Source organism: Hippoglossus hippoglossus, chromosome 16, assembly GCF_009819705.1.
Source record: "Hippoglossus hippoglossus isolate fHipHip1 chromosome 16, fHipHip1.pri, whole genome shotgun sequence".
Classification (NCBI taxonomy): Eukaryota; Metazoa; Chordata; class Actinopteri; order Pleuronectiformes; family Pleuronectidae; genus Hippoglossus; species Hippoglossus hippoglossus.
In genome coordinates, this window is record NC_047166.1 from 19,591,480 (window position 1) to 19,879,837 (window position 288,358).

General features: G+C 41.1%; 3 protein-coding genes and 1 long non-coding RNA gene across 5 annotated transcripts; all 4 read right to left on the reverse strand.

The window, feature by feature from the left end:
* Nucleotides 1-18,115: 18,115 nt before the first annotated feature.
* fzd1 (frizzled class receptor 1) lies at nt 18,116-22,747 on the reverse strand. The gene has a single exon (XM_034609816.1). The coding sequence runs from the start codon at nt 22,422-22,424 to the stop codon at nt 20,769-20,771; it is 1,656 nt and encodes a 551-aa protein (XP_034465707.1). The 5' UTR covers nt 22,425-22,747; the 3' UTR covers nt 18,116-20,768.
* A 6,462-nt stretch (nt 22,748-29,209) lies between these two features.
* Nucleotides 29,210-32,621, reverse strand: LOC117776172. Its single transcript, XR_004616405.1, has 2 exons — nt 32,027-32,621; nt 29,210-31,953 (listed from the first exon to the last, which is right to left on the reverse strand). It is a non-coding gene; the product is annotated as an uncharacterized LOC117776172 (long non-coding RNA).
* A 213-nt stretch (nt 32,622-32,834) lies between these two features.
* cdk14 (cyclin-dependent kinase 14) lies at nt 32,835-180,626 on the reverse strand. Of its 2 annotated transcripts, XM_034609818.1 has the most exons (15): nt 180,124-180,626; nt 173,549-173,580; nt 133,004-133,249; nt 130,069-130,163; nt 129,419-129,498; nt 126,747-126,841; nt 122,810-122,872; nt 110,740-110,863; nt 99,423-99,543; nt 95,690-95,783; nt 83,910-83,973; nt 78,149-78,197; nt 73,664-73,803; nt 68,070-68,220; nt 32,835-33,606 (listed from the first exon to the last, which is right to left on the reverse strand). In XM_034609818.1, the coding sequence occupies exons 1-14, from the start codon at nt 180,215-180,217 to the stop codon at nt 68,105-68,107; spliced, it is 1,413 nt and encodes a 470-aa protein (XP_034465709.1). In that variant the 5' UTR covers nt 180,218-180,626; the 3' UTR covers nt 32,835-33,606; nt 68,070-68,104. The 2 variants fall into 2 exon arrangements, with proteins under 2 accessions (XP_034465709.1, XP_034465710.1); XM_034609819.1 differs by lacking the exons at nt 173,549-173,580; nt 180,124-180,626 and adding an exon at nt 142,484-142,642.
* Nucleotides 180,627-183,514: 2,888 nt separating this feature from the next.
* LOC117776171 (pituitary tumor-transforming gene 1 protein-interacting protein) lies at nt 183,515-197,572 on the reverse strand. Its single transcript, XM_034609820.1, has 7 exons — nt 197,299-197,572; nt 197,068-197,114; nt 196,397-196,505; nt 193,968-194,085; nt 192,909-192,974; nt 187,805-187,851; nt 183,515-184,522 (listed from the first exon to the last, which is right to left on the reverse strand). Exons 1-7 carry the CDS (start codon nt 197,417-197,419, stop codon nt 184,473-184,475), a joined length of 558 nt encoding a protein of 185 aa, XP_034465711.1. The 5' UTR covers nt 197,420-197,572; the 3' UTR covers nt 183,515-184,472.
* Nucleotides 197,573-288,358: the final 90,786 nt, after the last annotated feature.

The window sequence follows — 288,358 nt, forward strand, 5'->3', positions numbered from 1 at the left end:
TTTTATCTTACCACGAAGAGCTGTACCAAGTTCCACTAAAAGTTTCTACCTAAAGATTTTCTCAAAGCTGCTGAGATCAACTTTTACTCAGGAAAGGTGAGATCTCTTGAGCTAGGCTCGGTTGCTATGACTGACATCAGTTCTCATGGCGAGCTCGCTTGCAATAACCACATTAGTGCCAGTTAAAACACACGTGCAGTAATAAATACAGACAGTACTGTAAAATAAAACTGTGATTATGAAACTAATGAAATAATAACATTTTAGCCGTTGTTCAAACAACAAATTCAATTCGCTCAAGAAAATAAAAACAAATGTCACAGAGTATAATCTAATTGGCAGCCTATTAGCCAAAATGTCTGGTATCATATAAAATAATGAACACAATGGATTAAAGTAGCTTCATGGCAATCAAAGTGGGATTGTTCCAAACACACATGAAACCACAGCTGGGCACAAGACCTGCTGCTGCTCCCATCTGGTGTTTCAAATAAAACACCAGAAAACAAATATCTGACACTGGTGCTACATCCAAAACAAAACTCAAAGCATGGGAAGAAATAGGTTTTTATTTAAATGCAGCGTTCCCACTTGGATACTGTGAGAAGAGGTTGTACAGTCTCAGTAGAGATACTGCAGCACCTCTAAATGAGCAACAAGTAGGCATGATAACATACAAAACGTTAAATTCAACTATGATTTTTGTCGTTATTTCTATGAAAGCAAATTTAATAAACATAAAGGTTTTTATTAAAAATATTATGTAATACAGACAGATCTGATAGGTTGATTATAATGATTATGTTTTTGTTGATCCTACAATGCAATTACTTATGGAGGTGCGTGGGTACTGGTATGTTCACGTGATGATTGCAATCCTGACTAAAGCATTTTGTTGTGATTTTAAATCAAAGCCATCAAGTAGCAGAAGGCCATAGCAAGCAACAGCCCCCCATGAAATATAAATGCTCACAGATTAATAGGAAATGTTTAACTGATGCTATCTCTCTCTCTCTCTCTCTCTCTCTCTCTCTCTCTCGCTCTCTCTCTCTCTCTCTCTCTCTCTCTCTCTCTCTCTCTGAGGGTAAATCAAGACCCTGCTCCTGCTGCTCTTCCTCTTCCAGCTGCTCCTCCTTCCATGGCTCCTCTCCCTCCTGCTGCCTCCAGCGGCAGTAGCTCATTACCCCTGATGGAGCAGAAGATGAGGTTGGATGAGGCTGATTATGAAAATGAAAGAACTTGAACAACTCCAATAGCCAACAATTTGAATCTTGACTCCATATTAGACCGTTTACTCAAAGCATAGGTGATCCCTGTGAATCCGCGTTGTTCCATGTGACAACTTGGTTTTCATCTTTATATTCATCATCATCGTCGTCGTCTTCATCAACATCAGTTTCCTGACTTTCTCCGGAGGTTGCCTTTCACACATGAACAACTCAGGATTTTCTGCTCAGATGCGTTCACAACAAGACAGAAATCTCTGCTCATTCAGGTGAGGGGGTGCAGCAGGCAGAGACAGGACCTAACGTATTACTTCTGCTCACGTGTTTTTGTTTACAACACATCGACACCGGTGTCGACCCCAATCAGCGACACTATCTTGACATCTTTGTCTGTGTCTTCTACGTGTACGGCTCTGCTTTTTCATCCACAGATATTCTTTTTGTTTTGTAGTTTTTTTTCATTTTTCCATCTCTCTTGTGTTAGAAACCTCATCAACATACATAAAAACACATACACATACACATACACATACACATACACCAAAACATACACATACACCAAAACATACACATGCAGCCTCTCTGGAAAATTGAACTGAACCCCACAGATCCAAAGGAGGAGGTGGGGGCGTGGAGGAGTGGATTGCTTTGGAGTCTTGATTTCCAGAACCAAACTTTAGGGTCAACTTATTGCTCTGAGTGGCAGCATCCTTTCTGGCTGATGATGATGTGTAGACCAGAGCATCGCATAGCGAAATGTACTTACTGCCCAATTTATTCAATTTATCTATTCATTTTGCAAACAGAGAAAAACTGCATAATGTGAGGAGTGAAAACACAATGTCTTAACTTTTGCAATGCATGTTTCTCATTTGGCTTTAATACAATATTTTAGAGCATATACAAACAAAAGGACAAAAGGGAAACATATGAGGACAAGAGAGTCAAATATATTGGAATATTAGTTTATGAAAATGTCTATGCTGTACAAGGATGTATCCAATAAAACTACAATTTAAGACATATTCCCTCATCAATAAGTTAGCGTTGTCAAATGAAAGTTCCCAGTGTAACATGAAAAAAGGAAAAAAAAAAGCCAGCAGTCAAGAGTAAACAAATGTTATTTTTAAATTTTTTCCAATGTGGTATCTTAAACATGCAGATCCAGACAAGGTGTTTTCCACCTCCGGCTCATCCCACGTCTCACCATAAATGAACACAACATTAAAGTGCCCTTTAAACTGTCATGTCATGGCCTTTAACTGTGATGTGTCCATGGGGAAATCACAAGGATCAAAGACGGTAAATTCTAAAAATAAATCGCCCAAGATTTTACCCTGGATTTTAAATATAATTCAAAATAGATGGAAAAACTGTTTACGTTCCAATCTGGAACATTTTCATAGGTAAACACCAATAATGTTGATTCTGACCCAACAGCTTGTGAGTAAATACACAAATGCACTCGCAAACACACACCCACACACCCACACACACACACACACACACACACACACACACACACACACACACACACACACACACACACACACACACACACACACACATGCTCACATAGAATATCAGTTAGCTTTGGGGAACTTGTGAGGGATTATCAACATCAAAGTCAATAGAAATGTCAGCCTGGCTATCTTTGGAAATGCCAGCAACCCTTTGCATATCCGCACCACGCAACCAATACTATGCACACACACACACACACACACACACACACACACACACACACACACACACACACACTGAGACTGACATACACACACACACACCTGCCCCTAGCAGAGGAGGTGATTAAAGCTGCTCTGGCGAGTGTGGCTTTTGATCTCTAAACATACTGGAAAGCACTTAAAGGCAAAGCCCAGTTAGGCAGCAGAAACAGATGACATCACACCCAATCAGGGTCTCCCATAGCACCTCGGGGCCCCTCCCTGCAGCAATATCAACTAGATTAACAGGATTAAGCAAATAGGCCCAGCTCAGGTCGGTACTCAGGCTGAATGTATTAGTAAAATCCAGGCATTTTCAGGTCATCTGAATGAGGTGCATGGACTATTAGTAGGTAACACAGTCAGGGGGTTGAGGAAGGCTTCCAGCAAATGCCAATGCTGTATGCTATGAAATACCAAACTCAAGGAATGCTGTGAAATATCTATAATATCTATATTGTTATGATTTGATTTTTAGTAAAATTGTGCACATAAAGTACAAACATTGCTCACTGGATGCAGAAAAACATAAAAACATTCTTCATGCGTCTATGCCCATGGCACACTACCGGTAAAACTCTAAGAAGAGAAACTACAGGTTGTCAGAGGCTTCTCATCACCTATGATTATCAACAGCTATTATTAGCAGTGGTTAGTTTCCTCAGCAGGATAATTGGTCAGTTCCTTGACATAGCTGTCTCTGAAATGAAGAATTAGTTTGGAATGCTTCACTGATTGAAAACCAAAAACATTCAAACCAGTTGTTCCCCATGTAAACCCCATGTAAGATATTCATGATGGTGCCATTATCCTCGTCCTCTGCACCATCGAATGTGGTTACAGTTTCATCACACTTCACCTCCACTTCCTGGCTATCGTACCTTGACGACTGCTTGTAAAGCAGCTTCTCTTTCCGTAAAGCACATGTGTTCAATTTGAGTGTAAGATGACATGGATGGTAAGTGTAACAAGGTGTGGTAGCTGGAGTGTTGCAACAGCCCACGCTTTACTGAGGGAGACCTGCTTCGAGCTCAATGCTGACACTGTGTATCCTCTGGTGACAATGAATCGCTTTACCAAATGTCATGGAAATCCTACCATTAGTTGTGGACATTGCCATCTCCAGATAAATGAGGCAAAGTTTGATGAAGCCTGTTTCATATGTTATTGTACTTATGTGCACAGGCTGAAAGGATCCAACAGACCTCCTCATCTCTTCCCTGTTTGTTGACCTCTGACCTCTGACTCACTCATCTCCATCCACAGACTGGTAACAGGAGACTGTGGAGTTTCTCACCTGGGACCTGCACTGCTCAGAGCGACCAGCCCCAACACAACTCCATCAAACATCTCCCATGTTTCCCTGCAGCTGCCCTTTCAATTTGTCAGAATTAAATAAAACAAAAATTGAATATTTTTGTATGCAGATTATATGAATTTCTAGCTGCACTAATCAATACTTTTTACATGACAACAAATGGATTAATGGATGGAAAAGGATGACTCAGTATGAAAATCCCACAGAAAATGACGCATACAGTTCCTGTAATCTTGATGGAGTGTATTAGTATCTTGGCTTTCAGCTCATTTTAGGGTTTTATGGACCACTGTTATGCTTCAGTCTAATCAACGTTGTTTCCAGTGACAGAAAAACCCACTCTACGCATCCACCCATCAGCAAACAGACAAAGTTGGTAACCAGCTGGTGAACATAGAGTGAAGCATTTAGCAGCTAAATAGTCAGATGTGTTTCTCAGAGGTTGTTGGAGATCAAAACAGGAGAGTGAATACTTTCCATCCGGTATATGACTTTAACTGAATGCCAGTGTTACAACTGTATGTGTCTGCTGGTCAACATTTAAATACAACCAGAATTCAATTCGTACATTTACTGTAAATGAGTAAATCATGATACCACCACAACTCTCTCTCTCTCTCTCTCTCTCTCTCTCTCTCTCTCTCTCTCTTTCTCTCCCCCCCCCCCCCCCCTCTCTCCCCCTCTCTCTCTCTCCCTCTCTCTCTCTCTCTCTCTCTCTGAAACACACACGCACACACAGTATTTTATCTAAATTGAATATGGTGATATCACACTGCAGCCCGGGTTGGAAAATCCTGGGGTCTGCTCTGTGTGGCGGCTGTGAGATTTTTTTTGGAGAATATAATTGAATCCAGGAAGCTGGGAAACCCAAATCCAACCAGAGTGGTTTAGAGTTCAAACAGGTTTACCATGACACTGCATGGAGCGGTGGCCCAGCTCCTCAGTTAATTAAAATGGACTACGAGAAATTGCTTTACAGTGGTGGTCATGGCAGGTTCAAGTACAGTCTAAATCATTAAAATCTCAGCGTCAGCATGTGGGTAGAGCAAGGAGTCTCAACAGTCCACATCCAGGAACCATTTAATGTGTTAAACAGAAGAAAGGCAGTGGAAAAGTGGATATAACATACATAATGTATTTTTAGCTGCATCAAAAACCCAAGCCCAAGTCTTCGAACGTGTGAGGAAATAGGATTAGATTCGTGCTTGTCGGCCTTCACTAAGTTGTTGATATTCACAGTCACTCAGCGATGGGTTGTGAAGAGACAGAAACTGAGATAAGAAAAACGTTTACGTCAAACATGATTAGAAAAGAGATGATTGGCTGCATTTGTCATTAATAGTGACTGGTTCAGCCAAAGACAGTGACAATTTTAGAAATCAACAAAGTTTTTTTTTAAAAAGGTCTAAATTTGTAAAGTTGGTTCTGAAGGTGGGGGCCATGGGGTCTTAAGAATAGGTTCATTTCAAAACCTCATCAGTTTTAAACGTTGAGTATGATAAAAGTGTTGGTTTGATGATTTTTCTAAAAGAAGAAGAGAATGAGAATTCTTTCCATGAGGTGTAAACATAAAGCAATGATGTTCAGTTTTCTTCAGACATTAAAGGGGACATAGCATGCAAATTCCACTTTGTTAGTGCTTCTACAGGTTAATGTGGGTATCTGGCATGTCTACCAACCCAAAAACTCTGGGGAAAAAACACTTGCGCGTTTTGTTATAGTTCCTCTAAGTCAGAAACGTCATGCTTGAGCGGCTCGATTGCGCTTCCTGGGTATTGTGTCGTAACAAGGAACTGGAAGTCTCCCTACATGGTCTTGGCCCACCCCCCCACCGTCCCCCCACACTCGTTACTTCCGGGTTTACACCGGAGGCAGCGAGGCTGCGAGGCAGCGCAGCACCGTTCCCAAGCACGCAGCCGGGCTGTTCACACGGGACGAGCATTTCTCCGCTGGTCAGCCCGCGATTCACTCACATGTGGCATTTGTCTGGATCGTTGGGACCGGGAGGCTACAGCAGCTGCTCGGGAGCGACCGCTCGCTCTCCCGTGCGTGAGCTGGAATTTGTGTCAGCGCCACACAGCCAGCAGTGTGGAAGACTTCCGCAGTGTTCAGCGCTACTGTAACCCCCGAACCCCGACATTCAACGGGTACAACAACAAGCGGAGAAAGCAGAATCGCGGGCTGACCTTATATATACAGTCTATGGGGCTGACCAGCGCGGAGAAATGCTCGTCCCGTGTGAACAGCCAGGCGGCTGCGCGCTTGAGAACGGCGCTGCGCTGCCTCGCAGCGGTCTTCCACACTGCCAGCTGTGTGGAAGACTTCCGCAGTGTTCAGCTCTACTGTATGCCGGGGTACAGTAGTTCCGCCGGGTTACAGTAGTTCCGCCGGGTTACAGTAGTTACGCCGGGGTACACCGGACGCGGAAGCGCCGCTGCGAGGCAGCGCAGCGCCGTTCTCCAGCGCGCAGCCGCCTGGCTGTTCACACGGGACGAGCATTTCTCCGCTGGTCAGCCCCATAGACTGTATATATAAGGTCAGCCCGCGATTCTGCTTTCTCCGCTTGTTGTTGTACCCGTTGAATGTCGGGGTTCGGGGGTAAATGATGGTCTTCATAGCCCCCCCCCCCCACCTCTCTTTCTCTCTCTGTCTGTCTGCTTGTGTGCTTGTAGTGGATGGGCAGAGGGGGACATTTAATTATGTGATTGGGAAAATTAAAACTCCAGGACAACAAGGGGAATACAAAGTATGGGATGCATATTTGATAATTTATATCATATAAAATATGTAATTTATATCGTTTAAAATCATGGGGGGAGAGGGGGGAGGGGGGAGCTGGCTCATTAGCATTTAAAGGAACAGGCACTCAAAACAGGTCACTCGGTGGAGGGCTGTTTTATACAGGGTAAAAAGGGTGCTGTTTTATATGATCCTTGTGGTATTTTGACCAAAGTATGTTACAGACATTTCATTAAGACCCCAAGGAACCATATCAACTTGTGGTAAAATGGGCATGCTATGTCCCCTTTAACAAACTGCGTGGAATTGGAATGAGTTTTGGTCAAAGATCAAAATTCGTGTCTTGGGGTTATTTCTTCCTGATGGTGGTAGTAGAGGAAGAGTTGCCTGCGTCAGCTCCACAATGAAAAATCTTAGAAAAAGTAAGTATAAACATAATTCTAATGATCATGGACATTTTGAGAAAGTGGTTTTCTGGAGGAAAATCATGGAATGGCTGGAAGAAAAGATTTTATGGGCCTGAAGGCCTGACCACAACAATGGAAAATTGCTTACCCCATGGGTGTTTCCAGAGTAAGCAACAGGCATTGGTGAGTAGGAAGAATTCCACAGCCACAATTCAGAGCGGAAAGACTTCGAACGATCCCCCTAACCCTCAGGGCAGAAAAATATCAAATGAGCGGCTGTATAATGAGAGGAAATAGTGCTTGCTCAGATTGATTAAGACTTCCTTCTTTTTATAAATGGCCTGATGTTGATATATGGGTAATTTGCTATTTGAGTGAGTGCAGAGATTTGGACGAGGTATTGTGCCAATGGCCCCGAAGTTCTCAGGTTACAGGAGATGGATGAATGAGTTTCCTGTCATTGTGAAGAAGCAGGGCCTCAGGCCTGTGCTCCAAACAAACACAACACTCAGCTAGTCATGATAAGTTTAACAGCACCAAAGATGGCAAAGGACGCCCCCCACACAAACACCCGATGCTCATACGCTAATGCAAGAGAACAACAGCAAAGATAAATCAAAGAATTAAATGCTGGTAAACCTGTAGCCTCTTAAACTCTTGAATTGCCTACATTTGCATGTTAAGTTTGAGAAGTTTATGAGGCTAGATTCAATACTCTGAACGTGTCTCATTGTTACAATGATTGATTTCAATTTTATTCAAAATACTAAATCCATTCCTCAAGGGGAAACTTAAGGAACAATTTTGTAAACAAAAACCAAGATAGTTACTGGAGGTAACTCCAGTTCTATGAATATCTACCAATCAGGGCGACCAATCACAGTAGTCCCCCAAAAACCCAGAACACAAGCTGCTCAACTCCTTTTTGCAACTGAGAAATGTATACCAAAATCGTACATGGAGTTTTGTCCAGTACATTTTCTATTTTGTGTGTGCTTCATTCTCTAAAGGGCTTTGATATTGGTTATCAATGGAAGGCAAAGGCCATAGGGATACATGTACTCCCAGCTGGACCCCAGCCCTGACCCTTTAAAGCCGGCAATATAGAAAGTAAAAAAAAAAAAAGGTCTAGTCCCAAATCTTGGGCGCCACCCACCTAAGGGCCATGAGATCCACCTGCTAGGCTAAGTGAAGATTACCCCTATGTGGTAATCCCAGACCACGGCCCATGCACTGAATGAGAAACAGAAACAGCAATCATGCCTCTGAGGTACGAACCTTGGGAGATGAGAACCAAATCCCAGCCAAGCAGTTATCCACTGACACACCCCTAAACAGTGCAGACAAAGCCACAACTCCCCTAGTGGAATACGCCCTGAGGCCCACTAGTGGGGTATCATATGGTCTTGCAGGTCCTGTAGATTGCATCGCATATCCAATAAGCAATTTGCCAAGCAGACAGCTGAGCCCACTGGGTCCATGTGCCACAGCAAAGCATGAAAGTTGGGTTTAAAATGTGGAAGTGCCTCCTCTGTTCCCAATTGTGAGGTGCAGGGAAAAAATGGTCAGTTAAGTCTTGACCTTGATGACCTTGGGCTGAAAGGATGGATTAGGTTGCAGTTCCATTTCTCTGAAGACAATGAAAGGCTTCAGCGTAAAGAAGTAGCCACATGAAGTGGATATCTTCCAAAGTTGCAGCCTTTGCAGAGCAACTTTCCCTCTGTTACACCACAACTCAAAGGGAAGCACTGTCCAGGGAAACACAACAGATTCGTGCTTCTACCTGTGTTTTAGATTGGGGAAAAGAGAGAGAATTAGTTGGGTGTCATCTGCGTAGCTGTTGTGGGAAAAGCCATGTGAGTGAATGAGCCGAGAGAGTTGGTGTACAGAGAAAATAGGAGGGGACCCAGGACGGAACCTTGAGGGACCCCAGTAGTAAGTCGACAAGGTTCTGACACAGATCCTCTCCAAGTTACCCGGTAGGTACTGTCTTTGAGGTAGGATGTGAGCAGGGAGAGTGCAGAGCCTGAGACACTGGTTGTCTGTGTCAATGGCAGCAGAAAGGTCCATAAGGATGACCACAGAGGAGAGAGGCCGCTCTAGCGGTGTGAAGTTGCTCAGTGACGACAAGGAGGGCAGCCTCAGTTGAGTGGCCTGCTCGCACGCATGCACACACACACACACACACACACACACACACACACACACACACACCATGGCTTCTCTTCAGCGTCTTGGAGCAATTGTTGTGAGGAATTGTTAAACCCCTAAATAAACTTTTTATTTAGGAAATGCCTGTGTGCACTCACAAAATAACAGTCTGCATGAAAATCAACATAGTGTTCAGACAAAGGAGGCATTAAATATTTCGAAGAAGCTGAAGAATGGAAAATATCAGTTCATAGCTAAAAATCTACCAGTCTGTAGGTCTGGTGTGAAGCAGCCTGGCTCACTCTGTGTTTTTCTCTTTCTTTTCTCTGGGCTGTGGCAGACTTTCTCCTCACCAGAGCTAATGATGGCCTCATTTTCGGCTAAGATTTGGAAGGAAAATCGGTCTGCCTTGTGAGAGGTGGTTATATTACTGGGACAGCACCAATAAAGGCTGGCCTGGAATTCCACTTCTTGCTCTCTCTTCCTCTGAAGTCTCTCTTTCTTTCCTCTCTCGTGGCAGAGAGAGGGGCTCATCGGAAAGCACGTCCATCTCTAATAGAGAAGACACAACTAAAATAAATAGGTCTTTGTTTGCAGAAAATCCCTGACTGCTATGTTAGCTATGATTTGACATCCCCCACCCCCCTTGACAGCTGGTCTGTATAAATAAGAACAGTCACATTGCAAATTGTTCACTTCCCAAGCCTGTGATGAAGCTTCCAGCCGCACTCTGGCACAGTCTTCTGGTCAGGCTCACACACACTCTTAATACACGCACAATCCATCTCCCTCCATCCAACTTCTTCCTGCTAAGCCAAAAAATGATATCTGAGGGATAAAGCTTTGTGAAGGAGGCCGGCTCTGCCCTCCTCTCATCTCAGGCTGGTGCAGGATATTGGGCTGCATCCCCGTCTGGAAAGTTACTATAGTCCTTAATCATAGTCAAATTCCATTTACTAACTTTTTCGTGGAACTTTTAAAAATAGCATTTGCTGGGGAAGGTCCATTATCAAGCATAGAGGTTCATGCTCAATGTTTAAATATATGAGACACAAGCTAGAAATATCTAAGAAAACATAGAAATAATATGGCCACAACTTAAAAAATAGGTTCACTAGTGCAATACCCATTCTAAACGTGCCTGTTTGGAATTGGCTGTTTGTTTGGCCTGGTGATGCTGGTTGCAATTTTCTTTCTGAAACTATAGAAGTGACCTGCAGTAATTGAGTCATGGAAAGTAAAAGACCTGCTGCGGGACAGACTCCTGAAGCTGCACCACGGCTTCTGCACAAAGAGCTGTTCACCTGTTTATTCAAAGTTCAGTCAAGCTCAACTCAGTGCGCAAAACCACGAACTGGAGACTCCCAGCTGCCACGGCTACAGAGTGCAGGTCGCCTACAAATTCTGTCAAGCCCGTTACAGTCTAACGATGTTCATTCACCTGAAGGTGAGTATAGTTTGTAACATCATGTAAACTAATTATGTACCTTTCTCCCTCGGGTGGCACACACGTCAGTCGCCAAAATTGAACATGTTAAAAACTCTTCATGGGAATGACTGGGAGCAACTGGGTTTGATGATTTAACATTACAACCTTTAAAAAAAATCTCACACTACATGGTTTTATCTGCTGATTGACTGAATGAATGAATGAATGAATGAAGGAACACCAACTGTCCCACTTGGTCTGATCATTTTCACAAACTAATCATATTCATAGTAGTATGTCCAAAAAGAGCCAAGATTTTGAACCTGCAAAGAGATTCAGACAGGGCTGTTGATTCCCAGTATAGCATCAGCAGTTTGACTGACTCTTTCACTTTATTGGGAGACATTTTCTGCTCTCATAATGTATGAAATGCAGATGAGGTTAGCTGTACGAGCGAGGGTAACAATCCTAACATCCTTGTCTGTTACTTCTGCTCTCTAAAGAAAATCATTTCAAAGAAACAGACTTGCTCTCTGTGCTTTCCTGTAAGTAATTAAGTTCAATCAACAGTCTATGCTGTTACCTCATTTGATTGGATTGCAATTAGATCTAACTTGGCCAATCTACATGGAACAATACGGGTGGAAAAAATAGTCGCATTTCCAAACCAGACAGGTTGCAGCCATTAGCCAATAAACACAGGAAACAGTCCTCATGCCAGACAGACACCTGTGGAGGGTGTTGAGAGAAGACCAATTGAAAATCAAGAAAAACAATAGTACAGAGTCACAAATGGCTCCGACAGCATTTCCTGCTATTCTTCTATTTTGACCTTTGCTGTTGTTGTTTTCTGGAGCTGATCATAGAAGAGGAGGGTGAAGCATGAGCTGGAGTGATCCAATGTCAATGTGGGCACTGGAAACATGTAACAGACAATATTCAGGTTAGAATCATATCCAGAGAAAACATGGATACAGGACACATTTGAATGACAGGTATAAATTCAGATGCAGATGCTTGTCGCACTAGATGTCCCCTTAAACCACATTGCAAATCTGACTCGAAAATATTAAGCAAGGAAGTGAACTGACTGCTGTGAGATCACGTCTATGATCCCACACTCCATTTTGGGTATGAACATTGTTATGGAGTGAGTCATTTAGCAAGGTCTAACCCCCACCAGTGTAGTTCTCAATACCCCTGCCACAGCAGTGACTGTGCTGGCACAACCCCACCCCTGCTCTTCCCCTTTGGCAACACACACACACACACACACACACACACACACACACACACACACACACACACACACACACACACACACACACACACACACACACACACACACACACACACACACACACACACACACACACACACACACAGGGGTGTGGATATTTATACCCAGGTCTGTGTTTCCCATTAGGGCGGCTGCGCCTCAGCTCCACCACACAGTGCTCACATGAGGAAATGGAGCACTAGGTTCAATCTTCAACATTTATGCAACAACAGAAATCCTTCTTTGGTGTGAAGGATAAAAGACGTTAGTTTGACTTACTTCATATAACACAAGTGCAGATGAATAGAAATGTATTGTTCAATGAAAAAAGGAGCATAATGCAGCTGAATTTTAATACTATGTGAATCAAAACATTTAGGCAAATATGAAATATTATATATATAATATACTACTCTAATTCAATATCATTAGATTAGCCCATTGCTCACGCTGACTGACACTGTTTAAATACCCTCACAAACAGTGTCTGCTTGTTACAGGACCCAGAATGATGAAAAATACCGTAAGAACATTTTTATTCTAACAAAATAACGATTTACTCACAAACTGTTGTGTGTTCTGTGCAGAACACAAAGTGGAGGCAAGTTTACAAGGTTTAAACCCAAAAGCTCTTAAATAGAATGGATGAGTCAACACAATAAAATGTTCTCAGAGTTCCAGGTTCCGGTCGCTGAGTTTAAATCTCAGAGTCTCGATCCAGTTGAGTGAGTGCGCTGACAGAGAGGTAGACAGGAGCACCCACATGAACATTTGGCCGAGACGTTCCTTCTGTGATCTGGTGGAGTCTTGGTGTGGAACAGGTCTCTAAACACAGCAGAGTCTCGATCAGGAGATGCAGCTCAGGTGTATATTCTATTGGTGGGGATCAGCAAACCAGAAGCCTCAGCCAGCAGTGCACACAAAGCTTTAATTCCTGCTTCTTGCTTTGCTTGTTGACTGGTAGCAGGTGTAAATATCCCAGCATGAGCATTCTGGACAAGCTGCAACATCACTCATCTTCTGGACCTGCCCTATAGACCATATGTGAAGATAGACGAGGCATCTCCACTTCCTCCCACTGTCCAGAAGTGAAGGCAAAATATCCCAGATATGTACGCCACCATCTTTGGAGGTAGACTCTGCACTGTAGTCATCCAGGGTTGGAGCAGGGGTAGCAATGTCTTGCCGATACACATGCTCGACCAATCGTGAGACAGTCTCAGCTGTCAATCATGCCGGTTACCGCATTTTTATAGCATCAAACAAGTAATTAAAACCAAACTTGACATACATCAACTAAATAAGAATTACTTAAATTGACAGAAACTGTCTTTGAGAAACAAGTATTCAAATCACTGTCACGTAGGGTTTAACAAGGTGCAACATCGTCTGCCCTTAACCCTCAGCAAGAGTGAGGAAAGACTTCCCAAACATCAAACTAAGCTATCGGCAGACTTTTCTCTGCAGGGTTGAGCATCTGTCCCACTTTGTCGCAATGGTTTTACATTATTCCCACTGAAATACCAAATGACCTATATCATATAAATTGAACTCAATGACATCAAGAAGTTTCTCTGGTTCTGAAGCAGTGGCAGCAGACATGGTAGCGGGCACACACACACACACACACACACGTTGTGTATAGAGCCGCTCTCTCTCAGAATCGACACCATCGCACACTATTACAAACCTTCATTATGATTTGAGCTGAAGAATTGCCAACCACCGGATGTTATAACCACCCCGCCGGCAGTAGCAGAGAAAACAAGTCTGCACTTGGGTTTATCTTAATTGTAATTCTAATCATATGTGAACACGAGGCATGCAACCCTTGTCTTTCAGTGCATGGAAGGAAGGGAAACGAGATAAAAGGGGAACAGGTGAAAGGCAATGATCTGACTTGTGCTGCATAGTCTGTGACATATGTGGGTGTATGAGTGAGAGGCAGCCTAAGAAGTATATAAAACAACAGATCTACAGATGGAGACAGTGAGGTGGAGTTCACAGCATCAGGCAGCATGGTGTCAGCTCATTTGCCAAGATGCTGCTGCCGTAGCAGCGATGCGGTGGCAGCACACAGCTGACCTTGAGGCAGCTTGAGATTCAACAATGAGGAGTAAAATACAAATCTCTTGGGGGGTAAAAAAGAACAGTGGGGGTCCGTTTTCCTCAGGTCTGCTGTTCTTATTTATAGCTCATTCCACTCAATGTCAGGAGTACCCACATGTGTTCAAAAGATCTGTTTCATGTTTAAATAGGCAACGTACATTTAGAGAAAAAAGAGGCTGGCGAGTTGCAGTTATGAACATTTTAAAGTATCATACCCATATTGATTATGTTTTATTGTTTGCAACAAATAAAGTATATTTACCTTATTTCTGAAAGATGTCCCACCATTATTTTAACATGCAGACGCTTCCAATTTCCATGAGGTAATCACCTTATGGAAGTTTATTTAGTGGTGGAAACTTCTGAGATATTTATATTTCTATGTATATACATAATCCAAGATATAATCCGAGGTAGGCTTGTTCAGCACTAGAGGGGTGATTTCTCCTTGTCCTGACTAAGATTTGTTTGCCCATCAGCAGCAGAGGACATTTCTGACTAGCAAACAAACAAACCCTGCATCTACTTATTGCTTTAAATCTTCAATCATATATTTTTTGAAAACATTCTCCTCCTGTTTTATAGTCTAAATGATCCCGATTCATAATTTCTATTTAAGTCTGCTTGTCTATTGTTTAGGCTCCTCTCCCTGACTGACTGAGGATTGTTCCACATTTTTCTCCTTGTATACTGAGTTATGCTTGGCAGCTGCTGATTGGACCAGAGACTGACGGCACCCACTTCAAAATGAAATCTACTGATGGCAGCTTCCCTTCACTTTCTCCCTGACTCCCATCCAGAACCATGCTGAGCTGATCTGCCACGTGGCGACTTACCGTTAAAATTATAGAAAATGTCTTCTAAATGCAGCTCCAGTTTATGTTGTGGAGGCAGGTGAGATTCTTGTATGTTATTTCACTTTTTCTTTTGTGGTTTAGGTAAGTTAATGGACACTGTTACAAATGGTTTTGTTCTGTGTTTTGGCCATGGCCACCCTGATGTCTATTTCTACCCTGAACGATCAATAAATCAGTTTTGTTAGGGCGGATGTTTGCTGTGGTACTGGTCGTCCTTGGGAATGGGTAAAAAGGAAGTCATTTTTTTATGCTATGCTTGCGTTTTCCATATGTTGGGCTTGACATTGTCTCACAGTTTCCTCTACACGGACAGATACTCTCACAGAGGACTTATAAGGAACACTGTACTTCCACATGCTCTCAAAACAGCTTGTTCTTGATGTCATGGATTCATCAAGATGTTGGAAACTTTCCTCTGAGATTCTGTTCCATATCGATATGACTGCAGTTGCATTCTACTGGATTCATATCTCGTGACTGTGGAGGTCACTGAAGTTCACGGAACAGCATTATCCGGCTGGAAGTTGCATTTAGAAGATGGTCAACTGTGGCTATAAAGGGATGAACATGGTCAGCAACAATAGTCACACTAATGATTGATGGTATTAATGGGCCAATCCCAGAAGAGGTGATACATCCTGCACACGTCACCAGTCCATCACAAGGTGAAAATCCCAGATGAGCAGATATACTCAAATCAGACTGTCTGGCACCAGCAATGACACCAAGGTCAAAGTCAATGAGATCAAGTTTTTCCCATGGTGGCTACAGCCCTCAAGAACTCAAGAGGAAATTGTTGTAAAGCAAGATTGTCTTAAAATAAAGTCTAATTTCCCCTTTCTTGTTGCTCTGCTTTTGGTCTCCACCAACTCTTCCGGAAAATATATGGCTCCATAGCTGCTCAATGCGTCACTATGGTCACCAGTTAGTTTCTCTGTTTGTCTGTGTGCTTCTTTTACTCAAGACAGCTGCGTGTTCTGGCCAGAAACAATGTTATGAGAGTGCTGAGAGTAACCACAACGGAAAAGCTGTGGTCTGAACAGAAAAACTGTACCTACTTCGCTATTTATTTATTTATTCAATAAATATCAACTTCAGTTCTGTCCTTGAGCAAACACTAATTTTCTTGACTAAAGTGCAGCGACCTGACACTTCATTCAACACAGGGGCATTTTTCCTAAAACAAGGAAAACTCCAATAAGAGCCATGGAATTATCATGACCCACTGGCAAGAAAAAAGTACCCTAGCTGCAAAATGAGCTACTGTTTGATAAATGTTTGTCTTTATGCAGCAGCGGCCAGGACACGGATACAGCTCCCTGATACCCAGAAGCATGACATATGTAAAACAATATTCTGCATGTTCATATCCAGATCGTACAGTGGAACCAGATGTTAGTTTTAGAAGCTACCGAGCGGAGCAGGACTGGGAGCCTCTGACCCGACCACAGCTTCAGTTACAGGTTACTATGATGTGTACATTAGTGGAGAGAAAAGTCTAACAACAACACAGTCTTTCCAGTGTTTTCCTTTTTTCTATCCACTGTCTCTCCCAGTATTGATGATTAATTCCATGTGGGAGATGAAATTAACAAGAGGCCGTACACTGGTGGTAAACTTGTAATGAAAACCGATCGGCCACAACATTTGAACAGGCTGTGGCAGCGACTGGTTCGGCGTGACATTTCAGTGTTGCTGCATGAGAAATGTGCTCCACTTTCTAAGAAAGAGGGGCAGTTTTCACAGTTGTCAAATGCATGTGTCAATCCATGTCTGGACTCAAAGGGCCGTGTGCTTTTACAGGCTGTGTAACTGATAAAAGGCGAAGCGGCCTGGAACAATGACCCTGGCAGGGTCACCCTGACCCGTGAACATGGCAGCAACCCAAGGGTGGAAAGTTTTAAAGCTTAAAAAAAACAAACAAATTGCCCTCTCACTACATTACTGTGAAAGAAAAACATTTACTCAAGCGAGGTACTGTGCAGGTAAAGTGAAATATATTTCAAAGAGAAATGTACTTTCACCACTACATTAGATATCTGTTACTGTTCAAGTAGCGAACGTGTACAATCCTTTGGAATTTCCTTTTTATGCTTTCTTATTCCTCTGCACCTTCTTTCAGAGGCAAAGACTGTATTTTTTAATTTTAACTCCCTCTAGCTAGTTAGCTTGTATCTTCTGAAATTAGAACAGGTACAAAGTAATCACATTTCTTACATAGCTGTATAAGTAACAATAAAATAATATAATTCTAATATTAAACCCTAATTCTGTTTAACTACTTTTACTTTTGATACTTCAAGTGCATTTAGCTGCTATGTGTGCTAAGGTAAAACCACACCTTGCTTAACCTTTACTTTTAGTGATCTATTCTGCTCAATGTGTTCTCTTCTTCTACTTCTCAATCTAAACCCTGTACATTTTCACCACTGCTGCTACAATAACAAAATTGCATGTAAAAAAAATGTTGCCCTCCAACAACAGTTTGAGTTGTGCCTCTCCTCTGGTCTTTGAGCCAATCTATGCCAAGTTTATCTTGAAAGGGGAAAAAAAGGAGGTGAACTTGGTATCGATGTTTTCATTCTCATTTGATTTTCCAGCTTCAGGGTTTCTGTTTGCTGTTACGTTGCCCATATTGACCTTGGAGCAATCCCATCTTTTACCTTAAAATCTTTTAATAAGATTTAAGAAAAAAATTGGAATAGTTTAAAAATACCTATAACTTTTTTGGTAGGGTATGTGAGGTTTGTACATATCACACAGACATATATAGAATATACATTATATAAATATATAATTATATAGAAATCTGCCAAAAAAGCAGGCTTATGTTTCTTTGGCATTTTTACAGAACAAAAGACATTTTACAAATCATCGACAGTTACAAGGGTGAGACTGTTTTTATTCTCATAAAGAAATCGATGTAGTGTATATATATTTTTTTCTATAAATATAAAGGTTCTCTTCATAGCAAATGCAAAGGAAATTACTTCAAAGCCATGACTATTGTAGAGCTGTCAACACAATGAAAGGATTATTATGAATCGGAAGCACCATGTGGAAGAGCATTTGACAAGAACACAAGTCATGATGTGTGTGTGAGCTGAGCTGCACTGACAGCAGCTGCTCTGCATTTCAGCACAAGGCTTCCTTTCTCCTGCAGTGGAAGACATGCAAGCTGCTGGCTGCTCTTCAGTCCCACAGTGCAGACACACAGCTACGCTCACCGGGATCATATTACTCTGCATGCACCTCGACCCAAGTCGCCTCGCAGCAATAACTGACATATTCACCCTCCAGGTTAAGATCATATTCTGGAAAAATAAAACAACAATTCAAAAACATGTTTTGTTACAAACATTTGTGATATGTGCAGGACAGACAACCTCTCCTATGATCAGCTGGAGAGCCATATTCACAATGCCATGTTTCAGTCTGGACACCCCCTAAGGAAATTCTATTACTTCTAATGACCGTTACTGAATTACACTAATAGTAAAATGCTTTTAAAATGTGCCATGAGGATTTTATAAGTAGATTACCTTAATAAAATAAAATAAAAAAAAATTGCAGATGCATTTACAGCTCAGTATCAGACAACATGACCTAAAGTCATCTCTTATGTCATATAAAGCAATGCCAGTGTTGCTTCTTTTCAAAACTGATCTACCCTGACCCCAAAGTTATCAATATAGCTGACATTCCTCAAAACTATTTTTTTTTTCTACGCCCCAAAATATCTCATAACTCTACTGTGATTAGTTTTTGGATTTTCCCTGGCAGTAGTCGAAATCGTTGCACATGACAGTTATGCATCATTTTCAGCACCTGCAGTTACAGCTTCAAAAAGACGTCAATAGTTTTCACTGACACATTTCATCTGATGAAGTCTCGCTCATTTTCATTAATAAATCTGCAAATTTACTTATTTTATTATTTTCTATGTCAGAATCCTGACACAAATGCTCACTGAAAGGCCCGAGGTCGTGTATTGAAATAGTTTTTTTAAGTGCACTGACAATCAAAGAGCCCAAATTATTCGGCTCATACGTGACAAAAACAGGAGCAGACAATTCTCACATAGGAGAAACCAGAACCTGCAGATGTTTGGAAGTTTTGCTTGAGAAATTACTGAAATAATGAATCATTTATCCCAAAAATAGTTGCAGATTATTTCAGATCAATTCATTTACCGATGATTTAAATTCTACACTGATGACACATTGTGAACCTATTTTTGCTCACACTACTTATTTGAATGCATGAAAATATTTAGTTCTCAGTGCTGTGGTTTAATAGAAAATTGTAAGAAAAATGTGAAATTTTAAAAACATTGACTAGTAAAACAAACTGTAAAAGGCTCAAAGGGTGTCCAATGATTTTACATAGCACTGTATGCAGAAAATGGTACAAGTTATACATGTAGTTAAACACACAGATGTCTTACGCTTTGTTTGTTTTCCAGTTTTGCATTTTAAGAACTCAAATTGCCACTGCAGTGGCTTTTCTAAATTCACTAAATACAAATACACGCAGTGCTAATGCTGTTTCAAACACTGTTGTTAAGGAGCACAGTGTGTTTGCATGTTTTACACCATCACTTTCATTACAGCTGACATCACAGTATTTTTACGTTTTCCTTCCTTTCAGAAAGCCCCTGGTTCCTGCTCCTGTCATCGCAGGAAATAAATCAAATGGTCACTATAAACGTGTGATTTTTTTTCCCTATTTTGGTCAAAGTTGTGTTATTGTTGTGTCCTAACGCAGCTTCTTTTCAGTTTGGTTTGATTTGACACATGCACTGTAATGCAACAACACAATTTTAAACAAAATAGAGCTCGGCCATGAGGGACACTGTAAGCAGATTTTCATATCTGACTGAAAAAGCTGTTTCCAGGACAGCGGGAAAAAAATGCAATAAAAATCTCAATTAAAAAGACACAATCCAAAGGATTAAAACATGCAACAACACTGGTCTGGTCCTTCGATCTGTCATGAATACCTGTGTTTTATTTGGAAAGGAATGTTTTAACCGTCGCGACCTGAGCTACAGGCCACAACCCATCTGTCACAACGACTCCCATTCACAACCTGTGCACCGTCGCTTGTCCCAGACTGCTGACATTCCCCTCCAGACCCAGACAACTGCAGCTCCAACGTACAACAGACACACTGCAGCTGGTTAATCAGGGTGAAGGATGAGGAGGCAGCCACGAGGAAGCACTTGGGTTTCACGGGACTCTGCTCAGAATAGACCCCACTGCTCACAGGCAGCTCTCTGATCAAAGACGCAAACACTCAATGTGAAATGCTCCCAGTAGTGTCCACAGTGAGTCCGTGAAAAAAAAAATTTATTCTTTGAAAAAGAAAGAATCATAAAAATCTTTAAATACAAATATATACTTACAAAAATCTCACAAATGCATATGTACATTTAAAAAACATACCGAGTGTCTCAAAGACAAATCAGATGGAAATAATAAAGAGGATTATCATTCAGTTTGTCAGTCTGTGTGCGGTGACACCACATTACACTGTGGTCTCACCCTGTTTACTGTTGGCCAGTCTCGTGTAAAACCTCCTCCAGGAGTTGAGTGTTTTCCCAGACCAAATCCAAAATCCGGACGTGATGCCCACAATGAGTGTCATGAGATACTTTATCATGAAGACAGTGAAGTCCGGGCTCATGTTGGGGTGGTTCTGGACAGGACACGGCACAGCGTACGTCTTACACGTCTGGCTGATCCACGTCCTCTCCCACTGCTCTCGGAAGGCCTGCTCGTAGAAATTGCAGGCGATGACGATGGTGGCGGGCACGGTGTAAAGCACGCTGAAGATCCCTATCCGCACCATCAGCTTCTCCAGCTTCTCCGTCTTGGTACCGTCGTGCTTCATGATGGTCCGGATGCGGAACAGGGACACAAAGCCCGCCAAGAGGAAGGAGGTTCCGATGAATAGGTAAACAAACAGCGGTGCCAGGACAAAGCCCCGCTGGGCGTCCACACTGTTGATGCCCACAAAGCAGACGCCACTCAACACATCTCCATCTACCTGCCCAACAGCCAGGATGGTAATAGTCTTGATGGCGGGCACGGCCCAGGCTGCCAGGTGGAAGTACTGAGAGTTAGCCTCAATGGCTTCATGGCCCCATTTCATCCCTGCTGCCAGGAACCAGGTGAGAGCCAAGATGACCCACCAGATTGAGCTGGCCATGCTGAAGAAGTACAGCATCATGAAGAGGATGGTGCAGCCCTCCTTCTTAGTGCCCTGCACCACAGTCCTTATGTCGTTATCAAATCTGTCATTGCAAACCACCTTGTCCTCCAGTAAAAATCCAGTGATGTAGGCGATGGACACCATGGTGTAACACCCAGAGAGGAAGACGATCGGCCGCTCTGGGTAGCTGAAGCGCTTCATGTCCACCAGGTAGGTCAGCACGGTGAATAAGGTGGAAGCGCAGCACAGCACCGACCAGATGCCGATCCAGATTTTGGCGAATTTGAGCTCTTCCTCGCTGAAGTACATCATCCCGTGGGATCTCTTTGGCTCGCACGGGGCACCGCAGTTCTCCTGCCCGAGGAAGCGGTAGTTCAGATAGGGGGGCACCTGGAGCGAGGCCGGGCACCTGAACTGACCGCTCATGGGGTCTGCCTGCGCGCGGTCGGTGGGGTAGGGAGCGGGGGGCTCCGGCTCGGTGCGGTCCGACATGTTCTGGCCGACGCACAGCTCCCCGGCGCCGTGCACCGGGAAGGACTCGCACGCCAGGCTGTCGGGCCACTGGAAGCCGAACTTGTTCATGAGCGCCTCGCAGCCCTGGCGCGCCCGCTCGCACAGAGAGCGGCACGGCGGCAGCGCCTGCTCGAGCACCGTGCACACGGGCGCGTACATGGAGCAGAGGAAGAACTTGAGGTCCGGGGAGCACTGCACCTTCACCAGCGGGTAGAACTGGTGCACCTCCAGCCCCGCGTCCTCCTGGTTGGTGTGACCCAGCAGGTTCGGCATGATCGTCTCGTTGTACGCGATGTCCGTGCACAGCGGAATGGAGATGGGCTGACAGAACCCGTGCTCCGGTATCGACATGCCCCGGTCCCCGTACTGCCCGTTCACCCGGAAAATCCCCACGTTCAGGAACAGCAGACAGCACGACACCGTCAGGAGCGCACGCAGGAGTCTGTTGCGCACCATGTTGACGCGCGCGTCCACCGCCGCACTTTCTATTTGTTGCTGAACTAAGTTGCGTTATCGCAGCGGGCTACTTCCCGAATGCTCTTTGTTGGCGTTTCTGTGCAGCGTAAAACAAAAAGCCGCTTCTTCCACGGGGTGTTCCAGCAGTCCTCCCCCCGCCGGCTGCTTCTCAACCTGGCGGACGAGGCGACAGGAAATAAAAAAAATCCACAGGTTTTAATCACAAACGCTGAAATCAACAAAAACAACCCATATTCCTCCAGGAAAGGAGTCTCCAGTGTGCGCGACGCAGCGTCAGTCTGCTGTTCCAACCTGTTCTGCGCTCCCTCACTGCGCCTCACCGCGCTCACACTGACATCTCTGCAGCCGCGCTTCCGCTCAGGTCTTTCGAAATAAAAGTCCAGTACACAGACTTGCAGCGCACAGTTTGGGGAAGACTCAAATAGGTTATGAGCTGCATGTGACATTTGTTCTAGCTGTGTTTGTGTATCATTTAATATCACACACACACACACACAAATTTGTTTTGTGAAGCACTTTGTAACCTTGTTTAGATAAGAGATTACAAATAAAGTTATTATTATTATTATTATTATTATCATCTATCTATCTATCTATCTATCTATCTATCTATCTATGATAAGATAAGATAAGGAAAAAAACTTTACTGATCCCATACCAGGGACACTGACTTTAGCAGCACCACTAAAATGTGGCACACAAGAGATGGAATGAAAATAAAAATGTAAAAATTGAATATATATATATATACGTATATAAGGAGGTACGCAAAAAGTTTAAAATGCTATCTATCTATCTATCTATCTATCCATCTATCTAATCTATTTATCATTATTTTTTTTGTTTTCCATCCCTTTTAAGAAGCGCCTGGTTCCAGCTCCTTTTAAAGCGGTAAATAAATCAATTGGCCACTTTGCACGTCTGAACCTTTTTTCTTATCTTATTTTGGTCAAAATAGTTTTTTATTTGTGTGGCACATTGCAAGCTATTTGTGTGTTTTTCTTTAAGTTAGTTTTAAATTTACATATGTGTTTCAAAGAAGCAACAACACAAATTTAAATAAACAGAAAAATCTTGAGTAAAAACACATAAATCTAAATGATTAAAACATGCAAAAACACTGGTCCTTCAATCAATCAATCAATCATTCAATCTACATGTGATGGACACTGTTAGCAGATCTTTCATATCATACTATATAAAACTTTTTCCAGAAAAGAATCAAAAATAGACAATCGCCCGGGTCAAACTGCATAAACACTTGTCCTTTAAACTGTCATGATGACCTGTGTTTCATTTGGAAAGGAATGTTTTTACTGTGACGGCCACAACCACACACAATGACTCACATTCACAACCTGTGCACTGTCACTTGTCCCAGACTGCTGACATTTCCCTCCAGACCCAAACAACGGCAGCTCAAACGTACGACAGACACACTGCAGCTGGTTAATCAGGGTGAAGGATGAGGAGGCAGCCACGAGGAAGCACTTGGGTTTCACGGGACTCTGCTCAGAATAGACCCCACTGCTCACTGATCAAGGACGTGTGTGTGTGTGTGTGTGTATGAATATGTAGGGAGAGAGAATAATGAGACAAATTTAGAAGCATCATGATGGAATGAAAATTAAGAATGAAAAACATTTGTGGAAATAAAAATTGAATTGAATTGAAACATTTTTAGGATTATTGGTTAATGAAGAAAACGTTTTCAATGAAGAATTGTGTTAATGATAATAAATTATTTCAACATATAGTCTGATGATGAACATGTCTCCACATTGTACCTGAAATCAATAGATAATGAAACCTAAAAATCTGAAGGTGAACAGGTACTGTCATCAGTAGCAGCAGACGAGTAGATGATACAGGGAATACCCCGTTAGCTTCACTGACAACTTCCTGTTTACATCTGCCTCAGTGCGAGTAGCTTTACAGCGCTCTCTCTCTCTCTCTCTCTCTCTCTCTCTCTCTCTCTCTCTCTCTCTCTCTCTCTCTCTCTCTCTCTATCTCTCTCATCTGTTTCCCAGTAGGACCTAACAGATGGGGGTTAGGGAGGGTCTACAGTTTCCCTGATGTTTGCCTGAATCGCAGAGGTTCATTTCAGTTCACCTCTGCACTGTTATTAGCACAGCGCTGCAGAGCCAGTTACTACCCATCATGTACACTTCTTTCTCACTGCTCATTTTCCATTTTCAAACAGGAATTCCATGCTACTAGATTGTTTTAAATGTATCCATTCATTTCTGCACGGCATAACAAAATAAAATCAACCTCTTAAAACCTGCTTGGATTGGTATAGCATTATTGTTAAACTATCAATGTGCAGTTAGGGGTGCTACAAACTGATTAATTAAGAGTTTGCGTTCAGAGTCAAGGTTTACAAAACAAATATTGTAGTTACTTCAGAATTCAAGGTTCATTGTGGACTTTGTCGTTTTGTGGTGTCCCTCTTCAAGCCAGGGTTTGGTTTGTTCATTCTGGGCTCGAGAGACATGGAGGTACAACCTGCCAGACTTTATCCAATCACGGATCTGAGATCTAGAGCTCATTCTATGGTAACAAAGCCACAATGATACTAAGTTTGAGGTGATGATACACTAATGCTAACATGATTATCAATAATATATTCCACTGGACCTTTAAATAGAAATATTGATTAAATATTAACTTGTCTGTCATCAGTTCCAAATGTTGGTACTTTAGTTTCTCTCATGAGCCTAAAATGGAAAAAATATTTGAAAGATGTATTTGAAGTCAAATATTTTGTGATCTCAGAATTAAAACTGTAAAAATGACTCACATGATTTAACAAGACATTTAACATCTGAACTCAATTTGACAGATTAAAGACAACAGTTTTGTTGATGGCAGATGATTACACAAAATGTCCACATTCAATATTTATAATTATATAATCCAGCATAGTTATTGGTAGCTATAAGCCAATATTAAATAACTAACTTTTTAATGAACTGTGCTATTAATATTTTTAATATGAACAGTTTATTGTTTGTGCCTAAGAATCAGTAAAGTCAGGTTGAAAACAGCACTTTCACAGTGTTGTTGTCTCTCTCACATCTGTAAACATTGTGTGAATTGTTTCTTTATTGGACGATTCCATTGGACTGACCTAACTTCCTCGACTCTTGCTTGCAATTTTTTTCCACACTCAGAAATAGTTTTCAGGATTTGTTAACTCGCGTTCCAAAATAAATAATTTGTTATCTTCCCAGCCAGTGTTTCCGATAAATCAAATCTGGACAATGTATCAAAAATCAGGTAAAATTTCTTTACGGCTGCATGTGTACTTGTTATATTTTCTCTCTTCTCTATACTGCGGTGTTTGTTTATTGGCTCATCTTTTGTAAAAAATAAATAAATAAATAAAATAAGATAAAATAAACATAATGAAGGTTTTAGGTAAACAACAACTTGTTTTGCTTTTGTTTCACAACCACTGTTCATCACAGCCACGTTTCAGATCGTCTATTCTGCTAATGTCTGTCTATGTCTAGTTGTGTTTTAATGGAACAGTTCATCTCCTCACAGCATTCATCCTCTACACAAACTGAATAACTACTCTCATGAAATCAAGAATGCATGATTCATTGTTAGCCTGTGTGCGTAGCATGTTTCATGTCTTTTCCAAGTACCATTTAAGGCATAACTTCCTGTAATCATCCCCTGCACGGAGAATGTTTATTACTGCGCAAAGAGAAATCAGCCGAAGGTGGAAAATACATAAACTGTGTAATGCAGACAAGATGAGAGCAATGCATTCCAGCTGTAGCCAGTCTGTCTGTGAGTGAGAGGGAAGAGGCAAGTAGCACAAAATGAACAGTGACAAAGAAACGTTAGAACTTAAATTAATATGACGTCAGATATGCCTCATTGATATGTAATGCATTATGTTAATTGCTACCTGAAGGACCACACCACCATTTTGGCATAGGGCTTATATCACAGAGGCATAGAGCGCCAGTCTACTGACTTCACCTCCCACCTACATGTTGCATTAGCTTCTTGTGAGTAAATTATTCCATTGTTTAGACATGAAAAACCTGGCTAATGACAGAATATGACACATAAACCAAACACTGTTGAATGAAACACACTTTTCAGCTGTAAACTCTGCTGTTTAAACAAACCATATGCCTTTGTGGTCTGAATGAGGCGTGCACATTTAGTCGACACTGTTTTGTCCTTATTTGTTGTATTAATTTTGTATTTATTCAATTTTCTAACCGTTACTGCTGCTCGAGTCCTTCTTCCTGGTTTGGCCCAAAAAAGGGTGGAGTCCAATTAAATATAGAGGCCCAGTAAATTGGACAAAACCAAGGGCTGCATCAGCATGGGGGGAGATTTCTTTGTATGGAGCCAGTTTTAGGTCAGTTGTTTTAGTTAATGTCCTGTTTTGTTTGCAGTAGGTTTGACTGGAGGTCGGTGGTTGACGTCTTTTAATGGGCCAAGGTCTGTACTTAATTTGCTTATTTTTTCATTCCTTTGTATTTTTGGGGAAATAAATCCCATCTTTTGAAAAGTAATCCTGTGCTTGTTTCTCCTTTGACTGCCTGGTCCGTGACAACATCATATGAGATGGACTCCCACGTCTGCCACTTTTAAGTTGAAAGTATGCTCACAGAGTTGATAGTACTTACTCCTCCTCGTGCTGAGTTGTGCCTTGAGTAGAGCCGGAGTTTGCCAATGTGCTCTGTCTGCTGCACATCGCTCCAGGGAGAGCCAGGTCCATCCCTGGTTCATTTCTTTCCCTACTGTCCTCCAAGTCTCATCAGGCCTCTGTCTCTGCTGCTGCCTGGAGTCCACCTGAGGGCTCGGACGTAACGGGGGCATAAGATCCTGAGTGACAGGTTCTCTGCAGCTCATTGCTGGAGATGGTGTCAGGTGGGACTTCCAGCTTGTGACTGATGGTCATCATACTCTACAAGGATGTGGTGTTATCAGGACATTGCTTCTGAACAGCTTTGCCCTGACTAAAGGTTAAAGATTACTATTTATAGCTTTCTACCTACTGTATATAGAGGGCAAGTCATGTTTTTTTCTTCGTGTTCACCTACTGTATAAATAAACAATACTGGGCCATTAGTGAGGCACAGGACACACTACTGAGCCAGGTTATGTTGTAGGACTAGATTTTGGTCATGTACATTTTTTATATAAGTAATATAAAGTTTTTTAAATCGTAGTGCAGACGTTCGGATCCCTTTTATACTTAATTTATATCACTATGCCATGAAAATGTATTTGCAAACTTGAAACCAATTTGAGGCTGCAATAGAAAGCTTTCCATACCACCATCTGTTTATAAAAATAAGTCTGAAATAAACTTGTAATAAAGAAGCAGGAACATGCAGAGAATACAAGCCTTGTCTTTTCAAATGGTTCCAGCTTCAGTTGGACAGATGTTGACAAAATCTTACATTCAATGTGAAGCTGCAGCAGCAGAGGAAAGTGAATTGATGGACAAAAACCTTGTCTAATTTAATGACAGTATTTCACTGTTAATTTAAGGGTTACATTATCAAGAAAGTAACATGCTCTTGCAAAGGAGGGTGCACACAACACACACTGTACTTGTCACACACACACAGGGTGCATTTCGTAAATCCTAATAATCTCCTTTCCTAACCACTATTACTTTACCCAAATGGAATACGTCACGAGGTCAAGGAAAGATGTGAAGGAGATGCTGTAAGGAGTTAGGAAAGGAGAACCACGGTGCAGAGGAAATCTACAGTGTTAAAAAAAAAAAACTTCACTTATAACAGAAGATACACACAGACTAAGTATCTGTGCTGTGCGCTGACAGTTTTAATGAAGTTCCCAGTCGAAAACAGAATGGTGTCGTGAGAAAATATCTTTTCAGTTTACTCAGAGGGAACATTTAATCATCACAGGAAATAACAACAAAACAGATTTAATTGAAAATGAAAATAAAACAAACAGGACTGAAATGTTGAAATAATAATGTGAGGGATAAATTTGGAGCAAACTTTATAAGTGGAGAAAAAAAATGAATGTGTTCATTCCACAGTCAGGGGGCTGAAATAACTTTTTATTTAGTTTGATGAAGTAAAATGTATAGAATAAAACAGCTGTTCTGTTTTTTATATTTACGTAGGTGTGTCCAGGTCCTACTACGAGGTTGTGTCGCTTTAAATGTTGCTGCCGCAAAGAATTCTGGGGCGCCATTTTCTCCTTTTCTTTCATAAAGGACGGTCCGGGGTTTCCTACGCTAAAGGAGATAATTTAGGAATTATTGAAGCTCCTTTCCTTATCATTTTGAGAATTCAAGCTCTTATTATGGCAACCGCTGAAATACTTCTGGATTATTTCACTCAGGAAGGTTCCTAAGAAAAACAGACTATTCAAATACACCCATGATCCGGTTACATGCTGTCTGTCATTTCCTCTGCAGAGAAGCTCTCTTACCTGGCAAGTCTGCCACTAGGTGCACGCTCACCTGACTTTTAAAGAGAACTGGAGATGGCTCTCTGCTCGGTTTATTGCATGTTACACCCTCAACATACCCATGATTCATTAAGAGTCTTGAACCAAGTGCCTGCCACAGTAACCTTGTTTTCTGCCATTAAAAAAAAAACAGTACATTAGCACGTGTGCTGAAATTTACGCCGCCTACTTAAGACCATGAGCTTAGATTGTTAAAATAGAAGTAGAGTTTTATATATATATATTAAAACCGCTGGTAATATACTTTAGAAAAAAGAGAGGCAAGTCAGTGCTCCACTGAAGCATCTGAATCATATAATCAATTTTATTTCAGGTAAAACAACATTAAACAACATTTACAGAAGGACATTACATCTTCCATAATAACATTACATACAGGTTGTACCAAATAAATGCAACAGCTATTCTACTGTATAATATATTGTTTCAATTGATGAAGTGACTGATGACACTTCTGTTTTCCAAACCACATGTCAAAATGGTGAATTTGTCAGTGCAGCATACAAGAAGAAAAATAAAACGAGAGAGAAGCCTTGTTGAAACATAAATTCTTTGCTCAGCACAGCGAGGATGCAGGCTGGATGTTTCTCAACCGACGCCCCTTCTATCCACATGATAAAGAATGCCAAAAATATCTCATATTTATATTCATCATATATGTATATCCATATACGACTTCTCTTTGATAGCAGTAAGAGGACATTTGCAACCCTGTATACAAACATGATGGAAGCATCTGTGTTTCACTTCATACAAAGTGTGTCATTGCTTCTTCAATCTCCACCTTTGACATTTGTGTTGATTTTCTAATGTCTCATCTCACAGTGCTAAATGTGCAATGTCACACAGTCTTTCCCTTCACTGGACTTTATATGAAATACATGTGGAACATTCAAGGGTTGGACCGAGTGCCATTAAGAACTCGGCCCACTCAGGAATCCAAAGTTTTACACAAGACTGCAGGCTGACAGAGCTCCACAGAAGTAAGAGTGTCGTTGGGGTGGTTGTGGGGGACAGGCGTTAGTGTGTGTGTGTGTGTGTGTGTGTGTGTGTGTGTGGGGGGGGGTGGCTCACCAAAAATAATTATTTAGCTGCTAATACTGTCGGCAATCCCTTAAAGCCACGCAAGGCTGGGTACAGTTCGATGGTATTTAGTGTGTACTGTCACGCCGCTTTACTGGCATTACCCGCCACCTCTCCTCCCCATTTCTTTTTTTTTTGCGCTGCACAATCACAGCCTGGGGACGACACTGGAAAGCCACGAGATAAGTTCGAGAACAGCATTTCTACAAGCTCTCCTCAATCTGTGCTAACGGTTCAAAACCGGGTAGAATATTAACATTTGTAAGAGGGGCTGGTTGACTCTGCCTAAGGCAAAGCAAGGGTGCCTATGTGTTGCATATACAGTGGGCTTCAAATTTTTGAGACCAGGAAAACCTATATATATTTAATTTGATCAATAAGGGCAAAGGAAGTGCTTAAAACTGACATACAGGCTGGAATGTAAGGGCTAAGTGATTTATCTTTAAAGTGCATTTTCAAAACACTATTGGGGAGAGTTTATCCCATAATTATAAAGTTTTGCCCCAAAGCCGCTGCTCTCTGTGGTCAAAAAAAGCAAGACTGGCCCACATTTATGATAATGTGTTTTAAAACTCCAATTGTATATCTTTGCTTTTCCTACTTTAAAAGATAAGTTACTCAGGATAAGAGTTAGGATAGAGGACAAAATCCACAGTCCTTGTTCTGTGACAAATGCATTCAAAAGATTAGTCAAATTTAATATTCAGCAGCAACGTTTCCATGCAATGGTTTTTGGAAAATCAGCACAACCAGGGCTGCAACCAGATTAAGAACAGTTGGTGGTAACAGTTCTCCAGTGCGGTGCCGTTAATTCCAACCCAAACTCTGGAAAAGCATGAGGAAAGTATGATGGAAATATGACATTTATGTTTCTTTCATGTAGTAATCTAGTTACTGTGTGCCACTCAGATGTAACCAAATAAGCAGTAGCATGAGAATTTCAAATCAAATCAAGTTATTTAGGACACCACAGGGTAGAGAAGAAACAAAGAACATCTTAGATTTGAGCCTCGATCCACTTATCACGTTTTCAAAGCTAATATGACTGCCTGCTGCCAGCCCCTGCAACAGAACCACCTGGGCACTCCATCACAGCACCTAATAAAATCCAATTCCACCTAAACCCAGGTGAGTAACAACTGGCTGCTGAAGCCTCATCTGAGCTACAGCTGAACTTTGGAATGTATTTTTGAACAGCTCTCGCCTTGTAGATTTTGACAACATCTCTATATCACAGAAGAAGAGGGATGGAATTATGTGATGTGTCGAGACGGACGAGTAAAAATCTGAACCTATCCATTAAATGTGACAACTTGCAAAACAAATACCAGCTGGAGGGGGGTTTGTGGGGGGGGGTAGGGGGGCTGCAGGGTTATACTGTACTGTAGCTAAAAGGACAATGTAGGTGAAGGTAGTTTATCCAAGCAGGCAAGACATCTATATTATAATAGTGTGTGTTTGTGTGTGTGTGTGTGCGTGCATGCGTACACACGTGTGTATTTAAAAGGCCATGGAGTGACATGACAAGTATCCACAGTTTCCAATGCTCCATTGCCTCCCATTTGCAGCCTCATCTCTCCGGCTAATCAGCAGTGTTGGGCCAATATTGGTGTTTCAGTCAATATCAATCTGATTGATAAAGAGGAAGCCATTGAATTGATAGTACTTCACAATTATTACCATATGTCTAAGCTGTAATATTCAGATATATTCACACAAAACAGCAAAAGAAAGATCAAAAACAGTATAAACATCATTGCAGATGATACTAGGTTATACCTTCATTGTAGCGTCATAAAAAGTTTAAAAACACTGAGAAGATGTAGGATGTTGAGGGGCACACATATGGGGGGGGTGGGGGGACATGTTGGCGATGGAGTGACTGATCAAAGTTACTCACCGCCGCAATTACTCATACTGCACATACACACCACTGTACAGGAATCACCTGTGCATTTGCCTAATTCATCAGAAAAGAAAAGCACCAGTTCAATAGAACATGTGACTCATGAGCTGGACGCAGGGTTGGGGTTATTGACATAGATCATCTGTTTCTGATAGAATATTGCAGATCTTTTGATGGTATCACATAAAGTGAAGGGGAGGATTGTCGTGGGCCAAATCAAACAACACGCCGCACAGCCTATTGCCTTGGTGTTTTACATTTTGTACATTAGCTCATTTACATGGATGGAAGCACCAATGCTTTGCTATTGCCCATGTTTAATACACTCACGAGGACACACACTCTCACACACACACAAACACACACACACACGTCTCTATCAGACGCACACGCTTGCAGCTGTTGTCCATTACGTTATTGCGTCTATAGCCTATATTCTTACATATACAGGTTGGTGCAGTCCCTGGTATGTGTGCACCGTCAACATCTCCTGCAGAGATCATTTATGTTGGAGTGGCTTTTCGTTTGCAACACAAAGCTCATATCAGCCAGATGGGGTTCCATCATGGAGGTCCATAGGAAATTTAAAGGACAAATTGTATTACTAATGTTTTTTCCTACAAGCAAGTTCTCACTTGTGTCCTCTGATTCTGATCGATTGAGATACCATTTTAGTACCAGTATCAAATCAGATTCAGAAATAATAAATCCATATTCACTAAATTGTCCATTGTAAGGAACTTTAACTTAACTTTGACCTGTCTACTTACCGCACCCAGTTTTTAGTGCAGTATCTCAATCTCAGCATTTTAAAAACTGATGAGAACGATAGTGAAAACTGTAAAAATGCATTCACTCAAATGTCCAGATATGAGACCTTCAGCCACTCAGCTTGGGACAGATACAAAGTTTAAATCTGAGTGATGCTAAAATGATGATCTGACTAAAGCAGATGCAAATCACCCACGTCTCAACTGCTGGGTCATCCAAGTTATACATTTACAGCTGCTTTCAGGTACCAAAGCACCATGGACCTCCAATATGGCTGCCAGAGGATGTGTTCCACCCCCTGAGAGCCCGCCACTATTATTAGAACCGTAGCTTTTCCACTCACTAGAGATTAGATTAGAAAACAGAAAACTAACCAATTTGTCTTTCAATCTATGCATCTTATTTCCAAGATGCATTTTTGCTCGTATGCATGTCTCTGATATGTGTTTGTCGTGTTATGTGTCCTGGCAGAGCAGTTTAATGGTGAGGAGATGAAACAATATTAAAACTGTCCATTGTATAGTTTCTAGATGAGTATATCATACGTACAAATATACATTCTTAAATAGGAGGCTAGTTACAAACACAAAACACAATATGTACCAATAGTAAAGACCTTTCGCTTATACTGTGACAATGATATATGAGTTATTGGAGCCTTATAAAAAGTAAACAAAATTTGCAAATAATAAACTGAAATCTTACGTACCCTTCATAATGCAATAATGCATTCATATCTTCTCAATTTTCTTTCTCTCTCAGTGTCTCTTTCTTTCTCTCACACACACACACACACACATACAAACACACACATAAACATTGTGAAGGTAATAAATAAAGAGAACTGGGGCTCTTTCATTCATCTGGTTCCTCAATCTCAGCATCTTCAGGTTTTTTTAAACCGGCAACCTGAAACACAGAAAAGAGAGAAACACATTCTGTTATTAAAACATTTGAGATTGTAAAAAGTACAAGGAAGTAGTGCATGGTGGAAATCAGCAGTTAGCTCCAAGGTTTTGGTTTGTTAGTGAGACAAAAAAAAGATTTTATGATGCACTGGCTGATTAGACGATGTTACCGCGGATTTCTGACGGTCTGACTCATGACTGATGTCGTCTCATGACAAATATTTCAGCTGACTTTTAGTCAGAGACTTTAAAAAAAAAAAATTTTAAACTCTCTTTGTCTTGGCCACTGGTCTCTCATGTTCCTGTCAGAAGTTGCAGCCGAGACCAGATGATGGAGAAATAAAATATTTTGTGTTTTATTTTTAATTGCTTGAAGATTCAGTGATGAAACGTAACTAATTTCAGTGTATTTTGATTTACATTGGATATATTGACTATATAAACATTATATAAACACATACTATATCACAGTGCACAAGCGAACATTTTTCTCTACTCCATTTATTTGATAACTTTAGTTGCAATTTGCAGATTCACATCAATAAAAAATATGCACAATGATAATGATGATGTCACTGTAGTAATTCACAAGCTACCAATAATGGGGGGGGGGGGCTTCTGTCTGTGGTGTTGCTGTTTTCAGTATAAGTACAAAGAGAAGCTTGAGAAAGTGGAAGATGACCAAGAGTGAGTTGAATATGAGGAGGAGGAGGAGGAGGAGGAGGAGAAGGGGGATTAAAAGATTGAAAGGGAAAGACTTGGGGATGTCGAGCAAGAGGGAGTAGAGGACTGGGAGGTGGAGAGAGTCCAGCACAGAAGAACAAGGGGAGGCGTGAGCAGAGAAAGAGGAGGAGTAAAGGATGAAGGAGGGAGCTGTGGATTGATAAATAATGCATTCCTCTGTCAGGTCCCTTTCCACCCTGACTTTCCTGTTTGCTCCTTCACATTCTCTTTCTCTCTCTTCCTCTGGTTCTCTCTCTCCCTCTCTTTCTCTGTGTGTCGTTTGCCCAGGCTTGGGAAGTCAGTTCCCAGTGGAAACAGGCCTGTATATGCTGGGAATCTCAAGTGTTGGATGAGCACCATGTTAATCTGCTGCTCCTGTAGCTATCTGACTCCAGACATACATTATGTGTCCGTGTGTCCATTCGTGTACACGTGTCTCTACGCTCACAGTAAATGCAGGGGAACATTAACACCCTTGTAAATGTCTGAAGGTCGGGATTGGACAGATGTGTTTGGGGATCATGCTACAGTATAATTAAGGCTGTTGGCTGGTGAGAGAGAGAAGGTGACAGGTTAAGGGCAGAATTTTAAAGGGATTATGTATTTTAGATTGTTTTTAATCTACGGCACGTATAGAATTAAAACTTTGTTTTGCAAGTCAAAAGAAAGTCTGACGTCAAGGATCCGACCCCAATTTCAACTGGAGTTTCAACTACAAGTCATAACTCATCTGTGCCGGTGTGTTTCAAAGTGTATTTGTTTTATATTGTACAGTGTACTCTTTCCTATATAGTAGGTACATTCTGTTAGCATTGCAGTAACCTGTATGATTTCTTACACTCTTTTTCTCGAAGCAGGACAACACTAACTTCACTTGATATCTTTATATAAAACCTCTCATGGAAACTCAGCTGTCAGATTGAAGGTCAGTGAAGCAGAGTAGTAGTGTCCTCTGTGTGTGAGTGACAGGTGTCATCTCCTAAATCCACTGTCATAGACTCTATAAGTCAACACACATTTCATTGTTTTATAAGGGATCTGGTGTAACAGATGTACGCATCCACTCGCTTGAGCTCAAAGAGCGCAGAATATTCTGTGTGTGTGTGTGTGTGTGTGTGTGTGTGTGTGTGTGTGTGTGTGTGTGTGTGTGTGTGTGTGTGTGTGTGTGTGTCAGGGCGTTCCACTTGGAAAGCAGATGGAGCTGGTGGTTGGGTTTTGTCGGGAGGACTTAGCAGGCGTGGCCAGCTGCTGGCTGTCCTTTGACAGAAGCACCCTCCCCCTCAACAGTGAAATCCTTAAATTGCTCTGTGTTGAAAAAAGCAACAATAAGAAAAAACTAAATTACTAATAAAAGTCATAATTTACAAAATGTATTACTGAAAGTAGTGTTATTCTGACTTTTTTTCCCACATGAAGTTAGATTCTCATCACCTATTTTTATATCTGCAAATGTATTTGTATTTTGGCAAACATTTATAATAATGCAGATTCATTTAGGAGCAATTTAAGCTTGAAGAGCACAAAGCAATTACTTAAGTATCCTCAGTACTGGTCTTCATGCTGATGCTGTATGTTATGTTTTTATAATAATCATTCTTGTTCATATTTTCCTTATTTTACCATTTATATTAACTTATGTTATTAAGTATTGGATGTCCCAGGTAAACATATATGGGAAATATTTTTCTACTAGAGTCTTCCAGTTCCTCTCCATCACTACTGTCTTTTTCTTTTGCACTTTTAAATCCTGCACTTTCTCTTTTATATGGGAATGGGATGTGTGAGTGAATCCTGTGTTCCTGAATTTATTGTTCATTTGAATATTTGATGGTTTTGCCACAAAATCAAGGAACATTGATTAGCCCACTAACATGCAAACAACACTTTAAGTTACTGTTATGTGCCATCAAACAACTTTTTAGTATATTGACAAAAATTATTTGGTTGAAATGTACGGATTTATTGTGATCGTTTTTTTCTATCCACTCAATACATGTAGACAAAAATAAGCAACAGATTTTTTACTTGTTATGTCCTTTATAACATCAGTGCAACCGCACACATCTTTGAACAGCTTTGAAACAAAGTCAAGTTCTTTCCTTCTCGTTTGGCTGTTTCTTGCAAAACACGGCACAGTGGGAGTCTAAGGTGGGAAGGAATTTAATAAAGTAAATCTCTGGATGCTGACCTGCAGGTCAGTACATCATTGCAACAGACTTGTTTCTGCTCTAAATCAAATGTCTCTGTAGATACCATGAACTTTAATAACAGGTCATAGTGAAATTCTGCTGTCCACAATGCTCATCTTCTTTTTTCTTCTGCTCCCCCCCCCCACCATTTTCTATTATTAATCATGTCTTTTTTAAGCAGGCACAACTTTCCCTGATTTCTGATTTATTAAAGAGCTATCGCTATCAGGGAACAGCACTTGTGGAAATTTTAATAAGCCCCAGATGGGCAGCATAAAATCCGCAGACAGTGGATCAGTAACATGGTTACTGTTGATTTTCTGGAGCAACTTGTTTTTCCAAAAAAAAAAGAAATCATGAAAATGTGAAATCCAGGCTCAGCCATTTGCAGCATTGGCTTTACTCAGTTTTTTTTTCAAACCAGCCGGACTGAATAAAGACCGAATCTCTCTACATCCCGACTATTCAGGGTCGGAGGTCATGCCTGGGGTCGGAGGTCTGACCGCTGTCCCTGCAGGGAGGTCCCCTTTTGTCTGATCTTGTTTAATGAACTAAGTCAGGCTGCCCTTAAATATCCCACATGGCAAACCCTGAACTGGGAATTGATGGTTCAATAAGCTGCTCTCTGACACCTCTTTGTGTAAGTATGTGCGTGTGTAACCGAGGGTGAATAGGGCTTCATTTAGGATTTGATGTGGGCGATTACACATTTAGGATTTGGAATGATTGTAACATAAAGATACTTTTCCATATGTTAAATCTGAACTTTCTGGAATTTGAGTTTTTAAATGTTTCCAGTGATGTTTAGAAGAATGTGAGCAGGTCTGTGCTGAGCTGCTTCATGCACAACAAATAAACGCTCCACTGTCTCCACAGCATATTTATAGTAAACACAATCAGGGAGGGAGACACAGTAAATGCTTCTCTTAACAGTTAACAGGCGAGAATGTTCAGTGGTCAGTGCACATGGTCGGACATTGTGCACACAGTGATTTTCTGCAGCTTGTTGCCGTATTTGACTGCTTATATGAATCAAGACAAATATGTTTCTTTAGTAGAAACCTCACTGACACAGAGGCCACTTATTTAACAAGGAAAGGACCCTTTTTGATCAGGCGTAAAGCTAACACAGTGGCACACAGACGGGCCTGGTTCTGAGGATCTGCTGCAGTACTGACCCTGGTCATTGTGCAGAGCCCAGCTGCCAGTCTAAACTGAGCTGCAGCAACAACCAAATACTGACCATGAATTGAAATGACAGGAACATGGATAAAATGAAGACAATTAAGACACACGAGGACCAAACAGTCAACGTTAAAGCTGCTTTCAGACTTTCTGCGGACTTTCTCCACCTGTCACCCTAGTGTAGAGTCTGCAGAAAGTCTGTAGAATCCGATGTGAGCGCACAGAAGGGGATCACCCGCTGGATTCAATGCGAGCGAGTTGATGACACAGATGCAAAATTTTAAAAAAAAAGGAAACATAAATATCTCCAGATGAAAAAGAGGAGCCATAAAGATTGAAATCTAATTGCAGAGAAAGTCCAGACCCAGTTCTCCAGAGATCCTCAGCAGGACACGTCTGCAAATGGCTTAAGATGCTACCTTCTTTTGACCTTTCACTGACACATCACCCTAAACCTTGTGTGCCACGTAAAAATGTGCACTGTCTACATCGGACGCCTTAAACTACTGGCCGATGCCCCCAGAGACGAATTCATCATCAGACGATAGCCAATGGCCTCAGAGATTGACCAATTACATTACTAACTATGAGCAAATGTGTGGGAACAATAAATTGATGTGGAAGGTTATCTGAGATATAAAAAGTCTAAAAAACCAACAACAAATGGATGAAGAGAAGCAGACAGATGCCTTCGGGTTACTCCTGATTTCGCCGTAGTAAGACAAAGCAGAATGAACAGGAGGGCTTATGGTGAGGCAGCACCTCAGGGGCCTCCTGCTACATGAACAACAGATTCCACAGAGGCTCTGCCCGTTGAGCCACACTTTGCTTCTTTAGCTGGGAAAGTTGTTTTAGCTTCATGCTCATGGCTTACAGCGCTAACACACCAAAGTGGATAGGAGTAAAAATCAAAGTCCTCCCTGTGCCTGTGCCTCTGTGTTCCAGACCCAGTTGGTAGGAAAAAGGGAAAATGAACACTCAGCTCCACAGCTTGCAGACTTGCCAGTTCTCTCTGCTCTAACACAAACACTTTCTTCTTGGGTTCTCTTGCCTAAGTGACTGAATATTAGCCTTTAAAGTATGCATAGACACAACACACAACGCATGCACGCACACGCACACACACACGCACACACACACACACACACACAGGTTTGTACCATAGACAGCCTACTCTACAGTGTGCTGCACATTCATGTGTTTCCTATTACCCCATGTCCTGGCAGCACACTCTCTGTTCCATTTCTCCAGAATCAGCAGTTAATAACTGGAATGGCATCACCGAACAAATTCTGCACCGACACTGAATCCCTGCACATTCACAACTATAAGTTCAAGATTCAAACACGAGTTAACAAGTGGTAGATCCAGAGAGCCTCTCTGCTCAGACACAGCTGCCCTTTGAACACATTACGGAACATTGTGGACAAGACTTTCTACTGAGATGGTTCAAACGATGAAGGGCATCCAGTGAAAGATTTGAAAGTACGATCAGTGTGTTTTTCCTGCAGAAACACATTTGTATTGCTGGTTGGTTGGGAGTGGTTCTTAAATGGAAGGTAGACCACAATGGCACATTAAACCCAGGATACTGATATTTGACACTATGGCCCATTTAAAATGCATGGTAAGTTCCTATGTGCTGTTAAAGCAGAATCACCACCATTCCACAGCTCAGCTTGTGTGGTGCTGTGGTCATGAGTGTGCACTGAGGGTCAGAGAATGCCCTGAGTGGAAACTGCAAACATACACATTTCCTGGGGTTTGCCAGGTTCCCATTCCATCAAGCCTTGTTTGGGGGTCATGTTTTTCTTGTCGGGGGCCTGGATGACTTTCCCTATACAGGAGTTTACGTGAGGTGATGGAAACAGTGAGAGGAGGGCGGAGGACGCAGATTGGAATGTGACAGGGGAAGGAAAACACAGGAGAAAACGCTGGGTGAGTGCATTTGTCACATAAGAGGCAAGTATGGGTGATAGATGTTAAAGCAGAGAGGAGCAGCAGATAATTTGTCGAAGTCGAGATTGTATGAGAAGCCGGTGTCTGGCATATACAGCAGAGGTCTCACTGTTACTGCCTCTCACGCTGTATACCCATATATGTACACAGTATACATTCAATATTTGTGTACACAGTCACTGTTCAATGGAAAATTACAAATTGCGTTCATTTTTGAGGGAAAGTGGAAAGAAATTGTCAGGGCTTTAAAAAATGTGCCCTTAGGAAATGTCATCTGATGAAAGTTCCACAGCTAAACTTACAATGTGTTCATAGCAGACGTACAGCATCAGCATGTTAGTGGTATTTCGGAGCATGGAAAGTGGAAGCACTTTGATAAAGCTGGAGCTTTTGCTCTACTGACAAATGGCCGTTAAAGTAAACTGTGGAGGTCATTACACTATTTGGAAGAACAAGAAAACCTCCAGATGAAAGATAAGACAAAGCAAAAACCGTACATGACTACAAATGGTGCAGGTTTATCTGTCATGGGAGTGTTGGCACACCATTTCACTTTCCAGCACGATGCACAAAGATGGTCTATGTGGAAGAGGCATCATAAGTAAACCTTATCTGTGACCTGTGAATCTGCAAAGCAACATCTGGATAAGGTGATTTTGGAAGAGGTGCTGTGGACAGATTGAAAGATGGAAGTTCAGGAGATCTCTGACTACAATCACCGAAATTATGTTTGGCGTTTGAAAGGTCACATTTGATGATGATCCTTGTAACACTCTTAAGAATAAAAAAGCAAACCATAAAGGAAGTAATAATAAAACGATTTAGCCAGTCAAACACTGCTTTTGGAGCCAAACTAGGATGAAAACCTAAGGTAAAGAAACGGAGAGGGGTATTTACAGCTGGTAAAATAGCGGGCGTGTAGACATAAACTTTTTTACAGTGGCCCTAATGCAGAGAACAAATAACCCTGTTTTGTGTATTTGATCCTGGAGATGTTCCTCTGGTGCATTGCTCAGCATGGGAACACTTGTCTCTGCAGGGGAGGTATTTTCAATCGGCCTGTAAATCAGCCTCAGTACAATTCAGGTTTAATGAATGGTAAGGGCTTATGTTTCAGGTCTGAGTCCCGGCAGGCTGCGGGTCTATAATGTCTGTTATCTGAGCAGAGGAGACAGTATATGGTGCATGTAGAGCTGATGTCCTCTTACAGCCTGGGTGTGTTCGACTTCCCTATAAGACCATGTTGACAATACAAAGAGACTCAGTCAGCCGACACCACCTCACCCCTTCCCTTACCCCCTCCTAACATTCGCTCCATCAGCAGCCAACTGATCATTTTAACTTCTTTATTAACATTAATAAATCATATTTCTCTGGTCAAAGCTCAAACAAAAAGATTTAGTTAGCTGTGATTTCATCATTTGAGAGCATGTGTGTGTCTGTATTTTTAGCACAATAAAGTTTCTACTGGCTGCAACTCAGTGAGGATCTATACCTAGATCCTGCAGAGCTTTGAATTGGAACCTTTGGTCATAACTGAAGTGTTGGACAAACTGAAATGTTGTCATTGATTGTGCAGGAAGAAACGTCAGAGGATCCTCCAAACTGATCGCAAAAATGTCTGTGCCAAATGCTTTCAACCCAGTAGGTGATGTGACATTTTACTCAACCAATTAATGTAAAAAAAAAAAAAATCTAAATTTTATGCAACAAAAGAAAAACTTGATTTTTAAGGACATTTTTCATAACGATCAAGTTATTTTAATTTGGGGCATCACCAAACAAATATGATTGCATTTTGAAATTGTTCTCCTGACTTCGGCTCATTTAGGATGTTTTGTCATGTTTGTTGTTAAGAACAGATAATATTGTCTGTATGTTTACATCTTGACTGTTGGAATTAAAAAAGAACATAAGTTTACTGCATTTTCGTTACATATTGTCAGTTCACAAGAATCACTGGCACACAGGGCAATAACATTCTATTGTGATAACTGAAGAATTGAATCGTGCTATTTACTAGTTATTATTTAGTAATTACATGAATATTTGTTGAGTCCCTTCTGTTATAAGATACGCCTGATTGCAGGCCTTTGGCTGCTATTGGGTAGAACAAAGCCCTCTGGAAACTTGGCTTGGTTACAAGTTAGGGTGTTTCATTCGAGGGCAGTTAGTTTTGTTGAGCCAGCTGAGCGTTTGCCAAGCTTGTAGTCAAAGGCTCCATTAAATTCATCACCATTCCCATGACAGATTCAGTAGCTGTTTCAGTGTGTCGGAGCAAAATCTGCATCTTTCTGCATTTCACGCAACTGTGCCAAGAAAAACAGTCCTGCTACAGCAGCCCCTGGAGGCTGCAATGTTCATCACACCACACAAGATTAAAGAGTTGGACAAAGTCGGCAACCACTGATGATTTTTCTATAGCCTTACCATTAGATTTGATAAAATAAATAAACTGATAATTAAAAATGTAAAGGTTAGTCCTTGCAATTAAAACATTTCATCCTCGTCAGCTTACAAATCTGTTAATTAAATTGTATCTCAACCTCTTTTTGACATTTTGACATTTTTCATCTTGTGAGTTGAAATATTGGCCTTTTGTTGGAAACATGAGAAAAACAATAGATTTCATCCTCTGGCAATGATGAATATCCACAGCTGATTTACTCCTTATCAAAACTTGAGCCATCTCAATTCATGTGAAAGCCAGTGGATTGTCCAACATGTTAACGGTTCATCCTCTGGAGCTCAAGAATATGCTCAGAGAAATACCTGGCAAGGTGATTCTTAACATATTTATAACATATTTTGTAATTCAATGTGTGATGAGGGTGAACGTCTGAGAGCCTCCAGTGGACTACGAGCACCTGCTGATCTACACTGTGGACTGTTTGATGACGATGCTGGTTCATCTGGAGGAGGTCTTTACTCAACATGCAGCAGGAAAGTATCACGTTCAGTAGAGAGGACACATCTTTAGATTGTTTGTGGTTTTATAGCACATTGAAACTTGTGATTCTGCTGCTGAAGAAATTCACTCACTCTGACAAGAAGAAAACAAATAACATCATAAAATATTTATATTGAAGTGAAGACTTTGCAAATTCAAATTACGACGGCTTAATATTTTATAACGCACCACAAACATGAATCAAAGATCTCAATGATCCTCTGAGTTTAACATGCATTAAACTAACTATCTACATGTGCACAACAAATTACTATAGATAATCCCTTTTGTTTTACATTGAATGTTTGTTATCAATAAATCATGTGATTGTATCTATCTACAGTATATCACACGTATTTACTTTTCCCCCTCAGAATTGACGTTGAGTATAGCTTTATTTGCTCGGAACGATCTGTTAATGAAGTTTAATATATATATGTTTGCTCAGTTGTAGTTTACTAACGTGTAATCTTACCACTGCAGGTGCAGTTACATAACTTTACATAACTTTACATACATTTACATATTTGAAATGAGCCACAACTTAACCGTCCACATGCGAGGTGTGCATTCTGGTGGTGAGATCAATAGCACTGCATTAGCTTTACATAGAGAGTTAGCACAAAGCAAGATCTGTTCTGGATAACTCAGCCAGTGAGTACTAATCAAAATAAAGTTAGTCGTGTAATGCACAGTGAGGTGTCCTGACAAAAAGCAATCACAGCCTTACCTATCTTTGTCTAATAGAATGTATCAAAACGTTTTTTCCATGTTCACACAGAGTTGACTGCTATAAAAAGATTCGTATGATTGAATATGGTTTGGTTTAGGGCTAAAATAAAGTTTCATGGTTTCAATTTGACTTGTTGGAAAACAGAATGGGCAGAATGTGTCAGTTTCTGGTGTTCAACCAACCATTTGCTGCGATCTCCTCCCTGAGAGGTTTTGTGGTGTTAAAGTATCACCATGCTGCTGTATTTCGGTGTCAAGACGAAGAAAACATTTTGCAACAATGCTGTTCCTTTTCTGATGAAAACCCCTAAGAGGTGAATGTAAACACTGGGCTGTTGCAATCTGAGCTCCATAAAGCATTGAAATGACAGTGTGGAGAGGAGAGTCCCACTGCAGCCAAGTGCTCTGGGGTTGTATGGCCAGGCGAAGAGAGCCAGGAAGCCAGGAGGTTAAATTTGGAGCTCTGTGGTGTCAGTGGGAAATTGTGACTACCCCACTGCCCCTAACCCTAACCCAAGGCTTCTTGTACCGGCTCCACATACACACGCTGAATATATTGCACACATCAGTTTGTTCCTAGTTTCTGAAATATGTAATAGGTGGTTGGCCCCTGAGAGGACAACTGCAAGATCAGATAGTTGTGGTGGCCTTCTGGCAGCTGTGGTGTCGTTTTGCAGTGAATTACAGCTTGTGCTGAAGAGACTGAAGTGCCTGGGTGGTGCCCACACTGGAGCATGGTTACCACATCTTATTCCTGAGAAAACATTTTTTGAAAGCCACCCTGACATTTTGAATTGTTTGGCCATACATGGTATCGACGGGCCGCTGTTCAAGCTTGAATGTGTAAAGAAAATATTCCTGAAACATGCAACACAGAATATTTGTATTTTTACACATTAAAAAAAAAAATGTATATGTAGCATTTCATATACATACTTGATTGAAACCGGTCTACTTTAAATGATTATTTTCTAATTATAATTATTTTAACTTTATTTCAAGTTATTGATGTTTTTGATACATTGTTTGTTATGTTTTTATCTGCCGTGTAAGGTGACCTTGAGTGCTCTGAAAGGCGCCTATAAATAAAATGAATTATTATTATTAAATGTGTTACTGCAGCACATGTGCTCAAAATTCAAACAAGCTTGAGGTAAATCATATGCAGCAAGGGCAGCTTTCTTTCCATCACAAAACAGGCTTTCTAACATGGTGTCTTCCTCCATCACAGTGGAGCAGCTGCAGTAGGTAGCTGTGCAAGCTGCTTTGTTGAGGCCTAAACGGTTACAGTTAATGATAAAATAAGCTTGAAAATACCTATTTCTATCTATTTCTACACGTTCAGACCAAATGTTTTCAGTAGCCACTTGATGTTTACTTTACCATCCAGTTATGCCAAGAGTTACTGGCCTCAACCCAAGTCTATTTCATTTGTCAATTATACTGGGTAGACACAATACAAATCCTGCGTCTTTGGCTGAATGCTAGCATAACAGGGCTGGTCTCTTCAGGTTCACAGAGGGTTCAGAGACACTGTGGTCGCGAGCAGACTTAACAATAACAAATAAACGCAAGACACTCTACCAAGGAACCAAAAAGTCCACCGACATATCCATATTGGGGACATTTCTATTGGCCTGTGTTTGCGTTGCCCAATAAATGTGTGGTTTGGCAAGTCAACAGGTTTCTCCCACTGGAGCAGTAATTAAAGTCTAATGTGTGGGAGTAAACCTACAAAAACTGGGGCGTTCTCTTATGTAGAGAGAACTGCAAAAACTCTCCATTCAATCCAATCACGTAGTCGTGAATATCCTTACGCCTTTTTTTTCCTGCAGAAAATAAGACTCAGTGAATTTACATTAGATTCATCCTCTGTCCTTGTTAGATGTTTTCAAGGGGAGAAGAGAGTGCGATGAGATAAGGATGGTCATTATAACACGCTATGTAATTAGGTAGTCCAACACCATCCCCTCCCATCAGCCATACATTCCATAATCCATATTCATATGCAGCACTGAGGAAGATGGTGTTATGGAGCAGCACTGGTGCTGTTGTGCTCTGGCCTCTGGGACGTGTTTCTGGAGTTTCTGGAAGGATTTGGACGGGTAGGGACTGTAATTTGAAGGTTTGGATAATGAGCTCTGTGTTCCTCTCTCTTGCACATAGAAATGCAGACAAACACAAAAACAACCAAATGAGAAGCTGCAGCGCTGGTCTTGATCCAAATCCTTCACTCCTTCTATTTTAACTCCTCTAACTGTACAAGGAACACTGTGTTATGATTAAACAGGGGACGTTTTTTTGAAGGCATGTGATCATCTTGTAAATTCCCCATCTTTTGTCCTCATGCAGATTCCACAAGAGAGCAGTTCGACATGCTGCTGTTTGGCCTCCGGTTTACGATTCTGTGTGATGAAGATTTAGTTCAGCCGCCCCCCCCCCCCCCTTCCCCTCTGGAGAACACTATTGTCAAGTGTATTAATTAGCCTATTTTGTGTAAGTATAATGATCGGCATAGTTTAGTTAATTTATGGGGTATGCATAAGAATGATGGAGGAGGATTGCAGAGCTGGAAATCTGCTTGGGAAATTTGTTTCATATTTACATAATTATTTAGAGGCTCCTGCTGATGCTGAAGCTGAAATATTGGGCTTTAATTTATTCCAAAAGGCTGGTGTTTGCTCAGGGATCGAGCGCAGGGACTCAGCTGGTTAATCAAGCATATGTATAATTCATTTTCCAAGCATGGGGTCTGTCACTGAGGCTGTTAAGATGAGCATTTTTAAATATAATATTTTCACTTTTGCCCAGTGAAGTTGGAGCCATTTACTCTAAAGACTTTGACTGTATCAACAGTAAAGACCTAAACATCGTGTATTAGGAGGATTTTCTGGTCGATGAGAATATGGCTCTGCTCCCGCCTCTCCCCTCCTCCTCCTCCTCCTCCACCCTCCTCCATCCATACACCCCTGCTGAGACCCCCACGAGTCAGTCTGAGGCTACTTACACAAACAATTAGGAGATATTTTTGGCTTCCAAAAAATGGAAAAAATCAGTAATTGTGCCTTCTGTTAGAGCAGTCACTTTGTTTCAAGCCCACGGCGCTGACGCATGCACACACACACACCAATCCAAAGACTGAAGAGCGAATAAACCCTCACGGCCCATAACAAACCACCAGAGATCCCGCTTACACAAAAAAATCATTATCAGACAGCACCGCAGCGAGCAGGCAGACGCACTTTCACTGATAACACTTTGTCAAGGCCAACACTGCTGCTGACTGAAGGTCCTGCTGAACAACTGCTGATATTCAATAAACAGAGGAACCAATGATAATCTGGGATTTTAATAAGGGAGCAGGTCCTAATAACTTTATTATTATCACAATTAACCTATTGTTAAATATATATAAATATATTGTTTTTAACTGACGCTGCTATCATCACTGCTGATGATAAGTATCACCATTCTTATTGTCATATAACAACCAGTTTGTGCTTTCATACAATGACACACCTGATCCTGGTCTCTCACCCCCCGTCTGGGCCTTGAGATAATATGTGATGTGACATACAAATACAATTTAAATGAATTAATCCTAAATAAAGAAAACGATTGTAGTTTTCATCTGTTTGCTTTTGCAGTGATTGTTTATGGATCATGGTTTTATCCTGAGCCCAAGAGTGTATTCCCATGACATATGATATAAGGGTTAACAGTGATTTGGCTCATTAGTTAGAGTGAATCTATAGCTATATTGATTATACAGTTATAGAGTATATATGTACAACCCTGCCTCCGGAATATAATGCTATTATACAAGAAATAGAATGTTGGCTGAATTACTTTTTGTACAAATATTTATATGCAAGATATCTGTATGCTACTGTATCTGCTAAAACCATTGCCGTCATTCTCAATGCATTACTATTGCTGCTTGGATAACATCCAGTGGCAACATTCTTTCCTAATCCAGGAAGTGTGATATCCTTACACTGCTCAGGGTCATTGTGAGGAGATCAGGGTCGGTTGTTGGGCTTAAAAGCGACTTTGACACTAAATACCAGGTTTCGCATCTCACATGTTTTAAGTTTAGGCCTCTGAAGAACTTGGATAAGTTTTGAGAGGTCTTGGCTTTTGTAGAATACTGAGAGAGTCAACACTGACTGAATTAAAGTCTGCAGCAGCTGGATACATTGACTTTATTCATATTTTACCCCAAATCACACTATTTCCTAGTCTGATGAGCGCGGGAGCTGCTGCAGTAGTTACTAAGACCAGATGATTTAGCAAAAACATATGCAAAGAAGTAATCTCATTTCATGCTTCCAAAACCCGTCTGTCTGCTAGTGTTTTGTAGTCTGTTATATAGTTGATGTTTAATACGATCCACGCTAGTGTTTTATGTATTTTTTAGGGATGTAAGCTCATCATATTTGGTTCTACATTTCATGAAACTAGTGCAGTGGCTGTTCTAAACCTGCCTGTTTGGAATGGGCTGTTGCTTGGTCTGCAGTAGTGCATGGTTGCAACTTTATTTATGAAAAGTGATCTGCAGTAATTGAGCCATGTAGCCCTGATGCCTAACCACCGCTGCTGCACAAAGAGCTGTTCACCTGTTTATTCAAAGTTCAGGTGGAGAATCAGTTGTTGCTGTTGTTGTGAACGCACTGTTGTCATGGTCGACAACACGTCACTTACATTGAGGAGTCCCAGCCGCAGCTCTGGTCGCCTGTTCATTCAAACTTTATTAATATTGAACGTATCTTGTGTCCAAATGGCCCTTGAACAATTCACAAAAAAGGGAAGCTGATAAGATGAAAGATTGTAGCGATACGTGTTCCACATTCAGAGATAGACAGATGTTTATTAAATAAGTCAATGCTTATCTTATCAGACACTTGATTGTTCTCTTCATATTTTATTAATTCTGATGTTAGTGCTCCATGTTTCCTTGCGTAAGCTCCATGTTTTATGTTCTATGTGCTGCTGCTCCTGTAAAACAGATTTATAATCTCACTGAGGGGATGCGTTATTGTTACATACACTAATACTGTGTGATTGCATGTGTCTGTTACAACAGCCTGGACCCTCACATTGTTTTATACAATCAATCAATCGGCTTCATATCCATTGTAAAAGAAGTAGGTCACACTGACTGGATCATATGATGAGATTAAAAATAACTACCATCATGATGAGGCATGTTATGGGTTAGAAAGCAGGAACAATTCTTCGGCTTTCTCGATTCATATCAGCCCATCCACCATCTTTACGTTAGCCTCTGGCTGCAGGTTTAAGAGTAAGGCAGTGACTTCTGGTGAGCTTAAAGTCAGCAGTGGAGAGGGAGGTAGTACATAATAACTGTTAAACTCTAATCTTTCATTAGAAGACGCTGAGCTATTCGGAGGCAAAGCATGTGAAAATGCCAACAATTCTGTCTTTGGATCAGGAAGTCAGCTTAGCAAGTAAACAGAGTAATAACATAACAACATAATCAGATTACCCAGGACGTTGGGTTGCTTTGTAGGGATAATCAGCTGCTGGGTTTTTCTTGAACGACCAAAGACTCGCTGCAACTGGGTAAACACCGCAAAGGGTTAATAAGCTGCCAAACAAACCCGGTGCTGGGCTTCACAGGAGCCTGGACGGTACTGGGAGGATACCCCCCCACCCCCACTCTCCCACTATACCACTCTCCTCTCTGTCAGAGTGCTGGGGCTTTAAGTCTGTCTCCCAGGTAACACACACACAGCTGATGACACACACACACACACACACACACACACACACACACACACACACACACACACACACACACACACACACACACACACACACACACACACACACACACACACACACACACACACACACTTAATAACAGGCCCTGCAGTGCAGAAAGCATAGAGCCTTGTTAGCCAACAACCAGGCGTGAAATCACTGCTCCGTACTCCCACCACGATGAGTCAATCTATACCTCCTGTTTCTCTTTGTTAGTGTGTGTGTGTGTGTGTGTGTGTGTGTGTGTGTGTGTGTGTGTGTGTGTGTGTGTGTGTGTGTGTGTGTGTGTGATGAAGATGAGTGTGTTTGCTGGTTTTCCTCCAGGCCACGCAGAGCTCTATCTCTGACTGTGTTGGCTGTCTTTTGTTTAGACTCCTCTCCAGCTCAGCTCTGACACACACCTCACGCTGTGCATCCTAAACACAGTATCACAGGATTAAGTTAACTTTCCAGACTTTAAATGAGAAGGTCTTAATTGAGTATGTTTTCATACACTGGTGCATATTTTGAATCCGAGCATCGAGAAGCTGAGTTAGGAAGTAGCCATATGTGATCGGAAAATACATCAACATCCTCTTCTTCCTTGCAGATGTCGATATCCTTATGTTTGCTGAAGTCTTGACATCATCTCTTGAAAGCTTTAGTTGCTATTTCATTAGCATCTATGGAACTCAAACCATCTAAGCTTGTTTTTTGTTTTCAATTGCTACATTTATGTTGAATAAAAAATGACTATCCTTGTCTAGACCATGCTGTTTATAGAGATTGACGACAAGCTCCCAAACGTGAAGCCAAAACATCTTCATCAACCCCTGGAGGTTGGCTGTAGTATAGATTATAAACCCCGCCTTCTCTGTGTTAGCAGGTGGGACATGGACCAAACTAAAAATGTCAAATACATTTCTTCGAAGATGTAATTTTAGGTAGTTCTTATTCAGGACTGCAGACTCACTTTTTACATTGGTTGCACAGATGCAACTAACTTTATCATGTAGGCGCACCAGCACATAATTTAGGTGTACCCCAAATTTGTCAATGTGCCTTTTGGCATCGCAACAATACACCTATTATACCTTTTCTTGACAGTTCCCATATGCATCGGTAATATCTTAACTAGGGCTGAGTTTGATTCGATTTGATTTGTTCAAATATTGATTCAGTTCAGGATATTTCATTGTACAATACCAATTTTTCCTGGATATGAAATACATTTTCAGAGAACTTAAGCTGTAAACTGAACAAGGAACCCTCTAACTTAGTGCATTCTTAAAAACATATTACCAGCTCAGTAAACTGGTGTTGGTGACTATTGTTAAAGTGTAAAGTGAGCGCAGGTCAGCAGGAGTGTGGAGGGAGGACACTCAGACAGAGACTCTGATCCTGAAGTAGCTAATCATTTTACAGTGGTCCGTAGTGGGAACCCTGTATTCACACTTTTTGTTGCCACTGTTCCGACTTTTACCGCCTCGTTCACCTTCTCTCATCTCTGCTCCACTGTCTGTGTGTCTATGTATGAGTGAGTGGGGGCTAAATGCTACGCACTTCACAAATGTTTGGTCACATGAGCACTCTGGAGCCCTGTTATTACATGAATATTTGTTCAACTGTTTATGTTTCTGGTTTGGTTTCTTGGTTTTAATTAGTTATTTGATGATATAGGAACGGAATCAGACATCATGCATGACAGCTGAAGGTGACTCGCAGTTGGTCAAGCACAACGAGGGGTCCCACCACTACATGTGATACTGTGGCTTCACTCCATTTAGCTTAATTTATGCACAATGAGAGGGAGTGTTATTTACTGTCTACGGGGCAATCCTGTGCCAAATGTGAATTAATCTGCAGCTGAAAATAGTCACCAGAAAATACACAATTTTCTTGTTTGAATAATAGTTACGCTAAACGGCAATAGGCTTATCTGATGGGCCTGGAGGTGAGTGCCACAGAGACCGTGGGATGACATAATAGAGAGTTTTAGCCACTGAAACATTCCTGGTATCTTCAATATGAAAAACAAAAATGGGGCCGGCCTCATCTTTTGAGGCTTTCTTAGTTTTGGAAGAAAACCAAAGAGATTAGTTTGAGTCCATATGGCTGCCATACACCGTTACATACCTCGACTCTACCAGAAAGACAGAAATTATGTACAAACAATTTATCTTTGACAGTAACATGTATACATTAAGTTTAGGTGTGAAGCACCAGTGAAGAGTTTAGGCACTTTATGTCATCTTCTGCAGTCTGGGTCAAACTCATGTAACAATCAAACTTTTGACAGACTTTTTGCAAAATTAATAAACACTGTAAGTTGTCCAGTGTTTGGATGGAAGCATACTCATAATGATGCACTGTGTGGATTCACAACGTGAGACAGAAACCCAGCATCAAAACATAAACACCTCCTGGTATGGTCCGCTGTCATGTGCCACTGGAATTCTTTGCAGAGCCGAGCGAGCAGCAGCACTGACTGCATTGAAGCTATGTGCCGCTGGTTCCCTCTCAGTAATCACAAGGTTTCGGGCCGCACCATTATGCAAACTTACACCGGCAAAGGGGAGGGGCCAAGGGGCCGCTTTGATAAGTCGAGCATGGCGAACGTGAATGAGGCAGCGACAGGCGAGGCAAAACACACATTCATTCCTCTCACAATGCCGAGCAGCACTTTTAATTAAACCTTATCCAACATGATGAATAATGCAACAGCCTCCTTGCAATCCCCCCGTCTCCTTTCTGTTGCTCACCACGCTGTGTTCCACCATCTCACCCAGTCACATGCATACATTAAACAGAGGAATGGCAGGGAAGAAAGGATCTGCTCTTTCTGGTGCACAACATAAGAAATATCTAAAAATGTTTCATAGTTTTGCTGACGGGGGAAAAAAGTGGCGGTACATAAATGAGCAGGAAGACTTCAGATGCTCAGATTGTGTACGTGTGCATAAAGTGTCTGATGGCTGCTGTTTTGTTGCTTTGTTTAGTGTCAGAACTGACGTGGAGGGAACTGTGTCGTACAAAGTTTACACATGTTGCTGCTCAGAAAGCACTCACACTCCGAGCGGGTGTAACTTTAGAACTTGATTCAGCTTCCATTACGAGGGCAAAGGGCTCAGTATGAAGCTCGAGGAGACAAAGTCAAACATAACGTGCTCTCCGTGGGAGAGAGATGGTCTCACTGCATCAGACAAGACCAGCCGCTGAGAAACACATCAGTCCCCCTCTTCTCAACTCATGGACACAATCCTAAAAAGGGATAGAGAGAGAGGGGTGGAGGAAGGGTGAAAGGACTGGGAGGGAGGATGGGGAGGGGGCTGTCCATCAGAGAGAAAGGCAGCAAATGGGATATTCAGGGCATTGAGGAGTGAAAGGATTGTATGGGAGAGTGAACCCATTACAGGGCAGACTGGCTGGGGCATGGGAAGACATGGAGAGGGCCACAGGGAGGTGCTGGGTTGTATTTAGCCCAGAGAGGATCAGCAGAGGGAGGCTCTGCCAGGAAACCTTTGGCCTCCGAGACTCTACTGAACCCAGACAGACCACAGTGAAGCAGGAGTTCTGCTGAAAGCTCTAATATAAAACATGTATATTTTTTTCTCCTACCCCCGCTCCTGTCTGCACAGAGGTTTGGTTCTGTATGCCAACATGTCAAGCCATTTGTCTCACATCCACAAATCACACCTATTTTCAAACGGTCTTAGTTTCCAATGAAAAGTGCACACAGAGGGTTGGGGATTTACTTTGAGGATAAGGAACATTTTCTTGAAACAAAAGTGGATTTCTTTTTTTCCAGGGTAATTTTTCAAAGCTTTGAGGACTACATGTTAAACTCTATTCACCTCCATTGTATCGGGGTGAGGACAGATCAGTGAGGAAACTTCAGCCAATTAAACTGAAAACTGCATGACTCACACTTCACTGGAGCCCAGCACAAAAACACTGTCTTTTGTTTAGAAGCCAAGTCTGGCTTCTATTAATTCGATCAAAGACGTCCAAATAAAGTTATTTACATAACATTATTCTAATGTTTTATAATGTATTTTGTTAAAATATCATTGCTTCCACTCCACAGCTGTTAAGTTGTTTTTTTGGCATTTTAAAGTTAAACTTAGGTAACGATAGTTAGCTTCTGTTAGGGTAAGTGGCTAAATGTAAAAACATTAGACAAATTAGTTCACGTAAACCACGATGAAGAACACATTTCCTTATATCATGTCCATATTCTGGGAGGCTTTATGGGACAGATGTGGGACTTTTAACCGTGCAACTATGGAAACAACATATGAGAATTCCAAACAAAGACCATCAAGCTCATGGACTCAACAATGAATCACGATTTCAAGGCATTCCTTCACCTGAGTGGTTCAAACATGTGGAGGTTCAGGATTATTTAAGACATATGCAGTGGTTTAATGGGTACAGTGCATTCAGTGGAGATGTTGGCACCTGCTTTTGATTTAGCAGGTTTCAGCCAATAGAAATAAAACACAATTTAGTTTTTATCAGTGAGATCTTTGGCTTGTATATCTTAGCTGTTGCTATTTTTGTGTCACCATTTTTGTCCAGCACTCATATTGTTTAAATAAGGAACACACTTGCAGCCACCTGATGACATGTGTTCAGGTACATTGTGAAAGCAAAGTGAACGTGCACATGCAGATCAGTTGAATACTTCCTAAACATACTCCATGTCCATCGGATCGCTAAAAAAAACAACCTTTCTGGATGCTGAAAAACTAGTCCATGCATCTGTTACCTCTTGACTGGACGACCCCATCTCCTCACTGAATCCAGTTATCATTGTGAACTTGCTGTGTGAACACAACCTCTCCCTCTCTGTCGGTCCAGCTACAGCATTAACCCAACTTCCTGTTCTCTCCCCAAGACAGCAGGGAATCATTCACTCACTCAATCAATCACTAACATGCTCACTTTAATCATCTTCACTGTCTGATTGGAGAACTGATATTTCTTTGGGGAATATCTCGGAGAAGATTTAGATCTCTGGCCGCTGACATTAACCACAAGAGAAATGTTAATGTTCACGCTCTACAGGACGTTACATGAGCTCACCTTCTTAAAATGTCATCTTCTGTCTCAGCTCTTTCGAGCTGATGATGTCGGGTTACAGTCAAAACAAAGAGCTACTAAATGTAAGATGCTTCTTATTAACAGTATTGCAACAGGTCAAGAGGATAAATAATCTTCTGAACTAACAAGGCGAGGAGGATGTGCTCTTACTAACTGCTAGAGTTGCTGAAGCCAGAGTAATTCCAAAAATCACACAGGTCACTGATGACATTTTTAACTCATCTGGCTAGATTACTGTTATATTTGTGCAAGAAAAATGGCCATTTTGCAATTTGTTTTGCTTTATCAAATATTAAAAATAATATATTTTGTTGTCAGTGTTGCAGCATATTTGACACACAGATGTTCAGAAAAGGAAAAAAGGGATCAAGCAAATTAGAATGAAGCTGTAAGAGAGAGCAGAGGGATGGAGGAAGGGATGGAGGGATGGAGGAGGAAGATACAGGAACCAGACACGACAGTGGCTGTGAACCAAAACCCTGCACGGCCATGATAAACTGTGCACTGTCAGGTGGCTCCTGGATCAGATAGTCAGGCACCATACCAGGTTGGTAGAGTGTGTTCAGATGGGTGAGGACATGTTACTGAGAAAGGCACCGAATGTGTTCAATCTTTTTATACCATGTTAGTAGCTAAAGCATTATAATCCTGAATTGAACAAATATTAAAATATTGCTTTATTTTATTGTCAATTACTTTTCTTATTTTATCTTTGAAAAATGTCATGCAGTCTATCTTCCATTGATCTGTAGTTCATCCGCAAGACACATGTAATACATATTTTATAATTTTCTTTATTTTACGGACTGTAAGAAGTGTATTAATAACCTGAGTAACCCTTTACAAGTAACCTTAAGTCAACCAACAGCCTCAATGAAAAATGCGTGAAGCATTCATCCACATGTCAGAGAGTGGAGGCTGATCTCACCTGCTGGTAAAATAAGCGCTCTTATCTCACTGCAGGGGCAGGTCCACTGAACACAACTTCAAAAGGGCTTTTAATAATCATAATATTTCCTTGCAGTTTCTCTAAACAGGCCAAATGGCAGGACAGCTTTCCCCCTGCTTTAACACTCCTCCCTTTCATGCACTCACATTCATTTCTCGCCACTCTCTTCTCCTGCAGTGTGGGCTCATGTATACTGGGGCCAGTGTTTCCAGGGCCCTCGCGTCATATACAGGGCTGCTGTGTGCTGTTAACACGCAGACTCCCCATGAGTGTATAATTTGTGAGTCGTGTCCAATTCGGATCAAGTCAGTCTCCTGCTGACTTCCTGCTCTGGCTCGCTGATGAACGCTGGGAAAAACAGATCTGGTGCGGTACAGCGGTCACAAGATCCTCGTGCTGCGAGCCAACATGCAGCGTGAGACACTGAAGAATGACTCTTTTGGGTGAACACGTTTTGTGCTGAAAGCTGCAAAATCAAATTCGACAATTTCCCACCGTAGCTTTTGTCATCATTTTTTAGCTTTTTAAAATCATGTCAGGATGTAAAAGAACATTTTGACCGTCAGGGGGATTCCCTGTTGTATCAGAAATAGTGAGCCTTTAGAAAGCTATTGTCAAAATGACCATGAACACATCTAAAGTTCTAAGACAAGTGAGAATCAATGAGGGATGAGTGATACATTCGAAATCAAGAACTGGAAAATAGATTTTGAGTTGAGATTGTTCGCCAGGACAGAACATTTACATGTATATACATGTATCCATAAGAGTCATCAGATGTCAAAACATTTCAGAGCGTTTGATCTGTAAATCAGGGTTTTACAACTTTGTAAAGTTATCATTTTGGAAAACATTAGATTTATAGCTGTTAATGTTACAAAGCAACATCCCAGGAATTGGTGCTTATGTTTATGACTTGCCCCCATAGCTTGAAACGTGATCACAGAAACCACCAAAACTACACTGAGGAAAAAACGTGGACCATATTTTCCTGGTAGCCAATTTCAGTCAATTATCCACCAGAGTGAACATATCAGTTAACAAAACCAGTCTTGCAGCAACATCAGCTCCAAGTCTTATTATCTTAGTTGGTCGACCAGGCTTTATTGTCACTGCTTTATTGACTGTGTCGTTTTTGTAACACCTTCCTCTGTTTTGAGCTGCAAGTCACTCCATTAAACTACATGAGGACAGTGGAGCAGCTGAAGTGGTTAGGGTTAGGTAAGCTGAGTAAACCCACACTTTGGTGTAAATGTAGATATTGCAACATACATTAACCAGATTACTATTAAATTTGATAAGACATCCATCCATCCATCTCGAGACAGGGTTCAAACAGCTTAAGACAAATTAAAATGTTTAACTTCTTGAGTCCACTGAAACTCTCGAATGACATTTAAGACCAACTCGGAACTGCTTGGAAATGTGTGCACGATTTCCGACTCTGGGAACATTGCGTGCAATACCCCGTCTGATACGACCCACAGCTGCTTCTTTTGAAATGGCAGCACATGCAGCACAGTGAACAGACTGTGTCCTGGATCTTCATATTCATTATTACAATTATAAACACACAGGGTCATCGGTTTCACACGCGTTTGAACAGTTCTGTTTCAAAGTTCTTTTGGTGACCCACCTCCAACCTGCTATAACGTGGTCTTTGTCAATGTACTGCATCAGCTGACTTCCTCCGCTCCCGTCCTATTACTACGTTGCAAGAGGTCAAAAAGCCATAAAAGATGACAGTTTCATTAAAGAATTTAAAATAATGATATCTTGATTTGTACTCTTCTTCAGTGAGACTCATGCCAGCCTCAGATCGCACACTGACCAGAAGATCACGATCCAATGAGCAGATAACCCAGAACTTTGCAGAGCACATTCATGCTCCTAAGAGGACGAACTCATGATTTTGATGCTGACCTTGTGACCTCTCCAGCACCACCCTCTGGGCAAACGTTAAACTTCTGCCCTCACTACTACTAAGACCCTGAAAACATAAAAATCATCAGTATGTTGTAAACACTCACGTCCCTTGGGACCACTCCAGGGTCTTTGGGCTTTGAATCTTATTCATGAAAGCGATATAAACAGTACACACTCTATATTAGCAAACTGATGAACATGTATACATGCACTGCTCTTCTAATTGGTTTTATAGGCCCACACACACACAGAGGCAGACATAAGAGCATGTCTGCTCTCTCACACACACACACACACACACACACACACCGCTTCTCAGTTTGTTCCAACACGGAAGCTAAATGTTAAAAGGACAAAAGCTCGCTCTGTCCACACGCTACATCCTTCAGACTCCTCTCAATCTAATTTTCACGTGGAAATATGTGCTGCTATGCTTTATGGAATATGGTGTGGAAGGAAAATCACATTCTTCCTGAGTGTGTGGCCATATGTGAATATGTGCGTGGGCCTGTGTCGGGGCTTTATTTGGCAGTGGCACACAAAGAGATCTTCAAAATCAAAAACTACCTTTTAAATTCAAGTGTGGCCTTTTTCCGTTTGATTCACTTTTTTCCATCTGCTGCAGATTGAGAACTATTATGAACAATATAATTCGCACTGGCGTAATCTCTGCTGGTGCTGCACCAACATGCATCATCTGTTCGCTAATTCTCCCAATTACATATCCGAGGTGAGATGTATTCATTTTTTGGGTTGTTCAAACTTTTTTTCTTTCCCTCAGAGCTCAATGTTTCTCCGTCCTTGCTGCTCTTGAAGCTGGTGGGAGGAGCTCATGTGATTGGTCCACCCGCTGGTTCTGTAATCCTCCTAATGATGCATCAGCCTTCCTTCCACTTTGTGCCCAGCTGCGCCTTGTTGCACCTGGTTTGCACCAGGGCCTGTGGTCACAAAGATTACAACCATTATTGCTGGTCACACACTGGAGATTCTGCCTGGGCCTGCATCCGAACCATATTTCACATATTTCTCATAATACTACAGAATTCGAGCCACATATCCAGTGGGGTGTGATGTGAGCAGCTATATATGATAAAGTGGTGTGTACAAGGAACATTAGGGCTTATCTTCACATCTTCACACACCAGGGTTGCTATGAGCTTGACTTGGCGTGTTGTTGGTTTTTAATGCAATTCATTGACAAATCATGAAATTAGATTGAGATCTAGTGACTGCACATGATTCTTTCTCTCTCTCTTGTGTTGCAGTGCAAAACATGTGAAGAGCCGAAACAGCCAAACTGCTGTGACAAACACAAACCAACACATTGCCATGTGTCCTGTCTCACGACCCTTTGCTTGGTGCTCCTGAACTAAAGCTCTCAGGTGTATTTCTGTAAAGTGGTGATGCTCCATTTCTCAAATTGGACCTTGCTACTACGCTCAGACAGAAAATGGGCCACTGCAGTCTGAGGTAGACATTTTGATGCTCGGGAGGAAGCTACTTTCATACAGTCCGTGCAAAAACAAGAAGGTACGTCCCTCTTTGTATCAATCTGAGCCGGGCTCATTATCCCACAGCGTTTCAAATGGCAGGCAGACAAAGTTAAACTCATTAGCATCCTTCACTTGAAACTAATTCACTCAGTTGAGACGAGATGCTCCAGATCTGCTGCTGTAGAGGAGCTGTTGGCTGCCTCACATAAGAAGGAGCTGCATTTTCTTTTCTTTTTGGAGGCGCAAAAAAGAGGAGGTGCGCTGCTCATTAGGGAGAGCCATATGGCGGAGGGAAGAGGAGGAGAAGAAAACTGGGAGAAGGGGTGGAAAAGACACAGTACTTTGTTTGCATCTCTGGAAAAACATCCCCCATTGTTGAGACTTGTTAACAGATATTTGAATAGGCACCCACCAAACTGACATCATATTATTTAGTGTTTTGTTTGCTATTCTATCAGTCTTTTCCCAGATGGTTAAATGTATGGAAAAGAGGTGATCACCAGACACGAGGAGAAATATATCAAGATCAATAATCTTAACATTTCAGTGACAGATTTGATGAAAGGGGAAGGACGGGTGAAGGGATGAGGGGGAAAAAGAAAGTCGTATTGTGACTAGAGGGCAGCTCATGATAATGGGAGTCAGATCACCTCCTACATGTCGGCCTGATTGTAACTGCTGCCTCAACTGATCAACAGATTAGTCATGAAATCAATCCCTGCGCCTCCTGAAACACTCCTCCCTCCTCCTCTTTTTCAGTCTCGGGGCAGCTGTGGCTCAGGGGGTAAAGCAGGTTGACCACTAATCCTCGGCTTCGATCCATCCCTGGCTCCTCTAGTGCTGCTGGTGTCCCCAAGTTGCCCCTGGCCGCTGTTCCTGCAGTGTGTGAATAGGTTGTATGATAGTGATGTGGAGCATAGAGAAGAACTGTGTGACTGTGAATGTGATATCTAGTGTAAATCCAGGCCGTCGTCCTCCTTTGCTCCATTTTCACCTCCTTTCATTCCTGATTCCCTCCTTTCTCCTCTCCTCCTTGCCTCTACAGTTCAGAGAATTTCTAAGAGGTTCACAGATAAGTCTCGGTGTGTGCTCAGGGGGAACCATGAACCGACCACAACCCTCCTCCACCTTCCCATCACCCTCTCTTCTCTTCTGTTTCTTTCCTAACTCTGCCTCTCTCCCAACCATCTGATGGAGCATGCTTCATCACATCCAATCCCCTGACCTGTCAATCATCCCAGCCCAGAGAGTGGGAGAGAGAAAGTGAAAAACAAAGAGCAGCACTTTGTTAGTTACATTTTTTAGCACTGCTACTAATGGTAATGCTACTACATCAATACTGCTGTTACTCCAACTATAGCAAGCTTGGATAGCTCTGATTATTCTCACACTTTTGTCACCACTTCTACAAACCTGACTGCTGATACATCTTATCGCTGTTACATCCCCATTGTCTGACTACTATTACCATATTGGTAGATTATTAGGTTATCATACGTAGAGGTCTTTTGGTTCAAATTGTTGGAGTTTGTTTGAATGAGACACAGAAACCTACATGAACCTGATCTGCTTAAAGCTGCTTTCAGACATGCAATGAACTTCTGAGGTTCTTCTAAACATACAGAGGGGCTGTACGGCAAAAAACAAAAAACAAAATATCCATTTGGATCAACTTTATTTTAGTGTTTTAGTTAAGAGGACTGGGAGCAAAGACTTAACACACAAAGGAGGAAGGGATAATAGGATGCGGGTGAAAAACATCACCCAGGCAGTGTGGAGCAGCGTTAGACCAGGTTTCTGCTGGCCAAAAATGGAATTGCGTCATCCTGCCTCAAGATACTAATGCGCTTACAATGACCACATTTTAAGACCAACATGCCCAAATGTTAGTTCATAAGCTATTTAAGTGATGTGGGTGCTGAACAGGAATATGACAACTACTTCAATCTGAATCCATCAAAGACAAGTGCGTCACACTTGGCGCCATTTTGCACCAAGTGTAAGATAAGGCCTGTCATCACAGTTGTGTCACGGACATTCTGGCTTGGCACCAAAATACCACAGAAGATGGGTGAAGCTAATTTTAATGAAAGTGTTGGAGCGCTGCTTGTGCACTGCCTCAAAAATAGGGTCCATTATTGTACAAAGGTTATCAATGCAAGTCTTCAGCTTGCAACAATTTCCTTGTCTCTATCATCCTTGTCTGTGTCTTTACTACACTTTCCTGCAGTCTCTATTGGCATTGAAACTGGAGGTAAATTGTGAGGAGTGGAATCTCTAAATATGAAAATAACTCCTGGTTTAAGTAAAGTCAATGAACTCATCTCAAGAATAACTTGCATGCTGTTTTTTTACATTTCAACTCCCTGCAGCATACTAAAAGTTAAAATTGAAATATGCACAAATAACTTAATTAAATATAAATGTTCAGCTTTTCCACGACACTCCACATCTCCTTCACATACACGTTTATTGAGAGCCTGTGGTGCAAACATCATGTTCATAAAAGCCGAATGTAACTGCTGAGTCAAACATAGGCGCAAAGCGACCACATAGACATACTGTAGAGGTGCAGTTAACATCTAGTATCGTCACACAGCTTTTCCATGAGGATACGTTGAAGTGAAGGCACTGAAGCTGTGGGGAGAGTAAAACCGGCTGCTTTGACTGAAGGCTCTCCATTTCTCAAAGATACGCCTGTAGTTATCTTTCCTATAGCCCCACTTCCACATCCCCATCTCCCTCAGGCTCACAGCAGGGATAGACTTGAAATCACTTTGTCCTTTACCTTGAAAAAACTTCCTGACAGGTCGTTTTGTGGACTGCACAAATCTATGTCTCCCTGCTACAGAGCCAAAAAGCTTTTGAAGCTACAAGGGTTTCCTGCATTTTTGCCCAAAAAACTGAAGCATGGTCAGTGATATGATACCTGAGGCAAGTATTAGTGTGTGTGTGTGTGAGTATGTGGTTAGATAAAGAGCTGGCACCTCTGCATTGCAGACACCACTGTCCAGCTTTGCCTGCAGCTGTTATCTTCAAAGTGACACAGTGACGCTTCAGGGCCTGAGTGTCCTGTCACCGACCTGCAACGGCTGACTGCACAGAAACAGTGTAGAAAGGCTGCCACTTTCTGTGAACCCCGGCCAGGCGACCAGCCGAAGCCTGGAGACCATAATGACATCAGCAGTCAGCGCAGCTCGCCCAAAAAATGATTTATATTTGAATTAAATTAAAGATGCCGCTTGTAGTCCATGAAAAGAAAGACCCTGTTTATGCCTGGTATTAAAGGGATAGTTCACCGAAAACGAAAATTCACTCATTATTTACCCACCACAATGCAGGATGGAGGGAGCATCGCTACCTCCTGCTAGCATCGCTAATACCGGTAGCGCACATTTAGGCTAAAAACATAAATAAATGTTAATTCTAGTCGAATTTCAAAATGTCAGGCCTTACAGACACTTGGATGACACCATAGGAGCAGTATGGAGGCATTTTATTAAAATTTTTACGTTTGAAGAATTGGTCACCATTTACTTCAATTCTTTTTTATTTGGCTGAAACACTGTTTACTCCTGAGACTCCAAAAGTGTTTTGTGGACTCAAACACTTCACCCACCGCTTCATCGGCCTTGTGGTGAGTAGATAATGAGTGAATTTAATTTTTCGGGGAACTATCCCTTTAAAATCCTTCCTGAGGGATCTGATCACAAGTGTTCAGCTCCAAGTTCAGATGTGAACACACCCATAGACCAATTTGAGATCTGATCTCAGACCACATTCAGAGATGGTCTCGGACATGTCTCCCCATTCTTTTAGCGGTGTGACCGTCATGTGACCTGGCCATGAATGGTCCAAGCTCAGAAATGAGGATGCTGCATTGTTCACTTGTGAAAAGTTAACTTCGGAGAAAGTCCGGACCCTTATCTCCAGACATCCTCCGGAGGTCATGTCTGAAAAGGGCTTGACTCATTGGACGACATGTTACACAACAGTGACTTTCAAGATGCTGTTCGGCTAAAATCTGAGCTGTATTTCTAAGTAACATGATCACTCAGAAAGAAAGTGAAGGACTCAGTCACACAGTGTGAGCTGCCACGCATTCAATTGCATGATATGAATAGAAAAGTGTGCCATAAAGTCTGTAGATGTATCCTTTAAAAAACACAAAACGTGATTATATTGGCCTGAAAAGTCTTTAAAACCCCTGACGAGGTTAAACACTGCTTGTTAACACCCCCTGAAGATATAAGCTAATATAAACAGTATGTGCCGGTTCTATAGAAAAACAAACATGCCAGACAACCACCAGTGTAACTTCATCAGTCGTTTGGTCATTGATTGGCTCCCCAGCTGTGGCGGGCCAGCCAAAAATCACAAGTTTCACATTATATTAGCAAACCGCTGCTTGTTGAAACATCAAGCAGACTATGTACAATATTACCATCTATTTGGACACATGTTTATGGAAACATAATGAATGTAAGTTCTGTCTTCTTTTCGCTCCTCCACCAACACTGCAGAAAAACAAGAGTTAAGCTGCTTTAAAACCAAAACAATCAGCTGAAATAAGCTGAAATGCTCTGTGGAGCGGAAGCTGCAGGATTGGATGTTAATTCTTTCAGGCTTTCTCATGATGAGCAACTCTTCCACTATTACATGTACTCATTTGACTGTATGGTCATATGAAGATATTAGCGGTGTCTCAATTCAGGGGCAAATTGCGTCATGGCGGCGCAACTAGGCTGTCACACTTTGAAGTCTCCTTTAAATGCGGCCGATAAATGCGTCCTTCTCTCTAAGAGAAACAAAGGCTGCGACGGGTGGATCCTTCCCGGCCTAACCCATCCCAGAATTCATTGTGCTTTAATGACCAAGCATTTTTTAAAGCCGTAATGGGGCTGGGAAATGCAGAGACTTCTGATGCTGGAGTATCGCGCTTAAACTTAAACAGCTAATGACACACGAGGTAAAAAACCAAGGGGCATTAAAAACTTTCTCATCGTGTCCAACTCCGGCTTTGTTGCTAGGCAACAGCAGTAAAGGAAGGACGGGCTGATGACACCGACCACGGAAACCCTCTGAAGACCAGACCGTCTCATTTCAGCTGGGCCTTCATGGACTACCCTGCTCACGAAGACCATCCCCTTCCTGGGCCGGGCAGACCGAGTCCTCTGAAAGATGCAGCCCGTGAATTGAAACACAGCTGAACATCGCAGCATTACAATGACCTAAATCTATTATTATAAGACACCAGAATAGACCGCATTACACAATTATACAAATATATCTCAGTGAATGATGTGCAGCAATGCTTCGAGGCCTCTGAAGATTTGCTTTCAAAGTACAACCGAGTGAATTTCTGTTTGGGCCGAGGAGCTGTTGATTTTACCTCCTTCGCGTTGCTTGTTGCTCCCTGATTGAATCAATGTTTCATGTGTTGTTATGTATTCTGACTGTGAGCACGCTGTCATACAGAGTATCAGTGCACGGTGCTGATGCTCTCAGACAGGGCAGCAGGCTCCCACTTGTTGTTGTGACTCACGGTTGAACTGTGTGGTCACTGAGAGGATTGACGGGGGGAACCGTTGCCTACCCTCGGCAAAGAGTTGCCTCAGCTAATCTTGTGAATAATGCATAATCATGAATAAACATAGATCAGTGCGGCGCAGTACTGTAAAGGAGACCTGCCTTTTTTCCCCCCTTTCCGCCTCTTTCTTCTCCAACCCTGCCTCCATTTTGTCAATCCACTCCTCCTATCTCTTTCTGGCTTTCTCTTCACTCGCCACAAAACCCTCTTTCTTGCTTTCTTTCTTTTTTTCCCTCCCTGCCAAAATCAGACCCTCCCACTATTCCCTCATCCTCTGTCACTCTCCCTGCATCCTTTTCTTTTCCTCTCTGGCCGCGGCAGTGACAGACATTGTCGTGCTGCAGTGTTGCTGTGTCTCCGAGCGGGCGAGTCAGGCCCAGCCTTCACTCTCAGCTCAATAGCTGCCCGGGTTTCCTCAAAGGCAGCCATCCAGCCAGCACAAAGTCTGCCCACTGGGAATAGACCCACAAAAGAGAAAGGGGCTGCTCGCCTTCTTTGCTCTACTCTGTCTGAAGCAGCCTGCCTCCACCACCTCCTATAAATAATACAACGTTGCCTCAACAAAAAGAAACCCTACACTGCTCCTGCAAGCCTCTGCTTCCATTCCTCTTTTATTCCCTCGCCCTCTACCCCCCCTTTAGTCTGTTTCCTTTCTCCTCACCTCCTTTAACTCTAATTCTACTACACCAGAAAAACACTATTTTAAGAACAGGCTTACACACATTAAGTTGAATATTTTTGATATTTTTTGTAGTGCTTATAGTATCTAATATAAGCTACAGGAGAGCAGAGGAAAATACTTGTTTCCTAATGGCTTGTTAAAAATGTATACATACACACTTCAAACTAAAGCTCTGCAGTCCGGACCACTTCTCAGAGGTACTGTATCTTGCATGATAGGTAACTATAGCAACAATATTTTGGTTAATGCAATTCTATATCTATTCTATTTTCCTTAATAGTGATATTACTAACTATACTAACCTAGTCTGTGACTGGAATCACTCACTAATCACTATATAGTCCACTATATAATGAATTTGCCATTTTGTAGCACTGAATGTTTAGTTACATTTTTATATATAGTTGCCTCATTCTATCCCACAATGCATCGTGAAAAGTCGTGTACAACTGATGGTCACTAGCAGAACAATATATACCATCATGCATTGCGCTTGCGGCGTTGACAATAGGAAAAATGGCAGAGAGATCTGTTTTAGCATACCTCCATAATATTTCTGAGGGCGTAGTTTGTCTATTTTATGACCGACACAAATCTGAGTTGTGTCGGTAAAATATATAATAAGAGCAGAGCATCACATCAAAGCACTTACCGCGGCAAGTAGATTAGAGCATTTAGATGCCTCCTGAATATTATTTTTAACAACAAAGTAGGGAAAACGTTTTTTTATGAATGCTCAGCATGTGCAAATGGATTTAGTTGGTTTTCCTCCAATTTCTGTTTCTGGCAACTAAAGCAAAATTAATATGTTTGCATTTATGTCCATAGCAGTTGATTAAGGTCTTTATTGGTTAAACCTGCAGTAACGTTTTTTGTTTGTGTTTCAATTTGGGGTCTGCACAAAAAACAGCTGTGAACACAAATCTGACCCATCGTCACCTTTTAAGTTGATGTGATGAATTTGGCAAACAGCTTCTTATTGACACATCGTTTTCATTCATTTAGGGAGAGGTGTTAGTCCATGTGGTGAAAGTGATGGAACACACACTTGTGCTCAGCATTAAGGTCTTTCTGACTGAATATCCGCTAAATGCTCCACTATTTTCATGAGCTCGTCTCTGGCTGGTGCTCAGCAGGCAGTGGACAGTAAAGTCATGGTCTTAACTAAAACTCTCTATAAAGCTCCGTAAATTCAGCTGATCCTTCTCTTTAGATTCACCTCTTTCACACTGTCGCCCTGTTCTCACATCCATTTCTCATTGGCTGCATTGTTATTGTCAAAATCAGTCATAGTGTTGGTGTGTGTCTTGGTGCAATTTGTCGGTGTATTAAGGTGAATGTGTGCACAGGGATTAGGCTGATATCGGTGAAGCTCTCACAGTCTGTCAGGCTCTGGGACGGGCCGGGACAAAGAGACTGATTTCAATTTAAATGCAGCAGCTGAGAGGACACGTCTCTCCCAGTGGGGTGACTTCCACCCTTCACACACACACACACACACACACACACACACACACACACACACAGCCACCCACTTCAACATATTCACTAGAATAGTAAATACCGGGTATTCAACCTCCACCTCCTCCTTGTGTACGATGCATGCAGACTTTGTAGATGAAACATCAGGACATAGTTTAAAAAGCTGCAGATCTCTGTGTGAAGAGCTGATGTGTCTTGCTGTGGCTCTGCACCTGTCAGTAATTATAGATATAATCTGGTCCTCAGTGCCGTGTTGTGGCCCCACAGTGGCCCTCACAATCCAGAGTCCATCATTAGATCAGCCATTGTCACCATGCATGGCCTCTGCACCTCTTATTACATGCAAATAGTGCGGCTTTATGCGAGCAGTGAATGAGACCCCCGCCTCCAGTGAATGGGACACCCTCCTCACCCACTTAAAGCCATTCCTCCATTTATTATTGCATTCTCTGCCTCAGTGCAGAAAGCACAGATCTCATGGCGCCAGTGTTTAAAGAAACACTGTGGTGGTTGGTGGGATGCAGATAAGTGCTCGACACAGTGCTCAACATGACTACTTTACACAGCTAATGGTCAAATATGTACATTCCTGGTATATAGTACAACATGAATGTTTCCTAACATTTAATATGTATTGTAAGTTCTGCTTCTCTGTTTTGTAGTATATAAGCTTTTTAATACTAATTTGTCCTTTAAGATATAACATGAAAAGCAATGCACAAATTGGTGGTTGATGTTACTCCTAGCATATGCTGTGATAGCTTATTAATATTAATATGGGATTGTCTTATTTTCCAATAGAAGCCGCTTTCCACCAACAAAACACAAGCACCGGGGAAAACAAAACCTTCCAAAGATCACTTTTGAGTTAGAGTCGCAATTATAGCAGATGTTGAATGATTGGTTTAATCTTAAAAAGCCTTAAATCATGTTGGCATTAACTTCATAGTGATATTATTTTAATTTGTACAAGCTGTAGATCATGTCTATAATCTTATTGGTTGAAAAAGTCCCTATCGGATGCACCTGTAAATATGGATTTGTTTAAACTATGCATGACACAATTTTGACTTCAGGGTGATAATCAATAATCATATGACGTAATTATGAGGAATAATCTTCTGATCTTTTCTAGTCTTTATGTCTTGTTTTAAAGTACAGTTGTGCCATCCACCCATTCATATACACAATCACACAGTGCATCTACAGTATGTGCAGCACTTTCTCATCATACATCACTGTTACACTGCCTGCACAGCCTTCAGGGGGATTTTTTTTGGTTCAGTAGCTTGGGATCAAACCGCCGACCTTCAGTTTAGTGGATGAGCAGCTCTAACTCACCACAGCCACCAACAATATAAGACTGAGATTGTCTATTATTTGTATATATATATATTTTTGTTGACCTTGAGCTTTCCCCAATCAGCTTTGAAGGTTCGGAATCTGGAGATAAACTCCCACCAACGTTTAGTATGAATCTGTTCAAACACAACATTGACGAACAGGGGGGAAGACAACCCCCTGCTTGTGCTGCTATGTGGTGCAGAGTAACAAAAGACTTAACTTATATTGATTTCAAGGGCATGCAGTAGTTTTGTTGTGCTGAACCAGTCAACATCTCAGTTCATTACATTTTCACCTCAGGTTTGCTGCTCGTTTCATTTTCTCTGTGTGCTGCTGCAGCAGCTGCATAGTGTTTGTGTGTGCTTCTTGCATGGTAATGAACACATACCTGTCAGGCAGTCATGTGCAGGATACTGCCTCAGGTCAGTGTTTGCTGCCAGAGGAAGCTTTTCCATGACTGTTCCTCCGTGCACACACCTGTATGCTGTCCCCGCTCTCTGTCTGCAGCTTGACATTTGGTACAGTGAAGATAGAAGACACTGCAGGGGGAGAAGACGCAAGCGGATCAGGAGAGCGTACGCTGACATTTTCAAGGGAGCTGTTAAATATAGAGATCGTTATTCAAAAGTCTTCAGAGTTGCAATATTTTTGTCATAAGTAGTTATTGGAAATTGCTACATGTAACATTTTAACATTGCTCATTTGCTTTTTGATTATAGAACATTAAGATATTGCTAAAACAACCACAATTTGAAGAATCAGAGCAGCAGATCGTAGCAGCAGGAGAGGCTGAATGGTTGGACCTAATATAAATTCAGACAATGTTTGTGTACTTTCCGCCTCCATGACGCCAAATGTAAGAACAACTTTAAGTTGCAGAAAAAAAAAACACATTATGCAACATTTCTCTGTGGAATATTCCCAAAAAGAATGAAATCTATGTCTGTGGTCAAACAAGTTTTTAAAATCGGTCAAAAGTTGGAAATCTTCTAGCGTGCAGCAGCCCTAAGAGGAACCAAATGCAGTCACGGAAGATTGGTCGTTGATTGGTAATTTAATGTGAAAAATGAACAAGACAAAAGAGTCTTACAATGAAACAGCAATCAGCAAAGAAACAACAGGTAAATCCATAAAGGAAACCAGAACCGGACCATGGGGGAAAAGCACGTGTAAACAGACAAACTGACAAAAACAAAGGGAAGCACAGAGGCCACACACACAAGGCAGGCAGGGTAATTGAACACGTGAAACACATCAGGAACAGGTGCAGATGATCACAAGGACAGGAAACAGGAAACACAAGGAGCACATTTTCAAAATAAAACAGGAAACGGAGTAAACAGAGTGCAAACACCAAAACAGAATAAAAATCCAAACACAAGGAAAAGATGTCTAATATAAGAGATCCATACAACAGAACAACAGAATAACTTTGGGTCGAAAACAGTCTCAATAGTTCAGAGGGCAGAATCATGACAGACTGACCTGCACCTTTAATGTCTGACCAAGACTCAGTGCTCAGGGCATTTGTGGCTATGTGGTATACGTACTGACCTTATAGCGGATGGGTCAGCCCATTCTAGATTCTTTCTAATGATATAACTTAACTTCTAAACCTGTGCCCCCCCCCAAAACCTGCACTAACCTTTCTCTTGCTTTAGGTTATTCCTTATATTCTTATATTCTATAAACCAGGCCGTTTAAAATACTCTCCTTCATAAATACATAAAAACATGTTGTTGTTTGTCCAACAGGCAGTGTCTACTCATTCTTTGTTGTCCTTACTTATTATTCATTGGCAAAAATAATGATAATAACAATGATTCTCATCCAAGTTCTGGAAATAAAGATACTGTTTTTTCTCAGATGCTGATTTATGAACATTTATCCTCTATGGACATCATAAATAATGTTATCATATCTGTGTTTGATGAGTTGTGACAATGGCTGTCAAACGTGTTCTGTGTTTCATTATATAAGCAAATAGGATTTTACAAAAATTCTAATCATTGTTCAACTGTACTAGCAAGCATTTTCTTTTTTAGATATTTCTCCCCCTAACTATCTGCTTAGGTAAGGCAACGAGTAAGAAAAAATACTAAAATACTATTTAGTATTTATTTGGTTTATTCTAATAAATTGCAAATTAATGTCTACATTAAACAAGTTGATCAGAGTGCATTGTATTGCATCAGGTTGTTCCATATTAAATAGTATCTATTGGATTGTCCTATAAAGGAGAGATGCACACCCCTAATGGGTTTTGTCATATTCAGAGCTATTCAGCAAGCCAACGTATTGGAAAACCTGAGTTTTCTTATAAAGTTATTACAATAAACAGATATGAAATGATAGTTTAGAGTCAACACTACCAGAACCAGTGAAACAATTAGGATATAAAGCTGTTTACTTAGCAAATCACAAATGCCAGTTGGGGCAAATGGATTCACACACTGGATCTGTTCTGAAAGGAGCACAGCCTCTTCTCTAGTTTGGAAGTTAAGACAGTGGGTTTTGCCAAGAGAACTGGAGGAGAACTGCTCTGTCTAAACACTTTGTTCCACTTCCATAATACACATAAATCTCTCTGCGAGTCCAGAGAAGCAGGAGGGTTTTTTTTTTTCTTTTCCGAGGCCCTCGCTCTCACTTTTTCCACTGCCAGACACCCACACACACTCTCACTGAAATCAAATTAGAAATGTCACAATCCAACCCTCACAGCTCCAGCAACCTCAGGAGCTCTATTGTCTCAGTAATTCTGTCATTGTTCCCTGTAATCTGTCTGGGTATTGTCTGGATAAATCCACGATACACATGACAATAGAGTGCACAGTGGGCCACAGACAACACTCTGGTCATTTCTATACGGATAAAGGGAACATTAACTGGAAAGTATATATAATATTATATTATATTCAACTACAGGGTGAGTGAAATAAAGAGCAGTGTGCTGTTACTGAGCGGTTTTCCCTTTGGCCCCAGTCTTTTCTGCTGCAGGAACCTGATTACTATGCTGTGGTTGTAGCCAAATAGAACTGGAGTAATTAGCCAGTTCTTTATCTCACATTCATATCTCACTTTGTATCATTTTGACACTCGTTTGCAAGAGGCACACGCACACACACACACACACACACACACACACACACACACACACACACACACACACACACACACACACACACACACACACACACACAGAGGGAATGGAGGATACTTTATGTTTATCCACTCTTGTCCTCATTTCAGGAAACTTTTTTTAATTCCCTCCCATTCTCCCCTCAGTGATTCTGCTGCTGTGTCACATGTGCATGCAGAAAGGAGAGCGTCAGAGAGAGAGAGAGAGAAAGAGAGAGAGAGAAAGAGCGATAAAGAGAGCGGGGAGGGAAAGAGTGAGCGAGCGAGCGAGCATGACAAGAATCAAAATGAGCCATCTCTCTTTTCTCCCCCTCTCTCTCAGTGACCGCCGCTTTCAGACATGACAACCTGCTGGGTGCTGATAACGGGATTAATAATGCTGAAAAATCCTAATCGGGGGGAATTAAAAATGGAATTCTCCCATTAAAATTACCACCATGTCAGTGGCAGCACAGTCAGGTCTGCTGAGCGGGCTTTTCACTCCACTAATGAATAACAGCTTAAGGGATTGGTTATGTATGCATGTATGTGTTGCCTGTCAAATGATATGGATATGCAGTCATCTCTGACATGCTGTCATGTAATAACCCAATTCTGTAGCATTAATTGAAATACAGCCGCACTGTAAAGTTGTGGCTAAAGCCTCGGCACAACCATAATGTACACTGAGAAACCACTATTAATACCAATGTGCTTCTAAACTGAAGATGTTGAAAGCTAAGATGGGTGTTTTTAAGGTACTGTGCTTTTTTTTTTTTTTGGAGTCGGGGCTCTTATTTAAAGAATGCCTCAGTGTGCTGTAGCTCTGGGCAAACAACAACTCAGGAAGATAGAAAATCAAACTGAGCATGTTGCAGCGGCTGAGCTCACTGTCCCACCGGCATCCACATAATAAGACAGGCTTTCTCTGCGTGAACAAAAACAAGCCAACCCCAGGTCACTGCTCGCTGCCTCCTTTACAAAGAGAGACAGAGAGAGACAGAGAGAGAGAGAGAGAGAGAGAGAGAGAGAGAGAGAGAGAGAGAGAGAGAGAGGAGGATGCTGTAAGATCCAGTGGAGCTGAGGGAGCTAAAAAAAAAAGAAGAAAAACACAAAGGAGAGAGGGGGAGTCAAAGCAAGAAAAGGAGAGAGAGTGGGAGAGTCAGAGCGAGAATAGAATTACTGCCTCGTGGATATATGTCTCCACCTTACAGTCAAATTTCAGTCCAGACTCATCTAATATATACAGTGAAGACTATGAAGGAATTTATCAAAAGGTGTTATTGTAGAGTTTTCCGCCGACATAACGTACACATTCTTGAGTTGTGCTCGCAAATGTGTGATGTGGGGTCACGGTGACCTTGAACTTTTTAGTATAAATTCTAATCAGGTCAAATTTTGAGACAAAGATTTGTGTAATATTTGAAAAAAATATGACCTTTGACAACCAAACTCTAATCAGGTCACCCTTGAGTCTGAATAAATGTTTGTGCCAAAATGTAATGAAATTCCTTCCAGGCATTCCTCATAAATTGGGTTCACAAAATGTTTACTTTGAGCTGCACATTCTAATAACTTTATCTCTGAGTCCAAGTGGTTGTTTTTGCCAAATTTGAAGGTTTTCCCTGGAAGTTTGCTTGAGGTATTTGATTCTTAGGCTAAAAACCTGTTCTGTGAGGTCACAGTATTTGATCATTACAAAATGTAATCAGTAGATCGCTGAGTCCAAGCAAAACTCCCTCTTGGAGTTCCTGAGAGCGTTCAGGGAAGTTCGACACAGGTTTTCAAAGCTTTGAATGAAAAATCTAAACTGACACTGGGTCAAAGAAGTTGCCGGCGTCGCAGCATTTTTGTTGTATCATCTTAAACCAGGAGGCCAACCCGTTTGCGTTAGGATGCCTCTTCAACTTGAATGCTTCTGGCTTTGAGTGTGAACATATCAGAGTTGACATATTTCTTTGGGTTGTTCTGAACAACCTTCCAGGCAGCCTTAGTTGTTCTCTGAGTTTAATTATCTAGAGCTAATGTGCAGATTCCAGCGAGTCATTGAACATCAGCTATTTTTCTATCAACTTGCTATTGAAATGAATCACCTAAATTACAAAAAAAAAACTAAATGTTGTGAAGTGCAAAGCAAGATATTGTTTAATTCTTTAACAAACAAACAATTCTATATATGGCACTTATGCTGCTCGTGTACATAAAGACAACCATCCCTGTGTTGCTTTCATACTGAGGAAAACTTCAAAATAATGATTCTCTTCTTCTCTGCAGTAATAAAGAAGGAGCACATATTTTCTATGATTACTAAGTAGAATTATAATTGTTTATTTGCTGTCAACACAGTGATGTTTTCAGAAGAGTAAGTTGTGCCTGAATCTAAAAAAATCTGTCAAAGTTATCACTCACAGAATGAGGATGTGTGAGCTCATGTGTCACATCCACTGCTGCTGCTGCATCTGATGAGTGTGTTGATGAGCGGCTCAGATCACTGATCCCACCTACAATAACTAACTGCTGTTTCTAAAACACCAGCATGAACCGGCCTCGGCCTCATGCAGTGTCTTTCGCTTGCAGCCCCGCTTTTGTCCCCCTGGGTCGACCCCTACGTGAGGTGCACCTTAACCATAGTATTATGATCATTTACGTATGATGACCTGTGAACACTATTTTGAATAAAGCAGCATCAAACTTCACGTAGCATCATATTATGACGGATTATTTCCATTTAGAGTTTCTCACATCCTGATACCTGCAAAAAAAAAAAACTGACAATCCAGAAGAAACAAAGCGGCACCTGGCTTTACAACTTGTCAGCACAGACAGGTGTGAGAGTGACAGTGTTCAGTGCGCTGGGGGACTTACTGTCCTGCAGCTCCCAGAGCCGTGGTGGAAGGTTACTGAAGTATTCCTGGTTCAACGCTGCCTGGGCTGACAGGCGGTTCTTTGGGAAGCACTGGAGGAATCTGGAGGCCAACTCCTCAGCATGGTCCACGTAACCCAACCTGCCACACACCAGCACACTTTATCAGATACAGTGACCACAGACACATGTATACATACAGTAATACAGTATACACCCATCAGACGCACACACACACACACACACACACACACACACACACACACACACACACACACACACACACACACACACACACACACGCTAATGGTGATTAGTCTTACAGGCTTTAAACCGAGTATGACCCAAGGAACCACTGCTTCCCTTTCATCCAAATAAAATATAGAATAACCTTCTTTCCATTCATTCATCCCTCTGAGAAAACAAATTATTCTCTCCAATTCACAGAGCTGCTGACAACAAAAAAAATAAGCTTTTTAATTATGTTCTAGGTTTGCTGACTCAAGAGGAAAAACACTTCTCTGACACACACATACAAAGGAGCACACACACGCGCGCACACACACACACGCGCACACACACACACACACACACACACACACACACACACACACACACACACACACACACACACACACACACACACACACACACACACACACACACACACACACACACACACACACGGTTACACCTCGAGTTTGATGACTAGGTCACCATAAGAAACAAGAGGCGTTCATTAAAGCAGGAACCAAGACATGAGGAATGAGGAACTCTATGCGAACATGTGTGTGTGTGTGTGTGTGTGTGTGTGTGTGTGTGTGTGTGTGTGTGTGTGTGTGTGAAGTGCGTTTGTTCTGGGAGTCACTGAACTCCTGAACCAGCCCTACCTAGCAGCGCTGAGGGGGAAAAAAAGATTGAAAAAAAAAGAAGAGCAACAAATTCAGTCAGTAATTAGGCATCCACTGCATTAAATAAACATGATGTTATTCAGCGCAGCTCGCCGGCCCGCTGCGCAGAGCACTCAGAGTGCTTCTCATGTTCTGCAGGCTTCTCATGGCTGGCTCCCTAGTCAAGCTCTCTGACAGACACTCCCATGGCTCTCAATAGGGATCTCGACTCAACTTATCAGCAAAGAGACAGAGGGAGGATAAATCTCAGTTCAGCTCATCATCGCCACTCAGCAAAGAGGCAGGGATAAAGTTAACAAAGTCCATCAGGGCCTCTTCTAGCCTCTCTCTCACACGGCTGGGATATTCTGTGGAACTCCACCGCAAAGTTTAAAGACAAACTAGTGGCTGTGAAACGATTCAGTTGGGAGAGGGACCACCCTTTGAGGTGGTTCAGTCCGATCTATCACTAACCATTTACTTTAAAAGTTCTGTATTAATGTATCAACATGCATCTGTTATTGCAATGAGTTGAATTATATTGTACTTTTTAGAACTATCCTCTTTTGTTGAGGCATGACATTGAGATTCCAAGATCTAAGTCAAAGGCTGGTGATATGTTACAAGATGTAAAAAAAAAATGGAAAGACTCAACAGATAATCCCCTGGTTCCTTCTGGCCTGTGATGGAACAATAGACATAACAAATACAGGCCAAACGGACATTTTCATGCACGGCTGGACTGTCTTTGCAAGGCATGCAGGGCTCTATACAAAGGTGGATAAAACCACCAGGTAAAGCAAAGCAATTCAATTTATGAAGCCCCTTTCATACAAAGAGGTTGATTCAAGGTGCAGGTGTTTATAGCATCCTCCTCATCATCATTATGATCATCCTCATCATCATCACTACCATCTGACATCAGCCAAAGAGAGGTTGTTCCAGCCATTATATTGGGTTAGTGTGATACAGTATAGTTAGTATTGGTAGTTTAATTTAATTGTATGGCAACTTACACAAAATCACAAAGTTCTTTATATCAATAAGAAAATCCCTACTATAGAAACAATACTGAAAATAGGAAAGGTTAAAATTGCATGTATAATGTTCCCCATCCCTGCACTAAAGCAAAAACATGGCAGTTAAGGCCAGTGAGTATGGATGAAGGAAGGGATCATCTGCTGGGAAACATGAATGTTCCCAATTCAAAGAAGATATTAACTCCTCTTCTAACTCTTTCATGTATTTTGGTCTAATGACAGCACTAGAGGAAAGTTATATACATATAAATCCTCCTGTGTGGATGGATTAACAAGGCGTCTAAATAAGTGCAGGTGTGAGATCACGTGGAGATGAGCATGTTGGTCTCTGAAAGCTGTTGGTGCAGTGTGTGCACATTCCGTGCTGCCTTTGTGGTCAGCTAGCTTGAGTGAATAAGAGCACATCTGCGGTATGATGGATGGTATCTACTGAAACTATCAGACAGCTCCAGGTGATGACACATTCACTGCAGAGAAAAGCATTCCTTCCTCACTGGTGCATGGCGAGTGCTTCTTCATACCACAAACAGGACCAGGGAGAGGTGAGGCAGAACAAGCTGCCTGTATTGTCCCCTCACCTCGGTGGAAAGTGGCATCTTTGTTTGATCAAAGCTCCATCACACAGCTCTCAGGATCTAAGCTCAGGGTCCAAAGTTCATGGCGTGACTGATTTTAGCACGTGTCCAAATCCACTTTTGTTTTTTGGTCTAACTGTGAAGAAAGTGGCTGTGCCAGGTGCATGGTGCATGAGGGTTGCATTTAGTCACTAAATGAGTCATGGCTGTGTTTTGGGGCATAACGTGCACAAAACCAATCAGCTCCCATTCTCTGTAAGAGCCAGGTGCACTTGCACACTGGTGGATTAATATTATAAGGGCCGATTTTCGAGATAGTGAGAGAAAACACTTCTCTGCAGAGGAAAAGGTTTCACTTGACCCATGATTGGATCATCTCTGTGCACACGTGTTGTGCACCCACCCGTTGATAATGTTTATTAAAATTTAGCCTTTAACTAATGAAACTATCTGTTGGAAAAACCACTTTCTGCTGCCGCAAGACAGCAATGTACCAACGTGTTAGAACTCAAGAGCAGAATGTCTTCTTATAATGGATCAATTGCTTCCAAAAATAAACACCAGGCTTTTCTACATCCAGTGAGTCAGACAGCTATAATTGTTGAGTAATTTTCAGTTGTTACATTTTTACATTACATTTCATTTAGCTGACGCTTTTATCCAAAGCGACTTACAATAAGTGCATTCAACCATGAGGGTACAAACCCAGAACAACAAGAATAGAGAAAGTACAATTTCTTCAAAAAGTTGTTGAGTCATAAATTAATTGTTAGTTATTGCAGGACAGTAAGAACGTTGTTATCTGCCACAACATTAAAATACTGTTGAGACAGTTTTAATGCAATGATTTAACATAAATCATTGCATTGAAGTTTTTGTGCAAAAAAAAAGATTTAAAATGTCCCCAGCTGTGAATGTGAACTTTCCGTGGCCAATAACAGTACTGCTTCAAATTATAAATATCTATCATACTGCCACAATCCCTTTCTAGTGTTTATAATTATTAACACTAGAAAAAAGAATGTGCAATATGTTGTAATTTTAATATTTTGCATTTTTGCTTGCACAAACACACCACAGCAAATTCCTTGTGTGTTAACCTACTTAGCAATAAACCCTGATTCTGATTCTAATGCCTTTTACCATTACTAACAGCAGCTACTTTTTAAAACTCCTTAATTCAGATATATTGATCAGATGACTCCATTCAAAGGATAACATCAAAACCCTCAATCTTCTCAACTAAAGGCTGAACGATTCTCGGCCTGGGACGAGGAACACAACCTGAGATTACTGAGATGCTGATTCATATGACGATAGAGTGTTAAGCTCATTAGGGTCAGTTTTATGTGGTCATTGGTAATTTTAACTTCAAGTTTACAGGTGTAGCATCTTACTCACGGATTAAGAACACAGAAGACATTTGATAATATTCTAAATCACTCGAGGAACCAAGGTCTTATCCGTGCTGTGTGATGGGAACCACCTGTGGCAGCTGCACTGAACTGACTCAATAACTGGAGTTTTATATGCATCACTTGCGTGGTCCTGCTTTTAATTTCCCTGTGGAAGAGAGACATGCTCCCCCTCCCTCTCTGTGGTTTCCCCTCCAGATGTAAGCCAAGAGCAAACAGTGGCACACTTCTAGTAGAAGCCCCAGACTGAACCACCGTGCCCTTTTTCTACCATCTACATAAGATGTCGCATGTGGAGCCTCACATTTGGACTCTGCAGGAAGCCTGTGAGTTAGTGGAAGAACATGTGAGCTGTACAAAGTGTGTTAAGAGTAAGTTCACACAGGAGTTTGACTTTGAAGACAGCAATGGTGGTAATAGTGTTTCTATCAGTTACAGCACCCCGTTCTGGGTTTAACAATAAATGCACAAACATTAATACGCTTGCACGCACACACACACACGCACGCACGCACACGCGCACGCACACACACACACACACACAAAATATGAAGGGTGAGAACTTACTTATTCCACGCTTGTCTGAGCTTCTTAGCACTGTACACTGTAAAGCGATCTGGAATGAGAGCAAACACATAATGAAGAAAGTGTGTGAACTTACCCTCCTGTGCATTTATCTCATCACATTACAGTTACACATGTGCTGCAGGGGGAGCCCATCAGGAGGACACCATGCCAAATGTTAAAGCTTTTATTCATTCTTTAATGATCACATGTCATCTTGGTCTTTATGTAACTAAACGATGGAAACTATTTGAAGAAGAGACAAAATGTTCCTGTTTGAGCATCAAATATCCTCCATCTTTTCTCATCTGTTTCCATTTGAACTGGTTTGTCTTACAATAAACTTGTATTTGCATTGTTTTAACCCTAACGCACCTTACTGGGTAATTATTAAAGGGGACATAGCATGCAAATTCCACTTTGTTAGTGCTTCTACAGGTTAATGTGGGTATCTGGCATGTCTACCAACCCAAAAACTCTGGGGAAAAAACACTCGCGCGTTTTGTTATAGTTCCTCTAAGTCAGAAACGTCATGCTTGAGCGACTCGATTGCGCTTCCTGGGTATTGTGTCGTAACAAGGAACTGGAAGTCTCCCTACATGGTCTTGGCCCACCCCCCCCGCGACCGCTCGCTCTCCCGTGCGTGAGCTGGAATTTGTGTCAGCGCCACACAGCCAACAGTGTGGAGGACTTCCGCAGTGTTCAGCGCTACTGTAACCCCCGAACCCCGACATTCAACGGGTACAACAACAAGCGGAGAAAGCAGAATCGCGGGCTGACCTTATATATACAGTCTATGGGGCTGACCAGCGCGGAGAAATGCTCGTCCCGTGTGAACAACCAGGCGGCTGCGCGCTTGAGAACGGCGCTGCGCTGCCTCGCAGCGGTCTTCCACACTGCCAGCTGTGTGGAAGACTTCCGCAGTGTTCAGCTCGCTGTATGCCTTACAGTAGTTACCGGTACAGTTACACAGTAGTTAGTTAGTAGTTCGCCGGGTTACAGTAGTTACGCCGGGGTACACCGGACGCGGAAGCGCCGGCGAGGAAGCGCGCCGTTCTCCAGCACGCAGCGCCTGGTTGTTCACACGGGACGAGCATTTCTCCGCTGGTCAGCCCCATAGACTGTATATATAAGGTCAGCCCGCGATTCTGCTTTCTCCGCTTGTTGTTGTACCCGTTGAATGTCGGGGTTCGGGGGTAAATGATGGTCTTCATAGCCCCCCCCCCCCCCCACCTCTCTTTCTCTCTCTGTCTGTCTGCTTGTGTGCTTGTAGTGGATGGGCAGAGGGGGACATTTAATTATGTGATTGGGAAAATTAAAACTCCAGGACAACAAGGGGAATACAAAGTATGGGATGCATATTTGATAATTTATATCATATAAAATATGTAATTTATATGTTTAAAATCATGGGGGGAGAGGGGGGAGAGGGGGAGCTGGCTCATTAGCATTTAAAGGAACAGGCACTCAAAACAGGTCACTCTGTGGAGGGCTGTTTTATACAGGGTAAAAAGGGTGCTGTTTTATATGATCCTTGTGGTATGTTACAGACATTTCATTAAGACCCCAAGGAACCATATCAACTTGTGGTAAAATGGGCATGCTATGTCCCCTTTAACACATTCTGCTGCCACAAAATGAAATGTCTGCTGTAAAAGAACGTGTCTCATTGTCATACAAACCAATTATCAAAGACTTAACAGCTTGTTGCTTCATGTATAAGTTGGTGAAATTGATGGGTGGCATATATGAATTGAGAAATGCTACACTGGGAGCTGTGTACATCTCTTTCAAAACCAGTCCACATTAAATTGTCACATTCATGAGAGGAGTTCTGTGAGGTAGTTTCTCCATATTTCCACCGCTATGTTTATTATGCTGCACTGTTCTCTCCGTCTCGGCCAAAACGGCCATGTGGACACACTGTCAAGCTGAGCTGCCAACTGACCAGCTTCCATACAAGCTAGCCAGCCACCCAGCGAGTTAGCCCACCTCTTACACTGCCAGCCTAATCCGACTAGCCGGCCATCCAACTGTCTGTCAGCGTCAACTTCCAGTCTGCCAGCTACTCAACAGTGGGTCCAGTCACCCAGCCCAGTGCCAGGACCGGCCTGAACTGACCACAGGTCCCTGGGTGACAGAGGTAAAGGCTGCCAGACAGAGTCCTCACATGGCTCCTACCATGAAGTCAGATTGAGCCATTACCAATGCCATTATGAAAACAACATACAATCGGTGTGTGCGTTTAGTATTTGTAATGTGAGTGAGTAAATCCCATAATAATACATGTACTTTTCAGCTTTTTGGTCTTCATATTACATTTAATTCTCTCAATTTGCATACCAAATAAATGTTGATACAAAATCCAGTGTTAGAAGAATGTATTTGATGTAAAATAATACATCTGAGGTTATGTTTGATATCTGCAGGCCATGATTTGAATGATCTGATGTCTGCATCTCCCTCAGCCTGTAACTCAACCCGACACTGTGCTTCAATATAGGTAAATATATCACAACCCCCCCCCCCAAGTCCATCATTGGAAAAGGTGGGATTGATGTGTTTATAGCAGCAGTGTATGATGTATCTGTGAAGCTGCACTCGCTGTGTGATCACATCAAAATACAACACACCGGAAAAACTTGTTTAAAAACACCTGATTGAATTACAGTAAATGTTATATTAGCATTAGCATAACATTCAAATTTTAAATTTAATATCTAAAACAAGCATTGAAATGTCACCTGCAGTTGTTTTCTGCAGTGAGCATACATGTTTGAATTGGGTCTGTCTATAATGTTAAACTGTATCTCTCTTAAAAACAAGATCTTGATGTCGGTTAAATAAACATTTATGAACTCTGACAAGGAAGTTATATTTTCGTTTTGTTTGTTTCTCTGTTGATTCACACGATTACGCAAAAACTACTGGACGGACAATGGTGTAACTATTAAATAATGGATTTTGACGATAAACATCAGGCATGTTTAGGGGACTGATATTTAAGCGTGTGTGTAATTTGGTGCAGATCCCCCAAAAATCTGGATCTAGTGAATTTAAATGTGGTTTCATAAGGTCACAGATGGTCCTTGGTGGAGGTACTTTTTGAACTATTTGATTCATGAGAGATGTCTGCCACATTCACCTTTTATATTCATCTGTTAAACATTGTATGTTTGGGTTTCATACTAACTTTTATATTAGTGTTTGCATTATCTTTATATAAACTTATACTGTGTTCTGTTTAATAACAAAACCAAACCAATGAGACTGTCATGATCAAGTTGAACTCATCCATCACTGATAATAGTGATGAAGTGATAAAGATTAGATATAAAGGCAAAATGTGTCCAGCTCTGAATGCCTTGTAAAAGCAGTTTGACGGTAGAGTGGAGTTAAAGCAAGATATGACAAGAAGTGGGGAAGAATGTGTAGAGTCTTTTCACAACCACAGAAATGTGAAAAATAAGTGCTGCCTCCACTCTGAGGTCCAGCCACACGGACATGACTGAGATCCAAACTTTAATGATGTATTGCAAAGACTGGAGTGAAAAAAAAAAACAAGGGGAAAGTATTATGCATGTAGAAGTGATGATGAAGTGTGATGAATCATGAGAAGAGGAGTGATATAGTCACTGGGTTTTGGAAAAGTGTGCAGATAACAGTCAGCTCAGAGGAGCTCAGGCTGCTTTGGAAACATGAGCTCAGTAGGTTTTCTTCCTGCTGCTATACTGCCATCTGCAGTTCAACGCAGGCTCCACAAGGTGTTGCATTTTGTTGGTCCTGTCAAACTAACAATTGACAAAGCTACGTTTGTGAAAATAAATGTGAAGATATTAGGATGTAATAAAGGTTCCAACCCCTAACCCTAACCCTTTACCACAAATTACTTAAGGTCAAAGATATATACTAAAATAAATACAGAATAATATATTTCCAGTGCAGTGCTCAATGTGGGCCAGTACTCACTGATACACACAACCAGCACTTCCAGTATGCAGGGTTCAGGGGTCCGCATGACCTGATGATTTCATTGCACCACTCTACCAGTGTAGATAGTCAAAAACTGTTTACTCTAACCATTTAAAAGGTGCTCCCCTTAACTTAATAACTTCCTGTTGTGAACATCAGCAAAACAATTTATTCATCATTAATTGAGAAGATACTTAATGATCTGCTGATAAACACACCAACAGGTTAATAAGGGAAGTACTCCTGGCACTTTCCTTACATAACGTGTTGTCCTTCCCTAGCTGCGTTTGAAGTACATTCAAATAGAAGATTCAAAGATAAAAGTACATGTGTATTGTGATGTATAACGGGGCTAAGAATCTGACCTTCTTAATTTTGGATGACGTTTGGTCACAAAAAAAAACGACTAAGCAGTTTGATGAAATGTAACAAAGAACCCAAGACAATAATGTTTAGAACCAAAAGAAGAATTAAACAAGAACAAAACAAACTTAGAAATACAATAAAATGTATTTTGCTTGCATGTCCTCAGAAATTAGCCTCTGAATAATAATTAACCATCAGAGAGACAATTAAAGAAAAATGAATGACCTTTATTCTTACCATAATGTAACCTCCAGGGAATTTTACTCTGAAGAGCTACCAGCTGATTATGATTCTGTTACTATAAGTTTTTCATCATTCTCCCCCTCTGGTTACAATCCTTCATGATCTCCCTGCTTGATTATATGATACTCTGTGCACTGTGAGGCTTTACGCTGCTTTATGAAAACCTACATGTGGTTACATTTAACCTGATCATCTCATTCCTTCTATGTATGTTGATAACAACAAGATCAGATCTGCAGACACCATATAAACAAATGCAATGCTTGAAGGCAAACACCGGGTGTGTGTGTGTGTTTGCAGCTCAGACAGCTGCACATCTGTTCAACCCAGTGTGTGAGAGGCTAACAAGAGCCAACTGTCTCCATGGCCACGGGACCAGAGATTACATTTGTATGTGTTGTGTACGTGTGTGACCACGAGGGTCACCCCAGTTGGTCCCTAATTGGCCACTGGAGATAGGAGGCTGGGTCACATAGCTCTGTGCTGCCTCGCTGCCCCGCAACATTATTCTAACGCTCTTTATGGCCGTCCTCGCCTGTCCCCTCTCCTCCACTCCAGCTCTTCTTCCCTCCATCGGCTCCAACACTAATCTGCAGTCTCTATTCATGTTCCCTCTAAAAAGCCCTAATGAGCTCCCAGAGGGCATGGCTACCCTGGCAGAGCTGCCACCCCCACTCCTGATGCTGCTGCTGCTGCATTAACATGGAGCAGAGAGAGACTGCCCCATTGGTTGTTTGTGATGGTCAGGTTACTGAGTTTATAGTCAAGTACCTGATGGTTCACAGGTTGTAGAATAGAGCCTAAACCTCAGGTGTTCACTGTCCTGGTTCAAAAGATTCTTGGAGCAAATTTTCTTTCTATACTCTAAATACTATTTTTCCATAATGTTGAACAATTATTTCCACAAAAGGCTATGTGCAATATTTACTTTTTAAATCTTTAATTAAATGTTAAAATGACCTTACTAAGAACAGCAAAGCAGTTGATAAGGTAGGTTCCATGCTAACAGTTCAGCATATGCAAAGTTGGGGGGAAATAGGCTTCATACACAGCATTTAAAGCAGCATGGCACCATGCTACTTCTTACACCATTATTTGCATTGCTCTAGGGATGAATAATTGATGATTATTCCATGTAGTAAGGATGTAAGTAAGCATGTTTGTGTCATTCAAAAGGTCTCACCTGGTTTGAAGTGAGGCAAGGAGGAAACACTTGGCCAGGTGTCCTCAGATGGAGTGCCAAGGACCTGAGGAAGACAGGGGAATGTGAGAGAGGGAAGTGAACAAGTGGGGTTAAGGTAAAATCTCACAGCACCAGTTAATAACGTGGTCACAGCCACTACAATTATTTCATCCATCCATCCATTCGCTCCTCTGAAGGTCACAGGGAGGTATAAGGGGCTGGAGGCTATCCCAGCTGACATTGGGCAAGAGGTGGGGTACATCCTGGAAAGGAAGCGAGTCGATCACAGGGCTGACATGTAATGACAAACAACGCACAATCCCACCATGGGCAATTTAGAGTCACTAATTAACCAGCATGCCTTTGGACTGTGGGAGGAAGCTGGAGGATGTGGAGTGACCCCACGGAGGCACAAAAAGGCTCTGGTTGAATCTCTGAGGCAACAGTGCTAACCACTGCACCACTGTGCCGCCCCCTTCAATAATGTCATTCTAACCATGATTTGCATGATACGACAAACATGAAATTCAAGCACAAAAAACATCTTGTTGTTTGTGCATTACTCCTCCTGATAAGTTTATCTTTTATGGAAATGCTGCCTGAGTTCTCACGCACACGGCCCAGGGTTTATGATGACACAACCCAGAGCGGCGGACATGCCTTCGACATGATCCATCACTGCTAAGCAGCATAATAGTTTCCAGATTGTGCAGTGGTCCCTGATCTACAGCACACTCCGACAGAGTAGCTGAGCAGGGAAGTTTGATTTATACTTTCTGCTAAAGGATAATGTATATAGACACTGGATGTTACGGATGTGTTACAGGAACTTTTGAATGAAACAGTTTCAGGATAATGGTGAAAGCAACAGTTGAGGGAATCACAGTTAATGTTTCCCTAGCAGAGTATCCAGGCAGTGGGATGTTTTGGTCTGTTCTAGGTTAACCTTAACATCTGTGACTGTTTCCCTGTCAGCACGTATTTAACAAATGAAAAGACTTTATTTGAGAAGTTAAAAATGATCATGTACAGAAAATAATTCTAAGTAGACGATGGGTTGTGTGTCTACAAGTGCATCAGTGAAACCATTTTTTAAATCTAAGTAGTGGAAACTATAGGACTGTTTTAAGATCAGATGCCTGTTTAACTTATTCTATGTCAGCTTGTCTCTTACACAAATTATGTCATGGTTGTTGTAATAACCAAACGCACCACCAGAGGACAGTACAGCACCATGAGGCGGACCTCTGCAGGACTTCAATAAAATCAGTCAGGACCGAGAAGATTTTAATTGGCGAGCTCAACTTCAGCTGAACTTCACTCTTGAAAAATCCAATATTTCAGTTCTGAGAGTATATAATTATGGCAAGAAAGAGGAAGCTCAAATGACTACAGAGTCAAGGAGATTCAGTCATTTAAAAAAAGTTATTTCCACAAGTTTTCATTAAAAAAAATAAGTTAACTACTAGTGTTTTTTCAGGACAGGACTTGAGATCACAGTGAAGAAATCTGGCCGACTGTCCAACATTTACTTTGTGTCCTTGAAATAACATTCATCCACTCTACATCTAAACTCGGTTCATGAAAACGCAATCATTACTTGAGTTATTCCCCTTTTTTGAATGAATGACACACTCGATTGTTTAACAGCACATAACTGTCACACCAGAGACTCTGATTAAGCTTAAGGAAGGATCATATTTTTTGTTAAATGTCAATGATCATGTTGTGCTGTGAGTGCCTTAAAATACATTAACTATAGCTCAATAACTCAGTTTAATTATTGTGTAGTAGGTAGATATCATTCTGCAGGAGGACGCTGCAGAAAGCAACTACACTGATTGTGGAAATTAAACTTAATTAACATATCATCAAGTGTAATTGTGTAATCCAGTCGCAATTAAGATACATTTTCTACATATGCATATGCAGTGAATGTAATCTCTAGGAGACCTGCACCTTTAACAAGCAGGACCATGAGAGGACGGGTGAATCTTTCGTGGACAAGAGTGGGGAGGATTGAGTTATGGAGGAAGAAAGGTTACAGAGTGTTACAGGGTGACGGAGGAAAGATCGGGCATGTGAGTGAATTATTGATGGGACAGTTCAGTGGCCTTTAAAGACGAGAGAGGAAGTGCAAGGTGGAGGGTGGATTCGGGACCAGCAGCACTAGCCCTGAGGAAACTCTTTCAGGTTGAACTGAACTAACCTAACATTTAAAAGCCTTGTTCAGTCTTAAAAACACAATATAAAAGACCTTATCTATGCTTGGATTATCTCCATTCAAAAACAATATCTGTTATAATGAAGAGACTCATCATTGTCGTGTCCTGACAACATAAAACAACCACTATTTTTTAAAGATAAGTTTCTGAAAACAAATATATTGTTATATATTGGAGCTCATATGGTTTTTAATGGTAGGGACACCACTGTAGTGAACATATGATGACATGGCGGTCTCTCAGGGAGGGGAGGGCTGAGTGTGTGTTCTTCTCAGAACATGTGTGAGTGTATGGAGAGACAGAGATCAAACACAGAACGTCCTGCCGCAGAGGGATTTCACGAAAGGTCACAGGTCATGACCTTGAGCTTTATAAGCAAATTCTGGTGGATATACATACTCTGACCCCCCCCCACAACCAGCTATGTTACAGACCACCCACCCAGCCAGACACAAACAGTATGTCTGACCTTTAAACTGGAACCTCTAATCATGTATTTATATATATATATATACTTGTTTCCTGAGGGGAATGAGATTCATCAGATCTGGCCTGTCAGTGAGGGAAGACCGATCTCAGTGACTTAAGGAGGTTCATAACGAATAATGTGATACAGATTATATCCAATCTTTAGGAGGGAGCTCTCTGAGCTCACCAGACAGAGATGTAGCTGTTTAACGGACTCAGGTTTGCTGTTCACGTGCTGCAGGAAGAGGAGGCGCTGTTGTGCTGCCTTGGCGAGACAGGAGGTATCTAGGGTTCAGGTTAAGTCATCTGTAAAGTAAACGTAAAGTAAACTCCTGACCGACGCACAGAGTTCCCTTTGATGGAGAAAGGGATGTTGGAAGACCTCAGCACAGTTATAATATCGGTGGCTCTGAAGCATGAAGAGACAGCAGCCTGGCTCAGGGACATGGTCAAAAGGTTTGTGAGAACATGTGGTAGTCGGTTCCAGATGACCTGTCACCACGGTGTCATTTCAACACAGATCAATTACTTACTCCAGACACTGACCCCGTATCCCACCCCTGCCTAATCCACACTCCTACCTCTACTCTTAATGCCCTGCCTTCATCTTCTTCCCTACTCCCAAAAATCCCAGTGCCACCCCTCTGTCTCTCCCAACTCCGGTCACAGCCAGGCAGATTGGGGTCACCTCCAGGCAGGGGTCAAACACATCAGAACCAGAGCCAAGTGGATCAGCTGTCTCCCGCTGTGAGCCGGTGAAATGTGTTCAGTAAGCCCTGACTATCCAGTCTGGCTTACAGGAGATGGATGGTCATGTCACAGACACAGCGGCTGTCGGTGAAATGGCATTATCTTTCTCCCCAGCAGCCTCTTGCTCTCCCCTGAGAGGAGATCAGCTCGCATGTGCACTGGCTTAAAGCTTCGTACTAGGAATAAACAGGCTTCTCCACAGAGAGAAATGGGTCTTCGCACCAAGCATCCAAGCTCCCGGCAGCTGTTGTTGCCATTTTTTTTATGAATACAACAAGAAAGAGTTTTTAAAGATAGATGTCTATATGGATACAGATATTGGAGATATTGGTTTTTATCTTTTATCCAGATATTTTGACAATAGTAAAAATTCAGTACAGGAAATTGTATTATTTTTACAGGTATTTTGTCCACAGTAGACACATGGTGCCGCCGGAGGAAAATTCAAGATTCAAACTTCATATCAATTATCACTATGCAACCCGTATGCAACAAAAGATTGTGTAACAAAATGACAGATTTAGTCCTTTTGTGCTACTTCCAAAAAAAGTTATATAAGTGAATGAATAAATAATCTAGTCAACTTTGTGTTGGAGTGTGGAGGATGGATTCAGTACTCTCACAGCCTGAGGAAATGAAAACTGCTCTGAAGTCTGGATACTTCTATAACTTCGCCAGACAGAAGCAGAGAGAGCAGACTGTGGCTGTTGTCTTCTTTTCTGCACAGACACCTCATCACAGACAATCAGTGGAGGGGTGAACAATGATGGTGCTTTGAATCACTTTGTGATGAGTCCAGTTGGATGCTTTGAAAAACTTAATTTAGTCCATTTGTTTGTTTGTAAGCAAGATTAAGCAAAAACTACTTGACGGATTAGGATACGGAATGGGTAAGGAAATAACCCATTAAATGTTGGTGCAGATCCAGATAACGGGGTGGATTTCTTTTTTGCACTTTCTTTAATATAGAGTTTTTTTTACATTTTTTACAGCCAAATTTAGGGAACTGATTAATATGTACGTGTATGCAATTTTGTGCAGCTTGATTGAATATAAGGGGACTGTTGGGCGGAGGTATGCGCTCTGCTGAGTGCCATTCTAGTGTCTAAAGTCAACTTTTTGCTTCTATATTTGATGGCCCATAGGGTGGTAGGTTGCTCTCTCACATCCGCTGTGGATGCTGAAAGTGGCAGGTCCTCTGGAGGCGGAGTAGACTCTCCAGCCGACTCTTTGTTGACGAGATCAGAGCCAGTATAGAATGTAATAAGCCCAGCTGGCAACATGACCTCATATATTGTGGGGGCACTGCTTCTTTTGTAGCCTGTGATGTTATGGATTGCCTGCCACATATCCTTGGAGTAGGTGGTGTTGAGATCTCTCTCCGGTCTCGGCTGATGTCTCTGCTTTGCCTCCTTGGTGCCAGCTTTCACTTTTGCTCTGGCAGAGCTGCCCATGCCCTTGTCACCTGAAGGACACCTTGTTTTGGCTCTGGGTAGATTCATTATAATAGTGACATGATGTTACTGATGATGTATATTCCTTAGTGTGGATGTCCAAGTCTGTGCACTCAACACAGTCCTGAAGAGCAGCTGTAGCTTCCTCTTTCCATACTTAGTTTTTACTGATGTTTTGGGTCTTTTATCAGATGTGAGAGGAGAAGTAAACACAGTCTAATAGACCAAATGATGATAAAGGCAGGCTTTACAGCTGCCAGCAATGTTTGTTTAAACATGGTCCACGATATTTCTTGTCCTGGGGGAGATGTAAACATGCCAGTGGAATTTAGGTAAATATTTCTCAGGTCTGCTTGATTCAAGATGATTTTCTACAATAATAAAAATACCTGCAAGTCGTAACCTCAGCCAAAAAAGTTATGTTTCACCCCTTTCTGTTTGTTTGTTTTTTGATTGGTTTATAAGCAAGATTACACAATAGTTAATGGATTGGCTACTGCAAATCTTGGTGAAAGGATGTGGTATGGGTGAGGGAGGGGCTTGTTCAAATTTGGAGATTGCGTTGGCATTTTTTTGGACATTTTCACAGATTTCCCAGGGAATAATTAATGGATTGGGAGTGTGTCAATTGGACAATTGATAAAACAAATCAGGCATATTTAGGGAACTGATATGAGTGTGTACAATAACAGTCTCCCATTTCCTGTCCCAGCCGTCTTCCCTCTCTTTCTGAGTCAATCATGTTGTTTGGTCTGGCTGCTCAGACATGTGTCTTCCTATGTCATCATTATAACTAAATGAATAAAGGCAGTAGTAAAGGCAAAACAACTTACAGGATGGCACATGCATTACTTTTAATCGTTTGGTACCCAATTACTTGTATTTATGCCATAAGCTATTTGCTATTACCTATTATGACTAGGTACAGTTAGCCAACAAGTGAGTCGTAAATCTTGTGTGGATAAATGCATAGAAATACACGCACACACACACACACACACACACACACACACACACACACACACACACACACACACACACACACACACACACACACACACACACACACACACACACACACACACACACCTCTGTCTGACAGGCTATTTCCTGCAGATAGATCCGTCCATATTCATATAAGCTCTTCCAGTGGACATAATCCTCCGTGTGCTGACAGCTAGTTAACCAGCTGGAGTGAGCGTGGCCTCAACCACCACGACTTTAATCCTCACAGACATTCTTAAAAGGTTTGTGCGAGAGAAACCGGTGCAGTACAGAGAAACACAAAGCCATGTTTACACCTGTCAATGTGGAAAACCCACCACTATTTCATAACTCAGGACACCAGCACTCATCTTAAAAATGACATTTTGAATTTATAAAAGTGTGCATTTACACCTGGCTCACCTAGATGTGCCTACGCATTGCTGTCGGAACGGTGATAAGCCCAGGAAATAGCACAGCCTTAACGCTGTCAGGGATAATAACACTGCAGATGGGAAATTTACCCTGTTAAAAAAGGGTTTAACTCTGGCACCAAAGACAAAAGCCATCTGAGGAATTATTTATTAATCCATTTGCCACAGGAGCCTGATCTGATGTTTAATTGTTAATGGAAACAAGAAGGGAGGATTGGGAGGAAAAGGTCAGTGTTGCTCTTTCTTCTCCCTCTATTGACCTGTAAGCAGAACTGGAAGTCGGTGTGAATGGGTTTGTATCCATCAGGATATGAATCAAAATCACTCATAGGGAAGGAACCTCCTGAGAAATCCACCGTAAAGCACAAGGTGTCTGACAGGACAGGACGTTAATCATCAGAATGCTAATGACTGCAAAGATACAAAATACTTGTAGCTGTAATCAACACTCAAGAAGAGGGTTGCCTCCTTCAGACAGGATATGAATCCCTGAACGGTATGGTACCTGTGATATTGCAGCCCACCACCCCTTGAGGAGTAAGTCTGATGTAAATGGAGCTTCAGCCTTCTTTATACTGCCAGGTAATTATCACTAGCGGAGTTTGATTATGAGAAACATGCAGTGAGTACTGCAGTGCACATCGGCCTTCAACCAACAATTTTATTCAAAAGTGTTTAACAGCCACGTCCTACTGTGACTGTTTTCTTTGTTTGATCAACAAAGGTTTCACAGTAGCTGGAGTACTAGGGATTCAACAGCCGGCTCTAGCTAAAGGACATTCTGTGTTTTTTGTTATTTAAGGCATGGTACGATTTCACACTCCATAATCGGTGGAAAGATGAAAGTTGATATGAATTGTCTAAGTTGTCCTCCGGTCTAATTTGACCCATGCTTAAATGTTTTTATATCATGTTATCCTTTAATGTTACCAACATGGATGGTATCTTACTACAGAATAAGCGAATAAAATGAACAGCATTGGCTTGGAGACACATTGTATATACCCCAATCCGGCAATGTTACCTTATAATATTGTAATTCAACCATTTCATAATGATGTCATGATGACGTCACTGCAGTGTTTTCCCTTTAATTATTCGACTGTGGCGGTTACCAGTGTCTAATTTGTCTCGCCAGAGTTTCATGATGATATTCTATATACAAAATAAAAGATCTCTCATGTTGTGACATGTTGGGACATGACCCCTAGAGGGCTCAGAGAGTGCTCTGGCTATATTTGATTGAAGCCTCATTCATAGATGGTTTGACTTAATGTATTGATTATAGATGAATGCATTTGTAATGCTACAGAAAACCATGAGTTGAATGACAGCACTAAATGGACAACTGAATTGGATTTTGACATGTATCTGTGGCCAGTTAAAACATCCATACATTTTTCACCATCTTCTGCAGGCGGACAGGATTCAGCATATACTCTGGATAAAGAAGTTTCGCTGTGCACATTCACAAGCAAACAGTTCCTGGCAAGCACACCTCACCCTAACACCTGATCTTAAAGTGTGTAGTATGTGCGTCTGCCGTCTGCTCTGCGCACACAGAGTAATGAACGATGACTACTCTTGAGTTGCATATTCACATCAAGCTAAAATAAAACATCTGCTGTGAAATGTTATAAAATGAGTTTCTGTAGTGAACTGATGGCTGTTGGAAACATTCACAATCTAGCCTATGGGTCAGAGCAGGTGATGATCACATACAGACATTTATCACTTATTCAGTGCACAAAATTTCCCAGAAATCTGCCAGCGGACAGACCATGTGATATCTGTGCAAACGTTCCATTACACTGAAGGTGTGGCTAATCGCAGAAAAACTCCAGGCCACCTCTTGACATTCCAGCTCTGCAGGCATTGTTCAATATGCCGACCCAGCTCCTGGAAGGGTGCCTCTCAAGCGGTGATGGAAGCTGACCTTTCCCTTCCTCTCTTCAAACAAAGTGGCCTTTGAGATGCTCCTGACTCTGCATAATTCATTGACGGTGCCCTTCACATGAGTCTCTTAGACTGTGCATTCAAACTCTGACCCGTCTGACAGCCAGGCAGCAGACACACAGGCCCGCAGAGCTGCCGGGATGGAAATGTCAACATCAGGCCAACTCTGACAAGCAGGCTTGTTTTGTAATCACACACTGCCTTACCAAGCAGCACGTCTCCGCATTAACATATTCATCTGTCTTTTACCTCGAGCTGACGGCTGAATACACAACACAACGACTGTGCTTCAGAAAGAGCAGAAAAGAGAGACAGATAAAATGTGTATGTATATAAATATAGTGTGCTGTTATAAACAAAAGTGAATATCAAGTAAAAATCTGTCAATATCAATATATTCAACAGGATTCAATTTGAATGTCAGTTATAACTGATAGCTTTGATTTCACTATAATTATCTTTCAGTCATGTGACAGCTATTTATCATATTTAAACTTAACCATAGTGCTTTTTTTGTAAATCTTGATTCTGAAATTTCTAATTCGGCTGGTCTTAGATGAAAACCTTTCAGAAAATGTCAAAATTGTTGTATTCTTATTGGTGTTCATACTTGATTGAGAAATGTGAATACATATCATATCACTGGGTTTTAAAGGATTGCAAACGTGGCGGCTGTGGCTCAAGAGGAGAGCGGGTCTTCCCCTTATCAGAGGCTTGGTGCTTCTATCCCAGTCTCTAAAAATAGTACTAAAAAGTCCTTGGACAAGATACTGAACCCCAATTTACCCCTGACGGCTTTGTGTGAGTGATGTATGATAGAGGAAGTGCTGCACATAGATGCACTGTGTGAATGTGTGGTGTGTGAATGGGTGTACTGTGAAGAGCTTTGAGTGATCATCAAGACTAGGAAAGCACTAAATAAATACAGACTATTTTCAAACTACTGTCTGTATCTACTATAAGTGTATATAAAAACATTATGATTTGGCTATATAACATTATACTGGTGGGGGTGTTGGGGAGACCACAACCAACTAATTCCACTACCAGGAGCAGAGTTTTCATTACTACCCTTTACCAACAATCAACAGCATCATCAGCAGAAACCAACCAAACACAGACCATAGTCTGCTCAATCAGCATGTGTCACTTGTCACTATGACTTCCACAGAATGGATCATCAGCTCCTCCATGTTTTTCTTTAGGTACCCAGGCTGTTTCGTATCTGATTCTCCAGTGAAACTCCATGATGCCTGCAGAAAAAAAGATTTCTGAACAAACTGGAAAGCCTCTGTAGGGAAGCAATATGCAGCTGAGCCTCATTGTGAGTCTGGCCAGCGGCCATCCCACTGTTGGGCTTCTTTCCTCTCTCACACTATGATGGTGTGTCTGCGTCTGGGAGTGGAGCTGGGATCACTTAGTGCTGGAGGCTCTTGTAGATGTGTGCAGGAAGTCCCTCTTTCCCCTTCTGGCAGAAGAGACAATCAATAAGAGGTGTTTTTCTTCATCTTACTTTCCTTCTGCTAGTTTTTTTGTGCTTTGTGAGTGATCCCCTGCCTGCAGGGCTCTCTTCACCGCTCCTCATCCCTTCATTCTCATTCCACTCTCTATCTCTCGCATTCAACCCAGAGGCCAAACGTGAACATGCTTTGTCTCCATACTTGACTTTTTCTCTGGTCAAACCCCTCTCATACTCTCATCTCTGTAATTGTCTGAATTAATTATTCAGGCCCCTCCAGCCTATGAATATAAATCCATTATGTCGGCCCTGTTACATTCTGCTTCAATTAAGAGATTGGAGATGGAATTATGTCGAGGGATGGCAGATCAGGCGATGAAATGATTCATGAGACCTCACTTGACTTTAAAATATTAATGCTAGTCATCTAAGATAGATACATACATAAATGTAATTACTTATTGGAAACTGTCCTGTATTGTTCATCAGTCAAGTGCCTCCAAAATTGTTCCAGCCATCTTCCTCTGGGATTTTGCTCCACGGTGACTCAGTACCATCGTGGTAGCTGTGCTGCAAACCCAGAGTTTCCTCCCACTGAAGAGACATTCCCGAGAACATGGCTACTTTGTGACGTGGTGTGACATCCTGCTGCAAACAGACTGTGGCCACAGATGGATAAACCTGCAGTGCCTATACGTACACTGTAGAATTCAAATGAGTCTTGACTTATATTAATGGGCATAATTTGTGTGACGAAAACACATCATTAGACTCCAGCATGGACCTCAGGGACGAGGCAGGATGGAGGGAATGATTCATGCTGTTTTTATCACATCCTAACCCTGGCATTAGTGGGTGATGTGAAGAGGAACCAAGATTCACAGTCCAGGTGAGATTTGAACATCCCACAGAAAATATTTGAGCCCAATTAACCTGTATGTTATTACATTTTTTTTAGTACTGCACTTTTACACAAGTATAACAAAAATATTGTATTGAACAGTTAATTCAAATGATAACATATATTGAGAGCCTGCTTATTCATATAATTTAAGTTTTGGGTGCCAGCTAAACATATATGAATCGATTACTCAATAATTTGAACCTTATTTTCTTTTCAGCAAGTAACATGGCAGCTCTGTCATGTCGCACATAACCTCACTGCGATGTTCTGTGAGAAATAAGGGAGAAGGAAGGCAGAGGCACATCCTGTTCCTACATCACCACAGTGGGGCTCTGAGCTCCACACTACTTCTGAACCAGCTCACACGCTGGCACCACTTCCTCTGTGATCAACACTTCTGCTGACAGATTTGCCCGCAGAAGGAGGATAGAAGACGTAGGAAGGTTTTATCCATTACAATTTATTCATGTTGAGTATATTAGGGAGCAAATTATTTCCTATATATCAGCGGATACATATATTAAAAAGAAAATGGCAATGATTCCTAAAATGACGCTATTAAAAGCTTTCCGACAAAGACGTGTAATTGAGGATTGATATTCACAGTTTAACCATGAACTTCATTATAAATAACGTTTAATAAAAAAACACAAATACAACCAAAGTAGCCAAAGTAAAATAAAAATTCTCCCTTGCATTCTGAGGCAAAACCTTTGACCCTCAATACTAATTGAGTACTGATGAAAACATCATCGTGTAAATGCTCATTTAGAATGAAAAACTGCTGAATATTGGAAGTTGGCATTTCTTAGTACTCAGCAAACAAGGTGGTTTGCTCTTTTTCAGGTTGGAGCAGCAGCCTCTGGAAATGTCTGTGCAGGTCCCTGGGTTGCATTGTGTCAATGTCAGTCGGTCCAATCCTGGTTCCATTTGTAACCAGGGATAATAAGGGCATGTTTCATCTTTATGGTATCTTTAGTGAAATGTATTTCAGTTAATGCTCAGCCTTGTTGGACTGAAAGACAGGAGGCCCTGCAGTGCTGATGCAAGCTGCAGAGTGTGATGTTTTCTGAGACGCCTGTAGCAGAACACATACTCATTCATACACATCACACACACTTAGGCATGGCAACATCAGTGACTCACCAAGAATATCCTTTCCAGCTGGTCCTGGATGTCCTTCATCCCCGGAAAGGCAGCCACTCCTTGGATCATCTCAATGAAAATGCAGCCCACTCCCCTAAAAGACAGAGGGACACATAATGAGACCTCCTGTTTCACACAGGCTCAGCTGAAGCATTCCAATCATTCATCTCCATAATAAACAGGTGGTTTCTTAAATTTGTTCTGATATATGATTCGGATTTCCAGCAGCAAATGCAATAGTATCATCATTACAATAATTATTATATAAAACTGAAATTTAGTAAAGACTGGTTTGTTCTTCATATTTGTTTGATTCTTGTTCCTAAAGTCTGGACTGAATTGGGAAAGAAAGCTTTTAGGTTGATGGCAGCATATGGAATAAGTTACAGACTGATTTTCAGCTTCAAAACCTGGCAACAAGTTCAAAGCTCTGGTAAAAATCTCTTGTATATGATTGTTATATGATCGAGTTTAAATTGTATTAATCCGTGTTTGTCTGTTTAATCTCAGTGGGACTAACCTGGTTAATACACAAATAAATACATAAATAATACAGACTAAGAAAGTGGAAAATGTATACTGTATGTATACAGTTTGTCTGTGTGGGTGTTCCTATACTTATACCTTTGTGAGGACCATTTTAAGCATAGACCCTACAGAGTGAGGACATTTTTGGAAAGTGAGGACATTTTGGCCGGTCCTCACTTCTTTAAAGGGATGTTTGAGAGTTAAGAATGGTTTTAGGGTTAGAATAGGGTTTAGGTTAGGGTTAGGCACTTAGTTTGGATGGTTAGGGTAAGGCGCTAGGGAATGCATTATGCCAATGAGTGTCCTCACTCCCAAGATAGAAGTACAAACGTGTGTGTGTGTTGTCAGAGCTCATTCATGCTGTTGTTTCCTCCCTGACTTTCCTTTCCTGCTCAGTGCACACTCTGAGGTCAAACACTAGACATGTGACAGGGAGGGTGAGAGAGAGATCACCAGAAATACATTTTACAAAATACTTCCCCCTGCACTCTGCCCATGTGAGAACTACTGAAGCCTGCAGTGAATGAAAGCGCTCCCTCCATCTCCAACACCCAGCTGTAACCTCAGCTTCCATATTTCTCCTGGAACATACTGAGCAGCTCTGTTTGCTGAAGTGTGAATGTGAGGGTGAACAAAGGTCATTTTTCATACAGGTTTAGATATTTCTACCAATTCACTCTTATAGTATATCACTCATATGTTCAAACATACTATACGACATAAAGTAGATGATGAAGTTACAACCTGACAACAGTAACAAGATGAAAATCCAATTAGCCAAAGTTTGAAGTCGATCAGTTGAGAAAACAAAAAGACACACAGACAGGCAGGCAGACACAGCTTTCACTATTCATTAGCAGGATATTACTAATATAATTGTCCTATTTCTAATTCAGTTCACGTTGCTCAATGCGTTTATTATCCTGGACACACAGTGTGTGTTTTAACCCTGCTGTTATAGTAATGATACAGTGTCAGAGGGGCTGGGACTGTAAGTTCTCAGTAAACCAGTCTGTCACTGGTTAAGATTTAGCACACAGTAAATTAGCCTCAGTAAATACAGACCGGTTTGCTCACAGACAGATAATGAACCCTCCTGCTGGCAGCAGGGTTTACTGAGAGGAGATCTGTGACAGGACTGGAAAGCCTCTGCACAGACAAATAGCACAAACAGAGAGATTCACACTGCAAAACACCCAGTCTCTACAAGTGAAGATGTATCCTGGTCATGCATAGAGACTTATGACTGATTACTTGGGACAATGCAGAAAAAAAGAGACCTAATTCCATCATAACTTGCCTTTGTCTTTTCCAAACGTTTGCTCTCTGTCAAGCTCATCTACAAATTCTACTTGTTCTTCATATTCTGACACTATCATCAGGATCATTAGCTCATGCTGCTGGGTGCACTGGTAAATGATGCTTGTGAAATGTGTTATTAATCTTCTGTGTCCCTCCCTCCCTCATTATCTGTGATGAGACAATCTGAATGATTGCTCTGCAGGCGCAGCAGAGAGAAAGGATAGAGCATCTCTACAATGTATATTTGGTTTATTTTCAAAAGAATTTCATAAAAAGACCAAAACCAAAAATGAATGTTTTCTACTAACAGATACTTGTGTGTGTATCCAAAGCCAGATGTATTATTATGATATTCCGCTGACACAGAGCTCCATTATTGGCCGACAAACCCAGCGAACTCAGCCACACAGTTGCACTGGGTGACACGTTCCATGAAGGGAGAACTACCAGCATCCAAACTACTACACTTGTCATTCAGTCGGTTTGAAATGAGACTGAACATTCACACAGTTTCTATTTTTTCTCACAATCTTACAACATAAGTCAAACACTGCTCCGGCCTGTGGTTATACGGTCGATGCTAACTACATTTTCAACAGCAAGTCCCAATGACTGACCTACTTAACAAACATTGAAACTGTTGGCAAGACTTAGATTTTAACTCTGAGATGATAACATTAAATAAAGAAATAAAATCAAGGATGCAATCCTGTGATTAAACATTTAGTAATGTGGTGGTTAGAGCCTAAAATATTACTAATAAATGAGAAAAATACAGCCTCTGTGCTGCACAGCCCCGTAAACTAAAATAAACTGTCCCGAAAAACTTTTCTGATTGAAATACGTGCAGAATGTCAAACAAACAAATATTGCATCCAGATACACAAATTCCAGGAACTTCCAAGAGACTGCGTTGTAGTGTGAAATCTGGTGGCAGCGAATATCGTTTATATAACCTTTACAGTTGGAGATGTTTTGCAGAGCAGCCTACCATAACTAAACAAGTACATTCAACTGAGCACGATCACACTTGACTGACTTTAGTGAAGCTGCTGTTCGATCATGTGCTTCAGAAGGTCAGCAGTCTCCTCACCTGTCTTCCATCATATCCTCCCTCCCTCTTCTCAAAGCAGTAAAACAGATCTGCACAATCTCTTAGTCCTTTAGTCGTCTGTCTCATCAGACTTCTTCCTTAGTGACCAGTTGTGTGTGAGTACACGTCACAGGGTGGCTCTCAGTGGGATGGAACAACACCTTGTGGATTTTTCCACCTCAACTCAGTACAACAATGACATGATCTAGAAATAATGTTCTGACTGTTACAGCATCAGGACCCCCCCCCCCCCTGTTTTGTCTTCCACCATTATATACAGTTATTGACACACATATACATTTTTGTTCTGCCAGCCACATGTCAGTTTTTTCTAGCCAGTGCCTGATCCAACATTCACCCATCGGAAATATTTGTAAGTTCTGGTTCTTAAGGAACTTACGGTTTGTCTCCATACGTCACAATAGCTTTGACGCTTCGTGGTTTCATTTGAAAGCTGTATATACAAAACATGTTACCTCGATATCTGTTTCCTCTTACAGCATAGCAGTACTCCACTCCAAATTTAAGTTCACCCCCTTCAGACACCATGGTTACTTTTCACCAAATCTTGCTAACAGGCTTACCATTTGCATAATTAGGAGAAAACAGGCCCAGGTCTGGGTGAGATGCAGATAAGTGGGTTTTAATAAGTTTTTTTCCACCTCAGGATTTGTTCTGCATTCCCCCTTGAACAGACAGATCTAAATCTTAACGGGAAGATCTAAATGAGTCAAGGATTTATTACACAAAGAGTGATGAGTATAATGAGTGTATGAGGGGATCTCTGGATTAGAGGTGAGGAGTACCCACCACATGTCCAGGCAGGTGGAGTAGTCTGTGGATCCCAGCAGGACATCTGGAGGCCGGTACCACAGGGTCACAACCTCGTTGGAGTACGTGTGGCTGGGGACCGACTTGGCTCTGGCCAGGCCTAGGAGAGCACAACAGCATAGAATGAGAAGGCGTGATCACTGAATGACCTCCCTGAGAGAAGAAAGCTGGAGAGAGCTATGGTCCTGGTATCATCTACTTTGTCTCCAGGACCACAGGACTTTCCAGTTTTCACTTCTGATGATGACACACACAAACACAGACTAACAAAGTGAAAACAATACGACACACCACAATGCCACGCCTGGTAAAAACAATCAAACTTCCGATGAATCCTGTAAAATACAAAGACTATTTATAGAACCATGCCTTTGTATGCTTCCACCAACCAGTTGAGCTGCAGTTTCCCACAAAATGTGAGTGTCACAGTGAAGTTGACCTTTGACCTCATGGATATGAAATATCATCACTTTAAAATTGTTTCCTATGCCATCATCAGCAAAGTGGATCACTGACCTCCAGCACAAATACTGAACATTTGCAGTGACTGGTCCAGATGAGCCACTGTGGATACTGGTGGTTTGTATGGTACTGGTGTTGCAGCTGAGCAGTTTTACTTGTTGTCATTCAGCAGACCGCACATCCTGCAGTGATCTTTTTCAAATTAAAATCGTTCCATATTCCTTTAATGCTATTTTTTCCCCTTTATTTGTTCTGTCAAAACCTGATCATTTACATGATTTAGATTGACTGCTACTTAAGTCCCATATTGCAGTTCAATGAACAAAAGATGAAAGAATGAGCATGCTTTTTCTTCACACAGGCACTGATGGAAGAACCTAAAAATAGAGCCCTCTTTTCTGATGATTGAACTGAGATCTGTTGAATTATAAAACACTCAACACTAAAATTCCTAATATTTTCACCTGTATATTACATTGCTAATCTGTAAGCAGCAATTTTAGCCCTCAGGTGGCGCTAAAGGAAAGGTCTTGACACAACTACTATGAATATCAACTGCAAATGTCATCGATTTAATCACTTGTGTCACCTGAGAGAATCAGTGGAGCAGAGGTTGTGTAATTCCCAGATATTTAAGGTTTCAGGATAAGGGCACCAATCCACAGCTGATGATGGAAGGTTTGATGTTTGCTTGACGAAAAGCTTAATGGTCTGAATATATTCTTGTTAAATATCTAAATCTTGTAATCTCTATAATCCAATGTGTACATGTTGAAGGCATCATATTCATATCTACTTTTTGCTGTCCTGTCTTTGAACTGGCTTCTGTTCATTGAACTGCGACCATTCTGTTGTTGCTTTTCCAAATGCAAAACTTGTTAGAAGATCTTTAACTTGAAAAGGTGAACCCAACGGACAAAAAAAACGTATTTTCCATCCAAAACGATCAGATCTAATTCTTTAGTATTTTGAACTTTTGGCTTTTTTTTCTGGCCAACACTCTGGTAGGATTGTGTGTGTTTTTCCTGTCCTCTCTGCTCTGCCCCCTGTTAGTGTGTGCTGCTGGCTGGGCCTGACTCCAGGTTCCTGCTCCTCCAACCTGCTCCGCCATGCACCTGATCCTCATTCAAGAACATCCACCCACTCACCCATTCAACACATGCGCCCACACTTTAGTTTGGTTGGTCTTGTTGTTCACTGTCACATTTGTATTTTTGTAAATAACTCTTTCTCGATTTTCATCCACCTCCTGTTTGCCTACTGTGTTCTTCACAAATAGTCTTTCTGTGAATCCTAACACATTTGCCATTTTTATACTAGTCTGTGGTTAATCCTTGGTGATACGACAGCTGGATACATCTCTCTTTGGGAAATACACAAAGTTGCTGAATTTCAAAACCTTCTCCAGGGTTTTTATAAATGCACAAGCTTTCCCAGGTTATTCTAACCCCATTCTAGCATTTATTTCTGCAGCAACACAAAGGCAGGTTAGTTAAGTATCTGGTGCCTCCCATGGCAGCTAATTGTAGAGCAGAGTGCAGATGCAGCAAGGTTTAATGAGGCTGATGGCATTACCTCTTTGGCTCTTCCCAAGTGGTCAGAGAGGCTTAATTAAAGCATTTAGCTTGGTAAAGAAAAAGTACTTCCTGCCCTGCTGCTAGTCCCCTGTGTGTGGGAGGAAGAGGAGCACAGGGGGGAACAAATGAGATGAGGGAAGGGGTATTTAACATTTCCTTGTGTTTGAACACCCACGGGAGAAAAAGGGGTTTCAGACAGAATTCATCAAGGCCAAGCCCTGTAATTTCCACACACAGAATAGACACCATCAATACACTCACACTGAGAGGTTATCATTTCCATTGCAGGAGTTCTGTGTGTGTATGCAGGGGGGTGTGTGTGAGTTGAGACAACATGTACTCATCATAAAACAAGGTTCACTAGTAGGAGGCTGGCTTGTTTGTAATATGGACAAGTTTATTCCAGAGTAAAAGGGAACAAAGCAAAATCTGTGTGAAATTACACATCATGACAAATATTATGGTTGTAGGTTAGAGGAGGTCAATGTGCAACAAACGTCAGTGTTGATCACTGACAGAGATCATATCCAAATTTGAAACACAACATTAAAAAAACTAAACTAAATTTGTTATGTTGTTTGGTAGTGATTTGAATAAGTAACCGTATGGGTTTTGTTATGGTTATTACACTCACCTTGTGTCAAAGTAAACTAACAGGTCATATATCGTTATGAAACTATTTAACACATTGCACTAGTGTTCCAATATTTGTGTCGTTGTAGTATTTGTATTTGTACTTTCATTGTACTGGCATGCAGGTACAGCATGGCTAATGCTAACAGCAGTTCAGACGCAGCGTGGATATGCATATCAGGGATACTTGAGGGGCTTTCATGAATAAATCGGTACAGATGCAGATACAGGATCAAATATCTGCAACAAATTCAAAATGATACATTGAGTTGAAGCATCTGACCAGTCTTATCTATATTATCATTGTCAATAGCTTTCTCTTTTTAAGTGTGAACTTGCACAACACTGCCTATGACCATGATTTACGTAAAGAAACAATGTAAGCCAGATAGATATAGTGGTTCAAATACTGATTCTTTCGTACTAAGAAGCAGAGCTTGTTCTGGTGTCTTTCATGTGCTTTGACATTTGGATCACCTTGTTGTTCGCTAGGTAAGTTAGCAGGAAAGGGACAGTGGTGTGGACGCTACTACTGACCTTCCCCCTCAAAACCCCACAAGTCCAAAGAGCACTACTTCAAAGACCTGACCTATGGATTCATGCACGCACACATACAGACACACACACACTGCTCACGGGTCTCTTGTTTTTCACTATCATCAATATCTCACACAAAAACACGGGTAACAAAATATACTTCACAGTGGAAGAGGTGGGCTGGAAACTGGAGTAAGACAGGATGAACAGGGATAGAGAGAAGGACTAAAATAGTCTCTTTCCTCAGGGGAACCAGCCCAGTGTTCTTTTGAAGTTCATTTGGATTTTACCGGCAGTTTGTAGCTCCTGCCTGCTTCTCCTCCTCCTCTTCTACCAGGCAGCAGATTGGGAGCTAGACAGTTTGCTGCCAGCAGGTATTTAAATGTTGTTTGAAATCATTTCCCGGAGGGAAACGAAAACATATTCTGAACTAATTCTGACTCACTGCCACCCCTCCTAAACACATGTAGCACAAGGCACTATTTGTTGTAGTCACACGTTTGTAGACATGCGGGAAATCAGTGTGATTTCATTTGTAGGCCAAAGTAAAAATCAGACCTGAGAGCGACACTACAGGTTCACACCACAGACTGTATTTAAAGATGGACGACAAGACGGCTCCCCAATACTGATGCCAAAACTTGTTGATCACCATCTGGTGGCTGGCTCAAGTATATGTCATAGACCCTGCCTCTTCTATGTAAGTGGATAGGACATGGAACAAACTATCAAGTCAAAGTACACATCGAATTGAAGATGGTTTGGTAAGTTTGGTTTTAATTACTTATTTAATGCTATGAAAAATGTTTGACAGCGACTGACTCGTGATTGGTCGAGCGCCCCTTATCTGCATGACCTTGCTAATGTGGCTCGCTTCCCTAATCGCCACTGTGCAGACTCTGGCTTAAAATGACATCCGAGAGGTAAGATGGCAGCATTTCAAATCCAGGATATTTTGGCTTAAGGATAGGAGCAAGTCAAGTTATTCATCCATATGAACAGTTTATGGTTCAGACACTTTTGCTCTGACCTCGATTTACGAGACTCATACCCTCATATAAACCTTTTTTTGTGGGAAATACACTTTCTATTTTCTGAGTGAGCCTCACCACTGCTTCAAGCTGCACTGCTATTTCTCACTGGAATTCCATGTGCCATATCAATCTATCGAGGTAATGACGGGTGTCTGTGTAAAACTCATTAAAATGATTAAGTGTCAATGAATGCTGTGGATATGTAAATGAGAACCGTGTCTTTAGCGTAGCGCAGGTTGCCAGACAAAAAACAGCTTCAGCACGATACTCCTTCAAAACTTCAAATAACTGTTGACAGGCGCAGGCTAACAGTTTCCCCCTGTTTCCCGTCTTTATGCTAATCTAGGCTAAAACCACGTCATGACTACGGCTTTAAAGGAACCATGCAGACATGAGATATTGATCCTCTCAACCAACTTTTGTAAAGACAGTGAATAAGTGCTTTCCAAACTTTTGAATTACGTCATTAATATTCATGGACCAGTACCACATCCCACATTATATCAAAAAGTCTCAACTATACTTTTAAGTGTCCTTCACTTTCAAAGCCATTTCCATGTCTGAGTAGTTTCAAAGTCTGAAACATGTGTCTCCAGGCTGCATGCAGGCAAACCGCACCAGGCTCATTCTGAGACGCTATACACCTTGTGTTCCAGATGTAATGGGAATACGTCCCCGCAAATAAGACAAAATGCCTTGTTTTTACATCTACAAAACAATCGTTTTCTTACATTTTGTGTGTTATTATTTTTTCTCTCTTTTGTCAATTGTTTTGTTCTCATGAATTACCTCGTGGTCCAGATCAAACTGGCTACAAAGCTGTATTTGGCCTGGTGGCTGGACATTCCCCAGCTTCATCACCTGACCGACCAATCCAACTACTCACCTGTTTCCCTTTTTCAGTCAACTGAGCTTCCCTGTCCATTCTCCCACCTCTTCCCAGTTACCTCATTTATACTAGGAAGAAGTGAAAACCATACATTTCCACAACCTCGTTACCAGATCTATTTATGTCTCTGTGTCTGTGGCAGGAGGCTGGAGGTTCCCCAACCACTGGATCTAAGTTTACTGTTCAGACTCAAATACTCCCATTTACTTACCAGGAGTTTATATATATGACCAGGCACAATGGCTACATCCTTGCTCCATCTGAACAGGAGAGAAGAGCAACATGGCAGGAAAGCAATAGTTTGCCCTGTGGAGGTTTCCTTGCAACATCCACCATCAGGCTGCTCAGAGATCTGGGGATCTGTGGACAAGCCCTGTGCATGACCATAAAAGAAACATCACACACTGCAGAATGCTGCAGCCAATGGCTCTGGATCAGGAGTAAAGATCCCAACTGGGCCCCATGATGCTAGGGACATGCACCCAGGTCTGATCAACCTGTGGTGGGCCTGCCTTAGAAGAAGGTGTCTTGTGATTAAAAGGCCGAAACACCTGATGACGCTAAGGTACACAACTGAAGACTGTTGGTTACTAACATCCCATGACATCAACTGGCGGAAGGCATTAATCAGTGCGGTAGAACATACAAGGGATATTCTCCATCTTGTCCTATGTTCTAAAATGGGAAAGCGTTTAGTTTAAAAGGCGTAGAGGTAATGATGTCTGATCTACTGAGCAGCCACATGGCTTTCATAGTACTGTCAAACAAGCCAGTAGCCAGAGTTACCTTTAGCCTGAGCGTACCCTCAAGTTCGGCCCGGATCATTGATTACGAGGCCAAAACACTTGATAATGCTAAGGTGCTCAGGGAAGTTATGTCCCGTACATCTGCTGGTGGCCGCTAACACCTGCTAACATCTACTAATAGTTAGTAACTTAAATTGTGCAGAAAACTATCAAACTTACAAGGGATATTAACCATCTAGTCATATATTCTAAAATAAAATATAAAGGATATTGCATTTGGCTCACTGAAAATAAATGTGTGTGTGTGTGTTTACACCACCTGCCATAGTCCCAGCTCATTTCCCAAAACAGAGTGGCTGGTAATGAGCTCTGCATTATAGTTGCCTACATGAAACCAATCAGGTCATTACACACACACACACTATTTTCAGTCTGGTCTCAGGTTTGGACAGAAAAAACACAGACGCACACATTTGTAGCCTCTATTCATCTAATGGACTTCAAACGACCATCTGCAACTTCCAAAAATCCACACTCCACGAACACGCGCTCACACAGCTGAGCACCGGCCCACTCGCCCTGGTGCTACCGTGAGGCGCAGGGTGGAACAGCACACTGGGGAGAGGCGCGCAGTCTGCTGCAGATGCCGGACAAATTCCTCCAGCACCATTGTCACATTGCTTCACTCCTCACACATCATTATCCCAGCAGCTGTTACTTTACACCACAACCACGGCCCAGAAAATAAAACATACACATCTAAACACATTAGCTACTTTAGCTGTGATCATATACTGAACTACCGTTTACTTTCCTTTAATCCAACACCTATGTCCTAAATGGTTCATAACCTATAGATTCATAAACATATTACTCTTATTATCGTTGGTGTGCAAGAAATAGAACAGGGCGATTGGCTGGTTGGTCTGTGGAAGCCTTGAGCCCTCATTCTCTCTTCCACATCCTTTAAAAGCACATAAGCAGACAGACAGCCAACGGTCTTTCAAAACAAAAATGCCAAACCAGCTTGTTGGTTCTTGGTACAGAACACTGGGTTTTTTCTGTAAACCAAATCTAACCTTGACTTTAACATTTTACATCAGTTAAATGATGTACTTGCCACATATTTACAACTTCCCAAATACCTAAATTAATAACAAATCCTCGTGAGTTTAATAGAAAATGTAATTTGATTGCAATTACGTTCCCTTCAAAACATGCTTGCTGACGCCGGTGTCATCATGCTTTAAACCAATTTGTTGCATGTTGCAGCTCAACATGCTGAATGGTTCTTGCTGTCAGGTCCAATTAAAACAAACTGGATGCTTACAGACCATATGCCCACCCCCATATTCCCTATTACTGAGGCAAGATTGTCAATTTACCCCACACATCTATCTGTCAATCTTTCTCTAGTTATGGGTAATGTACTGACTACAACAATTAGATTGTGCATTTGATTGAGATGCTGTCCTGTGAAGGTACTGTGAAGGGAGGAGACCCTGAAACATGTTTCTTACCATATTACCGGAGCCCTGGGGATTCCAGCTACTATTACCAGTGGAACTGTGAAAAGTATTTGTTTAGAGTCCAAGGAGAGAAGCTGCAGGTGGTGTACAAATTCTATCCATTACTTAAATACCATTGTTGACACTGAAATTGACAATTATCTCAAAGCCATATTGACCTGGGGTCGACATTCCTTCCTTGTCATCTTTCAAGTCATCTGCATGTTTGTCTAAACAGTCAATGATCACATGCTAATGTTGAGCAGTGAAAAAGTTGACCATGTTCATCATTTAGTTTAAAACCTGTGGAGCCCCACACCTGTCAAACACGTTTGAGGTAGAGTGGCATGCCTTTTCCATTTTTATATAATTAAACAATCTATCAATTTTATTTATTTAGCACAAATTTAGCACCAAAAGATAACAGTAAAAATCTAATCAATGAATAAAAATTAAAAAAATGTTTTTAACGTCGATCATAGGAATTGAATAGGAGTGTGATTCTTGAATTAGCAAACACAGTGTTGTAGGTAATGTTAGTATGAAATGTCTGATCCACACCATGGTAGGCGTTTGTGTGCAGAGATAATGGTCCACACAGCTCCACTATACACAAACAATATAAATCATCCCCCACACGCTGCTTAAGTCAGCTAGCTGCAGCCTTGATATGAAACATGTGGTCACATTTAAGTCTCTTTATGTGTTGGTTGTTTGTGCAGCTCATTAAAAAGTGAGTAAACCCACAGAAGAACAGAGGGAACCATCTGGATCACCTCCGCAACCAGCAGCAGGGGTTTGGAACCCTCACCTCTTTGGCTGAAGAAAAATTTGCCATCCCGTTAAGTCAGCTAATGGTCGGCCTAACTACTATTCTGTAAACATAAAACTTAAAAAACATCTCTTAACAGTGGAGAATGGTCAGTAGTATCATTATAAGTGTGGACATGTTGCTGCTCCTCTCCTCTTTCCAAATATGTGCAGAAAATGTCATACAAATCTGAATATACATATTTGAAACACGCAAAACATTGGTAACGTGGACATTTTAAGGTCAAAGAGGTCATTTAAAGTAAATGCAACAAGAAGAAGAATCTGCCAACTAGAGGTGAACTCCCCCATGTTTTATATGGCCCCACTGGGTGCGTGGTATGGTATACTAGCTGAGCACGCTCACATAGGTCAGAGCAGCACCACTGTTCTTCCATACATCTCGTTTGATAAGAATCTTCTGGGAACTGCAGCTTGTGGTCGAACTGTCTCTTTCGCTTAGGAAGGTTCCTGACTAAGTGCAATGACTCAGAAGTATCTAAGTATCTAAGTGGCAGCCGTGATACGAGCTAGAGTTCTCTAAATGCTAAGGAAAGCAGCCTTGATACTTCCTCTCTTATCTCCTTCAGCATAGGAAACACTGACTCATCATTTATGAAACCATAGGAGATGATACCGTCCCACAACGGCTTGTTGTAGCAACATTTAAAGTGATGAACCATTTCCTAATAATAAGCCTTATTAATGGACAGTTAACAATATCATCATTACAATAGACACTAAATACTATTTTGTTTTATCAAAGCCCTCTGTTTAATGCATCAACACATTTATGGATTCAATGTAAGAAAAATATCAAAAGTGCCCATGCCAGTGGAATTCTATTATGTCTGAATATAAATTACTTTGGCTCCTTTCTCTGTTCCTTATTTTCTATCTAATTTCTATTTAAATGACTCAACTTTCTCTACTTGTATTTTCCTTTCATCCTATTATATTTATTCAATCCTTTTTGTTTTGTTTATCTTGTCAACAGTCTCTCTCCCTTTTGTTGCTGCTATCTATGAATAATTGATGGTTAAATGCACCACATTTATAAACTGAAAACTTCCTGACTTGTGTGGTTCAGTTTTGCACAGAAAATCGTACTTTTATTGCAAGACTATATATCATTAATTGTCACTGTACTTATCTTACAAGTGTCATAAAGTGTATTTAAAGAAAAACCTTGTGTAAGTGCCGTCAGATTCTATCGGCACTGCAGTTGACTCCTTATGAATTCTCCTCTCAATCCTTCCGTGATCTCATGATATTTTCCATCAAGGTCAAGGAAAAGTGGTAAGAAGAATTTTTTTTTACTTTACGACCACAACCAACATTTTATCCATTCTACCAGAATCCTCGTCTGTCATTTGCCCGCACAATAACATTTTTCACCAGAGCCATTCCTCATCTCTGTATCCTCCCTGCTACCAGGCTTCTTTCACACTGAGTGCTCTCCCCTCCCTCATTATACCCCTCAGCCCCTCATTTGTTGATACTCTGCCTCCATCCCTCTCAACCAGCGCCACTGGCCTCAGCTGTCAGCCGTTAGTATTCCTGCTGCCAAGGCCTGGGACCACAGGGAGCCCTGGCGGCCACACAATGCACACTCACACACACACACACACACACACACACACACGCACACACACTCCCGTGGCCTTCACCTTCGTCATCTGGCACCCCTCAGGCAAAGGCTGATTCTGTGTTGTGTGCGTGTGTTTGTTGATGAGCACAGCTCCAGCGACAGACCAGGGATTTCCATTCTTGCTCTCATTTTGTATTTTGTCCATTATTTTCTCTTTCTCATTTCCCTCACGGTAATGTTTCTGCACTAATACAAGGTTTGCATTATTAATGAAGCCTCCTCCCAGCAGAGGGCGGGAGGGTGTGAGGGTGTGAGGGTGGGAGGGTGTGAGGGTGGAGCAGATGAATGGGTAAAGGAGAGTTTCAAGGATTTATGGATGGATGGATGGATGAAGTGTACAGAAGGCTGGATTGTCAGTCTGTCTGCCCCCCAGGATGCCAGAAGAGCCTTGTAGGCAGTGTTTACCGAGCATGGATACAAGCCATATGCTGCCACTTCAGGCAGGGTTCCTAACACACCCACACACAAACATGAAGAAACACACACACACTTACTAGGCTTTGACTCAAACAGACAGGTGCATGAATGTGCTCACTAACTTTCATGGCAATCTGCAAAGTTTATTTACATTTTTCATTAAATTTGTTGTTTGAGTGGAACACCAGATGAAAAGTCAGTCAAAAAAAAGATCAAGAAGACAACTAAGTTTTCAAGATATTGTCTGGGCCAAAATTTTGGAAGGATGGTCCAACAAACCACCCAAAGCCACCACAGTTCTGGGAAAAGAGAAAAAAAGTCTCCTGAAATCATAGAATCTTCATATGGCTGAATTAGACAAGAGAGTATTTTTAACTTCTGAGATAATCCATGTATCCGATTCTGCAGCTTGCAATCGCTCACGGAATGGGTCACACTACAGGTGATCAAAATGTAATTACCAGGGGCTCACAGGGGAACCAACAACATCATTCCTCCTTATCTTCACCATGTTAACAGTTTTACACGGAAGAGTTTAGAGGTCTTTATGGGTCTATGCAAACCCAAGGAGCCATGACCAGCCTGGGACCCATAAAGGTTTGGAACCATGCTCGGATCCAAGCCCTTGAGTGAGAGACGGGTCTGTTTTGGGTTCAGGTCAAGCATTTCTCTGTTCTGCATGGGTTTGGATCCCAGTTTTCAGATAATAGGCAGGCTCGAGTGTGGGTGTGACAAATCCTGGTCTTTTTGAGTTAGGGCATGAAACTTTGGACCCATGAAGACTAGAGGAAAATCTCTTTGTCAGGATGTGAGGATGCTAAACAGAATTATCAGTCATCATACTGTACCATGGGATGAAATTAGTGACTAGTTGATATTGTGCAGTCTTATGCTACCATTATTACTGGTGTGGCACACCAAGCACAGTGACAGAGTTGACTTACAGCATCATTTCCAGGTTTCACAGACACAGACAACATTTAAAATCTAAAAGCTTCCCAGAATAAGAGCACCAATCGCCTGCATAATTACCAAAGTCAGCGAGCTTGAGCTCTCCGGTGTCGCCGATGAGCAGGTTCTGTGGTTTCAGGTCGCGGTGAAGGATGTACCTCTGGTGAATGTAGGACAGGCCTCTGAGTAACTGGAACAGGAACAGCTGGAACATATACATGAACAGAGAAGAGGAAATACACTTTTTTATAGGAGGAGCTTTGACTTACAAACAGACAGATTTTATAAGTAGGGCAATATTTTTCCATCACACTCTAGATAATTTCCATGAATATAAATGTTACTTTAATAACTAGCCTCCCATTCCTCTCTGGCCTAATCTACATCTCTCTGTTGAGGCACATTGACGTGTGCAGAGAGGTGTGGAAAAACCTATTGATGGATAAGGCTGTGACTTCCCTCTATTCTAAATGAGAACAGACGTGAACACCACATGTCATTTTCAAATACTGTCATGAAATGCTCTCTTTCTTATAAAAGGCACACACACACACACAAACAACATCTTGGAGCCATCATCAAGAACACACCCACCATTTTCTGCACTTGGACTATTGAAGAGCCATCAAACAGATGAGACATTACAGCACGTCTGATTTCACAGCTGAATCCCTGGGAAGCGCCGCACCGGTCCGAGTGATAAATGAAACTGTCTATTCCTGATTCAACACTGCCTCTTCCGTATATAAATCTTGGCTCATGATGTTTTATCGGTAATTGCCTGGTGTAGAAAAGTGTGTGTTTCTTTTTCCCGATTGCGAGACAGAGAGGTGACTGTAGAAATGTGTGTAAGTGTGAAAGACAGAGATGGACAGGGCATGCTGCCTCCTTTTTCATTTTCCGTGCGGGGCAGCAAATCAATTCCACAGCGCGTGGCAGGAACGCTGACAACAGGGGACAGGAAGGCAGCGTGGGGGGGAAAAGTTGGAATCACTGAACCTTGACCCTGAGTGGTTCAAAAGAAACACATTTTCATCCTTCATCAAAGGTGTTTCATTTGAGTTTCAGTGTATGCTTTGAGGCAGGAATTTTGTGTTGACTATCCCTTTTATACCAGATAAGACATTGTGAATTGTATCATTGCCACTGAGATGTTTGTAAAAAGAATCCTGTACTGGATGTAAAAAAGAGCTGAAGTTAGTTACTGTAAGGCTGGAGATATAGCAGATGCGTCGAGAGAGTAATTGTCTCATACTTCGTTCTAGTTGAGGGCACACCACAGAAGTTAGACCATAAAGAATTTCAGGATGAGCATTCTGTGAATAAAAGAACCACAGCGACACTGGAGAAGGTTAGCCTACGGTTCATGGCAGATCACAGCAGATAGAGCAATCTCAGAGCCAGATTGTGTATGAGGCCCCTATAGCAACAACGTTGTGACAATTGCGAGTATCTGCCCCTACAGCAGCCCTTCTGTTCCTGTGCGTATTGCATCTTCAGATGTATAGCGTTAACTTCTGAGGACGTACACAAACAACTCATCCGACGCAGGATACACAAGGCAGCCGTATGCCTACACATACACATAGTTTCATGTATTGTATGAAAAGGTGAAACATTTTCCTGCATTGGGTTTACTACACATATAAATAAATATGCAGTCAAGAACAAAATGGGTAAAGTAATCTTTTAAATATTGTGTTGTGGATATGTTTGGCCAGAATACAGAATAGACCTGTAGCCCCAAAGCCCAAACTCAATGCATCAAAAGTGAGAGCACTTAACTAGGCTAGAAAATAACCTGTGAACCCAACAGATTCCTCGGTTCTGACCTGTGTTGTGTGATATGGAGCGTGACTCCACATTGGTCGGGAACTGCCTACACAAGACCTTCAGTCTGCTACTGAACATGGCGCAGTGGCCATCACAAGCTTGAAAAACAGACAGGTAAGATCCCTAAGACTTCTAACTTGGTACCAGGCTGATCGGTGCAAAGTTGTGCACTTAACCTCTACGGACAGCATCCAACAAGAAAATCATTGCTCACAAGACATGTGGAGGTGGGAGAGTGTGTTGACTGGCTGATACTGGGCCGTATGAGAGGGAATAGGTGAGAGACTATACTACTTACTACTTATGACTAACACCTACTTTGTTGGAGTGTGAACCAAAGAGTTACTGCATCATGATGGAAAGAAATGGAAATATTTTAAGAGATGCTGAATCATACACAAAATATAATATGCATATGATTAACATAAGGAATTATTGGGGGATAATGAAAAACTCAGACAAAACCCAACTTGTACAACAATCATTACTGAACTGAGAATGTATTAATTGTGCCTATCTATCTATCTATCTATCTATCTATCGATCTATCTATCTAGAAGTCCAGTTACACATATACCTTTGATAAAATCATGTATTTCAGAGCACCCATGGGGGAACCTCTGAACCTGACATGAATAACAATAACTAGATATTTAACAAAACATAAGCTTGATTCAAATTATAGCAAATCCATTAACAACAGCCAATTATCTTACTGGTGAAATTAAACATTGTCCCTCCAACTACATACAGAGCTCAAAAACACACACTACATCCAGAAAACAAATGTAGCTAAGAAATATGCCATAACGTGTATTTGCTGCTGTTGGGGCAAGCTTTTAAACATGGATATCCCAAAAAACCCTAAATCTACCAAATGTCAGGGCTAGAAAAAAAAAGAAAAAACTTGTTTTGCGTCTGAGATTTGATAGAACATGTCAATCAACAAATAATGAGGATCAACAGTTCAGTTTTATTCTGTTTTCAGCATTCCCCTCTCGTTTCTTTCGTGTAGTTGTGGCCAATTAGGCGGATTGAAGCACCGAGGAGTCCAATCAGGGACAGGCCCTGTCTGGCATCCAGAGTCACCGGGTCAGCGGTTTACCATACTGGCACTCAGCGGGTGAGAGATGAACTGCGGCGCCGGAAATTAGCATGAGAAATGTGTGTTTACTCATGTATATCAAACACACATATGAAAAGCCTTTGCACTGTAAAAAATGCAGCTGCGAGGCAATAATAGAGAGAAAAACAGGCATTTATTCTCTCCAGTCAGCTCTTTCATCCAAACATCAGAATCTCCTTGAAGAGGCCTCTTTTCTTTTTATGTTTGGTTTCGACAGGAGACGTCTCTGCATTCTAATGTTGAGGGGGAAACTGAGGTGCTCAGGGCTTTGGAGGAGACGTCAGAATAACTGAATTGTGACTGATTGTGATAATGATAATAATAATATTAATAATATTAATAGTGTATTGTCAAGACAGGGCCATATTTTGTCAATAATTGGCCAGATTTAACCTTCAGCTCAGAAATGAAAGGGAGGTCTCCACTCTTCGTACAGGTCAAACAGCCTCAACATGGTCAGCGGTGGACGGTAGGGGTTCTTGAAACATCAGACATCTGCTTATCAGACAAACTCACTCAGCTACAAGTGAGGGGGGGTTAAAAAATTGAAAGAAACCCCTGCAGTCTAAGCTGTGAAAGAAACAGCTGGCAATTATTTTCATATCTCAAGCAAAAATGCCAAAATCCGTGGTTTCTGATGATCTAATCTGAGGATTTGTTGCATTACCAGATTGAGTTTGGGTTTTCACTTGTCAGTCAAACAAAACAAGAGCAGCTGGAACAGATGTTGACAGCACCAGGCCACAAAGCTGGTTGGTAAGTGGAGCTGTAGCCATTTCACTGAAAAGTAATTGTTTTACAGTTCAGCATTTTGATGAATGTATTTTAATATTCAGCAGGTCTTTCAGGGTCCAGCAGTTGCAGCATGGGGGATAATGGACCTCAAATATGCTGAAGGTCCTTGAACAACCTTAGGAAATTGTTCTCTGAAGCACCCTAAACATTTCCAGACCATGCTGTAAAAACAGGGTTCCTCAACGGAAAAGGTTCCACAGAGAACTGATGTAAAAAGTTAATGGGTTTCTGGAGGCTTCCAGCAATGGGACTGAACCCTGAGGAACCCTGAGAGGAGCCATGAGTCACCTTTCATTTTTATAGTGCAAGTGTATTTTGTTGGTAAAAAATACACAAGTGATGTCCACAATCCTTAACATGCACAGCGGCGTTATGCTCAGGGGCCGATTCCAACTGATATGCTCCATAAAAGCTGTAATTTGCAGCTGCTCCTCCTGCTTCACAAATCAAAATAAACACAATACCTACAAGTTAGTCATAAACATGCAAGGACCCTACACTACTTTTTATCTACAGTCTGTGAATGGCAGTCATTTGTGAAAAGTGACGGCGCCACTGTTTGATATCTGCATATAATATTTTATATTATATCACAAATTGCTTCTGAGAAACAGGCTCATATTTCACACCTAAGATATCACTGCATATAGGTTGAGAGATTACCTTTCAGTAATTCCCTTCAGAAAGAGTACAAACTTTTCTTCAGCTCTCAATCAGGTTTTCAGGAAAGCAGTCTGCAGGAAGTTCACTGGCCGTCACTATGGAGAATATAGCGGTGGTAACGGTGTGGTTTCCACAGGTGTAAGATTTTTGTTATAAATCCAGGTTATTTCTCTCAGACTTGACAAAGCCACTCCACATTTACAGAAGACAGTACACAGCTGTTGTCGGTGGCTGGGTAGCCCTCCTCACGATCAGTTAACTGCTCTTCATTGTAAAATGAGCGCCGCATCACATTAATGACCCAATTCACACTGCAATTAGCTGCATAGCGACAGAATGTTAAGTGATTTGATATTTCCTACTGCAATGCGCTCTGTGACTTGGCTTCTCTCCCAAAGTTGTTAAGTATACACTGTTGTACGTTTTACTTTTTTTTTTTTACAGTTTTTCTTTTTCCATTGCAGAGTCTCATTGTCATCAGGGGGAATTTAACACGTATCTAAGTGAAAAATCCTTCAAAGGTTTTTCAACAAACATCATACAAGGCTAAAAATCTCTTTGTCTAAAACACACTCCTGTGCTCAAATAAGAATCCTGCTAATGTGAACCTAGCTCATCACATCAACAAATGAAAATACATCGTTCTGTCACTGCAGAGAAAAGCCCTGCGGAATCTCTAGAATGTGTCTGTGCATGTGTGAGGGTTTAATCATGATGCAAATAAGCAGCATGATCATATTTAAATCAGCCATTAACATAATCTATCACCTGAGGAGTGACCCTACTGCCTGCACACCAATCTATCATCAGCACACCGATGAACACGCAACCATTTCTTCTAATGACGGAACTGCCATCATGCCCAGGGCCAACAGGAAGATAAGTGTTGTGAAAATGTACGGATCAGATTGGCTCTGTGTTACGTATCAGCTGGATGCAGCGGAGCTATTTGTCTGATATTCAATGAGCGGCGACGCATGAGGCAACTTATCAAAGTGACAGCGGCTGAGTGGGGTTCATTCAGTTTCACGTAACACGGGATAAAAAGAAAGGTTCAGGAGTTGTGTTAATATGCAAGACACTAAGCTAACAAGCTTAGAGGCATCAGGAATGAAGGCTGACTGAACTGGGACACAACAAAGCGAGATTAATAGTCGAAAGCTCCACTAGAGGTGGTACAAAAGTGCCGATGGACAAAACACCACTTAAATGTTTCTTCTATTAGAGCCTGAAGTTAAAGTGTATCCACTGGGGAACATGAGCACTCTCAGTAAACTCAATGAAACTCATTACAGATTAGACTTGAATAGGAGAGGAATGGACCTGATGATAAAGTCATGTGGTCATCAAAAAAAGAATAGAAAACTTACAACTGACCGACTGAAAACTTAATGAAATCAAGTCCTTCATTAACTGTCTGATTGTACCTTTTGACACCGTCACAGATGATGTTCCCCAAAACATTTTGTGTAATAGTCAATGGTAGTTTAGAGTTTGGGCTAAATGCTACATCCAGCATGGTAACATGACAAAAACGAAGTGTGCTGATGTTTAGCAGTTATGTCTTAGCTTAGCGTGTTAGCGTGCAGGTTTTGTAGGTATTTGCCTTCAAACCAGTACAAACTGACTAATGTGAAAAATGACACCTGACATCTGATAAAACTCATTAAGTCCTTTTAATAAAACGCACTGGACCATAGTTGACCCTGAGTGATAACTCCTGCTGTAGATATGAATTGTGGAATACTACATAGCTGCTTATGGTTATGAGAAAAATTACTGCTAAGTAAATTATTCGTCCATAATGATGATCATACATATACTTGCATTGGAATTTTATATGCACCTCATTTAATTTCCAATTTATCTATTTTATTGATCATAATGAACAAAACTGTGCTAATGATTGAAAAGATAACTCTTCGAAACATAATTGCCTGTATGTAACAGCGAGTGTAGATTAAAATGATGTGCCTGATATCAATGTGCTTTCCTGGCATGAAACATAACATCAATATCATTACAATATTATAATACTATTTTTATAGAATTTTGTAACAATTTAGTTTTGGTTTTGTTCGATTTTTTAAATATTCATGATGTTTTGCGACATTTACAATAATACTAGACTCATAACATAATAACTACAACCTTCTTATTAACACATTTTTGTATTATAACTTGAAAACCACATTTAAAAATAAATCGACTGACAAAGTCACGTGTTTGCCCGACTATCTTTACTGAACTCTTTCCTAGGAGGCTCATATAATGCTACACTATCAACATCACTCTGTCTCTGCCATCGCTTATCAGAAACAACTGTCGTTATTTGCAGAGCTGCCAGATATTTGAACAACAAAGTCTTGTTTTTTGGCAAGGACGTCTTTACAAACCTAGTGACAGAGAGTGAAAGTCTAATCATCATCGCCAACAGACACACTGATATTTTGAAATTTAAGTTCACAATAATTGAGTTCAAACTGTATCAAGGAGAACATTTTAGTGAGGCCATTATGGATTGGGAAAAATTCAACATTGACAAGAGTGCTGCTCAGAGCACACACCTCTGCACCACAAACCTCCAAAGCAGCATTTTGCTGTAATGAGTACAAGTGAGGGAGGACTAAAACGAACTAGTGTTAAATGGAGTGAAAATATCCAACCATCTGCCAGCAGGCATGAAAAGATCCCTTATCTTTCAGCTCCGCCTTTACAGTGTTGTCCTTGATGGCCTGAATCAAGAGAGCAGCGCTGTGGCACTGGGCTGACACGACTATAAAGCTCCAGATATGGGCAGAGTTGTCATTGGCTTGTGTTTTAATGAGCTGCTGTGTAGTTGTACTGCAGGGCCTCTGTGTGTAAATATAGCACGACTGAAACACGACGGCACAGACCACAGAACAACACCGACTGAGTGTCTTTGTTCTCTCCCATATGTTTCTTCTTGGCACTTACTGAAGCTAGTGGATCTGGATTCGGTCAGAGTGTAGGCTGGATGGAGAGGCCCCATGCAAACAGCAAAATGATTGGATGAGAGGCCTGTCAATCACACAAACAAGCACCACGACAAGGTTCTCTTGAACCTTTAACATTCTGCATGTTTATATTCACAGTAATATCCAACTGGCTATTAGATTATCTCAATACTCATCTCCTATGCAAGACACGACTGTGAAAAGTATTAAGAGGGCTGTAATATGTATACTGAGACTCACAGATACATGCATTTGCATTTTCACATGCATTCATTTTTATTTCATACACATGTATGTAAAGTTGCTCTTACACACAGTACATACATGTACACACACACACATCCCAGTCGCCAAAGTGCTGCTCATTGTGGGAACTGTTGGGTTTCTCTACAATGTTTCAGGTCTTCTATGTAAACTGCCTGGAGATAATGTACAGTATGATTTGGCGCTACAAAAATGAAATTGAATTGAATTGTTTCAGTGAGGTGTAAAGATATTAATCAATCAAGCTAATGTATTTGTACAGCCCTTAATCATTTAAACAACCAAAAAAAAAAGCAGATAATTATGTTCCTCATATATCTGAGTCTCAGGCTACATCCACATTAACAGATTTTATTTATTAAAACACATCACTTCTGCTGTGTTCATACCTGCTGTCTACACTACACTGCTCTGGAGTGGTCCAGCCCCTAAAGCGGATTATTTTGGAAACACTGCTGGTCTCCTTTTAGTTATTAAAACTCTGGCTTCAAATTACTCTCAACATTTTCACATCGCCATCCATCCAAAAAGAGATTGATTTTTAAATCCTATTTTGTAATGTATCAGTGCGGATGTAGCCTCAGGATGCACGGACTGGCCGTCATACTGTTGATACTCTGTATATGACTTTAAATGAATTTAAACTAAAGTAGAATGGACTAGATTCCAAAATACATATTATTAATCATTGCGGTATTGACACTAATGGCAGTATATGTGAGAATAGTCTTATTGTCTATCTAAGGAATTTATTTGTAATCATAATCCACAATCAGCTGCCACCATGATCCATGATGAGGTCACTGCAGCGAACCTGGGACAATATCAACACTTAACTCTCGTACATCACCCAGATCCCTGCTGTTATCTGTCCTTCATATTGACAGGACACTGATGACTCAGTTGCTAATGTAATTATTAGAGTGGACGCTAACTGTTATTTGATCCGTGGACATGTTTGTGAGTGTCAGTGTCTCATTGATCTATAGAGATGTCATTGACATGTGGTCCTTCGGCCACAATCTAATCAGAAGAACACTTCAGCAGCAATCTGGATGAGGTCATACTCGCTTGTGTTCAATTAGAGCAGCGCTGCTAACAAACTGCAGCCAAGTTCAAGGGTGAGAAAAAAAAGTCAATGGTGCTGAACAAGACAGTTTCCAATAGATCGGACTCTGGCTCATCAAACAGAAACTTGAATCAATCTTAAACTGCAGTGAGCAACAGAAAGACACACACACACACACACACACCCCTCTGGTTCTTGACCAATGATTATATTAGCAGTGAGAGTTAATTTGAGATCAGATCAGCAGCAGTGATAGTTTTTATTTTACTGATAACTAAGAGAGTCCACTCATTAAAATACACAAATGTAAAGCATTGGGGGGGGCGTAATTTGCAACTTTTATATAATGTGTAAATTCAATTTCACTATGAAATCATCATGACATCATATATCTGGATAAAGTCTATAACGACTGGTTAATCTTAATAATCTGTAATCCTGTCAGTAATCTGATTGATTGCAAAAGTTGCATTATTTCACTATATCATCATAGTGAGGTTTAATGACATCATTCTCATCATAAAGAATCATAAAATATTTTTGAATCCATAAAAGCTTCAGGTTGTTTTCAATTTTCTTATAGGACACCTGCAAATACATTTTTCAACTATGCGTGATGTGAATTTCTGACGTTTTTATGACATGATCATATGGTTGTCTCTCTGTTATTCCTGCAGCCATGTAATGGATCGTGATGGTGGATCAAATCGGGACCGTAATGGCAACTGATTATGGATTATAATTACAACTTGATTGCTTAGATAAACTATATCATTACAATTGTCATCACTGCTTCCTTCATCTATGTCAGACTTTATGTTTCGTATGAAAACATTGATACACTTCTCCGTTTATGTTAGACACTGTCCTTTCTCATCCATGTATTAATAGTGTTATTTTGTTGCTCTGTTACACATGACATCTATTACACCTCTGTCTGTCCTGGGGGAGGGATCCCTCACATGTGGCTCCCTCTGAGGCTTTTATGTTGTTATGTTTTGGGTTTTTTGGGCAGTAGTTTTTCCTAACTCTTGCTGGGGGGTGAGGGCTGAGGACGTCACATCTTGTGAAATGGGAAAATGTTGTAAAATGTGCTTATCTGACCATAACTTTGTTGACTTTAACCATTGACCAATAGGATTCTCAAGTGATATTCCCACCAGGTTTGGTGACAATAATAAAATGTGTATCAGCACTTCTATCCATTGACCATGTGATGCCCTTAACTATATATTTTACAATGCAATTACATTCCAGTTAGATTCTGTTGGCAATCAGACAATTCAATTCGCACTTTGAGAAGAGAGGAAGTGCCACACTCATCGTGATGAATTAACACATCCACTGAATTGATGCTGAGTGGTGTCAGCATTACATGACTGCACACAAACAGAGCCGCACAAACCCTTTAATCAGATTAGAAGTCACAACGCAGACATTTCACCAGAGAGTGACAAAGTCAGCAGGGCCCAGCAACACCTCTGCTGCACTCTCAGAATAATCCTAAATTATTCATGTGCATCTCAATGAGGCTGCTGTCAGCAGGAAAAACACAGATTACTTATGTAAATCCTCAGTGGCAAAAGGTACGAGCTGTTATTGAACAGATGAAGTCTGAACTGTCACTTCCCTGCATGACAGAACATACTAACACCCCCCCCACACCATCACATGGCCTCATTCACTCTGACACTGTTTCTTTATACCTGCTCATTTAAATGCCTCCTACACGAGAGACTGATCCCTCATCACACGAGAGAAAGTGAACGATGAGTTACACTAACACCATCTCTCTGAGTTCATGATCTGCTTAATGTCAGCTACAGAGCCAAAGTTATCATCAGGATGACGGGATTTTGTAAATAATAGAAAATCTTTGAATAAACATTGAGAAAAGAGATCTAAAAATATTTAAGTGAGGTTTAAATTGGTTTAAATATTAAGTCACTTAAGTTTTGTCCTTTAGTCAGACATTGACGATTTCCATATGATCTGTTCTATATGCTCTGAGATGTTTTCCTGACCCGTGCACTTCCACTTCCTGGAATGGGTTTTTTGTTTCAGAATAATTCAGAACAATTAGTGGCACTTTCTAAAACCTGAATTCCAAATGGGCAGTGAGGCAATTACACTCCCCAAAAGAGACATAACTTAAAAGTGTCTTTAAGCACTTTGGATAAAAGTGTCAGCTTAATTACATGTAATGTAATGTAATAAAAAAGAAGAATACAATGGATGGAATAATGTCTAAGGCCTCAAGTTTCACTTTGGTAAACGAGTAATAATGTATAACCAGTGTGTGCGGGGATCACAGTGTGGGTATATTATGAAAATCTGAAAACTCCGTTCAGCTTTGACTCCTGCAGCAGATAATTATGTTCCTCATATATCTTAGTCTCGGGCTACATCCACATTAACAGATTTTATTTATTAAAACAAATCACTTCTGCTGTGTTCACACCTGCTGTCTACACTACACTACTCTGGAGTGGTCCAGCCCCTGAAGCAGATTCTTTTGGAAACATTGCTGGTCTCCTTTTAGTTATTAAATCTCTGGCTTCAAATTACTCTCAAAATGTTCACATCGTCATCCGTCCAAGAAGAGATTGATTTTTCATATCTTTTTAAATCCTCTTTTGTAATGTATCAGTGCAGATGTAGTCTCCGGATGCACGGACTGGCCGTCATACTGTTGATACTCTGTATATGACATAATAAATTTAAACTAACGTAGAATGGACTAGATTCCAAAACATGACAGTGATAACAAAATACATATTATTAATTAGAACACTACATGCAAAAAATTTAATTGGTAAAAAAACAAGAGACTAAGACAGCATAGTGGATACATTGTTTTGCTTTCAGTCTATGGAGTCTGGGTTAAACTATGATGGGGTTCATGATATCAGAAGCTGGAATGAAATGCAAGCTGCAAGATACACCAGATGTTACTGCCTTATTGACTAATTGACTAAAAACACTCCTCCCTAAGAGAGGGAAGGCACCAGACATCTGGAAATCTAAAATGACTGTGACAGGTCCACTGCACTTTTTGGCTTGTCTCAGTTGTAGCTGTGACTCCTCATTTAAGTGACGAGTACGTCTGCAGTGAAAGCTGAAAGCAACCTTCTCCTCACTGACGTAATCTGAAGACTAATCACAGTGTTTTACATTTGAAAACATTTTAAGAAAAAAGTTTAAATGAAAGAAAAAGACAAATCTGTCATCAGACGACCATCAAACCATCAGAAAGACCAACTGCTTCAAGGTCAAACTAGTGCCTGTTTCTATTCATGCGTTCATCACAGGAGAAAACTCTTTTTATATTCAGGGACTTATTATTAGACCGTAAGATAATGTTCTTATCATGTAGTTATCATACTAAACTTCTTGAGAGCAGCATGATTAAAGGTACCGTACCTTCACATTGTCTGGATGGAGGCCCCCAGGGTGTTTGTCCATGTACTGACACAGGTCTGTGTGCTGTGAGATAAAAACAAAACAACCAAATGTTAATACAGTAACATGGAAAAGTTTGAATTGATATGGTCTGTAATTATATGAAGCTTTATAGTCTTGATGACCACTCAAATTACAGTTTTTCTCGCCATTCACCCATTATCACACACATTCATACAATGCATCTATGTGCTGCACTTTTCTCGATCACACATCAGTCACACACAGCCGGCTCAGTCCTCAGGGGCAATTTGGAGTTCAGTATTATGCCCAAGGACAGTTTGCCACTTAGAGAGGGGGAGAATGGGGTCTAACCGTCAACCTTAGAGGACGACCCGCTCTACCTCCTGAGCCACAGCATAAGCCAACATTAATCTTGATGTCATGGTGGTTGGGTGTCATTTCTCCTAACTGTGAGGCAAAAGAGGTTCTGGATGTGGAAACTCCAAATACAAAAACCAGTTGCTCTTATTGGAGTATCTGTGGGTGATTTCCTTGATAGCTGAGATCATTTCTCAAGATAATCTCCATCCACTGACATGCATGCAGTGTTACACTGGCCTACCCTTCACCCCAGTGTATTGTTAACAGATTAGCATTCTCCACTGAACAAGTTACACAGATGCTTCGACGTGGATGGACAGTACCTGTCAGTGTTACTCAAACAAAGTTTTGTATCTGTTTTCATTTCCCTAAGATATATTCCATTGCCTTTTTCCCTTTGTGTCTTTATCCCCTTCCCCATATAGTTCACCCTCTTCCTGTCAGTCATCATTAGTCGGAGAGGAGAACAATAGACTCATATCTCCAGTCTGAAAAGCCCTTTATATGTAAAACAGCACAGGATGGTTACAGTACTGAGCACAAGATGATATAACAACATGAAACCAGCAGTTCAACACATTTGTGTGGTGGAAATTCAAAAGACAGTCTTTTTGGGATTCATTATCACATGTATAACTGGGTAACTACAATCATTAAAGCATGCCACTCCAGTCCACCAGGGGGTGGTAAAGCAGAAGACTATACAACAATGATGATGGTATTTAAAATCAAGGAACTCTACAGCAACAGGAAACATTGAGTATTCAAAAACCCAAAATGCAAAACTGAAAGGAAGGAATCAGATGTAATGAGCTACGGCGGAGATTGGCTGAAATAAAACACACGAGTACTAAACCAATCAGGATTTTTCACACGTGGGGTCGTACGTTAGTATTTTTGAGTGTGATAAGTTTTCCCCGGAATTTGATTCAGACCCTGGTTCCTGCATTTGAGTTCCTGCAAAGGTTTTTATTTCCTGAGGAAAGTTCCCTCGGTGGAAATGTAGCTTATCGGTTGCTCTCAGGCTGGTTTATCCATTTTAAATAGTATGTGATGTACCAGATATCAAAAAACGTAACTCATAATTTTTGACAATACAGTCTCCAGCTGTATCTTTAAACTTAATGTTGTCCAGGCTGATACAGGATGTTCCAGGCAACTTTGTATATGGGCGTTCTGCGGCGCTATGCTAGTACAGTATGGTGGTGGTGTGAAAACATGTAACTTAATGTTTTACAAGGGTTAAGGTTTAGGAGTCAGTATCGTCTTATTAAATAAACCTTCTCGTCTATATTTCAACCAGATTTGCATATTTACAAATTTAATAAAACAAATAGCCATAAGCCACCAGCCACCGGAAAAATTAATTCCATTCAAAGGATTATTTATTCAAATTTATGAAAGGAGTCTTTAATGAGTTATGATAAGTGACCTTGTGTGAACCAAACTGATCACTGCTCTCATTCTTCATTTAAACACGACACACCGAGCTCCACGTGAGTCTCAGCAGATCCTATTTCCAAGCTGAACCTTTGACATGTTGTTTTATCTGCCAACAAAGGCCATCACACGATCTCATTAAATGCACGGAAAGCTGAGTCGGCTAGTTCTTGTTAAGGGACTTGGCCTTGTTCAGCACTTCAGGATCAGCGACTGACCTGAATATAAATGTGACCATCACAAGTTGTTTTCAATTTGCACAGATGCAAGGAGACAACAGAGGGCTTGAACCTCTGGAATTGGAAGTCTAAAACTTGTTTTCTTTCTCAAGTCTGAGGTGAAGTGTAATTTCCCATATGAACAGCTGAAGATGTTGATTAAAATGTTCTGCGTTTGAGGCAAATAATTGTTTAGATTTTCAGAGGATTGGGTAGAATTTTGAGTAAAAGCTCTTCATCTCAAAAGGAAAACATGAACCCCAGAGGATGTCCACACAATTGGGTCGGGACTTTCTCCGGAGTTTGCTCTCACACATGAACAACGCAGCAGGAGATTCTCCGCTCAGACACGTTCATAACAGCACAGTAAGCTTCACACAGTCGACTGACAGTTTTGCAGCTTTAATTTGGTAAATACAGAATTATGGCCCATATTAATTATGCAGGATGAACTCATTACTTTTTTGGAGACACTTTCTCTAACTTTACTAACTCCTTGATCTTCATGTGGTCTTCACTGTGTGTTTGGGGTCCACATCCTGCTGCAAACATGTGTCCCTGGTCTGGGTGAAGTCTATTCATTGCAGGTGTTAAACTCCAGAGAAGGCTAAAAAATCCCCCGACTTGACAACTCCCACCATTTTTTCACCATCACTGATACGTTGTGGTAATGTTCTATCTCCTGCATATCTCTTTACATACAGTGTTCTGTTCCTGTCATAACTCTCAAACTCGTATTCCTCATTAAATACGACTTCTTCCAGTCATCCACTGTGAGATGCTGGTGTTTTGTCTTTCTTCAAGAGTTTGGCCTCGTTTTCCAATCCTGAGAAGTGGGTTAGAAACAGCTTCTCGTCCTCTGAGACCACTTCGAGTCTTCTTTTACTTTTGCTGACTGGAGCGTTGCATTGTTAATTTAGCAGATTCTGTGATGAAGTTGCTCTTCAGTCTCTCAGAGAGCTGAGCTTGGTGTATTGATCTTGTGATGATGGTGTGGTCACTTCTGGTCTGCCAGATCGCGCTTTTGATAAAACTGATCTACTTTCTGCAAAGAGTTTTACACGTCCATCCGCTGCCCCTTTACAAACCATTACTGTAGCCATGCTTTGAAGTTTCAATGATGATACCTAATAAGCGCTGATCTAACAGCCTTATTTATTAATGGTGCTCCAATTTTTTGGGCCAATCACTGGAAGCAGTACTGGTTTAATTTTCAAAAATCGAAACTAATTTAATAATCCCTGATCATAATAAAGTGAGATTACTGTTGCTTAATTCTAGAATGGAAGAAATACATTTACGAATCAGTATTGCATATAAAAACATTTATATGCAATACAACATATATTCTTTAATGTTGTGTATTTTGTAGGTTATGATTAACTCTTGTTTTAATTAGTTTCCTCGTGGCATTCTCTAAATAAACATTTTTATTCTGCGGTCTTATAATAGTCTCATACAAATGTTTGTTTTTCAAGGCGACTTTCATGTATATGTTTCTGCACCCTCACACTTTATATCATTCTACAGTTTTTATTATACTAAAACATTGAATTTTTAATAAAAAGTCCCCCTGCCTTCCTGTTCTGTGCACAGACACACCAGCCATTGGTCTGGCTGGTACCGAGCAAAGGGTGGAAAAAGCAGACTGCGTTTACATTCTTCAAGTATCCAATAAACAAGAGTATGCCAGTTAAAATATCCACAGCTCACATTTATGTGGGTCAAATATTAAAAACTGACACTAAATCAGTGAGAAGACAAATCAATCAGTCATCAGTTGCTCTTAAAAGCTGGGGTGACTTTTCCTTCTAAACAAATACAAAAAACAGATTCTCAACCTGATTTCAACCCTCTGCGGTCCCCACATACGTGGCCCGAATGGGAAACGTCAGTGTGGCAGATTGCAAACTCACCACATATTCAAAGACCAGAGTCAGGGTTTCCTTGGTGTGGATGATGTCATGGAGGAGCACGATGTTCGAATGCTTCAGGCCTTTCAGAAGAGACGCTGCGGTCACAGAACAGAGGGAGACAAAGAGTTTGGGTGAAGCACATTTCCAGATACCAGAGAACCAGCTAGGATCCTTCATTAGCAGCACCATCAGAATTCAACCCTACATACGGGGGATTAAAACAGATTAAAACAGACAGAGAAAATACAGGGTGGATTTACCGCTGGAAGTTCTCATACTCATTTGTTCAACATGGTTATGATGCAATAGACGGTCATAAGTGGAGTAGTGAGGTGGTGTCCAGGGAGGATGATCTAATCACCCATTACTTTACAAGCAAAGCTGTTACTGAGAAGGCCGGGTGTGATCAGCACAATCTGGGACAGACCAACTAAGACTTTCACATGTAGTTCCCTTCATCTGCTCCACAATTAGGGAAGACTGAGCAAACAATAAAGATTTCATGGATCTCACTCATTGTACCATCAACTGGATTTACAATCCAAAGGCTTATAGAGTTTACAGGGGTCAGTTTCTTATTGATTCATTAAAATGATATACCGCTCGATGAGACAAGTCTTTACACCAAGCAAAAGCTGTGTCCCTTCAGGAGGCATTGTCAACATTCAACAACATTGTCATTCAACACAGAAACACTAAAGTCATGATGGATGAATTGACGTTTTGGAAAACGTTAATAATTGTGATGATTTCATTTGTGAGATTAAAATTCTTAAATCCTTAAAATCCTTCTTCATCAAGATAATCAGCATCATATTTATATCAATAGTAGATGGCCAAATCATTGTCATTATTTCACTCTTGCCTAGGTAAAGGTTCAAGAATATCATGCTACTTCATTAATAAGCATCTGTATTTCAATAATACTAATTGATTTGAAATATTCCACCAATACTTCCCCATAGTGGTAATTTTCAGGCCCATGAAGTTGTCGTTTTGAATGATAAAGAACGGAAAATATTTCCTAGTGCATTTTCAAATACTAATCATGCAACGAACTGAACTGTTTTGCTTCCAACAATTACCTGGACATATTTACCAACAAATAACGGCTTGGCCACAGTGGAGCAATTCAGGGAATAGTTTGACTGGGACAGAATGCCAGAGCCGCATAATAAGTTATATTTTTACTATAAGACATAAATTGGATTTTCAGATGGCTGCCAATGTCGTTAATTTAGCAAACACAAACTTCTTTTTCAAGGGCATAGGGGAGCGTCGACGGACAGATCCTCAGAGAGCTGGCGAGTAATGGAACCTCATGAATACATTCATCCTGTATGAGAACCTAAAGGTTGTTAAAAAAAAATCACATAAGCAGATGAAAGGCAGGAGAGAAAGACACCTCAAAGATCCTGTCACCAGCTTGAAGATCATACCCTCTCCCCTGCTCTCACACATCCACCCCATCTCTGGTAATGGGCACGAGTGTGTCTAGTTTTAATAAGTATGGAGACGCACACTCACATACACTCGCACACACTCTGCTCTCCTCTACTTGATACATTATTTCATTCAGTAGTGATCTCTCCAGCTCAGTAATTGCTGAATTAGTTCATTTCAAAGTGCCTTTCTGATCTGCTCACAGGGGAAGTGTGTGTGTGTGTGTCTGAGAGTGTGTGTGAGTGCATGTGTGTGATTGTAGGCCAACATCTATCTTTATGAGGACACATATGAGGTATGGACCTTATAGAATGAGAACAAGACAAAGACTCTGTTTTTAGCCCAGGATGATTCTAGTTCTATCACACCATACAAAGCTCAAACATACAGAATCCTTTACATATCTATTGTTTATTTTCATTCTCTGAGATACTTTACAGTTATTCCTTGTCATTAGTGAGTCCTCCTCAAACAGTTCTACAATATATTGACAGTTTGGTATTATTTGTTTGCTGGACACTTTGTGCAGAGCTTTTTAGAAACAATCTATGGTGCAGAGTGAAGTTAGAAAACGTTATGTTCATCCGGTTTATCTGCATTTTTCATAAAATAAAACAGAATTATCTTTGTTATAGATCACGTGTGTGGTTTAAGTTTGAATGATTGAACTGCTGTTATTTCTTCATACATGTCATTACTATTTCAGATGTTTGTTAAGCAGTTAACACAATCTTCAGGCCCAAGTTCCCAACTTTTCAAAATAAAAGCTGTGTAATTCAGCTCGGTATCAAGCATTGCAGCAACAAAATGCCAGACATAGTCTGATGCTCTCCCTGTGCTTCCTTCTGATGTTGATGAGAGTATTTTTGTCGAAAATAATTATAAGTAATACAAGATTCATTAATAGATTCATGCGTCTCTGTCTTCATGTTCGCAACAACATTAGGCTGCGGACAATACGTAGATATATAATAAGAAGATTAAGGCATTGTCTTCGTGAGCATCACAGATTTAACCTTTTATCAGCTGTTGTTTGTGTAAGATTTTAAAAAGGTTCGGCTCTGAGCACACGCCTGCCTGCATCACTTCTGGGCACCTTGGATGCTGTCTCCAGTAAACAATAAAAACATAGACACACTTAAGTTCCACTGATGTAAGATGTAATAAAGATGTAATAAAGCAGGGATACAGAAATCCAGTAATGATTTATTTCTACTTAAACCTTTTACCTTCTCTTATGGCTGTGAAGGGCGTTCCCTCCTCCTCTTGTAGACGAATCACCTTCAGAGCCACCAGTTTGCCGTTCACCCTATCAGGGACGAACACACGGACAAACTTTGAGTAGGGTAATTTGGTGTTTTTGACATAATATGAGAATCTATTGAAGAATCGGTGAAGCTGTGGCACAGTAAGAAACGGTTAAGTTGATGGAATGTAATTTAGCAGCAGTGGAGTGAGACGAGGGTACGAGGCCACAGGGTCACACCTGAATGACGCGCACCAATCAAAGCTGCTGCAGCAGAATAAACATGGTTAGAGAGAAGATTAGAGTGTGGAGCTTCATACATTAAGTGGGTGGACTGTCTGGGATTTCATTAGCACAGCCTGGGAGAGGAGCACCCACAATAAAGTGGAACATAACCATAACCATCTATAGTGATTGAAATAAAAGGAACTGCAAGCAGGCAGTATACAGAAAATCTGCATAAAACTATGAAGAGTTACTGTTGTTCCTTTTTCCATTTAATCAATGTATTCAGTTATAGCAGTGCTCCTGTATAATTAAATGTAATATCCACCGCCTGCATGAGTGACTCTTATGAACTGTGAAGAAGAGAGACTGGATTAAACTGTGATTTGACATGCACACACTACTTACTTGCTCTTCCCCTTGTACACTGTAGCATATGATCCCTCTCCCAGCTTCTCCAGCTTTTCATAGGAATCTGCCTTCCCAAACTTGGGGCTTGTGGGCTGAGAGAAGAAAAAAGAGGGAAAAAAGATATGATATGAAAATGTAATATGATAGGATCAACTCAGTAACCCAGAAAAATACAAGTCCCTGAGGATTTCCCAGAAGACATTACATGCCTATGAGTGATATTAAAATCGGGAGGCTTCCCACTGCATAACCAGGGAGGTGTAATGCCAGAGAAGAGGAGGAGAGATAATTTCACAGTCTCCATGTGAGAAATATGAAGAGGACTTATAATTTATTCGTCAACTCGTAACTTTTAGCACGTTTCCCTGTCTTGATATTTCACCGAGGAAAGAATCAATAACTGCAGTTCTGAGGAAATAAAACCCAAGACTGAATATCTTTATCCCAACTGGTAAGAATGTTGATTATTGTATCTGACATAGCGAAACACAGCTGAAGAGTTCCTTTTTTTACACCTTAGAGTTCATTAACTACTTAAATCAAATGATATAGGTTGTCACGCAGAAGTTCAAAGCATTAACATGAGTGAAAGTAGAGATTTTGTAAAATAGGCTAGTTCCTTGCTTAAACTTCAGCCGATCTAATCTTCTGCTACTACTGCTGCTCTGATAAAAAATAAGATGCCTGCTGCCTAAATGTCTTCACATTGGTGTTTGACATGAATGAAGAGTACAAGATGTGTTAGCATTGTAGCTTAGTGAATACTAAAATGCCATTTGGTGGAGCACATACCTCCGCCCAGGCCCAACGGTCCCCTCACATTCAAATCCACATTTATGTGGGTCTGCACCAAATTCCACACACTCGGATATCTGTCCCTAAACAGATTTTTTTTTTATTTGTAAGATCCATGAATTATTCCCTCGTAAATCTTACAATGTGCACAGAAAGTGATTCCTGGATCTGCCCCTTTTGTCCGAATCCATGCCAAAATGTAATGGAATCTTTCTTGACCGCTACCACACCCTTCCACCAAGTTTCAATAAAAACTGTTGAATAGTGTTTGTGTAATGTTGCTGACAAACAGACATACAGCGATGAAAACATAACCTCCTGGGTGGAGGCAACAAGCAAGTAACCTGGGAATCGGATGAAGAAAAGGAACAACATATCCGAGGAGGTCTAAATGAGGTTGTTGTTTTAAAAAGCCACGGGACTCTCTAATGGACGCCTAATGGATAAAGTGAGAAAAGCTGGGGTGAAAAGCACTTTCTACTCGGAAGCTTCCAACTTGGCCAACTGACAGTAAGTGTCCGTGCTGATTAAAACCTGATATCTCCTAGTAAATCTGTCGAGGAGTCCACTATCCCTCATCTCAACACAAGTGCTCGTCCGTGAACTGCTCTGAGAGAGTAGAGTCGGTTGCACTGCCTGAAAACGACGGCGACAAGGCCAATTTACACATTTTCATAATCCTGGCTGAAGCTATTCATTAGTGTCCTGCAGTGATGCTGGCAGGCAGTCAGTCAAGCCTCATATCACACTTATTAAATCTTATTTGTGTGCACATTCATTAGGCATTTCCCGTTTGGTGCTAAATTAAAAGGGAACCAAATACGTATAAGAACCTGAAAATCTCATTTGCATGATTGAGAAAAGCATATTGTTCGCAAACAGACTTTAATTAACCATGTGAACGACCACAGGCTGGTACATTTGTTTCAGATGAAGAAAAGGTGCCAAAAAAAAACTGAGACCTACAGAAAGTAATTGGCACCTCGACAGCATTGGGAAATCCAGGTCAAAGCCAAAGCAAGTGCTGTGATATTCCTTTTAATTAATCTGTTTTGTAGTGATAATTTGAGCTACGGCGCATTGCGAAGCCCCGTGCTAAAATTGTGTCAACTCTTTCTTTTCTTTATCAATCTACGCTCAATTAGATGGCAAAAACTAAACAGAACTTTGGAAATGTTTGCAAATTTTATTAGAGAAGACAAATTAAAAGGACCTTCTGCTTCATGGTAAGTCTATTCCAGGTGTAGAGAGACAAACGCTTCACAGCTGACAATGCATATCACAAAACCAAGACATGAGGTGAAGCGAGGAGCCTGCAGAGCTCAGAGACAGAATGGTATCGAGGCTCAGTTACCGATTACAGTTATAATCGTTAGCCAATGTGAGTGAGATCAAGTAGAATAGGCAGGAAACAAACATCCCTCTGCTGAGCTGTGGGATTTTGTATTGAATTGAGCAAGGGTGTGTTTTATTGCCTCGGGAATCATTCATTAATCATTTAGAAGACAAACAAATTATTATTTTGTCTTTCAAAAGTTAAATTGGTCCACGGTAAATTTAGCCTGATGATTTAGGACATTTAAGGACAGCATAGTCTGAGATGAACCTAGATGTCTGCTAGGTTATATGGTAGATATGAGAATCAGGAATCTCAGCCACTGTCAGTTTGGCTGCAGCGTTAGTGACAAAATAACTCGGAAGGTTGAGCCGAGTCGTCTACGGACCAGAATGTCGGTTCGATCCGAGTCTCTTTCTTTCGATGTGCTGAAAGTGTCATGGGTCAAAATACTGAACCCAAACTGCCTCTGACGGCTGTGCCAAAAGTGTGATAGAGAAAGTGCGTCACATACATGCACTGTGTGAAAGAGTGTGACACTGAACTGCAAAGTGCTTTGAGTGGTCATCAACACTAGAAAAGCTCTAAATAAATGCAGACCATTTACCATGATAAATAATCATTTGTTTTCTTGAGTATTTTCTTGCTACTGATTCATGCATCATCAGGTATAGGAACATGCATGTGATTGCCATGTTTATTATTTTAACAAGCATAAAGAAAGAAAGATGCTGAATTTGTTGACTTTCGAGGCCACTTAGAAACACTGTCCTGTATATGATTCTGTAAAGTTGCACTTACAGAACTGGGGCTGGAGTGTCGGCGCAGTTTGGGGGACTCCTTGCCGCTAGAGGAACTCTTGGCGCTGATGCAGGCATTGTTCTCGGAGTGGACCCTCTTCACCTGACTGGCAGGCTTCTCGAACGGGTCGAAGCCGCTCTGCGTGCGCTGAACTCTCACCTTCTTGTCCTCAGGGATGGTGTCCAGGGGCTTGATGACCGAGTCTGTTCCCTGGCAGCTGCGTGTGGACATCTTTGTGACACATATCTGTCAAAAAAGGAAGACGACAGGGAGAGAAGAGAGGGAGAGAGAAGATAAAAATGAGCATTAAAGAAAAGAAAAAAAAAATCCATCTGCGATTACCAGCGTTCAGCCAAAAATTTACTGTGCCCCTGTCTTCTGGATGCCGCCTGTGTTTCATCTCTCTGTCAGCCTTGGTCTGTTCCCTCCCTGCAGAGCATTGCTGCTACCTTTCTGCTAAGATGAGAGTCTTTTTTATCTCCATCTCTCTTTTCTCTGATCAAAACAGCTCCAGTCTCACTCGGCTCTGCTCCACACACACCACTGACTGCTGCTGGTGCTGCTTCCATACTGTGCATTCACAAAATCCCACCATATCTCTGACACACATCTACCCATCCATACGATTGTCTCCTACAAGCCCACCGGGCACACACACAAACACACACACACACATACATACACACAGCACTCCACACTCCACACTCCACATCTACTCTCCAGCACAAAGCACCTTGCCCGCCGCTCCTCCGCCATGGACTGTGTGCATTGAGCACAAAAGACGCAGGCGGCATGACATGTTTTGCCACGGCTCCCGTCAGATTAAATATTTAGGCCTAAACTCCCCTGCAGGAAGAACTTCTAATTACCCTAATACACAAGGAGGAGTCATCTTGCAGTGGGCTTGCATGGTATTTAACTTGGGCCAGGTTTCAATAGACCAAATGGAGCACAGAATTCTTTCTCTGTGACAATGTTAAGTTTTTATAAGAGTTTTTGATAGTGATGATGATGATGATGATGATGATGATGGTGATGTTAAACTGATATACTGGAAATTAAAGTCTTTGCTTATTGTATGAAGAGTGGCCAGTTGTGGTATTGACTGGATCTACATTTTAGAAAATTAACAACAAGTTTTTGTGTGTTTCGTATCAAGCAACCACACAACTGTTAATGGTAGACATGATAGAAAGTCAGCTGCAGGGGTGGAACATAAAGTATACTTACTAGTAGCCTACTGTTAAGTCAAATTATTTCCTCTATTATTTATTTCATATGTGTGTCCATTTTATCTTAATTCCTACTTCTACACCACTACATTTCAGTACTGGAAGATGTAGACAGAAGTAGAAGAAGATAGATTTATATTTATTTTGAACACAACAACACCGAAGTGGACATGTACTTGTTATTTCGCTGACATTTACATAAAAATAATATTATAAGCTTTTACTATGACACATTGTTACAGGTTAAACAGCTCAACAGTGTGTACATATTTAGAATTAATCTCCACCTTGACAACATTAATTTGTTGTTCACACATTAATGCATCAGTAACAATGATTTCTTAATATATATTCTGATATGTACGTTTAGCTCATAATATTATTTTAACTTAACTCAATTGAGATTTCAAATGAAGAATGTTGTAATGGGCTGATTGTATACCATGTATAACTTCTTTTAGTTATGTGAGGATTTTTAATATCCTACTTCAACTGTTGTCCAGCACATGATAGTCACATTTCCGCTGTAAATGATTTAACCTGGATAGAGTGCCAGGACATCCTGCTCTGAGTGTCAGGTTTCCAATAAAGTTCACTGCTTGTGGCGTGGCTGGGGCTTTCTCTTTATTTTATTTTATTAAGCTATTTATTCATTGTAAATGACAGTAACACCATTACGAAGTAGAAAATAATTATATTGGTTTGTTTTGGTCCTCTGTTCTGTGGCTTTTTCTTAATAACAGCCTCCGTGCTGTCTTTGGAAGACGATACCCCTGTCAGCTTCATTGTTGGTATTCATTATTGTTCTAAAACACACCTGAGCTTGGTTACAAGCGCCTGTTTGCATGAGGGATAACGTGTGAGTGCTGCGTTAATGATCAGGCTCCTTTGTATCTTAAAGAGCTCGTTGAACCCTATTATCCAAACCAAGCACCTCACTCTCAAGAGGCTTACTTCTGGGTCTCCAAGAGTAGAATAAGAAGTACAGGCCGGGGCAGATGCCCCCCCCCCCCCCCCCTCCCACCTGAGACTGGTTCTCGTGGAGGTTTGTCTCCACTGTCAGTTTTTTCTTGTTTGGGGAACTGATGGGATTCTCTAAAAAATTGTAAGGTCTCAACCTTACTATAGCTGTGTCTCATTTCAGGGGCTGCATCCTTCTGAGGCTGCATATGAAGACCAAGTTAGTCACAGCGATGCGACTAGACTGTACCAATTCGAAGGCTCCGCCAAATGGGGACGACAAATGTTAATGGTGGATCCTTCCTAGCAAAACATATCCCATGATTCATTGCGCTTCAGTGACATACTGTTTTTCAAAGAGGTAATGGCGGCAAAAACTGAGGCGAAAACATCAAAAGAATTAGTTTTTAAATGTAAGTACTAAACCGAACAGCTCCTGGTACACACATTAAAAACAAACATATTTTCAACTTTTTTAATCAACAAAAGAACTTTTTCACTCGTAGCTCTGCTGCTAGACGACGCCTGTAAGAGCGGGAGATGCTGGTGATGCAATAAGAAGACCAGACCGTCTCATCGCAGTTCAGCAGATTGAGACACAACTTATCTAAAGAGCCTCAGGATAATGTACGCAATACACAATATAGGCTATAAACATTACATTAAAATAAGTGGAGGCAAAAAGTCAGTCCAGGGCATGGATTATGGGAAGGCCAAGTGATTTGTGGGAGGAAGCAGGTGCTCTGCTACATCTGTTTTCCTCTGTTGCCAGGATGGGAACGCCCCACCAAGACAGCCGAGACGCAATTACACCATATCGATTCTGGTTGAAGGACGGCCTCTTTAATCACTACCTCTCCCACCACCAATGCACACATGTACACATATAAACAAAATGTGATACATGGCATTGTTTCCCTATCTCTAATTTATTCTGTGCTGGAGCAGTGACCCTTTTGCCCCAAAGGGATCATTAAGGATTAATCTTATCTTAGGGTTGTCATACAATAATGGAAGAGGAACACAGTGGGCAGGCCCAAGCTAATGCAACTATGTCCAGAGAAGTACTTACTGATGACATTAGCTTGAACGATGACAAGAACCACAGAGGCCATAAAAGACCAATCAACCATGGAGCCTACTTATGTGCTCTGCTTACTCAAGGCTCTCAGCCATGTTAACTTGGCCTCATTCAGGGCTTGCACCCTGTGTGAACGCATTTCCATTTTACAGAGACAGAGCAGGGCTATCAGCTTGCCTGGGCTCATCATCCTGGGCTCAAAACGATTGTGAGACGACACACTAGAGTAGAGATGCCTGATCCTCCTCTCCTTCAAACCTCACTGTCTGGAGCGCACAAGCCTTTGTTTCAGTGTTCTACAATACACAGATAAAGCTGTGTGTATGTCTTGCTAAAAATAGCTGGTGCTTGCTCAAACACTGCAGCTTTTTGTGTGATGCTTCGGTCAGGCCTTCTGACAGAGATGTGAACCACAGATGGGTGAACAGAGTGATGGCCTGGTACAACAATGACTGCCTTTAACAGAAGATCTGATCCGAGGGTTAAGCTGACATGTTAGAATAGTGACGTTTCAGAAAGAATTATATCACGGTGCGGTCTACATGACTGACACACTGCTAATCACATTCCACATCAAGGAGAAAATAAGGATCAGGCATGTTGAGTAGGAATAATTTAACTTCATGTGGTGGACGGCAACATTATCATTAATTTGGAACCATGGGTCAAATTAATAAGGCCACATATTCACACTCCTTTTAGCTCTGCTTTGGTCCCCGACCTCTGGCTGCTACATGTTCCAACATGGTTGAGAAACTGTATTTCCACCCATCAATTGCATGACAATGAGGATTGCATTTTGGACACTTTGGGCTTGGGACCAAAGGTTTCAGGTTTGAAATGAGGTGGAGGAAGTTAGTAAACGACACGTTTCCCTCTCCCAAAAATCAACAGCTAATGTCCCGCTGAGCAAAGCACCAAACTTTCCAACTCTGTGTGTAAAAGTGACTATGAAGAATTCTTCTTCTTAAAAAAATCATTATCAGCATTTCACCAAATTTCCTTGCACATACAGAACATCTATATAATTAGTTCTATACACTGGACACAGTTCGATATATTGGACACAGTTCAACATACCTGGTCAACCTAACTCATTTACCAGTTCCCAAACCTTGAGATATGGGTTTGGGAAGCGACATATCACGACTGTTTGTGATGACAACTTGTGTCTCCACACAGAAACATAAATTATGAATTTGTGAGTTTTCATCCATTTTGTAATGGAATATCATAATTTATTTTTTGGCACACCTTCGTACAAAATGTCCCATATCCTTGAATTATCTTGGACTCCATTCAAAGCCAAAGTGACTTCTCTCTGCAAGTCACTTTCAGTGGGTGTACCAGCAAAACAAAATATCTAACTGCACTTTGCAATTTTTCTGCTGTGTCTCTGTATCCTTTTGAATATCATCCTTAGGATATTGGATGAGACTCTTAATTACGGGGATGAAATAAAATATTCCACAGCTAATATCCCGATATCCCCAAGATAAGAGGCTTTTCATTACATCAGTATGTGAAGTACCTCACCACTGCACAAAAAGCACAACCGGCCCCCCCAAAAAAATATATATACAGGTCTATACAATATTTTCAACTCAACCTTATTGAATTAGCATAGAAATGACTGTTTACTGAACAATTTATGGTTCAGTCTCAAACACAACTCTCAAGAATGAACTGCATCACACTGCTGGTACTTGGTGATTTCTTGAAATTGAGACATTATTAATCTCTAATTCCGAAGCTGGTTGTATCATTGATATGTTTGTGATATGCATGTGGAGACTGGTGCACTTGATATTACTAAGACAGAGAAGTGGAGTGGTGTCTCGGGAGCTTGTGCTTTCTGTCGGGGAGAGGAGCTGACTTTACTGCTGACTTTGGGCTTTTCCAACTCTGCAGAACCACAAAAAAAACTATAAAACACACTAGAGGAAAGAAACACAGAATCAAGCAGACAAACACACACACACACACACACACACACACACGTGTGTAACCTACAACAGAGAGAAATTACATAATGATTCAGAGAGTGTTAATATCATCTCCCTCCTGCACGCTGCTTGCATTTTTCATGCATTCCTAATGACTAAGCATCTACTGTTGGTGTCCTGACAGAACAAGATTAGTTAATAGCCCGATACATCACTGCACATCACTGTTTGTTTCTTTTAATCACAGAGACATAAAGTTAGCGTCCCTGGTCGTAGGTCAGTTAGCAAATCCCTGTGTCCCTTCTGCCCGGTAGCCGACAGTGTTGTCAGCCACTGTTAACTCAGCACAACACTGGTAGCTTCCTCTTTAGCTGTGTGCGCTCTCGTGATGGGCCTCCACTTTTACACCTGCACACTCAGCAAAAGCTAAAGCCCGGTTGATCCCAGAGGTGAAATTAAATTTTACACATTCCAAGTTGAGCTCTGTTAAACTGTAATATACTGTATCACCATGACACTACAGGCTGCCTTTGCTTTGTGATCACTACCTCGACAAGTATATGTACCTCTAAGCTCAAACTAGTTTCATAGTTGAAAGTCAATGACAGTTCTATACAGTGTCTTCACTCTGAGGAAACTACTGAAGGAGGTTTCTGAGGTCCAGCCACGTTCTTGAAGGATGAGGTGTTTGGTCACACATTCAACCTCCTCATTAGTACAACTGGCCATTGCTTTTGATTGAGATGCTAGAGACTAAAAAACACAGGCGTATAGATGATTAAACTGGCCGGCTTCCCAGCAGTTTCGACTTCAGGGGAGGACACAGCCACTCAGGAGAATGCTGTGGACAGACTTGATCTCACCGACTACTCTCCTTACCTCCACCCTTGCTCATCTTCAACACCACTGTCACGTATAGGACTGTGAAACCTGAGCCAGGAGCCCAGACGTACAGTGAAAATACATCCCGAAGCAGAGCAATCTTTCACTCTGCTATAATGCAAAAGTGCTGGTGGCAATTTTCTAATCCTGTCTCCCATACGACGAATACTACTCTGAGGATTCATTATAGATTCTCGGCACACCATTAGGCTGGAAAAGTATCAAAATCAGTTCTCATTACATTACAGCAATTCTGATATGAGGCTGTGCTTTTTTTTCAAAGTTATAATATTGAACTTTACACTTTCAGCATCACTGTATTTCTTTCAGAATGCCATCCATGTACTACTCTGGTGGTCCAGCAGGGAAAACCACAGAGACTAATTTGATTTAATTTGCTTTTGTTGGGTGTTAGAAATAAAAATAAAAAGTCAGCAAATAAATCGATTTTTAGTATCACAGTCCGCTGTTCTATATAGACCATATTCACACATATTCCAAATAGACTTTGATTAAAGTTGCAGTTCTTATATTTAATTGACATTGAATTCAATGTTTATGTGTTAACATGTTAACATTAGCACATAACACAAAGGACAGCTGCAGCCATTAGTTGTTTTTGTATTTGCTGGTAAACTGAACAAACTGAAGTGGTTATAATTCTAAATGTAGGGTGTAGGAATATGGGGAGGGATGAATGTGACGAGAGGGAATTTTGCCTCAATGCCACTATTTAAATACTTTGTGACCAACTGGTGGCACTAGATGAAATGTCACAGAACCACCAAAGTCAAATGGTTTAATCCTCTGGGGACCATTAATATGTGAACTAAATTTCATCACAATTCATCCATCTGTTGTTGAGATAATTCAACCTGGACCAAAGCTGTTCACCCTCTGACAGGTCTTTTCACAGAGTAATGGCACAAGCACAGCTAATAATTAAAGCACATTTTGCAGTCCTCGTGAAATCAGCATAACACTACAGCAGTAACTGGAGCTGGTTGTCATGTGTAATAGGCCACTGCCGACTCATTAACACGAGTGCCACTTAAGCAAACACCTTCATTTTGTAGCCACTTGATATGAATCACATCACGTGCCCCCCACTGAATCTCTGGGGAATCTGAATAAAAGCATTGCTGTCAGAGGCCTGTGTGCAGGTGTTGCACTGGAGCGATCCTTCCAGAAGCCAGCACATGCTGCACCGAAGCTCGTCTGCATGTATTTTGGTTGTAACCTCAATATGAAATGAGTAAAGCATGCTCAGAGGGTGCATGGCATGAAGGGCCAGATAAAAACAAAGTAGTGGTTCAAATACAGAGCACAGACCAGTGCTTTTAACTATTTCCTGCTTGTACTGAGCCTTACGAATCCATTCTACATCCCAGAGCTCGGGTTTCACAATGTGGTAATTGTCTGGAAAACATCCACTGGAACTGTCTGAACTTGGCCACTTGAAATTCAGCTCTGGGTAGATGAGTGGCTCCTAACCAGTTTGGATGGACTGCTCCTTGTGACCCATAACAAACGGTTGTAAACAGATAAAGGGGACTATAGTCAAACATCAAGTATCAATGTTTTAAACATTAATAAACACTAAAAGCAATGTCTGAGCATCGATACTAATTGTACTAAAATAAAGCTGTAGCATCCACAGTTTTAGTTTTTGAACAGCACAAATCCTGTCCAGTAGTTCCCACACCATCAGAGAGCATCATCCCCAGAGCACAGAACTTTTTTGGTACCAGAGACTTTTTGGTACCCAGGTCCCTTGGCTTCTGGAAAAGTTCTTGCAAATCGAACAGGTCAATTGTTATAAAGCAATGAGACATATAGCCAGAGCATTGGTTTCAAATTTAAATAGTGTAGAAGAGATATATACTGACTTTAGGTGCTGATATCTATAATGACTGATTTTATATATTTCTTAGTGGTTTTCATTAAGCAATACATGATCAAATATGACGAATATCAAAAAAAATTAAAAAGCTACAAGACTGGTAGCAATAGCGGCAGCATGTGTTGAGAAATGAGCCGACAGTTTTGATTTGGCTAACAGCATCCGTTAGGCCTAGTAGTCTCGTGTCTGTGGCTTCAAAAGATGATGCAAAAGAGAATGATATAGGCCCTGCCCATTTGCATGCCATTTTGATTTTTTTTTTTTGCAACACATATTTTTGACTTCCTCTCCTACATCTTTCATTCAGGCTTCAACAAACTTCAAGTAACATAATGTTTGTGCAGCCCTCAACACTAAGCAGTGTTTTCACCGCTGCAGCATCGTGCATGCCTTCCAGGGGAGATTGTCTCAGAGAATGCACTCTTTCTTATTCCAATTTGTACTGTTCATCATGTCAGGCCGCCAGGAGGTGGCTATGACAGCAGACTTTTAGTCCTGCCTTCCAGTGTTGACAACAGGTATAAGCATGGTTGTTCCTTTCGAAGTCTACTGAACACTTGAGGCTAAAAACTCAAATCTGTTGTACAGCCCATTGGAAATACCATCTGTCCCAAATAAACTCAGTACCAGGCTACAATGGTAGCAACCTGAAACATGATAATACAACTGTGAGACCAAATAAACAATCTCAAAGAGGAAGTAATGTGGTTATCGCTTGTTTAATGCTTGTATTGAAGCAACCTTGGGATCTGAAGCTCAGGCGAAGACATCCTTTGTCACTTCTTTGTTACACTTAAGACTTGGCCCTGTATCCTGACAACACTCCTGCTCTCTCAAACACATGACACCCTGCAACTCCACTCCTCCTGTTTCAGTCCTCCTTCCTTGTTCTTCCTCTCTTCTGGCCTGCTGTCTTCCCAAGGAGCTGCATATGGCCCTGCAGAAAGCCTCACTACGCGTCAACAAAGCGTAGCCACAGATGGTAATTGGCCTGTCCCTGTCTCTCTACACCTCGTCCTCCCTCCAGTACCCACGCTCCGTCCTTCTGGGCACGGAGCAGACCCGGGAGTCAGTCATCACCTCCTCCCCATCGAGATGCACTAGGACTCAGGTGGCACATCCACTTTAAAGCTGTCATGCTAGCATAGAACTCATCATCACACCCCGACACCCCCAAAACAAAAACACCAGACACTTGTACACGCACAGTACACACATAACGACAACCCATATCTGCTCTATAAATGCACATGAGCTGAGATGTCTGCACATCGCCTCGTACAGTAAGTGTGTGTGTGTGTGTGTGTGAGTGGTATGTCTGGGGAGCACTATTCATGCTCAACGACACACACACACACACACACTCACACTCGCACTCAGAGAAGCAATGCATCCAAAGCAAGAGAAGACGGGGATAGGGGAGTAATGACAAGGGATGAAGAATAAAACGAGCAGCAATCTCAGTCTCCCTCTTACCTTCCAGGAAGAAAACAGCACACCTGGATGTCTCTAAAGAGCAGACAGAAAGCATTCAAGCCAAGCTCTCTCCCTGCAAACCTGCTCAAAACATCTCCCTCCCTCCCTCTCTCTCTCTTTCTCTCTCTCTCTCTCTGCCTCTCTCTCCCTCTCTCCCTCTCTCTCTCTTCCGCTCCCCTTTGCAAGCTGGAAATGATGAGATTGTACTATAAGCAGAGGGGGAGTGAAATCCGAGGCGGCGGAGGGTATTAGGAGGCTTGTGTTGTTTCTGGCCGACAGCCCTGAGAGACTGTGAACTCGTGGCTCGTGAGGGACAAGGGGGGGGGGCGGGGGTGAGGGCACGGAGGGTAAAGAATGGGTGCGCTGCAGCTGATGCGAGAGAAAAAGTCCGCCCGCCGTGACATCCTGAAACCCTCAAGGACCCCTGCTCTGCCGGAGTGGTACAGCCCAGAGGAGTTTAAGGAAGCAAACAGTGTCTGCAGCAGAGATGGCTAGCAGCTGAGGCTACAGCGAGGCAAGCACGGCATGAATGTATGTGAATGTGAGCTGGGCTCAGTGAAAATGAGCTGCGGTGGATGAAAGGTGAGAATGTGGGATTCTGGGCACACATTGGGCTGTTTCCTTAAGATGCCCCCAGACAAGACGAGAGGAGATGAGAGGGATACATACACCCAAACATTTTCATTAAACCCCCATCGTCATTCAAAACCTCCCTTTGGAATAATGCCATGTTTTTTGCTGTCATTAAGAATGTGTTTTTTTTTCTTCAAACAGGGCAGGAGAGAGCCGCATCTCTTCAGCAGCTCGCTCCTGACTTCGGAGCAGCTCCAAAAGAAATTCAATACTTTGATGTACAGCAAATATACTGCAGCATATAGGAACGGAATCATAAGTGGTCCATTAAGACAACCAGGATCATCGGATACATATAAGGTCTCTCTGCAGAATATTTAAACCACTGTTGGAAATATTTTGTTGGCTACTAAAGCTTTACAGTAAAAACGCAATAGAAGAAGTATTTTCTAAGGCAAATAACTATTGCATCACATCACACATGAGATGCCATTTTTCTCTGTTATTGTAAATATGAACTTTTTTATTAGCTTTCATTAAAACTTGATGCCACTAAAACATTCATGATTGTGACAGTTAGAGTTATAAAAATATTTTATCCACTTCCGACTCACTCAAATGTTTGGGTCTGGTCTCATCACACAAGGCAGAGGAGGTTTTCCTGCAGGTTACCTTTCCAAACCAGGTCAGGGTGAAAAGATTTCTTCATTGTATACGTAGAGAAAGTTCGCAGGGAGAGTCTGGAGAACAGCTTAATGTGTTTAGTCATCATACATCAGTGGCATGTCAGTCTGCAGCTCTGCTGGCTTACATCTAAAAGTACAACACGGCAATGACATATATTGAAAATGAACTGCAGAGGGATGCAGAATGTGATGGTCACCACATTACTGCAATACCGCGGTCATGTGATGCCTGCCATATGATTGAGCTCATAACCGTCATCGCCACAACTTTTTTTTCTCCTTTTTTGCTGGTGAAAGTTACAGGAGTGCACATGCAGGGTTTTTCCTTGCCGGAAAGTAGGCAGGGGGGGGTACTGAGCCGTCAGACTGGGGAGGGGATGGTTGTACCAAGCCCAGGGCACGGACACAGGGACCCATACCCAGCTCCACTGGGTCCACTTACAGTGTTCATTTTGGGTCTTTTCATACATGTTTGGACATTAAAAATTTATATATGCTCTGTCAGTAATTTACTACTCCTCTCTGTGTCTCTGCCAACAGAAACCGGGCGAAACCAAGCTCACTACGCCATCTCCTCCAGCTCTCCATCCAATGCCTAAGTTAAAATGTTTAAACTTAGGCATCAGTTCATCATTGAGTCCGTGTGAATGTTTGTGCTAAAATTGGAGAAATTCCCTCAAAAAGTTTGCTTCACAAGAAGGGGAGGGACGGACAGACAACCCAAAACCATGGTGCCATATAACATAAAGGCATACAAATATCGCTTTGATATGAGAGAGAATACATTTACAGGCTGATAGAATTGTTTTTTTTAGGAATTCATATGGACTTCAATGAGAAGCACATCAGGCTTCCCACTTTGTCTTCACAACACAGATTATAGCAAACAGACATAATCTACTCAGGAAATGTAGGCTACTTAACCCAAATTAACTTCAGATTCACACTAACTGCACTGGACTCTTTCACAGCATTGCTGAGAGTGCAGCTTACTTTATTCATGTTCCATTACTGCAGCTCTGAGATACATAATAGTTCACAGAAAATCCTTCTGAGATTTCTGTTATTATATCCACTCTGCTTCTGTTTTCAATACAGTGTTTGGTGCTTTAATACAACAGCCATTTATTCAGAAGACAATATGGACAAAGGCTTGATTATTATTCTATTGAACAATTGCATATTAAATTACTGGCATATGGCACATATGCATTAATAATGTGATCAGGCTACTGAAATTCTATTTATCTTGTCATACATTATCTGATTAGAATACTGATTATTGATTATCATCCACCCGAGGCCTGTACTATGAGACAGGATTTGTGGTAAGTGAGGTAACTTGGTGGTTTATTACCTACCAGTCGCCATGGTAACTCGTGTTGAGCACCTAACCTGCTCCAGGGCAGATTATGTTTGAGATAACAGATCAACATGTCTCAGAGCACCACCTACTGACCAGTCAGTTGGAACATGGTGTCACCATTCGAGGAAGATGGTGTGGAGGGTCTCTGATAGGGCACAGTGCTCATAGACCTGGGAACCCTTTTGGCTTCCCTAACAGTCTTTACATAAGTGACTCTCATTATTGCAGAGGACCAGCTCCTCAGCAGGAGTGCACTCCTGTGTGGGAGGGCCCCCTCCTGTCTTCCTTATTTCATTTTTTTTATATTGGCTGTAGTAATGTCTAAGCTGCTGCATTGTGCTTTTCTGTATCCACATCATCAGAGAGTGACTGAAGCACTAAAGTCATACGTGTACTTGTTTTATTGTTGCATTCAGAAAGAATTCAGACCCATTCACTTTTACTCACATTTGCTTCTGTTGATTATGTTGTATAACTGAATGAGCTCAGTCCCTTCAACCTCATGGTGTGATGTAAGCTTTTGGGTCCCTCCCTTGTGTTTGCAAATTTACAGCAGTGTCAAAATACATTTAAAGAGAACAGTGGAATTTACTGTTCTGCATATTTGATGTAGTATGAGTATAAGCCCACTCTTAAGTCTCTTTTTTTTTTTTTTCAGACATGACCTACGGATAAAATCCGGAGAATTGGTTAAGGAGTTTAGCCGCAGTTTGTCTTTCACATATGCACAACACAATGGGAGGTTCTCTGCATGGACGCGCTCACAACAGCAACAAATCCTCCGCATTATTCAAGCAAGAGGTGGAGCAGAAGGGTGCAGCAGGCAGAGGAAGGAAGTGACGTATTAACTCTGCATCGGAGATCACGTGACTTTCTTGACAAAGCACAGACACCCGTGTTATCTTATCACCACAAGCTCTCTAGACATCTTCGTCTGTGTCTTCTACGTGTATGTCACCACTTTTTTACACGGAGGTATTTGTTTTCTTTCTTTTTCAACCCCGCACTCACTCACGGTGAATCCAGTGTGGGATCCCCGGATGTTTTCACATATCGACTCTACGGACTTAGGAGGCCAGTCCGCAGAAACTGTGGAGCTTCTCACTCTGACATTTGCGTTCACGCATGCACCTTCTCCGGAGAAAATACTCCGGAGCTCAGTTCATGTCTGAAAGCAGTTTTACTATCCTCATCTGGGCATCTGGTTTGATCCCCAGCTGTGCCAATACTGTATGAATGGTGTGTGATAGAAATGTGCTGTGTGAATGAGTGAATGCGACCTGTACAGTAGATAGACCAACCCAGGTTTTATTTATAGGTACATCTTATCTTCGGTAGGAAGCCCGTGTTTTCTGACCTATTTCCATTTTTTCATTTGCAGTAAATACAAACTAATTCTTAGATGATTGCATGTTGTCGTAGTGTGCTGTGTTCCCAGCACTAATTCCTACAGTACAACAACAGAGGTTAGACTAGGACAGGTTATACGACTGCAGGAGTTATTGTATATATGAATGTATATGTTAATTGAGTACAACTACTTGACCTGTTTCCTCAGCTCATCTGCATCATCAGGCTTGCCTCCCAAGTCATCTGCCACTCAGCATACAAGTCATTAGACACAGGAGACTTCTCCTTTGTTCACAATCTCTCTCACATTCACTCTAACCCCTGTTTTTTTTTTTTTTGCCTCTCTCCTTCTTTCTCTCTGTCATGGATGACCTTGACTGACAGGCTTGTTGCCACAGGAACCACACTATAGCTGTTGTGTTCAGCCGAGGCAGGAAGGTGTGAAATCCTCAATAAAATGTCTCAGATTGGATCCGAACAAGAGCTGATTTCCAATCCACAGCAGACAATGAACAGTTCAAACCATGACACACACACACACACACACACACACACACACACACACACACACACACACACACACACACACACACACACACACACACACACACACACACACACACACACAGTTTAATGTGTGCAAGAGTGGTACAGTGGGGGGAAAAGCCTGTAGGTCATTCATTATTCAATGTAACACACAAATGGCTCTGCCAGCAGATGGAAGTAGAGGCCGAATACACACACACCACACCGCACGCACGCACGCACACACACACACACACAGTATACAGGCCACTGGGCTGAATGGGGGATCCATCGGGGGGTAAGAAGTGAGACAGGGCAGAGAGACAATGCACAGCTGCCCGGATGTACTGTATTTTGAGCACAAGACTAAGACTCTAGCTAAACAGGTTACATACAGATGAACATACAGCGGCAGGCCAGGAACAAATGTAGAAACTGAATTAAAAATGTGCCTGTTAAGAATACACATACACAAAAAAATATTTAAACACCCCAACCCACTGCCACACTGAAATACATCACATGGCCTAAAGTATGAGGAAACCCCTGTCAAAATGATTTGCTTCAGTCCACATACTATCATTTGAATACAATTTAAATGATGCAGCATGCAAGTCTGTTTTGTTCCTCCAGCTTTGTGGAAACAGTTCGGTTTTGTGTCAAGATAACTCCAGTATATGTAGTGTACAGCCCAGACAACACATCTGGGATAAAACAGAATGCAGAATGATGTGATCAGGCCTCACCACTCAACAACAGAATAGGACCTGGAATGAAGATAGTAATGCATTCCTCCTACTATAAAACTGAAATATTGTTTTGACATTTGTTTTCTTAACAAGCAAGATATGTCTCAGCAAAGAGCAATAGAGGTGCTGTTAGGTGTTAGCGATTCCCCTGTTTTATGCAGAGATCCCAGTAGGTTTCAAAAACTATTTCTTTGAGCAAAGCACCAACACAGTTTTGTAGATACATTTTTGTGCATTGATTTAGTTCAGCACTACTTGTATCGGTAGCCCAAGGATATGTGTGCGTGCGTGTCCACAGTATATATGTTTTCCTGTCTTAGCCATGGTTTTTATCAATTTGCAGAAAGCATTGGAGCTGCATCATCTATTACACCATGTACTGTTTACTGTAGATATATTGTTCCCCTTCATTCTGTCATTGTATGGTAACACAAATGAAAACACAGGATCATTTAGAGTTGGCTCCTCAACTATATTGCAATACTGCAATAACCAACATGGAAGTATTATGGATTTTGCAGCAGATTGTACAAAACATTTGATCAGTAGGTAATTGATATCATAAGTGTTATTTTAGAATGATTCTTTTTTTGAACGCACACGTGTTATGTGCCTGACATTAGATACTGTCTCTACAAAAGCATTTTTGTAAAAAAGCAACATTCCTGACTTGCTTGGTTCACTGCAGTGTTCTAACTGGCTCAAGTGTTTCTGCTTAATGCATTCTGCAGCTGGAGCCTGAAACTGCTGAATTCTTGTCACTGCTGAATGTCATGAGGTCACAATGACAGGAGTCTGTGGGGGACCCAAAAAGTTGAAAAAGGTGGCGGCACCTCGCCACGGTGAGAAAGAGGAGAAAATGACAAGAGAGAGAAAGTTAGATTTAACTGTATTACCATTGATATTCAGTCTGGCCACCAGCATGCATGCACCACTCAGGTACAACAACTCTCTTCCCAGTCACACCGTCCCTCAGGAGCACCTTAACAAATACTGGTGGGCCACTACATCAACAGACTGCTGGACCCTCCACTGACCCATAAAGTTTTTACAGGCCCAGTGAGCCCCTCTTTGTGCCTATCACTCAGGGTGGGCATGAGAGCACCTCCCCACCCTCCCATCACACACTGGTTTCAGTGCAGTTTTGTACCTTGGTTCATAAACCTGAGGGACTTTGTTAAATATGGATCCTTGTTAATGTGAGACACTTAAGTGCAGTACCCATCCTAAACCTGCCTGTGTGGAATGGGCTGTTGTCTTGGTCTGCGTTAATGCTCTGGGGCTACTTAAGAATTATTCCTTGTCATTAGTGAGTCATAACAGATGTCACTTTTTATTGTTTGTGTGCTGAACGTTGTGTGCAGAGCTTAAAGTCTATGTTGCAGAGGGAAGTTAGAAGACGTTGCGTACATCCTACCTGGTTTATCATTTATTATCAATATGTTATCAATGTATTTCATTAAAATTTTACTGAATTTGCTTTATTGTTCAGGTGTGTTGTTTATATAAAAATAATTTGTACCTACTTAACTGGTATTATTTTATCATACATTGCATTTCGGCTATTTCAGAGGTCTGTTAAGCAAGTAGCGCAATCTTCAGACTCGGGTATAAAGCATTGCCACAAAAGAAAAAAACATGTTTTACTTTTACTTTGTAGAGAAATTACCAAAGAGCAAGTGATACTATGGTGCTGTGACGAAGCTCAGCTCTTGTGGCGCATGTAAATGTCTGTGTCAGTCTGATATGGTGATATAAAGATAATCAAATTATCAAAATGATCTGGATGGCCAGTTTTGACCCAGGGGCAGCAGGGTGTCACTGCCACTGCTGTATTTGATTCAAGGACATAGAAGAGAACATGTTATACTCTATCCACAGAATGACCGTTAAGCCCCGCCCCCCATGACTGCAGGGTGCTGGCCGTCTGTTCATTAACATTTTATTAATATTGAACGTATCACATGTCCAAGTCACACTTCATCATCCATCTCTGCTAACGTCATTTAATAAAACATCAAGACATTTTCTTGTTCCTCTCACAAATGTCCACTTTCCCCTGGAGTCTTTTTCACGCCGTCTCTCACGAGCCATGACGAACACCACGGACTCACAGGGTCTCGTGTGCAGAGGCTTCTTTGCCTCAGCAGCAAACAGGCCCACATCAGCTTCATAACACAATTCGTTCAGCTGAGTCACATGATCACACAGGCTAACCCCTGGTCCACGTCCATGACCTGAAACGAGTGATGAATTTCTCTGACCTGGACATATCCCAGTTTTATTGGAGCCTGTCAAATCACAGCCAGAGTTTCAAACAAAAACAATCTTTTGTTTTTTCAAGAGGACTCAAAAGATGCTTAGAGCACAAAACACTGTTTAATCTTTTCCATTTAATCTAGTGACGGCAGCCAAACAAAATACATTTGGCTTGTAAAGTTATGATTTTCAGATCAAGAGTGTAGATCCCCATAGCAGAATGAAAATGGTTTACTGTCTTTTCACTCAAACAATAGGCGTGTGCGTTGCATTTCCACATGTATTCATCTTATTGAAACCAGCATCCTTGACGCCTCTTCTTTCGCGAGAAATCTATAAATCCTTTTTGAAAACACTGCGGATGAACTTTGTCTAATTAAGCCTTGTATTGCTTCAGAAGCACAGTAGTGGCTAATTTTCCTCCACCTCCCACAAGGCTCCTGTTTATCCTCATCAAGCTAATTGGCTCTTGAACAGTGATATGTTAATCCTGCATTAGCAATAACAATCCACTTTTATTCTGAAATCAGAAATACTGCACAGAAGAAATAAACGCAAGATAAACAATAGAGAGTTGACAGCATGAATTCATATGACACAGTGTGTAGTTGTGCTCCGAGCATATGGGGCAATATTTTCCGTGTTCTTTTATTGTACATTCAGCTCCACAGCGTTTCTGCCCTTTTATCACTTCCATTATTCATTATTAGTTGAAATGTTATTTGTCCTTTGTGATGCACTTTGTGGCCGCTCTTTTGAAAGGTGCTATATACATAAAGTTATTACGATATTATTATTATTCCCAGTGAATGTGATCAGACTACAAGTGATGTTGCTTGCATGGTTGTTGGGGTTCACCCCCACAGAAAGACTGGACACTTTTCAAAAGATAAACTCATGAAGTGGTTATAATAATGATTAACAATGATATCGTTGTAGTTATTATTTTAGTATTAATCATGAGTTCTATTATTATCATTACTGTGCTTCGTAGTAGTATCTATTATTAGTCTTCTGCCATGAGGTGGAATGAGCTCGAAACAGGAAACTTGGCCCAATAGCTTGAAATGATGATGCATGTGCTTCCAGAGAAATGTGAGACCAGTTGACCAGATGGTAGCGCTGTAATTAAGGTCCCAAAATCCAATTTTGAAAAGGCCACGCCCCTCACACCATGTGTGAAATTTGACACAAGCTCACGAAGACAGCATTTCTTTCAGTGCACACTTTGAACTTGGTGAGACAGTGTAGCGAGCCTAAAAGAAATGTCATAACTGAACCCATGTCCAAATGCAGCTGGAGGCTACTTGAAAGGCCATAAAACCTCACATTCTCATCAACTACAGATAGACATTTTGTCTTGGCTGGTCTCCCACTGTATAAACCCAAACATCACTGCTTCTACAATCCAGACACTCTTCACCCGAACATCAACTGCTCCACTTCATATTACATAGTACTATAGTACTATAAAAATATCTTTTATCTCCATTAATCTCTTTATTATTGTAATATGTTGCTCTTTTAATCCCTTTTATTTTGCTTGAATATAGTTTTAAACTGTGTTTTCGGATTTTAAAATGATTTATTTTCATTTTGACTGTGTTGTTTTCAATGTCCATGTAAAGCCCCTTGATTTACCTCTGTGCATGAAATGTACTTTATATATAAAACTGGTTCCACCTCTGATGTTCTGCATTTTTGGGTCCAAAACAGATTTTCATTTAAACAACCAACCTCCCTCTGCAAATGACTTTAACATAAAATATATTATATGGGACTGTAAAAAAGTATGCACAAATAAAGTTTTGTTACTGCTTTGAAGTGACTAAAGATTTAAGAGCAAATTCAAGATTCATGAGATTTAAATCACATCAAAAATGAAAAGAAACGCACGCCTGGGATCCGATCATGTCAGACAAACAGCTGCTGCATGTTACCCGAGGAAACTCTGCACTGACTACATATCAACTTTGTGTGTAGTCAACAAGGTCAAGAAGCAGAACATGCCAGAGAAATTAGACATCATTACAGGAGATAAACCTGAGCCGGAGAAGTCCGGAGTGAGAGCACAGAGGCAGAGTCTGCCTCAGGTGTCTATTAAAATGAGCGGAGTGTTTTCAAACTCAGAGCGGAGGCATACCTCACGCTGCCTGCATGGTATAATTGGCTGCAGACCCTGCATGGGCACGGACACGCTGAGTTGTGAAACCCATTTCATCAGACTCTTTAAAGAGTGTGTAACAGAAACTACCAAGAATACACAGGAGTCTTTTTTGACCTGCTTATGACATTGACTCCTCCTTTTTAATTTAGAAAAGAAAAAAAGCCTTGACAGCAAACCGGCACCTACCTCTCGAAGAAATGTGCCAATCGATTGACAAGGACAAAAGCGAATAATGCCGCAGAAGCACCATATCCAGTTAACGCTGGCCATGACGAACAGCTGAATGACCTAGAGAGGATGAAGCGTGTTGCTGCTGTTTGCAGAGCTCCAGATGTTTATATGGTTTTCCGTGTCTGCGTCTTTTTGTGCGCATGATTGTGTGTGTGTGTGTATGTGTGCGTGTGGACAAATGTTCAGTGATATTCACACCCCTTCCTGGCCTAAATTCCCCTCGAACTGAGACGGCACATCTGTGCACTGTCCTTCCCACCAACTGTCTGTATTAGAACTGGATCCCGCTGATGCCTGTGGCTTCTCTCCAGAGGAGAGCGTCCATGTTGCTTCTCCATCACTCTATCATTATAAATCATCCAATGTGTTCCAAATTGCCCTGCCACCTCTGGGCCCTCCCGATCAATAGAAGAGGAGAATAAAATCAACACACACAAACACACGCACACACCCAGAAATAAAACTTCTCATTGGAAAACATTTAGTCTCGCGAGCTCAGTGTTGCAATTAATTTTAGGACTAATTCATAAAACAACAGGCCAGCCTGCAGGGGAATGAGCCTTCTGACGATTACTGCTTCATAGCGGTGGTCAAACAGCTCATCAGTTTGCATTGCCGTGAGGGATAAACTGCAGCTTTGTGCTGCAGACAAGCATCAGAATGCAAATCAGTAGGATGATACAGCACAAGCACATAAAACAGACAGGGCTGCTGCAGAATTTAAAGAAGCTCTTTAATCCCCAGTCAACATTAAACACATTGCTTCAGGCCCTCAGATTAGAACGCACATTTTACTGACGCCAACCAGCACAAAGTGGCGAAGTCTCAAAGCGTATTGGTGATGTAGAAGTGTGACTTCTAAAGCTAAATTGACCTTGTTTTGACTTGCTGTGTTTACTGGCTGCTTGTCAGTGATGTAAATAATGACTCCCTGACAGAAGCATGGACAGGATTAGGCCTTAGCTTGGCCAGCAGATGGCAATGAGTCTCCTGCAGGATTGAACAATGAGCCCTCATAGACCTGATGCATCAATACACTGAACATCAAGAGTGAGGTGAAACCATATCTTCTGGTAGGATCAGATTCCTCCACCACAGTAAGTGACCATAAACCCTTCAGCAGCATCTGGACAACAACAGAAACCAGAAGGAAGTCTACGAAGCAGCTCAGGCAGACAGTGAATAGACGACTTAATGAGCCTGTTTCCTGATCAAAGAGATGCTTGGTATACAACATGGCATACTTCCATCTCCCCATCACTACACAATGACCTTCTTAAGACCTCAGTATCATTAAAATGAAATGCATCGCAGATTATTACAGCATCTGAAACTTCCCTTTGAGAACAGTCTGACGGCCACGTTACACAGCTATTGGTCGGGTATGTGTAGGTGTGAAGAACTGCAGGTTTAGAACTTCTCTCTCGACTATTTATCATTCTTCATACAACAGTTTGCGTCATGTTTTCAGGTGTACAAATGGGTGACACATTATAAATGACTTTGGGGACACACTGTCATAAAGAATAAATCATTGCCTCTTGGACAATCGAGGCCACCACAATGATTTTATTTTGATAATTTACATAATGTGAGAAACCGTTGACTTTGGGACACAGACGTGCACAACTGAGTTACACATTATATAACCTATTATACTTGTGTAAGATCATTAAAAAAACATGGCTGCCATCAATCACAGTACTTCACGAAGGGCAAATCAAATTTACCATAACACTGTTTTCTTATTGCGACCCAGTGGAGTCATCCAGAACTGTGTATAGAACATATATACCAATACACTTTAGTTATACACAAAAATGTGGACCAATTGTAACTGCAACAGGGCAAACAAACAGCTTACCATCATGACAGCCACTTCCATTGCATTTAAAGTTTTAAGCATTCTAAGTATGTACTCATGTAAATAACTTGCTAATTCACTTTCAGCGGAAATATATATAAACAGCACTGAAGTAGTTTGTTTTTCTTCAATGAGCTCCTGGTGCTTGTTCATGGTGTGATCCCTCTATAAAATTACCTTATTCTTCAAAGTGTCTTGAGATAGTGTACATTATCATCTGTTGGTATACAAACTGAATTTATTGAATACTGTCAAAGACAAGAACAACATGAGGAGACATTAAAAAACCCTTTGATGTCTTATTCCCAAAAAATATTCACACACTGTTCAATATTTCTCATGATTATGAATGAACGGTTCAGACTGACCTCATTTCTCCTTCTCTCTTCTCTGCTTCGGCAGCAGAAACACTCTGATATTAACATTTTATCACATGTTCATAAAATGTGTTCATCATGAGACAAAAGAGCAAAACTTACTCACGAATGAAAACATCTAATTATAATAACAATCATAGTATTATATAATGCATCACTAACCTTTACTAACTGAATTATTTCTAGTGTTTCCTTTGTATTCTAGCTGATCACATTGTTTATGTTTCACGTCGTTGAACGTCACTTTAGCCTGTCGCTAAATGTAATGCTAAATTACCAAATGTATCTGCAGGTGTCAGTGTTTGCTCTCATATCATATTAAGTACGTTATTCATGGTTCTGAAAATGCTGCTCGTAATGAACAACTCCTTGATCACTTGATAAACAACCAAGTGACAAGAGCCTGACTATGGATTTTTTGGGGGCTGATGCAAATACTAATATTAGGGAGTAAAACATTTCCAATACTAATAAACTGCCAATATATACATTAGAAATAAAGTGGCTGTGATTCCTAAGATGCTGATTTCAAATCCTTATGACAAAGAAACACAATTGAAGCTTGACATTTGACAGTATAACCATAAACTCGATTATGAATAACTACAAATAAAAAGAAAGCGTGTGTCTGTGTGTGTGAAATAGACTGCAATAAACAACTTCATAAAAAAAGACAATGAGCTACTGCCACAAATATTAAGTATCTATAGAGTTACATTATGTGTGTCGTAACGTTTGATTATCGGTTGTAATTTTCAGACATTCAGTCGTATTACTGTGGGATTTATAGGTTATTGGTAAGAGTGAGTGTCAGTAATCTATATCTTTGTGATATGTAGATGCTAAAGGAATATTATCTGAAGTATTAACTCTTCAGCTGTGAATCCAAGTCTGGATTGACCAGCTGCTCGGCAGTGGAGAAATCAAATCGTTGCTCCTGTCACACAGAGCAAAACGCAGACTGGTTACTTGTTACTTGTTTATCCTTTCTTAAATACATGTTGACTAAAGGTAAAAGAGTGATCCAAATGAATAAAATATGATTATAACAAACTTATGACTAAATCAAAAGCAGTTGCCTGAATGTGCCCCGGAGCTTAAATCCCCATGTGAGATCCCACAGGCTTAAACAAAACATATTTTTGTTGTTATATTTGAGAACCCTCTTGCTGTGAGGCTACACTAACCACTGGGAGACGAGAAAGTGTCTTTAAGTGTGAACGAATGAATGCTTGTTTTTATCTGTATGTCCAGGATGTACCCCTCCAATGTCAGCTGGGATTGGTTCCACCACCTTGCAACCCTCAAAGGATAAGCCACAAAGATGAATATGGATGAGTGGATAAATGGATGGATGGATGGATGATTTTAGAACTATCAGTTCTTCCTTATTGCCAGTATTTGGGCTAAAAAAATTGAGTAAATTCTGTGAACCCAATTTTAAAACCTACAAAACAAAGGTTCAGAAGTTCATTGGCCCCAAAAGATCCAATCTGAGAGAAAGATGTGAAAATCGACTACTTTTAGAGTAAAACCAATACAAACAACAATGTTCCCATTTCAGTGACAGAGGGACAATCTAAAAGCAGTTTGGGTTTTACTGGGATTGTGTGGCTATAAATGTGAAGCTCTGCATCTCAAATAGCTGTCCAGCCTTGAATCCTCAGGCTCTGGTAGCAGGGAAGGGAAGGTTGCAGCCTCCTGCAGATAACAACACAGTCACTGAGGATGAAAGACATCCTTTGTTGCCAACCCAGATTCAGCAAGGGAGCCCGTCAACAAAGCAGCTTTTACTAGCTTTCTGCAGCCGACGAGAAAAAAAACAGTGATTGTCATATGGCCCGCCTCACTCCTGTGTGGGCTTATTGTGCGGATATGTGATGTGCAGAAGTTAATTCCATTGGGCATATGAGAAGTGTTTACCAGTCAGAGTGAGTTAAGTGTATCCTTACAGTCGTGTCCCTGACTTTGTCAATTATACACCAGTATATCAGCTTATTTCTATTTAAATATTTGACAAAATAATAGAGATAAGTTTGGTTAAAGAAATGTTATTTGTGAGTCAAACAACGATAAGATTGTGTTGATATTAGTGATACACAATTTCTTAGGTCAACACAGGTCTACAGCATCAAGGAGACTGCTAAAAAAATGTTAACACAGTGAAAAGTAGAAAAGGAAGACGTGACTGAGCTGTGGATGATATGAGAATATACAGCATTGGTGTATGTTTTTGGTCCGAGAAAGGAAAATGCTTGCAGCCTGTTGCAACAGGACTCTTACCCTTGGTGATGGCCGCAGTGTTTCCCACGGGCGAGTAACCTGTGGCGGTGGGCACAGCTTGTCACCAAAATGCATAGAGGGACTTAGAGGCTTAGAGTATCGCAAAGGTCGTTTTCTGTAGCTACAATTCCCAGAAGTCACCTGAATGTCTCACATGCAGGATATCAGTAAACGCCATTTGGGCCGGCTGTGCAAAGAGCAGCCTCTCCTTCCCACTCGGTTACTGCAGTGTTTTGCATCTTAGACAGGTGTGTGGGCAGAAAGGAGTTTGATTGAAAAGCGTTAAATGAGGTGTTCTAATGTAAGATTTACCTAAAATGAAACCAAGTGATTTCATCTACATGGTGGGACCTGATGTAAGTGGGCGGGCCGCCTACGTCTATGCTGATCCACTCAGGGGCCACGTTCTCTGGCTAAAGAGATTTTTGACGTTGATTAAGGCTCTGTGACATGAATTATAATTTTTTAGAATTTGAAAATTAATGTAGCAACACCTCATTTAGCTCTAAATAACACCGGCTGTACATGTTATAGTGCAGTGGTATGCAGGGGTATGCCTGCCTGCAACCTAACACACATGCATCGTGTTTGATTTATTGAGCTGCCTAATTAGCAGCTCATATATTCAGCATTCTGCAGTCGTGTCAGCGTGTGTTGCAGTGCTTATTAAATATTCACACTTCTTTCTGTTGTGCGTTTGGCACGTTTATAGAGTGCAACAGTCTGGGGCCATCAACACATATCGTCCATGTTTACGCTTGTTGCTTTGATTTAAATGAGCTTTGAATGAGGAGGCATCGTGTGGCTCCACCATCATTCAGGGGTGATTAGATGCTTTAATATAGGCACCAGCTGCTGCATACCATTTAATCATCAATACCGACAGGAGAGCTGTGCACCTCCAGCTCTGCACAGCGACCCATCACCTACAGGGGTCTGCCAGGCTGCACTGCCCCTCACTCACACGTCCAATCCTCTCTGCATTACAGGCTCACCTCTTTGGCGACATCCCAGTCACATACTATTGTTGGTTAGTCTATAAATTGTAGACACACAACTTGCCAATAAATGTATCATAACCAGTATCTCATAACACTTCCAATGTAGAAATCTGGAAATATTGATCTATTTAATCTGCTCTGCAGTCTCTCTTTTCCACCTCGATCTCCTGTCTCCCCTTATTCAGCTCACCTGCTGCTGTTTTTAAAACAGCAGCATAGATTGTTCAGCCACTAACATCTGTGCTTACCTTGGTTTTTGATGTCCTGCCAGTTTACCTATCTGCCTTTGAGTAATTACTGCTTGGCTTTGCCTCAGGTTCAATGTTCATGCCAGTTTTCAGTCACATCCAGCATTGTCTTTGTCTGCCTGCTTGGTTGGTCTTTTAAAGGAAATGTAGGTCAAATCAATATATAGTTTTTTTAAGAGTTTGGAACATAGACTGTGTATCAAGATGCACCACATAACAGTTTTTCCCAAAAAGTGAAGCCAAATCATTTCACCCCCTTGTGGCTGGCTGCAGTACAGGTTATATACCCCACCACCTGTGCAGTGGATGTAGTTAAAGTAAATGTTTTCTCAAAAAAAGGTTTCTCTCATTTTAGGAAGATTTTTATCACACTAATGAATGTCCAAGTGTTTAATGTTTTCAATATGTTTGGTTTTAAATAGTTGATGCCATTAAAAACATCATCCACACACACATCACTACTGTGCAAACTCTAGCTTCGGAAGTTGTTAATTGTGCAAGGTGGTGGCAACCATATCTGAGATGTATTAGCTTTGTTTTTGTACGGGAGGAAGTTGTGATGCATTGTCCATCAACATCTATCTATTAATATCATCCATCATCATTATCGTCTTGAAAGCCTTTAGGCGGAGCTTCATTTTGGACTTGCTTGTGTTTCTTGAAGATGTTTCACCTCTAATCCAAAAGGCTTCTTCAGTTCTGAAGAAGAAACACAAGCAAGTCCAGTTGCCTATGTACACTTGTACAACTTCTGAAGATACCATGACTTGGATAACTGAGAATCTCCACAGATACCCTCGGACCTTTTAAAAAACATCCAAACCAGCTAAGCAGAGATCTGACAGAGATTCTCAGTCACTGCTTATAAAACGAGCGATGGGGGACCATGGTGGCCTTTGGCTTTAGGATGCTGACCACATAATCACGTACTCAGTTTGTGTGTGGCGAGGGAATTGTTGTTGTCATTCACCACATTTCCTGTCAGCTCTCTGTTTACTATCTAACATGGCGAAAATGCTTGAAACATGTACAGTCCAAAGTTAGGGAAAGCTCTTTGTCTGGCTTTAACTAGATCTACTAAAATAAAGCATGGGATTGTGCCTGTAGTCAACTTGCAGTTTACACCCAGCACAGCCCACAACAGAGAAGATATGTATAATCCCCACAGTTTCAAGGTGGGACCTAAGATTACTGTGACCAACAATCAGTAGCCAACCAAATGTGAAATGAATATCAAACTCTCCATCTGTTCCTGAGTTATGGTGCTGAATAATGTCCAGAACAGTGTTTTTGCAGAACTTTGCGACGCTACAGTGGAGTTGACCTTTTGGATATAAATGTCAGCATTTCATCACTTAAATCCTATTTCTATGAATTTGTATATTATATATGTGAATTATTATGGTCAAAACATATGCAGTTCCTCTCCTATCTTAATTTTAGAGCGTGAAATGAAGAAATAGTAATAACACCATAACAACTTCCTGAGGTCACAGTGACCTTTAACCAAAGAATTGTTATCAGTTCAATGAATCAAAGTGAATGTTTCACTAGACTGGGATGGACTGGGAAATGCCTCCTTCTCCAGCCAAGGCTATTGCTGGTGTGTAGCATAAAAGGTTATGTAGTTCCACTGATGTATATTTACATATTGATCATGGCTGAGACATAGTTGCTCATGACAAACACAGAAACAATGACAATCCAGCTCTGCAGTTCCCCTCAGCTCTACTGAGAATCTTTCAGCTTATTGTTTTGTTTTTTCCGTTTTTTTGCTCAGCAATAAATGGCAGACAAAGTTAGCATCTTGCTAGTTTACCTAGTAGGTAAATAGCAAAGTAGAGACTAAAATCAGCTAAAAGAGAACAAATACTGGACTTACGCTCATCAATTGACTAGTAACATGGCTCCCAATTAATGTATATGATGCTATGTGTATATCGGAGAATGTTTGCTTATGTATTCACCATATCAACTCTAAGGTTATATTTACATCTCCAAAGGCTGTAGAATTAGATCAATGTGTCATAATCCTATTGTGAAGTGTAATGAACATTATAGGCCAGCAGGGGTTACGACATTCACTCTCACTTCAGCAAGGGTAATGAGCATTCTGCATGACTGCCAGCCCAACCCACTAAACCCAGCACATAACCGTCAGGCTGATTCACAGTTATCTCCCATTCCATTAACCTTATTATATCTCATTTCCTGGAATCGCCTTCCTCCATCATTTCTTCATGTGAACAGTCAGAGCCGATTCCCTGCTAGCAAACACCAACAACATTGAACCTGGGAGCATATGGGGAAGCTCCACAGCCTTCAACATGATGGATGTGACATCACATTCGACACCATCATCGCTGCAGGCTTCACGACAGAGGCCCACCAGGCCTGCCCCTCATCTCCATTTGCATTTTAATATCTCAGCAGAATTTAATCCATTAGGTTGCCCCCAGGGCCGATTAGTGGAGGGTTAATTAAAGATGCGATTAAACCACGTAAAATTTATAATGAGATGCTAACCCTGCGAGGGATGGGCGATCTGACGATTCAATATCATGATCGATCTTGAAAACGTCCACAATCTAGTTTTCTAACAAATTGTAGCATTGGTGACATTTGATGTCCTACTCTTAATACTCTGTCTACCATGATAATGTGGATCAATGCTACTCTGACGTACTAACAGAATCATTGGCTAATAGATGACTATGCTAATTGGCTAAATTATATCACACATCTCTATCAGAGGGTATCTTTAATGTATTTGTTGTTGCCCAAAGTTGGTGCAGAGACGACTCCACATTAGTCGTGTTGCAGTGGTTCGGCTCTGCACACGCACATATTTCTCAAAGGAAAGTTTTTCCATAAACTTTGTCAGGCAATGGTCGGCACTCCCAGAGGAAACATGACAAATCTATTGAGGCATCTCAATGAAAACATGCACAGGAAACTTTCTAAGTGTTTCCCAAGGTCCTGACACATAAACAGTTATAATTGACTCACTCAGTACAACAATAACAACTACTACAGTTTTTTCTACTGATTACTCTTCTTTAAGTGGATGCATTATCTAAGACTGCCGGTTACAACTGTATACATACATACACACATTCAAATTAAGTTGTGTCTTAAATAGTGATGACAGATAAACCCTTCGACTGGTTAGTCTGCATATTCTCGACAGTACATTTCAAATTTGGAGAGCGAGATCACAGTTCAGATCAAATTGTGGGTTAAAATGATGTGATGGGATATTTTGGGAAGGTGTCCCGTGTTGGTCTATGTTGTGATTTGATTAGCCCACGCTTTATCCCTGCCTCTGCAAGTGCTAACACTCATGCTGACCATGATGCCGGATCGGACTTGTATTCTAAATCTCTACGAATTAGCTCCTCAGGACCCCGAGGCCGATGTGAGCGTTGGTAGGAGACGTCTTGCTAATTTACACTGATAGTGCTAATCCTCATATTCTGTGGGAGGGAAAGTTAAACTGAATGAAATTAAATTGCTCCTCAACGTGGACTCCTCCAGAAGGAGGTGGGAGCTTAGTGAGCAAGTACATGGAGGGCTTTCCCTCATTCGATTCACTTTCAACTCAGCCATCAACCTCAGTTTGGGAGAATTTCTCACCCGGGAAACATGTGCAGATTAGCCGGCAGCTGTCACAAATCAGACTGACAGAGGCAAATAAACATGGCCAGTGGCGACTTCAACTGTGACAGTCCGTCAGTCAGGATTAGCTGCCACAGTGGGAGTCATATGGAGGCAGACACATGCGCTAAAAGTTAATGAGTTCACTGAAGCTAAAAGGCTATATGCTAAAATTGGACTCATGGAATGGGACAGCACAATATCACATGTGTATTTTTAACCTCCATTGAGTATTATAATTTGTTCATTTCTACAGTCCTAATCCCCTGCTACTCTGTTCCTGACCTTAGCTGTGGGCTGTGAGGAGAGGTGATGCCGGCTCAGTGATGGATGCTTTGGAGCTTAGATTTAGACTAGATCAGTTACTAGAGCCATTCAAATGAGATCAAAGGAAAGACAGTCTGGCCGGACAAGCAAGCAGCAATCACTCTGAGTCAGTGTAGAAGTTTTCAAAGAGAGAGACGTCCTTCCCCAGGAGTGCTCCAAACTGTTTCATGGAAGGCTCAGTGAATGCAAGTGAGAAGATTTTACATAAGTTATCAAAAGGTGATCACGAAGAACAGCCTGTAAGTGCGATGTGGTTTAAGACAGCTCAAACATATACGTTTTTCCACAGTCAAAAACAAATAAATGCCATTGGACTTTTATTTGGTTTGATATTATATCAAACAGCAATATTGGTCTCTCTTTGTTTAGTTGTTCAGCCCCTCGTACTACTTTAATTCAGTCTCACTGTAATAATCTAATTTCCAGCAGACTGATGTTTTAGGTTAAAATAGAAGCTCAGATAAACCCACTGTGCACAACCTGGTTAATACAGTGAAGCATTTACCAGCTAAAGAGTTGAATATATCCCTGAGCTACAAGGAGAGTTGAAATTGGAAACTCGACTGGAAATTCAACAAAACTCTTAATGAATGTAAATGTTGGTCTGTGTTTGCTGAGTGTCTAACCAGACAGTGGTTTGTTAATGCGTTAGCCATGTTGACTTTTAAACATGTGGCTTCAGGAAATGTTTACCAGGATAATGATTGGTCCATGTGTCACACTGTGTGTTGATGAGTGTCGTTTTCATTAGTCCACGTCCCAAACCTGAATGCAATAAATGCATTATACAATAAAAGTTTTACTATTTACATGGATTAGAAAAAGTATAAAGTGTGGATCTAATTTAAATACTAAGAGAGAATCTGGGACCTTTTGATAAGTGGAATCTGGGCCTTTTGCTTTTACAGCATCTTGCAGCCATTAGTAAGCTTCAGCTTGTGGTCTTCTACATCCTGGTCTTTACTCAAACCTAAACCTAATTGCAGTCCTAACCTTAGGGCTGACAACAGGTCGTAATGCTTCATAGAAAGCTCCTCAAGCTGTGAAAACCACTCAACACCCAAGTAAACATATACAGTATATACACACAGGCACACGCATGCAAACACACTCTCAAGCCATACAAAAATACATTTGTAATCCTCCCCATCCTGGTGTGCTCAGCCACAGAGGGGAGTGTGGAGTGTCGTTTCTTTGGCAGCAGCATGATGTGGTGCGCGCACACACACACACACACACACAGACACAGACACACACACCATACCACACCACACCCAGCAGAGAGGAATCTATCAATATCTTCCTGCAGTTCAGGGAAAATTAGAGAAAATGAGAGAAGAGCTCAGAGGTCAAACAAGAGGGAACACGGAGAATCTTGGATATATTTTCACACACAGACCTAAAAGACACAGATCCAGGGCGTCAGTGGCATCTGGTGACTGCCCTTAGACTCATAAACACTGATGTCACGTTTCTATACAACTATTAATCTGATTTGGTAAAAATGTAAGTTTATAGCTCAGTGAGACCGATCTCCAGTAACTCAGGTAGTTCAGTCACTGAATGTCTCAGATAATGTAATATGGGAAGAATGTTGAAATTACAAACTCATCAAATTAAAAGTTATAAAAGGGCATTTTCAAGGTCCATAAAAATCTCCTATAAATATTTACTGGTGATGATTTTAATAGAAAAGGGTTTCTTCTGCTAGTAAATCATTCCTAACCTTGGAAGCAGTAGTTTGACAGAAAATAAACAAGTAAAGGTCCATTTATAAGCACTGAGATTTTAAATGAGTCGTTAAAGGATTGAAAATCAAATTGTGACAGTTAGTATGCTTAGGATCAGAATTAGGCAGATAAAAAAAAGGACAATATTAATAAGAATGTCTTATATCTATACCTTGTTTCCAAGAAGCAGCAATATATTCACTATCACTTAATCTACTTGTTATTTTCTCAACTAGTGGATTCATGTTTTGCTTTCTCAAATGAAATAGTTAAAAAAAAAAAAAATTGCTGCGGACCAAAATTCAGAAAAACCAAAAGATATTGAGTTTATTGTCACATGGGACAATAAACAGTTTGGGAAGCTCAGACACGGAAATGTTGATGTTTTTATTTGGAAAATTACTGAAGCAGCTTATTGATATCAAATAGTGGACAATTAAATTAAAATAGATTCGTTATTCAAAGTTATCCCTAATACATTTATTGTGATGACTTTACAGAGGAGGCAACTTTAGAACAGGGAATGTGTTTATTAATTAAGTACCAAAGTATTAGTTGTGCTTTCAAAATGCAGGGTTGATGCTTAGAGTATGAAAGAGTAGAATGGGAGGTAGTAGAGCCTTCAGCCATTTGGCTCCTCTCCTGTGGAACCTGCTCCCGGTTTGAGTTTGGGAGGCAGACATCATCTCTACATTTTAGGTTTGACTTAAAACATTCCTTTTTGAAAAATCTTACCTGCTTATAGCATATGGCTATAAGGTGAGCCCTGAACCACCCCTATAGTTATTTTACCTTGGGCCTTAGTTTTTTGTCCAAACTACTTGATTGATATTATAAGTTGTAGTATTGTCTTATTAGCATTTTTATTATTATCACTGTTACTATTATAAATAGGTGCTGCTATCATTGCTGTAATGGTCATAATTGCATCTATAAGCATCACTACAACCAGTCTGAGATTTTGTTTAAATAAAACAGTTACACAACTGATCCTGGCCTCGCTCCTCTCCCCTCTTTTCCTCTCTCCTCTCAAACCAATTGGTGGAGGCAGTTGCACCCCCACCCTGAGCCTGGCTCTGTGGGTGGGGGTCGTTTTCTCTCCACTGTCTCAGAGAGTTTGCTCATTGTGGAGACTGTTGGGCCTCCCTGACAATGTAGAGTGCTATTGGGATTTTGCACAGCACGCCACAAATAAAATCAAATTGAATTAAAACTGCTGAGTGTTCAACCACCGTGCACAGAGTCCTAAACTCCATTAGACATTCGATACTGTGCTAGATATTCAGGGGACCACTATCTCCAAGCAGGCGCAGGAGTCAAAGGTTGCTGCTGACAGCTCAGAGCTCCCAGGCTTGCTGTTTGACAAATTCTCCTATACAGTGAGACTGCTGCGATCAATCACACTCTGATTGTCTCTCCATAGGCCTGATGGAAGAGAGCCAGGCATCAGCTGAATTCTATAGAGACTGGCAGCGAATCAACCATGCAGCCGAGGCAACAGTATTGTGGAGTCTGGGAGTTAAGTGTAAAGAAAAAGACATTAGAAATACTTACTTTTTAAACATTAAAAGATTGAAAAACCAATATTTCTCATCTCTCAACAGTTTATCTCAAGTCTATCTCATTCTGACTCACTTAGACATTTCTTTTTTATTACTGGAGACTTTTTGAATTGAAGTGACTGACCGCAGGCTTATATTAGAAGCACAGCATAATGATATCTGTGAATTCCTGGCTGTAGAGTGCAGACTGTGACCTGCAGCTCGTTCTAATCCTCTGCTAGTTAGCAGGTTGCCGTGTCACAGGCTGGGAATGCTAAGTCTAAGATGTGACAACAAGCATCTGACAGTAGCGATCTGATATGTATTATATCCTCAGCTAGAGTGTGCAGAGGCTGCGTGTCCTTGAGCAGATACAAACTGGGTCATTGCTTGTGGTGTTTATGTATGAACACAATGTAATCCCATTAGATGATTCCCGATTGGGCTATCTTCCTTCAGTAGTGGACATTAAAGGTCTGGTCCTCGTGATGTAAATGTCGTCATTCACCTACGTCCCCTAGGATACACATGGACCCCGTGGACGGCAGAAAGTATTCTAAACCCTTAAGGGTTCAACCAGCAGCAGCACACGTTCTAATGTTTGGGCTACGTCAGCCATGCACACCAGTGCGTCAAGAGTGGGAGCAAGATAAAAGAGAAAATGACAAAAGAAAATGTTAACAAAAACTCAAGCGACAGCTTTACGGAAGAAGACACCCCATAACGGACAAGACGAGGACAGCCAGCCAAACAAGGACATTGTTAAAAAGATGGGTCTGAGGTAGTATGGAGATATTCTGGCTAAATAAAGTCCGACAAGAAGCAGAGTAGCGTGCACTGCAAATTGTGTTGAAAGCATGTTCCCACAAAGACTGGTAATACCACCAATCTTTTTTACCATCTGAAGCAGATATTACAGAAATAGTTGCTTCATATCTGGATATATATCGATACCGTCTGATATCGCCCAGCCATTCTACGTTATCTCTTCTCCATGTTTGTGTTGCCTTCATGCAAATGTCCTATCTGAATCAATGTCATGTGGAGGAACACAAAGTGTCACCCAGATTGAAAACAGTGATTTGTGATACAACATAATGGAAATTGGAAATAATTGAGTCTTCTTTGGAGGATGCGACTAAACATGAGCTGTGGGTCTGATAAAATGGACGGACTGGAATTCCAGACGTTTGATGTGGAAAGGTAAGATTCCACTGCAATGATCTGAGCCACAAACACTTCCATCACTGGGGAAGGGGATTCCAGTCTAATCAACACCACAATGTTATCCACTCCGCAGGTGGAACTGCCTCCGACCCATCTCATTCATCAGAGGTCCTTCATCTCTGCTGATTCATCGGATACGTCCTAATGCCTTTTCTCCTCCTCCTCCTCCACACTCATTCTCCTGCTCCTGGGCTCCACACTGTATGGAATCTAAGTCCAGGTTTACATCCATGACCATGAAGCATATAAAAGCCAATGGATTTGCATAATGATAACCAGAGAGAGCTTTCATCAGCAGCCTTCACTTTGTCATTTCAGGGCATGTTATGCACCAAACTGATTGTGTTGGAAATTTCAAAGCCCTCAGAATAGGGATTGGTAATAGAACTTCAACCAGACAAAATCAATTTGAAGAGACTCTGCCTCCACACACACACACACACACACACACACACACACACACACACACACACACACACACACACACACACACACACACACACACACACACACACACACACACACACACACACACACACACACACACACACACTCTCTCTCTCTCTCTCTGACTGTTACACGGTATAGCTTATGAAAACAAAGAGATTCAGACCCTAACTTCGTCTGTTATTTGAAACTTTACAAAACAGCTTCCTGCTGCAGCTTTAAAATGATGTGGGAGCAGAGAGTGGAAAAAACATGATACTTGTATGGACCAGATTCCAGACATCTAAATAATGAGTTGAAACAGGAGAGAGCTCCATAAAACTGAGAGGAGCTGCAAATTCCAATGGTTATTGTAGCTTCATCACAACACTTTTTTTTTAATGTTGATATTTAATACATTGTAAATTATTGCTTGAAGTTATATAGGTGTTTAAATAATTGTGACCAATACATTTACTGGCTGAATATCGTACAGCTGAAAATATATGGTTACACTTTTTCAAAGCAAATCTTTTCCACAAATGTATACTTTTATTTTATAAACTAAAAAATGAAATATAAGCCAATACACAATATCTGTAATGATCTAGTATCAAATAATGCTTCAGCCTGGCTGATGGATTTACTGGTTGGGTTCTAATAGAATGTTACCATAGTCAGAACCAAACTAAAATAAGTAAGTAAGTAAATTAATGAATTAATTAATAATGAAGATCTTTTTATTTTCAATTACAAAAGAGACTGTTCTGTTTCTTTGATAAGAAACTTTGAGATTCCTATGAAAAGGAAATATAAAATGTTTTTAAATCACATGAAAGAAACTCCTGCTGACGGCATGGCATTTTTTTTCTTCAACCAACTAATTGAAGTCAACAGTGCAGCAACGGTTCCCACAGCAACTACTTTTCCTGGGTTTAATGGGCAGTAATGTAGCAACAAACTGAATTTGGCCAAAGACAATAGCCCACAACAACATATTCACAGAGAAATGTGGTTAAAGGGACAAGTTAAATACAAAGCGTTTTAAAGAAGCTATTCACTGGGAAAGGATGAGTTTTTGCTCAGATTTCTCAGTTAAACATAGACAATGTATGTGATTTTCTGTCTTCAAATGTGATTTAAAGGTAATAAAACAATGAAAATTAACAAGGTGGGGTCTCCTTTAATCCTTCATTGAAAACCAGTGAACGATATAATTCCATACTGAGACAAAAACTGATGAGCGCAGCAAGATTCATGACACGGAAGCGCAGATAAAAAAAACAACAAATGACAGCATTTTGCTTTTAATGGATTCCCAAGGCCTTCCATTAATTAAGGAACACATTCATTGCATTAATTTTTGATTATGACACCAAACATAAAAATCATTCGCCTCAATTGGACTGAGAATAGATAATGGATATTGTGTACGAGACAAAGACAACATGGAGAGCAACAAAGAGCGAGAGCACACGATGAAGAGAACAAAGATTCAAAGATGACTGTAACAATCCTGATGTCCCATGTCATTTTGTACCACAAGATTCACATGAAGCCAGTCAGGTTCCAATGCCTGTTTCAGTTAAATACAGAGTAAAACACAGGAAGAGACAAGGAGAAGAGCTCATGGTGTTTTCATCCATATACAGACTTCCTTCCCTGGTCAGAAAAATCGTCTTCAGTTCAAACGTCTCTGGGCTGTGTAGCTGCTGACTAGTCAGGCGTCCTCACACGCCACTACGTTACATTACCCTCCAATGCACCAACACTAGCACAGGATATGTGCGGTAAAACTCCTTGTTAGTATTGAGGAAAGGTTCATAAGAGGTGCTGCAGTAACCCGCACATCCAGCATGAGGTGTATTTGTATTAAATTGTTTTATCGTCACATTACATTACACCTCATTTCTCTTTGCCATCAGTGGGTTCGTTGTCCAAGCAAGTTTACACTCAAACACCCGGTTTCAAACGATTCACTGTACACATTACCTAAATAATATGAGCTTGTTAAACTGGATGGATGGATAGATTTTAAAATATTTTAAAAAACTTACATAATACTGTATGTTGTACATGTTTTGTCATAAGTGCAACTTTCCTGTAGTGGAAGCAGAGTGAGATATAACTTGCCAACTCTGCCTTTGACTTTGCTTATAGCACTCATCAATACGTAAGCTTCCAAGAGAAAAAAAGACAGTGTGAGTGTGTATCAAATGCAAAATCTTGAAATCTAAAAGTAGTGTAGTTAATAGAGGCAATAGAAGTGTAACATTAAATAGTTAAGGAAAAAAACTAAATTAGGCCTCTTTTGTTGTGATGCCATTAGCCTGAAAAGAGAGAAACGTGTCCTGATGTCTGAGTGCTGGCTGCTGCCTCTCAGTTTGATCAGCCATCTTTATGGTTTGAACAGTCACATAGTTTCCTCTTCACCATGATAAATGATCAGCAGCTCAACATGCACCAGTAGAATACAAGTTCTCTGAGTCGGTCTGCTTCTCTCAGGCAGACAGGAGGTATGAAAGCAGACACACACACACACACCATCACGCTCCTATATGTCCACATACTGTAGCTGCACACCATCATCCACTTTCCAACAAGCATCATGTTGCAGGACAGGAAGGAGTCTTTTTCCCCCTCAGATTCTTTACATTCTTCCAAAGCAGAAAGGCCCATTTATAGCCAATTGCCCGGATAATTCCCATGGCTAGAAATGGTCTGCTTCATGTTGTTTCACCACAAAAGTCCCGTCCTCAACGAGAACATGGGATACTAGCTTCTTGTATAAATAAGCACAGGAAACTTGACAAAATGCCCAATTGCCAGATATATATATGTGACATTTGTGACATCGGAGCTCTCTTCTGACCCTTTGTCAACTAAAATAGAGACTTTCCCAAAGTCCTGTCAGTGAGAAACTGTCATAATGCAGCATTCCTCATCGCCCCATCAACACCTTCACACTACAGCTGAGGCTGCAGCGTAAGAGCAAACACGTTCTCCTCCAGCCACAGTGAAGAACTGACACAAGATATCAGCTGGAGCGGAAACAAGGCCGTGCTGCAGATGTCAGGTTTCATAGAGCTGTGAGTAGATAACGGTGAAAAGGTTGCTTCCTCTGAGGTCCCGATAGAGTACACAAATGCTGAAACTAACAATTAACTCGTCAGCCAAGTTTATCTGTCAGTATGAGCATATCACATCACAGTACTGCCAAAGGCATGTTTGATATCAGTTCACTTGGAAATATTTCATTTCCAAATATTAAATGTCCCAATCTCTCCCAATTCTTTAATAACCAAAAAGCAAAAATCTCTATTAATGTTATTTAACTTTCACATATCGATGTCAGGGTATTGCCGTCGGCCCAGAAACAGTAATATCGGTCTGTAAAGGTTGTTTTACGATGACATTTGCTCAAACTAAATCTAGAAACCATCTGGTCAGACTACAAGTAAATCAGTCGATTGGCACACGGTGAAGCTGCAAGGATGTAAAATATTCCTTCATTCCAGTTTCTCCCTTGTGAACGTTTGTCGAATGCAACAGAAATCATCGGATTGTGAAAGGAATTCTTCACGGTTTCCATCCGCCTTACAGCCCCGGACCATGAAGCGAGAACATCAGCAGAAAATGAATCAATACTGAAAATAATTGTTAGCTGCAGTCCAAAAATAGAGCAGAGAAACAACATAATGGCAGCATCCTATTTCTTTACCACTTCAATGATTTTAAACTCAAACCATCTGCCTTTGTTTCTGACTGGCAGGCTAACTGATCTCGGAGTCACCTTGAAAAATCCAGCTCTTAATTGCTGCCAATACGTCTGATTACATCCATCCATCCACTATCTGTACCGCTCATCCTCTGAGGGTCACGGGGCAGGAGCCAATTCCCAGCTGACATTGGGTGAGAGGCGGGGAACACCAGACACTGGGGAGGTCGCCGGCCTCACAGGACTCTCACATAGATACAAAAAAAAACCTTAACACACAATTCAATTCAGAGTCTCCAGTAAACCTGAAGGTCTTTGAAGGAAGTAAATGTGTGAGGCAACAGTGCTTACCAGCACCCCCTGCTGGTTATACCGCTGATTCCGATTTTTTGATGTGAAGTGAATTGTTGGCTCAATGAGTAGGTTGGGAAAAAAACGACCACAACAATCATGGCTTCGCAGGCAACATTAAGAACGGAGATTTGAATCACAGCTGCACGGGTTAGTGTAAGTACCTACCGACCAACCGCAGCACAGACATGTCTGCTACATCAACACAAAGCATGCTGCTGTCTCATCACTTATTCATGAAGGGATGCCGCCGCCTCATTTCACACAATACACTGTTACTTTGAGTCAAAAGAGCTACGAGGCAGGATTTCCCTTTCAACACAAATCCAATATCCCAGCATCCTCAAACCTATCGTCTGCCTCATCAGCCAGCCACCTACGACGACAGCAGACTGAGAGGATGTGAGAGAAATCAATGGTCTGCCTAGTAACAACCCCCCAGTGTTCCTGAGACAATACACATAATGTACAGGATGAACTAAAAATGGTTCTAAGTGATTTTTTCACAGCATTAACACTGAGGGGCTTAATATTTCTGGTTGCTTTATATCGACATCATCACTAATCAGACTCTGATGTGATTTGTGTCAGGTTTACAAGATTGGAGAAAAACCATGAAACACAACCATGTCTGATTATTTTAACCATAAACAGTCGATTTTATTTTCTTGCCCACTCCTAAAAGCATCTTCAATCATTTCTGGACTCCACATTGAGTCCCACGATCTGAAGCTGCAATAAAAGACACAGCTGTTCTGGTACAATACATTCTGGGAAACAATACAGCTGCAAATTATGGCGAGCATCTGCTCCTGAGACCATAAAGCAGTGCTGATCAATATTTAAATATCAGCAATGGTGCTGTAACTACCTTAACTGAGAAGCTGCTCACACATACAGAGATTTATCACCAATGTTCAGCCATATTTCCAGCAGCAGGCAGCTATTTTCATTAAAGCAATAGAAATACTACCAATCATTGCAGTTTGGGCATTCCTGATATATGTGTCATTCACGTCGTGACCTTGACCTATTGACCTTCGACCACCAAATTTGAATCAGTTCATCTTTGAGTCCAAATGAATGGTTATAACAAATTTGAAGACATTCCCTCAAGCTGATCTGAAGACATCACGTTCAAGAAAACATACACATGATTTGCGAGGCCACTGTGACCTTAACCTTTGACCTTTGGCTACCAAAATCCAAATATTTAAAAGCCCAATCCAAGTTAGAGTGATGCAAAATGTGAAAGGATTTCCTCAAGGAATTGCTGAAATATCGCATTCACAAGGCAGAAAATGTGCTTTGTGAGGTCAGAGTGATCTTGACCTTTGACCTTTGACCACCAACATCGAATCAGCTCATCCTTGAATTCAAGTGAATGTTTTGGAAGAAATTCCCCAAAGGCATTCACAAGAATGGGATGGACAGACAAACAACCTGAAAACACAATGCCTCTGGCTACAGGCTGTTGCCGGCACGGAGGCAAAGAAAACATGATAAAATTAACAGTGGACATAGTTTGCGAATGAACAGAAATCTTCCCCAGGAGTTGTCTAACAAGACTTGAAACAAATGCATCACGTTTGTCGTGAGAACAGGGAACATAACATGGCCAATATGTCACACATGTGATGTCATGCCATCAAACACTAGCTACATTTTGAAAACACAGTTAATTGAGGTCTCACATTGGAGTGATGTAAAATACATATGGAAATAGCAGTTTTTCAGCTTTTTTAACCATCTGGTATTGGTGCAACTCTATAGCATTTGTAGCAGTGAACAATTGTGATATTTGAATGCTAGTTTTTTATTGAATGTCCACTTTGCTCTTTCACACAACACATCATCCATTTCAATTGAATCACACACTCACAATGTGTCAGGGGATCAGGGCTGTTTTTACCAATGTCCCTGCATAACAGTACTGCACTGCGTAGAACAGTGGGAACATGGAGACAGATTCGGCAGAACACTGTAGCTGCTCTAAGAGAGCAAGAGGAAAACATTTGACTATTTCTTTACAGTCAATTATCCCTTTAGGACAGGGAGTACAATGTGAAACGAGGTCGGACCCATGGGTACACTCATACAGAGGGAGTGTGGCTGAGGCATTAGCTGATGTCTCGTTTGTCAGGGCAGAGCAGCACTGGGATGGTGACGTCTCTGGTATGAGAGGGGAAACCACCGTGTTCCACACATGAATGTATCACACGGCAGAGCCACTGAGCTACGGCACCGTCCACATCCAAAGAAATCAACTGTGGTGCAGAATGTTTTGACAACATCCGACCAACAAGACCTTGATGAATAATTGTGGTGTAAAACACTCTGGTGTCACAGCCCTGGAACTGGGCCGGTGATGTCACAAGCACAGCAAAAATTCACATGCGTTCGACCTACCTCATCAAAGCCGCTGTCTTCTTTCTTGAAAGCTGAGGGGGGGAAAAAAAGAAGAAAGAGGGACATAATCAAACACTGGTTGCAACGACATCTTCTGAAGAATTAACAAACTAAAATGTCTCGTGGTGGAGATGCAACACGGCCCACAACCTCCTCGCCGTGCCGCAAACTGTCAGGAATTCGTGCTGTGCCCATTGAAGCGGCGCGGCTGCTGGTGAGGTTTGAGCTGAGGAGGAGTTCACTGGTCCACATGACAACTTTCTCAACTTAACTACCAACATGGAGTTTCATTAGGCCAGATATATGACATACTCTACCCAAGCAGAAACTTGGTAAACTTAAATGTGGAAGTAAAAACAGGGATCTTTGTGAAGAGAGAGAGAGAGAGAGAGAGAGGGAGGGCGGGCGGGAGGGAGAGAGAGAGAGAGAGAGAGAGAGAGAGCTCTACACTTTTAAACCTATGATCATATCATTCAGCTGATGATCGATACAGCTGATGTGTTACTGTAATGTCACAGTCAGTTAATCCGCCAGAGGAAATGTAAGCCAGCGTCAACGGCGTCAGCTCTTTTCACCAACAGCTCCGTTGACATCTTTGTCGATGTCTTCTGTGTGTGTGGCTCCGCTTTTTTCTTGCTGAGATATTTGCTTTCTTTTTTTGTGTGTGTTAGAAACGTCATCAACAAGTCGCTCTCAGTCAATCCTGTGGAGAATCTCCTGCTGTGTTCTCACATCGGCTCCTTCGGACATTCTGAGGGGTTTTTAGTCGGGGGCTGGCCGGAGAAAATCAAGAGGCTCTCACTGTAGCGTTGACTCATACATCCTCTTACTAACTATACTCAAGCTCATTGCATCACTCTTTTCACAAATTCACATGACTAATGCGAAAAAAAAAGCTGTTGACCCTGACTGAAGAATACCTTATTTACACACAAACTAGATGAACTTTTTTTTTGGAGATGAAATAATTACAGTAGTTAATTCAAAATATGCCCATCCACAGAAAATGAATCAGCAACGAGTTTTATATTTTGCTGCTTTTCTTTGTCGAAGTAAATTTAATATTTTGGGGGTTTGGACATTGAATGGCATCGCTTTGCGCTCTTTAAAATCCTTATTTGAACTCTTGTCTGAAAAATGACAACTCGTCAATAAGATGTGACATGAATGAACCATGAGCTGCAGCCCTCATGAATACCACCATCAGCATTCTGTAGTGAAAATATATTGTATATAAAAATAAAAGAATAAATGGACTGACACTTCGACATGTGACCTTTATTTGGATAATGACATGTGATCGCAGGCTTTTGAGGGTCAAACATAAGGTTGAGCAGAATTGAGGCTGAAAAGCATTAGGCTGATGCGATCATATAAACGGCTTCATCAAAGTTTTTTTTAATCACCATTTATTCAATGAATTGTGAAAAACAGCTACACATCATGTATTGTGTGTTCACATTGTGCCTCTCTGCAATATTCACAAACCAGTGGAGTGTTAATGGCCAAATGCACTCAGCGAACAGAGCTGGAGTTCATGTTGGATAAAATTGACCTGAAACTCGATGCCCAACTGTGGCAGTTTTAAGCCATTTGTCCAAAGCTCGTCCAAAACCATGTCCTTATAACCGTTTCCATTAAACCTGGTTATTAAGATTTTTTCCACACAAAACCGCATAATCAGGATCTCCCATAAAATGTCATCCCAATAGTTCTTTCAGCCAAACAGTTGGAGACACAGAGGAAAGAATCCTCCACAAGCCCATAAAATGTACGATTAGCCCTACAAAACTGACATTGTGACATATGTTAATGATTGTTTTATAAATATGTTACACTGATTGTGTTGAAAATTGTTGGACAAATGTTATAACCAGAGAGGTATTTCCTGCACAGTAGGAAGCACAAAGCTACAAGCAGAGCTACATGCACAGCTAAAGCACAGATTCCCACTGTTACATTGATTTCTGCCAAGGACAGTAAAAACTTTTAGGATAGTTTAAAGATGCTGCGTGATTCTCCCTGTGCTTGCGATGGCATTGATTAAACAAATGAAACATTATGTTCTAAATCTTTTATGTTAATATGACAACTACTGAGAAATGTTGCAGTTCCAGAATTCCACTGTAGGGACAGAATTATTTGATATAAGTTGTTGTATTTTTTACATTTACTCTTTATTGATGTCAGCTTCTGTAGAAGGACAACAAAAAAGGTATAGATGAAGTAATAATTCAATTCATTTTCAGGAATATGCCTTTTTGTTTAGCTTAGCATAAAGACTGCAGGGGGAATAGCTAGCCTGGCTTTGTCCAAAGAAAACTAAATGTGCCCCGTCAAAGGTCACACTGTTAAACATTTTATACCATTTATTCAACATACAGTTTCCTGCTGGAGCTACAGTATTTCTTGGCAGAGCATCATGACATCACAGTGAAACGTATTCATTCATTCATATTCACAGAATCACAGAAAATCCTTTGTTTCCACCTCCTGATCGTTGTGTTCGCAGAGCCATTGTTAGGATACTGAAACATCTGGGGCTGAGCACAGTGCAGACATCGTCAGATTTTCACCTGACATCACAGAGTTAAATAAATCTAGGAGGTGAGACGCTGTGCTGCTTCGAACTGTGACAACTCCTTCTGCTCTGTCTGTCTGATGCTCTCCTCTTCTTCACCTCCCCACTAACTCTCTCTCTCTGTTGGTGTCTCATCTGTCGGTCACACTCCTCCTCACCTCTGCTCTCTCCTCCTCTTTTCTCATCCTCTCTCGGGTTCCTGCTCATAAAACGGTTAAATCAGCATTTTCAAACCAAAATCGAACTGAATCTCTCCGTTATAGGATGTGGTGATTACATCACAAACATGTTACATGGATCTATACATAGACTTCATCAATAATTTGAACATATTATACAAAGTAACGCATTAATGCACTATCCCATTCAATTGGAATGCACATTATTCAATATGAGCTGACAGACACGCAACACAGCAACACAACTGGATGCCAGATACAGATCAATATTCAATGCAATCAGGTCCTTGGTGCTATTTGAAGTTGTGACATACTGCAGTGTAATCAGTGGATTGTGTGCTCTGGTAACTTCTGTCTTCCTCAACATCATGTAGCCTCATCCCTTCTTCTTTGTGCTCTTGTTGCTCTTTCAAGTACTCTCTCTCTCGCTCTCTCGCTCTCTCTCGCTCTCTCTCTGGTCAGAAGTGAGGCAGACAGCTGAGATCGTCCCCTCCTCTTCTCTATCATCCCTATACACTGCATTTGAATACTCCACACTCACAATGTAGTTGTGCTAATCTACGTGTTTCTGTGCCATACACTGATCCAATCACTGTTCATGATTGTGTCTGGCAAAATCAATCAAAGACATGTTCAGGGCGATGGGCAGTGACTCTGTGGACAGGGGTGTGAAGGCAGAGGGGCACGATGCTGCAGAGCCAGAGTGTGAGATTCGACGTGACCTCCAGAGAATGTCCTGAAAATTGGGTTCGGACTTTCTCTGGAGTTTGCCTTTCACACAGGAGCAACACAGCAGGAGATTCTCCGCTCAGACGCATTCACAACAACACAGAAATCTCCAGAGTGTTCAGGTGAGGGGTGGAGCTGCAGATAGAGGCAGGATGTAACATATTAATCCTGCTGCAGAGATCACGTGATTTTGTTTAGAGCGTATCCACGCTGGCGTTGGCTCTAATAACCAAAAGCTCTCTTGACAGCTTTGTCTGTGTCTTCTACGTGTACGGCTCTGCTTTTTCAGCCGGTGTTAGAAACGCCATCAACACACCCACTTGCCTGCAGTGAATCCTGCGGAGGAATCTCCTGCTGTGTTCTCACATCGGCTCCTCCGGACTTCCTGCAGACTTTATACTAAGGGGCTGATATACAGTTGTAGGAATTCTTGTTCGATACATTTTCACTACTTTTACGCATTTGGGAATTTTGCATTTCTGTATTTGGAGTGTGTTTCCGTAAATGTTTTTGTTACTTCTTTGTCCTTAGGGGCCACCGTACGAAACAGAGAGGGTAAATAGATAGGCTTTCTAATTAAGATGGCTTTGCAAGGATGCACCCTGAAACTGATCCACACACTGATATCATGGCCATCCTCTGCAGCTCCTGACAAGCAGTTGGGGGTTAATGACCTTGCTCAAGGGCACCTCAACGGCAGAGGAAAGTTATCAGATAAAGAGATCATTATCATCAGAGGAAGGGATTAATGTAGAGTTATTTGTTGGCTTTGTTGAGTCACTTAATTACAGCAAATTAACACAGTCCACAGTAATTTGATTTGTCAGTCAGGGGGTAAGAAATAATTGATATTTAATATACTTTTAATAAAAATCTATTAAAGGGGGTTTGAGATGTTCCATCATTTCCATATAATCCAACTGGTTCCTCCTCCATGATCCTGAACATCCCACGCTCACATCCACATGTCAGACTAACAGCTCTCTACCTGCCCAGCTCCCAGAAACCCTGCATCAGTGCTATTAGAATAAAAAAATATCCTTGACGCATTATGTTGCACATTCATAATTTTGACACGCGGTGCAGCCTGACCCACTGGGACCCGTTGGATCAACACAAGGACATAAACAATAAAGCGTTTCTTCAATGTGCTTTGTTAAAGCATCTGTCGAGCGACGCGAGAGGCCGATCGATTGCTCAGATGTGTTGATTTAGATGAGAGGGGAGATGGCCAATAGGAGATGGGCGTCAGCGGGGCAAAAAAAGTCAATGCCAATTTTTCTTCCCACGCAACATCGACCCAAACGCACTTCATGTGTGCTGCATCAAGCTTTTCATTCCCTACACACACTGATTCAGCCCTGAAGCCTGTGAAGATCTCTGCTCGAGTGGCCAATACATTCTCCTGTAATCACATGAAAATTGAATAAGCTACAATAACAACAACCATTAGTTTTTGTCCTCACAACGAATACCTTGTAAATCTCGTCGGATTTTTTGAACTCAGACAAAACCAGCTCTTTGAAGACGTCACCAGAGGCTCTTGGAGGCTGGAATGGGCATTTTCACCCCAATCTCTGGTTTTGACGGGGTGAACAATTAATTACTCTATTGAAAAAATATTATTCGATTATTCAACAATTAAAACAATTGTTACTATCCACTCTGTCTGTTTTTTTTGGAAGTTTAGTTTTTTCTCTCCAAAGTTACCAAGTGTTCGCCTATGGTTGGAACTATTGGGTTTCTCTATGATACTGTAAGATCTTAATCATAAGACTTAATCTATGATGTGACTTGATGCAGTGAAAATAAAATGCAACGACTTGAATTGTTTCAGCTCTTTTTTCCCCCTGTTATTATGGGTGTTTTTTTCCCTCACTCTTGTTGAGGGTTGAGGACAGAGGATGTCGCACCTTGTTAAGCCCTCTTACACAAAAAGTGACTTGTGAATATGGCCTATACATATAAAATGTGATTGATTATTATCAGACATAAATTCAGAATCAACATATATGTCTTACAATATGCAACGTGTCCCATGTAAAACACAGCTTCATCACCACAACCAGATATAACAAATTCATGAAATGTAGAATAACTGTCAACTGCTTTGTTTCACCTTCTTTACAGACGGACATTTTAGCTGATGTATTGATGGATTTATTTTTATTTAATTTGTACTAATAAGTGCAAGTATATTCCAAGATCAAGCTGATTCTCAACATGACAGTGAAATGCAACGTTAAACATGATGTGGACTATTTAAACTTATATGTGCTGATATCAGACATACATCAGTTCATGTGTCGGCTACTAAGTAACAAGAAATCCATTATAAACCACTGCTGCAGAGTTGACTTTTACACTGTAAAATTCTTTAGTCACCAAATTTAAGATATTTTCAACAACAAAATAAGATTTTTAGATGCTATTGTGGGATACATGGTTAAATGAATCAAATAACAGTTATAATGGTGTATTTTCATTTATACAGAAAATACAGAAAATCTAAAAACTGTTTGCATTATATATTTATGTCTGATAATAGACTGATCGGTCAATCAACCACATTCAATAACTGCATTTCTTACATGTGGTAACCAATGGATGAATTCAATTTTCCTCCTGATAATTTTGAATTCATGTTGAGTTAAAGCGTACATATGTAAGATCTTACACATGGGATTGGGACTTGACAGAATGACGATGAAGATGATGAATAATGATGATATCTATTTGAAACTGTGGCCTGATGTTAAAATTTAAACCACAAGTTCAACAGCAAATTTGTATGTTATGTTCTGTTCAAGCACTCTCTCCTCAGAAGTGTGTATCAAGTTTTTAACCGCATGAACGTGCCAGTCCCATAAAGGGTGAGGTACATTCTGCAAAAGGAAACATGGACAGACCAAGTGGCTGTGAGGTCTCCATGTCTGTGAAGCTCAGCGAGCAGAGGATGAAGCAACAGTGTGCTCTGCTGCAGCTGCTGCAGCTGGAGGCAGCTCCTCCACCAACATTCCGCACAAAGAGGCTGGAAAATGGGTTCATGGAAGAGAAGGGGGGAAAAAAGACGCCCCGTTACTCACCAATGCTCCTGAAACTCTCGGACAAAGTTCTCCTCAACTTTTTCATTTTGCCGATTTTCTCCGCGGGCTTGGAGGCTGGCATCAGGTCGCACATTGTCGTCTTCTTCTCCCCCCGACTTTGGCGGAGGACTGGCGGCAGACTGGACGCGGTTTGCAGCGGGGAAGCAGGACCGCTCTTCGGTCAGCGCTGCGGGGCTTCTCCAGCCCAGCTGCTGCAGCGCCGGAACACAGGAAACGGAGGCGCAGCTCCTCTCATCAACTAGTCACAGCAACTGTCCTCTGGTAGATTTTCTCTCAAGAAGGCAACTACATTTCCAAAGAGACAATAAAAAGTCCGCGCTGAAGCAGGAGCATCCACAGGGAAGCCGTGCGTAATCGTCTGCGTCTTTCTGCTGCGTCTTTTGCTTTTTGGGGGCTAAGATCCTGAGGATGAGATCTCGCTCGGACTTCTTTCTTTCCTCAGGGTCTCGGTCGTTCCCTTGCTCCACCGCAACCGAGATGTCATTTTTGGGATTTCTCTCTCCGGTTTCGACCCCTCCAGGCCCCGCCCTGGATGCGGATTGGAGGAGTCCCGGGGTGAACCGTGTTCCTATTCGCCGCGGAGGCTGGCTGTCAGCGAAGCAGCGCCGCCCCCCCACGAGGAGGAGGAATATGCTCATGAGCAGCCGGGTTGGTGCGTGCGCTCCTGCTGGAAACTGCTGCCCCCCCCCCTGCAAGACCCAGGGCGAGGTGTTCCCCAAACATCAGCCCCATCCGCGTTCTCCTCACTTCAGCTCTGAATCCACGCCAGCTGCTTTTTCCACTGACAAATGTCCTGCAACTGCCATTTGTATATACAGGAATGATAAACAATCGAGGCAACGCAGATGTACACAAAAAGATTGAGTTATCCTGACCCTTTGTCCTCCTTGTGCGTTTGGTGGAAATATTTAGGTTTTAAGCCAAGAAAACAACTCAACACATGAAACCATCATTATGAGACGTCAGCATCATTTTAATAGTTCTCCTCCAACAACAGCCAGTGGCCGGAGGCATGATGTTTTCAGGTTGTCCGTCTGTCCGTCCGTCCGTCCGGGTCTTGTGAGCGCGATATCTGAAGTACGCCTACAAACGTTCACTTGGAGTCAAGGATGGACTGATTAGATGTCGTTGGTCAAGGTCATGGTGGCCAAAGCACATTTGTTTGCCTTGTGAACTCAATACCTCTGGAACACCTTTAGAGAACCCTTTCACATTTGGCACAAACATTCTCTTGGACTCAAGAATTTACTGATTTGATTTATATAGCCAGAGGTCATAGGTCAAGGTCCCAGTTAATGTGAAAATGTTTCTTCAATGTGATATCTTAAGATCAGCTTGAGAGAATTTCTGCACAACTAGTAAACATTCACTTGGACTCAGGGATGACCTAATCAGGATTTGATGGTCAAAGGTCAAGGTCACTGTGACCTCTCCAATCAGCAATTATCGAGGGAATTCTTTCAGATTTGCACACGTGACACAAATTTGGACTCACGCATTAACTGATTCGATTTTGCAGGTCAAAGGTCACAATGACCTTATATGAATCTGGAAAAAGAAATGATGTAGACAGAAACTGCACGAGGCAAACAACCAAAGTGCAGTATTTCTAATTAGCATGATTATCTACAACATTTTTTCTCTCTCTGAAACAACTTATTTTTTCTCAACCTTCCTTTTGCCCCAAACTCTCCTGACAATATCCAGCTGCCGGTTCGGCAACGACAGTATAATATTTAGTCAGTTAATTTGCAGTGTATAGTCAGGATTAAAAAGGCCTGTGGGATTAAAGCTATCAAAGCTATCCAAACCCTGCATCAATAATCTAAATCCTGCAGTGTTGAGCTCGTGCAGCTCTGTTCTGCTTTTGTCACGTTCCCGGCTGACATCTCCCAAACTGCCAGTGTGCGTCTGTCCTTCAGTCACCACAGCAGCCACATGAGTAATTCAGAGGCACCATAACATGGCTCAGTGTTTGGATCTGGCCCTCGACTGTTACAGAGCAACACAGTCTGAAAATATCTCTGGAATGCAGAGGGCTGAAATGTTTTCATACTGCTCCCTAATTGGTTTGACCAAACCCTGCAGATAATAGAGACAAATGTGCAGCTCCGTTAGTTTAGAATCTGCCCTTCATTACAGTGCGGCACACACATTTTACACAAATTGTAACAGTTTACCTCAACAAGAGAAAGTAGCCTATGTCTATGGTGGGGAATGTATTCATAAGTATATTATCCAGTGTATTAAAAAAGTCAGACTTGTGGTGTTTATGTTCAAATGCTGACAAGAATCAAGCATTTCCTTCAACTCGTGTGTGGTGGTGGCACCAGATGGCAGCAAGGTAACTGTATTTCTCAGCCCGTGAATCGTCAGGCAGCGTGAGCAGAGAAACCTCCTCTTGTGCAGTAACTACCCCCTGGAGGCTGTTTGAATACACACTGTAAGAGAGAGCAATGAGAAGAGCACCTCCCCTTGTTACATACATCACGTATGACTGAGCCGTTTGACCAGAAAAGTGTTTGTGTGGACTTTGTTAATCCCAGCAATTATTTGTGAGATCACCTCACTGAGGAGAGATCAATACGTGTGTATAAGAACGTGTATTCATCTCCACAACAGTGGAACATTTTTTACGATGAGACCCCGTCGGTGTGATGCTTCTTGGCATCAGGCCAGTGAGGACTGGAGAAAGGTAGAAGCCCCCGGAGTGTAAACACTGGTGGTAATGGCAGCAGATGGAAGACGGAAAATTTCCATTGGAAACAGTGGGATCGACCTGCGGGATCAGGTGGGGATGGGGAGGTGGGGGGGGTTGAAGAAAAAAAGACTGACAGGAGCCAATCAGGCTTCAGTGACCGAGGCGAGGGAAGAACATTCAGACATCAGACAACAGAATGAAAGAGACTTTTGACAGCGTGTGTGGAAAATGAAATTCAGTGATCGGGACAAAGATCTTTCTTATTGAACTTCAACCAAACGCTCTGTAACCAATGAGTCTAATGCGACTGGTAAAGCCCTTCTGTGTGAGCCTTATGTTCTGGTTGAGGTCAATGTTGGGGTTAGTGTTTCTTGAGGTTATTTCAGGCTTTCTCCTAATTTTATGCTTACAAATGATACTGAAGTGGTTCAACAAAATGTGTCAGAAATACTACTTTCTCCCCAAGCTATAAAATATCCTTGAACACAATTCATTTTCATTCTGAATCCTCAAAAGCTCTACAATCACAATCTAGCTAAAAGTATATAAAGAACAAATTTCCTTCTGAATTGTAGTGAGGGTGTAAAGCTGCAAAAAAAAGGAAACGCTCAACTCATATTAAGTGCACTAAAGTAGAGCACACAAGTAAATACACTCACTCACATCCCACCCTGTAGTGTACAGTATATTACAGGAATTCATAACTGCACCAAATATTTGTTTTTAGTCAACAGATAATGAACAGGAAAAAGTCAATGAATGCACATTACAGCTTTAAGTCAACCCAAAATATTGATTTATAGAAAGGTGAAGTTCTCCCTGTAATTAGCCAGATTTTTTCCTCCTTGAGGAACAACTGTTTAAGAAGTAATATTGATAAACAGCTGTAGATGTAGATCTGTACACGTCTTGTCCCAGCTACCAACACTTAAAGTTTTAATAAAAGCAGCCTTCAGATGCTGTTGCCTCGTCACTGAGACAGGTGAGACGTCACAAGGTCCATGGGACCGAGGGGAGAAGCTGATAAACTGTGCTGCACTGTGTGTCCTCTGCTGTGCCCTGTGGATGCTGCTGTCATTCTGAGTTTATGGCCGTGTGCACTTCCACCACTGGAGGCCACAGCAGCAGTAGACGTTCAGTGTGTCTGCACTGAAAGCTCAGACCATAACAAAAAAACTCCAGTTCTTATTTATAGATGAACAAAACCTTATTCTTAAAAGAGCAGAATTTTATTCATGTGTCACAACACACCTATGGTGCAATCATTATTGTGTATTTCATAAATCAACATTGCATTTATAAAACGAAAAGCCCCATATAAAACTACATTAACACACGTGACAAAATTTCAGAACACAAAAAGAAATTTGCAGGTTTAAAAACAAGCTTCAACATCCGCCCGACACAAACACAATCCTCATTGAGAATCAAAATAAAATCTAGAATCTCCTTCCATCAGGTTTCTTATTTAAAATGGTGATTTGTATCTGAACTGAATCATTCTGGACGGCACTCAGCAGTATTTGTCGAGTTGTGTGTGGTTTTTGTGAGAAAAGGGAATCACTCCAAGATATAAACGAAGACGGACTCCGAACGCTTCCTGTGGAACTCCACCAGGACAGCTGCTCTACTCGTTCTCAAACTTGCTGTACGGGTGGTCCGAGTCGCCCATGAGACCTGCGGAGGACACGGGAGGCAGAGAGAGTGGAGACAAAACGAAAACACAGACACGCATCAGTGAACATGATGTGCTCGGCTCTTCTGCTTAGCTTTGCTACTTTTTCCATGTGTCTCTGAGGCAGCGAGTCTCAGACGGAGAAAACATTGTTCAAATAACATCCATTGTATAAAATGACTTGTAAAACTCACCCAGTAAAATATACTCTTAAACTGTTGCAACTACATTGTTTATCCAATTCACTCTTTTTCTACTACAGTATATCAGACCATCAACATTTTTGTTCGTGCTCTCCTGTATTTAGCAGAATGATTTCACAGTGATTTAACATTGCACTTCAGTAAAGTTGAAGGACTTGTGAGACACGGTCTTTAAATATAATTAAAAACACCAGCATTAACTGTGATATTCCCACTTTCACATTCACATTATGCAGCTCAGCTACATATTTCATTACACCCTTGCTCATATCTTTCAAACGCCTCAGCTCAGCATTAATTCATGGCCCCTTCGAAAAATCTGAACTCTAAAGCCCGTGCTGGGATGAACCTGATGAAATCCCAAGGGGACCTTTGCCATGACCTGCAGTGTGTTCAGTCTGAATAGATCTCTCCATTAAAATGTGTAAGAATGAGGAAGTACAACGGGTGAACAATGAATCTTTCTCCCTCATGTTAATGTGAAACAACAGCTGCTGATATTGATGATACAGTAAAGAGACATCTGTTATTGATAAAACTCCAATACATGAATGTGTTGCTTCGCTGAGTGTTGAAAATATCTGCTTTTATGGATGTTTTTTTTTTAGCTTTGAGCTACAGCACGATTCAAAGTCATCTGAAAGAGAAACACAGTTGAACGTGTACTCGCTGTGGCGTTGCACTATGTGTGTTGTTACGATCCACGTCAGTAACGGTGTGTGACGATACAAAAGTAAACTGGAACCCAGCAAAGCAGAAACACTGCTGACAAAACAACTGTTGGGCTGAATGACTTAACAAAGACAGCTGAGGGAAGCTGAGGAGGAGCTGACTGCAGGTGTCAGTGGAAGCTGCTATACGAAGAATTAAGAACTGTTGAATATCTCATTTCCTTTTTTATATTCATCCCTGTGATGTGCTTAGACAAGCTGCATATAGAGTGGAAGCACCACAGAGCGAGCAACAGGGACCCAGCTAACAGGTCGCCCACTAATTCGGGAGGTCGACCATTCCATCCCATGCTCCTCTAATCCTGTGTCAAATGTCCTTTGACAGCAGGTGGTGTATTGTAATCAGTGCTGTCTGTCTGTCACAGCGAATTTTAATCCAACTTGGCAAATTGATTGAGGGCAGGGTCGGGACCTGCACTATTGATTCCTTCACAGGTCAAGGTCACAGGTTGGGATCAAAGTTCCAGCCTAATGCTAATGCCTCAGAAATACATTGGAAGCACATAAACATACATGTAAAACGAACTGCTCTTAAATTCAGTTATTTTTACACGTTCTTCTACTGCAATGATATAAATAGCTACAGCGCACACATCAAATCTATATATTCTGCTCATCAGATCTTATAGTCTCATTTTACAGTGACATTATCATGCATTATAATCGATGCTTATGACTTTCAAGTTATAATAATTTGATCATTGTGTCACATTCACCTGTGTTTAAAAGTCAAAACTTTGGATATTAACAATGTAGCACAAATTTAAAATGGCAGTCCTTATGTGGCTTAAGAATCTCTAGTGTTATTATGTTTGTATGTTCTTGTTTTCAAGTGACAATCACAGGTTATTGTTTAATAAACTACTGGAGATTTTTGTACCTGTGTATCTGTTTGAATGACAGTTATTGATCACTGAGATAGAAATGATTTGGCATGGAGTTGATTCAATTTCATAACATCAATAAAGTAGCTACTGATGCAGTGAACTACCTTTTGTCATGTTGGTGGAGCTTAGCTCGTTTCATTTCTCATGGGTGCGCTGAAGCTTCATGTAAAGTATCTGATCTCTCATCTCACTTCACTTTCCATGTAGCTCATACCCAACACTGGATTTCATACTACAGGCTCAGAGCTGTTCTCATGTATGTAGTAGTACATCCCAACACCTGTAAACACTGATGTGTTGGGAGAGAGATGGGAGATTTATATCAATCTTTTCATTTCTCTGCCTTTATCTATACGGTGGAGTTTCTGTGTCAAACTTTTACCAAACTGTATTTCTGCAGAAGGTTTACATTTGCTTTCAGTCTGCAGGATCAAGATAAGCATTGATTTACTCCAGTAGAAATGTCTTACACAAGCTGATATTGCGCTGGGTGTAAAAATGCCTACAACTATAATTCATATTCCCCTTGCCGGGATCATTTTGACATGAAACTATTTTTCATTAAGCTGAATAACCTTGTAGTCATGCATTAAGGAATCTTCAGCCAACTTCAGCGATGCTCGACCGAGAGCTGGTGCTTCAGTAAAGAACGTGTCTGAGCGTTTAGCCTCAGAGGATGTATAACAGCACCGTGGATTACGTATACGAATACGAATAAAAAGCGTACAGCCTTGTCAGTCAGTGGGAAGTCATCCCACACACACACAGCTGACATGTATCCCACATCAGCAGCTGAAGATAAATGATTCCCTCTTCATCAAACCTGTTTGTAGATGTCAATCCCACCTGTTCTACTGCTCCACAGTGGGATTTACAGTGATTTATTGTTTAGTCAATGTATTGATGGAAATTGTGAAATGTAGCAGAGCAGTGCTGTTTAATGTTAAGGTGCGAGAGTTAAAGTTGGCAGTTAAGAGATTAAAAGTGTCATATCCTAATGGACAAGAGTCATCAGGAGATGACGTTTACCTGACTGACTGAAGCAAAAAAATAAAATATATCCTGCCCCCAGTCATGAGGACTCGTACATTTGACACTAGCCTATGATAAATTATGCCTAAATTGACATTGTGCCTAAACTGAATTAAACAGACAGGAGTTCTCCTGGACGTGACCCGAATCGCCACGCTCGGGGACCAGGCATTTACTCTTGAATAATGCATTTCAGGCACAGTGCATGGAAATGAAAGTCAATGCCAATTCAACATGCATCTGAGACAAAACTGACGCGAGCAGAGGTCAGGCGGTACATCCTGCACTGTGTTCGACTTACTGATCAACTGGAGTACAGCAGGTTCACACGTCGCACACAGATGTGCACTGAGTAGGTCACACTATCATTAAAGAGTTTGAATGGAGTGGACAGGGTAATACAACGTAATCTAACCATGGGTCATACATACCATACTTCTTGCGGATCTCATCATGCCGCGCCTTTTTGTCCACTTTCCTGTACAAAACACAATAAAGACAAAAGGAGGATTAAAGTTTGCTTATTCCACACATATAAAAAGTCTTGTACACATGTAGTCCAGTTCATTTGGTCCAGTCTGTTATAGGTTACCAATAAGTTATTACAAAAAAACTGAGTCATAATAGATATCAGATAACCTTCTGCTGTACATACGTTTACCAAATGCTTGAATGAGTATGAATGAGTTCGGTGCAAAATATATTAAAAGTTTACATGTTTAGATTCTATGTTCGGCAACAAGAACTAAGTGTCTGGCAACAGATGCTGTGGCCCCCGCAGATCTCAACATCAGTCAGTGTGAGATCACATGAAGAGACAGAAGAACTGTGGCAAGTACCTTTTAAAACTGTGTACCTGTGGGGAGTGACGTTTTGAAGGCACAAGGTGGTGACAGCAAATGCTAATTTGATTTTGTTGTTTTTTTCTTGTTTACTGCACTCTATATACATCCTTACTTTGCATTTCCCATGTGCCTAAAACCTTACCACAGCCCTTGAGAATGAATGGGCAGAAGATGGATTGAATAGTAGCTGAGCTTTTGAATTCAATATAAAATGAGCGATTTTTCTATTTAAAATACCCGTGGTGAATCTGTTTTGATGTTACCCTCAATATGACCCACAGCAGAGTCTGCTTTTTACAGCAACCTCATTGTGGTGTCACACGAGGATAAGTGAAGCTAAACAAACAGAGTTCCTTTGAGCAAACAGTAAAAAAAAGAAAAAGGTTTTATATCAACTGATCATTCTTGGTGCATACACTTTGTATCTCACCTTCATTTGTTCAGCTCCCCTTTGCACTACAGTTACACCTGACTGACCCATTGTAAGCACCTTCAAGTCAGATTCTGCAAATGAACATGTTTCCTGATGAGAACACAAAGCTATGGAGGGAAACAGTAGCGAGCAGCTCAACATGGATAACCATGACGACAGCCTGCTCTCTGTTATGGAAGACTTCTTGCCACCAGATTTAGCCGATGAACTGAACAGGGAGGAAGATGATGACCATGATCAAATCATCTTTGGAGAGAGGCCATACTGGATATGTTCGAGCCCAGATCCGAAGCCGGCAGTGCATTTTCATTGGAGGCAATATGATTACGTCCGAATCCAAAATGAATCATCAAACATTTGAAACCATTTCTCAGGAGGAGAAAAGATATAGATTTAGGTGCATAAATATTATGTTGTTTTTTTGTTTTGATATATATTTGGCAAATTACACGTGATAAAAGCAGAAACTGAGACAAAGGATTACAATTCATCTCCTGGGGCCTTTAGAATTTTAAGGTAAACCATCTAACATTTTCTCAGATACATCCAGCAGACAGCAGATGAATTAGCAGTGATGGTCTCACACCGCAGCCAAGAACACGACAGCTCCTGCATATTGTATCTATAGCTACGCTTGCAGTTATATGATGCTCATAGTGCAGGGCCTGGACACAACACATTTTTCACTTAATGCCTTGATAGTGATAAATTGATGATATTTCTGCAGTTATTGCTTTTGCTTCCAAAAGATAAACAGAGAAATTATTATTATTCATGTTGCTATAATGATTACTTGTTCAAATTAGTCGTCAAGAACAACCATCAAGTCCATTATGTACTGTACTGTGACAAAGAAAACATTTATATCACAATACAAAAACTTCCATTTGATATATAGCTTCATATCACACTATCAATAATGTATTGATATGCTGTATCATCCAGCTCTACATGCAATTTATTGCTGTGTTATTATGAGACATGAGAAAATGGAGGATGAAGAATTCCAAACCACAGAGCATGGGAAAATACTTTGCACAACTTTTCTTTAAAAGCCAACCATGTATGAAAAAAACATTCCTTTAGGATAATAGCATCTAAATCTCACTTCATTTTTCACTCCTTGCAGACCTCTAAATAACATTTTTTCTGGCAGCAAAACACAGTCTCTGAATTCCTTTAGAACCTTTTAGAGTTCAGTTTATCTCTGTGGGTCCTTCTCCATCGGGGCTTTTATCTGTCTTTTGCAGTGTTCTGCAATACTCTCTGACCTGGCCTTCTTCTCCACACTCAGACTTTCTAACAAAGGTTTGGGAGGAGGTTTTTCCGCTCTGGACCTCAAGGGGGGGTCACTTCACTTCATCTGGTCACAAGGAGCGGGTGTAAATCAGTCAGTGTTTTATGGCCAGGTAGTGATCTGTGACAAATCAGGGTTTCTGAGCTCTGCCTGCCATCTGTACCCCCCCCCCCCGCCCTGCTGCTGGCTTGTGGGCAGCTAATTGACTGACATGTTCAAACTGCCTCCACATATGACAACATTCAACAAGTGGGAAGTGAAGAGATGACAAAAGAGAAAAGAGAAAGAAGGACAAAATCTTTTTCAGCACTCATGTATTGAAATACTGAGCCCGATCTGAAGGCAACAAAGATCCTCCCTTCAAGAAGCTGTTTAAAGTTCTGCTCGGACTTCAAGGTTTCATCGATATATTCAGACCCTGTTGTGGAGCTCTTTTCTCCCACATGTTGAGAGTAAGACACATCACTTCCAGAGTGTGGCAGATACACTGCAGACACCAGGCAACAGTTGATAACAAACAAAATAAAAATATTTTTTTTTAGATGAGTTCACTAAATCAGATTGGTTGAGGGCTTCTTTACTATCAGAACATTCTGACCTTGTATGACCCCTGAACGTGCCTCTGGCCTAAGTTCTTTTTGAATTGTAGTAGTTCAGCGACGGGTAAATCTACAGCCACTGCTGCAATCTCATATAGTCAGAATTACACAAATCTGCACAGTACTTTTATTTTGAAGGGCAAATACATGAAGTGGAGTTATGTGGCAAGCAGGTTTAAGTATGTTCAGCCTTCAGAGAGTGGGAGAGAAAAAAGCAGGGTGAGAGAAAGGTAGCTAAACCAAATGATATACTTTAAGTTAGATATATTATATTACCTAAATGCTTCTCCGAGGTGTACCCTGCCTCTCATCCAATGTCAGCTTACAGGATAAGCAGTATAAATAGTGGATGAAAGGATATACCTGTATTGATATTCACTACGTGCATACACCAGCTATGTTCCCGGGCTGCCCATCCGGCTTACTGCAGTTGTCACACACATGATCCAGGTGAAAAACTCAGGTGGGCCTACATTAGTATGAACATGGCCAGTTGAGGTTTGGGTTATTAACTGAACTTGAACTACTGAAACATAAATAAGAACTGGACAAATAATAGTGTTTTAATTTTGTGACCGGTGGTGTACACCTTTTTTGGTTTCTCTCTGTTTTTCTTTTCATTATGTTTCGCTTGTTGTGGCACACTTATGGCAGTGTTATCTCTAAAAGTATCAATATCATGTGGGATTCAAAATAGTAAAATGGTTCAATGTTTCATTGGAATTGGTGGCGGTGATTCTCAGACTGTCGTCCAGCCCGGGCTCAGTGCGGTGAGTTCATGCTGCCGTGTCGACATGCGCTATAGCGTCTCCCATGATGGGTCTTATCTTTTCTGAATGTCCTGCTCGCAACACAAACCACGTCAATGTAGGTCAGTGCACTAACTCTGACTTCAGAGATTTGATCTTGCTCACCGCAGGAAACCCTGACTAGACTCAAGATTCTGCACGTGAGAGAAAAGCTCATAGAGGTTGGATAATTCAGCTTGCAGGCACATGCACACACATTCGGACACACACACAGGGACTGTGATATTGCCAGCACTGCAAGTGATGACCATAAACCAGTTTCTGTGTGTATTTCTGCACGACTGCCTCGCTTACCAACATGTCATGGGAGGATAAATGCACTGAGAACACAGAAGCTGAATGGAAAGATGAAGCTGAAACATTTATGGAAACGAGGAAGAGGAGGGTTTTCCAGGTCTACTGACACACACTGCTATATGATGCAGGGACCACCACTGTTTCCTTGACAGTGGATGGTGCTCCACAGGATGTAGCCAACTCTATTTATGACCACATTACCAAAGAGCAGCTGCTCAGCCTTGCTGATCCAATTGGCGTTTTGAGATGCAAGTAGAGGAACACTGAGCGCCTCCTCTGGGACATGGACTTGCTGAGGCTGCACACAAACACCAGTTGCTTGACTCCAAAATATACAATTGGCCTTTTGTTGGGCACTATGAACTATTCTGTTGCAGGAAATCACTTGCAGGCAACACATGTGTATTAGCACAATGAGCCCGCTTTTGTTCGTTATAATCTGACATTACTTGTAACAGACATTTGAACTAATCACTAAAAAGATAAAGATATCTGCCAACACACAGGATTTCAATGAAACCCACTGGCAAAGGAATAGTTGTTTTTTCCAAAATTGGTTTTAGGTATTTGTTATAAAACTATATCATATATCAACAGTAACATTTTGCAGACACAGACTCTTTTTTTTTTTATAACTCACCCTAAAAAATGTTGATGTCGCCAAAAACACGTTGGTATCTTAAATAGTTTTCTGGGACACTGGAACTTTTTGTTCAGTTGCACTAAATCAACCTGCAGTTTGTGATAGAGTCACTGGTCTGGCTCACTTTTGCACAGTTCATCCTTATACATTTCCCTGATAGGGTTTTTTCTTTTTTCCATAAATCAAATTTTTTGTTTGTTTTGATAGACACATTATGCATCTGTTTACAACAGAGACACATACGAACACGATGGGACCCTTACACTTTACTGAAAGTTACTCTGTTATTCCTGAAAAGTTTTGAATTTAAAATCTCTTTTGTCACATTTAGCTGTATGCATTTGGGTTGCCATGGCCAGATCACAACAAACAATAGATACTGTACTGTACATCCAGCGAGCATAGAGCAATATAAGCGGTAATGTTCTCTTAATCCAATATCCTTCTACCTGTGGGGTTTCCTTCTCTGGTCTGCTCTCTGCTCATTAAATTAGAGAGTTATTATTTGCTGAGAAACATACTTTCATATGAAGCTGGTATTTAAATAAACAACTACAATCTGTGAGTGCTTCTTGAGCCTGTTGTCTCTTAAGCCTGGAGAGAAGGACTTACCGTTCTTCAGCGCGGTTTTTGATCTCCTCTCTCCTCCTGGTAAGTATCTCCTCATCTCTGTCGGGCCTTAAGATATGAGAAGGCACAAACAGTATCAGGATCACTGCTGTTCATAGAACCACAGAACAATCTTATCTGGATGTGACAAATTACACGCAGCCACAAACTGCAACATTTGCTTGAGGGATTATATTTTTCAAAGGCATCATCATCATTATTCTTACCCTGTGCGTGAGCAGGGTATTGTTTTCACCCCTGTATGTATGTATGTATGTATGTATGTATGTATGTATGTATGTATGTATGTATGTATGTATGTATGTGTGTATAAAAAATAACTAAACAACATGGAAGGACTTGAGAAAGTATCTCCGTACGATTAACTTTTGGAGCGGATTTTTGGTAACACAGGATGATACACTCTGACACAGAAGGACTGGTGTTTGTATGACCTATTTACCCCCAAATCACCTGTTTATTAGGTACTATTTACAATATCACTGCAATTAATCTTTATTACACTTATCTGTTCCGTTTCTGTGTGTTGAAGCTGTAAACTCTAAAGTCGTCTACACTCTTAGTCAGCATAGCCTACTGGTATATAATTTCTAAAGTGTTGAAGCAGGGCTCACAAAGTTGAATTACATGTATTTTTTTACCTCACAGATGCAATTTTATAACTGTTTCACTATCTTACCAGTCAAAGTATGAAAGATATCAAAGTAAACCAACCAGGAACAATAAGGCTGAGAATTATACAACGATTAAATGCATGAGTTTATTGAATGTTTGTATTTTTTGTCAGCATCCCCCAGTGTCCGCAGCAGTAATTTCGAATAATATAGTGAATAGGATCAAAAGTTCTGGGGATTTTCTAGCCAGTCCTAAAATCCTACGTAAAAACAAGTCATTACTACATTACTGCCTTTACCTTTGTAAATGAAATGTAACACTCTTTAACAGCTTAGAAAGTCTTTGTTTTAATGAACAGAAACCACAGTAAAGATACGATTAACACTTGCACTGAAACGCAGGAGCTGACTTGTCATTTAACCTTACCTCGACCCACGCTTCTTGCAGCAGCAGCAGCGGCAGCACCAACAGCAGCACACCATAATGCCGATCAGGATGATTCCACCGAGCACAGCCATGGTAATGATCAGGGCTTCAAAGTTTACTGAAACAAGCAAGAATGCAAGCAATAAATATTTGCACAGACATGTATTTAATACTGTTTACTCTACTAATTATAATAACACTATGTATTCTAATAATGATAATAATACTATTTGTTCTGCTGTAATACACAGATTAAAGGAAACCTGACACATAAACTCAAATAGCATTTTACATTTAACTTGTTTGGCAATGGCGCCACCTGCTGCCTTCTCTGCAACACTGCAAGTTATCGCCTGATTCAATTCCAAATCCAGTGAAAGCAGAAGTGGGACATGAAAAACACTTTTTTTTTAAGCCAAAAATCCCTTGAGCATGAGACTTACACCAGTTTTTGATGGTAATAGTCTGAAGTACTCACTTTGCCAAGTCAGTGGTAACACACTGGATCTATCAGCAGTGAGGGTTACCACAGTGAGACAAAGAACGCAAATTAGTTCACTGACTTTGTAAGGCATTGTGGATTTTCATTACCCGAGCAACATAATCTACAGTATTTGTTCTAATATTAATATTTTCTCAGAAATTCCACCTGTCAGCACATGGATAAAGCACAAACTCTTTTTGTTGTGCGCAAAGGCACTTGGTTAATATTACAGAGAAAGCAGAAACATTATGGGCAAATTAAAAAAGGTTGGAAACTTAGACCATTCTTACAAGTACATTTATAATTTATTATTTCTGTAAAGTATATGTATTTCTCCATGTTTTCATAACTCTGTTGGAGCACATTCAAGACCTTGTATCTGGAAAAACGAAACTGGACTTCAATGTCGTCCTTTGTTTGCATTAAGGGAGTAAATATTCAACCAAATTGTCCCCACACTGCTGACTTTATTGCACTAGGGAGGTGTACAGTCTCTGGGTTATTATCCATAATCAGCTCGGAAGACAATAAAAACAAATAGCTTTCCATAACCTAGAGTAATTTGTGACTGCCATGTGTTATGTGTTAAATTTACATGGAATTCAGTCCTCTACCATCTGGATTTAATGGAAACAAATCTTCAATTTTTTTAAGGGATGTTCATTATCAAACAGAATTTTGACTTATAAATAAAGTTTTATGAACACATATTTGACTGTGGCAGGACAATTAAGATTGTGATGGACGACCACAGTCTGGGTACATAATGGGACACACTGTTTTCACAGCAGTTGCAGTTGTGTGGTGATGTTTGAATCCTCAATTATTGATGCTGCGATTTGCACATGCAAACATTAACCGGTTGTTATAGAGAAAAGCTGAACTGGCTGAACAGACACACACAGAGTCCATTCAAATTAGGGTATTTTAAATCCCTGGTGGTTTTAGTTCCTTTTTGCAGAAGTGGCCACAACTTTCATATCACTGCAGCTAAAGTGGAATTAAGAGCACGGAGAGACTGGTGTCTTCACAGTTTGATCTATATATCCGTATATATTTTCTGTCTGACTGGAAGCATATGTTCAAGAGAGGTAACAGGTTATTTAATCTTGTGCTGTTATTGGAAGTTTGTAGGAAAACAATCTAGGCAGTTTTCTTTTTTCATGTTGCTATTTTCTGGAAACATCCAGTGAAGAGCACCAGTGTAGTTGCTCTCTACACTTCCTGAAGATATCCTGATATGTGATCACACACGCTGCAACGCCCAACAAAAAGGGTCATAATAATTAATCTGATAATTATGAGAGGATTTCAAATGTATATTGTTTCATATTATTCCATCTATCATTTTATCAATTATTTAAATTTGTGTCCAAAATTACTCTTTACTGCAGCAGACTCAAAATTCCATAAACATATTTCATTAACTGGGCAAGATTCATGTCAAACAGTGTGGACACACAATCAAATGCTCTAAATAAGCATAAAGGGTAAATATCATTATCTAGATAGGAAATTACCTCCATGTGTAGGTGAGATTTTGGTCGTATCACACAGCCCTATAATCAATGTGTTGACAATCTGACTTGTGAGAACTCAGTAGACATTAGCACATTATTATATAAGTACTCATTACTAACTGTGTCAGACCACACCCATCTTTACACTCTGCCTTGATTTTAATCTGAACGACAAACCTCTAAGTTTAGTGACTGTATGTTGCACGGCTGTGACAATATAACACTGATAGATGATGGCCACAGTCATAAAAACACCTGGCAAAGTACCCAAGAACACCGGCCTTAAGTATTTCGTCAAATTGCTTCCTCCTAAAAACTTTTCTAGTTTTGCTTTCCCTGTCGTCCCACAGTCGTGGTTTCACCACCTGTGGGACGACTGCCTGCAGTCTTTGCAAAGTAAGATGTAATCTGATGGATCAACTCACGCCAACACATGCCCCATCGGGCCTGGGACAGCGGGCACACTGTCGCTGGGGGCAGCAACCAGCGCACTGGGTATTCTGAGCAGTTGTTGGTGGAGAAGCACCAAAGACACTGTGAAGGCAAAAAAAAAAAAAAAAAACATTAAACCACTGAATGACATGTGATTCTCTTGCTTTCAAACATATGGTCAAGGACAGTTCCTCTTTCCAGTCAATCTGATAGGGCTGCAATTACTCATCATTTTTCCTTTGGGATTAACCTGCTGAATCTTCTCTTGATTTAACTGAACAGGATGATATGGCGATTATATGACTCCTTGCTTGTAAAAAGAAGCAGAAGCTAAATCTCTGATGACTGATCGAATAATCTAAGTGTTGTCAAACAAGAATTATGTTGAGTACATTGAACCTAACGTGGTCACACAGCTGGCATTGGTCCACTGCAGCTCATTTTGAGGGAGGATTTGGTGGCAGACAAACCATGAATCCAAAAAAATGCAATCCCTCCTCCCTGTCGCTGCTGTTCTCACTGAATGATGAAATGAATATTGTGTTTAATCTGGTGTGGTAGGATGTTAGTGTGCAGGCAAATAAAGAGCCATATAAACACAGACCCGGGCAAAGGTCCGCTCCTGCCCTTCTTATACTGCCCCACATCACTGATGTAATCTTACCCTGGCATGAGGCACGCAGGTGTCACAGTTCTTGTAGACGGAGCAGGCTGAAACACACGAATAGAAACTTTACCCACAGAAAGTGACGCAGAGCCAAGACAGCCACATCCAACTGTGACGTACTTAAAAAAAACAACACTGAAGAATTAACGTCAAAGTCTCTTGTCAACAAGCTGGAACTAGCCGACTGTAAAATGTCGGCGCCACTTATCAAAGTATTCGTCAACTTACCAGTTATTGGTGTTAGAGTAGGTTGGTAGCATTCCCCCAGGCTAGCGATGCTAACACACAGCACAGCGACGGCAGCCCACAGCGAGGGGCTGAGTGTTCGTCTGTCAGAGGTGAACGACATCGTGAAGCCCACAGAAGTGCAGCTGAGGAGCTGGACTCTCAAATAAACAAAATAAACACAGAACCTGGGCTCGGAGAGGAAACGCAGCGACCCTCCGTTGTTTCTGTTTTGATCCACTGCTGTCACTTCCTGGGTGTCTGGGGTGAGCCCGTTACCTCAAGCCTCGACACCCCGGGCGGGAGGAGTTAATCTTTCTAATCACAAACACAGAGGACCGCCCTCGCGGTGCTCGTTTTCCTTTTCGGTTTACTCATTTAGCAGCCTGTTTTTGATCCATTTATTTTGGAACAAGATGCTATTTCCCCTTTTTATTATTTTATCCATAAAAACATTTCAAAACATACATAAATATAATGTAAATAATATGTACATCTAACTGGAAAATGTGCACTCCTCTTTTATTTTATTTTTATTTATTTATCATTCAGTAAAGTCAAAATTATAGATCATTTTACAGGGGAAATAAAGATTAGTCTGTTGCCTCCATTAAAGTCTGGAGCATCTTGTTAAGTTATATTTAACAAGTACTTGTAACTAAGCTATGCTATAGATCTCACAAATAACAAAATAATTAATGTTTTGGCTCATCAGCACCACATCATCGTAAGTATCAGGACTTTGAAAAGATTGTGTAAAAAACTAAACCTATTCCTGAGAAGGAAATTGCCTGCTTTGTGGAGGAGGAAATGTTTGTCCACGGTATAGTTGGTAACATCTGTGTGCTGTTCAAAGGGATTTCGTAGTTTCTCAATGAACAATGAGATTGGTTCAAGATCTTGGATCCAGAATGTAGAAGGAGTGGAACTTTTTTTTTTTGCTTGATCCTTATAAAAGTACGTCTTTATTCAAACAATAGTACAACGTTATTCTCGTTATATTACTAATTTAATCTAGAAACCTCAGAATTTAGTTTCCTTCAAGATGGCCCTAATACCGCATCATACTAAAATGACATACAGACTTTAATACTTTACCCTTGATTTTTATGTTGTGGTTTAATTGGATTATATGAAGAAAGAAAAGAATGAGACGGAGATAATTCAAATAGATTTAGTTCTCTTCTGTATCTGTGTACTTTATGTCTCTACAAGCTATTTGTAAATGATAAATTCATGTGTTTTATATGCACTATAAGATACTGTATCTCAACAATTTCCCACTATGTAGACTCGTAAATTCCATGCATGGGTGGTGATGAAATGTGGACCTGATTAAAAGCACTTTGAACACGATCTTAATTCAAATCTATCTGAAGCCGAGCATGCTCCATTTGAGCTACATCAGCTGACAGAGGGCGATGTCAAATATAAGGCGCAGTCAGTTTATCTTTGCTTTCTAACCTCATTACCACTCGTTTCCAGGAAGAAACTGAGACCTGCAGGGAAAAGGAAAGTTAAGGACACAGAAGTGGATCAGATGCTTTCTTATTTTATCACAAAACTAAGTATCCATATCAAAGGAAATTGTCCTGCAGCCATTGAACTTTAGTTCAATAATTAATCTTCCAACAACTTTCATGAATTTTTTTGTGTAAACCTCATGATAAGCAAAACACACACAAGCAACAGGGGTGAAAACATAACCTCGATAGAAAAAATTACACTGACAACTGCTTATAACATATCAATCAGTATTCACAACAAAAAAAAGATGTATGTTTAACACTCTCATCTAAAGCGGTAACAGCTGTACACATCTGTTACAGACGCAATTGCTCTGGTGTGAACTTCTTGATTGGCCGGTTCTAGCTGTTTCCCCTCTGAGGTGCTTTTTGATGTCACGCTGGGAAATACTTTCACCTGTGAAAGTGGTGACAGTGCCGAGCTTGATCCATCACTTAAAGGTTCAGTGACATCTAGTAGGGAAATTGCATGCTGCAGCTGAATACCCTTCACCTCACCTTCGTCTTCCAAACATGAAAGAGAACCTGTGGTGGCCTTCAGATGTCCTAAAAACTCAAAAGCTTTTTAGTTTGTCCAGTTTGGACGACTGTTTTAAACATGGCTGCCTCTGTAGAGAGGACCCATCCCTGATGCAAATATATTTATATACTCCAATATAAAGGGCCCATTCTAGACTAAAGAAAACAACAATTAGTACAATTTAGATGAAACACAGATAACAGCAGAAGGATTATTCTACATTTCACCAAAATCTAACACACTGGACCTTTAACTTCAGCTTATATTTTTAAAATTTAGTAAAAAAAAAAAACTGCTAGATCTCTAAAAGAGAAGATTCTCTAGAAGAAGTAACAGAAGTTAAATGCAATTAACTGTAAAATACTGATGACAGAGAATAATAAAGTTAATTTGTTCTCTTATCAGAGGAAGCTGAACTACAAGTAGTTTTCTGACATCATCATCATCATCACAACAAGCCATAAGAGACCTAAAGATGTTGTCTATGCAGTCTCTCTTCTCCACATCCAGATGAATGGAAGCAAACATCTTGCTCCATACATGAAATCTAACCTTTGTGGACACCAAGTGGAATATTGATCACGACTTTGACTATATCTTGAGTCTTTAATCTTTCAGTCTACATTGGAGTAAACACATTATACAACCAGCGTATTTCTTTTAGCTTTATATCATAATTAACAGAAGAAAATAAAAGTCTTCAGCCCTGTGTAACCAGACTGACTGAGAGTCATAGCTCCACTGAACCATTTATTCCTTTATATGACTTCATGAGCTTCTTTATAAAATAAAGCTGTGACCATCAGAGAGAAAATTCATCACCTCCTTCCCACCGCTGGCACGGATGTATTGTCCAGCACAGAACCCTTAGAATCTACTGTAGAGGCTGATTTATATTTGGACTCCTTCTCTTCCATAGTTCTCTGAGCTGGCTGCAGTTTCTTCATTGAAAGCATTTTACACCCTGTTCCAGCTCGACTGTTAAACCAACACTTCCATATTAGATAAGATCAATTTATCTGTATTAACAGCCAGGTTACATACATCAGACATCTGCAGTAATTAAACCTCCGCTTGAAAAGTCGACGCTGGACCCAAATGTTCTAGCTAATTATAGACCCACATCAAACCTCCCCTTCATTTCTAAAACCATGAAAAACAGTTGCAAATCAACTATGTGATTATTTAAAACAGGAATAGTTTGTTCTAAGATTTTCAGTCAGGAATGAAAGAGAAGTACTGAACAGTAACAGAACTAGTTACCAATGACCTTCTCATGGCCTCAGACAATGGACTTGTCTCTAATTATTCTGCTGGATCTTAGTGCTGCATCTTACACAAGATTCAAAAAGACTGTAGCACGATATGAGGATTGAAGGAGCCGCTCGAGAATGTCATGATCTGTACCTATAAGGGACATTTTTACAACCTTTTATTTCCAGGTTTATTTTTTAATTTCTTACCTCGTAGAGAGGACCCATCCCTGTCTGTTTTATTTCCTGTCTTTGTCTTCCTTTCCGAGCTTTGTGATTGTCTACCCTGCTCCAATGGGTTTTGTCTCATCCCAGTTGCCCTTGAGTACTTAGTCTCTGTGCTCTCAGTCCTCTTTGCCATTTTATCAGTTCATCCCCCTGGTTTCACTTTGTACTTCTGTTCGACTCCTTGGTGATTCCTCATGTCTTCAACTTTGTTCCTTGTTCTTTTGAGTGTTTGGACTTTCTGTTCGCCTCCCTAGAGATTCTTGTCAGTTCACATTAAATACACTCAGACTGCAAACCAATACTTTTCACTTTATAAATGCTACCTTCAGGCAATATTACTAGAAAGCACCATATTATTTTCCATTTCTATGAAGATGACACCCTGCTGTATTTATCTATGAAGCCAGATAAACTAACCAAGAACTCAAACTTCAGGAACGTCTTAGAGATATCAAGGACCTGTAATTTCTTTTTACTTCTAAATTTGGACAAACTAAAGTCTGAAGTCATTGTATCACCATGGAGAAACATTGATCATATTGTATCTTTGGATGAAATGACCTTCAACTCTAGTTCTACTGTAATGAACCTTGGACTTTGTTTGACCAGGATGTGTCCTTTGACTACAGCACAAATCAAGCCTCTATTATGAAAATCCCTGTTTCAAAGGCATTCACAAAAAAACGTTCATGTATTTGTTATGTCCAGACAGCACAGATATGATTCTTCATTATTAGCATGTCCCAATAAGTCTGTTAAAAGCCTCCATCAGATCCCAAGTGAGGCAGCATGAGCACTGACAAGAATTAGAGATCACAAATCTCCCATATTAGCTTATAATCCAGATCCCTCTCCATATATACAAAGACTTTAATGACCAAGGCTCACCACATCTTAAAGAGATCGTGGTACCATATTATCCCAAAAAGTTCACTGGACTCTCAGACTACAGGCTCACTTCAGCTGCCAGGCTCCTCTCCAGTGGAGTCAGCTCCCAGTTTGGGTTTTGGGAGATAGACACCAGCTCTACAGCTTATGGACTTGGACTTGGACTGGTTCTCTGCTGCTGCACCTGTCATTGGTTGGGTCCTGTTCATACCTGTGTGAGTTGCTTGCAGAGCCTGGCTATGTATTCATCACTCCCATCAATTCATTTAACACCCCTGCAGGCCACTTCTTAATAAGCGCCACTACCTCTAAATGTGTGTATATAAGGACTGGTTCAGTCATCAAGCTACTGCCAGATAATCATTCTCCATTTGTGGTAGAAAGTTAACTTGGCAGAAGTCCTGTTGCCTGCCTGCCTGAATATTAATCACTGCTTTGTTTTGTTTTACTTGTGCTTAGGATTCAAGTTAGATGCCTGAATTCAGTTCCTGCTCTGCTCAGATATCCGCTTCTAGTTGGAGGCCACTTTGTGAATATTCACTCTGATACCATATTCAAACATCTACCTTGAACTTTTCCAAACTACCCTTTGTCTTCACTCCTGTGTTCTGCCCTTTAAAACTTTACTCCTTGATAATGCTTCTAGTAACTACTGGCCCAAGAGAGCCCTGAACCATTCAATAGCAATTTTTGCTACAAGTTTAGTCTGCTAGGGAACAGCTCTGAAATTCAAATTTTAACAAAGAAGTCCTCCCATTTCATCTTTCCTAGATGTATGAAAAGTGGCAGAGATGTTTAACAAGCCACTTTGTAAATACTCTAGAAGTTAACTATATCTTTAATCGACAGGTGTTTCAGTAATCTCCTAGAGAACCTGAATAGCACTCATTAGAGTGCATACCTCCACCAAGGCCTAACAGTCCCCCTCAATTCAGTCAAGCTCAGCAAATTGTTTTAAAATTGTCAACTGTAAAATAGCAGGAGCTTGTGTTGTGTTTAGCTCTTTATATCTGTTTGGAGCAAGAAATAAAAGTGATAGCACTTTTAAAAAATGATATGTTTTGTATTGTTTTCCCAAATGGTTTAATATTTTTAAAGTTTCTGGAAATACCTTCAATAAAGCTTAGAGCAGACTTTATGTTTCAAAGTTTGCCAGATATTTTTCAGAAAGCTTTGTAAACATGTGAGCTACCAAAGCCGTTCTGGATTTCTATTTTATAATTTCTGTCTTTCCATGTCCTTAAATATGAGACTGCAGCACAGCACACAACTTCCAATTAGACCCTTGCCAGTACCTCACATTGACCACAGAGAGGTGGTAGAGGCCTGCAAAAGGCAGCCGGTCATCTCATGGCGACAAACAGTGGTTCAGTGGTAAGAAAGAGAAAGAGTGGAATAATGGAAGCATCTGTTATGGGCAAAGATGAGTGCCTTCTCCTCTACCGTGCTCCAGGCTTAGTCCACTACATTAACTAGCAGTAATTTGCAGAACAGAATTATAGGGTGAAAATGTAGCCTATGGAAATCCACCTCCTGTAGGGAACATGCTCCGGCTGCATCTGTTAAATACATGCACGGAACACAACCAGCATTCAATATTCATTCAGAGTAAATATGATTTTGTTTCATTCCAGGGACAACTGCAATGATACCATACTGAATAGAGTCATACAGCAGTGAATGATCTTTGAATCACTTATCTTTGAATTTATAAAGAACAAGTTCTTCAAAAATTGCTTCAAGGTGTCTTGATATTATGAGATAAAGCTGTTGTTCAGCATCTGTTCAACTTGAGGTCACACTCTGTTCACTTTCATAACAGCTCCCATCTGGATTCTTCTACTACATCTTTTTTTTTTACCCCTCACTCCCATGTTTTGGTTTAATTAATTCTCCTCATTACTTTGCTCAGTGGGGTGTTGACTGTTTTTTAAAAGACTGTTAAACCCTCAAAAAACAACAAAGGCAAATAAACTGGACATAATCCCATTTTGACCAATTCTGAGCGGATATTCTTTCAGTCAGTATGGCCTATTAAGGCCTGTTATTAATCATATGATTCAGTGAGACATACTACTTCTTTCTGGTGCAGTCTAAAGTCACCATCATGTATTATGTCTTTGTGTGAGCATATCATCTAGCATATCCAGTGGAAATGAATGACTCCATATTCAACCAGAGATGTTTTTCCATATGAAAATATTTTTATGAAGCTGTTTTGGGACTCCATGTGAAATTTGGTGAGAACGCACCCTTCCTTTCTGGGTAATGACACTGAGAGGCGCAGTTCCACCACTAAAGACCTGGTAAGTTAATTCGATCCTACAACACGGGGCTGAGTGATGAAAATTTCCCTCCAGTGAGTCAACAAGCTTCTGTTCCTGAACCACATAGTGGCATGCAGCACCCGGAATTAGCCCTGGTTGTCGTAAAGGCAACATTCAAGTCTCCTCAGGAAGTGCAAAGTCTTGTGATTGAGACACAAAGCTGGTCTCTATCATCAACTGTAATGTAAAGTGGTTTGAGTGGTCATCAGGAGTAGAAAATCGCTATGTAAATACAGACCATTTTGCCATAATAGTTGAAACGGTAATGTTTTGTTGAACATGTGAGTGCATTGCATACCTGCTTCACTTAAACATTCAATACCTGCTTCACTTAAACATTCAATGGTGGTTAACAGAATGTGGTTAAACACACACACACACAGATACCGTCTTTTCCCTTGTGGGAGGGGGCTATGGGTTATAAGAACACAACTCTCATGTCTGTTCTTCACTCATTGTGCATGTCACTTTAGGTGCTGTGTATTTTGAGTCACTTACTGAAAGACAACTGTTTGACTTTGTGCTTTATTCACAGAAAATTGCCAGTGGCAGTGGTTAACAGAATGTGGTTAAACTTAATCAGCCTATATTCTCATTTTACTGTCTACTTTAATCATTTTTATGATGTTTTATTTTATCATCTTTTAACTCTTTTCTCATTTATAACATTTATTTATTCCTGTATCTTGCTTTTAAATAGCTTCTTAATGTTTGCTTTTTAACTGTTTCCTACAGTTTGCTTTAAATGTGTTCCTTTTTATTGTGGTTTGGAAGGAGATGTATAATAAAGTTTATTATTATTATTACATGTGTAGGTTTATACTGTCTTTTTTGGCCTGGACCAATGCATTATAAATGTGTGTGATAGACGTTGGTTATTATATAGTTTAGTAATGTAGATTATAGAAATCCAGAGCATACATAACAACAGCAACAACAACAATAATAATAAACTTCATTTGTATAGCACATTTACAAACAGACATAAAACAGAAAATACATGAAGTGCAAATACAATGCGCCTGCACCCTGAGAGAGAGCGAGAGAGAGAGAGAGAGAGACAGAGACAGAGCGAGACCCAGAGAGAGAGGGGGTGGTGGACAATAATCACATTAATTGTTAAAAGCAGAAATAATGGGGATATTTGGCTCACAAATCTATAAAACAGAGACCAAAGGCCAGACACCTCTCATCATGCCATGGAAACTGCTGATCTCACAGGAAGGCCTGACTAGAGTCTCAGAGATCCCCCTGACCAGGACAGGAACTGATTAGCCCTCGGATGTTGGGCTCTGCGGTGAACGCTGTCTTGTTCCAAAGATCCTCTTAAATGTGTCAAAGAAATAGAGCTTTCTTTACTGGCAGAGCACACAGATGTCATAGCCTCCCTAATACCTAACCCAAAAGTGTTTTTCAGCTTTGGTCGAGCCAGGAACACTTTGTGAAGAAGCACCGCTACAAATCCAATGCTGCTTCAGTTTTCCAGTCTTGATTGTCCCTGCTCAGGATTTGGAGTTTTAAATCCCCCTCTGTTATAATCGACTATAACGTTGGACCCAAAAATTCTGAACACAGACGAGAGAGAGCTTCTATGAGATGGAGCAAAGAGGCTGGGGCGTGCTTGATGAAGGAGTGTCTGGTTCGATGGGAGCTGGAGCTTCAGAGCTTGGCAGGTAACGGAATCGAAACCCTGATTGGATCAGACAGTCGGGTTTGGATTCCAAACGGTATGGAGACAGGCTGGGACATAGGTGCAGGATCTGAGTCACAGGTACGCTAAAGGTTAGCGTGATCACAAAGGAACAAACTGAATATTGGTAGATAGGGGAATGGGTGAACACTGAAGTGATAGGGGAGGAGGTGCTGGGGTCAAATAGGTGATGACGTGTACCTGCACAGGAGGATTGGTCGGAGAAAGAACCAGATGGTCACACCCAGCTGACACATCGGACAAAGACAAATTGGGGACAAAGAGAACGCACGGCAGAAAAGAGGACAGAAGGAAAACACAGGGTATAAGTAGGAGGCCGCCTACTCATGACACCCTTCTGCTGGCCATCATTTTTAATTCCTCTGAAAACTTTTACTTCTAAATCTTTTAGCAATCACCTGCCATCACGAAAAGTCAACAAGTCGTCTAATCATATCTCATATCTAACTGACCAGATATGAATTGAGAGATGAGATTAATGCCCTCTGGCTATATCACCCTGCTTCCCTCAGATCTCTCACCAAGAACGTATTTTGTGTGTCTCTGTTCACAGTGAATCATACAAGGGAGACGGCAGACACTTTTGGACAGCCTATCCTCAGAAGCGTTCATGGTGATGTATGATTGCACACACAAAATGTGTCAGAAATAGTTTGTGTAAAGAATAAAAGAAGCTTGAGAGAGAACTTTAAACAAACCCTCTCACCTCCATACACTGGGTCACGTAGGGCCTGATCTACTAAAGGTTTGCACGTGTATAAACGTGTGCAAACTGGATTTCAACAGCACAAAAACATGCAAGCTGATTTACTAACGATGCGCAATGAGGATTGCGTGCAGAATAACACGCGCTGTCCATTTAGTGTGTTTTCCTTGATGAATATGCAATATTGGTCGTATCTACCCGAGTGTGCCAAAATATTGGGAGGAGTAGATGCAAATACTTTAATTTAGCACACGCATTGTGATTTACAAAGCCTGATAATAATTGCGGTGATTGTGACTGCGTCTATATTTAATACGTTTGAAAGGTAGGTGCTAATCGGCACAGTTACGCAAAGATGGTTGCAGCTATTGTGGTGAGGAGGAGACGGCATGAAAGAAGATGGAGAGAACGTTTTTTTCAGAAAGGGAACTGCACCTACTGCTCAATATTGGTCAGAGGCATCTCTTCCACCGGCCCCCCACTTATATTATTTGTCGAGGTTTTATTATGAGCTATTTTCTCTTTTGTTGTTCTTCTTGTGTCCTGCCATCTTCTCTTAATTTCATCATCATTTCAATTTCATTCACAGCATTTACTGTCTCGCAGATGCTCTCCCATATCGCATTTCTTGGGGTAATATTAATATTTCTTTGCTGTAGCTGAACAACATGTTTGTTTGCCTCTTCCACTAACACCTCCAATTTTGCTTTGCGCTTGCGGCCCCTCTGCTCTCCGTAATGCTCCATGGCGGAAACCAGTAAAGCACTCATTTAAATAGTACTGCCTCTACAATGTTTGCACCATTATTTTTAGTAGATCCCCCGCAAAACACCCACCAACCACACGTGCAATCTGTTATAATGCACATGCAATTTAGCACTCTTTATTTGGGATCTTAGTAGATCAGGCCCTTGGTGCGCTAGGCGGCCATGATTGTTGATGGGCTGCTTTGGAAAGTTCAAAAAATTGGTGGATAAAGTTGAAGGTGGGAATTCAAACAGAAGTATACACTTCTATTCAAGCGTTTTAATGTAGGCATAATGATGCTTTAAGCAGTAATAATATACACCAAAGATACTGTATATTAGGAAACTTTGAAGTCATAGTATGTTTATCATTCATGTAAACTGCCAGTCTCACTTCCTATTTCTGGAACAAGAGGCTTACGTTATATTGAAATCTCTGATAGACATTCTTCTCTATGTTTCAGTCAACAAGAACATCAAATTAAATAACACAATGGGCTCTGTTTTTGTGATGGTCTAATATGCAATGGTAGGTGTCCACATGCACGTGTCTAATGGCAGAAAAAGGTTGCTGGGTTAATCATTGGAAATTTGGTCTTATCATCCAATAAACCAATCAGAGTGTCATAATAAGAGAGAACACTTCTCTGCAGAGGAAACTGTTTCAGACAAAGCACCACCTCTATGTGTAAAAGAAATGTATTTTGTGCACCTGCCTCTGCATAGGCACATGTTACTATCGTAACAATTTGTCCTAAAAACAATAATGAAATACTGCACCACTGTCTTTAGACCAGCTGTTAGTCAAATCGTTTTTTACTGCCTTAAGATAGCAATGTGCAAAAAATGCACCTGACCACAGGTTATATTAAGGCCTTAACAAGGATTTTTGAGTGATTATGAAACCCGGTGGATGATGAAGCCAGCAGCTCATCGAGACGTGCCCCCACCCTGAGTCTCAACCTCCGGGTTCTCAGCCATCTTACAACTTCTACAATCGACCCCCTTCATCCCTTTGTTCGAACCCCTTCATCCCTCTCGTCCACCCCCTTTATCCCTCTTCTCGATTCCCCACATCATCTGTCTCGCAATACAATAAACAACTTTATACTCCACAAATTGCATTGTTCTTTTTTTAGTGAACTGTCAGAAGGAGATGGAATTCATCACATTCTCTCTGGAGAGAAATAGACAAAGACAATGTTTTTCTTCTGTATCAAAAAATAACATGTCTGGTCCAAGGTTTTTACGACAGGTGACAGTGGAAACACTACCACTTTTGTCCACAGAGGCGCCAAAATCAAAAAACATTCCTTGTAGGAGTTTTGAGATCAACAAACCCAACACATGTTGGTCATTTAGGGCATTTGCTGTGTAAATAAACTGGATGATAAATTGTACACTAAATTGGTATGAAACCAGCAAAGTCATGTGTGTTGCACTTTGCATTGGGTATAAATCAAAGTCAAAATCAGCTTTATTGTCAATTCTGCCATACGTACAGGACATAGACGGGATTGAAATTTCATTGCTCTCTAATCCCCAATGTCAATGTATAAGTAGACAAAACATATTAAGTACTCAAGTGACATAAGAAAACCACATGCAGTCAAAAGGCACAGGGTAGATTAACGTGAGTAGTGCAAACCGGGATAGAGCAAAAATGGATTGAGAAGTGCTTAATACTTCATGAAAAGTAATGTACATGAGTTAAAGATAGGACCCACTGTGTAGTTTATAACTGTTCTCCAGAATAACTTTGGGCATGGTGAGCTCGGACAAAGCCATAATTAGGTGTGGCAATTTCTTTACGCCCAATTTCTCTGACCTAAGCAACATAAAGGTCACTGGTCCCTACCTTCTGATATGACCCATTCAATCATACACGTATGCAGACATACAGAAGAACATACCAGCAAGGATGGTTTGGACGAAAATAGCTTATGTCAGGATGGGGCCATGGTTCAAAGAAACCAGTGTTGACTGCTGACATGGAACAGCAATCTCCAGTGTCAAACACAAACTTGCCCTTCCCCATAAGGTGATATACTGAACTTTTGGAGCATTATCGGTCGCTCGGTGTTGTGCTTCTGTCCACCTGGTGAATGCAGGTTTAATACTCACTCTATTCTCGCTCTGTTTTTGGCCTCTATGAACTCCTGAAAGAAATATCTGGGTCCAATGCTCCACTCCAGTCTCTCACTGTGACTGACTGCTGTTTGTGTGCAGAGGATTTTCACTGAAAACGGCTGCAGAGTACAGCAGCAGCGAGAGTGACCCAAAACACTGAAGTTCAGGTACAGGCACTTAACAACAAGCTGAAATTCACTTTTAAAGTCTGAAAAGCCAAGAGGAGCTATTTATAATAATAATAATAAACTTTATTTGTATAGCACCTTTCATTCAAGAAATGCAGCTCAAAGTGCTTTAATAAGAAAATAAAAAATGTAAAAATGTAATTCAAAAGAAGAAGAGAACAGAGTTTTAAAATATCTTAAAATTACATTTAAAAGAAAAGGAAATAAAAAGAAATAAAATTGCAATTGAAAATATGCATAGAAACAGAAAAGAACTTTGGAGCGTCGTTTACAAAAGCTGCATTTCTGATTGTGTTCCGGCTGTTGTTGGGAACCTCTAATGGACTTTCTGCAGATGATCTCAGTGTTCTAGAGGGGACATAGTTAACTAGTCAGCCATGTAACTTGGTCCTAGCCTGGGTAAACATCTTACACATCACAACACTTTCACATGTTAATCATTTTCACATTGTCATTTGATTTATATTGTGGAGGGGGAAAAAAGTATTGCTGCAGCCAAGTGTGATAGAGGGACATGAGGTTGATCATGGTTCACAACTCTACAAGCCAAAGTCCAGAGTCATCAGCATGCACACCACGTGACACCTCCCTCCCTCCACCTCAATCTGCCCCCCCCCCCCCTTTCTCCTCCCTGCTCTCCCGTTGTGCGTCTCCCTCTCTCTCCCTCTCCTCTGGCTCAGTGGTGTGTTTCCAAGAGATAAGACCCTTGCTCATTTCACACATGAGCAGAGTGGAGTTGGGTAAGGCTGTCAGCTTGTGCGGGCGGGCGTGCGCGCATGTGTCTGTGTGTGCGTACCTGTGTTTGTGTCTGTATGGGTGTGTAGGTGTGCGTATGAGTTTGCACACTTATGTGTACGATGAAGGTTAGAGGAAAAGAGCGAGTGCAGACTCCGACTCCGAGTTTTCTCCACTTGCTGCTTCTTTACTTAAGCTTTTTGAGGTGTTGATTCGACTAGCCTCCATGGCTGCCCGGCATAGGATGAACGTAACGTTAATTCCACCGTTGAACCCTCAGTTCACCTCAGTAATTTTATATTTTATATTTGTTTGCTATATTTATGAGGGGAGGTCCATCATGTAAATGTGCCAGATTTAGTCCCAGGCAGGTTTATGGCAAAAATCAACCACAATACTATACACATGAATATGTATCTATGGTGTTGTACATTTTTTTAGAGGACTGTCACAAATTCAGAGTTAGTTTCTGACTTAGATTTCTCACTTTTTTTTTTAGGGCTGGTACTGTCACATTTGGGTCCATTTAATCATGATTTTGTGCGTCAAAGTTTTCTGTCCAATTTAGTGTTTGCAATTTTTACATGCAAAGACTTTCACTTTGCATCTAATCCACGCTCATTTAGGGAACAACAAGCAACATCTCTATACAGTAATTTGTTTTCACTAAGCCCTTAAACAATGTGTTTCTCTTTTGCATTTATCTGTACGACTGGTTGCTGTGTGTGAGTCAGAGCAGCAGTGAAAAAACACTTACCTCACGGTTGACCGGCCTGCTCAGGAGCAGCAGCAGGGACCCGAAACATGGCACATGAAGGGTTTGCTCCATCTCCAGAGGAGCCTCTTTGTCTCGGCGACTCCAGCGTCTGTGAGAGCAGTTTGGCGAGAGGACAGGAGCTCACAACACTGTTCATTTGCCGCGACAGTTGAGTCCCAGGAGACCAAAGAGGAGGCGTCACAGCAGAGGAGCGCTCACACAGATTTGAGTGGTCTGCTCGGCCTCTGCTACACTTAGCTGTCTCAGTCTTGACCTGCATGTAATGGGCTGCATCAACCCTCATCGTTAAAGCTCGCTCTTCTGATAGCATCTTGTAGATTCATGAAAAGACCCAAAGGAACACTGTAAGTGGACTTCTTGATCAAGCTTTTTCATCCTTATAAACGGTTGATCACTGTATCTGTGATCACTATATTTTTGGCAAACATGTGGTCCTCTGGGCAAGGTGTGATCTGGACATAACTTAAAGTGGCCCATGTGGTAAATGGTGAAATTGGCCCAAATAAGACTGAACTAATTCAGGCCCCTTTTGGCACCTTTGGTTGACATGCCGTATTTTCATGGCTTACTTGTGGCCCAGAACTGGCAAACACGAGCAGATCATCATTCCATGTGGTATGTGCAGATCAGACATCAGGCCAATTCTTTACCCAATTTTGCTATGTGGGAAATGTTGGATGTAAATGTCACATCTTTCTTTGTGTAACTATAATTTGCAAATGTGTAAATTAACATTTTCAATCTTGTGCATGTTTTACTTTCAGGTTATTCCCTCTTCTGCCATATTCCATTTTTGTTCTTGTCAGAGGTCTGCTTAGTTACAAAAGTGAAGGTTGTCTCCTTCAGGTGCGAACAAAGAAGAAGTTCAGTAGATGGCGGTAATGCACCTTGACGTTGGTTGCCACCTGCCAATAAACCGAATAGAAGAAGTAGACGGAACAAAGAAGGAGTATGGGTGTGTATGGGTCTAGAGAAAAAGACACAGTGGATGCACCTTGATGTTGGTTTCCACCTGCCAAAAAACCAAAGAAGAAGAAGAAGGACGAGTTGTTAGGCTTTTTCTCTTTGTAAAGTGTCTACATCACCAGCCATTGTTATTGAGGCTTCAGCTCTGTTGAGTCCCCAAGAAGGGGAAACGAAGTTGGAAAGAAGTTTCCTGATGCTCAGGGTTAAGGAGCTGACGTGAAGGCTGCAGAGGAATTAACACACAGGATGTGTCCTGCTGCCTTCATGTGGCTCCTGGGACTTAGTGACCTGCAGGAGAAGCTTTGCATACAGCATAAAGCAGCTGTGGACAACAGCATGAATGTCAGAATGAATCACATGACGTTATAAATCAATGTAGACCACTTTACTGCTTTAACCACATTAAACTTTATATTTTCTATCAGACATCTCTCTGCACCCACAGACTATCATGTATTATGCATTAGGCCAGGATAAAAAGGACAATATGGACACGTGCACATGTGGTCTCCTACAGTATATTGTTAAAGTTCACCGTTTGTCATTTGTGTCTATGTGTGTGCGAGAGAGAGAGAGAGAGAGAGAGAGAGAGAGAGAGAGAGATAACTGCAAGTATTTACAAACCCTTACCCATGCATCACTACAGCCTGTTAGCATTTGCATCCTAATTACAATCAGCAAGCCAAGTCATTCACAAAAACCCACAGTATAATATGTCCACCTATGGGCACAAATATAAGTGGATAACTTCCCACCATAGATCTGGAGAGTACAACGTAAAAGACATTTAAAAATGTATTGAAGATGAATCAATAAAGTAGAAAATGATGGAATACCTTTGTGGTTTTGTTTACCAGTACTTCACCGAGACAACTAGTCAGCCTTAGTTTTGTGTATTGTTGTACTGTACATAGACTCACTCCCTGGCTGTTGTTATCATGCCCTTTCTTGCCTTCATGTGAAATTGTTGTTTTTTCCACTTTTTTTTCAATGCAACATGAGGGAAGCATACACAAAGGTGATCATCTATATCTTATATAAGGAAAAGTATGATAAGAGAATAATTGCTGGAAATGTGAAAGCCAGTCTCAGCACAGCCCTTATAGGTTAATACCTGCAGATAATGCAGTTCTGCCCAGAGTCTGAACCCCGTGCTTTAGGTAACGAGAACCCTATCTCCGGAAGCAGACATTAAATCTGTAGCCAATTTGTATGCAACTTAAGTGTGATTCAAGTGTGAGCTTCAAACTCCAGTTGCACTCCCTGTAGTTAAAGCAGGTAGCATCATTGCTGGTGGGTGGACACTGGGTCTCACCGCGCGTCTGACATTTTCCTGACAAACAGAAACTTCTCTTGCTCAGGGCTAAAGCAGAAAATAGCAATCCAATCCCGGGTTATATTTAAAAGCTCCCATGTTCTTAATACAGGAGTGCCACACTGAGTCCTGTCTCCTCTAAGCTTGGCAAGAGGAATATATTGAATATCGGTGCAATCATACACCCACAGCGAGTTATAATAAACCTATGTGGTTAGTGTCAAACATACAGTGCCTTGCATAAGTATTCACCCCCCTTGGACTTTTTCCCATTATGTACTGTTACTAACTGGAATTCAAATAGACTTAAATAAACTTTTTCCCGTTTGATCAACAAAACATGCATAGTACTTTGGAGGTGCAAAATAAATTTTATTGTGACACAAACAATAATGAGAACAAAAAAGTTGACATCTGTTGGGTGCATAAGTATTCACCCCCCTGTGTCAATACTTGGTAGAACCCCCTTTCGCTGCAATTACAGCTGCAAGTCTTTTGGGGTATGTCTCTACCAGCTTTGCACATCTAGAGATGGAAAGGTTTGTCCATTCTTCTTGTCAAAAAAGATGAAGCTCAGTCAGATTGGATGGAGACCGTCTGTGAACCGCAATCTTCAAGTCTTGCCATAGATTCTCTATTGGATTGAGGTCTGGGCTTTGACTGGGCCATTTTAAGACATTAACATTCTTTAATCCAAACCATTCCTTTGTAGCTCTGGCTGTATGTTTAGGGTCATTGTCCTGCTGGAAGATGAACCTCCGCCCCAGTCTCAAGTCTTTTGCAGACTGCATCAGATTTTCTTCAAGGATTTCCCTGTATTTGGCTCCATCCATCTTTCCCTCTATTCTGACCAGTTTCCCTGTACCTGCTGAAGAGAAGCATCCCCACAGCATGATGCTACCACCACCATATTTCACTGTTGGGATGGTGTGCTCAGGGTGATGGGCAGTGTTGGGTTTTCGCCACACATAGCGTTTTGCATTGAGGCCAAAAAGTTCAATTTTGGTCTCATCTGACCAGAGCACCTTCTTCCACATGTTTGCTGTGTCTCCCACATGGCTTCTGGCAAACTCCAAACGGGATTTTTTATGGATCCCTTTCAACAATGGCTTTCTTCTTGCCACTCTTCCATAAAGGCCAGATTTGTGGAGTAGACGACTAATAGTTGTCCTGTGGACAGATTCTCCCACCTCAGCTGTGGATCTCTGCAACTCCTCCAGAGTAACCATGGGCCTCCTGGTTGCTTCTCTGATTAATTTTCTCCTTGTCCGACTCTTCAGTTTGGGTGGACGGCCTCCTCTTGGTAGGTTTGCGGTTGTGCCATATTCTTTCCATTTTCTTATGATGGATTTTATGGTGCTCAGAGAGATGTTCAAAGCTCTGGATATTTTTTTATAACCTAACCCTGCTTCATATTTCTCCACAACTTTATCCCTGACCTGTTTGGTGAGCTCCTTGGTCTTCATGATGCTGTTTGTTCAGTAATGATCTCCAACAAACTCTGAGTCCGTCACAGAACAGGTGTATTTATACTGAGATTAAATTGCAGACAGGTGGACCCTATTTACTAATTATGTGACTTGCAAATGTGACTTGTGAATGCAATTGGTCGCACCAGATCTTTGTTAGGGGTTTCACAGTAAAGGGGGTGAATACATATGCACTCAACACTTTTCAGATTTTTATTTGTAAATAATTGTGAAATCCATGTAATATTTCCCCCCACTTCCAAATGATGCACTATTTTGTGTTGGTCCATTACATAAACTCACGATGAAATAAATTTTAATCTGTGGTTATACCATGACAAAATGTAGAAAAGTCCAAAGGGGGTGAATACTTATGCAAGGCACTGTATCTTTTGAGTAGCTCTGTTAATGCTACCTCCTCTTCTGAGAATACTTTATTTTAGTCTTCTGTTTGGTAATTATGTTATGTATATGAAATCACGCAATTAATCACAACCTCTTCACTCCATATTCCACTTCACAAAGGAGCATTATTGCTATTTTCAAATGTGTCCTTTGCAATTATGACTAACTACATAGGGATCTACATGCAGGATAACTTGCTGGCTGATCCAAACCTGTCTACTACCCTTGATTTAAATTCATTAATTATTCATTCATTCATTAGATATAGTGGTTATCTTTTGAGGGTCAAACGGAGAGGGGACTGGAACCAATCACAGCGGACATTGGGGCGAGGGGCGGGGCACAGACAGCACAGGACGCCAGTCCGTCACAGGGCCGACATAGAGAGATAAACAACCATTCAAACGCACATTCACACCAAAGAGCAATTTAGAGCCTGCAATTAAGCTGCATGTCTTAAGACAGAATGGCTGAGGGAATGGACCAATAATATGAGAGAGAAAGGACAAAACAAAAATCTTACTGAGCCTCTGAACTTAAAACCTGGTATTTCCCACTCTACAAATGGAAGGGCTGAGCTCATTATTCCAGTTTCCTTGACGATAAGTTAAGGGCTGCTTATAAAAATTATATACTCTGAGGTTTAACTACTTCCAGCTCTGATTACACATATTATAGGCGATTATGTAACTGCTAGTCTTAGGATGGTGGGATTTATTCAGAAATTTTACAGAACAAAAAAAAAAAATCAGAAAAGTGATCTGTACATACTGTGATTTAGCGATCTTTCTGGCAAGTGTGTTCTTGAGAGTGTGATATATATTACCCTTCACTTTAATAATAGGAATTTCATGAACATACACACAGCAGAGAAAATAAATCATGCTTTTATATTATGGCTTTGTTCTCAGACTTTTTCTCACTGAGTATTCTCCCATAAGCATTACTGAGGCATCACCATTAACAGGACAACAGCAGAGGGGCTGAAAGGATGTAATTACAGCTGTAGAATATGAATTATAGTCTCATAAATCACAGTAGTGGGCAGGCAATAATGCACACTGGTGAAGTGCCAACAAACAATAGTCTAATTACCCGCCAATTACCTGGTTAATAATGCTTTTCCAGGGCCGGACTATTGACTTGTCACTAAGATGACACTCACCATAATGGATCTGTTAACCAAGCGGAGAGTGTCAGTGCGGAGGACAGCAAGAATCCAGAGGCTCAAACTGCCTCACATAATATGACCAGTCTGACTGGAACCACAGCAGAGGATTTCTGTTTGCCATTTTTCTGGACATCATGGACTTTACCTGCCATACAAGCCCCTGAAGGCAACGTGTTACAATCATGTTATGTTTTAATAAATTTAGTGATGATGAGACTTATGCTGAAACTTTACTTTGCACTTTTCATATTCGACAAGTTAACAAACATATGAGCAAAAGTCTTCTTTCTCTCTATGGAGACTACATAGCGCCCCTTAATGCGAGTTTAAGCTGGAACCAAGGTGGTTGGATGCTCATGAAAATGTATGGGATCATTGCTATTATCATTTTGGAACTGATGGACACAAGGTCAGCTAATTTGGATTTCCTGCATCCATTTTTTTATTTCATGAACACATTTTTTTGAGGCCTAGACACACACAACATTTTGCACCATATTGTTGGAAGTAGTAAGTACTTTGATGATCCATCCCTCCACCTATCACAGGGGGGCATGGGGGGCTGGAGCCCTTCCCAGCTGACATTGGGAGAGAGGCACATTACACTGTGGATGGGTAACGAGCGTATCACAGGGCTGACATGAGAAAAAAACAAAAAACATTCGCACCTACAGAATCTTCAAATAATCAAATCTCAATATGCATGTCATTGGACTGTGGGAGGACGCTTGGGTACCCACAGTATGAGGAGAGCGTGCAAACTCCACACAAACCGACAGCAAACCAAACCTAGGGATTAAAACCTTGTGGCAAAGTGGCAAGAATATTTAAGCAAACTAGTTATTCCAGTAAATTTCACCTAGATTTATGGACACTGGAAGACGTGTATCATATTTGAGTCGTCCTTTAGAATTTGTTTGAGAAAATATATTTATATATATATATATCTATATATATCTATATATAGATATATATACATAAATATTTGTTTCCATTTAATAGTACTGCACTTAACCAGACTCAGATTGAGTAGGTGTAATCTTAACACATTTGCCAACTCTAACTCCAGAGCGTCTCAGATTTAGTTGAGCAGCATGGCATTTTGGTGGCATTTTGAACGTCTATAATTTGCGGTCTGGACTACACTTAATATTTATTAACATGATACATGTTTGGTGCATGTCCTGTTAGACACAAGAGCTCACACAAAATGTGCAATGCATCATGTTCACTGCTACATGTTCTTTAGATTTACATTACATTTCATTTAGCTGATGCTTATATCCAAAGCGAATTACAACAAGTGCATTCAACCATGAGGGTACAAACCCAGAACAACAAGAATCAAGAAAGTACAATTTCTTCAAGAAAGCCAAACTACAAAGTGCTATAAGTAAGTGCCATTTAAGTGCTACTAAATTGTTAGTTTAAACTTGTATTCATGTTCTATGCAGGAAATAACATATGTATGTATGTGCAGTGTCTGATGGTGGAGAGAATGTAGAGAAGCATCAACCGGTGTCCTGCCAGCAACTCTGACGTGCATGAGGGTGTGAGGGCTCATTCAACGCTGCTTGCAACTTTAATTTAGATTGTTTTCTACAAAACTAACCTCTGGCCGGAGGAAAAGCTGCCTGCTTATTTATTCGTTTTTTAATTGAATTTCTCCGACCATTTCTTCGCTTTGTTAATCCGTGCACTGGCCTGTGGGCAGATGATTGGCATGTGTGCTTTCTCTGGGCTTCTCCTCTCATCCTGCTCACCGCTAAGGCAGCAAATCTTTTCATTCATCTATCTCTCGTCCCTGCTCTGCATCTCTTCCCCTCCTCCAATCAGCTTCTCTCTTATCCTCTCCCTCCTATCACCTCCCCATTCAGTGTGCTCCAACTTTCGGTTCTTCCTCCTCACTCTATCCATGTATCTGGGAAAATATCAGTCCCCAGAGGGAATTTAAAGAGTGGGAATGTAGTGCAGAAAGAGCAAACAAGCAAATAAACAAAGAAACACTCTCCATTTTCTTTTCAGGTTCAAGAGAAAAGGAATGGGGCCCTTTTTTTCCATTTTGTAATCACTTTCTGTGCTGGTCTATCAATCGTGGCATCGCTCAGAGCAGAGCTAAGTTAAGCTCCTCCATTCTTTGAGGACACATGTTAATAAAACAGCCAGCAGATAACAGTAATTACCTCTCAGTGGCTTCTGCTCCTCACTGGGGACCCACTATGAGAGAGAGGTCTGCCTCTTCTTGAGCCTGTACGTCCAAAAGATTAATTCTGTTTTTAATTACAGCACACCCTGAGTGATACACCAAATGTAGCCTTCCCTCCATCCTCCTCTCTTCTCTCATCCTCTGCTTCCCTGTCTTTCTGTCATCCTCGTATTAGCATAAGTAATTAGAGATTCCTATTTGCCTGCATGGTCCCGCAGTTTAAATTGAACGTCCTGATCTCTTTTGATTCTTCTGTAGTTTCAGGCTGCCTGTCTTGTACAATTAAGATAACGTGCTGGGAGGGTGGTTGATGGTGGGGGGTTGGAAGCCTGCAACCTCGCACTTTAAATGTTATCTGTTTGTTGTAAACTCTCCAGAGCTCTGTGGAGATTTAAGAGGTGAAGAGTGGCGCTGATGCATGCTGAAGCTTGAGGGCCAGCAGCCGCACTGCAAGATGAAGACCACATTTCCAAGTAAAGAAAAGATCTGTGCTGACTTAATGTGGTAAATGATAAGTCTTTTGAATTAAGGCAGATGTGCAGACATCTGCTAATTGTATGAAACAAGTATTTGACTTGTCCCAGTCATACAGCACGATCATCCTGATGTAGTTAGTGCTCTATTGTAAATGACAGGATTCCACCCTGTCTTTACACTTTCCCCACATTTATGAAATTATACATTATGAAATAAAGAAAATATAGAAGCAGCCCACATATAAAATATGGAATGTATATTCTGAATAGGGGATCAGGCTTTTTAGTGTTGGAACACTTGTATATCTCTGACACTACACTACTGACTGGGGATTACAGCAACAATTTGGAAAATACACAAAATGCACATCACAATCACATGTTCGCACAGTAAGTATGAAGCTACAGGCAGTCCCAGTTAGCTTAGCATAAAGACTGAAACAGCTTATGGTAATGGCATATCCAATAACATTGGAGATGTAACATGAGGATTTCCCACTTAGATTACCTCTCTAGTTTAGACATTTAAGCTTAAGTCATTGAGAGCACATATAGTTGAGGGATGTACATATCACCAGAAACCCCTATAAAAGGCCAAAAATATGTTTGTACTGTTAGCACTGTAGGTGTCAACACTTTCTCCCCAGATGCTTGATATTGCTATTGGATGCTAAGGGTATGTCCAGGGTATTTCTAAAGGAAAAGCGGTAATATCTCCAACATGCTTAGGTGGTGGGACCTCAAAGCTGAATATGTTGGTTGCCTGGAGCAGAAGCACATACCTCCAGACTCAGCATCTCAGTTTCAGTAATTGTGGGGATATGCCCTTTGCCTACTTGGACTGTGGAATAGGAGGCTGAAACTTTGGTAAAATAGTCCTTACTGACAGACTGACTGAGTGACTAACCTCTCAATATGCTAAGTTTGAAGCAAATTGAATGACCTGTAATTCATCAGCCCCACCCTCTGCACTAAGGTGATAATTGCTAAAACTTTGATCAATTATCTCTCTGTGTTGGGACGTGCAAGCTTAAGGTAGGTTCTGCATGTCAAAGTGTACTTTGCCACTGAACCCCAAATTACCTCTAACGGCTGTGTGGCAGTGTGTGAGTGATGTGTGATAGAGAAAATGCTTTGTGAATGTGTGTGTCAACGGGGGAATGGCAAAACTGTACTGTAAAGTGCTTTGAGTTGTCATCATGTATAGACAAATGCTATTTAAATACAGACCATTTACACTTCTGGGCCAGGATTTCTGTGTATGGCCTTCAACTGCTTCTATTGTGTGAATGCCTATCTATACACAGTTTGTGGACATATCAGTTACCTTTGGCGTCACCATGCAGCCTTGTTTCATCCTCCTGCAGATTGTTGCTAGGGTAATCTTATGAGGGTGTGTGTCAATGTGATGCATCTGTGTTTATATTGGCATGCTGAGAAGGTTTCTTGGAGAGTGGCCAATTCATCGTCTTTATCTCATGTTTATACTTTGAAATCAAGGATGCAACTGCTCCATTTGGCCAAATGCAGATCTCATACTCTCGGGTTCTGGGTCAGTGCTGTAAAGCCAGTGTAGCTTTGACAGCTAACTAAAATGTCTACCATAAGATGACTTTGCACTACAAGCAATTCCCGCTTTAAGAGATGAAAGGATCCATTGTCGTAACCCTTTCCTTTCCCCTTCCAGTCTAACTGAACATGAGCAAGTGCTCTTCACCACAGTGTAAGAACACGTGTCCCCATCTCTCATCTACTATGACTCTACTTAGCATGAATTATGTTGTCATGGCTGGAACAGTGGGACTCATCGCTGAGAGATTACTTTGTGTTTCATGCAGATGGGCTGCCTGCAGGAGTGTTTGAGAGCCATGCTTATTAAATCTGCCTGAACGGGCAAGCAGGAAGGCAGAAGAAGCCATTTTTTGAATGGCTGTTCTGACAGCATAATTTGCATTCTGTAATTAACTGTCTCTCTTAAAACCCTCTTCCGAACCCCAGAAAAGACAAGGGGCCACACACACACACACACACACACACACACACACACACACACACACACACACACACACACACACACACACACACACACACACACACACACACACACACACACACACACACACACACACACACACATTGAACTGGTGTCCCTGTGAAACAGCACTGTGTTGTAGTTGTGACAAATCTTTATCAAAGCAAACACAGTGGTGAGGTGAAAGCAGGAAGACAGAGGTGGGTGGTTTTAGTAGCGTAGGGAAGAGAAGAAGAAAATAAATGTGACACAGTTTTGATTAAGGTTCTTAACTTATGTTCAAACAGTTCAAGTTTATTGATTGGCCACTATTTATATCAGAAATATTATTATTATTATTATTATTATTATTATTATTATTATTATTATTATTATTATATCTTTGCTTGCATGCTGAACTTTGCTGTTATTTATTGGTAATTATATACAGTATACAGTAGGCTATATATATTGTATGGGTTGTGTTGTTCACATTATGCAATAAAACATGAAAAATAACAAAAATCAAAGAATGAAAATATTATAGCAATACTGATCATAAAATTTTGAGATACAACCAATATAAACATTTACTGGGTAATTCATGAACTTTACCTATACCCCTGAAATATACCCCCTATTCAGTTTGTCCTAACTCACACATGTTGGGAAGTAATTTGAGATATTTCAGCTATAAGAGTAAAATTCAATGAAAGTTTGATGATTATTGTTGATAGTACAGTTTACAGATATGTGCCACAATAATTATAGCATGAAAAGTTGTCAGGAAGCACCTCCATCAACTAGATTCAATCATAAGAGGCGGCTGAGGATGAGGGGGTAGAGCAGTTGTCCTCCAACCAGAAGGTCAGCGGTTTGTATCCTAGCCCATGCCGAAGTGTCTTTGGGCAAGATGCTGAACCCCAAGTATGGCCCCTCATAGATGCTGAATGCTCTAATTGTAATTGTAAGTTGCTTTGGATAAAAAAGCGTCAGCTAAATGACATGTAATGTAATGTAATAAGAAAGTAAGAAATAAGTCACAAAAAAGTTGCCAAAAGCTTAACTTGATATCCTGTTATCAGGTGACATCTGACATGTATAAAATCACAATTATATCCATCATTTTTATGTTCTATTTTATTTCTCGTGGCACATCAATGTAATAACAACCCTGCAGTTGGTGTTGTCCTATTAAAAATACTTTGTTGTGAACATGTGTGTGCGCAACCCTCTGGATGGAACACCACCGCTCAGAGAAAGGACGGGGGCTGCAGTGTGTAGAAGTGAGTCGACAGCAGGTTGGGGTGCAAATGGAAACCCGACCAGTGGGCTATTAAACAGCGGCAGGAGGAGAGTCTCCATGTAACAGCTATTGAACAGGCGGCTCCAAACGAGAGGCAATCAAAGCCGAGTGTAATTACACACTCCTCTGTGCTTTTCTAAAGCTGGGCCCATTGTGCCCTGAGTTCTCCTCATCTAATGGCACAGGTAGTGGATGAAAGGCAGAGCTGGGATACAACAACCTCCTCACTGTACAGCGATGCCTGCAATTTATCTGGACAACAGCACGACAACAACCAGATCTCCTGCTGACCATTTCATACAACTTACTGTGCAATGGATATCACAATTAAATGTGTCGTGTTCCTGAAATTAATATACTACCATGCACACAGAGACATGATGATGATTTATCTTTATTTTATTTTTTCATTTTTACACTCATGAAAGTGTAAGAAAATACACTCTTACTGTTTAACATGGTACTTTTAATATATTTTGAACGCATTTTAATAGATAGAACCATGCATTATTTTATTGCTGTTTGTTGCTTATTGTATTCCCTGTATTTTTGTATTGTTTTTCCCCGGCACCATTAAAAAACGAGGGTTCCACCTCAATGTGTCTCCTGAGGTTTTAGATAAACAAATGATGATGATAATGATGATGATGTTTCTTACATTCATTGAAAAAGGCACAAATGCGCATTGTGGTGCAGAACGTCAGATCTGGGAGAGGGTACTTCTGGTTTGGCTTTAGGAGGCACATCCTCAGAAGGGTTCAGAAAGCAGTAAAAACACATGGATCATCAGGTTTCAGCGGGAGATACAGCCGTTTGTTTGTCTGTGTAACAGTAGGAGATACATTTCCAAGAGACTGATCCCAAAGGAAGCAAATACAAAGGTTGAATTAGGGCCTAACACTAGCTAACAACTTTCTATAGACTAAAAGCAGCTCCATGGACAGTTAGCGGCATCCAACATGTGGTGGTAATCTTTAATTGGATGATGACCAATTCTAACAGACGAGCACTGGCCACGTATATTGGTCTAACCCTTGTGTGATACTCAAAGAAGTCACCATTCACTTGACAGCACGATAAAAGCTCTTCACAGTCTGTCCCAATAATCCTTTCCACAAAGAATTAGCATCGGGCAACAAGGGAGACGCGGAGCAGTCTTAACCATGTAGAAAAGGGCATTTTCCTCGACTACTGTGTTTCAGCGACTGCAGACTCTTATCTGAGCCTGTCAGAGGGAGAGAGAGGAGCTCAGCTAATCCAAAACAGCTCTTCTCTGTTAATCTCAAATGAGATGGAAATCCAGACGACTCACAGGGCCAAAACACATGCTGCCTCCGTCCTGTAAAATTTTGCTTTAAGGGGGAAAAAACCCAAAAATTTACAACGTGGTACATTAAGTGAAGCAACAACAAAAAAGTCTTTGAAGCAAATTCATATAGTTGTCATAAGGCGTAAATTTGAGACAAAACATTCACTGAAATACATATCCCTCATACCCTGCAGCATTAAACATTATATTCACATATAAATAATGTTATATATTTAGTCAAGTGCACTGGTTTTATTTTATTGCTTCCGAACTTTTATTAAAACCGTAGAATATATCCATGTTTATCACAAAACGATTCGAAAAAGATTTGTGGACTTGCCAGCAGCGACTCTTCTAGTTTATTTCTATTGTTTAGACCGTTCAAAAAAATCTGTGCACCTCACAGTCACGTGTCCTGTATGTGTGAATGCAAATGTCAGAGTGAGAGAAAGTCCAGAGCCAATTCTCCGGACCTGCTCTCAAGGCTCTTGATGGACTTTTCTTTCTTCTTTTTCTTTCCTCTCTTTCCTTCCTTCCTTTCTACTTACCTTCCACCCTATTCTCCCATGCTTTGCAGCCCAGCCTGCAATTATATTAAATACATCAAACTGCAAAATCTAAAAGAATTTGCTGACAATCTGGAACAATCCAGAGTTATGCTTCCTCAGACAGTGCCTTCATGCAACTGTCTGAAACAACACATTCACATTTTGATCTTTGGAAGATGACCGTGGATATTAGCAGCGTCACTTCTGGGCTAGAAAGGAGAGGACTGATTCTGTGAAATGTGTTATTTTATTTTTAATATAAATCCTTTGCCATTAATCATAAAAGCCAGAATACCATTTCACCCCAAAGTAATGAATCATTTCCTGTAAATCTACTTGGTAGAGTATTTTGTTAGATCCTTCCTGCCTAGTACACACCTCCATGAAACGTCCATATTCCCAGTTTGTAATTAAGACTTTCTGTGAAAGATTAGTTTTACAGGCCCAGGCTGAATTAGCTCTGATGACATCAGGGTTATTTCCTCAGGATTGACACATCGTAGAAGCTCAGACAACATTTTACTCACCACAATGAGCTTAATGCATGAAATATCTCTTCAAAAAAAGTTACTCAGTCTTTTCAATCTGTAGATCTTGATCCCTTTGGATGCTTCGGTGATAAATTGGTGAAAATAACCCAAGACATTTGGGGGCTTTTCAAACAAAAATATTACAGAAAGTCTTCAAAAATTAACTTTATCTCAAGTCTAAATAATATAGACTACATCTTGATTGTTCTTATTATAAGCAAAGCCATAAAGCTAATACAGGATCACTTCAACTGCAGTGGTCTGTCAGAGAGATGAGCAAGAGACCGGGAGCTAATATTGAGAGTGAGACGAGTGAGACACACGCACCAGAGGAAACTGTTCCTACTGGCTCCTTCGCGCTCATCTTTAATTCACTTCCACACTCAGAAGTTATTTCTACATTATGCTTCTGAAACTTCCTCCTCTTAAGCTTCACTGTGTCACTCTGCTCATGTATCAGCTCCCAGGCCCTTCTGCTCATATTGCGGGTAGACGACTGCAGTTTAAATGGTCTATACGCACTTTGATGTTCATCTGTTTCCATTGTGCAGGCGCATATTACTACAATAATGATTTGGTGTTATACAAACACTCATTTTAGTTGTAACCTCAGTTGTCTTCCCTAGACAGACGTTTGAATGATGCCTTTAGGACAGTTTAAGGAACCATCAAAAAGTATTTCAACGACGTTTAATGAGGCATTTTGTTTTAGAAATGCAATTTAAATCAACTTTCAAAACTATTTCTGGCAAAAAAGCTGTTACATCTGCTTTCACTGCCACACAGCCAGCGCCCATGAACATATTCAACACGCTGTTACGACTGGAGGTTCCTGTGGTATTGTGGTCAAAACCAAATGTGCCTCCAACTCACTGCTCCTCTGTCTTTCTGTTCGACCACCGGAGGGCGCCGGTGGTCTTTTCCTCTCCACCATCAGAGCTAAACTGAGGTGAAGGGTGGTCGTGTTGGGGGTTTTCTCATGTGTAAGTCTACATGTGTGTCACATGTTCCCATGGGAGAGTCATACTGATGGAAATGCTGCAGTTACGCAACCCTCACTGTATGGTGAAAATGTCTGTGGTAAGTTCAGTCTTGCTGTGTTACATACAGATCTGTATGGTGGTGTAAGCACTGTCAAGTGCAAATTAATTAAAAACAGAAAGTAGCAAAAATAGATAATTCATGTACAAAAGAACACGTTTGTTCACCTTCTTGATAAATTATTGTTATCATTTGCTAATTTGTGTCGTACCTAATTTAAGGTCTGTCAGGCTTCTCCAGTCTGCGTGTCAAAGTATCCTCAGGTAAGAAATTGAATCCCAAGTTGTGCCCAATGATGCAGCATCAGCGTGAGTGAAACACAAACACTGTGTGAATGTGAATGGGTGATTGCAGTTTAATGCGTTTGAGTGGTCGTTAAAACTAGAAAAGCACTATATGGTTTGATTTAAATTTAAATATAACCATTAGTAAACTGATCGGATAAATGTGGTAGACTTTCAACCAACACTTCACACAGCTCCCTCTAGACGAACTGTACAATTAATTTATTCCCATCGCTCCCCAGCTAATATTTATATATTGATATATGATATTTTATATAATTTACCGAGAGGTGGTATTCACAGCTGAGGTGGATCCAAATCAAGGAATTCAGGAAGTTCCTGCCTCATTTCAGCTTCAAGGCTTTATTGTGCAGAAATTGACATTTCCGTCATCAGTTGTGCAGTGAGAGGGATTTTGCACAGTGTGCTGTTGAACAGCTCAACACTCCCTCGGTGTGTGTTCAGGCAAATGTACAGTGAATGTGTGAGACAAACCTCAGGCTGCACCCGCATTAATTAAGGAAACGCTTCCTTTTTGAGACTAAAGGGGTAAATTGCAAGGTTGTCCGATATGTCACATGTGGAGACGGCAGCTGCTGTGGGATTGATTTTGCTATCAGAAACGGGCAGGACTTAATAATGGGCTGTAGCTGTCCTCTGGGAGTTTTGCGGTGAGAGCTGGTGTCACAGGAAACCCGTTGGATCTCCTGTGGCTTTATCAGGGCCGGCCGTTGGGCCGCCGCTGGCTCATCTTTATCTCTGTATCTTCTCTGATGCCGAGCGCCTCTGAGGCTTTCAACTTTTATCACAGAAAAATACATTAAAGACAAGAGATATGAGAGCGAACACTACAGGGTGTTCTACAAAGACTGAGTCAGGGATCTTCTGCCATATCCTAGTTGTCTGAACGGGTTGATGGGGCTGGAAATGTTGAAAATGTAAAGTATATATCTCATGTTACACAGGTCCTGAAATGTGCTTGGGTATAAAACATTTGTGATAAAATACCAGGCACTAAAATTCTAAAGGTGAGAGTGTGGGTTCATCCTCTGGGGAGCGAAAAAAACACCCTCAGCAATCTTTACGGCAACCTGCCAACTATGTTTGACAAGTAAAAGTGATGTGTGCGTAAAAATTCCAGGGGTCACTGACAGCAAACCTCAGTCATCTTCAAAACAGATGTGTTTTATTTGAGCATTTTCTACTTTGCACTATGAATCATTTCTGTTACATTTAAGCAACTCTAAATTATAATTAAGGTTTGGGAAATGGGAGGATTTAATAACATAATTAATTGTGTCAAAGCTTTTACTTCTTGTAATTGGCGACAGTAATCCTACATAAATCTTTTTTGTCTCTCTTTATGTTTTGTTTTGTTTATCTTTTTGACACCGCCGGGGTTGCAGCCGGAAATATATAAAAAATTCCTCCAAGCATCACATACATTTGATGAAATACACATCTGAAGTTATTGTTAAGTCACATGTATTTATGGCCTAATATTGTCCAGGAATATTGTAAGGTGTTGTTTCTACATTTAGCAATTCAACTGTTGCTTTGAGACTTGATCATATAGGTTTTTTTGTTTATGTCTCACATTATAATTGGATCTTTCTTTGTTAAATATACCACTCCAATTACCAATATACTTCTACACGTGTGCACTCGTTTTAGTTGAATGTACTCAACAAATCATGGGAAACCCACCATTTTGTGTGATTATGGATAAAAGGCATCCTGTGTATGCTGAACTTGCCTCAGGCCTCATTCTGGTACCCCTGCGGAGAATAAAGTACAGTGTAAGTACAGGCACAACTCTTAAAGGGATAGTTCACCGGAAAATTTTAATTCCCTCATTATCGACTCACCACTACGCCGATGGAGGGGTGGGTGAAGAGTTTGGGTCCACAAAATACTTCTGGAGTCTCAGGGGTAAACTTTGTTGCAGCCAAAGTAACCGGCGACCTATACTCGTGTGGTGTCATCCAAGTGTCCACAAGCCCCGACATTCATATTCAACTCGAAACGGCATCATTTAGCCAGGTTTTCAGCCTACATGTCCACTGATATCTTCATACGAGGTGCATTCACGGACCCTCGGACACACCATCCTGTGGCTACGTCCCCTAGCTTAGCCACCTCCGTCGGACTTTTAGGCCTGAAACTGACCTCAGTAATTTATATTTATATCGGGAGCGGGTACTCTACGGAGGCCGCCATGTCTACGACAACAGTCATCCAAACTGGACATACTAAACATCTTTGGAGTTTTTATGACAACTGAACCTAACACAGTTTTCTTTCATGTTTGGAAGGGGAGGATGAGGTGATGGGTATTCAACAGCAACATGCAACTTCACCACTAGATGTCACTAAATTCTACACATTGAACCTTTAAGTTGCACTTGTGTTTGATAATATTTTAACTATTTACTTTAAAGGGCCCATATTTTACACCTTTCTGGGATTTAATTTGAGGTATTGGTACCCCTAAGATGATATATCTGTGTTTTAAAGTCGAAAAAACTGCTGCAATGTGTAATTCCATGTCCTCTCTTCTGCCTCTCTCTTGAGCTGCAGACAGAACAGGCTGTTTTCGCCTGCCTCTTGAGCCCCTCCTCTGATTGGCTGACTGCACTTTGAGTGACACGCGACCAGGCCTCTCACCGGTGTCTTTCTGGCGCATTTACGATGGTAAACAGAGCTGAAAGACACGTTGTTATGTTTGCAGCTATAGAAGACCAGTCACATATTTACAGTCAGTTACAACAGGATGTTTCTGAACGGTAAGTTACACTGTCCTCGTGTTTGTTCAAGTTTTAGCAGGACAGTCGGCCAATTTAGGAGTAACGTCCCGAGTTACAGTATGGAGTTTCACAATGGAGTTTCAATACGGAGTAATGTCCAGCGACACAGCACGTGAGAAGAAATAAAGCGTAACCGCTTGTCTCGAACAGTAACGTTCTTAGGAGGAATGTGCACGGACACATTCTCTTCCTTGCATCCCTCCACGCTGCAGTGTTTCTTCAGGGTTGTTTGTTGTGGTTAGCCTGTGGTAGCTAACAAGCTGCTAGCTCAGCAACAAGTCTGCTTGGTGTCGCGTTCGATGTGGAGGGGTGACATCATACGGGGGAGGAAGTACGAAACGAGACGTTTCAATAACCTATTTCTTAGAATGGACTGTGTGAAAAAGTCTGCAGAGTGACTGTTTTCACACTTTGAGGGTCCCTACTGACCGCAAGTCATTACGGATAGTAAAAGCCCTGAACATGTATTTTACACAATATGGGCCCTTTAAGCTTAAAAATGTCTGCCTCATGAGCAGCTTTGTAACATCCAATCACATTCATTGATACTAACGGCGTAACCGACTTAGTCCTCATCAGCTAATATAAAATTTCAACTTAAAGCTTAAAGCTGGCTGCAGTGTATGTTCCTTTGTTATTGTTGATGGGACATGGACCAAACTAAAAAGTCACATCACATCAAACTTTTCTCAAAAAAGTTTTTTGTCATTTTGGTTCATGTATGTATGAGGTATGTCTTTAGGTCTAGTTTGTTCAAATGTTCTTTATTTAAATATTCAATTTTATAAAAAGCTGGTGAAAAGTCATTACTGACTTCTCAGACTGACTCGCACTTTGTCAAACGCCATTACTGGCAAGACTCTAGATACTGCAGCTCCATCCCCTGATCGCTGCTGCACAGACCCTGGCTGCAATGCAGTGATGGGCCCAAGATGGCACCATTGGTATCGGCGAAATTCTGATATCAGCAGAAAAAGTGGAAAGAGGTAAAGATGTGTCATCCATCATTATATAGCCTACAGTCATCCATTGTAAAGTTGAAAAAACTTTCATTCCACGAATGTCAGGTGTTAATCCACAGAATCGTCTTTGCTGTATAAAAAACTATAACTAAGACGAGACAAACCGTGTGACTCTACAGCTCGTCTAGCTTCCAATGATGCCCCGGCTCCACACCACATGCCGCAGGCTGCTCTCTATTAAAGCCACACTCTGCAGTTTTCAAGGATTAAAGGAGCATTTCACAAGACCGAAATGAAATAGCTGGAAAAAATGCTAAATTAAAGTCAAATTAGGTGAAAAACATACTTATCTATTATGATTACTCAACTGTAAATATTTCAAATATCCCAAACCTACAACTTGAAGTGTACATCTTCTAATGATAATATATAAAAATGAGAAAATATAACAACCTTATTCTTACCTCTCACATGGGAAATATCATAGAAACAAAGCTGACAATTAATATGAACACCCAATATTCACCACTATCTGATGTGGTTATTGTGGCACTGAGAATAAATTGCAGTCCTTCCATCTCTGCATGCAAACAAGAACAGTTATTATTTGCACCACCAGCTACAGTCATTTATTTGTTTGGTTACGAAAAACAATCTGCAAACTCTCCTCTTATCATTTGTTTCTCATTTGATCTCCACCAACCTTGTCTTTATTAGATAATTGCTTCACTTTCTTCACCAGCTTATTACTAACGTTGGTGTTGAGACCGGTGAGACTGAGTAAAAAGTTATTTAAAAAATGGCGAAAAGAGGCCGAACGGCTCAGAAGGAAGGAAATGTAAAGATGTCATTTTCAGTGTTTGCAACTGCTGTCAGTCACATTGTGAATACATCATTACAAATACTATTACTACTATTACTACTACTATCACATTAAAACAGTGTAAAACTGATCCATTATCAAAATGTACCACATTGCCATATCAGATTTAAATCTAAACTTCTTTACCATGCCGTAGGAATGTACCACGGTATATAAAAGTGTCAGTACTACTGTCTGCAATGGGTGTTTTTTTTGTTTGTTTGTTTCTTTACAAAACAGATTAAGTGCTGCAGTGTGATTTGGGAGAAGCAAATCTCAGCAGATGAACAGGTGATAGTTGAGTCACTGGCATTAATCCTCTCTCTGTTGCCTCGAGTCAAGGAAGATGAGGATAATGAAAGCCGAGGTGACGCCGGAGCATCGACTTTGTTCTGAAGCTTCACAGTGGACCGAAATGGAAGAATCATGCCACGCTACTTTCTGTCTTTCACCCCGGAGAATCCATCCATCCATCACAACCAGCCTGGTGGAAAGTTACATTGCTAGAAAGGGAAATAACTGTTTTCACTCTCTAATTTTTTAATTCACACGAAACAGCTTATTGCCGCAAAAAAGAATAGCTGCTAGTCACTGAGCGACCAGCTACTGGTGCACAGCTTTGACCTTGCTAATAATAGCATACTGTATATACTACTCAGTACAGATAAATGGGGGGGTGTCAGGGCTGTGTTCTTCTGTCCAGCTCCAGTCTCTCTGTGCTCCTCGTCGGTGTGGCATCTCCTCATAAATAACTTTTGACTTTTGCATCCTGTGCACAGAGTGGCTTTTCTTGTTACCGCGGAGGTGGAGGAGGGTAAAAATTTAATGACTGCTAAATTATTCACGTCGCCATCAGATGACAAAAAACAGCAACATCCTGAAAAAGAATGATCTGTTAGAAGAGGAAGTTAAGTGGATAATTTGGTGAGTCAAAGTAATATGAAAATGTCAGATTTATAGTTTGCCCTGTGGACCTGGTGTCGGACGGAGAAAACCACGTATGAAACATCAAGAACACCATTAACACTGTTTTGGGATACTTCGCCTTTTTTTCCACCAAGTCCTCAAAACTAAAAAGAAAAGATGTTACAATTAATATAACAGTTTTTTGATCTGACCCATGCAGCCACCATCACAAAAGTTGGAGACAAACCCTGAGAAGGGGCCATTAGAAAAAAGAAAATAGAGGCAACCAATCACGAGTTAATTAACATTCATCACAGCTACCACCTTAGTTCTACTTTGATCCACCAAACTCATATTTCATTTGCATTTTGGGGCTTATTAGCAACATATGGGTGCTCTCTCATTTAAATAAATTGGTAGAAAAAATCCATAAATTATTAATTTGTTCACTACCGAAATATGGTTGATGCTTAAGTTACAGCTACTGCAGGAAGTGCCAACACACAGTCACAGAGGTAAATGACCGATCAATCACTCCTATGAAAATAAAACCTGATCACATTGGATGAGTCCTCGTAGTGCAGCAGTCTGCAGCATGGGTTCATGTCTTGGTTAGGGACATTTCCACCATTTTCCTGTCTGGTGTGGAGCTGTCCAGTGGCTGTGAAATGTCAGTAAGGTGAAAAAAATCGAACTTTTATGACCATTTACAATATTTTTCTCTTTGATGGGTTGTTTTTTATATTTTGTTATTCTTAAAAGTATTTATTTATTTATACAGAAATTACATATTTATTCATTTCTATCTACTTATTTATTTTCAAACTTTAAATTGAATGATAAATTAGTGAGCAAGGTATTTATGGTCAATCTAGGCTCTCTGATGTCAGTCGAAGAACGTTGAAAGAAAATACAGAAATAAGTTTGGAATACATCAACCAACGTCAAGACAATTATAATAAAAGCTATAATGAGGTTGAAGTAGCTGTATGTGTTATCATAAATAGACTTCTAGTCAGAAACACTCTTGAATGTTATGGAGAATATAGACATTTATACACCTGTCCACCACATGACCTCCCACACAGTTCCTGTTGGCCTCACTACCCAACAGTCACAGTGCAGTCAAACCGTCACCGTCAAATTTTGACATGTAATCTCTCCAGCACATTTTGGGTCTGCCCCAGGATCCCAGTAGGTAACCAGTAGGCATCCCAGTCAGTAGCCCAAACAACCTCAACTAATCCTTCGGAGCAGTGGTATCTTTAACTCCTTTAGGTGAGACTTGAGGATGCTCACACCTGGAAAAACAAAAGCTTTAACTTCAGGATCCTGTCAGTCACTACATCCATCCTATACTATCCCCCACAATATATGGAATTCTTTGGAAACATACTTGAGTAATTAACTATTCCATATCCAAACCACTCATTAGATCAGTTCAGAAAAACACCTTTGATATTCAGAGCCTCATTCATTTTTCATGCACAGACAAACAAACAAACTCCAACTTCTTCTATTGGTAAGAGGCTAATAGCAATACTACTGGTACACATACACCCAAAGCAAGTGAGATCGCTCTCCCCAGCTGACGGGGCTGTTGCAACTGTGGGAGGAATAATTGAGTTTAGGCATTAGGCTGAGCAGTGGGACACGGAGTAATATGTAACAGGATAAAGGAGGAGGGAGAGTTCTTTCCCAGTGGGCTGAATCTCCAGACTCCTCCACTCCTTGAGTCACCATTTTGATGAAATTAACTGTCCTCTTCACCCGTTCTGCCCTCCACCCTCCAGCCCTCAGTTCTGTCCTAAAGAGATTAGACCACTTCAGGAACATTATTCAGATTGTTTATCATTCTCAGCTCCAATTGAAATTAAGTGGTTTCTGTTACGCAGAGGGCTTCTGCAGGAATCTGGATCACACTTTTTTTCCCCTGCCTCTCCTCTCACCTCAGTGTTATTAGCTCCTGCTTCACTAAGATTTATTTGTGTGTCTTTGTGACTCAGGCAGTGATCATTTAAAGTGCTATTCCTGCCACTTATACAACTGCAATTCCATCTCAGATGTAGAAAGGAAACCACTGAAGAAATAAGTCCCAATGGATAGTGAAGCCTTCAGATGAATTTCACACATTTCACACTATTTTCCTTGACTGGACACAGATCTTAAATGTGTACACAAATGGATTATTAGAAGATCTTCAGTGATTACTGATGAGCTCATTTGGAAGTATGGAAATACATCAAGACCCAAGTGCATCGTACTATAAGCTTGTACTTATTTGTGTTGACTTTTGCTGTATATCATTCTATCATATTGACTGAATCAAAAGAATTAACAATGATAATATTGGGATAATGATAATAATACTGTGAAATTATGGCTAAATCTGCCAGAGCTCTACTTACATCACTGATAGCTTACTAAAACTTTCCAATCATTGTTAGAAGTGGGTTCTTGTTTCCTCTCACTGACTGGACACTTCAGCAGATTAACGAGTGGCAGTAACAGGCCACGGATCCTGATTGCTGTGCTAATGGCTTGTTTACCACCACATAAAAACCAGAGGAAAAGTTTTTTGTGTTAAATGTAAATAAAAACCTTGTCTCAAGTTAATGAACCAAGTACTACAAGTTCAATAATGTCACTGCAAGTGGATATTGAACTGCAAGGTTTGGGAATTTTGGGTTCACACATTTTGTGATAACATGGGTTAAAAATGCACTTAACAGTTTGTTCATTCAGGCTTACATACATACATACATATATACACATGTGGGATTCCATTAACAACATAACTAAAAAACAGAAATAAATATAATAAAGTGAGTCAAGGTGTAGTAAACATTTGAGTTAAAAGTGTTAGAATAGTACCAGCTCACACATGCAAGATTATTAGTTTAGTAGGATCTCTTTCTCTCTAATGACAGGGATTCATTTATTTACAGGTATTTTAACATTTTCATCTTAACCAGAGAAAGCAATGAACAGCATCAGCTAAAAGTGAGAAGACGCTTCATGATTTAAAAAAATGTTAAATCTTACTTTTAGACCAGTAGCAGTAACATCTACAGCAGCCAAGTCCCCTTGGGTCTTTACACGATAAAATATATTTTGATTGAAATAAAGAGTTGACTTAAAGTGGGTTGAGTCAAATTTATCAGCAAAATAGCTACTTGAGACATTCTCCACCAAACTGTTGAAAAGACTATTAAACATTGTTTGCACACCATGGTTTCTTTGACCAAGGTTCATTTCTGTTCTCTATAATGTACCTGAAGTTATAGACATACTGTATGGCAGCAGGAGGACGCCCTGGTTGTGTGTGTGTGTGTGTGTCGTCAATGTAAAGACAGAACAGCAGTTAGATCATGTGTGGCACGGTCCTGTGGTAATCTGACTCTATAAAGAATCCACAGTAAAATCCTCCAATGGTCTCAAGGGCACCCTGTGGTGATATTCAGCCACCTGCATATCAGTGAGCTGGAATTAGATCAAAACAGCTTAATGCCACGAAGGCCATGAAATTCAGGAACAAAATCCATTCATGTAACGCTGATAATACAGATGGGGACTCGCAGCCATTCATGTAGATTAATTTCACATTCATTGTTAATTAGCGGAGATTGGGGAGAAGCTGCGATTATCAAATGAGCTTAGTGTATTTAACTGGGACTAATCCGCGGCTTCCCTTGTTTATGGTGTTTGATGAGGAAGACAGCGGTGAGTCAGCTGGAGAGTTGACAGAACAACTGGATTTATAGACCCATGTTGGGCACAGCTCAAGCAGCGCAGAAAAAGATTAAACCAGTTTTAGATCTCACTGTTCTCCCTCATTAGCATTAATGGGCACCGTCGAGCAGAACTACATCATAATATGATACAAGGCCTGTGTCCCCGTGGTTTAAACCAACATTAAGGCTTTATATTATTGCACCTGATAATGTTAAATCTTTTTATTTATTTTTTTTACAGAGAACAAGCTGGCAAAATGTTTTCAGCCAGCGAAAAATAGTCAAGGTCATTTTTGTTGCACCTAGCGAGGCAATCACATCATTTCACAATAACCAATTGATATCTAACATCGGAACAGAGGAAGGTCTATTATAAAATGTATGTAGTCACAGGTGTATAATGTTAAAAGGATAATCTATCGTGAAGTTTTGTCCTTCTGTGCCCATCTGTACTTTGTAGTTATATTATGTCCCTTTGTAGCCGTTTTCATCTCTTTGTTGTTGTTTTGTTTCTCTTCAAGGTCATTTGATGTATCTCTGTCACTGTTCTGTTGTTTTGTTTCTCTTCGCTTGACATCTATTTGTATCTGTTTAGTCTCTTCAAGCCTGTTTTACATTTATTTATTTCTCTTTGTTGTTTGTGTCTGTTTGTTTGCCATCTCTTTGTAGCGGCTTCAGGCCACTTCGTCAGTTTGACGCCTTGTAAACATCCCCTTTCTCTGATGTTATTTACAAGTCTTGCACCATTTTATGTGTCTTTGGGGTCCTTTTTCCTCTATGTTTGATGGATTCTTTTTGTCTTTGTTATTGTTTGTGTGTCCATTTGTAGGTGCTTGACTTTCATCTTGAAATGTTAGCAGCCACTTCAAATGCAAGCTTTCAGAGGACGACCCTATGGATAAATTATATGCCTAGTGGCAGTGGGGGTCAGGCCGCCCTTCTCCATCCACATGTTTTCCTGGAAATGGACCATGGACCTTGTTCTAGGAGTGGTTGGTTTGAGACAAACTGTTTTATGGAATGACAAAGGAATGGATGGACTAAATTATTGACATGGCAACTGACAGGAAGCGTACTTGATGCACAAAAAGCTGTTCCTTAATTCAGGGGCCGCATCCTTCAGAGGACTCAGTCAAACCAGCCAACTTCGGCTGCATCCTTCATCAGCCCGCGTAGACCGCGTCTGCCAAACTGAAAGTACATGATCTGGTCTTCTAATGGCATCACCAGCACCACCCTTACAGTCGTCACCTAGCAACAGAGCTATGGACGAAAACATTCTTAGGAGGATTAATAATGTTAAAAAGATGTTTTTTTAACATGGATATGTTGGGCTGGGAAGGATCCAGCTAGTGGAGCCTCCGTTGCTCGGGGGTGGAAGGACGCATTTATCAACCGCATTTGGTGGAGCCTTCCAATTGGGACAGTCGCGCTGATGTGCCAAAATCGGTCTTCAGATGCAGCCTCGGAAGGATGCGGCCCCTGAATTAAGACAAAGCCTCTGCCTCTGCTTTAAGGAATTACAGTTGACTTTTTAGTGATGTTTACCTTACATCACTGTTTTTAAGTATCATTTCTGTAACATGTAACCAGTGGATCATGTTTGACATACATGTGTATATGACTTTCTTACATCCACACTTACCCATTAGCCCAGATGGACCAGAGTGAAACACGCAGCTGAGTTTACAGTATGTTGCTGCAGATAAGTGTCAATACATTTCAGTGCCGTTTATTTAGGGCTTCTCTCCATCTGCTGCTGCACCCTCCAGGGTGTCCCCTCGTCATAGTCAACCTGCTTGATTGGCTCTTTCTAGACGATGGACAGTCTGGAAATTGAGCAGGTGGCCGCAATGGAGAGCAACTGCACTTTCCTCATAATATGTTTGTCTGGTGTGTGTGTGTGTGTGTGTTAGTGTGCAACATTGAGTGTGTGTTACTTCAGTTTTAATGTAGCGGCACACAGAATGATGTCACACAGGCTCAAACTGGTGCTACACAGTTAATGAAGATTTTCGGCATAATGCAAGAAAAACAGTTTAAGTTGACAAATGCTACACAGTGTTCCTCAGAGATTCTCATCACGACTACAACACTGTAACCGGGATTCTACCTACATTGAACATTTCCTTCCTTCCGAGCTTATAGAACCTAGAACTTTCTTGCTGTGAGGCAATGGTGTGCACAACCAAAACAGTTGCAATGTTCTTCTTATGAATTTTGAGCGTCGCCCAACAGAATAAGGAAATAAGAAATTGTTTGGCAAGACGACTGTCTTTAGTATAAATCCTGGTCACGTCACTTAGATTAACAAGTCTCTGAGTCAAATTGTTGTCTCGAAGACAAAGTTTCAGCCCAAAAGCTTTTTGCTGTTTAAACAAGTTGTTTAGAGGTGTTGATAGATCTAGTTTTAAATTTGAGTAGAGCTAAGTTAGCTGCTTGGAGTCTTAAAGCTAAGGAGACAAACCTTGTCCCACCACCAAATCACTTTCTGCCCCAAACCCGTACTTTGATTCGTATCATTCACAGCAGCTTTCTGTTGTAGGCTAAAAAGTGAGACACACTGGAGTTTGTCCAAAGTATGAACACAACCAAAGCTGTCTGCGGCTAAAGCTCCAGATAAAGGGGCTCTGCATTTCCTGTTCTGAGGGCAGATATGAACTAAACAACCAAAATTGTTAAGCATCGTGAAACTGGAACACACATAGTGAGATTGTGATGGGTTTCTCCCTTTTTTTTTTATCTCGTCAACAGATAAAATGTTATGAAGTACGTTAATACATTCTTGTATCACATCTGCTGAGATCTCCACCTGCCAGCTGTTTGCAGGAGAGGCTGGTGGAGAGCGGCGCTACCCTCAAACATTAATTGTTGTTGCTACCAGATGCCAACTCTGTGTGATGGTCAGCATAGACTGCTCTTGCTTTAAAGAGGAAACTACACTACACTCTATTGTGCACCGCAGTGGTCGCTTGTTTCTTTCATCTGACTCTTAAATTATATATTTCTTTCATTTCACTCCAACTTTCATTTCACTAATTTTTATAGAGCTATCGCCACAGCTGACAGGACTGGCACTATGTCCATCTTTTGACCTGCGAGGACAGATTCAGAAGCGACAGTACCAATAGTATTAAAGAATAAAACTCAGTTGCTGCTGCTGACTTTTTTAATCCCTCTCTTGAGTGACGCTGAACATTATAGAAGTGTGACTGTTGGGATTAGTGGACCTGCAGCCCTATTTGCCATTGTGTGTCCCTCCCCCTGCCTCTCGCCTCTCGTGGGTTGTCTGTCGCCGTTTTGGTCCTTGTCCGGGTCTGACTGTGCGTTCACGTGCTGTCGGAATAATCTGCAAAATTAGTTTCTGACTGGGGAAATACAAGTGAACATCAAGCCTGAATAACAACTGTTACTGTTACTGTACCAGGTTGCCGAGGTGCTGACATCCCTCATAAAACTAGTAACTTATTTTTGCAATCAGCTCCAAATAGTAACTTCTAATGTGAACTTGTTGAATATTACAATTTTTGTCTAATTGTGTCACTTGTAATTTACATGTCTGCCTCTCACAAGCACCAGCATACTTTTTAGCAAATTTCCATGTTTTATGACATATTAACACATATTACACATATTAAAATGCAACAATTATTTATATGCCTTTCACAGCTGATCCATTTACCTGCTCTGTGTTATTATGTAAAGACGTCTCTAGTTTTTATTTTAATGCGGACCATGCAGATCACCATGCAGATCACCAAACAACCTTTGCGGGTCGACAAACTATGGTCACTTAAACTATAGTCACGTATTATGACTTTGAAGTCAGATTATTTATACCCTGTTTTTTCCTGCCTTGTTTGCCAACACCTCCTCATTGTTTGAGTTCAGGATCATTGAGCCATCCCTGACAATATCCACCCCAGGCTGAGGCCTGCAATGCTCTGCCCTGCTCAATTGGTTTGATCTGGTTCTCTGCCAGCCTTAAGAGGCTTAGAATCTGGGTTGTAAAGCAAATAAATTTACCTCAGCACCAGAGCTCATTCCTGACAACCTGCCTGCAAACTTCTCTGGGTCTCAGTTTCTTGGTTCTTACTCTTACTCCAGTCCAGGCTGAATTCTCACATCCATCCATCCATCTATCCACCCACACCAGTTATCCTTTGAGGGTGGCAGGGGGAGCTGGAGCCAATCCCACCCTACACCCTGGACAGGTCACCTAAATATCACATGGGCAACATATAGAGACAAAGGACCATTCACACCTTTGGAGAGTTTCCAATTAAACCAATCCCCAATCTGAATGCCTTGGTACTGTGGGAGGAAGCAGGAGAGAACCCACACGAACATGGGGAGAACATGCAAACTTCACACAGGATCCAAACCTTCTTACTGTGAGGCGTCGTGCTAAATTAATACTAACAGCGATGCTTAATCACAGCACAACTCCATGAGTGTGTGGCAACAACTGGGTTGTACATTCTCTCCTTAATTAAATCAGTTCTTTACAAGCATATTCATTGTAATGAGAGAAGTGTTCAAACATTCTTAATAGCTCATTCATAATCCCTGATTGATGCTAGGATAACATTTATTCAGTTGACGGCAGCAGGAGGACGCCCTGGATGTGTGTGTGTGTGTCGTCTGTTGAGTTACAATCTGGCAGCACAACATCCCTTATGAGCGGCGAGCTAATGCCTCATAGAGGTGAAAAGCTGCCAATTTACACATTGCATTTCCACAATGAACGACGGCAAATCAATACAAACTCAGACTCCAGCAGAGTGTCAGTGTGAGAGTGATTTGTAAGAGAGACAGTTGTATAGGGTTTTACCAGGTGTAAAGTCTGTAGCTCTGCAAAATGCCAATTGGAAATGTGAACAAATTGAAACTCTCTATTGTTACCAACAGGCAGTTCACAATTAGTCTTCTATCCATCTATCTATCTATCTATAGCATTTCTCTCTCTTTTTACGATCTGCACTTCATTCACAAAGGTAGCTTCAGTTTGCCATTATAAATAGCATGAGGTGTTACTCCTATAATGATCTGAAAGCAAATGAAAGAGGATTCATAGTGACTTTGACGGGATGGTAATAAAGAGAGCACTGATATCAGTTGGCGAGAGCAAAGAAAGTGATTTTGAACGTCATCTTTTGCCTCGGTGCACCTTCAGACAGGATATTACTTTCTGTTGCTTCGGAGTATACATTTCCTCTCTCAAGCTCATCTGGAGACTGGAAATGTAGAGAACCAGCAGCTTCTTATCTCCCGGATAAAATGTGATATTCGTTCATCCATAAAGGACTAAGAAGTCTCCCACATATGATGCGGTTTAATTTCCCTCACAGCGAGCCAGGCATCTGTATACGGGTTGCAAATGAGAGCTGAAAACATGTTCTGTCATATCTTCCAACATTAATAGCAGACCCCTTGTTGGGCTATTACCAGACAGTAAGAGGCTCCATGCTGAGTTGCTTGCTGAAAGAGGCCAGTGGTCCGTCGTTTTATGCAGGAGAAGGAATGATATTACCCGAGGTTGTTGGTGGTCCACTAAAGATTATATCCAGAGTAAGTGCTATGCCTAATAGTGGTGAATTGACAGATGAACCGACATTATTTGGCATCACTTGTAGCAGAACAGAAAATCCTACTAACTGCACAGTCCATGTGTGATGTAGTCATCCCTATATCCAGAGGAAAGGAACATGTGTCAAATCCTCAATAGAGCTTGGAACAACAATAACCTGGATGATTCATTTGGACACAAACTAACACCTCAGTCCAACAACTTTGTCACCAGGCCAAGATGCTAAAACACAGAAAGGGACAAAGCAACGCATTTTTGTTTAATCTCCAAAGCGGTTGCAGCTGTTTGGAACAATCTATTTGAATGTTGGAGCTCTTCCACCTTCATTTTAGTGCAAAGCCATTTCAACTGAAGGAACTTAGGGTTGTTTGTTTTCACCTAAAAGAAAGCTTAGGACAATATGAAAATGACTCATCTTTCAAGCCTTTGAGGAAACAGCCTAAAGCAGAAGCTACAGCAAAATAACAAGTGGTACTGAAACTCAACCAAACCAAACCTATAATTACCTATTCAGACGAAAAAGTCTATAAAATAAACAACACCAAACACAAAAGCATAAAATAACAGAAAACATCCTGCCAACCAAAACAAATCAACAATTCTCTGCATGATCCAATATTAAATTGAATACAAATAGTAACACAAAGCTGCCTGCCGGCAGATTTAAAAGGTGTGATCTTGCTGAAGCTGCTGGAAGCCCTTTTATATCCCACAAAATGTCATCCAGGAACCACCTGCGCAATAATTCATACCAACCAATTAAATCAGGTCACCATGACACACGCAATCACCACTGTGTGACCATTAAAGGCTGACAGCAACAGACAGGCACCCACAACTCAACTTAAAGTAAAACACAATATGTAGCCTATTGTGGTTAGTCCGGTTTCTAGCGCTACATCCTGAAGCATCCTAAAGTGCCACAAGATTTCAGTTACTGTCAGTCAAAATAGAATTTAGCTTTTTCTTTAAGGATTCTTTGAAAAACTAAAGAGACAGTAACACCTCGGACATATGACTAAATATAACTGCTCACTGGAAAATGACTGGAATTGCACTTTGTTGTGTTGTTTGTTGTGTGTTAATGTTTTTAGCAGCAAATATTTTTTAAATAGTTTGGTCGTGTTTCATATAAAATGTTATCTGCTTTACAAAAAAACCACATGAAACCACAAGTTACAACATATGGACTACATGTGAATCATGGAAGCACATGCAATGACATGGCTTTCACATGGGTATTTACAGGTACTTCACACATTTTACCAGCAAAATGTTCCAAAACATGTAAACACATGAATGCACACATCTGTTTTTCCACATGTGAAATTCATGTGGTTCCTTCTCTAAGGGATTATATTATATTATATATTAAATTATAGTATATATATGATGATCGAAACAGTTGTGAAACCAAAACTGTAATGATAAAATGCTGCATAATACTGAGCTGAGGTCTTCTTCAGTTTTGTGACCGTGAGAAACCTCTTCAGCACTACAGCTCTTTGATTGAATTGTTAAATAATGTATTGGTGAAGCATGACATGTAACTATTTGACACATTATCGCGCTGTGCAGTCGTCTAATTAAACATTCAGCACACAGGACAACATTTGACGTCATGTCTATGCCAGATGATCGATGCTAAATTCATCTTAAACGTCTGCAGTTTGAGACAAGTTTGATAAGCAGAGCAAATCATTGAGTGGAGCTGAGGGAAATTAACCAGTTGGCAGTCATTTGTCACCGTGAGCCACACCTTTCAAATTACATGTAGTCATTTGAGCAACACTTAATGTGAAAACTATTGATTAATGACGCGTGAAGGTATAAACATCAGATAATTGTACTGTCCAGTAATTGTCTTGTTTTTTGTCACGCAACAAGCTTGTTGTGCTTTCATTAGGCAATTTGAAACTACCACATATGCAATTCTTTAGAGTTTAGAATAAAAACAAAACAAACAACTGCATCTGCAATCGAACAGGAAGATGCTGTACATGCTCAGAAAGTGTGTGCATCCGAGTGTGTGTTTTCTGCTCTCAGCCACAGACTGGCAATGCAGGACTGCATCTGAGGCTTTATTGAGGCAACTCTAATCCATGAGCTGCAGGCCTCAGCTGCCATCACTGGTCTGCCAGGCCGAAAATAATTACATTTTAAATGGCTGTGCAAACAACAGCCACCACATTAGTGTGTTAATACAGGCCAATCACTTCTACTAAAGAAAAAAAATCGAAATAACAAGAGGAAACACTGCCTTCATTCTGTCCCCCACAGACTGATAAATGCACGGTAGTCTTCCTTGCCCCGGGTGACCATTTATAACACTTGATTATTTATTTATTTCCCTAAATCTGCATAATCATTTTGGCTATAGGTCATATGCGAACAAGATGGGGAGCTCAGAATAGCATGCATTATTCATTATTATGCAGGGTACAGTGGGTACCAGAGGTTTATAAGATATGTGTGTGCGATTTACAAACTTCGTCCTTTTTCTTTATCGCACAAAAGTTCCTCGGACTGGGATACCTGGGGCACCAGATAGTGCACAACGTGTGTAATGAAGAAAATGTAAAGATGTGGTAACCCAGATAAATGAACGGCTGTGCCCCGTTTGTGCTCTCTCCTTGCCCAGCCCAGTGTAAACAAGAACGTTTGACTTGATGTTGAGACCTCCCTTTGTGCGAGACAGAATTATGGGATGAATTATCAGCTAATGATAATGAATAAATTGTGCAGTATTAAACTTGTGTTATCTATTGCAATTAAAAGACATATATCCTGTGATAATCTTTGTGCGGGGGGTTTATAGTGTGACAAAATGTATGAGCAAGTCAGTGAAAGTGTGCGTCACAAAACAAATTACAACATGACTCGGATGAGGTGAACTGTAATGGCAGATGTCAGAAAACACGGGGTCAGGTTTGCTGTTAATATTGCAGTTGTCCTGACTCATCCGGCTAATCAGAGGGTGTAGGAGTGTACGTGTCGGAGGATGGATGGATGGTGTGGTGAGAGAGCCTTAGATCAGAGATAAATGACTTCATTAAAGTGTGAGTCTCAGAAAGCTGGAATTAGCCACATGCCCCCACTCCTTCCTCCGCCACGGCAGATTATGAACACCATAAATCAATACGTATCTGTAAAACCATAATGGTCCCTCGCCTGCTTCATCTAACCTCCACAAGGGGGGGGGGGGGGGGGGGGGGGGGGGGGGGGGAGGTGCGGCAGCCTGCAGCCAAGATAGCACACGGATGCGGGCCATTTCAGGCAATGATGCAGCACTTCGGGCTTTCTTGTGGCCCAGATCTGGCAAACAGGAGTCGGCCGCCCAAGTGCTATCATTTCTGTGGGCCAAATGTGGGCCAAAACAGTTTTGCTATGTGGGTGGGGCTTTGACATTCGGATTCATGATTTCTAACTTGATTTTGGGTGGTGGTGTTAGGGTTTGGAGAATTGCAGGTAAAGACTGTCTGATGTTAGCAGTTGTTTATTTTCACAGATTTATTTTGGCATGAGTCTTACTGTCAGATGGTACTTGAAATAATAAACTACACAGATGCACTGAATCTGGTTTGGGTGCAAGTTCGTATAAGTGGTTAATATGAAACGGAAAAGACCAGATAGCTGACTCCTGTGATTCTGATATTGAAAAGAACAGTTTATATTTGTTTCTAAAGTATTTATTAAGAAATAGGCAGGGAGTGGTGGGGATGATTTTCTAAGCTAAGCTATATGCACTGATGATGAGAGCCTGTCAACATGCTATTGGCAAACTGAGGATTCATTACATAATCAAAAACTCCCACCAAACATCTTAAACTGTTTAATGAAATTCTAGCGACTTGTCAACTTCCCACATCTGTAACTGTTGTTAAAGTTGATGCTTACACCAAATCCGATGGCTGTGTTTATATAAGGGGGCAATGCTTTCGCCGACCACACGGCCTTAACACCTGCAGAAAACTGGAGCTCCAATCCAAGTGAAGCTCTTTCCCTCTAAATGTGTCAGCAACCATGATTCTAACGATGCCCCCTCACACAGCATCAGTGTTTTTTTTCCATATATGTGCATAATGTGAGTCCACACTGATGGTCCGACATCTGTGTTTCTGTCACTTGAGCTCTTCACGTGTAAGTAAAAGGAGGATGTGTCAGATAGTTCCTAAAGACTGGTGGGCTACAGGATTTACATGCTATGCTAAGAAGAACAGAGAACAATGCTCAATCTGTCAACAGCACAAGCTCAGAAAAAAACAGTTCAGACAACATTATCGAGACATCCTTCCCCCACAGGAGCCTTTTTGTGTTTTCAATTACAGTCATAGAGTCTCCTCTTGTTCTTCTGCGCTGCTCTGATAGAGTAAGAGAGTAGTAGCATCACCACTGTCAGGAATCCTGTCGGGAATCCAAGAATCTTTGTTCATTTCAAATGCAGCTCTGAGAGTTGTGATGTATTTATTCAGTGTGATAAATTCTCCCCTTGTTTGTGAGAAGGTGGAAAGTCTGGAAATGCAAAATCAGTCCACTCGTCTTTCTATAAAACTGTTTGACCCTTTTCTCTCAGTCCTGGTGATTCTATGAGATGAGAGTCACAGTCATCATTCAAGTCATCTGACTGGTCAGTAGTAGGGCTGTTCACAGGTTTTAATCTGATCCTCTGCACTTAACCTTCGCTGGAACAGGTTACAGGTGCATTACCATGGAGATTTACCCCAGTAAAACGTGAACCAGCTTCAGAATACTTACTGAACACAAATCCGCTCCACTTGGACATATGTTTTCTCATATATCCAAGTTTGTATGGATAGGACAAGAATCATCTTTAGTATGTCAGAATGAAGAAAATAACTCAAAATGACATAATGGACAGCAGTTTACTTGAAGCTTCCTTTCCTTGTGGAGTTGACTTCCTTTCCACATTTTCAATTTTGCCATTAAGGGAATCGGCAAAAAACTGTGGAATAATGAATACAAATTACTTTCTCACATTTTATATCATTTATTACAAATGAAAACATTCCACTTTTGATTAAAAGGAAAATTCCCTGAAGCATCTTGATGTAACAGTTCAACGTTATGGTGTTGATATTCAACCTGGGAGCAGGTTCACCAACACATACCAGTCAAGTTCGGCTTGGGCTTTGCTACCTCATATTGTACAACTAAGCATTTGTGTGTGAATCATTCACGACTGTCAATCTAAACTGAAACTGCAATTCTACATTTGTGTACATTTTTTAAAGCACGGTGAACATTCTCAGAACCCAAGATACAATCCATTACTCACCCCTCATCTTCTCTGTCCATTACAGTCTTGGTCATTACATTACATTTCATTTAGCAGACGCTTTTATCCAAAGCGACTTACAATAAGTGCATTCAACCATGAGGGTACAAACCCAGAACAACAAGAATCAAGAAATAACAATTTCTTTAAAAAAAAGGCAAACTACAAAGTGCTATAAGCAAGTGCCATTTAAGTGCTACTAAATTGTTAGTTTAAACTTTTATTCAAGGTATAGAGAAGAAGAGATGTGTTTTTAGTTTGCGGCGGAAGATGTGTAGACTTTCTGCTGTCCTGATGTCAATGGGGAGCTCATTCCACCATTTAGGAGCCAGGACAGCAAACAGTCGAGACTTTGTTGAGTGTTTACCTCGCAGTGAGGGAGCAACAAGCCGATTGGCAGATGCAGAGCGGAGTGAACGGGCTGGGGTGGAAGGTTTGACCAATGTCCTGGATGTAGACTGGACCCGATCCGTTCGCAGCACGGTACGCAAGTACTAGTGTTTTGAAACGGATGCGGGCAGCCACTGGTAACCAGTGAAGGGAGCGGAGGAGCGGAGTAGTGTGAGTGAATTTAGGTTGGTTGAAGACCAGTCGAGCTGCTGCATTCTGGATGAGCTGCAGAGGTCGGATGGCAGCAGCAGGTAGACCTACCAGGAGGGAGTTACAATGGTCTAGGTGTGAGATGACCAGAGCCTGGACCAGAACCTGCATCGCCTTCTGAGTGAGAAGGTGGCGTATTCCCCTGATGTTGTGCAGCATGAATCTACAGGAACGTGTTGTTACAGTAATGTTGGCAGTGAGGGAGAGTTGACTGTCGAGTGTCACACCCAGGTTCCTTGCAGTCTGGGTGGGGGCTAACACGGAGTTGTCAAAGGTGATAGTCAGGTCGTGGGTGGGAGAGCCTTTCCCTGGAAGGAAAAGTAGTTCAGTCTTGTCAAGGTTAATTTTCAGGTGGTGTGCAGACATCCACTGAGAGATGTCAGTCAGACAGGCAGAGATTCGTGCTGCTACATGTGTTTCAGATTGGGGAAAAGAGAGGATTAGTTGGGTTCATTAATGTTAATGTGATTATTCTACTATTATAAAAAGACTCTTGGCTAACAAGAGCCATAATTTCGGTCTTGGTGGCCATCATAGAACAGAAAAGAAGAAAAACTGTCCTGAGTGCATTTTTCCACTAATTACCGAAGACTCATCTCAGCGATGGCCTTAGAACAACACACTAATATGAAATATAATAAGAGAACTATGGATGACATGAACTATAATCTTTTAAAAGATTTAAAATGTATGTTATAGATTATGTTCATATATTTTTACAGTTATGTCCCATGTTAACTGTACTATTGGTATTGTTCTATGCTGGATACTGAACGTAATCTACAGGAAACTTGGTTACAGAGTTTTCAGTCTATAGCTACAGCTAAGAGGACTCAGGTGCAGACAGAGGAGGCACAGGGACGTTTTGAACAAGTTATTGTAAATTTACTTGCTGTACTGGGATGAGTGGGAGAGGGGAATCCGGCGTGGAGGTGGCGATGATGGAGCGTGGCGGGTGAGGCAGGGAGTGGAGAATGAATGGCGGTGTTCCAGGTGGGTGAGTAAACACTAGGCAGGTGGGCTGGTGAGAGGGTGATCCGGTTTTGTCCTGGAGCACAGAGAGAGAGAGAGAGAGACACGCGTTAGAGCAGGCGAAACACGAGGAAACACAAAAAGCACTGATAGCACAAAAAAAAAGCACTGAGCAGTCGGCCGTGTTACTGCCACCGAGGCTGAACAACAATCTGTGACGAGTTGATGAGAAGCCGGGGATTAAATACTGCAGTTGATGATGAATGGAAGGTAGGTGTGTGGACTGGGTGGAGTTGCTGAGCTGATCACAGGGAGATGAATGAATGATGACTGCAGCCTGCTCTCACAAACACACACACACACACACACACACGCACACACACACACGAAAAAAACTCCCGACTTGAGTTATTCATAAAAAGCAGCAGCCAATACATCCAATAAAATCTAAATGAGGAAACATGGTGTCATCACTTCTGAGTTGTTATACTTGCACTATTGCTATAATTCTGTCTGTTTCTTCTGCTGTATCCGGGTGTTTTTTGTCTTAATTATCAGATCATGTTTAACTCTGTGGCACCACTGCTGATTCCTCATGTATATACACACTGTCCCAAAATTCATTCTGACACAAGTGGACATTCAGTGTCTCGTCATGGTCCGTCAAGACAATTGGGTTAAAGTTGACAGTATTTCCCTACTGAACAATCTCATCAAAAATAAAGTTATGTAATTTGTCTGTTATCACATGAGTTCTGTCAGAGAAAAGCATTCATCATATTAAATGTTGATGGCGCTGGCTAGATATTTTCTTCTTATCAAATACTGGTGGTTATTGGACTATTGCAGTGGTCATCCAAATCATGGATCGACTCCAAATCAAAATGGTCTGAGCTTCATTCTTCTTTCAGTCTACTTTGTGCGAGTAATGAAGAAGAATGAAGAGCAAGAAGGCATCTGGAAAAAAAGAAATACTGTGGATCATGCATTTATGTCAATTTGCTATGTTGGCTTGTTGTTTGCGAAATCCAAATTGACTTAGCGACAAAAATCAATGTCCAGGCTTAGAGGAATAGCATGTCCCCCAAGATCTGAGTTCAAAATACAATTTGGCCGATGGCAGATTCATTTGCACACCACACTTCATACCCTAAAATCCATCCGCGAGGCTCCTCCTTTTCCTAAATTCCATTCCTGTAGGCCTCCATAGCGTGTGACCACTTCACTCGTAGCTATCAGCTGATCGAACACAGAGTTGTGTGTAATTGTATAGAGCTTCTCACTCGACCTTCTCTGTCACGAGCGAAATAGGGGCCATCATTCATCCTCGCCATTACCAGCCTGCCTGCCGTGAATAATGCAATTTGTATCCTCTATGGAGTGCATCCAGAACAACAGGCACTTCAATAAACAAACAGAAGATCGCAGTAGAAATCCACTTACAGGGGCAGCCTGGCAAACTCTACGGCCATTAGAGGCCCACTCAGGTCGCATCATTTCAGTTCGATGGATCCCTACCATATCTGTTTTAGAGGAGACCTGTGATAATGAGCCTGCCAGTTTCATTGTGCTGAAGCGCTGGATCTCTCACTCTCTCACACACACACACTCACACTCACTCACACACACACACACACACACACACACACGCAAGTCATGAGCTGTGGAGATTTGTGGTACCTGAAAATAAAAAGGTAAAGGTCAGCTCTTGACCTTTTGTGGGTACTTAAAGCCAATTAGGCTGAAAGGGATGAGTCAGGCAGACGTGTGTGTGTGTGTGTGTGTGTGTGTGTGTGTGTGTGTGTGTGTCTTTGTGATGAGACCTGATATTAGGGGACCACAGCAGACGAGGTGTTGTCCTAGTGACGTCACACGGCGTAATTCAGCTTTTAATTGACTTTTGAACGTGTGCAGTTAGATACTTGCTTTATGTAATTGATTTTATGTTTTAATTATATTTTAATGGCATTTATAAACGATTCAATCGCCTCACCAATAAAATCAACCAATAAACTGAACGCACAAAGAGGCCCACCATACTCAAAGCAAGTTAGATTCTATATTGTCATTTTGAAAACCTCACACCCGACGTCAACGTCACACACCCAAGGTTACACACTGTTCTATTTTTATTCTTATAAAAAGTCAAGCTGATGATGAATTATACTCTGAGTCTCAAATGATTTGTCCCATAGGCTTCGACCCACTCATGACCACTTGAGGCTTCAATCATTTTGGTATGTTAATCATTGGTGGCTTTTATTGCTTTGTTATGATGGAGTACTTTATTACCATGCTCTGTGTGTATTTGTACAGCATCTAGAAGCTTGCATCACTGTTGGTGCAGGCCTGTTTCTTTGTTTGCTCCGCTCTATTTCAAACCATTTTCCAACAGCCTCTCCACGCTCCGCATGCCACAATAAGATAATCCTGCCGTGTCCCATAAGATGGCGGCATCTGTCATCTACAATTATCTGTGGGGGCTGGCCAAGGAACAGGCAACAGGAGGCAACAGAGGGAGTAGTGAGCCTCATTCCCAAAGCGATACCCAATTAGAGGGAGTATTACCTCCTCATGTGAAGAGGCTTTTAGCCCCCCCAGACCCGCAGGGGACTGGGAGTGGCGGCGAGACTGGTAAGCAGGGACAGACAGTGCTGTGTGAGACTGCCAGGACAGGAAGTGGAGGCAAAAGCAATATTTCTGTCACCAGTTCCAACGGAGGACCCAAATGACAGCACTGCAGCTTGTTTGGTAAATGATAATTTATTGAGAAAAAACATGAGGAAAAAGTCTGACGGTGCAGCAGTCAGTGGTGGCAGATAATTGGCAAAGGATCAAAGGTAAATCATTAAATGAAAACAAAACTCAAACTCGAGGAAATACACGAGTCTACCGACAGTAAAACCAGTTGAATGTTTAGTCAGAGCTCTGGAGAAGCAGATTAGTTCAATTTTGAAAGTTAAAATATATTTGATAAGCAAAAGCTTCCCTACTTTAATGTGCCAATCAACAGACTGTACCCAATAACCAATAGAGGAGAATGCAATTTATTAGACACCTGTTTCTTGGGTTTGTAATATTTCTGCAAACTTTGCAAACTGCCTTAAACACTGAGCTTTAAAAGGTCGTTTGCTAAGGTTGAGGCCAACCTCGGTTTGTAGAGTCAATCGGAAAGATATTCTTTATTATTAAAGGGCTCTTTTCTGCTCTCATTCTTATCCTCTGCTGTTTCATTTTTCATACTACATCTGGACTTTATAATATCTCCCAGACATATTGCACTTTCCCCACTCTGCTCTCCATGTGCAAATGCTGCCTCCAACAACCCTACTTGTCAAGTAGGTTTACACATACATGGAATTTGCTTTGGTGTGATAAATATAGAAATATAAAAATATAGGAAACATAAATTAAATATAAAAATGAAATAGAAATAGAAACCACTTTGAATGTGTGTGTGCCGAGGGCAGCAGTGAGTTGGGTTTCTGGACTTCAATATTATCTCTGAAAAACAGGCATGGGCAGTGAGTGAACAAGTTATGAGAGCTGAACAATGCAATGCTGCACAGTGTCTAGACGAATCGTTTGTACAATGTTTCTTTCTTAGTTAACCGGGATTTGCCCTGGTGGACCCGGGGGAGTGTCCGCATGAGAGCAACGATAGGCTAAGTGATGTAACACTAAATGAAAAGGAGGTAAACTATGGCATCCAGTGGCTAATCGTCAAAATGTGCACATCAGGGGCCCTTAAGCCATTTTGCTGCACCCTGTCCTGAGACCCATATATATACTATCAAGTTACGACTTCTGATGTGTGTTCCAGGTTTTGTGACTTCCTGTTTAGCAAAAGTATTTCAACCAGAATAAAGGCAGCAATGATCCCATCCATTTCCATCCAATTTATCCCAGTGTGACCTGGTGTTTTATGGTGTTGTGGAGCCTCCTGAAGACAAGCGGGCCTATTCACTACAGAGAATTTCAATTTTCAGCAGGTGTGACATACAGTATGTACCAATTTTGGTGAGTTTTCAAGCATCCTATGGTCCTTTTTTTCTGTAGTAGCATAGCAATGAAAATAGGAATTGCGACAAAAAACCTTTGATGCCAAGGACATTTCTACCCTGGCACAATCGTTGAATGATTAATAATTAAAGCAGCAATGGCCATCAACCACCAGTCAAAAGAATAACAATTCAAGTCCAGGCCAGAGACACTGTCTTCACAACTGGTGAATAAAATCTGTAGACCCTGACTTCAAAGTTGAACTGATCAATTCAGTCAGAGGAGTTTGTTAACATTCAATGGCTTCAAAAGTTTCAGGAGTTTCAAGCATGTTTAGTCTCTAAAAAGAGAGGAAGGAGAAAAGAAGAAAATAATAGTTCTTACTTTACAAGAGGGTCCTTTCATGGGTCTTTGTTAGGGTCCTAATAAAGACAATAGTTTCATGAGTGTCCTCAAACTGGTCAGTGCTCGACCTTAATAAACAGAGCCCTTTCAAGAGGGTCACTGCACTGTTCAGCTTTTGTGTTAGTGTGTATATATGTCTGGGAGGGTGAGGACATTTGGTTTGTCTGACACACACTCAAATGGCCATTTAAGAGATAAGACGTAGTTTTAAGATACGGGTTAGAATTAGGGTAAGGGTTAGCTCAAGGGTTCTGGTGAGATGCAAGTAATACTACCACCTACTTCTAAACAGAATTTGAACGGTGATGATCATTAAGTGAAGGTAAATTCTAATTGATAAAGGTCATTATCAATGTTGAGAGTTACTGTATTTGGTAAAATAATTTAGGTTTTGAAGATAAAAGACCTGGAAGTGTGATTTCATCATGCAAAACAGCCAAATTGAAGTTTTAAAAATAAGCACGCAACTGTGACACACTCACATATTCTGAGTGAATAATTGTGAATACTGGCTGAAATAAACAAATCATCATCTCAAAGACAGACAGAGGTAGACACCTACACAAACAAGCACACATTCTCCATTAAAACACTCACATCCCTCCATAATTGAAGAGTTTGGTTGCTACAGATGTGTGCGAGGTGCAGTGGGAGTGTTTGACATGATAAAGTAGGATTGGAAGTGACAGCAACATTTTCTGCAGCACATTCTAACACACTTGAGCTTGTTAAATATGCATCTTGTTGTGAACCAACAGTGCGGCTTTACAAAGCTCCTCATCACGCCATTTAATGGAAACCATGGGGCATTACGGAGACACACAACAGGGTCGCACTCATTTCATTTAACAGGCTCTGCGAACACACCTTTCAAACACACACAAGCGGTTTGTACAGAGTAAAGAGGCAAATGGGAACAATGCAGTTGGAATGCTTGAACAAATGAAAACATTTTTAATAATTTCAGTAGGACAGCTTTTTAACAACAACCATGTGACTTGATCCCTCATACAGCTGTGCAAAGTTGTGCCAATGCAACATTGCCGTTTTTTTCCTGAGACTGAGCCTCTTGTCCACAAACTGTTTGCATCAGTGGTAAGCTTCTGTTAGTCACTTGATTTAATTGGCTGCCACAACTAGTGAAGCAAGAGAAAAATATTTATAGATATTTTTCCAGTGTTCATTGTTATGTTTAGACGTTTAGGGAAACTGTATGTAAATAATTATGAAAGGGAAAGGAAAAACATTCTACATTCAGGCTCTCAACAGTATCGGCTATGTTCTTTCTTGAATGGTTTAGGTCAGTGTGTCATGGCTCTATGGGCCACGCTTAGATCACCGCCACTGACAATTCTTTTAATGAGAACGGCCTCAGGGGAGCCTCATTAATGGTGACTCCAGTGGTAAGTATACAGTCCCACAGGCTCACTGTGTTTTACCATCCAGCTGTCCATTGTGTTGGGATGAATGCTTATGCAGCGGGCGGTCACTTACATTGTCTGTCATCCTTGCTGCACTAAAGAATGGGTCGTCCTCAGCTTTAAACCAACAAGCTGCATTATGGTTTTGACCTTTCCTGTCTGAAGAGAACATCTTAAACATCTCTCTATAATTTAGAAATATAAATAAGCACATTTTCTCAGTTACTCAGTGAATAGCTAGGATCCTGAGATGAAAGGTATTAACCTACTCTAAATGAAAAATATACTTCATACTTTTTTGTGTTCATGGCTCGTGTATTACATTCATCTTTTTCGTCACCTCTATCCAGAACATGCATGCTTCAAAAAGTATGTAAAAGTTGATATTTATAATTTTAAAAAGCTAAACAGTAATTAAAAATTCTCAGTCATTGTGTATGGAATTATTGTGTTTAAGGATACATTGTTCTCATTTAATTTGCTTGCATTTGCTCCTTGAAAGATATTCACACTCTAGTTCCCAGTCATCAGCAGAGCTTGGCGAATACAATATGCTCCTGAAATATTTTTCTCATTACAAATTAAAGATCTATGAATTTCTTAGGTGGGAATATGAATACAAATCTAAAAAGCAGCCTTTTGCTAGTTCTTCTGCACTATTTTGACTCAAGATGGTCAGTGTAATAATGTCAAACTAAGTAAAACACAACTGAAGCCCTCTGTGGCTTTAGCAACTGTTCCTACTACCAGTTCTTTTGTATTTATACCACGACTTGAAAGAGCAATATTATACAAAGAAGCCCCCACAGACTTTGCTGAGCTACAATGAACAAAAGCCATTAATTGGAGTCAAACTCTCCTGTAAGATTAAACTGTCTGTCTGAGAGGACTGTCTCCGCCATCCCCACTCATCACAGCCCTGCCATTATAAAACATTTACTCGCAGAGATACTGAACAAGAGCAAATGTATAAAAATAATTAGAGGCAGAGCAGTGGCAGCGAAGGAGTGCAGCCCCTCACAGAGGACTTTTCCAATTAACTGACTTTAATGCAGCATAATGTATATTCTCCTCTTTCACTCTTCATAATGGCTGCCACCTGACTGCTTACAGTCAATTAAAACATAATACAAATTGACTTAAGCAGTAGGCAGTCAGTGATTAGATATCCTCAAGACAATTAAATTTGAGAAAGGAAGCAGAAAATGGTTAATTCATGGGATTTCTTTATTCATTAATTTTGTTCTTTTTAATGTGTGTTACAGGGAGTAGCCCACAGATGTTCATACTCATCTAGGTGTCTTGATCGTCCTATGTATAAACAATGGGGAGGCTATTTTGTTTGTAGTGCAAATGTGAAATGTCTGTGTAGCAGCGCAACCGATGGGTATAATCACCCAACGTTCATGTGCACATTTCCACACAAACCCTTCTGTTGGAGTTTTGTCTGTATTATCTGTTTGGCAGTGATCGAGTGTGGCAGTAAAAAGGCTGTGAGAAAGACATAGGGATGTAGGGTGATTGCTGGGTGGCTTTGCAGAGAGCCAAGGTAATTTCCTACGCCGCCAACTCAACTTTGTCATTTGTCAGCCACCACTTGCGCCGCTGGCAGCTATTGTGCCAACAGCAGTCAATCACGCTGCTTATGAATCCAAGCTGCAGTCAATCGGCCTGCTTATGAAACCAAACATAAGTCAATCGCTCACTGTAGGAATCAACTGACACATCTAGTGCTTCCAGCTGGTCACATGAATACCTAGCGGCAGGACATCCAGGAGATTAATCGCAGCTAATAACCCACGAGTAAAAGACAACTCACTCTCTATAATCAGTACATCTTCAAAATCACAGAGAGAAATAAACACATTTGCAACTGCAGATTTTAAAAGCCTTGGATATAATATATTATGATACTATGAAACACATGATTGTGTCGTTTAATAATTGTTTTCTCTGTCGTGCCTTCATGTATGGTATAAAATAGTACAAAATTACTCCTTATATCGATAAATTAAACTTAAAGCTTGTATAGATTATGTATACATCAGTACACAGTAAAAATACCATCAAAGTTCAATGAAAACATTTTAGATGCTTATTATTTTTGCTCTAAAGAGTCGAAAGTGGCTGCCACCGCAGCGAAGCTGCTTTCAGACTTGCACTGAATCTGGAGATCCTCCAGACTTTCTCCTCAAGGGCTGCCTCTGTCTGCTGCACCACCCCTCACCTGAATCCTCCGGAGGTTTTGTTCCTGTCGTGAATGTGTGAAAGCCAACCTCTGGAGAAAGTCCGGACCCATTTATCCTGAGTTCCTTCACAGGTCATATCTGAAAACTGAAAAAGTAACTCTCACTTGATTTCTTTTCATTATTCAAACCAGGATGTCCTACTAACAAGTATTATAGAAGGTAGGATAGGGTAAAATATTACAGACTGAGCTGGAGGCCATTGATGGTGGGACCCAACAGGTGCCAGAGCAGGAGGAACTGGTGTTGCAGGCGCAGACCTTTTAGTTGATAAATTGGAGGTTGATAGGAGTGGCAAAGTCTGACCAGAGACTGGCAAGGAGAATGGCGGTCAGGACAGTGTCAGCACTAACCAAGCTGGAGTGCTGACCAGGAGGTGGTGGTGAGCTGGTGGTCAGGCTGGGTATTGGAAGGAACCCAGGTGTTGGTGTTGGACTGGAGATGGTTCAAATTGACAAAAATGATTAAAGACACAAAGCCAAAAAATTTGGACCAGGCAGTGAGCAAGAAAAACATTCATGTGATACGGGGAAACACCACAAACCTGGCATTGCATTGTACTAAGATGCAACACAAGCCAACCCTCTCATGAAATAAAAGAGGATTATTTTCTTGTCATGACAGATATGGATCCAGTGTAAATATGATGCCGAATATGAGCTGCATTGTGTACAACCTCACTTCGAACAGGAAACTGAAATCCAACTGCTGTGAGACGGTTTTCAGACCAGAGAACACTTGGCAGATGCCCTTCACCGTTCATTCCAAGATAGATCAGAACAAATGTCGAGATGGGACATTCTTGATCCAATATTTTCATGTTTTAAATTATGATTCTGTTTGGGTTTTATTAGTAGCTATATATATGTCTTGCATTTGTTTTTATTGGTTTTGATGTGTGTCGCATTTCTTTTAAAGTACTGGGTTGAGACAGGTACGTAGGAAGGAAGACGACGACAGAAGACACGTGGGTGGCAGCAAGACCAGAGAGTTTGACACGCTGAAAAGTTAAGGCTGTGCCAACGAGGGACTTTGCGACGAAGCTACTGGACGAAGACCAGTGAAAGAGTCGGACGTGACGCGGAGGCTGAAAGACTTCGTTCAATACCTGCTTAGAGCTAAGTTAAGGAAAGTTACCGAGGAAACGTGATGTGTGTGTGTGTGACCGTGACTGGAAAGGTGCTTCCTTCTCTTCCCCAGTGGCCGAAGTGTTTCGAGTGAGGAGGGGCAGTGGGACCGTGGTGAGGACGAGACACAGTGAAGATCCGGAACTGAGAGAGAAAAGCTCAGTGGCGAAACAGGATCCCCACTGTGGTCACCCCCCGGACATAAGTAGAACACTCCCCTATCCGAACTATTTTATTACCCCACAGAGACATTGGATTTTAATACTGCCACTGCAAGAACAACCTTTAGTGCGTAGATGAAGTAAAGCTGGTCAGCCACTGTAATATCCATTTTTTTTAAAAGTATTTATCCATGGAGTTTCAATTATTTTTAAGTGGCTGTCTTTTATTTGTTTTAGCTTTTGTTTCTATTTTGGATATTTTATTGGTATTAAATAAATAGTTTTAAAGGACCTCCTGTGGTGCTTCAGTTTTTTTAACAGTGGAATTCACTTTTGTTGCTGGTATTATAGAAAAATAACCTCACACACTGCAAATGTTGCAGTGGTGCTGGAGTTGAGATGGCAATGGCTCAACTGTTTTGGTCTTCACCTGGCTGTCACCAATGCGTGAAGGAATGCATGGCACAAGCTGTTGCGTTGTGCCGCACATAGGTAACACCTTTCCCCAGCGTAGGCAGAAGAAAACTGCAGAAGGCACAAGATGAACTCAAAATGTCCCTAAAATAAACATCTCCAATAACTTGCCAAGACCAATAGTAATAATGATGCATATAATTGTTTCCAAAATTCGATATATAACGTATGTTCTGCTTCAGTACATGGCAGTGAACCCTTCAAAAACATAATTTGCACTGCGGTCAGAAAACCGTTGGCTGTTCTGCTTGCAACACAAGGGTTTGCTATTTGCATTTTTGGAGGCTAATGTGTAGCACCTAAACCCTACACACAGGAAAAATCCATAATTTGATTTAAATGAACAGATGCACAACCTTTTCATATTCAGGACACCTTCTCTTGTTTTTGCACTGCAGTTGTGTGTGTGTGTGTGTGAGGTGGATCATGTAGGAACTGGGCTGACGAGTTTGAGAGGAGTAAGGCTTACCGCCACCTGTTACCTCTGTCCTGGCCTCCTCGGCCACTGCCTGCGTGCAGTGGATAACACTGGCGTGGTTGGCTTTCCTCTCCATGGGTTGGAGGTTAAATGGATTTCACCCTGCCTCTCTCTTATCATAACTGTCTGCTATTCTGTCAGAGCAGACCGCAAATGCAATTCTCGAACCCTGGGGTAGACCGACCAAGGCATCTGTTACATTTAATAAAGTCCTGACCTACATTTAACTCTCCACTCTGCTACTTATGTGGTCCAGGTGGACCAGAGAACCAGGGAGAGGAGCTTTCTTTTGGTTACAAGTGTCGTCTCAAGTGTTTGCAAATGAAAAGTCTTTCTGTGTAGCAGTGTCACACAGATGCAAACACGGACGTTAAAAATAATTATTCACAAGGTTATATCACCTCTGAGAACGGTTCCTTTGTGCAACAATTCACAATTAACTGATGCTGGCATTCACCCTTCATGTGCTCTTGACTGCACAGAAAGGAGACAGTGGAGAGAAACGTGCTGAGAGAAAGCAGGGGCAAAGAGCGTCCACACTCCAGTGCAGATTTACTGATCTGTCATGACTTTATGTGGTCGAAATGGAAAAGAGAATTGGGCTATGTTTACAGCACCATAAACCTTTCTTTTAAACCCAAGGATTCAGCCACCCTAAAACCGTAGCGTAGCGCCAATAAAACTGAGGCTAACACTGTCTTTTAAATCTGATGAAACATTTATTGATTCTTTTTAGATCTTTTTTTTTATTTGCTTCTCCTTTCCCACCTCTGAGTTAATCGAATCAAATCAGAGGCTAGAGGAGATACTGAGATTGGTGACAGTTTGCATGTTAACAAAATGGAAGACAGGAAGGAAACTTTAGGGACAGTATATTTTTGAACTATGAAAAGCTGCTATTTTGAATGACAACGGACATTGTCTGACTGACAGTCAATTGATATTTCAAGCATTTATTCGAGCTTGGTAGATATATATCAACAAACCTGTAAAACCCTTTAAATTGTAGAGCTCAACCTCAAACCCAATGCTGGAGATTTACAATTGTAAAATGGCAAACAAATATATAGTGACATAGCTTTTTTTTAAATCTGTGAATAAAATAGATTTTTTCCAGACTAATCTTTCTGTCTTGAATTGCCAAGAGGCAAGTGGATTTTTCTTTTGGTCAGGATCTACATAAATTTTGGTCACAAGAGGCTGAAGTGCTCCATTGCCTTCCACTACCTAGTGTAAACAGGACTAAAACGTAAATATTTCCTTCCATGTTAAACACAAGGTAACATTCCTGTCTTGTCTTTCTTTTAGATTAAAGGAAAAGGCTTCAGCAAGTCAGGTAAAGAAGAGTCAATGAGCCAACAGCAGATTGGTCACGGTATGCCCAGTGGCCAGTGGATTGTAACCAGGGGATAAAGTGGAGCAGAATGGCTCTTTGGCAAATCAATCTGAGTGTCTGAACAGAGATCAAGAGAGATACACACACACACACACACACGCAAGAACAAAAGCCCCTCCTTGTAGATCATAACACAAGGCAATGGTCCTTATTACTTCATTGCTGCAGAAGAAGCAGCACCTTGGTTCTCCTGGAACACATAAAAACCAAGTGCCTGAAAGAGTCAGAGTGTCGACCAGAAAAGCTGTGACGATTCCCAGCGGGCTGGTGGATCGTCTAAAGGAATTTCAAAGATTTAAGATTTAAAATTGATGGAAAGAAAAAGAATGAAAACAATACGTTTTTAGCTAGGTCAAAATATAAAATTGAACCCTAGTCTGGGTGAAAGTCCTTTGCTAGATCCATCATCCACTGCAGCCTGTTTTGTATGCAGACATTGTAGCTCTTTAGTGAGCATTTATTTGGGGACAATTTTCAGATGTTGATTAATTCGCATTTGCTGCACTAAAGAGTATTTATGGTAGCAAGGGGAAGGCGGTGTACAGAAAGTTACTGTGAAGGTTCCAAACTAAAGCATCTTGACAGATCAATACAACACTGTTTTAAAAATAGCAATCATGAAATGTCTGCATGTACCCAAACCTTGCCTTTCAGTATATGTCTGTCGAAAGGAACACCAACAATCAAATGCCATTAGCTGTCTGTTCCATTACTTCATAACACACATCACTCAACCACCACCATTATCATCTGTAGTGACAGGTTGGACTCAAAAGCACAACTCAGAGGGCAACAAGTAAAATCAAAGTCCTTTTAATACAAAAATGGTCGGTACACAGGGAAGCAGGAAGCGAAGCAAAGAATCCAAAAAGGGCAAAGCAGAGGCAGAGTCAAAAACAGGCTAGAATCTAACGCCACACTAAGGCAGGTAGATTAAGGGGAATAATGTTGGAGAGCTTGACACAGGGGTACAAAGACCATCGCAGATGCGGGAAACACACCAGGGAGGTTGTGAATTGTCTGAAACGAGTGGAGAGGGCAGTACATAAAAAATAAAAAAATACCTCATTTGGCTTGCCGGGCCATGTCAATCATCATCATCATCATCATCAACATCATCATCAAAGGTCCGAAAGGTACTGAATTCTTTAGTGTTCATTTTGAGACAGATTATGTTATGCACTTAATCTATAATCAAAGTGAAGATCAAAAACACAGGCACATAAACCGGGAACATAAAATGACATGCCACTTTTCCACAATTTGAAAAACAGTAGATATGAAGTTCTTAATAAAACATCTGTGATATATTCTTTGGCCAAAAGGATGAAGTACTACAACACCCTCCTGAGTGTTAAGGCCCTTTCAGATACAAAATGATTTGTGCTGCACCGGCCGCCGGGTTCAGAGCAAAATCGTTTTTTGTGTGTTTTTGACACATATTTTAACGAACTACCTGACTATAACTGTTTTCAGACATGACCTTCGGATAAGGTCCAGAGAATTGGGTCCAGACTTTACCCGCAGTTTGTTTTTCACAAATGCACAACGCAGCGGGGGATACTCTGCGCAGACGTGTTCACAACAGCAACAAATCCTCTGCATTATTCAGGCGAGAGGTGGAGCAGCCGGGTGCAGCAGGCAGAGGAAGTGACGTATTCATTCTGCTGCAGGGCTTTTTCACCGGGAGATATTTGTTTTCCTTTTTGTTTTTTTGATTGGGTCTGTCGCGTATTAGGAGCTTTAGCAACCCCACCACTTACTCGCGTGAATTCAGCGGGGATTACTGTTGTGTTCTCACATCGGATTCTCCCGACTTTCTGTGGTCTTTGTTCGAGGGGACCAGGTGGAGAAAGTCTGGAGATAATCCGGGGGCTCTAACTCAGACATTTGTGTTCACACATGCACCTCCTCCGGATAAAGTGCGGAGAATCTCCGGAGTTCAACTTTTGGGTTCCACTAAAAACTTAAGGTCTTGACCTTTGTTGTGCAATAATGCATTAAACGTGATACCATAAAATGGTGTGCCTTTCGGCATTCAATAAATTTGGTTATCAAAATAAAATATTGAATATTAATATTAAAAATATTAATATCCAATAATAACTTTAATTGATTAAAGTTACCTCGGGGCACCACCCTTCAAAGGAAGGGAAAAGATAGCCAATTTATTGATTAAGTCTCATAAAAGTACTAACTACAAATTTGGAACTCTGATTAACAATTAAATTAATAACTAACCAAAATTACCATATAGATAGTTAGCTAAGTTGAAGGATATAGAGTTCTTGACAGTGTAGAGGTTTGCAAAATTCACTTATGCAACATTAATGAAAACACATTTGTGAAAGAAAAACATTTATTATGAAGGTAATAAAGTATAAAAACACAAATTACTAACGGTGTACTTACTAAACAAAGATGTGTATGTGAGTATGCGTGTGTGTGTGTCTGTGTGAGTGAGCGTGCTTCCAAAAAGGCGGCTGGCCACTCTAAAGATAACGGACTCCCCCCTTTGGAATGTTTACGACATGTAGCGGGGGTCAGAGAGATGGGTGCTGAGATATGCGTGTGTCTGTGTTGGTGCCAAAATTAGAGAAAGTTACAAGATGCATGCAAGGAAAGACTGAAGAGCATAACTAACATTAACTTTCAAATAACTTGTAACCACAATATCACAGCAACACAAATCAAACTTATAAACATCACACAGAATCGAATAAACAGTCTTTGCTTAGCCTAGTATAATTATTAGGCCCAGTTGTGTTACCCGTCCATGGAAAGGGAAAAAAGGTTGATGTGCTCTTCGAAGTACTGTGAAGTCGTCTTGCTGGTTTTGTGGCTCCTGCCTTTGTGGTTCTGTTGTGTGGTACAGCTCAGTTGCTGTTCGAAGTTCTCAGGCAGGACCTCGCGTTGCTGCTTGAAGGTTGGTAGAGCTTGGATTGGGAGGAGGTTTCCTTGGTGAGGTGAGCTACGAGCTGCACCTCTCCTCCATTTGAAGTTGAGCAGAAAGAGAGGTGACCTCCTCTCGGTTGAAGAGATGAGTCGAAGAAGAGCGGTGTGCTCCTCTCGAAGAGGTGCATGGAAAAGAGAATGAAGAGAGGGAGACCTGGCCTTATATTGGCTTGGTGACCTCATAGGTCATGGGGCCCAGAGTGACCAATAGTAGTTGAAACTTGTGTCCCCGGTCGGTTTTCACACCTCTGTGTGACGTTGAGGCACCCTGTGAGATGGAGTTCTGGAGGGTCTGGTTTTCGCCAGAACAAAGGATCGCGGCCTTAGGCTTTTGACTGCACATGTAGGCCGAACTGTAGTTCCCAAATACCAGGTCCCAACACCTTATTATGTTATGATTTGGTTCTTAAATTGGACTGAACAGAATATCTTTTATAACAATCGAATCTTAATTTTGCCATGGACTTTTGTGTGAAGCACTTTGTAACCTCGTGTAGATAAGTGCTATACAAATAAAAATGCATTATGTCTGAAAGCATCTTATTAAAGCCAGACAGCCTACTTGACTTAATGTTTTATCCATAAGCAGCTTTCCTCCTGAGGTCTCTATTCACAGGTGAACCTGTGCTTTATTTTGAATGGATGAGTGAGTGTTCAATGTTAGAGTGTAACATTGAACTCCTTTGAACCCCTTTTTTCCACATTAGACCCACTGCAGAGACCCCAAATACATCTTTAAGACCCCCCACACAAAAACACACAATACTTACTTACATTGTTGGAATGTCACCACAGTTACTCCTTAACTAGGTTTGGTAGCAGCACAACCACAGTTTCTACAACATGTTAGTCAAAATCGTACTTTTCAGTTTGTTTACCTGACTCAAATACTCAATCCATCTCTTTGATTCTTCCTACTTCCTTGGATTTTGCATGCACTGCACGTTGCCTCTTAATATTTGTACTCTCAGAATAGAGGAGGCAAAATAGAGCTGTCTGAGCAGGTTTGTTATGAGCAAAAGAGAGAGAGACAGGATTGGGTTGTTAATTTCAAGAACTAGAGAATGAGGTTTACTACTTCAGACAATTTACATCCCCCAGTTTTTCTTACCCTCATTCTCATTTTATTGTTATATCTTCACTAATAGTAGAACCGTGGCTGGGGTCCCTGCAGGGAGCTGAGGGGTAACCGCCGTTTCACTCTAATATACTACTGCTCGACTGCATTTGAAAAAGATGAGACAGTTGATGAAGGATAACTCAGTATTTGAAATATGACATTCTATAAAAACAATGCATTCACATTCCTTTAAAAATATTGTATTACTTCTTTTTAATGATAGTAAATAAAAAATGGTGCTCACCTTTGTGAAGCCTCTTCACTACCATCCAACAATGAAAGTTTAGTCCCTGTGCTAGACTGATGGTGTCTTTCATTAAGTCTCAGTAATGTATTTAGAGTAGTAGTCCAGCACATCAGCGACAGGCAGTGCTTGACTATTTTATTTGTTGAGCCCAACAGAAAGGGAATGAAAAGTATTGGGGTGAGATGTGCCTAACTATATATATTGTAATAATGCCATTTCATAATGTCATTATTAGACATCATTTTTACCATGATAGTTTTGCTCCCTTTTTGTCCTGGAGAACTCTTCCAGAGAACTGCAGCAGTTTATAATATCATACTACAACCCACTGAATTCTGATTTATAATGAGTTATAACATCGCCTTTTTTGCGTAATTATGATTCAGTGAGACTAAAAGGGTTTTCTGGGCAGGACTTACTTTACATTTCCAGGGAGAAAGATGGATATGATGCTTTTTTGAGCAGTTGTGCAGCTTGTTCTTAAAAGGTTGTGGAGCACTGCTGTTCCAGAAAGTGTCCCCGGCCAGAATGTTGTGATATTTTGATATCAAGCTTGGTTGTTTTTTGTGGAATTTAATCTTTTTGTAAATTGTTTAGTTTCCTGAGTGTGTGTGGTTAGTTAAATACACAATACAGGACTCTTCTAAATCCTCACTGTAACTTGTAGCCAACAATATATATTATAACCATGACAAGACAACACACATGAGACTGAGACAAGCCTGAATTGCTGGTTCTTTCATGTTGGGCTCTAAATACCAACCTGACAAGGTTCACACTCTTTAGCCATTGTACAGCAAAGGGATTACATCTATATTTTTGCTAAATTACAATAATACAATTTAGTGCAGGTATGCTACATTGTGAAATAATGCAGAAACAGAGTTATTATTATTATTATTATTATTATTAATAATGACAATAATAATAATACCCATAAAAGGCATCTCTGGGCTAGTGAATAAATATCTACCAAACCAAATTAATATACTTTAAAGGGAAAAAAATCAAGTGGGGTAGTAATTAAATAATTAATAATGTGTGTTTTACAATTTATGTGTGTGATGAATTGGCTACAACTGTAGCAAGATGACCAAACAGTAAAATAGAATAGCTTGGCCTTTGTGGGGGTCCTGCCTCCTATGTGCTTTGTGGAGATTCAATGTGGCTCTCAGTATCCCGAGCAGGGATGCTTCTTGGCAGGGATGCCTCACCAATTACTGAGACGACTGGGGAATGTGATGAGGTGGATTGCCCTTCACCCAGTATTTCTTTTTTATGCACTGCAATTATTATTTTGGCATTTGATTTTCAGTAAAACCACTTTTTTCCTCTATAACTGCTGCTGTTGTTACAGAATAGAGCATTTACTTCTTTTGTCACTTGTGTCAAAGAATTGTCCTTAGTCTTTTTTTGATAGTCCTCCAGAGAACAAGCTAAATGAAATTGTTTCATAGGATCCTACTTAATTAAATATGACTGCGACCTTCTTTACAGTGAAGATTTTATTTTCTAGTTGTGTTTGCCTGTTCCAGCAGGTGTGCCACCAGAGACCTTTAAAGGAAAGTGGTACCCACAGGTTGAACTGGGGTGTGTGCTCATGTAACTTGAACTGATGGTGTACAAGCATTGTCATATAGAGTGTTGTGTAGAGTGGATCTATCATTGTTAATGGGTGTATGCTCATGTGAATAATCCCACTTTTATTGTGCTCACTGCCAGTTCTCATCCATATGTGCAGTGTTGTTTCTACACACAGTTTGAAGAATGAGGCTCCAGGACTCTGCAACTGCAGCATCCTAATGGAATACAGCCATTTATGTCCTATAGACCTGTGATTTCCATACTGTGACAAGTGAACACGTCTGCTGTGACAAAGGTTGACAGGAAACAAATGACGAAAGAGTGGCACAAACCACCGAAGTGAAGTTAAGATGATTACAGAATATTGTTCAAAACGGACCTAGACCAAGAATTCCGTCTCTGTAATCAGTATGTAAATGTGACAGGGACTCAACATGAAGTAATATGATTTGTTCCAGAAAGGTAGTTTGGAACATTGTACAAAATAAAGCACTCTAAATTAGGATGTAATAATGAGCCTTAACAGACTCTCTAAGGACACAAGGTAGCGTACATTTGGGCCTGGGCTGTAAATGTACAGCATAATCACACCAGGGAAATGCTGAGGAAACACACCAAACACAAACTCATTACATTGCTTTGAATGTGTTTATATAATAATGACTGGTTAAGAAATTACTGAATTGGATACATTAATATGTTATGTAAAGTCTGAGTTATTTGTAAAACCGAGTATGCCATTTATCTCAACTGTATTATTTTTGTGTGAGATACCAAATGTCCGCGAGCATAGTAAACTTAAATAGTGATCAGAGGACGCATTCTGCTTAATATCTGCTTGTTTGCTTTATAACTGTAGCATTTTAACTGTGGCTATAACTATAAATGGCAAAGTTTAGGTAGAGAAAACTCTCAATCCGTCCCAGAGTGGCACAAGGCAGGCACCTCTCTGAGTGCTGCCTGCTGAGGTCTGTTACCACGACCTCCTAACTCAACCATCTCTATGTTTCATCTGGGGAGTGGGAGGAGCGGTTTTTGGCCGCGAGAGCAAAACTGTGGAGTCTGGGACCTGAACTCGCAGGCCCTTTAAACTCCTCTCACTGGCATAGGCGCAAAGCCTGGGTGGGATGGCAGTGGCTGCCAAAGTGTCAAAAGGGGAATCCATTACAACCTGCTTATCCTGGTCCAGCAGGCAGGAGAGATTAGGGCACAGCAATCTCTCCCTGAACTGCACCTCTAGACATGCGGAGGATGAGGTCTGTGACGACTCCTGTAATGTTTCCTCCTTGGAAAACCCATATTAAGGAGTCCACATTCAGCTTTTTGATGGCATTTACCAGTGAGGTGAAGGAAGAATGGCAGTTTGGATGGATATGATTTGCCACTGATTGCTCTACCTCCAGGGAATCTGTGAGTCAACCCTCACTTCTGGCTGTCTGCGGGCCAAAGTAGCCCTTGATGGAAACCCTGTGCCTAAAAGGCTAGTTCTAGTATTACCTTATCTCCTACATACACACCTGGATGCCACCTGGATGTTGTTTCCCATGGTGAGATACCCAGTAAGACTTAAAAGTGAACTAATTAGGGAGTGGTTTATTTTTGCACTTTCACCTGAATAAACAATTATTTGATGCCGATTTTTAGAAGTTGAAGTAATGTCGGACTGTTTCTGCCGCCAAAACACAGAGAGGCGAAGTAATGTCTAGGCCAGTCTGACTGAAATGTTAATTTATTAACATGGTGAATATTAAACAGTGTGTGAATCATTTTTTCAAATGTAACACATCAGAGGTTTTCGTTTTTATTTCCAATTATTGTCACAAAGTCTCACATTATTCACCACTCTATTCTGTTGGGATTATTCAGTGTGATTAAATTCGCCCTCCTTTTGTCAGAAGCTGTGTTTTAAAATCACAGCGAACATGAAATGTCTGGAACAGCAAAACAATTTGACTAATCTATAAAAATATCTCTGGCACTTTTGTTGTACACTTTGCTTTCCGCTCCTGTGGGAATAAAGACTCGTTTTTTTTCAGCCTCGGGAAGACTTTTTCATTCATGTCCCATTTATTCACAACTCTCTTTCACTCTATCGCCTCTTCTTATCAGCTGTGGGTTGTTTACAGTTATCCACTCAGATATCGCCAAGATCGCAATCAGCCAATCATGTTGTTGCTGTCAAACTTTGAATCTGTTCTCCTCTCTGGCAGCTTTCATTTCAGTGAATCACTGCGACCCTCCTCCTCCCCAGTCGCCTCCAGTCTCCATTTCCAGTGCCCTGATCAAACCCAGCTGAGCCCACTCGTCTCATCTCATTCAGATCCTCCACATTCTCTAAATCCCATCAACCACCACCAGTTTCTAGACCCCGGGGGGGTTTCCTATACTGTGCAGCCACACCCCCTTCAAACCTCAATGACATCACAAATGGCAAAATAGATTTATAGCACATTACTTTCATATCTTATTGTGCATGGCAATAAATGTTGTTCATTTCATTTCAATTAAAATCGAATTTAGTCAGTAGTGGAGCTCTTGATTGGAGATAACATAATCCTGAAAAGACAGGCTTAAACCTGAGGATATCCTAACAACCCTAAAGCTTGTTTTATACAGGCCTCTGGTTTACCTGCAGTTTAGTTGTGGCTCAGCTGAACCTGCGATCAAGTCCAGCTCAACACACAGCTGCATTTCAAGTTCTGCTTTTGCTGGACACATTCTAAACAGAGTACAGTATGTTTAAAGAAAGAATATACACAAAAGTATACTATCACACATGACTTAGTAAAACTGCACAAACAAATCCTGCAGAATTCACTCAACACAAAGATTTCTCAACAACAGCATCAAGACAAATTGTGGGAATATAAATCAGAAGACAACATGGAAACTAGAGCAAACTGCATCCATTTTTGGTTTGTGCCACAGTGAAATATGTCAGTCATAAATTCACAATAACAAAATGTTGTAGCAAAATGTTACATGATGAATGTGCTTGCAACCAACCATGCGTTTGCCTGTTCTTCAAATAGCGTTTAGCAAACTCAGCAGCTGGTGGAGGTGTGCGGTTGGTCTCTGGCCAGGTCCAGAAGCTATATGTGAAGATAGTCCTCAACTTTTTGGAAATGAAATGTAATCCATCACGAAAAATAAACTAGTTGCAGCAGCTAATTAGGTGATGAACACAGGGATTTGAGTTCTCTGTCTCGATGATGGATTATCTTCAATTACATTCCAGACAAACCACGTATTAAATCAATGTAGATGAAAATATGACGTTAACTTTAGGACAAAACCCATGTAATTAATCTCTTTGTAATAATTTTTGGCTCTGGTTGATTATTTCATGTTATGTCAGCAGGGGGCACTAATTATTAATGGTAATGTTAAATTGGGGCAATTTTCTCACCTTAGGAAACCTCAGAATTCACAGTACTTTGGTTAATCATTGCCAAGATAAGTTGCTCTGATTCAAAGTTTTTCACAGGCAATATACAAGAACTCAGTTACATCCTCAAACATGCAGTTTATTTGCAGCCAATTTCATATGTAATGATAGTTCAAACATTTGAATAAAAAATATTAGCACATTATCTAATTTTGCACATATGGATGGAAACATATTGCATTAACAAATTGAGCGGCATTATGAAAGCCTTACATGCAGTTGTTGCTCTGTAACCAATTTAGCAGAATTGGATTAGACAGAGCGAACTCCTCTGTTGATAGTTAGAGATTCTATCAGCATTCAGCTGCTGTACAACACAACTCTGTGAGCTGCACTGTGATTACTTTAATGCTATCAAAGCCCTGCTCCTTTTGAGCGGTCTTAATTAGTACAACTTTAATTAAGAACTGATTCATCCTGCACTGACTAAGTGTTCAGCGCAGGGACACTTCCCTTCATGACTGGAGATTTCAAAACCAGGGAAAGCAGCAGTGAGAGACCCCTGCAGAGGACGGCGGACTGTTGAGCATGATTATATCCACCCGTGATTGACAGTGAGTTTGTGCAGCAGCGTTGGCCATTCTTTGGTCATTTGTCAGGATTAGTTGTCAGGCCTGTGATGGCAACACCACAAATCCGCTGGGGGAAGAAAGAAAAAAATATTCTCATTAAAAATGTTATTATTAAAGCATTTTCACCCTTCACTGCGATTTTAAATGCCACTGGTGTGTATCTTGTCTGCTTGCCATCAGCAGTAAGGATGAACAAACACTGTAGCCTTTGTGTTGCTTGAGTATCGAGGATGATCTTTTCCGTTATTGGTTTTGTATTGTGCCACTTATTTATTAAATATAGTGAAGAGAATTAAACTGAATATCTTTTGTGTGAATTGATTCAATTTTATTGTGTAGCACCAACTCACAACATATACTATCACAAGGAACTTAACATAGTAAGGTCGAGACCGTGCAATATTGGAGAGAAACCCAACGGTTCCCACAATGAGCAAACACCGGCATCAGTAAAGACAAAAAAAAACCCCAGTCTACTTTTAGTTTTGCTCAATTTGTGGATGCCTATGCAATACCGATTGTTATCTGAGCTTATAGACACTTAACAAAAGCAGTAAAAGTCCCAGAAAATACCACATTTATGAATTATCTCTTATGTGCTGTTCATATTTCACAGTATACAAACTCATAAGTGTCAAAAACTGCCTATCTAGCAGTAATAAATGGATGATTAATCTTTAATAATGTTTCAGAAAGCAGAATATCACATACTCACACTATCATGTCCTGTTTTACCTAAGACATGAAAATATAACAGCCATGATGATTTGAATATATTTTATTGAAAGTGAGAATGGCAAGAACATTCTGGAACTGATTTATTATATAGCCATTAAAACTGTTAAAACCAAGTGACTCTAATGACATTTTCCGCTGCCATATCCTGCCTGCAACTTGATGTGGATGTGAGGACCAACTGTTAGCATTGTTTTTCAACATAAAGGTCTCCCTTGCTGCCTGCTCCTCTCCCTCAGAGTCATCTTCAGGGGCTGTATTCTGAGTTTTCCTCCATGTTGTCTTCCTGCTCTGACACAACCTCCTCCAAATCACTATCTGCTTCCTCATCTTGGAAGATCAGATCAAGGGCCTCTTATATCTATACCTGCCATAACCTCAGTCACTAAAATGGAAGCTTACTTACCTTTATAATCTTATGACCTCCCAACCCCTCTTTCGATCTGTTAGCTCAGAATAAATGGATTCTAATTTGCTCTTAGATTATTTTGTGACATAGCTTGTGCTTGCAGGTGCAGATCTTGCATCTGTGTCAAGGCCCCCTCTGTCCTCTGTATGGCCTCTCTGTTCCTTGTGTGCACTATATACGATCACGCCTATGCTGTTTTACCCTTTCGCTTCGAGATTCCCCCCCCCGATGACCCTTCAAAGACCAGCAGGTGACTGTCTCTGCGGGAACCTTGGCAAATGTGGTGGAAGACACAGACAGTTCTCGTGGCAGTGTCAAGGTCCCCCTGTCCCCACTGTTCCGTGATAAATACACACAGACATGGCATGTACAGTTTCAAGTATCCCTAAAAACACCATTTTCCTTGATTTGTCCCACACTGGTGGATGTCAGGCTATAACAAGGACATTTAGGGTATTTTTACTGCTGTCAAATGTCAAAACGGATCAAATTTGACCCGAACAGTATGTAAGGGTTAACAGATCAATACACATTTAGGCTGTTCTATGAGATCTCCTTTTGATAACTACTTTAGTAACTTATAAAATATTGTTCTTCACCTCCATTTACCGAGCCTCCCCTGCAGCCCATCTCCCACTTTCAAACCTCTGTGCGAGACTAAGCTGGTAAACATAACCCGCTAGACATCATCATCGTGGAAACATTGATATAGATTGTTGGCGAGTCAGGATGACATTTTGTGACTTCTGTGTGTTCCGCACCTAACTGAAACAAAGTGACCCTCTGTTTCCCCAAGTGACCCAACGTGCCCTGTCTCTATCATCTCCCCCTGGCCGCCAGAGAAAACATCTTTACAAAAAATTGATGGCATTGTTTGCTCAGGACTCTCCGGCTCATGGACTTGAATTGTTAGCTGTTGACTTATAGCTGCCTGCTTGGTAAAAAGGCTGGGTCATAGCCTGCTGCGAGCAACCAGGGTGTTGTCACAGCCAGATTGTGTTGCAGTGTTCTTGTGTAACATGTGATGGACCTACGCTTCAAGCAAACACTGCAGGGTTGTTACAGGAGCAGAGCAGAGCAAAGTGTGTGTGTGTGTGTGTGTGTGTGTGTGTGTGTGTGTGTGTGTGTGTGTGTGTGTGTGTGTGTGTGTGTGTGTGTGTGTGTGGGCTTGTGATTGAAAGGCCAGCAGGTAATGACTGCATGTGTCCAGCCGTAGCCATGTGCTGTAAGTGGTTAATTTCTGTGCTCAGGTTCAGGTAAAATACCTGTAGAGGAAAATGAAGCTTTGGGACATGGACACTTTTAAATGTATCTTGAAATGTGTGAGCTCAGTGATGTAGTAAGCTTGACTTAATTAGTTGGGCTGACTCACTTGGCTGAGTGACAGGAGAAAATAGAGAGACAAGAGCTATGATTTCTTCAGAAGAACCAAATGCAATATGATGCTGATTGACTATTTTCTGCTGAGCACTCAACCAGAAGCCATTAGCAAGTTGGCAAGTCTGCCCCAGCCAAATCACTTCTTCCAATAATTCAAAAACACTCTGCAGCAACAGAGGCTAAAACTGCTGTTATGTGTAAATGCTCTGAAACTGTGAGGCTTTTGTCTTCAGCAGATATAAAAGGACCAGCGTCAGAATTTACCAGTTATGGTCACTGGTAACTAGTATATCTGATCAGAACCCTTGAGAAATTCAGAACATTCATCTCGTCAAGTGAGAGAAGGGCTAGTGCTTTCAGGGTGTTTTGACAAAGATCATCATCAAGATATGAATGCCAAAACGAAAAGGAAGAGACAGTATAATTTCACTGTGTTCCTCGTCTTTAAATAAAAAAAAATCTAATTAATTCGTTATTAATATTATCATGTGACCCACAAATCAAAACTTAGATTATTTTGAAATGCATCATATTGAAAAATGTGTGCTTGTGATTTTGTTTAACTCTGCTAGAGGTGTACAAATAATGGATTATTACCAATCATGTGGACTATTGTATGCATGAACACAACCAAAGTGAAAGCCATGTACAACGTTATTAAGATTGAACACAACGCTGTAACCCTGACGTTGTGTGTGGCTGAATGGGGAGCTCATTAGCAGTCGGACCGGCTGTCTAATTGGTTCAGTGTGGGCCTTAGGTCACAATAATTGACCTCACAGCGAGTCTCTCTCACAAAGAAGTGACTTCTGGCTTCATTAGTTCTCCCTTTGAAGCACAACGAACACAACTTTCCTGACCCAGAGAGAGTCGGCTGCTTGATTCATACAAATTGATGTTTGGCTCGCTGTCTGTTTCATGGCCCGCACTAGCTTGCGGCACTTTGATCATTTTTCAAAGCAAAAGGCTCCACAGACACACGAGTCAAAGCTTTTACACTGCCTCTGGGACTTGGTAAAGGGAGAAACACTCAGCAGAGGCAATCGCAGTTAAAGGCCGGTGACTACCTGCTCACTATAACAGTATTACTCTAATCAGACAGCAGATGCTGACTATGTACAGCAGGCAGCTTGGAGGGATAGTTCACCCAAAAATGAAAATTCACCACTCTGCCGATGGAGGGGTGGGTGAAATATTTCAGTCCACAAAACACTTTGAGTTTCAGGGGTAAACAGCTTTGCAGCCAAATCCAATTGAAGTAAATGGGGAACAATTCTTCAAACGTAAAAAAACTGAAAAGGCCTCATTACTGCTCCTGTGGTGTCATCAAAGTGTCCGTAAGCCCCAACATTCAAATTCTACTTGAAACGGCATCATTCACACCATGTGTAACCCCAACCCCTCACATCTTGACTATTTCAATCCAGCATTAATTTTCATAGTCCTTACAAATATCCTTTATGCACTATAATTTCCCATCTTGATGAATACAACTGTTGAAACAAATGCAACTTGGTACTCAGTGCAATGACGTCTGTCAGTTTAACAAAGAACTCCTTTTAATCAAATAGGATTATTTACATCCAACACCCTCAGGTCACATACTCACTATGCATTTATTTCATTGTTCATTGGCTTTCTAATAGGACTGTCCATTAGAGACAGTTTGTGTGTGTGTGTGTGTGTGTGTGTGTGTGTGTGTGTGTGTGTGTGTGTGTGTGTGTGTGTGTGAGCTCTTCACCTCCATTAGATAACAAAAGGTTTTTCATTTTTTGGGACAAAATGTAATAAAAACGAAAAATTATTATAATAAGGTTATGGGTGGCCATCAACCTTCATTAGGGTAAATTATCTCAAGTTAAGAAAATATAGATTAACATGCAATGAGATGATAATTAACCTGCACCCTTAAAGATACACTCACTGGGCCAGGACCCAAAGCATGGCTAGAGGTTTTGAGAAGTCTTGATAACGTGTCAGAGCTGCAAAATTCTTTATTCTAGTATATAAAATCTGCATTTCCACAGGGAATTAAACTATCTTGTTAGATTTCTATGGGTCCAACTCCTGAGGCTGAGAGGAACCCAGCTTGTGTCTTTAAATCAAAATCAAATTAATGAAAAGGCCAGACACACTTTACTGGAAATAGCTGTCTCGTACGTTTCTAGCCACCTAGTAATTAGTAGGATAGATCACCGATTTGTCTTATATTCATTTTTAAAATAGGAGACGGGATCCCTTCGGTCGTCCATCACAGGAGAGACCTCTTTATGCATTACTTCATTTAGAAATTCCCAATGACACAAGATGTACATCTATGTACACAAGTTAGGGATTCCCTGTGTTTTCTGTCCCTTGTGTGCTGTTTGGTGTGTATCAGAACAATACAAGTCCTACTGCATGGATTATAATTATAAATCAATCCAATAATCAAGTAAGATGAGGAAGTAGTTGGTGAGCGTTAATCAGTAGGCAAATGTAACAACACAGGCTACAGACCGGTTAACATTACTGCTCTAAATCACTTTCATTCTCACACTGAATATTAACAGAAAAATAATTAAACCTAGAGCTATATTAATAAAAGCCCCATGCATAAGAATAGACAGCAAAGATTGGTTGTTTACAAAACGTGTTGGAGATATGGAAAAAAACTAAACATAATGTGGAAGAAAATATATTACTTATGGAAACTTAATTGAGAATGTAGTTTAGTCGTGAGGGAACACAATTTTTTAGAAGACAGTTATTGTCTCAGCATTTGGAATTTAAACTTCAATGTGTGACACTGACCTCCAGGGTTAGCAGAACCCTTTGCACGTGCACGTCCTTGCACTGTCCCTGTGTCCTTTCTCCTCTAACAGAAGGTTGTATCTCCCAGTGTGTATTGCCTTTTCCTCGTGTGTGTACCTTCATGGTTATTTACTCTACTTTGTTCTGTTGGTTTTTGTATTTTGACCTCTTTGTGTTTGCCTGGACTGTAATCACCACTCATGACAGAACCTTGCTTTCTACGGTTTGACACCTTACTCTGCCGTCTGGGCGGTTCTTCCTTGGAGTCAGTGTCTGTCCCACAGTGGTTACATTAAAAGCTGAATGCCTTCCCTCTGCTTTCTTATAACATATCATTGCTGTTACTTCATCTGCTGTCACTTAATTGAAGCTATTCATGAGGCTGACCGTTGGCCAATCACAGAGTCCAGTCAGCCTCCAGCTGGAAATCACCTTGACTTCACTTTTGCAATGGAATATAGAGTAGAGCAGAGCTCAAAGTCACCTAGCTCTCCCGAGTGCCTTCAGGGGTAAAAAAGGGAACTATCATCAAATCAGTATGTTTGCTTTATCCCTTCAAGGTTTTTATAAGAGCGTGAAAATGTTGATGACAAATCCTGTTTCTTTGTGTGGAGGTAAGAAAGGCTTGCTTTTTGCAATCGCACTTCTGCAGTACGGAGGGGCAAAGAGCTGGGAGTGACAGCCGGGGAAGAGGTGCTAGCCAGGGGATTTAAAGTTCAGAAAAGACAGGCTGCTTCAAAAGCCAAGCAATGGCATTGTTAGAGTAATTTCATTTCATGAATAGGCGCTTGACTGCTTACATTGACAGCCTAGTCCTCATCCTGTCTGCCCTGGCATCCTGCACCAGTGAATGACAGACAGAAAGTCATTCCTGCTTCCAAACGTACAGAGCAGGAGAATGCGGCTTATGTGCAGCGACCAAAACCTGTGCCACCCCCCCCGACAGATGTTCAAAATAAAATGCAAACAGGAGAGGACGGCGTGGAGGCGACTTCACCTCCTCACAGCGGGGGACCATTTTGATACTGGCTTAGGGTGGCAGTTAATTTGTGGAGGTTAGATTTCTCTGGAGAATATCGTCACTCAAATAAACTGCATCCAGCAGAAAAAGAACAGCTTGGTTTTGCAGCAGCTCCTCTTACATGGATATAAATCACACTACTTTACAAAAATGTACAAAAATAGCACTTCTACCACATATACTGCTTTTAACTATTAAAAAGAGAGAGCAGGCCAAATGTCTGCAATGCAGTGGTGGACAATGAATAAGTGCATTTAGTCAAATATATATATATTTTCCTTTGTGTGTCTCTGAGCTTCTACTTCACAATATATTAGAGCTAAATGTCCTATTTCTTCGAAAGTTATGGTTACTTTGTATATAAAAGATTTGACGTAAAACACGAGAACCTTTATAAAACATCCTAAAGCCTTGGGTTTAAAATGGGCCACCATTCATTTACACCTAAACCTCTGTCCCCAAGTTAGTTTGTGATAATTAAAAAGCACTGTGTATGCATAATTTCAATTATCAAGGCATGGTTATAGCTTATGCCTGAGGTTTATCTTATTGCTTATTGATTTATTAATTAATACTTTTGGCAGTAACTAGAAGTACAACTAATTACTTATTTAAACATCATTTCTTCTGTGGATCACTGCAGACTAATGAAGCTTTTACAGTGTCACAAATGTGTTAATCAGTCAATCATCAGTGGCCCACAGTGGGACTGATGGACATCATTTTCCCTCCCTGAGGTCAAGGACAAAAATATACTGCTGAGTTAAAGTCTATGTGCAGCTTTATTGTCGTACTACTTACTCCATCATAGCGATAATGAGCACAATGATGGATAAAATATGACAGTTCTTGTGCCACAGGCTCAGCAATCTTAAAATACAGTAGTGTGCATTAATAAGAGGGCCTGAACATACATTTAAACCACTTTCCCTAGTATAACTTTATGTAGTAACTGGTAAAGAAAATGCCCGACATTGGTAATTAGTGCATCCATCAGAAGCATCAAAGTAGCAAAGCACGCTCATGAGTTTCTTTCATGACCTCATGAACACCAGGCTCGTGTCAGAGAATTCAAACCATTGCATCTTATAAAACTGCTTCACCAAACTGTCAGCCTGAAAAGAAAACCAAGTGAAGTTCATATGAACTTCTCATGTGGATACATATATTCACATTGTGGCAATAGACAATGCCACCGGGGTCTCCCACACAAAGCCAGAGACAACCGGCTTGCTTTTCAGCATTCTTTGTCTTTTATAAATCAGGAAGAAACAAACATTTAACCAGCTCAACTTAAATGGTCCAGCTGTTTCTGCTGGTGTGACAGCTCAGCTCGGACTATTTCAGTCTCTCTCCGTGTGTCTCTCATGAGGTTTCTCTCGTGCTCCTCCCATGTGTCTCCGTGTCGCTCTGTGGCAGCTCTGCTGCTGCCTTTTGAACCAGAGGATCAATCAGCTAACAGCCCTCAGCTGCACCGATTAATCCTGTGGTGCAGGTGGAGGTGCTCTCTGAGCCGCCTCCATGCCCACACACATATTGCAACTGAGGGTTGGATTACTTGCTGTTAAATCTCTGTGCGTGTATCCAAGATGGCTGCTATGCAGATCCTACGTATGTCTGGTGCGTAGGTTATGCACATCCTCAGAAATTAACGTGACTCGTATGCAAGATGCAATACCCTCATAATCGGTTAGGGCAGTAGCGAGCACTGAATGAGGACACTGAATCCACCTGGAAACCTAAAGAATAAAACCAGAGAACAGCAATTCTGAGGCTCTCCAGTAGGCTCTGCTCAGGGTCTAAGCAGTCTTGTGATGTTGGAAGGAGGATGAAACTGTTTTATGTCCCCATCTCTCTCATTGATTCTGGTTCCTATATACCATACTCTCTGTGGTAAGAACTATCAAACCACAGGGTAGACAGTTGTCACATCAGCCCTAAATCAATGCAATGCAATAAGCCAACAATAAATCCTGAGACATCAAAAAAGAGGCTGCAACATCAATGCCGTGGAACCGTTCACCTCAAAGGTTTCACCAACCACCACCTTTCTCCCTCAGTTAAACGTATCTGTGTTACAGAATTCTGATACTTCTTTTTGATAAGAATTTAATTGAACATCCTTTACCTTACTCGACTCCGTCCCCTGGATTGAGAAACCAGATGGCAAGTCTTAGATGCATCATTTCCCAAAACACGCAAGCAGTTTGGGCAATATACCTTAAAATCACATTTCCCTGTTTTGAAAGGTTTTCTGATTATATATTTGTTGGCTGGTGAACGGCAATCTTATGGTATATGGTATAATCTTATGGTATGGTATATACTATACTACATCCACTCTTGTACGCTCTCCTTCTTTCTGTCCTGATAGACCAAATTGAAGTGAAAGAGCTTGAGGAGAGAATGAATGATAAGGAGATCAGGCTTTTGTGAAGGTTGAACCTTCTACTACAAGAGTGCAAATATGGAGGGAAACTCTTGCAGTAGCCTTTGACCTATTTCGTTGATAATATTATAATATCAATAATACAATTATAATAAGTCACCCAACTAAATTGGCTATTTTGAATAGTTAAATGTTCATTACATCTTTTTAACACCTCACTGGAGACATGCCACGTACCAGCCTGCTTCAAGACCTCCACCATCATCCCTGTCCCCAAAAAAACTAAGATCACTGGACTCAATGACTACAGACCCGTCGCCCTGACCTCTGTGGTGATGAAGGCATTTGAGTGCCTTGTGCTGCTCCACCTCAAAGCCATCACTGACCCTCTCCTGGACCCCCTGCAGTTTGCCTACAGAGCCAACAGGTCTGTAGACGATGCAGTAAACATGGCCCTTCACTTCATCCTCCAGCACCTGGACTCCTCAGGAACCTACGCCAGGATCCTGTTTGTGGACTTCAGCTCTGCCTTCAACACCATCATTCCGGCTCTGCTACAGGACAAGCTCTCCCAGCTGAGTGTGCCTGACTCCACCTGCAGGTGGATCACAGGCTTCCTGTCTGACAGGAGGCAACACGTGAGGCTGGGGAAGCATGTCTCTGATTCCAGGACCATAAGCACCGGTTCCCCTCAAGGCTGTGTTCTTTCCCCTCTACTCTTCTCCCTGTACACCAACAGCTGCACCTCCAGTCATCAGTCCATCAAACTCCTTAAGTTCGCGGACGACACCACCCTCATTGGGCTCATCTCTGCCGGGGACGAGTCCGCCTACAGGTGGGAGATTGACCATCTGGTGACCTGGTGTGGTCAGAACAACCTGGAGCTCAATGCTCTGAAAACAGTGGAGATGGTTGTAGACTTCAGAAAGAACCCAGCCCCACCCACCCCCATCACCCTGAGAGACTCCCCAGTCGACACTGCGGAGTCCTTCCGCTTCCTGGGCACCATCATCTCCCAGGACCTCAAGTGGGAGCTGAACATCAGCTCCCTCACCAAAAGAGCTCAACAGAGGATGTACTTCCTGCGGCAGCTGAAGAAGTTCAACCTGCCAAAGACAATGATGGTGCACTTCTACACCTGCATCATCGAGTCCATCCTCACCTCCTCCATCACCATCTGGTACGCTGCTGCCACTGCCAATGACAAAGGCAGACTGCAGCGTATCATCCGTTCTGCTGAGAAGGTGATTGGCTGCAATCTGCCATCTCTACAGGACCTGTTTGCCTCTAGGACCCTGAGGCGGGCAGGTAAGATTGTGGCCGATCCTTCCCACCCGGGTCACAAACTCTTCGAGGTACTTCCCTCCGGCAGGAGGCTGCGGTCCATCAGGACCAAAACCTCACGCCACAAGACCAGCTTCTTCCCGGCTGCAGTTGGTCTTATCAACAAGGCCCGGGACCCCCACCTGACTTGGACCCTTAACCCGCCCCCACGCCTCTGTTACATTAACACACATTAAACTGCACATTGCACATTCTCATTGCACTCCTGTTTTGCATTTTGCATTTACTTTATTTTATATATTTTTTTTCTATATATATCTTTTTATTTTATATTTGTTTTTTTTCATGTGTAAAAAAGTAGTACTTACTGTGCTTTTATGTTTTATGTTCCTTGTATGCACCTATACCAAGGCAAATTCCAGGTAGGTGTAAACCTACTTGGCAATAAATACTTCTGATTCTGATTCTGATTGATTTGATGCTAGGCCTAGCCGACACAAGCCCAAAAGCTGTAAAAGAGGCTGCAGCCCGCAGGCAGCTCAGCCTGCTCTCAGCCTGCTGTGAGGCAGCCCTCCAGCAGCCACGCTGCTCCTCTTCAAAGCCGAAAATGAGAGATAACAGTGGTTCCCACTTCCCAACCTTTATCCTTGAGGAACCTCTTTTCTATCAATGAGTTAACTGACTAAGTGACATTTAATGGATATTTCATATTATACTCAGTGCATAAGAATAATATTACAGAACAACAGATAAACTGTCGAGATAACTCGTGTATGACGAGTCTTTTATTTGAGCACATTACTTCTTGTGAATCACAGATTAGTTTTTTGATATTTCTAGGAGTTATTTATGCAATTATCTGTCTGTATGCTGGTTTTTTTAAACAGTTACTTAATTGACTTCTTTGTAGACAAATTCTGTTTTTTTCCCCTCCTTGATATTTGGTCATTGTTCTATTAGCTGTTGTTTTACTTAAATACTTTTCTAATAAAAGACGAGGCTTTTTGGCAGAGTGCTCTTTTTCAGTTGTTTTATTACCATTCACAATCTACAGTCACAAGCCAATGTATTTAAAATAATATATTCAGGGAATTAATGACACCCTCTTTGAAGTCTGACTCAAAATTTGTTTGGTAAGTACGATGTATATTTAGTATTATTTCATTTCTTACAGACCATGTCAAAAACGTTGATCAGGGCATCAGGGGAACAGAGATCAAGGCTCGCATGGCACAAAAACTGAAGGATACAAGATGACAGGCAGAGAAGGAAAGGTCGTAGCCTATTTATACTGAATATGACAGGATACTGATGATAGTGTTATTCATAGAATCAGTTTTGGGAGAGGGCCTGCTGTTGGTCTGCACTGGATCTGTGTTTGTTTATATATTTGACTAGTTTAAGTACATAAACGACTTACAACAAGTACAGAACCAATCCTGAAATCCAGATTGAAAATAAACCTTTACTTTGATAGAACAGACTGGTGTCTTGAATTGCCCTAAAATGTGACCATGTGTGTTTTTGCACATCTGAAATTCACATGTTTTTTTCTCTAAGGGAGAACAACTTAGACTTTCTAAATGAACTCAATGAATAATTTGGAGGCACTCAACAACACACGTGCGAGGAAAGCCCTCCCTCACCATGATGAGCAGGTACTTAGACTAGACGTAGCTGATGTCAGGAGGATCCTGGTAAGATTCAAAGGCCTGATAACATACTGGGCAGGGTGCTGAGGGAATGTGCTGATCCCCTCATACTGGTGCCAAAAAAAATCTACTATCACATGTCTCCTAGACAACCCCACTGTTGAGGACCATACTATCTCCAGACTCGCCCCCTCACTTGGCCCTTTCCAGTTAGCTTACTGGCCAATCTGCTCCTCTACATATCCAGAGCCTGGCACATCTGGAGGGGAACAATCATGTGGGAATGCTGTTCATTGACTTCAGCTCAACATTCAGTATAATCATCCCTCAGCACCTGGTGAGGAAATTGGATCCACTGGGGCTTATCACCCCCTGTGTGACTAGCTATTGGACTTCCTCACTAATAGACCCCAGCCAGTGCATCACCAGTGCACCATCTCTCTAATCACTGACTCCCCTCCATGCTGAGTCCACTGATGTTCACCCTGATGACCCACGACTGTTGTGCCAGATTCAGTACAAACCATATTGTCTAGTACACGTCAGTGGTGGGTCTCAGACAGGACGATAACGATCTGGCTTACAGGGAGGAGGTGAAACAACTGGCAGACTGGTGCAACACAAACAAGCTGATCCCGGATGTCAACGAGACAAAATAGATCACTGTTGACTACAGGAGAAACCGGCCCAGTCACACACCGATCCACATCAATGACACCGCTGGGGGGTTAGTCAGTTGCACCAGGTTCTTGGGGGTGCAGGGAGTGGTAAGGACGGCAATGAAAATAATCTGGACCTTACTTCTTTCCATCTGAGACATTGACCAAGGCCAATAACATCATCACAAGTGTACAAGTTGTTCATGAGTAATATAACTATATAAACAGGTTACCAGAGCAGTTTTTTTGTGCAATCTACCTTGTTGCAATATGCAAGTGTACATACACTCAAGGTTTTCTCATGTGCAATATTATGCGATTTACAGTTTTGTGTGAACAATTTACACTGAATGTTGCTTTTAAACTAATTCTATTTTTCTCTATACATATTCATTAGTATCTGTTATCTCTCTGTCCGCTGTACTGTCAGCCCGATGCTATGGGATTTCGTTCTGAGGTGCACTTGTCTGGTGTATAGATTTTGAACGAAGTCTCTTGAAGTTTGAGTTTGTGTTTTGATTCGGTTTGATATGAACTTGACCGTATCACAGAGACCTGCCAGTGCTGTCTTTTTGAAGCAGGTTTCAGAGAATTGAAACTAACATAGATCACAGCTAATGGTGGACTCAGGTGATGTATGTCAAGTCCAACATTTCCACAATGATTTTGAAGGAATCTCAAAAATTGAGGCCAATAAACTAGACATCTTTAATTGTATATAGTCAGTTTTGCAACTACAGCCTTTTATTGCCTTTGTGTTCATTACTACGAGCCATCCTGTGCTCTTGCCGAACGGATTAAACACAGTTATTTCTAACAGATTGTCCTGAGCAGAGGCCAAGTGGCAGCAGTGTGATGAAAACAGACGTGTTAATGTGCAGATGGGCCGGGGCGAGGGCTGAGTGAGACTTTGTGTAATATGGTTTAAGGCTAGGTCTAACCAGGAGTGACAGTTCACTGTTTCAAAGAGGCACGGGGGACTGATGCATTATGCATGAGCAACCTGTGTTCCACAAGTCATGCTGGTTCACTTTGCACTGTGACCCACTATTACTGCTTTAACACACACTACTACTGACACAGAACACGTCGCTCACTCTGCTGGGCTGCATGTCGGTCTGTATGTATGTGTGTAATGTATGTGGCTTCACTGATATCTACAGCTTGGTTTGAAATCAGCAAGATTTAAATGGGATGTTTGTAGTAATGATGAAATGAAACAATAGTAATGACAGTAATGTCACCAATTAAGTTTTCTCTAAAATGGATGAGAAGGAATGACAAACTAATAAAAACAATGCAAGCCACCTTACTGTCTACCAAACCAGCTGAACCATTATTAGGTCTCATTAAACAGCTGAGCTCTTTGTTTCCAGATGTGGACTTGAGTCCAAATAATCATCAAAATGTTCCAATTGTTGCTCACATGAAGGCAAGAAGCAAGACGCAAATCTTGTATCATGAAGAGGAAGCTTTAGCAATTAAAGGCAATCATTACAGACGTGCAAGAGTCAAGTTTAATCAAGTCAAAATCAGGTCTTGAGTTATTCTAGTGAAGATTGGAAATATGTAGGGATCCTGTGGCCTTTAAACAAATAAATGTAGAGGCATTAAAGTGTAATATTTGACTCATAATTGGCTCTAATGACTTGATTCCTTTGAAACACAGCCCTGGCAAGTCTTGACTGACTGAAGGTTGACTGGGCCTTGTTTTAAAAGCTCTAGACAAGATGAACATTTGTTTCCAAACCTTGACTTAAATCTGTCTGCAGTAGCTTGAGATTAAACTTGAATCATTATAAGAACTCATGATTTGACCCATACTTGTTCAAGATGTTACTCAGATTTGTCTTTAACTACTCAACACTTGACCTACTTGTGCGTAACATCAAAACCTTGTCGTTGAGGACTTTAACTCAAGCACGTTCTCAATCTTTCACTTGATGATATCAGGGATATTCTAGATGATAAGTGTAGAGTCTTTTCTCGTAGTTAGTGAGGGAGAGTGTGGTAGAAGTGGGCAGGTGAAGACCCTAGTGAATCATTATAGCCACACAGGTCATAGAGTCTCTCAAATAGAAAGACTCACGTTGAGAGCAGTGTTGAGTACCTACTGACAGCAGTAAAGGGAGGGGGAAAAACCACAGGGTGTTAGAAATGTGCTGGCGCAGACAGGACCAACATATTAGTGGTCATGTTTTGCCTCGTCAGTGTCTCTTGGCTTATTGCATGAAACAGGATTGTGTCCGCCTACATATTTTCAGGTGTATTGAATCGTTGTCAGCTATCGGAGAAAATTTACAATAAAAAGATCAATTACCTTCCCTTAACAGCCAAAGAAAATGGCAAAGGACAAGTAAAATGCATCCACTAACCATATTTATAGCATCTAGTTTTAGCAGCCCCCTGTAATGCGTGTAGCCTTGTGGTTTCTAGTGATAGTCTTAGTGACCCCTATTCGATACAAGAACTCTGTTGTGGACTTGCCTTGTGTCAACAAAAGAGTCGCGCTAACCCACAATCTTTTCCCCCAATTAAGCATGGCAAGGCTTCTTGTTCCTGGTGTGGCTCTCCAAGAAGCCAATTCAGAGTTAATCAAGTGCGATGCCCTTTCATTCTTCACACCATCCTCCTGCTTTTTCGTTTCTCTGCTACATATTGCATGCAGTCTTATGGTGTCTGTTTTTGTCTCCTATAAGAAAAGGGGAGAGGAGATCTTGACGACTCCCCGTGGCTTTAATTAGAGTGTAAGAGGTTTCATTGCACATCTCTAAGGGAGACCTCAGCTCTGCATTGCTTCTTAATTTGCTTGCATAGTACTGTACTGTAATGCCGCCAAAATGAGGGAAGATAAAAAACAGTGACACAAATCTATACACAAGGTTGGGGAATATATATATATATATATGAAAACAATATTTAAGACCTTCATTTAAAAACTCAACGTTGTAGTTAGCAGGTTTCACAGGTTGACACAAATACAAAGTGGTAGAGAGGATCTGGCACCAAATCAATCACTGCGTATACAAAAGAAATGTGTCACACATGATTAGGATGCTGTGAAGTACAGAGAAAAAAACCTACACACGTACTGCCCATGATGGTCTTTCAGCAATTTAAACAAATAAAATGTCTGCAAGTTTTGATTTGAAGATTTAGCGAAAGCAAACAACTCATCAACGCCATTGGAGAATGAGTTGGATCTAACTAAGATTTAATTATCATTTTACATTTTGAGATCCCCTTTTTTAATGGAGTGTGAGGCTGCTGTCTGACAACAGATAGGTCACTAAGATTTCTTGTATTATACGATTGACTAATGCAAGATGCCCAGTCACATGGAGAGCAGCAAAGTGGAGAGAAAGGGCTGCTCTCCAGTTATGTTCAAGCAGAATGCCAGTAACTACGGTTACTGGCATTTAAACCTGTTTTTCAACATGTGTTTCAACCTCACATTCTGAAAAGAAAAAAAAGCAGCAATCGGTTGGCATTTGTTTATTGTTTCCAATACACTCACAACCCTTCAAGTGGCTGCAAAGCACAAAATCCTATTTCTGCCCCCTACACTTTTAACATTTAAATTTGAATTTCTTATTGAAGAGAGGACTTATAAAAATGTACACTCATCTAAATAACTTCAAGTTATTACAATGGGGAGGAGGAGAAGGGTGGCCTGAGTTTCAGGATGCGTACACGTTTCCCTATTTTATTGGTGAAATTAGTTTGCCTGAACTTTGTTGATGTTGGCGAGATTAATATGTACAGTTCATATTCTCATAATAAGAATCAAGGAAAAGTAACAACTAAAAATGCACAAACAACAAGTATAAGAAGAGGAAAGTTAACATGGTTTTAAGTAAGGTTAGTGCATTAAGTATTTATCCTGTTATTCTACCAGTGTTATAGAAATAACAAAAATAATATTTCACCACTGGAAATCTGTTTTTGCTCAAATAATTGTTTAGATTTTCAACTTCATTCAACTGCTAAACACAGGAAGTAATACATACTATATTACCAAACATTGCTAATGAAGTGGGAAAGATTAAGAAGTCTCTTGACCCTTTGTCTGCTGAGAGCCACACTCGCTGCTGAACAAAGGCTTGAATAAATGATACCTAAAAGGCCTTACAGACAGCCTGGAAGGAAGGGAGATAAAGGCAAATTGTGACAGGAGGTCCTGTGGTGCACAGTTGTACCTTGAATGCAGAGTGCTGGTCTGAAATACAAATGCAAAGATTTTTGTTTAGATTTTAAACATCATTATAAGGTAAAACCAAGGCCCTTATACTTCCTCATATACTATACTACATCAACTCTTAGTTCTTTTAAGGAAACATCCGTCTTCAAAACTTTTTCTGCAGCTCACAATCCATGATTTGCTTTCATTCTTTTTTCTTTAAACGATGCTAACAGCAGAACTGTAGCAATGTGAATGCTTAAAAAGAGTGGTGACCATGACAACATAGCCTGTTAACAGTTGTCATTGTGAGCATGTAACAGTGATGTTGGGGCTCAGCTTGAAACACAGCCTCACAATGGGCCTCATTCACAAACAGTGCGTACGCACAGATCTGTGCTTAAACCGTGCGTACGAATGTCTGACGCACAAATCTGGGATTCATCATTATATTCGTAACTTAATTTGTACGTACTCTGCAAACAAATCGAGAACTTCCTCAGATCATGCATCAAACAAATTATGAAGGCCGGGCTGTCAAATGTAAACACATAATGCATTGACCAAATGTATTAAATAACTTTGAAATTGACACCCTTTCATCCTCATCTCTATAAAAACCTGCTGAATTCACATTTATGTTTCTGAATGAACGGAACTCTTCTGTCTGTGTGTGCGTGTGTGTGCCTGTCTGCTCATCTCTGTCCCTCTTCACACACCAACTGATAATCTCATGGATTTAGTTATTAATCGATGATGACGGATCATGACTCTTTCCGCTCACTTTAACCCTGATGTCCTGACTGTGCGCGTCACGTTTCGTGTTGTGTAGCAGGTTGAAACATGTGTCTCATAAACTCTGGAGGGAATCAAACAAACACAAAGTAAACATGAGTCCTGTACGTGTCCTTATAACTTGTGATCAGTGATGGTGTTAATTGTTAGTGTAAAGTGTAAAGTGAGCGCAGGTCAGAGGGGGGGTGATGAGGAAACAATGTGCGTCTGATCCCGATGCAGCGGCGTTATAATTATTCAGTGGAGTCCACGTCTGCGTCGCGATGCATCTTAGAGAAATGTCCACAGCTCTGTGCAGGACACAGCATTCATCACCTCAGTTATTGCAGCCCAGGCTCCATTCTTTTTAAACATCGTCACTCCGGTGCTGTGTCGTTTGTGTCTTCCACCTCCGACGCCTTCAATTTCTGCTGTGAAATTATTTTTCTCTCTTATGACTTCAACTTCTCTGTTCACACCCCTTGCATCATGACAAAGGGATGTCCTTATATGGAGAAATAGAGGCGAGGCAGTATGCTAATTGCCGAGAGCGGACATGCGCCTGTCAATTCAGAAAGATTCTGATTCACAAACTGCGCATATGTTATTGAATGAGAGTTAGTATGGCAGTAGTTCTTCTTTTCTTTTTTTCTGTGAAATTTGTCCTTCTTCCATTCATGCATTCTTGTTCAATTGTCATCAGCCGTGACGAACTAAACTACGGATTATAAGACTTAAAATCACCTGCAATCAGTCTACTTCCAAGCCCTGTAGTGATACTGTAGTGAGTGGGGGACTTACATAATTCAACCTCCGCGCTCAGTATGTGTTCGCACCATTGTTACGTAATGCGTTCGGCGTCAGGCTCCTGCGTGGGTGATGACGTCGACCCCAGTGCATGCTGGGTGGCGTGATGACGTCAGGGGCCCGGCGCGACGGGAACGTAATGACGTCCGGGACCCCGGGGCATGCTGGGGTATTTAACGCCATCTTGTTTGTTTTGTTTGGATGCTGAATAAACGGAGCACCACTCGTGTTCCAGACTGGATGGAAGTTGTGATGTGTTTTATCTCAATTTCCACACTGGTGACCTTGACGTTCGTTTGATTGACGTTTTTCACAAACGGGACCTGACCATGGCTGTGCACGCTGTGGCCCTCAAACTCCCCGAATTCTGGGAGGCATCAGCTTCAGCATGGTTTGCCCAGACGGAGGCGCAGTTTGCCCTGCGGGACATAACAGCTGACACAACACGTTTCTACTACGTTGTGTCAGCTCTTGGAAGTTCAACAGCATCCCGGGTGGTGAGTCTGCTGAAACACCCTCCAGCTACGGACAAGTATGAGGCACTCAAAGCTCACCTGTTAAAGACTTTTGAACTGTCAGACGCTGAGAGAGCCAGCAGGCTTTTCTCCCTCCAAGGACTGGGTGATAGCAAACCATCTGAGCTCATGGACCATATGCTGGATCTCCTGGGGGAGCACAGCCCCCATTTTCTTTTCACCCAGCTTTTCCTGCGTCAGCTGCCTTCCCAAGTCAGAGCTGCGTTGGCCAACACCACAATCACCGACTGTAGACAACTGGCTGAAGAGGCTGATAAATTTTTTGTGGCGAGTCAAGAGCGCTATGTAATGGCCGCGTTTCTGGCA

What these genes read in the sequence shown, in the direction of transcription:
- LOC117776171 (XM_034609820.1), bottom strand. Translation starts at nt 197,419, where the DNA reads ATGTCGTTCACCTCTGACAGACGAACACTCAGCCCCTCGCTGTGGGCT. An exon ending in CCGATGGGGCATGTGTTGGC is followed by an intron (nt 194,086 to 196,396) that starts GTGAGTTGATCC and finishes TGCTTGTTTCAG; the next exon opens with TAAACTTTGAAGCCCTGATC. An exon ending in TGAGATCCGCAAGAAGTATG is followed by an intron (nt 184,523 to 187,804) that starts GTATGTATGACC and finishes TGTCCTCCGCAG; the next exon opens with GTCTCATGGGCGACTCGGAC.
- fzd1 (XM_034609816.1), bottom strand. Translation starts at nt 22,424, where the DNA reads ATGGTGCGCAACAGACTCCTGCGTGCGCTCCTGACGGTGTCGTGCTGT.
- cdk14 (XM_034609818.1), bottom strand. Translation starts at nt 180,217, where the DNA reads ATGTGCGACCTGATGCCAGCCTCCAAGCCCGCGGAGAAAATCGGCAAA. An exon ending in CGAGAGTTTCAGGAGCATTG is followed by an intron (nt 173,581 to 180,123) that starts GTGAGTAACGGG and finishes TCCCCCCCTCAG; the next exon opens with CTTTCAAGAAAGAAGACAGC. An exon ending in AGCTGGAAAGGATATTCTTG is followed by an intron (nt 83,974 to 95,689) that starts GTGAGTCACTGA and finishes TGTCTTCCTCAG; the next exon opens with GTCCTTGGCACTCCATCTGA.